The sequence below is a fragment of the Urocitellus parryii genome, chromosome 2, assembly GCF_045843805.1.
Source record: "Urocitellus parryii isolate mUroPar1 chromosome 2, mUroPar1.hap1, whole genome shotgun sequence".
Lineage (NCBI taxonomy): Eukaryota > Metazoa > Chordata > Mammalia > Rodentia > Sciuridae > Urocitellus > Urocitellus parryii.
The window spans coordinates 67,414,577-67,680,112 of NC_135532.1; the positions used below are offsets into that span (position 1 = coordinate 67,414,577).

At 37.3% G+C, this 265,536-nt stretch overlaps 1 protein-coding gene, 1 long non-coding RNA gene and 1 pseudogene across 2 annotated transcripts; 1 reads left to right on the forward strand and 2 right to left on the reverse strand.

Annotated features, from left to right (window-relative positions):
• Positions 1 to 17,001: 17,001 nt before the first annotated feature.
• Positions 17,002 to 204,617, reverse strand: Tbc1d4 (TBC1 domain family member 4). Its single transcript, XM_077795211.1, has 20 exons — positions 203,689 to 204,617; positions 85,788 to 86,372; positions 84,052 to 84,141; positions 81,405 to 81,509; positions 75,299 to 75,431; positions 71,492 to 71,583; positions 71,142 to 71,252; positions 69,322 to 69,441; positions 57,030 to 57,104; positions 55,523 to 55,749; positions 53,389 to 53,553; positions 43,245 to 43,405; positions 40,725 to 40,934; positions 37,444 to 37,602; positions 33,704 to 33,862; positions 30,698 to 30,942; positions 27,652 to 27,811; positions 24,788 to 24,957; positions 21,850 to 22,026; positions 17,002 to 19,508 (listed from the first exon to the last, which is right to left on the reverse strand). The coding sequence occupies exons 1-20, from the start codon at positions 204,184 to 204,186 to the stop codon at positions 19,275 to 19,277; spliced, it is 3,876 nt and encodes a 1,291-aa protein (XP_077651337.1). The 5' UTR covers positions 204,187 to 204,617; the 3' UTR covers positions 17,002 to 19,274.
• Positions 203,679 to 219,627, forward strand: LOC144253304 (uncharacterized). Its single transcript, XR_013343263.1, has 5 exons — positions 203,679 to 203,763; positions 206,915 to 207,032; positions 207,118 to 207,200; positions 218,291 to 218,593; positions 219,542 to 219,627. It is a non-coding gene; the product is annotated as an uncharacterized LOC144253304 (long non-coding RNA).
• Positions 219,628 to 223,563: 3,936 nt separating this feature from the next.
• LOC144250317 (calmodulin pseudogene) lies at positions 223,564 to 223,908 on the reverse strand (annotated as a pseudogene).
• Between the last annotated feature and the right edge of the window lie 41,628 nt (positions 223,909 to 265,536).

Genomic DNA, 265,536 nt, shown 5'->3' on the forward strand with positions numbered 1-265,536 from the left:
TCAAACAAATCAGATTATGTCTGCATTGCTGGGGGGGACTGCAAATTGGTGCAACCACTCTGGAAAGCAATATGGAGATTCCTTAGAAAACCACCATTTGACCCAGTTATCTCACCTCAGTCTATACCCAAAGAACTTAAAATCAGCATACTACAGTGATGCAGCCACATCAATGTTTACAGCAGCTCAATTCACAATAGCTAGAGTATGGAACCCACCTAGATGCCCTTCAACAGATGAATGGATAAAGAAATGTGATACATATACACAATGGAATGTTACTCAGCCTCAAACAAGAATGAAATTATGGCATTTTCAGGTAAGTGGATGAAACTAAAGAATAGCATGCCATGCGAAATAAGCCAATCCCCAAAAAACTATAGGCGGAATGTTTTCTCTGATAAGTGGATGCTGATCCATGGTGGGGGCAAGGGTGGGGGGGAGGATGAAGGAACGTTAGATTGTGCAGAAGGAGTGAGGGGAGGGGTCGGACAGTGGGGATGGGAAGGACAGGAGAATGAGACAGACATTATTACCCTGTATACATGTATGATTACACGACTGGTGTGAGTCTGTTCCATGTTCAGCCAGAGGAAGGAGAAGTTATGTTCCACTTGTGTAAAATGTGTCAAAATGCATTCTCCTGTCATGTATAATTAATTTAAACAAATTTAAAACAAAAATCAAATTTACCTGGGGATGAGACCAGACTGCAGCATTTTTTTTTAACTTCCAAGAAATCACAAAATGTTCAGTTCTCAAAATTGCTGGGTATTACCCAGAGAAGCCTGTCCTCCCCTCTACACCATTTGATTTGTTAGAAACAGATAGAACTCTAGTGCCTGAATGTTTAGCAAGTTCCCCCACTGATTGCGATGCACAAGAAGTTTGAGAAGGGAAAGCATATGGAAATGGTAGGAGACCTTCAATGATACACAAAATTATAAGAGGTTGTGAGGGGCAAGGGGGAGGGAAAAAAAGGGGGACAGAACTGAACAACAGCAGAGGAGGTAGAGAGGGAAGATGGGAGGGGAGGGGAGGGGGGATAGTAGGGGATAGGAAAGGTAGCAGAATACAACAGTCACTAATATGCCGTTACGTAAAAATGTGGGTATGTAACCGATGTGATTCTGCAATCTGTATTTGGGGTAAAAATGGGAGTTCAAAACTCAATTGAGTCAAATGTAGGAAAGATGATATGTCATGAGCGCTGTAAGGTTTTGAACAACCAATAAAAAAAAAAAAGAAGAAGTTTGAGAACCATTGCTCTGGGGGTTCAGATCAACCTTTAGTTAGATGAGCTTGGATTTGGCGGTTCTGCCACTTGCCAGCTGTGTGACTCTAAACAAGTTATTAAACTCTCCAAGCTTCCTTATCTATAAAGAGGAGATAATTGTGGTACTTATCTTTTACAGTTGTATTGACATTTAAATGACACCATGTGGAGTTCTCAAAGTGTGGTCCCTGGATCAACAGCATCAATATCACCTAGGGTCTGGTCAGAAACATACAGATTTTTAGGCCTATTGAATCAGAAACTCTGAGAGTGAGAACTAGAAGTATTTAACATGAGGCCCTTTAAATTAGTGTTTATGTATGCTAGTATTTGATCAATGATATGATGCTTAAAAAGGGATTAGTCCAGTGCCTGATACATTGTACATATTCAATGAATATTAGATATTATTTTGTGATAATATCATCATCATTGTCATCATCCCCATTTGTGTGCAAGAATTCTAAAGCATGGTAAAAACAACCTCAAAAAATCTCAGATAGAGATGAAAATTCAAAGGAAGGGCAGGCACGAAGTCAAGATTACTATTACAGGGGCTGTGGTTGTGGCTCAGTGGTAGAGTGCTTGCCTAGCATGAGTGAAGCACTGGGTTTGATCCTCAGCACCACATAAAAATAAATAAAGGTACTGTGTCCATCTACAAACTTAAAAAAAATTAATAGATTACTACTACAGCTTTCAGATACAAATGGCTTTTGTCTTCAAGACCCATTCACCATTCCTGGTAGATTATAACCATTTGACTGCATCATTCCCCTCTTAAAATCACCCCTAATAGTATTCGCTGTCCATAGTACAAAATCTAAATTCTGATCCTAACCTCCATCACCAGACAGGTGTGTACAACCATCTGTACTGCCCATATAGCTCCCAACACAGGTCTGTTTTCATTTTTCAAGATCTTCCAACAAGTCACATTCCTGTCTACTTCCTGATTCCTGACAATTGCCCTACTAAGAATCATTATCTTCCCAGAAAAGCAAAGAGTACAAAGTAAGCCGAGTAGTTAGTTGAAATAGAAATGCTAAGTTCCTACTTGTGCTGGGGCTTTGTAGATAAATAAAACAGACCTTATCCCTAACTCGGTGGAGTGTAATGGAGGGAAAACAGATGTTCAACAAATGCTCACAAATAATGAAATCACTACACGTGTGCAAAATTCTACAACGGACGAACACAAGGTACAAGGGAGAACAGCACAGAGCATACGACTGGGTGTGTGTGGCAGTGACTCCTGAGAACATGATGTTTATTCTCAGATTGAAGATGTGCAGACTAGACAAGAAGAAAGAGCACTGGGTGGGGGCTCATGAGCTTCCGGTTAGCAGGAATAACCAGTGTAGCGTCCGAGGTGAGAAAGAACATGATGGCCTGTCTGGGACAAGTAGCACTGACACGTCCCTGCCCACTCAACCTCTTTTATCAACAGCAGAAGGAAATAAGCAGCTGAAGCCAATATTCGTTTCATTCTCTGTATTTGAGAACCAAAGAAACTGTTGGTAGGTCACATGGCTGAAACTCTGGAAAACCAGCAAACAAATTGACCATGAGCAAAACCCAGATTCTTGGAATATTTTGGAATCCATAATCCCAGATCTGATTTTTAAAATCATTAAAAGTTAGGTACAGTGGCTGGTAAGAAATGTGCTCAGAGTTAAAAGAAATTACATTATATTTGCCTTAGGAAAAGAAAGATTAAAATCAATTTTATGTTGGCCTGTTTTTGAAACGTTTTTATATATAGGAAGATGATCTGTTTTTCCTCATCTCCATGGAGAACGCAGGGGAGGGAAAAGCTTTTAAACAGAAGTACTGAAAATATAGAAGTGATATGAAATAATTCATCGACAATAAAGAGAATTAAGTTTTAGGTATGTTACAAAAGGAGAATGAAGTAGTTCCCTGAAGGCATTCCTAAAACAGCTAAATTTTCTTACGTTGGAGCTGGTTTACTTGGAAACCAAATGGTGAACTACTTTTTTTCAAGTAGCTTGCCATCCTATGAAGTTCATTCCAAGATCAAGGAGAATAAATTAAGACAACAGTGCCATCTAGTGGTAATTCTAGGAATAACATGCAATATGCCATTCTATGATGAAAGACTTCCTTATATACTTTTTAAAATTTAACTGGTTTTATATTAATTTTTTATCTATATATGACATCTAAATGCATTAAAATTCTTATTACACATATAGAGCATGATTTTTTCCTATCTCTGGTTGTATACAAAGTATATTCACACCAATTCATGTCTTTATACATGTATTTTGGATAATAATGTCCACCACATTGCACCATCATTAATAACCCCATGCCCTCTCCTTTCCCCTCCAACTCCTCTGCCCTGTCTAGAGTTTGTTTATTCCTCTCACACTCCCCCTCCCTACCCCACTCTGAATTAGCATGTGGCAGAAGTGCCCAATCCAAGCTCATCTAACTAACCCTCAGAGCAATAGTTCTCAAACTTTTTTTTTAAAGAGAGACAGAGAGAGAGAGAGAGAGAGAGAGAGAGAGAGAGAGAATTTTAATATTTATTTTTTAGTTTTCGGCGGACACAACATCTTTGTTTGTATGTGGTGCTGAGGATCGAACCCGGGGCCACACGCATGCCAGGCAAGCGCGCTACCGCTTGAGCCACATCCCCAGCCCCTCTCAAACTTCTTGTGCATCACAATCAGTGGGGGAACTTGCTAAACATTCAGGCACCAGAGTTCTGTCTGTTTCTAACAAATCAAACCGTGTATAGAGAAGGACAGGCTTCTCTGGGTAATAGCAGGAGGAGGACAGGCTTCTCTGGGTAATGCCCAGCAAAAAATTTTGAGAACTGAACATTTTGAGGTTTCTTGGAAATTAAAAAAAAATGCTGCAGTCTGGTCTCATCCCCAGATAAATCTGATTTGCTTTTTAAAAAATTGTGTTTAAATTAGTTATACAAGAAATGAAACACTATATCAGAGAAAACATTCAGCATTAGGTTTTGGGGGATTGGCTAACTTCACGTAGCATTATCTTCTCTAACTCCACTGCAAATGTCATGATTTTATTCTCTTTTATTGTTGAGTAAATATTCCATTGTGTATATATGCCACATTTTTTATCCATTCATCTATTGAAGGGCATCTAGGTTGGTTCCACAGTTTAGCTGTTGTGAATTGTCCTGCAATAAACATTGAGGTGGCTGTGTCCATGTATTTTGATGTTTTTAAGTCCTTTGATTATAGGCTGAGGACAAAACTCAACTCAAAATGGATCAAGGACCTAGGAATAAAACCAGAGACACTGCATTTAGTAGAAGAAAAAGTAGGCCCTAATCTCCATCATGTGGGATTAGGCCCCAATTTCCTTAACAAGATTCTTTTGGCACAAGAATTAAAATCAAGAATCAATAAATGGAATGGACTCAAACTAAAAAGTTTCTTCTCAGCAAAAAAAAAAAAAAAAAAAAAACAATCTGTGAGGTGAATAGAGAGCCTACATCTTGGGAGCAGATCTTTACCCCTCACACATCAGATAGAGCACTAATTTCTAAGGTATATAAAGAACTCAAAAAGCTAAGCATCAAAAAAACAAATAACCCAATAAATAAATGGGCCAAGTACCTGAACAGACACTTCTCAGAAGAGGATATTCAATCAATCAACAAATACATGAAAAAATGTTCATCATCTCTAACAATTAGAGAAATGCAAATTAAAACTACTTTAAGATTTCATCTCACTCCTGCCAGAAGGGCAGCTATTATGTTTACAAATAACAATAAGTGTTGGCGAGGATGTGGGGAAAAAGGTATACTCATACACTGCTGGTGGGACTGCAAATTGGTGCAGCCAATCTGGAAGACAGTATGGAGATTTCTTAGAAAATTGGGAATGGAACCACCATTTGACCCAGGTATCCCTCTCCTCAGTCTATACCCAGAGGACTTATATACTTTAAATATAAAAATTGTTTGAAGCTAGATGCAAACTTGTTTGAAAGGATATTTTTTGATTCATGCCTCTAACACATACACTGAAGGGAAAGACAAGCCTCAAAATCATCAGTCTTATTTACGACTAAACCCATAAGTGGGGAGTGGCAGATTATAAATATATCAACAGTCACCGTTGAAAGGCTAAACCCAACAGAATTGGAATGCTTTAATTAAATCCTAATAGCCAAACTCCTACTGCATGTCTTGAATATTCCATATTTGAAGCCAAGTACAAATCTCTATTCTGAGTTAAAGGGTGTTTACTGGTGTTTGTTCTCAGAAAGTCAAAATGTTCAATGATCCCATAAGCTGCTCTCCTTCTAGTCTCTTCTAGGTGACCCTCAAACATAGTCTGATGAGAAATACCTCCTATGTGGTCCTCCTCACTGCATACCCAAAATCCATGGTTGTCAGAACATTCAGAAATACTCAGATTCAAAGCGGTGCCTCATGCAAGTAACACCTGGGATAGACAGGCTTCTTCCGAGAGCTGAATGAGATGATAGCAATCCTGGCTTACTCGTGGAAACCATATGTGCCCCTTATCAATGGATTCCCTTGACATCCACTCACACCATTTATCCTTTGATTGGCCATTGTGAATCCAGATCCTGTATTTCTCACTTGCAGCTTGCATGATAATAAAATTTGAACCTTGTCAGTAAACAATGCTGGAAGGGCCCCGCAGGAGGAAGGAGTTTTGCCTTCTGCTTCCATGGTACCCCTCTGGGAGGCTCATCCACCTGGTGCAACTTCCTACAGAACCTGCTCCCATGGCACTAGTTGGACAGCAGGAAATGGCACCACCCCTGCCTGGCATTTCTCCCCACCCCCGTTGACAGTTTCTCAGAGAAGTGCCCCTGGCCTGGCACCTGCCCAAATGGGTGGTTTGCCTGGAAGCCTTTCTGGGGGACCTCACAGTCTCACTAATTAATCTCTCCACCACCCAGGGAGCCACAACCCTTTCCCATAAAGTCTGGATCTCTGGTTTGGGGTGAGGGTGGGTGGAGGGGCAGGTCTGTTACTTCCTTAGCTTCTCACAAGCCCTTAGGGCTTGCCCCCCCCCCACCACCACTTATCTGCTATTATGTATTCTTTTTTTTTCTTTAGTTTAGAATTTGTTCTAATTATTTATATATGACAGTAGCCTGCATTTTGACACATTGTACACAAATGGAGCACAGATTCTCCTTCCTCTGACTGTACGTGGTGCAGAGTCACACCAGTAGTGTGATCATACATGTATATAATTATATCCATCTCATTTCACCATCCTTCCCGTCCCCACACTATTCTGTAGTCTCTAAAGTTTTTTTTTTCACTCCTCTCTGGCAAATCCCCATTTTTTCCTGTTCCTTATTACATTGTGTTAAATATTTCCTGCTCAAATTACTCTGTGGTTTACATCTCCTGATTAGATACACCATAGAATAAATGGTAGCCAGGGACAGACCTGAGTTTTATGGGATCTAAATTTTATATAATTTGGTGTCCCCCTTAAAATGGAATGATACGAACTTACTAATATGGAATTAGATATAGAGTCTTGGAAAGACCTCCTGCAAATAAGAGACGTTGAAACACTGGCTTCACAATCATCTACCCCTGATTGTAATTGTTTTTATTAGAAAAAGAATATGTGGCATCAATGGATCTCGTATCTGATTACCATCTTCCTTAGTATCATAGTACTTGGAAGCAGAATTAGTCAGCGGGTGTGGTGTTTTGGGAAAGCCCATCAAGGAATACCAAGGCCTGGCCGATGTCTCTGTGCCATGCCCTTCCCCCATCTCCCAACTCACACCTTGGATCCTCTTCTAAGTCTTCAAGGCTCAGTTAAAAGGTATTTTGCTTTCCTGTCCTGTTGCCTTCCTGCCAGCATCCTGGACACAACTAATCATTTATTACTTATGTATAAATAAAGCTGCAATCATATCATATTATGGGATTCACCAAGCTGAAATGCAAATATGTATCTGCGTTTCTCTCACCTAGTACAGTGCACACATCAGACATTCAGTAAATGTCATAGGAAAAGAATTGAATAATGCAAATTTCAAGCATGCCTGAGATGAGCCAGTACCCTTTAAATCACACTTTATGATTGATTATTCCTTCTCTTCAAAGCTCTGATGATGAAGTTATTAATACAAACTAAGGCACAATCTCTCAAGTTGAGTTTCATTGACACTAGTCCTAGACTGTACAATGGAATCTAACCAAGGAAGAAGAGATGATGTAATTGTGTCGCACAGAAAGTAGGTATCAGAGAACCCAACACAAACACGTCGATAAAATGCTTTGAAATGGCTTTCATTTAAGTTATATTAACACAGAAGTTATCCACAATGAATCAACCTCCATCTTTTGTTCTCCCAATAAAAAGGAAGCCCATTTCCTAGATGATCTAGATCTTTCTGTCAGGACAAAAGACCCCAGATTTTCTAATAATAGTCCCTACTGACCATTAAGGTTTAAATCTGAAATGTCCCCCAAATGTTAATGTGTTGAAGTCTTGGTCCCCAATTGGCATTTACCTAATTAATCATGCCCAGAATCCAAAGAAAACATTAATTGCTATCTGCTATACATTCATTTACATACAGGATCCAGTGAGAAATTGACAGGGGTTTACAGTCATTCTCTGCTTTATTGAAGGCTCTGTTCATCATAGATTTTGAACAGTACAGGTCATCAGAGATGAGAAGAACCCTTGCTCCTGTTTTCTTTCTTCTCTTCTCATTCATCCTCCAAACTTCCCTCTTTATGCATTATTCCCTTCTTGAATCTTTCTTAAATTATTTATCACTATAGAACCAAGGCTTGAACAAATGCAAAAGAAACAATTGAAGACTTTCTGAGACTTGGAGATGATGCAACATAGATAAACCTCGAAGCCCCAAGCACAGCCAAGTCATTGAGACGACCAATCCTGCAGGCAAATCACACAGAAATTGAGTCCCACCTTCTCCACTTTACTGGCAGCATTATTTTGCTTTTCTCATTTGTAGAATAAGGATATAAATTGTATTTTATTCCATAAAATACAAGAGACAATGCACGTAAAATGCACTAATTTAGTAAGCAATCATTACTATTCTTGGTCACTGTTTTCATTAATGTGACATCAGAAGCCTTTCCTTCACTCTCTCAACTTTCAAATCCATTAGAACTGGTGGATTTATGCCATTTTCATGAAGCCAGATTGGCAAAGCAAAAAACTCTGCAGGGAGATGTTCATGGTTCATCTCGCTTAGGGTCACTCTATTTTCATATTTTACTTCCTCAATTATGGTGTAATTGCTCATTAATCAGATCATCTTTCTGTCTTTTCATAGTTGCACAGTGACCTACTGCTACAAGTAGTCACATCAGTAGCAGAGACAGCCCTAGTTAGAGAGAAGACAAACTGGAAACATCATATATTTTATAACTGCAATTAATAAGGCTGCATTTATGACTCATTAATCTCATCTATTGTTGTATTTTCAGATTAGGGAAAGAGTACATTTTCCGGATTGTGTGTGTGAGTGTGTGTGAGATGGTTGATATTTGAGACAGTACATTATGTGGTGAGCAGGCTGGGGGTTGAGGAAAAAAGGGGTCAAGAATGGAAAACACATCTTCAAAATTTGCTGCTGATGTGACCACTCCACACAAATAATAAGTACCTGCATTGTCTCACTTGCATTATAACTTCCTTTTATGTCCTCTTAATTGTGCCTCTTAAGCTTACAGACTTAGTTCTGACCTAAACCTGAAAAACTTTTATGTCTTTTCTGCCTTGTGTCATGAACAACTTCACCAGTTACTGTCAAGCATTCTAGTAAATGTCCCAACTGAATGAAGTGGAGCTGATCTATCCTGATCCGTATCTCACAACATTCTACCTGACTATCTATCTGAACTATATTCTGAGCATTTAGCACACTAGCTGGCACCCAGTGGTGTTCATTCAATGTTTGTTGAATGAACAAAATAACCTACCCTGCAATTTACTTCACTATTGGCTGTGTTTGCTATTTATGATTTTGAAAACACACCTTCCCCACTAATGTGGGAAGAAAGAGGCAGGACAGCAAACTGCCAACAGAAGAACTTCATTATACATAGGTCTTTCTCTATTTGCCAAATGTGATTCATTCATGGAATGGCAATGACTATTATCTATGGGACAAAAATTGTGTACAGATTTATGAAGGGAACATTTGAGAGAAGCACTTATAGAAACACATTTGGTGATACAAAGCCTTTCTTAATCTTTCAAGTTGTAGGGTTTTTTTTTTAAATAAAATTTTAAAATAAAATTTCTTTTTGTGTTTAAATTAGAAGAAAGAATATATCGCTTTCTACCTTCTCTACTCCAATGAGGGCAAGACTATATTTTTAAAATGTAGTCATTAGGTGCCAATACTAGGAATGAAGGGGGAGTGATTTACACATTTATTTATTTAAAAACAAAAAGCAAATAAGAAGGCTGATCATATCCTTAGGGAAAAAATGGCTGGCATACAATATTATTTACTTAAATCACTGGTTAGTTGTATGGTATTTTCTTAAAAAACAAAGAAATACTGTAAGGCAAAGACAGATTATCATAGACTGAAAGCAAAACCAGAATTCTCTTTCCATGTGCCTTGTGTAATTTACCTGGAGTTTTGGGAAAATCAGTATCTACAGAATTCATAGCTGATGGTCCTCAGTGGCTTAATTTAAGTCTGCCGTGTCACAGGTAAGGATGCCCAGCTTCTTGAAAGTTTGAAGACTTGCCCAAGTCAATAGTGGGTAAGTGGAGGATCCAGAGCTTACCTGGATCTACACGTTGAAAGGCCTTGTGCTCTGAACACTGGACTACCCAGCCTCCTTGCCACTCCATGTTCTTCCTGAGGAGTTGCAGGGGTTAAAGGATCTGGGAAGCCCTGAAAGGAAGAGTTTTGTATAATGTCCCTTAAGCCATTCTGTCTCCCAAACCTATTTGACCGCAGAACTTTAGCACTTACAAGCATTGACCAGGAATAAATTGGGGGGGAAGTCCGAGGTAATACAAGTACCCCTGCTACAGAGCCATGGGAACCAGATGGCACAGATCCTACCAACAATGTAAACAATTATCAATGCAAAAAATGCCATAATTGACCAGGCACGCCAGTAAGCCTAGCTGAAGACAGTACCCACAGAATCATGAGGGCTCACTCACATTGACTGCTGTTGCAGGAAGAGGGAGCCTGCACCCGTAGAGCCCTGTGTGGCTACCATCCACCAGGATCCTTCAAAGTATGAGCTCCTTCTTAGGGGAAGTGGGGTTTCGATTGTGATAGTGCCTTCAAGGCAGAGGACTCTGCTCTTAATAACTCTTTCTACCACTTCCCCTAGCTTGGGAAGAGAGAGGAACAGAAAATACAATCGCAAGCAAATTTATTTTTCTACTTTGCCCTTGTATTATGTCTGTAATCCTTTCCCATATTCTTTTGATATATGGGACAGTTGGGTACATATAGCTGATTATAAGTTAAACTTTGGAAGGAATGGGAAGAAAATCAAGTATATTAACTCACTGGGGTCCCCGGGACCTCTCTGCCGGCCTTGCCTTGTGATTTTAAATATAAGTGCTATTAAAGTACTAGTGAATGTGCTAATTACATAAGCTTTAATAGACTTAAACAGCTTCAACAGACTTTAATAGACTTAAATAGATTCCTTCCTCTAAGTACCAAATTTACTATAGAAAGTCTAAATTAGGGAGCAAAGGAGACTGGAACAAAGTAATTTATTTGCTAGACAAAATAGAACATAGATGTATAAAGTAAATTGAATATGCACAAGTCAGTGAAAGTCAACATAGGAAATACTGTAGTTCCATTTTGAAACGTCTTATTTCTGAGATATTCCCAAACAGAGTGTAATGTTTTAACGGCCATGATTATTTCTGAAGAATAGCATGTTCTATTGAGATGGGCCACTGTGAATTCACAAATTAACTTAATTTCAAAAGGCAAACCTCAGACCACTTCAGAATTTCATTTTGCAAGAGAAAAGTTGAATACTAGCAACATTTAAATAGCTCTTAGAAAAAATACTATTCTCCAGTGTTTGCGAATCAGTATCATTACTGAAAAAACCAACTTGCTCAACATCAGGCTTGGGCATTCTAGGGTTCTTTTCATGTAATAATAATAACAACAACTCACCCAAAGTGTCATTTCTTGCTGCAACTGTTCCAGTTTAGGGCTCTGAAGGCTGAGCAGTTTGATTTCACCAGGTCACAAACCACAGATTTATTCTTCATGAGTGAATTCACAAAATCCCAGCTCCTATGACTGATATATTGATATATAGCAGCATTATCCACTACAGTCAAAAGGTGGAAGAAATGCATTAACAGAGGACCGTCTACAGAGTGTGACATTCTATCTACAGAGGAACAAAAAACCAAAATGTGGTATGTATCCATACAACGCAATATTATTCAGATTTTAAAAGAATGGAAATTCTGTCACATGCTACAACATGGATGAACCTGGAAAACATCACATGCTGGGTAAAAGAAACCAGTGACCAAAGGACAAATACTACATGATTCCACTTAGGTGAGGTGCCCAGTCCTCAGATTCAGAAACAAAAATAGAATGGAAATTGTAAGGGGCTGGGTTGGCAGTGAGAGTCACACAACAAAGTGAATGTAGTTAATGCCATTGAACTTAGGAAAAAAAAAAAAAAAGCTAAGATGCTACATTTTATGTTGTACACATTTTATCACAATTTTATAATTCTGGAATCCCTTTCATTTATATAGAAAAAATAGAATTGTTGCAGGGACTTGAATATTTGCAGTTGTATAACTAACCTAATATTTCTTGGTGACAGAGAGACAAAGCTAAATCATAAATAGAAGGATGCCTTGAGGCCATAGACTTTAAACAAGGGGAGCAAATGAGTTGGATGCTTAGGGAACCAGCTAAAAATAAGGCACCAGTCTCAGAGTGGAGACAGGCTTGTCTGACAGACCGGCACAAGCATTCTGAGCTCAGGACTCCCGGTACTTACTTAAACAATAAGAGCAGACTTGCCAAGGGGCTTGGCAAAGATTCCTTCCAGCTGGATCTGCCAAAACCTGCCTGGTTTTCTTTTTTGTATCTAAGACTAACCAATCTTTTTTGGATTAACCCCACCTAGTCTTTCTTTAGTGATGCAAATATATTTAATTAGATCACAGTCAAATCTTTCAAATCCAGAAAGTATTCTGCTTAAAGTGACCTTACAGATGAGAGCGGAGATTATTGATTTCACTTCAAAGAATCTCATATTTTCTCTTATTTAAGAGGTTTCAGGGATGTTTTATGGTGCAGCCCAGGTATTAAAATTTATAGCCCTTACTTACTTGATAGTAAATAAAATATTTAGTTGGAACCAGAGTGTGGTTTGTTTTTTTTTTTTTCTGTATTCTATGTTGGTATCTAGGAAGGTCATCTATACCTAGGAGCCACCAATCATGATATGAAATAATGAGAATTACTGCGAGATCTGAAACAGAGAGCATAGGAAAACGGGACCAGAAAAAGAAAACAGAAATTAAGTGTAAGATAAAGAACAATGGAAAAACACAAAATAACAGCATGCATGCTCTAAAGCACATGAGTACAATATTGCTACTATTATCAAGTGCCATTTGTCACCAACTCGTTGATAAGACAGAACTGAGCTTATTGCTTGTCATGATAAGGGAGAGCACCAACTCTGCAGAGCCTTATGTCCCCAACACAGAAGTCAGGCAGGTATTCCAATGTGGCACTTGATTAAGATGGGTGACCATCATGATAGTTTAAGGTTGCTCAAAAAAAAAAAAAACAAAAAAAAACAAGTGAGCATTTCTAAGGGAGAAGTTCAAAGAGTCTTGAGATAGAAATAATCTATTGAAAAATTCATAGGACTTAAAAAAAGCATACTACGGGGGACACAGCCACATCAATGTTTACAGCAGCACAATTCACAATAGCTAAACCGTGGAACCAACCTAGATGCCCTTTAATAGATGAATGGTTAAAAAAAAATGTGGCACATATACACAATGGAATATTACTCTGCAATAAAAGATAATGAAATCATGGCATTTGCAGGTAAATGGATGGAGTTAGAGAAGATAATGCTAAGTGAAGTTAGCCAATTCCCAAAAAACCAAATGCCGAATGTTTTCTTTGGTATAAGGAGGCTGATTCATAGTTGGATAGGGAGAGGGAGCATGAGAGGAATGGATGAACTCTAGATAGGGCACAGGAGGGAAGGGAGGGGGAAGGGAGGTAATTAATGATGGTGGAATGTGATAATCATTACTATCCAAAGTACAAGTATGAAGACATGAATTGGTGTGAATATACTATGTATACAACCAGAGATAAGAAAAATTGTGCTCTATATGTGTAATAAGAATTGTAATGCAAAAAAAAAAAAAAGAGTCTCTTGGATACAAAACTATTTCAATGAATACTGCTACTCAGTATTCATTGTGAACGTGGCCCCTAAACAGTGTGGGACAAGTGGGTCTTTGTTCTTAGTACAATCTGTACATTATATAAAATGCAAAATATCTTATCGACTGCTTTGTTAAACAGCTCCAGAGCGCACCATCCACACTCTAATCTATGTAAATAATGCTCCTGGATTATTCAGTGCAACAGACCTATTATATTCCCATTACCTAATGTAATCTATTTAGTCTGGGGTGTAAGAAACAATACAATACATTATATATGATATAAATTGTACCTCCTACACAGCATATAACATTTATGATAAGGAGGAAGCAGTAGAATGTTTTCACAATTTACAAAATGTTGCTCCACACATTTGGATTTTTTGTTTGTTTGTTTTTTCATAAAAAGGTGCATTTGTCAGATAAGAACTGATTCAATCAAGACCTTTTTGAGGTCCCAGCCTCTAGCAAAGTGCTTGACCCACACTAGGCCATCAAGAAACATAAAATGCTAAATACAATTAACCTACCTCTCAATGCACCCGACATCCATTGACATGTTTTTGTAGCAGTGTAACTAGGAAGTTGGCTTTTAGTTGCTTCACCTCATTTGGGGGTGTTGAGAGGTCTGTGAAGTTCAGCAGCCATCTGCCCCTTGCTAAGGCTATGACAGACCTCCCTGGGGTCCACCCAGCCACAGAGACCCAAGGACATCCTGAAGGAGGGAGCCCAGCGGGATGTGGGAAAGAAGGTGCACTCCAGTCCCTCTGCTGAGAGTGCAGCCTCTGCAAAGCCGAAGGACCGCTGGCTCAGAGGGATGGAGTGTACCATTTGCCCAGAACAGAGCACAAGACACAGACAGAAGCAGGAGACCCTGACAGGTTATTTATTAGGGAGACTCTTATGTCAAAGGTTGGGCTTGATCCTGGGAGAAAGGGAAAGCCTTTGAAAAGGGGCTTTAGGCTAAAGACAAACTTAATAAGATTAATGTTTTAGGAAGGTCCCTTTGCTGGAGGTAAAGGACACTAATGACAAGAAGCAATCCAAGTAGGAGATGCTAACCCATATTTGGCAGGCTTCCCTCACATGTCCTCTGGTGCCATACATACCTTGGTATAGGATTAGCATCAAAGGAATTCTGGCTCCACATGTGGAGCACCAAGATATTGACATGTACTGAGTGTTGCAGGTAGACTGCAGGGAGAAAAGGTTACTGAGTAAAACAGAATTCTGCTCCCCAAGTCCCCACTAGACACAGTTCTTCTGCTTTTTTTCCTAAGCTTTCAGCTAATTCCATCGCGATCCTAGATCCTGCTTGCATCTCCTCTGAGCCACCCAACTCCACCCTCTACTTGCATTTGTTACTGTGCGAAACAAGAGACAAGAACCTTAATACCTGTGGCTTATGAGCTTGCGCCCAGAAATCAGAAATGGCCTGTTTAACCCACTAGAACAAGGACATGCACTTAGGTAGCTGCTGGGTGGATGGGAAAAATGGGTAAATACTGTGCAGGCAAAACCAGCAGGGAAAGGGACAAGCAAAATTGACTCCTGAGTCCAGGGCCCTAAGTCAGGTTCTCACTAATTTTGACTTGGATTTCTATCGCATTTGCCTCATTGCCATCCTTCTCCCTAGTTTCTACCCAAATGTATCAAATGGATGGCAGCAAACCTGTCTCTCTTCATGTTACTGCTACTTGAGAGCTCAGCCTTCTTCACACGGTCCGTGAGGCCTTTTGTGAGAGTTCTTGTCTGTAAGGAGACTCCTCTCCCACTACACCCTCATGGGACTACATTCAGTAGAATAACTAAGGCTTAAGGAATGAGTTTTGATTTCCATGCCATCTTCTCTCATTCATACACTGTTTTACACAACTTCTGCTGGCTTTTGCAGATTCCCAATCAAGCCTCCCTTCCTCCAAACCATTTTCACACCCACTCCAGGTGCTACCCAGCCCTTTCCCTTTGTGGAATGCAGAGATTCTTGTCCCTATTACCTTACACACCTGTTATAGTACAAATTCTCTTGTTTTCTAATTAACCCCTTCTTCCCACCTAGACTGTAAGCTCTATGAGAACAAGGACTATAATTTTTCCACCTTTGGATACTTGGCATCCAGCCTGGAATCTGCTCACAAAATCTAATTGTGGAATGAATAAATACCAGTACTTAAACCAAGATTCAGGTCTAGAATTTTCCACCCTAAATTCAGTACTTTTTCTCATTATGTCACAGTTAAGATCCTCACATCATGGCAGAGGACCAAATAACTTCACACTATCAGAGAATAGATTTTTTTTATTCTTCTTCCAGCACTGTGAGAAACAAATTGGTAATTAAATGGGTAAATCAATATGGTTATTAAGAGACTATACTATTAAGCCTACACTGCCTCCTTTCAAAATGTTTAATTCCCACCTACATTGAAAGATAGTTAAAAATTTTAGTCCTAAAATTAGCAGCATGACATAGTATCCTTCCTTGTATTTAATTGCTGCAGTCTGGCTAGGCACAAAATCATGAGCCACTCAAGCAGGAACAAACTTTATTTTTTGAAACTGCCACCAATGCCCCATACGCCCCCGGGAAGAATCCCGATAGACCCACGTGGCCTTCTCCCAGAACCCCAGAGGAAGGTCCTCCCCTGGAATTCCCTCCTACTGTACTTCCCCAACCAATGGGAACTCTCCAGGAGTCCCATAGCAGGCCAAGGTGAACAGCAGGAGTCCAATATCCACATGAATGCAAATCTTAACATAATCATATCATCTCCATGGCTAGCTGGCATCACCTTACAACCAAAAATGTCATGCATCATATTACTTGGCTGTGGCTCTTAGCATTTAATTGCAAATTTAAGAATATTCGAAAGATCTATTTTTAAGCAAACACATTCATATCATATCCATCGGTAAATGCCCTTCAGTATACAGAAGCAATTTTTCCAATTAAAATTCTTATTTTTTCATATTCTCTTTCTTGCTACGAGAGGACCTAGAACATAAAAAAGAGTAGAATGAAAATTTGTCAGTGTGGTTGCCTTTTTCTTTCCATAATTAGCAGCAAAATGTTTCATCGATTGAGGAAAAAAAAGTGAAAATGGTAATAACATGCTCTCATAAATGTTTCAACATTATCTTTGTGGTATGGGATTCCATAAGGAAGAATATCAGTATAGCAATTTTAAATAGTAATAATCTAACCCATGAAGGTTTTCTTTAAAGGTCTCTCCCCAAAGAGTACTAAAATCAACAGGTCAATAAAACTTTAACAATGTATTTATTGGAAATGAACCAGACATTACATTAACTGGATGAAGATGTAAAATGCATGGAGCATAACTGGTGGGACATTTTTAAAAATCACAAATGAGAAAGAAAATTCATTTTCAAAAGAAAACATTGTATCCAAGTCACCTTAATCTCTGAACACCATAATATAACTCATAATGCTGGCATTAAACATCCAGAATAAAGTTTACTTTAAACTGAATAACAAAAAGAAAAGCTTCCCTCCCCCAACTTGAAGACTTCTTGGCTATCACTTGTATCACTACACCCATAAGGCAATTTGTCTCACCATAGAGTGAGATGATATTTGTCATATTCTTTTTTAAAATTTTTTCTTAGTTGTAAATGAACATAATATCTTTATTTTTATTTATTTTTATATGGTGCTGAGGATCAAACCCAGGGCCTCACGTGTGCAAGGCAAGCACTCTACCACTGAGCTACTACCCCAGCCCATGTCATATTACTCTTGATAGGGGAAAATTAAAAAAAAAAAAAACACCTTCTAAAGAGAGATTTTCAAGAAATCTTGTTATTAGTCAATTGTTGGTCCCCAAGTGAATGGGGTACTTAGAATCAGCATTTTCTAGAACCTAGAACTGATATTAACTTGACTTACTAAAACAAGTCATTGTCTTTTAAGAAACCACTGAGATTCAATGGCATGCTGATCTTCAACAAGAATCCTACTTTCACCGTTTCCAGTGGTAAGAGGGTCTCATGTGTGTCTGTCATCTGTTCATGGCGATTTTCTGAAACCTTGAGAGCTTTACTCCTGAACTCTGTAATACATTTCAGCTTGTGTATAACAAACTCTCTTTGAAGAAAATTACCCCCAAATAATCCATCTGTGAAAATCAAAGTGCTGCAAAAAGCAGTGCCGATAAATAGTTTGGAAAGGCAAAAAAACTGCACTGATTTTCAGAGGCACTATCGTAAAATCCTCTCTGAAAGGGAGAATTGCACGTGTACTTTGAAAAACGACTTCCCTTCCGTATACCCAGCATGCATGAATGTCTTCTAACGAGCTATTTGCAGGCAGCGGAAGCTGGGAGTCCAAATCAGAATTGTAGGTTTAGGTTGGGCTGAGTGCCACTTTTCCCTTTCCTCCCAGTGGATTTCAACAGTTTTTCCTAAACATTTCACGGTTCTCCTCAAGTTTTCCATGAAAGGGGAAGATGATTAATAGCTTATTAGATTCTGTCAATTGGCCAAAAAAAAAAAAAAAAGTATCTCAATATAGTATGTCCTCTTTAGGAAAAATCAATCATAATTGCATTTCCTTATCCTAAAATTAAAGGTCAAAAGAACTAAATTGTGGGCTTTTACAATTTGGTGGGGAAATAGCCAATCTGTGTCACTTGGTTACTGGGGCACCAAGTAACTGTTCACAACTGCAGAAGTCATTTAAATAAAAAGGTAGAAAGCTAACCCAGACAATTTAGATCCTAAATTATATTTTCAAGGCCTGATATTTTCAGTCTGAGTCATAATGCTGGTCTTATTTGCTAAAAAAATTAGCAACATTCTTTTTTACCTTGAGCTGGGCAGACTCAGCCACGATGTCCTGCTTTCTAAAGCAAAGCCTCACCAGACTCAAAATACATGAAGATGTAACATGCTCATTGGCACAAAGCAGGCAGGACGAAAAGGCCCCACCTTCCCAAAACACTCACTACAGCATGACTGGCAACCACTCATTTTCCGCATTCTGACAATGTCAGTAGAATTTAGGACAGGTACACATGAAGGTACATAAACGTTTCCACCTTTCCACCATTGCGTGAAACATGCTGTTCTTTGGAGAAAAAAATACATTCATTTTTTTCAAGTATATTTCAATATACAAAGATGCTCTAGCTTTGTTTCACTAAAAAGACAAAAAGACTTCACATGTGTCCAAGGGAAATTTCACGTGAACTTCCCTTTGGTGTGGATTTCATGAAGTTCTGACTAAAAAAAAAATGCTCTAAATATATGTTTACTCATTTTATCTGAAAGTATGAACTCTTTAGATCCATTTCATATGTATGTACAGAGTTCAGCAACAAGAGTGTCTGTGTACATGTACAACGGCTTGGGATGGGCGTGCTCTGATGAGAGCGAGGGCCACTTGCTGGCGGGCTCAGCACCAGCGCCGGGTGGTTCGCCCAGCTTCAGTGTCCAGCTTGGGCCAGCAGCGCACGGGCTCTTCCTCTCTAATAGGCTAAGGAGCACTTTGTGCTGAGACAGCACGTCTTGAATTATGGCTTATTTCCTGCCTTGGCTTTGTTGTTCGGGTTGCAGTTTAGTTCTTTCAGCAGCGTTTCGCAGTTGGCCAGAGCATCAGCCGGCAGCAGCTTCCGGATCTGCTCCACTGTCTTTTGATAAGCCATTTTTTCTTGTTCCAGGGTCCGGATTAAAGTCTTCATTTTGGTCTCTCTAGTTAAAAGATTTTCCAGGTTTGATTCCAAGGCTTGAATTTTAGCATGAGCCACCTGTTTGGAGGGGAGGGAGGAATAAAATTATCCAAGTGAAAAATGTAAAGAATCTAGTTCTTAATGACAGTAGCAGCCAGGCCCCATGTCTGTAGTAATCACTGATATAAAATCACTTAGTAAAATTTTATGTGAAGTGTGTAAAAAGGATATTTTTAGATTGCTCAAAAATATAACTATTATACTAATATGACTGATGTCTTCTCACTGATTATACTAATAATGCAATACTAAATCATCACCCCACAATGCTGGGGTCCTCACTCCATGCCCACTGGGGTTCCCTGCAGGAGTGGGGTCTGGCCTGGCTGAAGGCGAAATGGGATTCCTGAAACCATCCTCCAGTGCTCAAAGAAGCTTTCTGCCCTCTCACTGGACATGCAGGTTCTTGAAACACATACTTGGGATTCCAGCAGTTTTTATGGTGTACTCAAGAAACTTAGAGACGACTACATGGAAGTGTCAGAGAAAAAGTCTGTAACGACTAAGAGCAAGCTTTAACTTAGATCAAGTGCCAGCTAGCTTTCCCCAGCTAGGAAATGCTCAATTTGTCATGGTTGAAATATCTGAATAAAATAAGGGACGAGATGCCAATTGTTGTTTTTGTTTTAAATACACCCTGTTGGCTCATTTTTGAATAGGAAAAATGATCAAAGTTTCTATGGGCCAGAGCTGATGTGAGATACTAGGAGGGAAACTAGCTGTTCCTATTCTAGGGGAGAAACTACTTTAGAAACCCCTTGTTTCTAACCTATGTCCCTCCCAGCTGAATTTGACAGGGGACTCACCAAATGGAAGCAGGGTTGGAGGCAGGGTAAATGGCAGGGCAGAAAAGCGGTGTGGGTGGACAGAATTCAAGGGGCCATGAGGCACTTAAGCTCTAACTCAGAGCTCATCTCCCTGAAGAAGAGTCGCCTGCTGCTATGGTTTGGATACAGAATGTGTCCCCCAAGAGCTCCTGTGTTGGAAGGTTGGTCCCCAGTGTGGCAATATTACAAGGTAAGGTGGTGGGGCCTTGATGAGGTGGGACTGAAAGGCAGGTCTTTAGGTCATTGGGGGCTGCCCCAGAAAGGAACAAGGTAGATTTGATAGGACCCTGGTTAGTTCTTAAGGGCTGTTACCAAAGAGCAAGACTGGCCCTTCCCAGTGCCTCTGGATTCCTTTCTCACCACATGATCACACCCTCTCCCACAAAGTCTCACCAAGATGACCTCTGACATGTGACACAGCGGGGGATGGGGAGGTTTGCATGAGCCAGCACCACACTGTTTAGACTTTCAGCCTCCAAAAGTGTGAGTTGGAAAATCTTTTCTTTATAAGTTACTCAGACTCAGGTATTTCATTGAAGACAGAAAACAAGACTAATATACCTACTATCCTCCACTCCTCAAGTACTTTTAAGGGCCTCTCCTCAAGGCATGAACACAGAGCACACATCATACTAACTGCAGACGCAGACTACTACTGTATAGTAAAGTGCCTATTGCATTTGTAATATGTATTTAGAAATAAATATTTGATATTTCATATTCTCAAGTAATTGTAAACTCCTAGATGGCAGGAACTATGTGTTACATGCTTTTATTCAGTTCACTCCAAAAGTCTCTTTCTCTGCCCCTTTCTGTTTTACTCTAGATAATTCTTATCATCCCCAATCAGATCTTTGAAAATGTCTTCTAGTTGGCCTCCCTACATTCTCCCCATCCTAATCTGTCTCTATCAAGATTTTCAGATTCTTAAAAAAAAAAAAAAAAAAAAAAAAGGTTTTCAGGTTCTTCTTTCTAATGTATGACTCAAAAACATTGAAAGAGTTCCCTCTTAACAAGATTTAAAGCCATGCTCTTAGATTTGACATGAAAAGTCACCTACACCTCAGCCTCCATCATATTTACCTCACCTCTCCTAATATAACTCATAAATTAATACCAAGCTAACTCTGTGCTCTGCCACATCCTCCCGATTGGTGCCACCCTCCTGGAGGCCCAGTGTAAATGCCCTCTTCACTTCCTGCTTCCAAGAACCAGCTCAAGCTTTCCCAATGTCTCATATTCAGTTCTTTTTCCCTTGATCTTAGCCAAATGTGTCTAATATTCAATAAGAATTTAACCATATTCTGTTTTGAACTGCCATTCCACCATTTGGGGAGTGTGCATTTTTTCTCTTCCAAGTGATATTTAAATCCATAAGTACATTCATAGCCCCAGGGTACTTGAACACAATCTGATACATGAGCCCTTAGCAGTGGCTGGATCCACAGACACAACCTTATTATTCCCAGTATAGTTTCTGTGCATGCAGGATGCATTCGTGCACTTCTTTGGTCAAGTGTTTCTCTCTTTACCTGTAATTTTTCTAGTAGGTCCATGTTCTGTCTTTTCAGTTGGCTATTGGCCCTCTCCAGCTTCTCTATAGGTTCATTATCCTCACAGGTATATGAAGATTCCTGAAGTTCATCCTGCAGGACATGATATTCCACCTCATAGGCATGTAACTGTTTAGAAATATCCATCTCAAACACCTGCCACAGAAACACCAGAGGTTAGTCTGGCCTTCAAAAGATTATGGTATTATATGATACAAGCTATGATCTCTGTACTGGCATACTTCATGTTACTTCCAATACTTATTAATGAAGAACATTAAAACACACAAAAGGAAAAAATAGGTGTGACTATCAATGCAGGAACAAATTGGATACAGATTAGACTATTATATAAGAACACAGAATATTTTTATACAACTGAAACATTCTGATGAGACAGAGTCATGAGAATAAATTAATTTCCAAGGGTATTTTGCAACTAAGATATTTATAATCTAGAAACTGTCTTCTGAAATGTAGTATACCAGATAAACAACATCAGTTATTGAGTAATTATGTTCGAGATAACTGCTGCTAATTAGTAAGCAAAATTGAATAGTGAATTTCTATACTACAGAGAACAAAAGCATTTCTAATGTATTTGTCAATGGAGCAGAGAAGTCTTTAATAAATGGTTTCCATGTGAGCCTTTGGGGAATCATTTATATATTCTACCACAAAGAGAAACCTCAAAAACACACACCCTGAGCACTGTCCAGAGCTGTAAGGTTTAACGAGAGATGCTAATATTCTCCCAGATTATCACCAAATAGGAAGACTATCTGTTTAAGAGTCAGAGGACAAATGACCCTCCGTGGTGTACACTAACTGGAGGCAGCTGGAGTGAGTGAGGCCGCAGCTACCATTCAGGAAAATATAACTTATCCTATTACTATTAAAAGACACTTCAATATTAGAATTTTATATAAGGGGTTTCTAGACTAACTCATCTTCCTCACAAACAGGCACGCTCTTCCTTGCCTAGCAGGTGAAGATACACTGGACTATTTATTACGTGACCACTAAAAGTGATCATATGGATATGTATTGACTGACGTGGGAAAACATCTAATACTTTTTTTCTACAGTGTTCATAAATAAAGCCCATCAAGATCTCCTCCAATACCAGCAGTTCATTCAAATTAGTCAATTCTAATTGTTAGGCAGCTCTAACATCAAATCCAAAATCATCTGCCTATAAATCTACCCACACTTCCTAGTAGTAATATATAAAACCAAGCAATTCCCTCATTAGCTTTTTGTTTTGTTTTAATTGGCAGTGTTGGGGATTGAACCCAGAGTCTTGCACATGCTAGGCAAGCACTCTACCACTGAGCTACACCCCTAGACCTCCTCGTTAACTGAGGTAATATCTGATTTCAAATCCCAAAAGCATAATCTCTGACTGCTTGCCAGTCAAAAGATATTTTCAAATAATAAGTAAATACGTAAATAAAAGCTACCCTTCTCCACTTAGAGTATCTTAACAAATGAAGAACTATTATTGGATATTTACAGAATGTTCTGCTTGTGGTTTAGGTTCCATGCAATGGAAAGATAATCCAGAGTTCACATTATAGTATATAAAATACTTTAACTTATAATATGAAGACATAATAGGATTTGATTATTGTTCTTCCCTTTTTGTAGGGAAGCTGAGACTCAGAGAGGCTGTCATTCCTAAAAATGACTATGATGTGGTGAGTCACCAAAACAAATCTCAAACTTACTTTCTCTTCTCTAAACTCTTGTCTTCTTTCTGCTATCCCAAGTGCTTCCAGAAAAGTAGTAAACTCTATCAATGCTCACAAAGCATTACTGTACGTTCTACAAATCTGGTCTTCAGTTTGTTCACTTCATCTGAACAATGTATAACTACCACTCACCAGGTCTCTATGAAGAGCCAGGGACTAGATACATGGTGTGCAGATTACTTTCCATTTGCTTTTTGGATCCCTTCTCTATTCTCATCCCTTCTACTATGCACCAAGAGGCAGACTCCTGTGAACCACATGCCCCACAATTCCTTTCTGGCTGGCTTCTGATTGGGTTTGGTCAATGGGAGGTGCTAGCTGGAGATCAGAAGGGTACAGGTCCTTCTTTTCTAATCCTGTCCTACTTAGTTTATTAAGAGCACAGTAACTGTGAAAGGATCCCCTCCTTCACATTTCTGGCTCCCACTGATTCTGGTAACACCTTATATCCTTCACATGCCCCCTCAGCACCAGGGAGGAACAGCTTCCCTCTGCTTATAGTTCCTGGGCACCTGGACACAGATGCCAGATTCCCTTAAGCCACCCACACCTCTATAAATGTTTCCTTTGTCTGAATCATCAGAGGGAGACGATGTCTCCTTATTAAGTTTCACAAAACTTCTTAGGTCAGTACTGACCCATTTTGGAACTGAGAAAACTAGGGTTCTGAAGATTAGGGTGATATTTGCAAGCCACACAACTAATAGGAGACCAACTAATAGATAATAATGTCAGCAAAAAACATTTCTTGGAGAAAAAAAAAAGCTAGAAGATGGTGCAAACCCAATACTTTCTAATTTCAAAATCTGCACACCTGCATTATGACCTCCTTCTATATTTTACAACAAAATTAAAAATACAAAGGCAAGGAGATCTCATTTTATTCTCAGATCTTCCTGATTGTGAGTTCTATTTTCAGTTTCAATGAAAAGTATTCCTGAAAAACCCATTATGTAACACTAAATCACATCTCCTGTGCACAGTCAGATAAACAATGTCACAATATAAAAATTTCACAATAGCATAATTTCTAAATAAAATATAACTGATCAAAGTTAAAAAACATACCTGTCAAGCAAAACTGTACTTGTATGCTAAAGCATTTACCATATAATCAGCAGAGAAACTGCTATATAATCTTATTATTATCATTCAAGTCATACCTGGGTAATAATTTTTTCCATCTCAGAGGTATTCATATCAGGGAGCGTGTTCTTAAGGAATTCAACAATGTTTTCAAAGTTTTCACACTCCATTATAAGAGTCTCTTGGCTACTCAAAAGGCTGAGTGCAACCTTGAATATCACTTCAGTTCCCTGAAGAAAAATAATATCTAAAAGAAGAGATGATAATTTCATGACTGAAATTATTCATTCACTATTGTCAAAGACATATTCTTTGTGCTAAAGGTACTCGTTTTATTATTTCAACATAACCAAAGAATATTTTGCAAAATAAAACTGGTCAAAATCACCTAATTTAAAAATATAATAATATGACTAAAACAGACAGATGTGTGACTATTCCCCTTACTTTATTAGGAATCTCAGATAAAGCTAGGGGAACAGAGGAAAAAATATATATCTGTTTGTTTATGTGTTTCTTATAATTTTTAACAGCAAATTCATGAGACTAGACACTTTCAACTGATATTTAGATTTTTTTCACAACAGAACATAAAAGCAAATCAACACAGCCAATTATTACTATTCAAAATCTTATAATAAAAAGTAAATGAGACAGTTACTATATAATTAAATTTATATTAGATAAAAAATTTAAAAATCTTAAAAGAAAAATCAAAACTAATAACAAAATTATAATCTAAATCAGAAAAGTTACCCTTATTCCAAATTCTGCTTCCTTGCAAATGCAAACATGCAATAGTTTTGAAAAATAGCAAATACATTTGTATGAATATATTTCTCAATATATGCCATTATTTTATCAATGATATACAACACAAAGTCTTTTTAAAAAGAAGGAACTGTGAACTGAACAGACACTTCACTGAAGAAGAAATACAACTGATCAACAAATATATGAAAAAGTGTGCAACATCTCTAGCAATTAGAGAAATGCAAATCAAAACTACTCTAGGATTTCATCTCACTCCTGTCAAAATGGCAATCATCAAGAATACAGGCAACAATAAATGTTGGCAAGGATGTGGGGGAAAAGCTACACTCATACATTGCTGGTGGGACTGAAAATTGGTGCAGCCACTATGGAAAGCAGTATGGAGATGCCTCAGAAAATTGGGAATGGAACCACCATTTGACCCAGCATAACCACTCCTTGGTTTATACCCAAAGGACTTAAAATCAGCATACTATAGTGACACAGTCACATCAATGTTTATAGCAGCTCAATTCACAATAGCTAGACTATGGAACCAACCTAGATGTCCCTCAACAGATGAATGGATAAAGAAAATGTGGTATATATACTCAATGGATATTACTAGCTTTAAAAAAAAAGAGTAAAATTATGGAATTTGCCAGTAAATGGTTGGAGTTGGAGAATATCATGCTAAATAAATAAGCCAATCCCACCAAACCAAAGGCTGAATGTTTTCTCTAATATTCTAATGTTAATTCACAATAGGGTGAGGGGTACTAGGAAGAACAGCTTTACCTTAGATTATGTAGAGGGAAGTGATGGGAAGGGAGGGGAGAGGATGTGGGGGTAGGAAAGATAGTAGAATGAAACAGACATTATTACTTTATGTATATAGTGACTACATGACCAATATGATTCTGCAACATGTACACTCAGAAAAATGAGAAATTATATCCCATCTATGTATGATGTGTCAAAGTGCATAAATGCATTCTAGTGTCATGTATAACTAATTAAAACAAATTTTTTAAAAATTTTTAAAAAGGAAGGAACTGTGAAAGAAAAAAACGTGGTCCCTCTTCTTGCTCACACATCTTTCCCTTCCTGACAGTCTCTATTTTCTACTAAATTCAAAGAAAAGAATTGAGCAACTATTGTCCAGCTGACAGCTCCCATCAGGATCTCATAACAAGAAGCAAGACTACTGGGGACACTTGGGTCTTGAGCTCTGATGGCAAGCTTCCAAGGGCAAGTCGAAGAGATGGCCTGAAACACTATTTCAACTTGACATAGAAATACATATACAAAGGGATTTTATATATTTCTGAGAAATGCATACATAAAAGGATTTCTAAAGATTCATTAATAGGAACACAAACTCCAGAGTACACTTCACTGGAGAAAAGCAACCATGTATGTTCAATAAACAAGAGAAATCTGGTGACCATCTGATTTAGTACAATCTGATTTCTCCCTCTCGCTAAACTCTGTCTATAGGTTGCATTCCCTCTAACATAGTGCTTAACTTTTAAAACCATAGCCCCCTGCAAAGAAAGACACAAAGAATTATAATCTGGTATAGGTATACACATTACACCTATGTCTTCAAAACCAAAGTTTCTCCCAATAGCATTTTTCCCATGTTATTTGTAATATCCTGATGAATTTCAATGAATTCTATTCTATTCTTCTTTTTCCAAAATGCTGGTAATGACCTACAATTGTATCAATACTCACAATTTGACAAAAAAGCTCCAATCTAGCAAAAGCACAGCCATGAACAAGTACTGACGACTTGACCATGGCTTCTAAATACATGAACAGAACATAAAAATTGTGTAAGCCCTTTCTGAGGCTACCATGATCCTAACAACATCATTAGAACGAACCTCTAGGGAATAGTTATTGTTTTATTTTTTGGCTTTTCAAACAATAGATAAACCAAACTAAAGACTTGTGACTAGGTTTAAGGGCCCCCAAAGGGAGCATAGATCATGACATACGGTCCCCTCTCCCGCCTAGTGCTGAACACTATGATTGGAGAAAGACAAAGTTTCTCCAAACAATAGTGTAGCAATGTGCTATCCTGTGTAACACATGATAAAATATTCAAGGCATCACACGGCTAGAAGGATGTTACCTAGAATCAATAGCACTGTCTCGTTAGGTTGCAAGTATCTCTTACCAAAAACTCTGGCTACAAATCCTAATGGAAACTGAGAGGCAAAGAGTGTGAGAAACCAGGGAGCCGCATAAAGACTGGGGCTGATTTCATTTTCTTCAAGATGATTGTAGAGATCTCTGTGGTAGTCGTGAAGGAGCCTGGACAGCTGGTACATCTGAATCTAAAGTTAATTTGGAGAAAAAAAATTAAATATGATGCACTTATCTAAGTGTACATTGGAATTTTAATACTTTAATATTTCATAACAATTCTTATATACTCAATAAATAATAAAAATGAGTATGACTTTATTTTTTTTTCAATTTAAAGTTGATATTCAATTCCAAGTTCATGTTACTGAGGTTCATAAAACAAGTTACTATAAGTCCATGTAAATGTCTTGAGCAAGGTCTTCTATCATGTGTGTTTAGGGATCATTTACATACACATGGAATTGCTTATGTAATTTAATCAGAACTGTCCTGGCTTTGAATTTCCATGGACAGTACCTTCTAATTTCAGACCAGTTCCAAAAAAGCGCCCATTTTAAGATATCTACAATGTTCAGTGTAGAAACAAAGCTCGCCTCTATTTGCTGGGCTCAGCATCTGATTTGTGACATCCTATGCTGCTGTGATACAGCAGAAGTTTAAAATGTCCTGGGGCCAGAAGCTTTAGGTGTTTCTTCTAATACCCAAGTTATTTAAGCAACATATTTTTCATGGGATTAAAATAGTTAGTGCAGTTGTTTCTGAATGCTTCCAGAATTAAAAGAAATTATTTCATTTGCCCACCAAGTTGATTACTGGCATTTCAAGAACATTATGAAGACATCATATAAGAACTAAAACAAAAAAACTCTATGTCTATATTGCCAAAGTTATAGCAATAACGATATATTGTACTTTAATTTAAATTTCGATCCACAGAGTTAAAAAATAACGTTTCTTGATCAGTTACATATGTTTAATATTTTGTGACGTGTATGCATTATTTTATTAAATCTAGTAGAGTTTCTTTAGAAGAAATTCTTCAAGTATCACCCTACATAGGTAGCTCTATGAAAATACAAATAACCAATTATACCATAAATTCAACAGTAGTTTCCTGAGTACAAACTAAAAGTAAGGTGACTTATTTGGAAAAAAAAAGTGATAAAATACTATATATAAATACAGTCAGCTATGTTTGACCCTTATGTTTCTCCTGATACACACCTATGTTGCATGAACAATATAATTAATAATAATCTAGCTATTTAAGTTGCATAATTAGGCTGTTAACTATCTGTGAATTACTTGGTCTGATATAAGTTTATAAAGGGAAACAGTATTTGTTACTTATATTAACATTATCGGTTCTATAAACATATAGATTTGTCCAGTGGGGAAATAGGAAGTTTTAATTAGATGATTGACATTAACATGGATATATCTTTGAAAACTAAGTTTCCACACAAGCTGTGAAGGAAGGAATCAAAGAGCCACAGGAAATCATAACTATAAAATAAGCAGCTTAGCTGGAGTCAAACATAAAAGATCTTTTTAAATGAGATTATTATAAATAAATAAATCCAAGCCACTGTGAGACATAAAAAAATGAGATTATTCTCTCAATAAGTCATGGTCAATGAGCTACTTATTTCCTTCTACTTTCTAAACTTGGAGTTGAGGATATCAAGGTAGATTTGGGCAGATCTCCAGATGGAAGAATTAGAACTAGAGGGAGAAAGGCAGAGAGATAGGCAGGGGAGAGAAGATAGAAAAAGAGACCACAGACTTCACAAAATAAGTAGAAACACAATGTGATAAAATATAGACATTTAAAGTTGAAAAAGACCTCAACCCCTCATTTTACAGATAAGATAACTGAAACAGAAAGCCAGGAGTGTCCCAGCTCACCAACAGTGAAGAAAGAAATCAGAAATCCTGTCAACAGAGTACTGACCCACTGCGGCAGGCATTTATGCATACTTGTGAAAGTCTTGATTGGACCGAAACCACCCACTTCCTGCTCTAGAAAGTGAAAAAGTGCTACATCCCACTTTATAAAGCATAAAGGTCCACTCTCCTAAGGTCCCTGATTTTGTAGCCTAGGAGGCTGCCATCAATGATTTTTTTTTTTTTTTTTTTTTTGGATTGAGGAAGAATGGATACCAGGGATTGAACATAGGGGCACTTAACCCTTGAGCCATATCCCCAACCCTTTTCTAAGTTTTTATTTTGAGACAGGGTCTCACTAAGTTGCTGAGGCTGGCTTCGAACTTGGGATCCTTCTGCCTCAGTCTCCCAAGTCGCTGGGATTACAGGTGTGAGCCACAGTGCCTGGCTATCATCAAAGATTTTTAAACATCTACAATTTCAAAATTAGAGACATAAAATATTTCTTGGTAACTATATGCCTTATTAAGTTAATGTATAAATCCTATCTACATGGACGTTTGTCATGTCAAATTGATGAGAGAGAGAGAGTGTGTGTGTGTGTGTGTGTGTGTGTTTCCGGGAATTGAACCCAGGGTCCTATGCATGGTAGGTAAGCACTCTACCATTGAGATACACCACTGAGATATATCTCCAGCTCAATGAGGAATTTTTAAATGGAAAAATCATTGTATTTTAAAACCAACAGTGAGCCATGTTTCCGTCTCTGGACCAAAATCAAACACTACACACAGGTACCTTCCATTCTTTGGAATTCTAATGATAGCTATCAAACTGCTGTCTCTGAAAATCAGAGCTATTTAATTCCTCACAATGATGTCAATGCATCCTATCCAATATAACATTTATTTTCAAAATAAAGTAAAAAATAAAATACTCCATAGTCATTATTAAACAGACCTATGAACAGTCTTCAACCAGGAATCAAATCACTGTAATTTTGTGTCCTGGTGAGCACTCCCCATAGGCACTGTTAAGTAATTGGGTACTTAGCAAAATCCCAAATCCCACACTCTTAAAGACAATGGGACCAAACTTGTTTAAATCTGAACTGTAATTTAGAAGACCAAGATTTCTGGTGACAGCCTCCTGTCTCCTGCACTCCCTGTGAAGAACCACAGCCTCACCTGTAGCGACATCATGTCAGGTCTGTACTGCTTGCGGAAGCCTAGGTCATACATGAGGAACTTCAGCATCTCGAAGGCTTGCTCTTCACTCATGTGCAGAAGCAGGACTCCAGCCACAAAGCTGATCCCCTGACAGTAGCCCACTTCACTGTCCAGCAAAGAGTAGGCCTTTAGGAGGTTAAAGAGTGACAGCTGCCCTGCCCCAAGCTGTACAGAAAAGTAGGGGTGAGTAGGAAATGTCCTTCCTGCAAAGAAAGAGAAGACCTCTTAGAGGAGAGCAGGGTGTAAATGCAAATTGGTGAACTTCAGGAACAAATGAGCACCCTCCCAAACTGGTGACAGCTGCTTGGAATTTTCATCTCATAATTTCTCTCTTTGCTTCAAGCCCCAAGTTGTACTTGCCAGGCTCCCATCCCACCTCCACATATATGGTACAGGGGCAAACATTTTATACTAACCAGTATTCCTTCCACCAAACAACAGGAGACAATGAAAATCCCCAGACAAACAAACAACATATCCAGGAGAGATTGCCAGAGAACAGAACTCAAAATGTATTCTGACTATAAATCAGGACAAATTCTAAATCCATCTAAAAACCACCCTCTAACTGAAGTCAGAACTTATATAAGAAGGATCATATTATTGAAAAGGAAATTCTACAACTGGAAGATTAGCCCAGTGACAGAGTGCTTGCCTAGCATGTACAAGAGGCTTTGGTTCAATCCCCAGCACCAAGGGGGAGAAAGATAAATTTTAAAATGTTAGTAGTCATAAACAGATTTATTGCTGCTTTTCTTATAATTTTAATATTGGAAGGGCTTTGTGGTTTTGTTTCACTTTATATTCAGTTTGTCATTTGGGAAATATTTCTTTTTAAAATATCCTTTGTTCTGTGTTTCTTAAAATGCCTTCATGAACCATGTAGATCCCTTTTCTTTTTTCACTATCTCCAAAAAATATATATACACACACACACGTGTGTGTGTATATACACATATATGGCTATATCCATATCTATGTTATATATATATATATATATATATATATATATATATATATATATATATATATATATATATCTGAGGAGGACAAGGAGCATAAAGGGTAGAGCTGATTTCAAATAAATTCCCTCCAAATTTACCTCTGGGTAAAAATTAGCACAGAAACACCAGTTAGCAAACAAACACAGTCCTATGTCACTAAAGAGCTGGTGCCAGGTACTAAATCAGATCCATCTTCTCTACCAAAACTATACATGCTGCTTTGGGACTTGTCTTATACCACAAAAAAATGAAGGGGATGTTACTAGCTTCCTTGTGAAATGATTACTCAAGTCAGTTAGAATTTGCAAGAATGTCAGATTTTTTACATGTTTTCTACTACATATGCTTAAAAGTTATTTTTTTCCAGGAACTGATAAGATTAATTCTGCAGAGTAAGGAGAAGAAATGAGAAAATAACAAAAATATGCTGCAGAAACACAGATGGCTACAAGTAGAGCGAAATAAGCAATTTTCCAAATTATCATTTTACTCTCTCACTTAACATTTTTGCAAACAAAAACTAAAAATACACTATCCAAGAAGCTGAGTCCAGCTCCATATTTGTCAGCTTTTCCTTGTTACCTGATCTCATCTCCCTCTTTGCTAGCAAATCTTGACTAACCCTGATTGCAACACCTCAATCCTATTTCTCATCACCAACATATCATCCTGGAACTACAGCTCTGCAAGGGATCCCAGGGATTGCCTAGTTCATGCCTCCATTTAACAAGAGCAAATTGCAACTCAGAAGCAAAGCAATCTAGGACCACAGTTAGTGGTAGAATCAAAACAAGAACTCAAGTTTTTAGTGTTTCTATAAAATTTCCATTTTAATTCTACTGGGCTCAAAAAGTATTTAATTAAGCTGGGCCCTTCCCCAAGAAAAGCTGTTTGTCATCCAAAAGGAACAGAGGTAAAAACTAGATTTTAGCCAGTGATTTTTTTTTATATGCCCTAATATGAAATGACCCCAAATATAAGGTAATCTCCTGTTTACCTCATGAGCTCAAATAACATTTCTGGCCAATGGCAATCATCACCTTTTAGGAGTACAGATGAAATAGTCAAACACCAATGGACAATATTTAGATATTTTTAAATAAAATACACAAAACATGTTAATTTAGGGAAAGGAGAGACAATATGATATTTTAAATCATTGGATTTTATTTTTCATAAATTATTTGAAATTCAGCATTAAAAAGATTGCTTTACGATGCTGTCACTGGAAATCCTCCCTCAGGTCATAAGTACCCATTCTTTCATTAGTAACTTAATTTTTCATCCATCTGAGAGGTAGGTATCCATGATGCCTACAGCATAACCATTTATTGTATTGATATTTTTTGTCCCTGGGATGTGGACAGTGGCTCCCTCTATCTTCCTTATAAAGAACAGGCTGAGCCTATTTTTCTGCCCTCTGAGCTGTCCACTTGTGGTCTTATCAAATGCCATCCAGTCACTCCTGAGGTTACAGACAGGCAACCCCTGTATTGTTTGCTTTTTGAAGTGCTGGGACTTGAATCAAGGGCTTGAATCGATCCCAGGAGCATACTGGGCAAGTGCTATACACTCTGACTCACATCCCCAGCCCTCTATATTACTTTTTAAAGTGATAACTACAGGCTTGCTTTCAGCCATAGGTCGAGGGTAAAACTTTGCTAAATTTTTTTTGGTCCTCTTTTAACCTATTTTGAAACCAGCACTGATTAAGATATAATTGTCTATCCTAAAAGTCAGTTATTCAAAACACAGAGACCACTCTTTACAGTACCTTTTTCAGAGGGCAAGTTTGGGGATGAAAACTTCATTTTAGACTCAGGCATTTATAGTGTCTTCGATCAGATTTAAGGCTAACTTACCCCAGAGAGGAAGGTCTGCAGTTCTGCTGATACCAAACAACAAACAAAGCCCCAAACCTGCTCTCTTTTGTTAATTACAATCAACATGATGCACATACCCAAATCCACAAGGATAGCATGCTGCTGGGCGGTGAGCCGCTTCAGAAGTTCTTTATAGGATGTGTCTGGGGGTTGGTGCTTGTTAGGCAACCTGTGTCTCAGGCGATACTGCAAAGCCAGGAACTGCCAAATTTCACCTCGTCGACTTTTGGGAACTCCTACAATCAAAGAAATAGTAAAAAAATAAACAAAAATGAAAAAGGTCAGGCTTTTAACTCTGAAATCAAGTTGCTAGCTTGCAGTCAAAGAACTATTTAATTCTTGAAAATAGGCAGCTGGACTGGACGGCTTGTCAACCCCAGGTCATGGTTACGTGGTATAATGTACTGCCTGAACCACTGTTTGACAAGTGTTATCCTATAGCTCCTGATGTCTCATGAACGGAAGTTTTCAAATAATAACTGGGGCCACAATGACAGTCATTGGGCAACACTGAGCACCTAATTAAAGATTTTACTGAGGGTGTTAGCCACCAAGTCTCATATGTGCACTCAGAGAACAACCCTAAGAAGTAGGTAACCACCATTATTCCCACTTTACACCCAGAAATGCTGAGGTGGGAGATTATGCAATTTGCCTGAGTTCCCACAGCTAATAAGGGATGGCACAGAATCAGCTCTCTGAAAGTCTGGCTTCAACAGCCAAATTCTGAAATCCAAAAATGTATTACTGCCTATTTCTACTTTTTATGTAGCTCAAAGACAGCCACAGATGTTAATCCTCATATTACAATTTTTCTATTTTTCATCCACAAGTAACTTTGCAAAAAAGAATTAAATATCATTGTATGTAATCATAAAATAATAAAAAATAGTAAACACAAGATGAGGACATCCCAGGAGGCAACCAAGAATGTCACTCAGCCTTCAATAAAAAAAAATACTGAGTACATATAATGAAACTTTGACTCAATCATGCCTGAAAAATCAAAGGGTATCACAAGCAGTTCAAAGTATGCTACAACTATGTTTTTATGTTTCACATGAAGTAAGTACAGGAGGGACAGGATTCAGTTCTGTACAGGGAAGCCAACTTTTTATTTCCCTCATCGAGAGTTTTTATTTCAAATAGAATGGACCTGAATGGGCCCCTGAGCTCCAGCTGGTTAAGGGAAGGTTTGACGACAGCAATCTCTTCTGACTGCAACGCCAGTGTTTGCAAAAGCTGAGAGCATTGCCGCCCAGAGGGTGCTGCCGACCAAGCTCTCTTTTTTAGCCCCATTCCCTGACAAACACTAGAAGTTTGTGGTTATTTTCACTTTCCCAATTTCTAGCTCCTGCTGTGGCTTTTATGGAATTTTAAGCGCTCGTGCGCGCGCTTGTGCACACGCTTGGGCTTGCTCTCTCTCTCTCTCTCTCTCTCTCTTTCTCTCTCTCTCTCTGTGTGTCTCTCTCTCTCAATGGCCTCAAGTATTTCTGTTCTTCTTTATAGATGATCCTGAATATCACTTTTTCCGTTGAAGCCCTCCCTAACATCTCTAAGCGACATAGTCACTTCCTTTTCACACACCATTCATACTGTAACATTACCATATTGAACTACAGTTAGCTCTATACTGTCTATTTGTATACTTCCCAACCTTGATGGTGAACTCCTTGGGAATGGAAGTCTACTTTCATCTTATATTCTTGGACCTTGTTACTTAAATATTTGGGAATGAATGAATGACAGCATATAACATGTGAATCTTAGAGGGTGACTTTTATTAGCCCACTAAATCAATCACTAATAGTTCTTGGTTGCTGGCTGTTTAAACTATCCATATAACAAAAAAATTACCAAAAAAAACCACCTTACACACTTTGGTTAAACAGCATCCAGTATGTAATGGAGTATAGAGTGTGGCCTTGAGGATACCTTATCACCCTGAGAGATGAATAAACCCATTCTCAGGAAAATTAGTCTCATCCACCCATTCATTCAGTAAATAACTTGTGGAAAATACTGTTTGGGTGCTATGTGGGCACTGACAGGGCAAGAAAAACAATAAACACAAACACACAACATTACAAACTATGTACATACACTGATCATGAGAAAGAATAATAAATCAAAACGACTTTATTTTGGCGGTAAGGCAAGGATGGTGCTCTGAGGAAATGATATTTGAGGCCTGAGGGGAGAACAGAAGTAGGAGTGTGGGCAGCTATGACTTCAGGAAGAGATGTGAAGGACCTGAGAGGGGCAGAGGAAAGAAGAGAGAAGAAGAGAGAATGGATAAAATGGAGATGGGAAGAGGGGAGAAGGAAGAGAGGTAAGGAAGATCTAGTCTGGGGAGGACTGAAACATTCCACACATTCCACACTAGCTTGGGACATACCATCACCCAAAGTAGTTGTACCTCTCCAAGGGATTTATGTATAGAAGGCAGGGAGAGGCGAAGAATGAGACTGGAGAAATGGAGGAAAGAGTGTATGAAGGCTTTGGGTACAGTTTCAACTACGTCTATAAGGAATTCAAAGATGAGCACTCCTAACAATGCTTATTTTATTTATTTTTGCGGTGCTGGGGACTGAACCCAGGGTCTTATATAAATTAGGGTCTACTAGGTGTAGACCCCCACCCATTTAAAAACATCTTTAGAAGTCATATCAAAGAATGGTGAGATCAATAGTTCACACACATTCATTAAGCACTATTTTTTCTCTCCCTAATAGTGCATTCAATGAAAACCTTTGGAATTTACAAATCTTCAAGAAAAAAGAACAGCATATTAGACTTGTAAATATGGAATCTTACAAAGTGAATCTTACCTTAATCTAAACTATGTTTTACATATTATTATATGCTTTTACAACAAGGAGCTGGGGAGGTAGCTCAGTGGTATAGTGCTCAAGGCCCTGGGTTCAATTCCCAATACTAAGCAAAATTTTAGAGAGAAAAAAGAAAATAAGATTGATCTGTCAGATTTTTATTTTACACTCATATTGTCATGGAAATTCTCATTTTAGTATATTTAATGTGGGTCATAGAAATTGTACCTAAAATATTCAAACATTAGTTTTCATTTTAAACTTAAAATGTTTTCTATAATCCGGGTGACCTGGGAAGCTGAGGCAGAAGGATCACAAGTTCAAGGCCAGCCCCAGCAATGTAGCAAGACCCAGTCTCAAAACAAAAAATAAAAAAAGACTGGGAATGTGGCTCAGTGGTAAAGCATCCCTGGGTTCAATCTCTAGAAATTAATTAATTAATTTATTAAAAATGTTTATCAAGCAACAATAAATTCAATGGCTTTAAACAAGCAATTTCTCTAAAATAAATGAAGGAATAAATGGAGAGAGAAACTTGGTTAATTCATCAGAATATAAATCTTACCTATAAAGTCAGATATTGTGAGTGTATCTACACCTTCATATAAATATACACATATATGTAAACAAATACTTCTGAATAAATTGTGGAAATGAGCCCAGTTTGTAAATCTGAACTAGTTTTCTGGCAGTGATCAAAGATTTGTACCAAGACATGTGATTCTTCTTTGGCAAACAATAAAAGCTAAAAAGAGCTGGCTGACACAGTTGAGCCAGCATAAGAGCATCCTGCTGCCTCCTTGGGACAGGACCTCCATCAGCACCATTTTCTTACCAATCATGTCACCAAGTTGCAGGCAGAAGCACATTACTTTCCTTTTTTATAAGCTAAACACAAAGACAAAATTATTACTGAGATGCACAACTTGTTAAAAAAAAAATCTGAGGCTTTTCTTTAAAAAGATTCCGGAGATTATCCCAAGTACCTTCTCTTAGAGAAGTGTGAATATCTTCCATGTCACATCTGATCTTAGCTCTGCAGTTTAACAGCTTCTTATCCCAGGTTATTAAGACCTCCTTCTGACATGCACCAACTTCCTCATAGTCTAACTTGACTTTTCTGGACTGAAGTTCATCTCTTCTTGCTAAAAAAGAAAAAGGATTTATTAAGACCAGTGTGTCTTAGAATAACCGTTTTAAAATACTGCATTAGTAAAAACATATCAATGACTTTTAGGAATCCATGACCAATATTTACTCAAAGAGTAAAATTGAGGATAATATTAAAAGTTCTCAAACTTTCAGTCATTTCCATGAAAAAATACAAGCAAAAACTTTTTAAGAAGATATTACTCTGTCTTATACTGTAACCCCACTAAGCACAAAACTCAAGCATGATAGCCAACATGCTTTGATAGCCAATATGCTTGAGTGTTGTGCTTAGTGGAGTTACAGTATAAATTTTAACTTCTTGACAAATGGGGTTGTCTCAGCAGTGACAGCTCACATTGTCTTAAATACCATTAAAGTGTTAACGTTTCAGATGACAAATGAGAAGACAAGAGAGACAAGACATATGAGAAGACATGACCTCATGCTAACTTGTAAAATATTTGACCATCCCAACCTCATAAATTTCTATAACTACTTTCAAACTTATTCACATATCTCCTAAGAATAGTAGGTTCCTGTGTTCATTTTTAATAACATTTTTCTGGTTTTGGCGCTAAGGATTGAACTCAGAGCCTCATGTATATGCATGTACCTCTGAGCTACATTCCATAGCCTCCATTTTTAATAATCTTAAAAAGGAAAACCCACTTCACTGAAGTTAACACTAATTCCACTTTTTAACTAATACAGAATTATCTCAAATTTGTTGATATAAAAGATAGGCCCAGAGCCCCTCCCCCAAAAAAAGTGTTCACAAAATCTATCACTATCTTGACTCATCTTGATCTTGAATAATAGATTGCAAAGGGGAAAAGGAAAGAGACACAGATGAGGGTCTTTACCCTTTCATTGGGGTCCCATGGCCAGGAATCTATCAGAGTGCCCCCCCCCCGCCCTTACCTTCTGCAACACAAATCTTTGTCATGCATCCAAAGTCCTCGACAGCACAAAAACAACAGAACGAATGTTACTCTTTACTTAGTATCTTTGAAACCATTTTCAAAGAATCAAAATGTCTTAAAACAGACTGCTCTTCAACCAGGACAGTAAAAATCCCTGATTAAATGATGGAAGAAAGATATATCATGCTACAAAAATATCCCCCCTGGCTACCACTAGATGGCTGTCTAACACAGTTTAGCTTTGCCTCTCACTTTCTGTTTCCTTAACCAATACCTATTAACAATAATACCATCCTACATATAGTTTCACTAATGACTTGCTTCACAGTGAACAAAGTATAACATTCCCTTAGATATTTTTCTCGAACTTTCTTTAGTGTGTTTAAAATAATCACCTATTATTCAGTAGGCCCTAAGGATAAAATGGCAAGATCAGTTAATATCTATCTCCCTACAACTGGTTCACTAGGCAGGAATACAAAACCACCAAGAAATGATTATCAACTGGCTCAAATTTTAATAAACTATATTTATGCCTTTGTTACTTAAGTAAAGAAGTATACGCAGAACTGATAAAGGTTTCTGGTAAGATATTCTAAAATCGCCTCTCCTACCCTCAAAACTATATAGTATAACTGACCTCAAAACATACTTGTGGTCATTTATATTAAAACATTCCATTTCTTTGTATGAGCACACAGAGCTAAGCAATACTGTAGCATATTCAGAAAAGCCCAAGAGCTACGAGTCCCAGAACTTGTTCTGCTGGTTTATGTGATTATGTGACTTTGGGTTAATTCCTTAGCCTCCCCAAGCTTGTCACTAACTCGGCTACAGAAGGAAGAACCCAGCTAAACAATCCCTAAGGCCCTGCTCCCTCAAATAGTCTATGATTGTAAAACCATCCTTTGATGTTTATTGTAAGATTGTATTTGTACCTAAGTCCCAACTGAAGTGTAATTTCATGTTTTAAATGTTTTAAGGAAATGGTAACCCTCTTTTTTTCAACATCCTTTTCTGTTTATGATTTAATTCAAGATGTAACCAACTGCTTAAAATTATGAATGCAATTCCTGCAGAAATCTTTGAGAAGCTTGAGTTCATATACAATTTATCAAGCAGAACTTTTCAAAGCTGTGTCAATAACAATTAATTGAATTATTAATTTAAAAAGATTTATTTCCTAAGGATATTTAGCATTTTATGTATTTTATCTGCTAAGAAAATAACAACAAAAAAGAAAAAAGAAACTATGTCTTTGTAAACAAAATATTATTAAAATAAAAAAATGAACAATAGGTGTGTTAATAAGAATCTTAACACAGATAATGAATTTAGAAATGTGAAAATCTGCATTAAAAAAAAACTTTTGGAAGACAACACAATAAAAGCAAGTGAGAGAAAAACCTGTATTGTTCATTTGACAATAATCGTAATAGTCAGAGGGTCTCTTTAGCCTAAATTGTTCATTATAAGATATAAAGCCAAGGGCCTTCTCAGAAGCAATTTGCCCAAGATAATGATATTTATATACCTTTTGCATTTTTGTACTATCTGGACATCTTATTGTGTGATTATATCAGAACAGAGGCAAACGGAATCATTTTTGGAAGAAGCTGAAAAACACATTCTAAAGCATTTAGTGTTCAAAAACCCAACAATCCAGTACCACAAATAAAACAATAGTTATTATAAATTATTTGGCTGTGAATTTAACAATTTGACTATGATTTCTTAAAAAGAAAATTTATAAAGCATTAACAAAAAATAGGAACTCTGATTTTATAAGAGGCAATTACAATTAAACAGTTAAAATAGATATAACAGAAAAATAACTTATTTAAAACAAGAATGTTTCACTCATTATAAATATCATCTATCCTGCAAGTTGAAAATTATATTTAAAAAAATAAAGTATACTTTTTCCTATTTAAGGTTTTTTTTTGAGTAATGCACAATGATATTAAGTTTTCAGTCATGTAAAATACATTGAATCCCTGTTACCTATAATCTTTATTAGTCATGTATTCCCATAGTCTTCTGATGTTTCAACTCTATTATCAAACAAAAATGCAAAGATCTTTAGCTGATCTTTCCCAAGTCTCATGAAAATAATTAGAATCAACAGATATTTACAGCCCAAGAAAGAGTGTGAGGGTGTGTGTAACATTTGCCCTGTTTGAATAGCTAACCTTCAAGTTTCTGGTTTTCTTTTTCCATTCGAAGCAACAAGATCTGTTGGTGTATAGCTTTTTTCCATAAACTCTTTAGTTCTTTTGATTTCTTTTTTTCTTCGACCTTCTCTGGGTCATCATCGCCAGATAAGAATATAACCAGTGGTTCCTCTTCCATGGTGGGAGTGAGAGGGGACAGTGGCAGCAGCTCATTCCTGTCCAGTCCATCTGCAGAGAAGAAAACAGTGAGTGGCATTCCTTAGTAGTAGCTCAGACTACAGAAGCTTCCTTTAGAGTAACACTCTCTCATCTTAATCTTCCACATTTAAAGGTGTTCACAGAGCCACTTTCCCAAGAACAACTGTTTCTGGAACTAGCAATTTAAGTAAATTTACCAGGCTGAATTCCCCTTCAGTGAATTCAGTGAAACAAAGGCATATGTCATTTCACCACTTCTTCTTTTTACACAAAAAGACCTGTAAGGGAGTCGCTCCAAAATGAACTGGCCTTTCCCCAAAGTCCAACACTTCTGCAATTTACCTACGTATATTCTCTGGTGCAAAACAGGAATGGGTGGTAGGTACTGGAGATTTCCTAAGGTCCATGCCTCCTGTCAAGAGTCCTCCAGGAGAGCAGCAGCTGAGCAATGCTCTATTCTTCTTGGCTGAGCATCTCAAGGGGCCCGCTGCTCCCTCCCCCTGCAAAGTCTCCTTAACTGATCCCCTGCAGCTCATTCTCTCCTTCCATTCTGGCCCGTTCCCTGCATACTGCCAATTATTTTCCTATTAACAAACACAATCATATCTCTTAAAACATCTTGATGACTGCATCGGAGAAACCAAGTGCAGACTACTGGGAATAATATAAATCTCGCCAGACTCTGGCCTCAAATCACCTTTCCAGCCTCATGTCTCAAGCTCCTGTCCTCTGCCCCATCATGCAAAGTTTCTCACAATTCTCTGACCTGCAACGTCCTCTCACACAACTCTAGAACTTTGCTAAGACAAGTTTCTTCCAGGGATGAGTTTAAATATTCCATTTTTCTGTGAAGTTGTCTCTTCCATCCTAGGCAGAGTTAATTTTATCTTTAGCAATGCCAACTGCTTTCTTCTTTTTTTCTCATTGTAATTCACTGATCTCTGCCCCTACCCTTATTATTTACTTCCTCGGGTTTTGGTTGTTCATAGATTTTACTTTTAATTCTTTTCCAGCTTCTTGAGTTGAATACCCAGTACATGTGACTTTTGGATTTCTTGATTTTAGATGAACACATTCACATTGTGAATTACCCTCAAAATACTAAATACAGAGCACAGGTTATCATATTTTATTCCTTCCACATTCTACGAGTATAGTTTCCAAACACATAAAAATTTTCGGTTGTCCTTCTTTTCTTTGCAGTCCTGGGTACTGAACTCAAGACCTCTCACATGGTAGGCAGTGATTTACCATAGAGCCACATCCATAACCCTAGCTGTCTTTAATTCATTCTTTCATGCTTGTTTCCTCCCTTCATTTCTTTTTATTTTGGCACTATGGTCAGAGAATATAATACACATAATCATGATTGTCTGGGATTTATTAAAATATCTTTTGGCCAAGTACATAATCCATTTGTATGAATGTGTCACATGTGGCTAAAAATGGATAAATTTTCTCTACAGAGGCAAAGTTATATATAAATATTAGATCAAGCTTGTTCAATTGTACCACTTCAATACTATCTATATTTAATTTTCAAAGGGAAATATATTAAAATCTCTCATGAGAGCAGTTGATTTATTTATTCTCAAATTCTTTTAAGTATCATTTTCTAGCTCCTAAGGCTATATAATAATTCATGTTCTCAGTATTGTTTCCCTTTTCATTTATGCTACATTTACTTTGTCCCTCTGGATGTTTTTGCTTTAATTTCTAAAGGGTCTAATATTCAAAGAAAGCTGCTATGTTCTCTTAATTGATATTTGCCTAGTGTGATATTTCCAGTTTTTACTGTTCATTTCTCTGTCATTTTATTTTATGCATGACTCTCATAAAAGACTGTATTCTGTATTGCTTTTCTAATAATTAAAAAAAAAAGAAAAAGAAATCTACAACTTCTTCTGCAGCACTATCATAGTTCCCTGCACATTGTGGAGTAGATTCCAAAGCAGGTTTTGGCAACCTACACTCTCGTTCATTCAAAAACAAGTACCGATAAAATAGACATTAGTATTGCTGTATGTATATACGTGACTGTATAACCAATGTGATTCTGCAACCTGTACACTCAGAAAAATGAGAAATTATACCCCATTTGATTCAAATGTATGATATGTCAAGATCATTGTATTGTCATGTGCAACTAATAAAAATAAATTAAAAAAAAACAAGTATCTAAAGTCTAATGGGTTGTGATGATACCTACCTATCAGATACAGAAGAGAAGTTATGTCTCTACTCGAATCTCTTACATCTTTTTACACACAAACCACTTCCACTGCCTTCCCAAATTCACAGCACTCACAGGGAGAAACTCCTCAGCAATTACACACATACCTTGTTGCTGCATTGCAGAGGGAGATTTGTTCATCGGCGATGCAACTCGAAGGAAAATGCGCTGCCGCCAGGAGATCCTGCGAGGAGTGACAGGGGTTCCTCCAGTATTTAGGGACTCGTTGCTGCAGGTGGATGAGGTCCTTTTCCTCCCTTCTCCATCACTGTGGAATGCCAATAAATATAAAATTTGTAAAGTTGCATAACATGGGTACTTCGCAATGAAATGGTAGCACAAGCCATTCACAAGTTCTGCCGCAGGCAAGCACGAAGCACAGGCACCATGGAGCAACGTGGCATGAGCACATTGGTCACCCAGGCCAGCGCATCCTGGGAGAATTGCAATCCAGGACACAGCTGGGTCATGAAAAGCTCACCTGTTTCTACTCATTCCTCAGTAGCCAACCAGTCCTGCCTCTCATTTGAGCAACAGAAGCACTTACACAGGGCACTAAAGGTTGCTTCAGGAATGAAGTTTTGCTTTGCCAAAGAAATAAAACCCCTAGCTTATTCTAAACAATCTAGATATTTAATAAGATGCTCTGAGAAAGCTTTTGCTATAGCTCCTACAGAATGAAGATCTACAAATTGTTAGCTACCGATGGTTGGATCATGGCAGAAAAGAACCCAAATACAGAAGAATGGGAAATGCTGGCTGGTATGGTAAGAAAAAAAATATATGGTCAAATAATTTTAAATAGGCTAAGTTTTTTTTAAAAAAATATATTAACCAGATTTCTTTACAGCAGGACTCCTTTAAGACTGGCATGAATTGTGACTCTCAATCAGGGAACAGTATACAGAAATTCTACTGTCAAAAGTCCTCCAGGAGGCCTCTGGAGTTCAAGTAATTGACTCTTCTTCACCACTCCCAACTTTTTTTCTTCTTCATCTGGGGGAAGATCTCACATTATTCTATGTCAGTGCTTTGTGAAACTCCCATGTGGAAATACTGGTCTGCTCTAAGTATTTCATTTTTTAAGAAAGTTCACTCTGGGTTATATGAGGTCTATCTGCCATAAAAGGTCATAATGACTCGAAGTTACTTTTGAGACCAACTGGATAACTAAAAGACCACACAATCATGGTTGCTGTTCATGGTAGGAATATTTTATTTGTCTATAGTTTCATAGTCTTTAAGTTCTCCTAAGAGAATGATGAAGATGACATTTATGAAAAGGTGATACCCACAAATGAAAGCTATGGGACTTTGGGTATAATCAAGAAGTTCAGAACTTAGGACAGAAATGAAACCCAGCTAGAAAAGCCACAGCCTCTCAGGCACTTAGAGGAACCAATGCTGATGCAATTAATAAAAGGAGAGCAATTCTGTTCCTTCCTGTTATATTTTTATTCACTCTGTGTATCCATACTTACAGTTATCAGGCAGTTCAGTTATTTCCAATCTGGGATCTATCTTCCTAAAATATTACTTTAGCTAATCTAACAGTAAGAAAAGGACATAGCTCTGAGCTGATATGCAGATATCAAGTGTCATGTTGTGCTATGCTATTTGAGGAAGTAGCTAAGACATACATGTCAATATAGTCACGTTAGGTATCCTACATAAAATTGTCACCCTATTAGGTGTCCAAGGTTCAAAACTCCCTACAATACTGAATAAATAGATTCATCTTTATTTCTCCTTTGGAAAGCAGTCATTCAAATATTACTTTCTCTGTGATTCAAATGTTCTCCATATAATGTGTACATCTTGATAATACTCTCAGAGTAGTCTGTACCTTAACATTTGTAACAGTATCTCACCTGAATTATTTGCTAACTACCCAGTTCAGGAGTAAATTGCTAGCTCCCACTGTAATAAATAGTAAGCACTAAAGAAATAACCCTGGAATAAATTAATGCTTTATATAACCGTGTGAAATATTAGCTTAGAAGCTTAAGTAAAATGGAGGAAAAAATATGGCTGAGGTCTACCTTCTTAATTGATTAGTAGGCATGAGTTTAAATCTTTCTGGCAGAAAGTTCTGATAGCTGTTTCCCAAAAGTACAGACTGAGCTGTTGATGGCACTGGTAGAGTACATAATGACAAGATTGTTAATCAACAACAAAAAGCACCTTTTTTTCCTAGCAAGTGTAGTTCCTTCCCTATAGGAGGGCTTCAAATTTACAATCTATACTTTGAAATCTAAATGAAATACTTCTATTAAAGTACCTACTTCAATGCCTCAAAGGGTAAATGTTCTACAAGTATTCATTTCTCCTGATTTTCTGGTAGCGCTAATAAACGAAATCAGAATAAACCAAATGAAAGAATTCTAAATGTTCATATTTTTATGCTGAAACTAAAACATCATTTTTGAAAAAAATTCACTGTTATGATATAGTAAGTGTTTAGAAAGTACTACTAATCAAAGTGAGTGATACCCATATCAGTTTCATTACCACTTGCAAAATTCAAGCTTTGGGGGGGAATATGTTATAAACTAGTTGCAGAAATTACCCTGACATTAGTCTACTCCTGCATATTTAAAAATTGTATTACTTCTAAATTTTTAAGCCCTATAATTGAATAAACTACTAAGTGAAAAACTCTCTACCCAGATCTGGAATTTAACAACCGGTAATAGACAAAAATTAGTAGACAAAATAAAAGGTAATAATATACCAAAAAGGGGAACTTAACAGAACACATCATTGATCCTTTATCTTGTACTAAAAAACTACATCCTCAAAAAGTAGTGTGGTTGCCCAGATATGTGAGAGCTAATCTGCTTCATTTCATAAGAGGAGACATGTATGAGAAAATCAGGTTCCAGATAAGGTTTCAGCCAGTAGTGCTCATGTGCAGCTACCAGCTGCTCACTGATGTAGCTGACAATCTGACACTCTTAAGGTGGCAATTTCAAGAATCAAAACCATATGAAACACTGTGCATTGAAATTCGTGTGTCTCAACTTGGAAACTACACTGGGAGGTGACATTTCTTTTGTTTTTATTTTTCGTTTTGGCTACAACATTCATTTTCACTTTAACTTCTTTAATTAAACTTAGCATGGAAGTCAAGTAGAATGTCTATTTTCTAAGTCAAAAAAAAAAGAAGATAACATGGTGTCTATTGTCATAATAATAGTGGTAATTAAGACTCACACAAAGCTCATGCTACACAGCAGTCATGTAATCATCTTACAAGTATGAAATAATTTTGTCCTCACAGCAACCATCTATGGTAGGTATTATTACTCTTCCCAATTTTGGTAAGAAACCTAAGGTAGAAAGCATCTAAGTAACTTCCCATAGTCAATCAGATGACAAACAATGGAGCCAGGACTCAAAGCCAGACAATCCAGAATCCAACATGGAGGCACTATGCTTTATCATGCCAGTGTAAATACTCTGCATTAGTTCCTGCAAAACTCTATAGGACATAAAAACAAAGCTGTCAGGACCCCCAAAATTCTCTGTATTTTGGATGGAAAAAAAATTAGTCTCTAGTCAGCAGTAAGTCTCTTGGTTGGGTAATTTTCTTTCCACTTTTGAATGGAATGATCTATTTCAGCAGAGAACTAACTTCAAAACACTAAAAGGTGCTTTATTTGTGTAAATGCCTCACTTCAGTTTCTCTGAAACAAGTGCAATTCATAAAGAATATTCTTGTTGATTTTAAACAAAACAGCTTAATATAGTATAATATACATATGTTGCTACTTTATTATCTTTACATTTTTAAAGTCATGAAACAAATTATAGACATTCCCTTATTTCCCAAATAATCTTTGCCACCTTCATCTGTGTTTCAGAATGTAAACATGTACATTATTAAGTTGCTTCCCTTAAAAAAAATATTCAGGAAGAGTCTTCTGTGCCAGTATTTCCTCTAGCAGAAATTTATGAACTAAAAAATGAGTAGCCAGGAAGGAAGTACAACTTGGAGAATTCTTGCCCAGTTCTGTGTTGGTGTATTCAATATGTACTTCCTACTACTATTTGCCAACTAACTGAGAACCACAATCCATGGACACAAATGAGGGCTTTACAAGGGGAGAAAATAAGCCACATTATATGTTATAATCATGTAAGCTGAGAGGGGCATTTTGCATCTATCAAAAGTTATGGATAAGGTTGGGGTTGTGTGTGGCTCAGTGGTAGAGCACTTGGCTAGTATGCATGAGGCACTGGAATTGATCCTCAGCACTACAGAAAAAAAACGAAATAAACAAAATAAAGATATTGTGTCCATCTACAACTAAAAATATTTTTTAAAGTTATGGATAAAATGTGAACCCCCTAAAGCTGCAAGATGACTTCTTTTTTTTTGGTACTGGGGATTGAACCCAGGGATGCTTAACCACTGAGTCACATCCCCAGACCTTTTTCATATTTTATTTAGAAGCAGGATCTCACTGAGTTGCTTAGGGCCTCACTAAGTTGCTGAGGCTGGCTGTGAACTTGGTATCCTCCTGCCTCAGCCTCCTGAGCCGCTGGGATTATAGGCATGTGCCACCATGCCTGGCATAAGATGACTTCTTAATATGACCTTGAACAGTTGTAATCTTCATTATATCTACTGTTAACATCTTACTTCTTAAGTTAACAGAACTTTTAATGCATGTGCCTGCTTGGGTAAGAATCAACGCATTCAACATTGTACCTGATGAAGGTATTTGAACGGTCATTTTCTCACAAGGCCAACACAGATACACTCTGTATAAAAGTCAGCTCTTCTGCCAGCTTCATAAATGTGTCCTGCTGAGCAGCAGACTGTCTCCCATCCCACCACCCAACTCCCTAGCACGAAACTTTAACTACCAGCATCACAAAGCCCAAATAAATGACAACACACTAGATAAATCTAGCTGGATTGCAGCCTATTGCAACGCAAGATAGAACAAAATGTGATTAATTTATTTTGTCTTTATTTTTTATTTTTTTATTTCCTTCCCTATAGGAGGGAACTATTTAATGGAAAGGTGAAGAAGCTTTCTTTTCCATGCCTTCAAGCCTGCATAGAACAATATATTGATAAAATTTTTTAGTTTATTCCACAGGATCACAGTACAATTTAACTCATAATTGCCTCCAGTGCAGTAAGAGTTTATATGAAAGTTCTGGTTTTCAACTAGGTACACATCTGTCAGCCTATGGAAAATCTTTACTAATTAAATAACATTGAGATTGAACCACTCTAGTGGAAATCAATAAGTGGCAGCTGAGCTGTGAGTCAAAAGAGACAGATTAGTCAGCGGAACAATGTGTAGGCAAAAAGAGAGAGGAGAACAAAGGGTTTTATTTCCTAAACTCTACACACTGAATGCAGATATTTAAAAATGCTTTGCACCTCGGAATTTAAAACATGCCTGTGTGGTACATATAATAACTTAAGATAAGGAAAATGATATCCACCACATAGAAAACCTCTCTGGGGCTCAATCTAACCATGTGTAAAATAAGGAAACTATAGGCCAGATAATCTCTAAAAGTAATAAGCAGATCAAGTTTTATGCCCATGGTAAGAACCTAAAAGGGTACAAGACAAAACAAACATCTCTATCAGACTTTTGAAAACAGATAAAAGTATTCTTGAAATGATCACACATCCAACCCACCAAAAAAAGAGGGAGGGGAGGGGTGTATAGGTCAATTAACAAGTCTCAAAAACAAAGTCACTTTTTATCTTAGCAATATGGCCAAAATATTTCTCTGAGGACTTTTCTCTCCTTGATGTCTCATTCTAGCATAATCTATAATACTATGTTGTTATTGCAGCTACCAAGAAATCTAAATGTCAGTGGTCACAAATAGGAAGATGGCCACATATGTTTCTCATGAGACTTGTGATATAGTGTAGAAACAGGAGCAAAGCAGATAAATGTTTGCAGTTGAGTTGTTGAGCAGTGATTCTGGACATTTTCCACAGAGTGCAGGGAAATCCAAGGAAAAGCTGTTACCAAAAAAAAAAAAAAGCTGTATGGTGAGGCATCAATAATAAGAAATTAGATGTTTCCCTGTGTCCAGACCAAAAGGACATCCACAAGGCTTTACCAGGGTCTCACAGTGACCAAAATGACAGGAATTAAGAGTAACAGAAAAAAAAAATTAATATTCCTCATCAGGTGAAAACCAGATTCCATTTTACAAGTATGTTACTTTAGGATAAATCATTTCTTCATCTTCTTGGGACTTGGAAGAAATTCCTCAGATGGACATATGTGTCTCCCAACTAAACTTTTATTAATTTAAAATTAAGATTAGGCTTTGGTTGAAGGCCACAGCACAGTTCTAAGGAAATTTCAACATGGAATAGAGTAGAAAAAGGGCTTCTGTTTGCAATCCACACTTTACATGATAATTCATGATCTTTGATTACGCCAAGGGTCACATTTCCCTACCGTGTAGACTTAGCACCCAGGAGGCCAGCATGCATTCAGGAGACAATCAAAACTGCTTCTTGGATTAATGATGGCATTCAGTGGGAAAATTTGCGAATTTTTTAAATGAAAATATTTAATCTCTAATCACCTTGATTCTGAAGCAGTGTCCTGTCTAGTACAACAGGAAAACAAGGAATGTATTAGCAGAGAGATATATGTCCAAAATCAGAACTCAGAATAAAAATACATTTCCTTAAGTCATCAATAAGGTTACTTCAATAAATGAACTGTGATGAACAGTTATGCGATTTTTATCAATGAATACAAGAGAACGATAAAACCAAAACCGTACCACAAGCACTTCAGCAAAAACCTTACTTTGTCATGAAAAGCTTTTTAAGTAAATAAAAGTAATGACCGTCACTCTAAAAAATAATCATTTACTTTTGACCAATGAACCGTAATACAAGTAATTTTTTTTAAATTCAAGCTTAAAACCTTAGAAGCAGTTATAAAGAGTAATAAAGATGCCTGTTGATAGGAAGAAGATATATGTCATAAAAATATATTACCATACAAAATTATAATTTAATCACTGGATAATAAAATGTTGAATTTTCAAAAATTAATTCAAAGTCTGATAAAACAAAAATATATGCTTATTCCCTTCCCTCTATCATTTCAATTTCATGCAAATTGATCTACTAGCCAACAAACCATGATATTAAAAAGATCTTGGCTCCTCCTGCTCAGCAGAAATTCAGGACAGTGGTCCTAAAGAAGTATGCCTAACTTGAATTTAAAATTACAAGTAAGTATTCTTTTAAAAGAGTAATAGTATTGCTAGCCCACATCCTACCCTTTCCTATTCCCTACTTGGTTATGCATATTTAGAAATCTATTTATGCAAAAAAAGATATTAGGTACCAAGTGACAAGCAAATTACAATTGGTAGTATTATGAATCTCCTCCTCTCCCTATTCTGAATAGTTCCAGAAATCATGGTAACTGTGTATACATGATGTTCACTCTGAAACAAGTGGCAATGTGAGATGCACAATTCAAAAAACACTGGATCAAACCAAGCTCTTGAATATCTTTGTTTTTGGGAAATACACCCTCCTCAAGTATCAAGAGTAAAAGACATGATACACGCAACCTATTCACAAATGGCTCAAAATGAAGCAATATGTATGTGCATATAATGCAGAAATAGATATGTACCTGGACAAAGAGAATGATACAGAAATGTAGCAAAATATCAAAATGGATTAATCTAGATAAAGGATTAAAAGGAATCCTCTATTTTTGCAACTTTTCTATAAATCTGAAATTATTTCAAAGTACAAACATAAAGTCACTCTCTCCAAGACTGCAACTATGTCTGAGTCACCTACTAGTTAAAATAACCTAAGCGTGCATTTTGTCCAATAATTTTATCACTGTGTAGGTATTCACCAATAATACATATATACAATAAATGATACATAGATAACAGTTAAGACAGAACTCTTTTCAAAAGCAAAGCCTAGAAACAACCAAATGTCCATTCAAAAGAGCATGAATAAACTGTGATCTATTAAATGAAATACTATACAGTATTAAAAATGAATAAAGTACACATAAAAACAGGAATGAACCTCACAACCTAAAGTCAGTGAAAGAAGCCAAATAAAAAAGGAACAGATAATGTATCATTCCAATTATATAACACTCAAAACCAGACAGAACTAACAACCTATGCTATATGAGGCCAGCATAATGGTGACAGGATGGGAAGAAGAGAGTGGCACTGCAAGCCTTCTGCTTATAGCCCGGGCAGTGGTGACGTAGGAGTGTGTCACTGGTGATCCACTGAGCTATATACTTAGGATCAGTGCACTTTTCATTGAAAGTGTTTTCATGTTGTAAGTATACTTTTGGCCTACTGATTCTATGATGTCAAATTAAACGAATGTAGAAAAGTGTAAAAGAAAAAAAAACTAATCTCTGGTTTTTAGAATTTCTCATAACCAAGAAAAACATTTAATAGAGTAGAAAACAGAATGTTAGATCCTGCAAATTGAAAAGGTCTCTGTATTTTAAACATAACCCTTCAAATAAAATAGCTACTAAAAGGTGAAGTTTTTCAACCTAACCCTAAATCCTTCTGTTAGGACTGAGGTATCAAGGGCTCTGGGACACTAGTAGCAATAATACTACACAGGCCTAAGAAGGAATTCCTGAAAACAAACACACAACCTTATTGAACAATATAAGCAATATTTTAAAAAGTAAGCCACTTCTTTTGTACTCTATGTTCTATTTATAGTAGACTTTTGACCTTCCCAAAGGCTATCTCTAATTGTTACTTTGTAGGAAAGAAATAAGGATTCTTGTATGCTCACTTTAACTAGTATAACAATAAGACACTGAAACAAGGTTTGATGGTTCCATTCTTACTAGTAGGTGGTATTATGAAAAACTTAGATTTTTATGCACGTACAGTCTTGGTTCTTTAAATTCATTGCATATTCCATATATATTATACTATTTTTTTTGGTAGTGCTGGGATTGAACCCAAGGCCTTGTAAGCTCTGTGCTAATTCAGAGCAAACTTCAGATTCATAATTATATAATCCAAATTAATTATCTTTCTTAGAGTGAAAAAAATTGTCACTCAGGTAAAAGATAATCAGAAATAATTCAAGTATTAGTCTAATTTAACCAGCTAATGAGGGTTATCTAGTTACAGTGCTAGCTTTTAGAATATCCTAAGTCTAAATTAAATAGGCCAAAAGAATATTCAAGAAGATTTTAGTGACACTAAGCCTAGCTGAAGCATGCATTCCTCTCCTTGACTACAAAAATTGCCAATTACCAAACAACTAAAAGCAAACTCAAATGTCCATCAGCAAGAAAGTAGATAACTGTGGTGTATCAAATAGAATACTATTTATTGATTTAAAAAAAACATGTGAACCAAACTATATCAAAAAGGAATGCATCTCACAGACTGCTTAGGTCAACAATAACCCCTCTAAAGGGTACCCTTACCCCACCACATTTCAGAGCTGTGCAACACTTCACTAAGAATTCGAATGATTGGTATAATTTCACGTATTTATTTCCATTTGTAAAAAGGAGGCAATTCTCCAAGAATAACCACATCTAATTTTGCATAGCTAAAAGAGCAAGCAACAAGTTTTAACAGGCTACACGTTTTCTCTACTGGGGACAAATATGAAACAAAACAGAATAGCTACAAGATTGAAGAGATCCCTTATGCTAGTTCAGAGCTGCTATCAACATGATCCTGTATCCATTTATTTGATGTACATTAAGTTTCAGAAAGTTAAGTCTGTCATTGAAAAATCAAAAAAGTATCTAAGAAGTATTCTACATACTTAGAACTTAAGACATACTTCACTTAAACCTTTAGTCTAATTCAATCAGTGGCTTTTGGGTTCTATGAAACATATCCAGAGAGCTTCAAAAAAAAAAAAAAAAGCATGATCGGTCCAAGTTTACTTAGTATGTGTTAGCACCAGGTCTTGTTCCAAACAATAAGAAGTTTAGACTCTGGGCTCCAAGGTAAAGAAATACAAATAATTTTTTTTAATTAATTTAAAAAGACAATCATGTCATAAAAAGATTTGAAACTACTCATTTTTAAATTAATTGGAATTAAAGTCAACATATTAGAAACAGATTAGAACAAGCACACAGAAGGATGCATAAATGTCACTCCAAAATTAATCAGCCACTTTTTAGTAACTTATCAGTATATCACTGCAGAAAATTTTGCTTTGCAAACAGAGGACACTGATCTCACCTGATTTCATTTTCATACTGTGGGGACAGTCTACCTGAATTCTGGTAAAAGCTTTTCAGGAAAGAGGGGGCAGTGAAGGAAGGGGCAGAGAAGGAAGTGTGAAGACTTGGAAGACTGGAGGAAGAATTATTCTCCTTGTGCATGCGTCGAACTGGTGGAAGAATGCTGAGTACAGAAAATACAGCAAATTTGTCTTAATTTACATTTTAGCAAAATCTTCATTCACTATGAAAAAGCATATAAACAGGTTCTTGCTATTAATTTAACCTTTCCTTTAAAGGATCAGGGCTGAATCTTATACTCAGAAAAAGCATGCAGTTCTCCGTTGAGGTGACCGGGCTTGAACTGTCACTCTCGCACGAATTGAATTCCTCTTCTATGCAGTATCTCTATCCATCAGTGTTCATCTCCTTAAAAATTCTTAACAATTTTAGGATAAAAATTGCTTGTCTTTACATGCAAAAGATAATTCAAGGGGAAAAACTAGGGAAGCGCAAATAATTACAGGAAAACAAGGTACAGAATGAAAAACTGATTATGAGCAGTTCAAAAACTATTTTAAAGATCTAAACCCTTCTAACTAACTCTTTGACAGCAACATGTCTGCTTGTTGGAAGTCACCATAATACCTCTGGCTTAACAAAGATTAATGGCTGTGCTCTCTCCTGAAGCCTGTGAAATGGTGCCACCATGGTTCAATCCAGAGCCCTAAATCTCCCATATAGCTCTTTTTCCTTTTTATAGACAATAATTTGTGTGGTAAGTTTTTATAAGGACATAAATGACATCTTTTTATATTGATAGAAATTATTTGAACTTATACATTACAAATTGTGCAAAAGCATGAGGGAAGCACTGAGATATCATTTATAGTCTAAAACAACTGATGGTTTTAATTCTTAAAAGTAATTGTTCCTGCTACAAAATTTGTAGCTCAGTGGTAGAGCACTTGCCTAGCATGTGTGAGGCACTAGGTTGATCTGATCCTTAGTACCAATTAAAAATAAATAAATAAAATAAAGGTATACAAAAATACAATAACACTTTTAAAAAGTAATTATTTCTGGCGGCGGGGGGAAGAGATTTATTATGTTGGGTAAATACAAAATTATAAATAATCATTTTTTAAAAATCATTGTTGCCTATGAATACTTAATCTCCTTCACACACAAAACAAACCGAAGACAAATGTTTGTTCATACCATAATACCTAATTTGTAGATTTTGAAATCATTCAGAAAACAACAAGAATAAAACTGTTACCTTAAAAACATGCTAGTAAATCTGATAACATTGGCTATCAAGTATTAGCCTTTCTGGAATTTTTACTTCAAGTTTTATTTTTTTTTCCAACTGGCAAATGGCAATCAACTTTATTTTTTTGTATCAAACTCACAGGTAAAGAAGAGAAACTAAATTATTTCTAAGATATAAATTGGGATCTATTGTACACAGCAAGAAATAGAATCATTTCTAGGTTTTTTCCTTTTACTACATCTTACCAAATAACAAATAATTTTATTAAATTATTTTTTTAAATACCACCTAAGATAATTTCTAATGGCCACTGACTATAATTAGGGTATATTTAGTCTTCTTTCTAATATTGCTTTAGTGTCGATAAAATTTGTAGTGCTTTTCATATTTAGCTTTACTAATAGTAAAATACAGCCAAAAATTATCTCATGTATGAAGGTAACTTAAGTGACTTTTTTTAAAACCTGGAATTTTACTGTAGGCCAACAGGAAATTCTACGGCTCTGTTATTTTTAAATTTTGCTGACTTTGCTTATTGACAGCCCTCATTAAGAAGAACACTGAGTAATATGTGTTGTCAGTAAGTTTTCAGACAAAACAACTGCGTGATCTCGTGTTTTCTCTATTTTTCTTGGGGGGAAAAAAAGTTCTCATCCATATGAAATGAGTGCATTAACTCTTTTCTATGAATACACTTTGACCTTGACCCACTTCCTTTAATCACTAAGGTAAAGAAATTCAGTTTATTTTTATGTTCTTTCTAAAAACTGAAAAGTTGGCTGGAGCAGGAAGTCACAATCGACCCAGACTCCACAGTGGCCCACCCAGGGTGACTGTGGGAATCTGATTTCACACTGTGGAGAGAGGTCTGACTTACCTGCACTGCTCGCTGGAGCTCTGCCTCAGCAGAGGGGAGCGCACCCCGGGGGCCCTCCCATTCTGCAAATTCAGCTTTCTCTTGGTGCTTGAAGGAGGGTGGCTGAACGTGTGAGCCCGTCTTCGAAACTGTGGGGAGTCAGAATCCTCCTCGGGGAACGCTTGCCAAGCAGAGGACAGCGGAGAGGCTGGTGGTGTCCCTGGAGGAGAGTCCCCTGGCGAGTAGTCCTGAAACGCAAGCACAAGGGGTCTCTCTTTCCTACCAGGTTTGCAGTGGACCTGCAGAAGATCGGGGTTCAATGGGGACAGGGTGCCTCCTCTTCTTCCTGAGTCATGACAAAACTATTTTTTTTTCTTTTTTACTCAATCCCTGGTGAAGGCTAATCAGTCTCACCACAGCCCACTACTGATAAGCAGCTGTAAGACAGCATCCGAAAGATAGGCCAGAAAGTGAAAGGGATCAGAAAAGGTATTCTTTTCCCCTGACTCGGTGGTAAAATGCTACAGCTACTGTGCTTTTCTCACTGTTGTTGGGGAGATGAAAAGAGACCATGACCAAATGAGGGTGGAGTCTGTGTTAACCCATCTCCTAATTTCCATGGCATATCGCTGCACGCTTCCTGGACTGTCAAAATGATATCACAATGCCTAAGTGTCCAAGTCTCGTGGCAAAGCCTGAGGGAAAATAAAATCAAGCCTGGTATCTTCCTTCACTCTGGATGTTTCTATTCAACTACATGTTCCCGGAGGTAAAGTTCTTTTAAAAGACACAAAAACAGGAAATGAAAGAAAGGCGAGCTGAGCTGGAATGTGTCTCCTGTTGCATGAATAGATACCATAAATCTTTCAATTCAGTCAGGTATGCATACTTTCCAGAACAGGCACCACTGTAAAAATGTTTCGTTTGATAAACCTGGGTTAGGGACAACAGAGGCATATGTAGTCAGACTAAGTCCCCAAACTCCATCAGCAAAAAAGTTTAATAAAAATATTTAAACATTTTTCCATTAAAGAAAGGTTGCCTATGCCTCGGGTTACATGTTACACAATGCAGAAAACAGGAAACCAAACCTGGGGGGGCATTATCTGTGAGGTAGAAGAGACGCTAAAGTTGCAGCTGAAATGATAAAACAGGAAGAAAATGGTAATATGGGAAGAGAACAACACAACAATCAAAAAAATCACTGTACAAGTATAGCAATTAGATGGCTGGTTTTCTATGGCTCTGGATTAATCGTTGCTCAAACACTGTCCCCCAAAGCATACTACCTACAAAAAGTGACAAGACTGTGAGACATGTGTCCCAGCAGAAGGCTTCTCTGAACAAAGACCAGCATGTTTACAGTCAGGGCCTACTTATTTAAAATAACAAAACCTCAATGTTTATATTTTGAAAGCCATAAAGAACTCATAATAAAATAAGAGATCGAGGCAGGCATATTATGATATTGGTGTTGGTTTTTACTAAATTGCAATTTGGGGTAAACAAAGGAGATCAGATTAGATACCTTCTCCGAAGCAAGACTGTTAGACCTTTCAAAGCTGTCCATACTTCCAAGCCGACCTCTCATCCTGTTAGCTCCCTGAGTGAAGAGAATAAAATTAACTCCTTATACAGCTTGGATTTTTATTTCAAAACTATAGAAGGCAATTCGAGGTTGCCTTTCCATGTGAGCATTAAATCGATCCATTTGTGGTTCTCTCAAACTTTTCAGCTATTTTAACATCCATGATAGCAGGATAAACAGAAACAGCCCCCATTCCCATTATTTCTTAATCAACTATTAGAGAACAAGATACTCAGATCAAGCTTTTTGAACTCTTTTGGTTCCAAGGTTAAACATTGTTCATCTATGAGATCAGTGAGAACTCTGAATCTCATACAGATAAAACACAAATGTGGAGGGTAGAGCAAAAACCAGAAAAGTTACAAAGATCAAGTTTAATACATACATTGTCCACACCACATGTTACAGACCTTAAGCTCCACATTATAGGATTATAACAGGTTTTAAGAAATAGAAAAAGGGACTTTCAAAATTTATTAATTTTGCTTTATTCATTATTCCATAATGCAAAACTACTTCGGTAAGTCATTTCATTCCAGAAGATTAGGTATCAGCCAGCTTCAATACTAGCACACTGATTCTTGATCTTTCCATGTGGTGTGAATTTCAAAGATAATCTAAAAAAGAGATCTGACCAATCATTTTGTCTCATCCCCTCACTCTACATAGGAAGAAACTGCAGCTAACTAACGAAGGAAAGAGAATACAAAGGCAGGTTGAGCCACATCCTTCAGAAGGTCTTAAGAGACACTGAGGAGTTCTATAAACTCCTGCAACACACGAAAAAGTTCTAACAGGAATGAGCGGGAAGTACAAGCCAAGCTGATGTGACAGTGATTCTATAAAATAAAAGCATGCACAACATCTGCACAGTGCTTCACAGTTTTAAAGGATCTCCACACATACCTTGGTTTAATTTGGGAGACAGAGAAGACTGAATTTAATTTCAATTTTTTAATGTTTTTTTAATTGTAGATGTACACAATACATTTTTATTTGTTTGTTTATTTATTTATTTGGATTGAACCCATACATGTGGATTGCCTCATACATGCTAGGCAAGTACTCTACCACTGAGCCACAATCCTGGCCCATCATTTTAATTTTTTAATCAAAGTAATAACCTGCCCAAAGTTTCAAAAGTCAAATTGTACTGCCAAAGCTTGTAATAAAAACTGGAGACCACCAACCCCTTCTCCACACTTTCAGTCTCACTCCTCAAAGCAAATCTTAAATTATTTATACTGATGCTTCTGATGTTCAGCTCATAATATTATTTTTGAGTCTTTCCACTTTAGGCACTACATATTAATGAGAAGTTAATACTCTTACTTCATTCCCCACCCACTCTAAACACACACATACACACACTTCTCTCTTGCCTTCCTCCCTCAATATAGTTACAACACATATCAGTTGAATCAGTATTTTGTGCTTAAATTATTATGATTTTTAAACACTATTTGCAGATAAGCTACATATTTACTATAATTACATTTGATTACATCTCATGTCTTGTACACTTTATTTCTCACGGAGTTAATGACTGCTCAGAAATCACAAATTTATTGTAAAACTCTCCAGCAGATCGGGATTTAATCACTCATCACATAATTCATTAATTATAGGGGTTTTTTTCCCTTTATCTTTGAACTACTTATTATAGAAACCCGTCTTCTTGCTGCAATCTGGCCCTGCATTACAGATCTTCCGAGCATTTTCTTCACTGTCAGTGTAGAAATCTACTTTCACCTTCTATGTTTTAATTTCTGCCTCCTTGATCCCCTGTCTTTCTCTTTTTCAGTTTACTTCCTCATTTAGGTGGAGGACATTCTCCAGGTGTTTTCTGAGAAAAGGGAGACTGGGAGGTAATTTTAATTTGCCTGTCTGTGAATGTCATTGCTCTGTGCTTGTATTTCATTAACAGTTTGGCTGAATATATAATTCTGGTTGGAAATATTCCTTTATACCATGTTAGTATTGCTCAATGTCCTTCAGTTCAGAAGTCTAATGTCTTGGTCAATCTAAAGGCTGTGTGTATGCCCTGCTATTTCTTTTTGGAACAGAATCTAAGTTTACCCTTGGGAATTCTAAATTTCACAACTATGTGCCTTGGCATGACTTTTGTTCAGCTGTTCTAATGTGCACTCTCTGGGCCTATTAAATCTGGAAACTCATGTTCATTAGTTCTAAGAAAAAACTTAAGTTCTTTCTTTGAAAATTTCCTGCAGGCATGTTCTCTTTCTGGAGTTCCTAACTTTCAGTTTTTGGGTTTCCAGACTGATCCTTTAACTATTTAACCTTGTTCTATTTTTCACTACTTTTTTATTTAATTCTATCTTCTAAAAGATAATTTTCAACTCTAGTTTCCTAGACTTGTATTGAATTTTGCTTTTTATGTCACCTACAAGAAAAATTTAAGTGTTCTTTCTTGTTTTCAATTGGCTGCTATATAATGATAGTATCCTATTTTATTTCATAGAAGCAATACTTATTCATCTATACTATGATAATTATAGTTTCTTTTCTTTTTTTGATGCTGAGGATTGAATTTAGGAATACTTTACCACTGAACCACATCCCTATTTCTTTTTTCTTTTCTTTTTCTTTCTTTTTTTTTTTTTTTTTGATGGAGGGTCTTGCTAAGGTGCTGAGGCTGACCTTGAACTTTCGATCCTCTTGCCTCAGTTATCCAAGTTGCTGGGATTACGGGTGTGAGCCATGGCACTAGGCCTAATTATAGTTTTCTATTTCTACAGGTACTCTATATAACAACTATATCAATAATAAAATTCATAGCTTCATCTACTATTACTGAATACTTATCATGGGCCATATACTATGCAAACATTTCACACTGTATTAATTGTCTTATTTCATCTTCACAACAATTCTGTGAAGTAGGTATAGTTATTAGTTCAACTTCACAGACAAGGAGTCAAGTTCTGGTAGATTCTATGGTCCAAGTTCACACAGCCAGTTAAGAGCAGCAATGTGAACAGAGAAAGCTCCATTTCTGGGTGAAGCCCTTGAACTTCTTCTCAGTACTGACTCCCTAAGGTAGAACTTTATGAATGCAGAATCACAAATGAAACTAATTTGCCTCGTCAGTTAAGTAGAATTTTACAAATACCCCAAAATCTTATCAAGTTCTCTCAGTTCTTCAGTTCTATGCTATAACTAACATACTTTTAATAATGAACTGTATTTGTGGCTAATAAATTACTGGGTGAGTTGTGTAACCAAGAGGACAGTACAGTAAACATCAAGTTGCTCTCTGCTATTTTTAGCCAGTACTTATACACCCAACTTGTCTGATATCTCAAGCATGTTACTTGGTCACAACAGAGAAAGTAGTCATGGGTACCAAGCCATTTCCAGTACTAGAAAAGCAATTTAAATCACATATTTTACTCATTAAGGTATTTTATCCATATGTGTGTGTGTTGTTTTTGCACAAAGAGAAATAAGCATACTTTAAGATCATTCTCTATGACTGTTACTAATTCACTCATTTCCACCAGAAGACCATGGACGCTACTCTGAAGAAAGCATGAAATAAGGACTGTTTTCAAAACGACTCACACAATATATTAAGTATTTCCATTTTAGAAAATTTCAACTTATGAAACAGCAACAAACAACAGAACCCCAAGACTCTGTCCTTTACCTTTGAACAGACAGCTCTTGCAATTTTACTCTATTATGATTTGGTAATTCATTTGTTGTGCCCTTTCCCTCAGACCCACTTTTTAATACTAATGAACTAAGCGTCTAAGCATTTAAAAAAAAATGGATCCTATTGCATAAACACCTATAGTCAGCTAAGTAAAATATTTTGCCACGTAAAAATGGCAGGCCATGATGAGCTCAACTCTACGACTGGAGTGTGACTCTTCTGCTATAAAACTCAGGGGTGGGGGTGACAAGTTGTAGGACACAAAACCCCTTTTGCTACATACCATTTAATACAACAAGAAAAAAAATGCCAGCCTTCCTAACAAGGCCTTTCTGCAGCACATGATGCAAGCGAGACCTTGTTAGTTCACAAAATTTATGGCGTTTGGCATGGCTTTGGAACACAAAAGCTACAGTGTCCACCTTGACCAAAATAGAATGGCTGTGCCCTTGCTGAGCGAGCCACCACAGCAATTCAAGGCATGCAGAGGAGACACTTCAAAGGCGGCCACGCAAGTACTGTGCAGGATGCCAGGGTACGAAACGGAGATAAAGAGAACAACGCTCTAAATACCCTTTTGCTATTTTGTAAATGACAGAGTTTTAGGGCTAATCACTGAATATACCACCTCAGATGTATAGTGTCATTTTTTTTTTCCCAATATACTGACACTTAATCCTCATGATAAAGTAAGCCAGGATTACTATGCACATTTTACAAACGGTGAAACTATGGCTTAGGAAAGGGAAATAAACGCAAATTCGTAAACATAAGCCTGACAGGGCAGGGTCTTGCCTTCAGGTCCCTTGATCACCTACTTAAATTATCTTTCTAATAAAATTCTTAACAAACACTGTGTTAAATTCTGGTAGCTGATGTTAGTGAATGCTGATTCCTTATTTAGAATGTTAATATCTTAAGAATTAGACTTGCCTAGAATAGCAGCTTTCAAACTTTGCTGGGCATCAAGATGACTTGAAGGGCTAAACATCTGTAACTGGACCCAACTCTAGAAATTCTGATAAGGGAGGCCAGGACTTATATGCCTAAGAAGTTCCCAGATGATACTAATGCTGCTTATGTGTGATAATACTTTAAAAACAAATGGCCAAAAACATGAAAAATTAAAATAAAAATAAAAGTCATAAGGTATCCTCTAAAAACAAAACAAAACAAAAAACCAGCAAACACAAATGGCCATCCTAGAGCAAAGACAATAGTGAGTTAAGTTGCAAAACCAAGAGAGTACATCAGAGTCATTCATAGAACTTCTAAATTAGGTGCCTCAGTCCCACACCTGATATTTTGATACATTTTGAGTATAGGGTTGGGCCCACAGATCTGTATTTTTGGAAACTCCATAAATGATACGATGATACTGTCATACAACCAAGATTGAGGAGCTTGAACCATTCATTTAACTGCTTGTTTCTATGAAATAAGTACTTTGTTAAAATAAAAGTGGACATTCGCATTAGGATGACTATTTATTAAACAAACAAAAAAAGCCCAGAATTACAAGTGTTGGCAAATATGTGGAAAAAAAAATGTAACTTTTATGGATTGCTGGTGGGAATAAAAACTGGTACATCCATTATGAAAAACAATATGGTGGGCCTACACAAAGTAAAAAATATGATTACTACATGAATCAGTAAATTCCTCTTCTGGAAAACTGAAAACAAACTGAAAGCAGAGATCTGGATATCTGAATGCCCATATCCAGGACATTATTCACAAGATCCAAAATGTTGAAGTAATCCAGATGTCCACTGACAGATGAATGAATAAACTAAACTAAATGTGGTGTATACATGCAATGGAGATGTTACTTGGCCTTAAAAACAAAGGAATTCTTTTTAAAAAAATTTATTTCTTACATACCTGATAATAGTGGAGTGCATTACATTCATAATTATCCATTCACAGCACAATTTTTCGTAACTTTGTATATAAAGTATATTGACACCAAATTATGCCATTATACATGAGCACTCTTATTTTTTTGCATACAATTCTTTTTTTAAATTTTTTTATTAGTTGTTCAAAACATTACAAAGCTCTTGACATATCATATTTCGTACATTGGATTCAAGTGGGTTATGAACTCCCATTTTTACCCCGTAAACATATTGCAGATTCATCTCGGTTACACATCCACTTTTTTACATACTGCCATACTAGTGTCTGTTGTATTCTGCTGCCCTTCCTAACCTCTACTATCCCCCCTCCCCTCCCCTCCCATCTTCTCTCTCTACCCCATCTACTGTAATTCATTTCTCTCTCTTGTTTTTTCCCCTTTCCCCTCACTTCCTCTTATACGTAATTTTGTAAAGAAAGGGTCTCCTTCCTTTACCATGCAATTCCCCTTCTCTCTCCCTTTCCCTCCCCCGTCTCGTCCCTGTTTAATGGTGATCTTCTTCTCATGCTCTTCCTCCCTGCTCTGTTCTTACCTGTTCTCCTTATATCAAAGATGACATTTGGAATTTGTTTTTTAGGGATTGGCTAGCTTCACTTAGCATAATCTGCTCTAGTGCCATCCATTTCCCTGCAGAACTCAAAAAATTAGACAATAAGATAACAAATAACCCAATCAACAAATGGGCCAAGGACCTGAACAGACACTTCTCAGAGGAGGACATACAATCAACAAGTACATGAAAAAATGCTCACCATCTCTAGCAGTCAGAGAAATGCAAATCAAAACCACCCTAAGATACCATCTCACTCCAGTAAGATTGGCAGCCATTATGAAGTCAAACAACAACAAGTGCTGGCGAGGATGTGGAGAAAAGGGTACTCTTGTACATTGCTGGTAGGACTGCAAATTGGTGCGGCCAATTTGGAAAGCAGTTTGGAGATTCCTGGGAAAGCTGGGAATGGAACCACCATTTGACCCAGCTATTGCCCTTCTTGGACTATTCCCTAAAGACCTTAAAAGAGCGTACTATAGGGATACTGCTACAATGATGTTCATAGCAGCACAATTCACAATAGCTAGACTGTGGAACCAACCTAGATGCCCTTCAATAGATGAATGGATAAAAAAATGTGGCATTTGTACACAATGGAGTATTACTCTGCACTAAAAAATGACAATTCTTAATACACCTTTATACCACAATTTATCATATCTCTGTATATAAGGTATGTTGATACCAAATTCACATCTTCATACATGTATTTTATATAACGATGACTGTCTCCTTCCACCATCCTAGCTATTCCCCTTGTCCATCCCTTTTCCTCCTACCCCTATTCCCTATCTAGAGGTAATTTTCCTCCTATGCTCTCTCCCTACCCCATTTTGAGTCATCCCCCTTATATCAGAGAAAACATTTGGCATTTGTTTTGGGGGGATTGGCTAATTTCACTTAGAATAATCTTCTCTAATGCCATCCATTTCCCTGCAAATGCCATGATCTTATTCTTTTTTAGTGCTGAGTAATATGCCATTATGTATAAATGCCACATTTTTTTTATCCATTCATCCACTGAAGGACATCTAGGTTGGTGCTACAGTTTAGCTATTGTGAATTGGGCAGCTATAAACATTGATGTGGCTGTGTCACTGTAGTATGCTGTTTTTAGGTCCTTAAAAACAAAGGAATTCTGATAAGTGCTACAACGTGGATAAAACTTGAAGAAGTTTTAGCAAGCGAAATAAACTAGTCACAAAAAGACAAATGTTGTGTGATTCTACTTATAATGAATCACTGAGAGCAGACAGATTCAGAAACAGAAGGTAGAATGATAGTTATAAGGAACTGGGGTGTGGGAGAGTAAAAGGAAGATGAGTATTGGCAAGAGGGAGAAAGTTCTAGAGATGGATGGTGGTGATGGTTGTATAACAAAATAAATGTGCTCACATCCACTGAATTGTACATTTCAGGTGGTTAAAATGGGACTTTTAATATTACTATATGTATATCTTACCACAACAAAAAAGAAAATGAAAACAAAAAATGAGTAGAAATATTTAACTTACTTATTAATGTTATTTAACTTACTTATTAATGTTATCTGTCCTATAAAAGATTAAAAGAAAGAGAAATGCCTTGATTTATGGTACATTCTCCAAAGTCTAACTCTCAGATCCTCCAGGCCTGTCCTCTGAATTTTCTCTAAGGATTGTGATGCTTCAAGTGTGGCCTGGTCCTCACAAAGGGCAGGTGCAAACGAATGACTCACCAGCTAACGTGTATTCCCGTCCAAGCTCTACGCTGCCATATGCTCTTTTCTCAGCCATGTATTGTGAACAATTTTTCCCAGTGGCATAACTCAATAAAACTGAATTACGACGGAAACCTTATAATTATATAACCCACACATTGGTGAATTCCAACAAATGCTACTTGGCATGTCATAGAATCAACATAAGAACTCAAAGAGGCACTTTTCCAACATGGTCACACAGCAGCTCAGAGTTAACTGCTCCTCTGTACACAAAATTGTCTTAATCATCACAGCTACCCTTTTGGCTAACTCTCTGCCAATTCCAAGCACTTCCTATAAATCTCCTCATTCCTTCCTCACCAAGTCCTTAGGCAGTAAGAACACCCTTGCTTTCATCTCACAGATAAGGAAACTCAAGTTCAGCAAGGGAAGGAACCTGGTTACTCTATATCTTAGTCCAATACATCACCACAAGACAATACCACAATTAGATATATTATAAAGTTAGATGAAGTTACAAAGTTAATTAAATACAATATCACAACTGGATACATTATAAAGAAAAGAGGCTTATTTTGGCTCACAGTTCTGGTTCAAGGTCAAAAGGTCATATCTAGGCATGACTTGCTTGCTGTCAGAGTCATAGGTACTACGGGGCATCATGTGGCAACAGACAGGAAACTGTAAGAGACCTGACCAAACTGGCTTTGATAGCAGACCCTCTCTGGAAATGACCTATTAACCCCTTAATAGCATGAATGGATTAATTAATTCACGAGAGCCCCTCTTATAGGTCCTACCTCGTCCTACCTCTTAATCTCTGACATGAGGATTAAAATTCAACCTCAGTTTGGGGAGAACAAACCACATACCCCGGTAATAAGAGATAAAGCGGGGTTCTAACCAGGCATTCTGGCTGCACACTGCACTGCCTTCAAATGCAGCCCTATTCCTGACGACCTGAAGTCTCTTTAATCCAGGGACAACATTTGCTGACTATTTAGTCCTAAAACCCTAAGCATCTCCTTTTCACCTCTTCTCTAGGAGTAGAAGATGACTTTTAAAATTTGGCTACACACACACAAATACATCAGTGTTCCTAGATGACTAGGAATGGATGTGGGTTCATTTCTGGATTTAGAAAGAAAGGAAGTAACAAATGGGGGGGGGGCAAAGGGAAAGAGAGGAAGACGGAAGGAGGAATATTAATTTATAAATGGCATGAAAAATTTAGGGACAGCTGCATTAACATATTTCTGACAAACTTCGTAGAGGTTCTTTTCTAAGAGTCTGTTTTCCACTGATAAGGTAATGGCGTTCACAGCTGACCACCCTTGCTGCAGGGCTTTTGTTAAAATCAAGAAGAATCTCAATCATTAAGAGAAATACCTGTAAAAGTGTTTTGAGCTCCAGCAAAGAAAGAAAACGAGGAACACTGTGTCCTTAATGCTCTACTGAATAAACAAGGAATAATTCCAAGTGTATCCAACTATTTTATGGACTCATAATGTTATTCATGTTAAACAGTTGTTTAAAAAAAAAAAAGCAACACGTACCTAGTGTGTGCAGGACCCTGGGTTCATCTCCAACAAACAAACAAAACAAACAAAAAAACCCCACACATTTGCAAACAGAGTTGAATCATTCCTTCAGAATACAACGTCTGAGAATTTATATCCCCATCTGCTTCTTCAAAGGCACATAGAGATCACTGAAGAATATAATTACAGACTGCAGGCGAAATGTTCGTATTCTGTTAGCAGAAAAGTTAAGAAAGGTGTTGACTTAAAAACAAGTCTTCAAGAACACCTTGTGAAACTATTCAATAGAATTAAAACACCTACCACCCATCTGTATACACCCAATCTGCATTATTGATAGCACGTGGCTGTATTTATGACCCTTTAATTGTCTGCGATATTTATCCACATGATAAACAAACAAAAAAACAAACAAAAAATCCCAAGTGGGCTTTGTAGAGCATGTGACAAGTTACTATGATCAATTTTTCATGTATCATTCGGAAACAATCTCTAACGTAGAGAAAAGTTAACACTTCAGTAGAATAGAAACATTTTTCCCCAAATGTATAAGTGAATAATCCGGATGGGGGATGCAAGTTTCCTTCATCCTGCAGTATTTCAGTGTACATTTCCTATGAATAAGGAATTCAGGAATTCTACACCATTAAAATGCAGTATTCAAGAACAAGAAACTAACAGATACATTGATACCATTTTGTTCTTAGACTTCATTCCAACTCCAATGGTCCCAGCAACAGCCTTTATAGCAAAAGAATGTGATTCAGAATTTCCTGCTCCACAAATTTTCATGTTCCTTCACTCTAAACAATTCCTCAGTCTTTTCCTGACTTTCAGGATCTTGACACTTCTGATGATAATAGGCTTGTTATTTTGTACATTGTCCCTCAGTCTAGGTTTGCTGTGTTTTCTCTTGATTAGATTCAAGAGCTGCCTCTGTGGCTGTCAGACCTCTGAAGCTGTGCTCTGTCCATTCTGTCAGGTGGCGCAGGATTGCAGTGTGTTGCTTTGCTGATGAGGTTCAAGTCATCACTCAACCAAGGTCGTGTCTGGCAGCCCTCTCTGATCTGAAGTTACTTGCTTCCCTGTTGCATCCTACTCATGCGTAGATGTTCAGTGTGCTGAAGTTCATCTCAGAATAAATTCATGGTTCCTACTTTACTCCATGGGTCATAGAATCATTACATTGCTGTCATTTACTTGGATGGTCATTCTGTTGTCAGATGTCACCAGTACTTGTACTTTTCCTGCAGCTCTAGAACTGCTTCTCCCAGGACCCTGGTTCCTACTAGTGCAGGAGGATAGATACAAAATACAGATGCTAGCTGGGTTTGGTGGTGCATGCCTGTAATCCCAGTGGCTAGGGAGGCTGAGGCAGAAGGATTTCAAGTTCAAAGCCAGCCTCAGCAACTTAGCAAGGCCCTAAGCAACTCAGCAAGACCCTGTCTCTAAATAAAATATAAAAAGGGCTGGGGATGTGGCTTGGTGGTTAAGCACCCCTGGGATCAATCCCCGGTATCAAATAATAAAAACAACAACAACAACAACAATAATAATAATACAGATGCTAGATTCCACCCAACCAGGCTTATTATCTGATGTGTTCAGAAGAACAACTCCCAAGTTCTCTCAGTGAACAAAGCCAGGGACTGAATGTACACACACACGCACACAAAATATACCCACACAAATACACACAACCATCTCTGAGTGCATATTGAATCCAATAACACAGGGTTCATTCAGATTTCCTCTTTTCATACTTGCAGTTCCCTTCTCCCTGGAACCCATATCTTAACATATATACCTATTTGGACATTCCCCTGCGTGTGACTGAGCTCTACAACTGCCACTATGTGAACACTCTCCTCAACCCCCTCAGGCTGCAACACCCCATATTGAGGCTGCCATCCCCCAGGTGCATTTCCTCACTCTGCCTGGACTCTACCTCCCTGTCTAGGAACACTTCTACCTTAACTCTGTTCTGCTGCCCGTGATGGGCCCTCCCTCTACAGGCCAGCCCTCCTTGGCCCAAAACAGGCTGCTCTACTCTGCCAACAGCCCCCTCACCATTCTGGCTCCCCAGCCCCAAACCCCTCCATGGGTTCTGTGTCTTTCTGCTCTGAGCCACCCCTACTCTCTGCCCTAAGATGCTGACTTACAGCTTTAGGACTAAATTATTCAGGAAGAGGAAAATGAAAAGGAAGGGAAAAGATTTTGCCTATATTTAAATAAAATAAGTAAATTCACTAAATGAGATTTTAAAAAATTCCACTAATTTATGCTATTTTCAGCATTTTCTATCAACCCTTAAGAATGGGCCAAAGAGGGGCTGGGGATGTGGCTCAGGTGGTAGCAAGCTCGCCTGGCATGCGTGCGGCCCGGGTTCGATCCTCAGCACCACATACCAACAAAGATGTTGTGTCCGCCGAGAACTAAAAATTAAATATTAAAAAATTCTCTCTCTCTCTCTCTCTCTCTTTAAAAAAAAAAAAAGAATGAGCCAAAGAAGGGCAGGTTTCTTTTTAAGTTTATGACAAATGATAAGAAGTTCTTACAGTATTGAGCTTCAGTATTCTATGGCCCCTTTCTATACATGTCTCTACTAGTAAATCTCTATTGCTCAATTTCACTTATGAGAGGCCCCAGAACAAATCTAGATCTCAGAAGAAAATTTATTTCGGCAGATTATCTTAAGAGTTAACTAAATTAAAGTTATCCTAATAGGTTTTTTGTACTTTTTTAAAGTAAATCTTGGGTGAGCTAGCTAAGAATAAAGCCAAACAGTCAGAAAACAAAGACATGTTTAACTAACAGATCCTCAGTTTATCCTTACCCTTGAGAAGATATTTTCCAGGGAGCTAGTTAAGGATCTCTTTGCTTTATTCTTCAGAATGTCAAGTTTGAACCTTCCACCACTTGCTGCGTTTTCTGGGATTGTACTATTTGAAATAGTCTAGAGAAAGAAAAACATAGCAATTTTAGTTTAGACATACTCAAGGTTAAATGAGGCTTTAAATACAGGCTTAAAACTAAGCCATTAAAAAAACACAAGAATTCTTCAGTAGCCCCATTAAGAAATAATAATTTGGGTTCCACACTGTGAACACAAAGATTATGTTTCATGCTTAATGTTGTAAGTAATAAAAAAGACAGAACTAAGATCTTTTCTTCATGCCTTTCCTTTCCACTAACATATTACTGCTTCATTTAATGGATATTAAATTTGAGATGTCAATTTTTTCTGCTGTTATTCTAGTTAAAGTACCACCATCTCTTTCAAAGGTGCATGTTTTATATCCAAATTAGCAAGGAAAACAGAGAAAATGAGTTCCAAAGAACAAAGCAGCTTGCAAGCAAAATTTGATCCTAGTAATGCCTCTGTTATATTATTCCATTTTCATTTGTGAATAGGTTATTTATCCTTTAAAATCTGTAAGTATTTACTGATAGTACTAAACTAAATGAGAGTCTCTAATGTGTCCAACATATTAGATCCTCCATATTTTATCCCATGGAAGTAAGTGGCTCCTGTGCATACTACATGGACCTTAGGTACATGACAATTTTCAAGAGAGAAACCTTATAATTTTCTGTGGTAAGGAATAACAACACAAAACACATATAAGTATCAAGGAAGAAAGGGGAAGATTGGTTTTCTGTCTCAGCCGTCAGGGAGAAAGGGATACATGGGCTCAGACAGGTAGGAGAACAGGGAGAATGACTTCCCCAGAGCTGGGGGTGGTTGTTGGCAAAATTATAATGACTAGATTGCTGAAGGGACAGAGTCAGGAGCTAAAAGATAAGTGAGCAGTAGAGAGTAACATGAGAAAGTGAGGCTGGAGCAAAAACAATGTGAACAGTCTTAAGTGCCAGACAAACAGGAAGAACACTGATTCGAATTTTTAAAAAGAGAAGTATCTCTGTGAAGGTCATCTGAAGGTCATCTCTGTGAAGGTCATTTTAGGGAAATTTACCTCCAAGAAGCATTAAAAAAACACCTAAAGGTCACGAAAATCAGACTGAAAGGCTTTTGCCTAGTCTATGTGAGAGGGAATAAAAGTCCACACCAGCATCAGCTCCGTCAGATCATTCCAGAAGTTATGGATGGAAGAAAGTAGTGAATCAACGACAGAGGGCATTTGTGTCCATAAGAGCTAAACATGTGATAATCCACTCTGATGCTGTTGTGGTGGTCTTACTTTATCTCTGTAAGATGGGAATAAATTCTAAACCATCAGCATAGAAAAGTCATCCTTCCATCTGCAGCTAGGGTGGCCACTCACGAGGGACAACTGAGGTTTTCATTTTTGTTTTTTACCACTTGGGCTGTCTAAGCTTTTGATGAAATACAATTTTCATATGAATATTTTTAAAATGATAAATATTCCCACATCTAAAACAATGTATGCTCACTCTACATGATGAAATATATATGTCTGTTTTTTAAAAAACCAAAAATCACAAGTTCTTTTACATTATAAAACTATTATTATTTTATCTCAATGTGCCAGTACCTGCTGGTCTTAAAATGCTGGTCTTTAGCCCTATAGAAGATGACAGCACAAAGGAAATACTCTTCTTTCATTTTTTTTCTGTGTTATTTTAAATAAACACATAAACAAAAATAGGTCAAAGGAAAAAACATCTTCTCACCGCTGGGCCTTCCCCAATGTGCACATGTGTCTTCTGCTTGGCTTCACACAGCTGCCTGAGGTGTAAAATCACAAGCTCATTCTCTTCCTGGTCACTGATCGGCTTCATTTTCTGTTGAACAGACAAATCAAGAGTACACTTGCAACACAGCTTCTCTCATCTTTCTTTTCACTCAATTGAGTCTAACAGAAAAGACGGAAATGTAACAATGGCTTTCTGGCTCTACCAAGTAGTCCTATAGGACACACAGCTCTCACTTCAAACAGAGGGACAAAAAAAAGGAACAGGCAACAACAGGATCCACCTCTTTTTCCTTATATTTTATTTATGAGAACTACATATAATGTTACCTGAACTCGTTCAAAGATGTCAGCTTGCTCATTATCTGTCAGTGATGAGAGATGCCTCTGTATCACCAGCTTGGCTCTTGGGGGGTACAGACCTGAGGGAAAGGATGAGGGAAAGCGTGAGCAGAGGCTGCCTGGAGATCTAAGTCTGTTGGGCTGCACTTCACTCCTCCCCAGCAGGCTCTCCACTTCCGTCTCCTCTGGGAGATGTGTTCCTGCCTCCAACAAACCCTGGAGCAGGACATTGAGATGATTAAAACCTGGTAACAAAACTCTCCACCAAAATCAATAGCCTTCCACGGCAAACCTGGAGTTGGAATTACTGACCAAGAACTTCTAAGTGAGGCCAAGCATACCACTTAAAATACTAACAAACCTAGTGAGGCACCTCACAGGCAGATGAACATTATCCCAGGACGTGCCACAGGAACAGAAGCTAAACGCTAACTGTGGCCAAAATATCTAGGCTTCCAACTTGACATTTGAAAAAATAATAATTATAATGTTTTATGGTACTAGAGCTGAGTCAGGCTCTCTCCCCATCATAGGGCGCTCCTTCTGCAGGAATAAGGTTTCAAGGATGGCTTTAGTATTCAGTGCACTTTTAGTGCTATTATTTTACCAAGAAGGTTATTTACGTCCTTACAGTGTGATATTAACAAATCCTTCTAATTCCCATATGTGATTTATATCAAGTCCTTGGGGGGAAATCTTCCCTGAAAACATTTCTGCAATTTTTTCTTAAAGGGAAATTTAATTCACATTTACAATGATTCAAGTGACCATCTGTTTTTAAGGAAGAGTTCCATTGCATTGTTAGGTGTCACTTACAGAACTACCACAATTTTTACTATAAACAGAATATGTAGCTATATATAATATTAAATAAACCTTATGCATGGACTGGCATTTTTAAAATCACGATTATAAGGTTTTCTTTCTCAGGTTTTAATTAAATACATTATTACTTGGTGTTAAACCATGTACTCATTATTATTAATTACAAAGAGTAAGACAAAGTAATTAAAAAAATTATTTTGCTAAGTTACATCAGAGGTTAGAAATAAATAATATCATAATTTGAATTATGAATATATGTACAGTTTTCTAATTGCATTTATTTCTAAGAAAATATGTGGTGGGAGGTAACTGAAATAAAATGATTTGTTCACATTTTGCCCCTTTTTTGAAGTAAAAAGCTGTTTAGATCTCTACAGATAGATAGTGCACATGGAATAAATGGGAGAGAATCATTTTTAAATTGTTTTAAAAAGAACTGCTTAAGTATTTAAGTATTAAAACATTGTTTTTGTTTTTGTTTTTTTGTTTTGGTTTAAAGTAAAATTCTCTGCCAGAATGTGTACACAGCCGATCCACTGTCAGTGTGCTACAAGTACACCTGTTTTTAAGCTACTGTGTGCCATGAAATGGCAAGAACAGTGTCTGCAAACTGCTCACCTTCATCTTTCATTCTACAACACAACAAACTCCCATGCCAGTCTTCATGATTACATACAGAAAAGTAAAATCTGTTATGATTGAAGAAACTACTCATGACCCTAGCTTATTAATTGCTGGAAAAGTCTCAAGAGGTTCTCCATATATTATGATACAGATTCACATCCCCAGATGATAAGGAAGACTGACAAAAAGTGCATGCAGGTTATGAGAGATCAGGGCAAAGTAACAACCCCACACACGGTGGGACCATGCCTGGACCCCAATGCCAAAAAGAACGCGTTCGTCAGAAAACTGGTGAAGATCAAATGAAGCATTCTATTTGGATAACAGCATCCTGCCAATGTTAATTTCTGGTTTGGATCATTGTGCTGGGCTATATGAGATGTTTACAATGGGGGAGGAATATATGGAAGCTCTTCTCAAATTTTCCATAAATCTAAAAAAAAAAATCAAGATTTTTTAAAGTAATATATTGTATTATTCCTATATGTATTTTTCAAGATATAATATATATGCTGTATATATTATTGTTCAGCAAGTTCTTTTTTCATTCAACAATATAATTTCAGGAGATATCCATGTTGCCATTCAGTTCAAATTCATTCTCATTAATTGCTTCACGATATAAAAGTGCTTCAATAATGATACTGATAAAATTTAATTTTTTTCTAATTTTCCATTATTTACAAATAATACAACCATGAAAATGTCAGTTTGGGCACCCATATTTGTATCTCAGATCAAAACATGGAAATTCTGATTGACAGGGTAGGCACGATCTCAGGTTAATGAGTTTATATTAGTTATCTCCCCAATACGGCTATACCAATTTATACTCCATCATTATTATGTAGATTTACCAAAATCCATAACATTTTTCTTAACATTACCCTAATGAGTATCTTACTGTTGTTCTTATTTTCATTTATCTGACATCCAGTGATTTCAGCAACTTTTCACTTTCATTATTTGACCTTTTAATTTTCTTTTATGAGAAGTATTTTCTAAGGTGACTTGCACAGTTTCCTACTGAGTTGTTTTTATCATTTTCTTATAAAGTTTTTACAAATTCTGGATTTGTACTTTGCTTTGCTACTGCCTTGTTTGTTCCTTATCATTCTATTTCCAAATAAGCAGTTGTTAGATAAACACTTCAATTTGTCAAGTCAAATCTGTGGATGTCTTTTGATAGTTCCTGCCTTGGTATCTGAATAAAGCTCTCCCTCCTTTTTTTAAGTAATAAGAATGTTCTTCTTGTTTTATTTTAATGATTTTAATATTTGGATTGTTTACACTGAGGACTTGGATCCATCTAGAATGTTGAATAAGTGAAAGGGATCTTTCCCCTTTGGATAGCTAATTAATCTAACACCATCTCCTCCGTCATCAGCCCCTGAACCCTGTCACAGATTAATAACACTCCCTCCACCATTCAAAACAGAATGTTCCATTTTTGCAAACATGTTATAAGTTTGAAAACAATGTGCATCCTATGAAATTAGAATTGTAAACTTTAAAATCTGAATTGAAATAGTTTGAGTCACACAATTGTCTGGATAGTCAACAAATAACTGCTGTTGATCACTGTTGCTGCCAAGGGCCTCAGGTTCTGTTTCCTGCAGAATAGAAACCACAACTTGCATCTTCAATGACTACAGCCAACTCCTTGCTGTTCTGGGGTTCACACTCTTTCCATTTACTGTAACACTTATCATACTGAATTGTGTTTCTTTGCTCACGTGACTTTTGCTCTCTCTGGACCAAAAGTCTTCTGGGGGCACAGTCCATGTCTCAAACATGTCTGCATACCCAGTGCCCAGCACATTGGCTGGTCCACGGCAGACACTTAACGAGCGTTTATTGTTTCCTCTCCTGTGCAGTAATTTTCATTCTCCTCAAAACACAGGAGAGCACCTCCATTATCTCTGCCATTCCCAAATACCTCTTAAAAGTCAAACAAGTTTTACACAGTTCTAAACCTTTAGAGAAAAGAGACACATTAACAAGTGAGAGGAAACAAAAGAAAGAATTCAACAGCTGTGATGGTTTTTGCTCTCTTCATTCAGTGAACAAATATTTGGTCAGTTCCTACTGTGTCCATAGCAGAGTCTTGAGAACTGTGGGAAATACAAGTCCCTTCCTTGAGTTTGCCTTCAGAAGGAAAAAAGAAGAGAAAGTCAAGCATCTAAGAGACTGACAGCACATTTGGAACTGACTGGACATGAGCATTGATTCTTTGAGTTCTCCTTTCACATAGAAACAAAGAAGTATTCAATGACAGTAGGGACTTTCTCATTTCTCAAATGCCAAAGCAAACTCCTCTTCTGCCAAGGCCAAGTTATACTGTACCTTCAATCCTCTCGCAGAGCTTATGCAAAGAGTGCATGGGGCAGGTCTCGCACAGCTTGACCTGAGTTTTGGCACTCTGTAGGGCAGCAGCCGTACTGAAAGCTTGCTTCAGAGTCAGCATTACCTCATCGACCTACGAGAAGGAACAAAGCTCAGGTCAATAAAAGTTGGCTTGCTTGAAAACACTTTTTAAAAACCCAATGGCAATGTGAGCCTTTACTGACTAAATAATAAATAATAGAATTTTGATGACTACAGAGCTGGCAGATACAAAATATTAAACTTGAAAAGTAGGACCTTGCATCTATTATAATTGGACGGTGGATGAAATAAGATCATTTCAGTATGTGTGATATAATACTGGTCAGCTACTTGAATGCAACTGTCAAATCCCATGGAGGGTTACCCTATCATAGACAGAGTAATCAGTAGATCAGGACTAGGTTTAATTAAGTGATTTATCAGATAAAGACTTCTTTGGAAGTTTTGCCTGCCATATATAAGGAACAACAAAAGCGGTTCAACATTCACTTGTGTTAACTGTTTATTCTTCTGGATCACTTTCAATAGAAAAATAAACAAAGTAAGTGTTTAAATGAAGTTCTGGGGGAAAATAAGATCGATGTAAATAACAGTGGGAAATGTTTATGATCACTGCTGGTCTTACCTCCACAGTTTCCCATGGATTACCACTGCACTTCTGAATTACAACAGTTCTGACATCTGGATATCTAGAAGCTGGGTCTCAATGTTAAGCCAGTAGCCTGCAAATATCCAGCTGGTTTCTTTCTTTCCACTGACCCAGTCCAGAACATTGAATCTAACCTTTTAGTTTCCTGTTGCTTCTTTGAAACCAACTAAGAGCTCATCCTTCGGCACTGTTAAACCCCTCAGGCTGCACCTTCCTTTTCAGTGACCTAATCACCAATACAAGATGTGATTTTTCTGGGCTGGAATTGTGGCTCAGTGGTAGAGCGCTCACCTAGTGCATGCGAGGCCCTGAGTTTGATCCTCAGCACCACATAAAAATAAAATAAAGGTATTGTGTCCAACTACAGCTAAATAAACAAAATATTTTTTAAAAAAGATGTAATTTTCACGTACTCTAGAACGTAGATCAAATTCTGAAACCTACATGGCAGAGCTATTGAATTCTAAGGGCCTCATCCCAACTAGCTTTGATATTCAAAACCATTGGTCATACTTGGCAATCCACTTTTTCTTTTTTAACTTTATTTTTCCCCTTCCCCTATGGCCTAGTTTAAGAATAAGTCATTATCTAAAGAATTTAATCTACTTCTGCATTTCAGTATATGAGGAACCTGGAATATAAAGAAACTTTGCTCTCCAAATATTACTGAAATAAAAGATCAAACACTAAGCAGTCAGCTGTTATTGCTATGCTTTATTATATTACCAATCTTAAAAAGGTTTATGAATAATTTCACTTTCCATCAATAAAAATGAATTGTTCATGTGATCTTATACTATAATTAAAAATAAATACTTCTAATATTAAAACTAAATGTGATTCATGTTTAATGCTTTGCATTCTGATTTTATTTGCTTTGTCTTATATTCTAAGGTAATTTAATTATTTATGCAGATATCCATTTATTTCTATTTCCTTGTTTCTCATTTACTTGAGACACTAAAGGGGTTGGAAATTGGCTTAGTAACATAAATAGCTTTAGTTTTGGTCATCTGTCATTTAATTATACTGCCTTGTAAAGCCTCTTGTGGAAATACTGAATGTTTGTATTCTCTATTTCTAGATGAAACAAGAAGCCATTTCAAAAGTGTCTAAAATGTGTCTACCAACTTCTCCCAGCCACAAGTAAACACTTTGACTAATAAAATGTTAAATGTTTCGTTTGCTGAAGTCCACAACTTTTTCCAGATGGCTTATATATTCTATCATGAGATCAGAACAACCAAAGGTTCAAATTATTACACTAAGAATACCAAAACAAAACAACAACAACAACAAAAAAAAACTATAAGTCATGAAAAAGGTTAAATGCTAAGGAATGAGCAAAGACAAATCAATCATATACAAACCAAAGGAAAGTATTCTTGGCATTACCATCTGACAAAAATCACATTCCCAGTGAAAAGCATGAGATTGGACAAATAAAGCTAATTTATGATATGAAGGAGAAAATATATAATAAATACTCATAAGCATTATAACCAAATTTAGGTATTATATAGCATTTTAAAGTAAGTCTCTAAGAATAATAGACTTGTGTAAAGACTTCAAAAGATCATCTAGTCTAATTCTCTGGGAAATTTTAAATTTACAAAGTATTCAATAAAGAATGGCACTGATCCATTTTAACAACTGTTAACAAGGTAATGTTCTACTTCAGTGCTAACCAGTCACCCACATATTGAAGTGCTCTCTATGTTTGTTAGATTTTAAGCCTCTCTGTCACAATTTATATTGTGTGTAAATTCTCACGTGACCACTTGTATGCCTAAAGTCTCCTCCCATAGTTCCTAGGCTAAACAATTCCAGTTACTTGCATTTTTACTCAGATGAAAAACATTCCATAGATAATTGCTCATTCCTGAAACATCGGCAACTTTTCCTTACCATTGAAATCACAGATCTCAAACTTGAACCTGTCTTTTTACCTGCAATCTTCTCAACTTTGCTCCTTAATAGTTAGAGATTTAATTTTTAGTTTAATCAATACCAGATATAAGAGAAAGATAACTTCCTAGACTGTATACCTCATTCTCCTATCAATATGCTAATATTTTATTTATAATGAATACCATGCTTATTTCATTAATTATAAATATCATATAAATTTTGAGTCTTGGGTAACATGGATTTTTTTTCCCTTTCTTCTTCCTTTTGGTTATACTTTCCCTGAATAGTTTTCTCTGCATCTATGGAATTTAGATATTCTTTGTTTTTTTCACACTCTTTAAAAATAAATTTTGGAGAAAGCACTTTTAATGAATTATTTTCTACAAATTTGAAGAGTTGGTTAGACAAGATGAGCTCTTAATGCTCTTTCAAGGAGGAAGCGAGAGGGATCACTAAGCATTTGAACTTAACGGCAACCCTCTGGAGCCCTTCAGAACACTATAGTATTTACCAACTCATAAAAACTGTTACAAAGAAGCAAAAGAAAATGCTAATTGTGTGTTCCTATTACTCAGAAAAGATGTCAACATGCACTCCTTTTGAAATATTTTTGTCTTCTACAACTGCCAAGCCACATCAATCAATCTAACACTGCTTGAACTGACATTATTTGGCTATTTTGTTTTGCTCTGTTTGTTGGCTGCTTGAGCCATCCCTCTATTATGCACGAAATGTACACTTAATGTTTCTTTTGGCTTGCAGCTCTGATGTCTCACTATTCATTTTAAGAGGATTAGTGATAAAATTAAATAGGGTTTGAAAGATCCTACCAGGGGCTGTTCTTAAGAATAATGAGGCTAAAACTTGGACTCTGAAAATGGTTTAAGTAACAGAAGGGCATTTGCAGCCAGTGCAGTCTGTTGCCTTAGTCACAGTGCATGATAGGTGGAAAGACAGCATGTCCAAGACCTTCTGCAATTCCATTTCAAAACCCATTCTACAAGCATTGGAGGTGGGGGGGGGGACACTAAAAATCTATGAAAGAAAATGGAAATAAAAGGGGGTTTACATAGCCTTCCTTTTCATGCAAGGGATGCAGTGAGCAGAGACTGGCCAACACCAGGAAAATGCCTGAAGTTAAGAGCGATACGCTCATTCCATCATTCAAACTATGAAAATACCAGGCTGGGAACATAGCTCAGTGGTACAGCACTTGCCCAGCACACACATGGCCCTGATACAATCCCCACAAAGAAAGAAAGAAACCAACTATCAAAAACAGTACAAGGAGATAACTTGAATGAGAAATAAGCCAAACTGTGAACTTCACAGGGGAATGGCTAGTAATGCAAACAGATAAAAGAAGACCATTGTTTGGCAGGAACTGTAAGAGACTTGTTCAGAGTGTTGTCAGAGTCCTAATGGCAGGACAGTAAAAGACTCAATTCCTCAGAAAAGGGACTCAAAAGCCTTCAGAAGGGTGTGCTGTTTTGGCGGGGTCTTGAATAAAAAGAAGGGGAAGGGCATTCAGATTATGGTAAGGTGGGCCCACACCTGCTTGACCACTAAAGAGGCAACTCCAGTCCTGCACAGTCTCCTTGTAGAGCAGAGGGTGACCCCTGGAGGCCCACATGGTCCCCTGACTCAGCCTGGTAGAATGGGAAGCAGTAAGCCCTGGCTGTGGCCTCTTTGGCCACAGTCGTCTCCTCACTCTACAGAGTGGACCGTGACCTCTGAACCATAGCTGCACTCCCCCAAGCCTCCAGGGGCCTTCGGACACTCATTGAAATCACAGATCTCAGGCTGGGGCTGGGAGTGCAGCTCAGTGGTAGAGCTCTGGCTTAGTATGTGCAAGGCCCTGGTTTCAATCCCTAGTTCTGGGCAGGGGGGATCCTTGCTGGCATGTATGCCCCATACATTTCATCACCTGCTGGTTTCTGTAAGCACAATGACAACCAATGATCAAACCCGTCTCTTATGGTTTGGCTCAGAAAACAGCTTGTGACAGAACCACCTGGGTGAAGGCACAGTTGTGAAGGGCACGGCACTGCAGTATGTGTGAAGAATCACAGCACAAGAGGTTGAGGAAGAAGGAAGGTAGCCCCGCCCCATGCTGGACCATCTAGCTACCATCCCTTAATAAGAAAGTGTATACTAGGCTCCTGTGGGTTCTGGTGAGAAATCAAACTCCAACTTAATGTGGAAAATTTATAGGTGACAGATTAACCCGGTGGCAGAAGGAACATGAAGATCACTAATAAAGGAGTCTACATAAAGAAGAATCCCCAGAAAGAGCGCAGAGGAAAAGGAGGATGGAAGAAAGGGACGTGTCTATCTTCGAGTCAACAGGTGTTGGCAAACAACGGGATGCAGAAGGTGACGGAATGCATGAAGTTCCTTAAGTTACAGAGTTGGGTAAATGGTGCTGCCTAAATGAAAACTTGGGGATCCACAAGAGGTTTTGAAAAGGCAGGGCAGGATGGGATCTAGAACATGGTAGAAGGATCAGCCTTAGACAAGAGGAGGGACAAGGTGGGAAGGAGGGAGGTATGAGCGCCAGGGGTGAGTAAGGAGTATGGCACAGGTGGCCACACTCCTTATGTTATCCTTTGCTACCAAACCTACATGGCTATATTTTTCTAGTGTTGTCAATGGTTCTCTTTCCCTCTACCCACTGGGTGTTCACTCACCCCCATGCCTTCCACTATTATTATCTAATGACTACCCTCATATTTCTATCTCACACCCTAAAGTGAACCTAGTCAACACAGATCACCTGGTATAAATGTGGACGACTATTTCCTAAGTATGGTTAATTATCTAGAGGGAAAGTGAAACTCGTATGGAACTTTCTAGAAAAAGAAACTATTAGGGATAGAAATTTTATATTCCCTAGAAAAAAAATGTGGAGACCTGGGGGCCCTAGTCAAAAAGCTCCTTCATACCAATCCATTCTCACTTTTTCATTACTCCTAACTTAAAAGTGTTTTCACCGGGAACGTGAAGGCAGGGGAACTATAAGATGCACCAAGGAAATGAGGACATTACTGCCTTGCTTATTTACTTATTCTTAAGTAGACGTGTTTCCCTGGTAGAGATACTGGGCTGGATTACCTGTTGTTATGGTTTAATTATCAGGGGTCTCCCAAAAGCTATGTGTGAGACAACGCAAGAGGGTTTAGAGGTAAAGTGATTGCTTTTCCCATCTTGTTATCTGAACAATGGAAAAAGTAACAGCTTTTTCTCTTACTAGTCTTTTCCGATCTCTTAAAACTACTCCTGGTACCATGACTGGGTTTGTTAAATCCATGAAAAGTATATCCAGAATTAAAAACTGCCACGGCAATTAGTTTTTGTTTCTCTAGTTCGGTGCTGCCTGGAAGGGTAAAAATATATTCCTAGATGCCCTCTTCTTTTCCCTCTGAGGCCTGGGTTCACAAAGACAAGCCTTCTGTAAGAGAGATGTGCTGGCAGAAGCACACGGTCAGCATTAACACCACTCACCAGAGATTCAGTGGCACACTGGAACACATAACAAATGTACTGGCTCATCCCAGGCTCTGGAGACTCCCGGCAGATAAAGCCAAAGTGATCAACGTGCTTTATACCCTAGATGAGGGGAAAGAAAAAGAATACCGAAATTATGGGAACATGTCCTGTTAACAACCATGGGAATCAACATTGCTTCTATACCTTCCCAGTTTCAGGAATTTCTCCTTCACAGAAAAGTGATGGGGAACATAATGTCATAGCAAATGTACACATGGCCTCTTGACTCATAATATAAAGGACGAGACCAGCTCAGATTGTTTTGTTTCTGATAAACACTCTGACTCAGGGCCACAGGAAGAAAAATACTGATATCATGATCCACTGAACCTTGTAATAAATCCACTACTCCAAGGTTGCCAAGTAACAGTTTTCAATTTATTGTCTTCTTAGAAGAGCAGTCTTCTATATGTAGCTAAGAATCTGAAGAAAACTACAACTGACAATATTCAAATACTATGCAATTTGCTGAAATATGAATGAAATACTAGAATATCTATTTATAGACACTCAAAGAGCCTCAGTGGTAAAAGATGGATTTTTTTAAAAAAATTGGCATGCATACCAATAAGTAGATGACCTTATTTTAATAGCAAGCACAGTACTTTGAAAAGCAAGATAGACAAAACGTTTAAAATTGTCTTAAAATCACCTAAATCTAAGTGAGAAGAAAACAGACTCTAGAATTAGAATTGTGCTTAAACCTAGCTAATCTGCTAGATAAGAGACACCTTGCTGGGTTGCTAAGGAGGAATAAGGTTGCAGTTGGTACAACTCATTAGTGATTCAGGATTATCTTTGGGAGCTGGGGTGTAGTTCAGTGGTAGAGCACTTGCCTAGCATGTTGTGAAGCCCTGGGTTCCATCTCCAGCACCAGCGGAGTGTGGTGGGAGTAGTCTCTACTAACTTAGTACTAAATAGGAAAAATTCACAGAACCTCATTAGCTCAGCAGGTCTTCAGGTGCTGGCAATATTCCCAGCAAAAAAAAAAAAAAAAAAGCCACTCCCTTATTCTCCATGCTTGCCAGGAAAACAGTCATACAGATTTTAAAGAAAGAAACATTTGTAGGTGTGCAGAACTCAAGAACAGGCCTATTTCTTAATACAGTGGCATTGTATCAGCTAGAGTCCACGGAAAGAAGTACTGTAATGAGAGAACTCTCCACCAATTTCCCTCTGCTTTTGTTTAATTCTTCACCTCAACCACACTATCAGAGCTTGCCTTTAATAAAAAAAAGAAGAGCAAAATTGTATTTTAACTTCCAGTTTTATATATTTGGATCTTCTTTTTCTTCCCATTTTTTTTAACTGGTTTCTTTTGGATATTCCATGAGCACTATTTTTCTTAGTGGGAGACTTGGGGAACACAGGGGCATAGAAACACGTGTGCTTTTGAGGATGTCTCTTGGTACTGTGGGGGCAGGAACTGCACCTGGTTTATGCAGTGCTTTCTCTCCAGCACTTGCACAAGGCCCACTATGTAGAAAGGGCCCATTCACTCAACATTTACCAAACACCTAAGGTAACAGTTTCATCTTATTCTAACATCTCACAGAATAGGACATCAAAGCATAAAACACCTGCCTTCGTGGAACTTATGATCTTATAGAAATTCCCAGTAAACATATCATAAGGATACTTAATAAGTTCTTTCTCGGGTAAATCAAGAATTTTCCAAAATTCTTTGGTACCAAAAAGAATTTCTATCACATTTCTGTGTCCTTTAAATAGGAATTTAGAAATGTATAATATATGTTCCTCTTAAAATGATGTGTCACTAAGTTACTGGAGTACAGAATGTTGATACATACAAAATAATTTTGTGTATCCATATAATAGAAAAAAATACTATCAATCCCTGGGTCCTTAGGATGTTAGTTTATACCTAACATTATAATCTTATATATATATATATATATATATATATATATATATATATATTTTTAAGTTGTCCATGGACTTTTATTTTATATGCAGTGCTGAGAATCAAACCCAGTGCCTCACACATGCTAGGCAAGTGCTCTATCACTGAGCCATAACTCCCTAACATTATAATCTTGTATACATTTGGCTGCATCAATTATTTTAACAACATTTAAATACATAGTTTGTGAATTAAAAATAAAAGAACAAAAATACCAAAAATGTTCTTTTCAAAATTTAAGATTTACATTAACAGAAGCTAAAAACCCTAGTTCTCCTTTTACTACCTGCTATGGTACAAAGAGCAAATATGACTCAGTTATACCCACAAGTCCCACAGCCCAAGGTTAAGGAACACTAACTGTGAAGTACTTTGAAAAGAACTCACCACCAAAAAATTCTAGCAGTGGAAGGGATTTGATGAAGTGTCATGACAAAGAGGAAAAGCTTATTAGTATGAAGACAACTGTTAGGATGGACACTAAGGGACCTGGACAGGATTTGTTACATAAACAATGAACAAATTTTAATTTTTCATAACAAATTTTATTTTTAAAAAATTAAAAATTAAAGAACATTAAAATGTGAGGAAGTTTATGCCCAGTTATTCTGTGGATAATTGTGGAAAAAAAAAACTTAATGGGTTTCTTCAAAAACTATTTTACAACTCAATACATACCTGAGAACAAGAGGAGATATCTTTAAAATTCTTTTCTAGCACAACTGATTTTGTGTCTGGACTGATAAGGTTAATCTCAAATCGCCCAACCTTGAAAATAAAAGTACTCCAGTTAATTTCAACTCACAAGGACCTAACATCTTACTTTACTACTAAATATTCAAAATTGCAATAATAGATTCAAATTCCTGATATATCCACATGTTCTCCAACATGCAATCCAACCAGTATTTTTTTTTTATATTTTTTAGTTGTAGGTGGACACAAAACTTTTATTTTATTTATTTATATGTGGTGCTAAGGATCGAACCCAGTGCCTCACATGTGCTAGGCAAGCACTCTACCACTGAGCCACAACCCCAACCCCTCAAACCAATATTCTGACTCCAAATATCAGTTTTGTAATATCAAAATATTCCTTTTCTTTGTCAAAGATAATGAAAATTAAATTGCTCTTAAATTATGAGATGAAAAAAATATTTTTCAGATGAGAAATTACCTTTCAAAAAATGTGCCATCGTTCCTCATTTCATAATTTCTGAAAGTATGAATTATTTATTTATACTACAATCATTCTTTCTCCCAAATACTCAATGAAATGATATAAACATAACTGAACTAAGTTAAAAATTTTTTAAATAAAGAGCCATTCAGAAAAATTAACAGTAAGAACTATGACTTGTTAAGAAAAAGAGAAAATGTGACAGCCCGAAAACTTACTTAAACATATCACCAAAGGAAAGACCAGAGGCACATTAATCATTAACCAAGAGCCTAGAAGACCCCTGGCCCCGAAAAAGATGAACTTTTTTGCAGGGTGGGGACAGGATGCACTTTTTTTTTTTTTAATGAACTTCTGATAAAGCAAATATTATGCACTGGAACTCTTTACTCAAGTACACCGTGGAATTTCCTTCTGGGGTTCTTTAAAGCAGAATAAAAGGGAAGTCATTCTGTTTTTTCTAGAAAACTCAAATGTTAACAAGCTGAAGATGAAAGACCATCTACAAAACACTGTTGTAACTTAAGTTCTTTAAGTAGAGTTTGACATTTTCTGTACCCTGCAGGACATTCAAAAACACTGTTAGAATTAAGAACTCTTTTTTTTTTTTTACACCCATCATATGGCTAGCATCAAATCACTCATCAATCCAGTGGACGATCAGGCCAGTTGTGTTTCTCTAACCTTTCCTTTGGTATGCACAGTAAGTTGATGTGTTCTCATCTGAAATACACTTAGCAGTCTCTGGAGCTTTCATCTTTCTCTCTAGAAAGATCATCTTTTCTCTCCATGCCAAATAATACCCCTAGATTGCCTCTTCAAATCCTGAAAAGATTGTCTCTCTGCAGTTATTTTTAAAAGAAAAGAAAAAAAAATCTTTAAGAATCAACTCAAGACAAATGGTGATAGGTAGGAAGAGCATCCGTCACAGGACTAATCATGGAATACTGAGTGATCCATCCCTGGTTCCACCAGGTCACCAGGACGCTCCTCTCAGGAGCCCTTTCTCCTCCTCTTCCTCTCCTGGCTGCAGCCCATGCTCTATGTCTGCCTCTCTCGCCTTCTAGGTTTCCTGTGCGCTCTTTCCCCACCGGGACTATCTGCCTTTGAGGGGAAAACACAGGAAAGTTGGATTCTTTCTCACAACTACTGGAGTGAGCAGGAAGAACTAGGAGGAAAGTGCCCTGTCCAGCCACGTGTGCTGGAGCCGGCCGGGAGCGCCCGGTGCTGGTACCTGAAACAGCATCGTCCTGTTCTTCTCCGAATCCGAGGGCTGCACGTGGCTGGGCGCGCTCGCGTGTCTCCTTCGAGGCTGTGATTTCTGGGTGTTCTCGTGAACTCTCCTTTGCAGGGCTCCGGTGACACTGCTGCACCGAGACCGAAACTCCTGCTGTTCATCAAAGCCACAGTCCTCCAAAATCCGCTCCGGGAAACACACACGGGAGCTGGACAGGGCGGGCTGGCTGGCCACGGCGGGCAGCGCAGGGCGGCTGTGGGCAAGGCCCTCCGCCTCCTCTGGCAAGCTGTCTCCTGGGGACCCAGGCGACTCAGCCTCGAAGACCACCAGATCTTCGCCGGGATCCGCCGGCTGCTCGCCCTGCAGCCGCAGGCGCTGCTGCTCGTGCAGGCTGAACTTCTCAATGCAATCATCGATGAGGCTGGAGGGGGCCTTCTTGTGAGTCACTACCACCTTTCCGCAGTACAGGACTTCGAACTTCTGAGAGTTGTAAAAGGCATCCTCGTTATCTTTGCTGGGTTTGGCATCCTCTTTCATGGCTGCTTTAGTTAACTGCCTTATACTGCTGATTACATCAGGAACCTGGGGAAAAAAAATTGAAACACCTGTTCAGCAGAAAATTCTCAGATGATTTATGTTTACCTAGACCTGTTATTATCATCTGAAATGGATTTTCACCCTAAATGGCAGAATCTAGGAAGCAATAAACCCTGCACAAGATAAAGCAGAGACTTAAATTATGCTATATGACAAAAAATGACTTCAAGGTAAAGTTGAAATTCAATGTAAGTTTATTAAAATTCAAACCTGGTAGGCTGAGACAAGAGGATCACAAGTTCAAGGTCAGCCTCAGCAATTTTGTAAGGCCATAAGCAACTTAATGAGACCCTGACTCAAAATAAAAAATATAAAGGGCTGTGGATGTGGCTCGTGATTGAGTTCCCTGGTTTCAAACCTTGGTACCAGAATGAATGAATGAATGAATAAATAGTTTGAAACTTAATACCAGTATTATACTCTCTCACTTTAAATGAATTAATTTCCCAAAACAAAACCATAAGAATATATAGGCTACTATAAACTTTTAATAAAACATAATATATCTTTTGATAACTTCTAAAAGTTTTAATGAGTTTTAACAGAAAGGAACCAAAGTTCCAACAATGAGGATAAAACAAACATTCTGGATAAAGAGATTAAAACCCAACACACAGTGTTAGCCATTAGGGAAGATGCAAACTAAAACCACAACCAGATACCACTACTGCTATTAGAAAACCTAACATCAAAAAAGTAAGTGCCAGCAAGGGTGTGAAGCAAGTGGAACTCTCATACACTGTATGCAGAATGTATGTAAAATGACACACTCTTTAAAAAGCCCTTTGGCAGTTTCTTTGGTATTAAACACAGATCTACATCACAACCAGCCCTTCCACTCCTAGAGATTTTTCTAAGACTAGAAAATATGCCCACACAAGGGCTTGTGTGCAAAACTTCATACCAACTTTGATCATAACATCAAAACACTGAAAATGACCCAAATACCCAACAAGTGAACACAGAGAGCAAATGTGATACATGCATACAGAGTGACACCACTCATCAGCTCTGACCTGGTCTACTGCAGTACACTTTAACTAGGTTTCCTAGACATCCCTCAACCTCCTTTCAAAAGCCAAAATGATCCTTCTTAAACTTCTTGCATGTTTCTTTAGAAAACCAAAGCATGCCACCCCAAAATATGTCACATTGGCATGTCCATTATTTTGAAATAACAGCAGGTGAGTTACAGCAGATGCAATAAGGGCACTCTGACCCTCCTTTTTCTCCTGAAAGCAGAAGATCTCCCACATGAAAGATGTCCCCCTAGAACCAAAGGAAGGAAGGGTTCAGGTCAAGAGTAACCTGCCAAACAAGCCACTTTAAAATAGCCCATCTCTTAGTCCCTTTTACACAATTAATCACCATGTCCCAAACCCTTTGTCCTGGCTGGTTTTCATAATTTACTACTCTCTGTCTAACCTACTATGAAAACAGTTACCCTGACTGCTTCTTTAGGTCTTTGTATTTTCTTGTAAGGGGTCACATTTAAAAATTACTAAATAAAATTTGTATGTTTATCACATGTTACTCTGTCTCATGTCAGTCCTTGCTGGGGAACCTAACAGAATAAAAGAGAAATTTTGTCCCTCCTATATTACTCACCTGCAAAACCCTCCAATAGCTCCCGATTTCTAAACAGTAAAACCCACAATCCTTGCATCACCCTACGTGGTCCTTACCAACCAAGTATGACATACAGATTAAATCTGCACAGTTAATAGGTACACATCTTTCATAAGACTTTAGATGGTTACTTTGCAATTTTTCACTCTTCCTGATCTTATCTCCTACTATATCTTCTTCCCACCTACTCTGCTCCACCCACACTGGCCTCCTTGCTAGTTCTTCAACATGCTAGGCAGCTGCCTACCTAAAATTCTCTGAACACTAGGCTCCTACCACAAATATCCACCTGACTCTAGCTCAACTTGTTAGACGGCGCCCCCATGTGTCTCCCACTCAATGCACGTGTGCACACTTGCTCACACACACACACACACACACACACACACACAGAAAGCCAGCATCTCTGGATTTTCCCCTACTCCATTGCTCCCCACAGTGCATAACATCTTTACCATTCGATATGGCTTCTAAGAGGGTCATAATTTTTCTTCCTTTCTTCTTCTATTGTGTCCCCATTGTTTCCCCAGAGCCTAGAATAATTCCTGGTACATAACAGGATCTCAGTAAGTGATTGGTACCCCCCAAAAAAACTTTTTAGTAATTGTTATCTTTGGAAAAAGGCAAAAACCACTTATGTTCAGGGTTGCTTCATATTCAGACATCTATGATATGTCTTTACATCTTCTAGAACCAATTTTAAAACTAGAAATTTAGTTTATTTCACATAATTACTTGGGATACACTGCTAGAGCATTCAAAGTTGAAAAATTGCAAGAATTTCAGCTGGCCCGTCTATTTCCTATGAAAGGATAAAGTCCTCGTACAGAAGGTTCGATGACTCACCCTGAACAATTCAACATATCTCGGGGACACAGCCAGGTGTCTGTGCTAACACCTAACTAGCAATCTTAGCCCTGTGCCATTTTCTTCTTGTCGTGTACTCTAACTATCGGATGGAGACCAAAGCATGGGACCGTAAGTGAGGAGATATTCGACCCTGCAAAAAGGCAGATGATTCCAGGGGACTCAGCAAAGCCCTAGCAGAATGATGTATTCGCCCTCATTACTCAGGTTCATAAAACACTTTTCATCTGACTATTAACCTATGTGCTCCTAATCCTCCTAAAGAATCAGAATTATTATCTGTAGGCCTTTTTTAAAAAAAAATCTGTAGATGTTTTTATCTTATTACAACTGTTGGTATTATTTGGGTGCTGCCTGAAGAGTCACAGTCTACAAGTGAGAATGCACAAGAGGCCAGTTCCTCCTTCGTCATGTCAAATCCTCTGAATTATTTGGTTGCCTTTTTCCACTACTGTTATATTGATATCTCTCAAGTGAAAATCTGATTAGTTATGGAAGTTCTATAGTTACCCAGGACTCCTCCCTGTGGCCACAAGACTCAACACCTAAATGCAATTCAGAAAATGACCTAATTTATATAAGCAAAGCTTATCATCTTAAATTCTGAATTGAGCAGGTAATTTAATCTTCCAATAACCTGAGGTGTTTATACCATGAAACAGATTCTAGTTACCTTTAATACCTTCTCCCAGGCTGTGACTAAGCTCAACTTTCAATGACTGGCTATGCAGAGACTCTAATTGAGAAAATGATCTAACAACATTCAGCTCCGTTCCTGCTAATCTTTATGTGAAAGATACAGTATAAAATTTAGCATTATACAGCCCTGTCTATACACTCATCCCACACTATAAGGAAAACACTGATAATGTGAAATATCCATAATAGAAGAAAAATTGATTATCAGAGAACTCAAAAACATATGAGGCATTTACTTAAAGAATCCATGAGAAATAATGCAAGAGAAATAAAATCTCTATCAATACCTGCATATACATAGTGTTTTAAATATCAGAATTCTCTTCCAGCAGCGTTTACCACCATGTTCATCTGTACAATTATAAATATTGTTGAATGAACTTGATTCCTTTGTGTATGTTTGTATCTTTCCAACATCTCTTTTTCCTGTACCATTACACTGTAAGCATTTAAGTGAGAAAGACTGAGCTGATTTTGTTTCTTCCTAAAGCTCTTCTATGCAACCACTAGGAAAATGGTCTGTGCTCAGAAGAACTTGAATAAATGTGATCAGCAAACAGAGGCATATGCAAAGCAATAGACAATTACCCAGAATGCTGATGTAAGTTCTCCAGGATTGAAACAGGATTCATAAATTGTCTTGAATCATCTATTGATGATTCAAGAGATCTGGTACTCTTAAAAATGGAAAGCCATGTCTCCTCACTGTGCCCACTGTTCACCCAAAGTAGAAAGTGATGGTGTTTCCAGAATGTCTCCAAATGCTACAGAGCCCCTCACCTACCTACTCCAACTATGTGTTCTAGTTATTCATATTCTAATTACAAATAACTCCATTGCACAGACTCTGCCTAAATCCCACAGAGCTGGATGCAGATGTACAGCCAATCTAAGGCAAGGTTTTCACTCTGTGGCACCATGTAAACAACAAAAAAGAGTCCACAAAACTAGGCACTAAGAGGTTTATATTCTATCTCCAGCTATACCAATCTTTTGCTCAGTACTTTTGAGAGGCGGTGTTTCACCTCTGCAGACTAGAGTTTTTACCTAGAGCAACATGAAGGAGGAACGATATAGATGGTCAAAAAGATTTCACCTAGATTCAATTCTGTATTTACTTTTAGAGTAAAATAACATACATTCAAGAAAAGGAAAATTAATGTTAATTATTAAACCAGAAATGCTGGGTATTGTTTTCATTAACACACACTAACCAATTAACAAACAATAAAACAAACAGAGCTTTTTGCAAATGTCTCATGGCATTTTAAAAAAGCACAGTGCCACCTTTAGCAAGTATTTTGTCCTTACACCTTCAATGACTTCAATAAAACAGCTGAGATTCAAGTACCAAGAATCAGACATTAAAGCAATTGCTCAGACTAGACCAAAAATTTGTTGCCAGATTCCTTGATGCAAGGCTGTTGTTTCTTGTTAATATTATCATAATTACTTATCACGCTCCCAGAGATCCACTGGTATTTTTAAAACTACATTTCACCCAATTTCAAAAGGAAACTAATTCTACAACTACCTCACACTGATGTTTTAAAGATTTATACAAACATGGGAAAAAAATCTGGATACCATAAAAAGCACTGAAAAAAAAAATATATATATATACCTCTGATCAGGAAGCCACTTGAACACTGGTGTCTTTCATAAACACACTGCACAGGTCAAACTGATGTCGTCCTCATTTTTAGAACTTTGACGCACTTAAGAAATTCTCTTTTTATATAAGCCAACGGTAGTTTCATTGTAATTAAGTCCACATTATCACTATGCAGCCAAGAGAGAAACCGTTATTGCTTCAAAAGTTAAGTATTTCCTGAGTCTACAATCAGGAAATACACAGATTATTCAGGACCAAAGAGCAAAAGTTTTAGCTTCCTTTAAAAAGAACCACTCTAATTTTGATGACCACTGCCTTTCTTATACTGTTTAAATAATCACAAGTGTCCAACAATTACTAATTGTGGTGATATGGGAAGATTCATCTATGATATAATGTTCTGGGTTTTTTTCCCTAGAGAGTTCAAATGAACTTCAGTAAATATTTTTAAGTGAGTACAAATATGAATGTGAGAATACCATTCCTAAAATATGTTTAAACAAAAAATAGCAATTGCTCCATCTTCTACAATTGCTATGAGCTTCTTAACTGCTTGGTTCATTATTAACCTTTTTATAATAATTATAAGACTTAGTTAAGGGGGGAAAAATAAGAGGAAACAAACAAGCCGAAATAAATTCCTAATATGGATAATTAAATTATTCTCCCTCAGAGTTAGTATGGAAAAGAAATATATTTGTTTTGGAAGCAATGCATGTCTTTAGGGGAAGTATAGATTTCCTTTATGATTCTGCTTTATTTAAGAAATGATGAAATTAGTTTGTAGAGTCTCCAGGCAACCAAGGAAGAAGCCAAAAGTACAATGGCATGAAGTAAAATTTAGCATTTTTTTAAGAAATGACTAATTTGGTCATTTGATGTTATCATTTCTATTAGACTTTTCAAAATCTAATTTTCCAATAATGGAGAATGATGGAAGGCTTACCCAGGTCATGAAACAGTTCATTTGTATTAAGGAAACATTTTTCCAGCCTCAGGTGCCTCGGAAGCATATTTCATGTTGTCATTTTTAAAGTGACACTGTCTGACCATTTCATTTTAACTTTCATCCTAAAGTACTTCAGAGATCCTTTGTATTTAATGAGTTAAGAATCTAAATTATTATTTTAAAGTTTCCACAGTAAAATGACATTTCATTTTGACTGAGAATCAAAACAAACAAGAGTAACACAGTGACTTTAATATCTCAGAATTATATAACCAAAGGTGCCCTTAAAAAAAATCACTGGTCCCCTCCTATCTTGTTTTACAGATGTGGAAACAAACTGTCTACATCAAAAGCTAAACCAATGAAGAGGAAAATAATGAGACTGGGAAAGGCTAAGCTATTTGAGGCCAAAGAAAGCAGAGTACAGTATCTCTGTGATTTAAACCAGAGTCCTACAAGTAGCTTTGTCTTTGATCCCTGGGCTAGGCGCCAACACAGTTCCTCTCAGCCCAGGCTTTAGTTCTTAGCCACTTTGCTCCAAACATACTAACAGCTCAGCACTTGTCTAACGGCTGCTGCCTTGATGCCCAAGTTAGCAAAATCAGAGGCCAACATAACATGGAGTTAGAGGTCCTCTGTTTAAGGCTGCACTCCAGACCCATAATTGTCTATAAAAAAGACACCACTCTCCTCTCTGTCTTAGGTTTATCATCTGCAACATGGACATCGCAATGCTTATCTCAGAGGTAAGCTGGGAAAATAGAACTAAATGTGCAAAAATGCCTAAAAACGCTGGAACAATGAAAGCATTCGATGATTAATTAAGTCTAAAACATAATTCTGATGTGCGCTGGGAAAGTGTGAAAGAAATAAGAAGCTTTTTGCTAAGTAAACATCTCTGCCTCGTGAAATTTAAGTGGAGGAAAGGGAGAAAAAAATAATAAATGATAAGTAAAATATCCAATATTTTAGACAGTGAAGAAATAACACAAGGAATGGAAAAACTGAGAAGGACAGAACATTTGCAGAGGAATCATTGCAACTTTAGAGAAAGGATTCTCTATAAGATGATACCTGAGGGAAAAATCTAAGGTCAGCAAGGACAGGAGCCCTACAAATATCTGAGGGAGGAACATTCCAGGCAGACAGAACATCAAGGCCCTGGAACATGCTCAGGAACCTGCACAAAGCCAGTGGGCCTGGGTGCGAGGGAGGGAGCAGACGACAAATGAGGCAACCGCAGGAGACATGAGAGCTGGAAATCCCATAGAGTCTTGAACACACTTTTGCTTTTACTCTGAGTGAGACAGAAAGCCACTGGGAGGGTGCTGCGTGCAGAAATGACATGATTGAAGCTGTTTTCAAAGGATCCCTGTGAGGAAAATGGACAAGTGCCCTGGAGGAGGGTGAACCCCTGGTGGCTCACACAGGAGCTACTGCCAGGGAGGTGACAGAATTTTAAAGGTACAGACAACATGATTTACTGGTGGATCTGATATGGGGTGTAGGAGAGGGGAGGAGGCCAGGACGACTTCCCTGTTTTTGGCTAGAGGCATCAGAAAAATGGAACTGCAATGAAATAGGTCAGGGGAAGGGTATGGCATAAGCGAACAGGAGCTGAGTTTTGGACATGTTAATTTTGAGAAGCTTATGGACATCCAGAGAGAGATGTCAGGAGGTAGTTGAATCTGTGTCTGGAACTCAGAGGAGAGACCCAGGCTGCAATAGAAAACTCTTGGATAGAGAGGGCATTTTCGGCCATGAGATGAAAGGATTTTATCAAGAATAAGTATAGATGACAAAGAAGGGATAAGGACCGAGACAGAGAGAGCTGGGCAGAGAAAGCAGTTTTTCCAGAGACCAACCCTAGAGGCACACGATGCTCTATAGTTTAAATGATGAAGTGATGTGAACAAAGGAAAGAAAAAAACAGCAAGAGCCAGGGTACAACCCGCTGAGTATGGTATCCTGAAGCCAGGTAAGAAAGGTATCCAAGAGGAAGGGAGTCACCAATGTGAGAACATGCATGACTTTGCAAGAAAAAGTTGTGGTGGGGGTAGGAGGGCTAAGGGCAAAAAATCTTACTGGAAATCTATTCAAAAGATGGTTTCAAGAATGAAATCCCCAAACAATAAGAACAGAGAAGCTACTATGGAAGGAGCTGGATGAATAAGTGAGTCAAGAAGGGTTCTCTCAGAGAAGGAAGAAATGACCGTTTCCAAAAGAGAAGACCCCAGAGTGAATTGGAAGATCCAGACAAAGAGGGCAGGATTGCCGGTGCAATGTTCTTCAGTGGGCAAGGGAACAGACTGAACCGAGCGAAGGGTGGGGACGAGTTATTGGAAAGAGAAAAGGCAGAACATAAAGAGATATGGGCCAATATTAGACTTTCTCCTCTGACTTTTAATTTCCTCTGTAAAACAGAAAGCATGCTCATGAGCTGAGATGAAGATGGGGAGAAAGATCTAACAGAATATTGGACATGGCACATTAATTTTTTTTCTTTATTTTTAGGTGTAGATGGACACAACACAATGCCTTTATTTTTTATGTGGTGCTGAGGATGGAACATGGGTCCCACCCGTGCTAGGCGAGCGCTCTACCGCTGAGCCACAATCCCAGTCCTGGCTCATTAAATTTAATTCAAGGCTGACTGTGGGCTAAATTGTGAGGTGAAGTTGTCTTTGAGATCCTCAAACCACCCCTTCTGAGCTCACCTGGGGCCATTTGCATTTTAACCTAAGATTTCACTACAGATCTATCTCAAGCATCTTCAATAAGCTCAGGAATCAGGCAAGATGAAGAGAAAATATGTACCATGAAATGAAAGCATGCAGATACACTGCTTTCCATGCCCAGGAAGAGACTGGGAGCTATTCTATATAAATTGTATTTCTATAAGGAATACATTTTGGAAAAAGTTTGCATGTAATTAGGCAAAAACCACTATTTTACAAACAGCACAGTTGATGATAAAGTTGTTTATCACTTGTGAAAAATAATTCTGTATTTCTTTTCCTGGATATGGATGTGCTTTTTAAAGGTGAAATGAGAAACAAAGTCATCAAATCGATAAAATAATACTGATTTTAAATGTAATCAAGAAAGTTAATCTTTCAATTTTCAATTGTAACATAGTAGGAGCATCTAAGAAAATAGCCCTGAAATGTTATTTGTCTATATTGAAACTTGGAGACCCATGTTTTTGAAACATAGCATATCCCTCTACACAACCACAAAGCACCCACATTGTGAGACCCAACTAACACCTGTTTATTTAACAGGATGCTTCTTACTCATCAAATCAGTCCTATTATGTGCTTTGTTTTATTTAGTGTGGGGTGCTAGGAATCAAACCCAGACAAAAATTTAGGCAAGCACTCTACCACTGAGCTACATCCCAGCCCATCACTCTTTTTTAAAAGTATACAGTTCAATTCTTCAGATATTAATAATATACAGTTTTACTTTGGGATTACGGGGTGGGCTAAATATCTATGTTAAAATGATAACTATCTTCAGACTGCTAGTCCTCTGCCAGAATCTGCCTCTGCCTTGGGGGGGAATTAGGACTTCAACACATGAATTCTGAAGGCAGACATGAATCTACCCATAACAACAATGACTGGTTAACTTGGGAAGATTCAATGTGTTAACCCCACTGTCACCTCTGGGACAATATAGAGGACCAGATGTTAGTTCAATACCAGTTGTATTTCCTCCAACGAACACTAGAGGGCTCTTTCCTACATGAACTAGTACAGGGAAAAACAAAATTCAAAACAGTATCATATAATACAGAAAAAAAATGCCACTTTATAAAACATTATTATAATTGTTCACATTTTAGGTTTATAAAATTAACTACTAGGAATCAAATTGACTGGAATTTTATCTAATTAAACAAATTTGGAGATAAAGTGAGTTAACAAAGTTAGGCTGAAAAAATTATAACAATCAGGATTTGACATCTGATCTGTTAAGTGATTTCAAATAGGATATAATAAATAAAGGATCTTTTCCTTTATCAGGACTTATGAAAGTATAAAGCCATCTAAACAAAATGGAAAACTGGGTGGTTAGTAAGTAGTTTCACTCATGAGATGTCTGAACTCACAAGGAAAGAAGCCTGTGAGGGAGGCTTGGTTGTGCAATGTAGGGGCCTTGGGAAAGAGGCGAGGGAGCGAAGGCTAAGCCCAGAGGGATCTGGACACCACAAGTTCTCGCTGAGATCAGTAGATAAAACTGTAATATTATCAGGAAACACAAATGCCACACATTTCTCAGAAACCTATTTTTGTCCTGGCCCTTCCATACTACTTCAGATATTTATACCACCACAACAGATTTTTCACGTTGCAAATGAAAAGTAATACGACATTTCTTGGACACGTATTCCAAGACTTCAGTTACTCGTAAACATTACCATGAATCACTAAAGGTACGAATGTCTCCCTTCTTTGAAGAAGAAAAACCCTAATGGCATCCCACCCAAGGATCAAAACGAAAACAAGATGAAATGCCTCTCTACAAAAGTGGGCTTCAAGGAAGAAGGGCAACAGAAGCAACCAGACCCTTCATCTCTGACCAGGACTGGTACCTTTCATGGATAAAGGAAGAGCACTGTTCTCCACTGTTCATTTTGGAAGCTCTATAATGCACTGTCACCAACCCTCATAGTAGAATTAAACTCCTGGAAACAAGAGTCGTAACACAGTGCGCCTGATACAGCTGCTCCAGACAATGAAAAATTCATACTATGATGTCTTGCAGCAAGATTGTCTTTTTGGCCCTCATTCCTTCCTCCTGTTTGGGAGTACCCTGAACATCACCTAGGAAAGTGTCTGATCACAAAGGACATCTTTGGAGCTGACATGCACTGTTAAAAAATATCAAAGCCCTCCTCCCCTCCCCTTGTGTGATCTGGCAAAATTACACCAAGGCAAAGTGTCTTCCAAGTTACCTCAAACATCGTGATCTTCCTGTTATCTTTAATTGTGGAAAATGAAAAACTTGAGGTCTTTCCTTCTTCCTTGGAAAAGGAACATGCTCCAAAGTACCTCATGGACATCTGACTTGAAACCAGATTAATAAATATAATATGCACTGTCACAAGCAATAAACTTCTGGCTTTGAGGTCTCTGAAATGTTACTATTTCACTTGAAAGTAACCTGAAAGTGCACACTGTATCTTCTCCCCTCAGCAAAGCTCAGCCCTGTGACACCATGACCTTTCAATGAATTGATGTTCGTGATTTGTTAAGATTTTAAGTAAACCTTGGTAACTCAGTATGCATTTCATGTATATCAAGGTCTGGGCTGTGGCTTAAGGTAGTACACTTGCCTAGCATGTGTGAAGTGTTGGGTTCAATTCTCAGCACCGCATATAAATAAATAAAAAATAAAGGTCTATCAACAACTAAAAAAATTTTTTAATTTCATGTATGTCAAGCATGTTGATTTTTAATTCCTTAAATCAGCTCTTTCTTTGGAAGTTTAAATTGATTTTGTGGCATTAAAATATTTTTTTCAGGATGTAATACTCTAATATCCAAAATACTTCTATATTAACATCTATAATAAAAGGATTCATGATTATAGCAATTCACCAATATTACCATTATAATCAACAGGAACAAAGATAAAAGAAATTAGGAACATCTCTTCAGTGGTTACTAATGTTAAACTGTATGGTGTGATAAAATGGCCAGAATTCGTTTTTAATGTTCCCAAATAAGGGATTTATCTATCTCAGTTTCAATTTTTCCAAATGTCACAACTTCAAAGTCAGAAGCCAAATTCAAAGAAAATTAACAGCCCTAACTTTTTACACATGAATCTTTCTTCCAAGAAAGAATAAGATGATTCTAACTGAAAATCATTTTATGAATGATTTCGCTGTAATGGGCACTGGTTTATCTAAACAGTATTCACCATCACTTGGAACAAATGGTTTCAGTGAACCCTGCCAATTCATGCACCCTCCCCTGCCCCAATCTCCCCAACCCTCACAAAGTGACCACAATAAAGAGCACAAAATACAAGCTGCTCTATGACATGTACCAGGATGGGAATGTGACCCAGCCAGATCAGTCTGAGTTGTTCCCTAATATCTTTCCCTCAGAAGCTGAGGGGCAGCCGTTTTCCCATCTGAGTTGGCCTAGTACCACAGATGGCCACATACCTTCCCCAGAAAAAGCCAGTCTGCAGTAAGTGAAACCCAGAGGCAAAAAGAAGCAAACCCAAGAAAGGGAAAGGAGTCCTGGTGGGGTCATGTCCCTGGCTGCAGGCTGAAAGATGAACTTCTGGCCTCCTACAATTCTGGACACCACCCCAGGATCCCTTCACATGGGTGGTGTGGTTTTCACCCCTGTCTTTAAGAGTCCTACCTAGTATACAGTCTATAAGAACATATGCTAACACAGCCAACGGTATCTAAAACTACCGTCTTCATACACAGTAGTTAAGGAATCCATCAACAGGACATATAATGCGTGGACCCCAATCACTGGGAATAGACTCAATAATTTACCTGACTGAAATCCAGAACAGCAACTGATAACACACAACAAGTTATTTCCGTCTATTTTAAAAGTACCGTTAGGGCTGAGGGGCTGTTTTGGCACTTCATCAGATCCTCAGATCATCAAAAACTCAGCTTCCTTCTTTCTTGTTTTTCTACCTTGAAGGCCTTGACCCTATGGTCCAAAATAGGGGTAACTGTATTCCAAGCATCAGAATATGAAGAAAGAATGAATAAAGAGAAAAACGGGTATCCCTCACCCCCCCACACAGACACACACAATAGACCATCTCTTCAGGAAGGTTTCTTAAGGAAGTTGTCATACAATAAATCCACTTAGGCTCCACTGACCATCAACCGAGGAACCTCTAGCAATAAGAGTCAACTTAAAAATGTAGTCTTGGCTTTCGGTGGCCATGGGCCTAGTTTAAACTTCTATTTCCAAAGAAGAGACATCAGAAACAATTTGTATTCTTGTTATAATTATCAGGGATGCATTAGAGAAAAGGCATCAGTCTTGGCTTTTCAACAAGGGAAAGGCAGTTTGACAAAAGTTGTTTAGTGCTTTCGAATAACCGGCCTGTATGAAGTGATAATGTAGCTTACATCAGTAAGTCAGAGTATTTCAATCATGGCATGATTCTAAAGAAAGGACTCAAGTCAAAGCTGCAAAAACATGTATTGATAAAGAGAAGATCCGACTGGGTGCTTCAAAACTATCCCAACTGAAGAAAGAGAAACTGTATTACCAACCCTCAAACACAGCCATGGGAGTGACTGTTCCTTGTCACCCAAAATAGCAAAGCACTTCCAGTGATAATATCAGTAAGCTACATCTATAGTCACCATGGAAATTTATAAACATTTTTTCCAAATAGAACCTGTTATTCTGGCGGTGTTTAACTTACATTTTTATAGAGACAGCAACATGGCAATGACCCACATGGGGAAAGGCTTGTCCAGACACATGGCCCTCAGCAACATGTCTTTCCCTTAGTACCAGAGCTGAGAAAGCTACTGGCCTGTCTGCTCTGGGATGCTCAATCTCATCCTAGTGCCTCATTAATTTGGGGTAGACACAGTGCAAAAAAAAAAAAAAAAACAGGGTTTCTCCTTTTAAAGAGGGAAAAGACACAAAGGAAAAAATTATTTTGGGTAAAGCTTCGGTACGAGGAACTAACCTGACTAGCTCAAAGCTGCCTCGATGCGTGATTCCTCGTGTTTTGAGGATCACAAGACAAAGAGGGAACTTTGAGTGACACACAGGTGACTGTGACTAATTTGATGCATAGGTGACGGTGACTAATTCAACTGGCTCAAGAGTCCAAAGCAAGTGTCAAGGGGTGTTTGCCAATAGCTTTAAGGTCCACAGGGAATTGAGGGACGCCTTCTTCCTCCTTGTCTTTTACGTGGGTAACACTCCATTTGACACAAGCACTCCTACACTAGGAGGCCTTTGACCCTGAGACCCTGGGAAAGAATTGTGCTCAAATCCAGCCCAAGGACAGGTTCAAGGACAGGAGCAGATGGCCCCTGAGAGAAGCACCAACTATAACTGATCTTGCTTCAGTCTCTCTCAGAAGCACCCTAAATCTCTGGCCTAGGCTACTCCCCAGTGTGAACTCTGGGTCTCTAGAGATGGCAGAAAGCCAATTAATCACACAAGGAAGCTCCTTCTCCACTTTAATCTCTTTTTCATGGCCTCTCACCTGATGGTAGAGGGCGGGCCTCACTCAGGGAGCTACTCCACCACAGGCTGAGGTGACTTCTCAGCCTAATCTGCTGATTCTGTGGCAGAGCCTTACCTGTCAATCCACCAGTATGCGAATGAGTTGCCCCTTTCATTCTCTTACTCTGCCTTGCAACAACCTACCCCCCAAAAATGGAGCTCAATCTGAGACCCTGTCCCCCTGACCCTCAGTTTTGTTGGTTTATACTTTATCAGACTACAGGAAAAGATGGTCTTCTTCTACTAGGAAGAATAATGGGTCCTTAGTTTTCTAGCCCTGCCAGTTCCCCTAGGAAAACCCCCTGCGGCTCTCATTTTAATTGCTCTGACATTGTGTCCACTGCCCCGCTACCTACTAGGCTAAATAAGGAGAGCAGAGTCAATCATCTGCTCCTTCTCTCCGCCATGTCTCAAATTTTGAGTCTGTTACAATGGCAACATCATCCCTGGCACTATAAATTAGCTTCCTTTTTACAACTAGGACAGAACTTTAATGGCTCTAATTATGAGTAAGATGGCAAATACGGACACCAGGAAAGGCTTAAATCTTGTCCAGGGCACATGGCTCTCAAGAACACATCCCTCCCTTAGCACAACGGCCAGAAAAGTTCTTGGCCTGTCTCCTCTGGGACACTCCACCCTGTCTACAGTGCTTCCATAATATTAATTGGGGGTAAACACAGTACAAAAATAAGGGTTTCTCCATTTTCAGAAACACACACACACACACACACACACACACACACACAGGGCAAATTTTAGGTCTTGGGCCAATAAATGGCGACTAATCAGGCTGACACAAGAGTCCTAGTCAGGCCTCAAGGAATGATTGCCAATGGTTTCGAGGTCCATGGAAGATCAAGGGCACCCTGATCTGGTTTAGACAATGGTGGGATGCCCAGAGACACCTCTTCCCCCTGGTCTTTTGGTGGGTAACACTCCATCTGGCACGTGCACTCATATTCCCTGGAATCCCTTTGACCCTCAAACCCTAGGGGAAAATGCCTAATGTTTGCTGTACTCAAGTTTGACCCAAATACTAGTTGGAGGAAAAAGAGAGAGAGAACTCTTTAGGGAAGCATAAACTATAAATCCATCTTACAACCCGACATATAAGCAATTACCCGAACAGGCTAGAGACCAAAGCAGGGAAGAACGTCAGGTTTAAATCCAAGCCGCTGTGAGACTTGGGTTCTACTCTCTCCCTAAGTCTCAGAAAGGGAGAGAAAAGGAAAAAACAATTAGAAAGGGCCTCCTCCGTTGAATATCAACTTGGCAAGCATAAGAAAAAGGCCCAAAAAGAATTCAAAGCTATTATACAAGCTGAATGTTTTTAATCTTGTTAATTTCATTTTTTATTTTCCTTATAGAACTTTACAACTATTGCCTGTTAATGTTTTAAATAAGTATTTCTTCTAATAGGACAACCTAATTAAAATAAGCCATCACCTATACAGCAAACAAAATGTAAGGCTGATATGATTATGATAATAAACTGCTTCTCAGACTCCCTTTCTAGAATTTATGATTCATCACTTCCACCCTGACAATTTGATTTTTAATTTTTAATTTGTTCTAATTAGTTATACATGACAGTAGAATTCATTTTGACACACGGAGGACAACTTCTCACCCGTCTGGCTATACATGATGTAGAATCACATCAGTCATGTAATCATATATGCACATAGGGTAATAATGTCTGATTCATTCTGCTATCCTTCCTACCCCCATATCCCTTCTCCTCCCTTCATTCCTCTGTGTGTAATCCCTAGTACATCTATTCTTCCCTAGACCCCACCCTCTTATTGTGAATTACCATCCACCTATCAGAGAATATATTTGGTCTTTGGATTTGGGAGATTGACTTATTTCACCTAGTATGATAGTCTCGAGCTCCATCCATTTACCTGCAAATGCCATAATTTCTTCTTCTTTAAGGCTAATACTCCATTTTTGTGTGTATATATATATATATATATATATATATATACATACATACATACATATATATGTATGTGTGTGTGTGTGTGTGTGTATATATATATATATATATATATATAAAATTTCATTTATCCATTCATCTGTTGAAGGGCATCTAGGTTGGTTCCACAATTTAGCTATTGTGAACTGAGCTGCTATAAACATTAATGTGGCTGTGTCACTATAGAATGCTGATTTTAGGTCCTTTGGGTATAAATCGAGGAGTGGGATAGCTGGGTTAAATTGTGGTTCCATTCCAAGTTTTCTGAGAAATATCCACACTGCTTTCCATAATGGTTGCGCCAATGTGCTATCCTAGATCATCTGATTTTAACCAAGACCTGGAAAGAAGACAGTCTTCTCCCAAGCTAGAAAGGACCTTACCAAGTGCTCCTTGTCACCAGGATGGCTATCTGAACTGCTAAAAAGGAGAAAATTTATTACTAGGGGAGATTTCCACCTTAAAAATTTTATGTCTAAGGGTACAAAGAAAATAAAACCAAAAAGTATAAAAAGAAAAGGTGCAGGGGGTGGGGATTTGTGAGAAATAGAAAGTCTCGTGGTTCATTTTCATCATCTAGTACTTAGCCTTACTTAGATCCAATTGTAGCCATTCCCTTTTGCCGGCCCTAATTCTAAAATTAGCCAATCGTATAGATCTAGATGTGCTGGACCAGAGGTGAATTCATGAGAAAAACTGAGCTCAGAAGAGACAAGAGTTTTTTGTTTGTTTGGTTGGTTGGGTTTTTTTGTTTTGTTTTGTTTTGTTTTGTTTTTCCTAAAACAAATAGAAAGGACAATTGAGCTCAGCTTTTCTCATGAATTCACCTCGGATCCAACACGTCTAAATTAACAGATATTTTTTCCAATTGGCTGGAATAATATAATGTAAATAATGTAATATAATTATATTATATTATATTATACTATATTATAACCCCCAACTCCTTGAATCAGAGTGAAGGTCAGTGCTGCATTAGGTTAGAGAAACACACAGGTGGACTGCCTGCCCAGGCACACTTGATGGCCAGGTTCCGGTAGCGCATCCTTCTGCCAAAAGTACAGGTTTGCCTTGCCCACCTGCTTTTGCACGAGCTTGCTTTCTTGAAGCACCTCTTTATTTCTAACAATTTCACCATCTTACAGCTCCATGTGCAAGAACAGTGGCCCAAACTGGTTCAAGAGCAGAGGAGGAAAAGTGTTACTTTCAAATTCAGGCCTCTGTGGGACATAAACAGCTGTTTTATCATCTTACATTCTAGAATTTGGCCCCCTCAGTAACTTCCTCCCCAAAGGCTAGAGAAAGGGGGATACAGAGGAAAGGAATCTGGAGAGGCTGGCTGCACTAGACCTAGACCTCTGAGGATGCTTAAGAGACCCACATCACCCCATATCACAGGGACCTCAGCTTCAGGAAGCTCACAGGACAGGCCTGGGAATGTCAAGGACACCCCCAATTCCCACGGCGTTTTCTCTTCTTTCCAAATGAGCACAGGGTAGAAAAACGGAAAGATCCCATATGGACACATTTTTTTCTTAAAAATCTTTTCCCGAAGACTTCATGGGCTCCCACATTCTTTCAATATCTGGGCGGGCAGCCTAATATGATTCCAAAAGTACACTCTGATAAAGACAATCATGTTCTCCTTTAAGGGAGTAATTATGGGTAGTTTTGTTTTGGTTTTAGTTTAAACAAACAAACAAAAAAAACATTCTTGTCTCTTCTGAGCTCAGTTTTTCTCATGAAATCACCTGCAGTCCAACACGTCTAAATTAATAGATATTTTTTCTAATTGGTTGTTTTGTCTAGCTTGAGATTTTTAGGCCCTTTTTCTTTCTTTCTTTCTTTCTCTCTTTCTCTCTCTTTCTTTCTTCCTATCTGCTGTCTTTACTCAGAGGCCAATTATTCAAAGGTCAACTCTCAAACACACTGAAAAAGGAAAGAGAGTCTGCCCCAATGGAGGATGAGTGGCCACCTGACCCTTTAAGTGTCCACCACAGCTGACATACTCTTCTCCTCAGATCTCCAAGTGCACAGGCCCTATCTATGTTTGAGTCACAATGTCAAAATCTGTACTGGGCTCTGTTTGAATTTTTAAAGGTTTAAATATAGGAGACACCATAATAAACATCTGTAGCACTTTCATCTCCTACCTGTGGAGACCCAATACCTAGTAAAAAGCTGCAAAATCTGTTTCCTTTCCGTTTTATGCATATTAGTATGTATCTGTGTATGGTTTGTTGTGTGTACATTTATGCTTGTGTCTATATATTGCGAATATACGTGGCACCAAAATTGGCTTATAGATAAATGAGTGCTTATGAATTAAAACTTAAAAAATAAAAAGAATCAAATGCCTTTTGGTTCATGTGACTTAAAAAAAAATGTTAACTAGAAAGTCCATTTAAATTAGTAAAAGTAAAGATCTTTTTGAAATCACTAACCCACATATTTTTTCCAGGTGGCCTGACAATCAAGAAAGCATTGGGGTTTATAAAATATTGAAAATACAAGGTCCATAGCTTTTTTTTTAAAAAGAGAGAGAGAGAGAGAGAGAGAGAGAGAGAGAGAGAGAGAGATGGAGAGAGAGAGAATTTTTAAATATTTATTATTTTTTTTTTTAGTTTTCAGCGGACACAACATCTTTGTTTGTATGTGGTGCTGAGGATCGAACCCGGGCCACACGCATGCCAGACGAGCGCGCTACCGCTTGAGCCACATCCCCAGCCCAAGGTCCATAGCTTTTAAGGATTTTTTTTTTTTTTTTGGTAGGAAGACTGGTAGTTGAAAGTGTTAGTTTGTCTAATATCTTAGTTTCCATGGGTAACCTAAAGTTAACTAAGTGTTTCTTTATAAATGTTTGTTAATGAGACATCTAATTAATTTGCAAAATTAAGATACATAAATATCAACTGCTAAATATAAATTCAAGTACTCTTGGCTTCTAAAATTCTATAAGACATTATGTTTATGTCTATTAAGTGTGCTTTTATATGTTTGAGGTACAAAAGGTTTGTAGAAAGTAGATCTCAAAAGTTTGTATATGAAATTAAGTTGGTTATAATCTGCACAATTACTTAAAAGTTTTTTTTCCTAAGGTCAGATTTTAATGTACCAACATAGAGCAATGTCTAATTCTGTAGGTTTAACAAAGAGGGTTTCTTAAAACATTGACTTGCTTATTAAGATAATTTTTTGTGTCTGATAGGTTGGGAAAACTAAGTCTTAAAAGAATTACGGTTTATACCCATTTTAAAGTCTTTTAAATTGTAACTCCACAACTGGATAAATAAATGGTTATTTTAGGTTATTACACCCTAAATATATGTGACTAGAGATGTATACAGCTAAAAACTAAATGATTGTCTGAGTTTTGTCTGTTATGTAAAAGGTTTTTTTAAATTTTTTTATTTGTTCTAGTTAGTTATACATGACAGTGGAATGCATTTCAATTCATTGTACACAAATAGAGAACAATTTTTCATTTCTCTGGTTGTTCACAATTTAGAGTCGCACCACATGTGCAGTCATACACATACCTAGGGTAATGGTGTTCATCTCATTCCACCATCTTTTCTACCCCCATGCCTGCTTCCCTTTGCCCAATCATAGTTCCTCCATTCTCCCCTCCCCCCATTTTGGATCAGCATCCACTTATCAGAGAGAACTCAATCTTTGGTTTTGGCTTACGTAGCATGATATTCTCTAACTCCATCCATTTACCTGGAAATGCCATAATTTTATTATTTTTTTAATGCTGAGTAATATTCCATTGTGTATTTGTACCAAAGTTTCTTTACCCATTTCATCTATTGAAGGGTATCTAAGTTGCTTCCACAGTTTGGCTATTGTGAATTGAGCTGCTATGAACATTGATGTGGCTGTGTCTCTATAATATGCTGATTTTAAGTCCTTTGGGTATAGACCAAGGAGTGGGATAGCTGGTCAAATGGTGATTCGATTCCAAGTTTTCTAAGGAATCTCCATACTGCTTTCAACACCAATTTGCAGTCCCACCAGCAATGCATGAGTCTGCCTTTCCCCCCCACATCCTTGCCAACACTTATTGTTGTTTATATTCTTGATAGCTGCCATTCTGACTGGTGTGAGATGAAATCTTTTTTTTAATGTTTTGTTAGAGTCTGTAAACAAGTCAGGATGGTGCCTGGCAAAATGCCAGAGGGAGTGGTTTGTGAAGTAAGGCCAGTGAGCCATTAAGTGTGGAGATTTCTTACTGGTTGACTGCTGTATCTAGTTTATGCTAATTAAGATAAGCTGTGTGGAATGTATAAATACCGCTCCTGTCCTACAATAAATGGCTCCCACTCCTGCTGTATCAATCTACACAAGTTGTTCGTCACCCCCCGGTTATTTTGCTGCAGCGGACTGCGGCAATATTTATTTTTTAGTTGTAGTTGGCACAATACCTTTATTTCACTTATTTATTTTTATGTGGTGCTCAGGATCAAACCCACAGCCTCACATGTTCAAGGTGAGCACTGTACTGCTGAACCACAACCCCAGCCCAGCAACCAGATTTCTTTTTTTTTAAACAGGTGAAAAGATATTTTTAATAAACCAAGCATTCTCACAAACATTTCTTCCTCTATGTGTGGTGTGGTGTGTGTGTGTGTGTGTATGTGTAAGGGGATAGATGGTCCTCACTCAACTTACGTTACAATGTCATGAAACTATGCACATTCATTAGAAACCATATTTAAATTTTTTAATTATAATCTTTTCTGGAGTATTAATATGGGATACAGTATTGTCAGTGCTCAGTAACGGCATCAGCCAACTACGCAACAGCTCATGGTGTTGGTAGGATCTGATATTCTGTGGGTAAGGTACATTAAATACATCTTTAACTTAAACCAGCTTCTGATAGGTTTATAAGGATGTAACTCCATTTTAAACCAATGAGTATCTCTGCATATGTGTGTGTATGTGTACAAACATATTTATTTTATTAGTGAGATGAAATCTTAAGAGAAGTTTTGATTTGCATTTCTGTAACTACTAGAGAAGTTGAATATTTTTTCATATATTTGTTGATCAATTGTATTGCTTCTTTTGAGAAGTGTCCATTCAGTTCCTTAGCCTATTTATTGATTGGGTTATTTATTTTTTGGTGTTAAATTTTTTGAGTTCTTTACATATCCTGGAGATTAGTGCTCTATCTGATGTGCATGTAGTAAAGATGTTCTCCCACTCTGTAGGCTCTCTCTTCACGTTATTGATTGTTTCTTTTGCTGAGAAAAAGCTTTTTAGTTTGAATCCATCCCATTTTTTAATTCTTGATTTTATTTCTTGCATTTTAGGAATCTGATTTAGGAAGTCAGGACCAAATCTGACGTGATGAAGATTTGGGCCTATTTTTTCTTTTATTAGATGCAGGGTCACTATGTAAAAGTTTACAAAATGAAAGCTTATGTAGGTCTAATACAGGCAAAGTTACCAATGAGTGCTGTCTTTTATCCATTATATCTGGCATTAAAGGCCACACTGCCATTTTAAAACCTGTTTACATGTGCTTGCTGTGAGTATATATAAAGGTTTTATTAACATACAAATGAAATGTATTTATACATCAAAAAAGTCTTACTGATATTCTATCAGTGTGTGTGTGTGTGTGTGTGTGTGTGTGTGTGTTTTCAGCATAATAGAGTTCACTGCAGAACAAATTTTCCAGTATGGCAGCTTTATAGTTATTGACACCAACTGAGTAAATTTATTATTTAACAAATCTTAGCTTCTACTTTCAGAGACAAAATGAATTAATTTAGGTTTTGAGAACACCCACAAAAAAAAAAAACCAGTATGTAAGCATTCAATTATGTAACATCATGTCTAAATTTATCACAAATATCCTCTATAAATTACTCTGTAATAAAGAAAATGAAGGCTTTTACAGAAACTAAATGACTAGTTCAAAGTCATATATCTAAATTAGTACTTGACTTACACAAATGTGAACTTTTATACATACATGGCTTTTTAAATTCAACTATGTAAGGAGGCAAATCTCCAAGGTTCAATGAAATCAACATCCTCAATGCCAAGCATTACCACAATATATCAGAGTATATTCATTTTTGCAAGTGTTTAAAGTCTGCCAACTTTAACTGTTTAAAGTCTGTCATCTTAAGGAATATGACATCAGAAAGATATCTGGTTTTTTTTCACCATTTATACTCCATGTCTGCCACAACGTCTAACATGAGCTGAGTACTCAATGAATATTTGATAACTGAATTAAATGTTTTAGGCTGTGATTCAACAATATCTTATACAATATGAATCTCATGTGCTACAATATGTATTTGACTTACGTCTATTACAAACATAGACCCACCAACATGTTGAGCAAAGAATAAACACTCGTATTAAAGATATTTGATGGTTAATCAGGGCTAGTATTGTGGTTCAGTGGTAGAGTGCTCGCCTAGCATGCACGAGGCACTGGGTTCAATCCTCTGTACCACATAAATGTAAAATGAAGACACTGTGTCCACCTAAAACTTAAGAATAAATATATTTTTTTAAAAAAAGATATTTGATGGTTAATTGATGCAGAATTCCTTACAGTCTTACAGAGTCTTATTCAGAAAATAATTTATCAGCTTCAAAGAGTGCCCTTTTATCCTGGCTCAACCAAAACTCCTACTTTCAGCTGATCTAATCAACTAAATAATACATTATCATTGCTGGTAAAATTAAGATATGCAAATGAATGCTAATGTTTAGGTATATCACTGTTGTTCATCTCACACTTCTAATAAAAGGCAGACACTTTTTAATCTGAGATGTCTGTCTCTAAAATACTACTGGGCTAGAAAAGGATTATCCTTAAGGAATATAACACTAAATTTATAAACAATCAACTCCCAATTTTCTTCCCTCCACCTCCTCAGCATTTTCTATTCCCACACTTTATCTATTACCTATGAAGAAAGGAAATAGCAATTAAACTCATGTCTCATTATTCTATACCTAGGTTTCCACAAGTCATGTCGTATGGGAGTCCTACCAAGATAAACCTGAGGTAGGCTTCAAAATTCCCAGTGTTTTGCCACTGGGAGAGTTTTCAGCATCCAAATGGATGGAAGAGAACATCTGTTCTAGAAAGAGGTCCTTCCTACCCCTTTTCTTTTACACCCAAATGCCCTCTCTGTAACATCCACTCTGCCTAATTATGATTGGGTCACAAATTTTACAGTTAAGACATAGCCATGTTCCATTCCCAGCTCGATCACTAACTACGGATAATAATTTTAGGCACACTTTATGACCTCTCTTGAGTATCACCATCTATAAAATAGAGAGAAACTTTTAGAATAGGGATCTCTTGAGCATTTTTGCAGTTGGAATTGGTCTTGGTTGGCATTCCTGCCTCCAATCTCTCTCCCTCCCCTTGTTTCTTCATTGCACTCTTAAATGATCCAGTCAGATGAATCAGCCTAAATAAAAATATGTATGCTCTCATTCTCCTTATAATTTTTTTCACAATAAATTTATTCAATGATTACACAGTGTCAATTAAATTGAGAGATTTACCTTACCCTGGTCTGCTTACTGCTTCATGTACATGGCCCATACTTTACTCTCTACACCTTTGCATATTTTAAGTTCTGCCTATGAAAGCTTTTTTCTCTGTTCTTCCCCAAGGGCTGGAGATTGGACTCAGGACCTTGCATGGGTGAGGCAAGCACTCTACCAATGAACTATTTCCTCAAACCAAAAAGTTTTCTTTTCAATTTCTTTAAAACTACGTAATCCAATATGGTGACTTCTAGAGACTGGTGGAGAGATGAGCTCAGTTTGTCTATAGTAGGAATTTTTATATTTTAATTGACTTTAGTTAATTTATATTTATATTTTGAAACATGCCTTATTCAGTTATTAGAAAACAAAAATATGATGGGAAGAAATGGTGCATATTAATATTATCTTTCAACTGTTGAGCTTTATAAACTTTACATATAGATCAAGTATTTCTGATGCAAATTTAGTTTCTGAATTGAGTTGTACTGAGTACAAGTAAAATACATGGCAGATTTCAAGGAGTTAATACAAAGAATATTAAATATTTCAGTGATTTTTTAGTACTGATTATATGCTGAAATTACAACATTCTAGATAAGCTGGGTTCAAAGAATACTATTAAAATTTATTTTGCCTGCTTCTTTTAATGTAGTTACACCTGTGCCTCACATTATATTTAGCTGGACAGCAGCGCATTAGAATTCTATTTCAATAAATCCTTCGGTGTCAAGTTAGATGTCACAAAGTCTATTGAAACCCTACCCTGAATTCTTTAAGTAGAAGTGATACCACTCCCTATCTCATCCACAGCCTTCAGTAAGCACTCAATAAACAGCTAAAATATTTTAATTTTATCCTCATGGGACTTCATACATTTGAACTTGTACACAATCTATTTCTTCCTTTGTTCCTCCTACAAGATTCTATATTCCTGGATTAGTGTCCTTTTACCTCACAACTTCATTTACCTGAAACATCTGGAACCAGAAGTGTTTTGGATCTTGGACTTTTTTCAGATTAGGGAATACTCACATATACCTAATGAGATATTTGAAATGGAACCCAAGTCTAAACATGAAATCCATTTGTTTCACATACACAGAGCCTGAGGTAATTTAGACAATATATTTAGGGCATTTATGTTTTGACTGTGACCAGTCACTGAGGTCAGGTGTAGAATTTTCCACTTGTGGTGTCATGTTGCACGCAGCGAGTTTTGGATTTTGGAGCATCTCAGATTTCATCCTAGGGATGTTCAACCTGAATAAATTTCCTAGGCACATCAACCGTTGGCTTCCTAAGTCATTCTTTCTCATCACTTGCTCTCCAGCTTTCAACCCATTTCTAAACTTATCTCTAGTGACCACACACACTCCTTTTGGGATCCCTTGCAGCAATGCATCCAATCATCCTACTAGTGACACAACAATTTTTCAAAACTTCTACTTCAATTTGGGAACATGAAAAGATGATGGAAAATAACAGTTTTAGAAAATTCCACTGCAAAAAAAAATAATAACATGAACCCAAAGATTTGAAAATTCAATGCCAATAAAAGATTTGTTTATATGGATACCAGTTGAAGAGTCTGTGTATGCTTAACCTACAAGTTTGGGGGAATGACTCAGTAAAAAATAATTTGGTAGAGATAGATTCCTCATCATCTCTGAAATAAACAAAAGTCATTCTTACATTTTAAAAGACTTCAGTTGTGGTTAAAAGAAAAAAATCTTGAGAAAATTTCTAGAAACCTCCTTGCCTCATTAAATATTCCTAAAATTTTCAGCAATATACAAATATTGGGAAAATGACATTTCAACAATAGATAAATACTGGATAAACACATATGCTCCCTTTTAGACTAGTGAATAGAATGTGAAGAACATAAAATATCACAAACAAATCTTCTGTGCACACGGCCTCTAAGGCATATCAGCAGGTGATAAAATGTCCTCAGAGAACAGAAACAGCTGGTAAGAACAAAGCGTTCCCTGCTCTTCAGCCTGGGGGGCCCTTCTGCCCACATGCCCCTCAGGAAAACTTCCCTTCCTGGTCCTTTTCAACTGGTGCCCAACCATGTCACAGCAACATGATCCCCCACTGTGCCCAGGGCTTCCCCAACAAAGCACTTATCCAGCTATATTTAGTCACTCAATGACATGTTTCTCCCACAGATGTGTCTCTTGCCTTTTTATCTAGTGTATGGTGAGCGCTAAATAGATATTTGCAAAATGAATGAACAAATGAACAGAGAATCAAGGAGAAAATAGTGATTATGCTCACCCTCTTGTCTGAACCTAGAGTGTTTTTTACATGAGAAAATAGAACTAATCAAATGAAGTGCCTTAGCTCAGCACAGTTGCCTGCCCTAAAAATGAAGCTGGTAACACCCTCTGGAGACCACTGGTATCATAACACATCAACAATTTGTAAGTGAATAGCTGGACAAATTAAACACTGTAAATAATATCTGCTGTGGACAGACTATGTGCTCTTTTATATAAGAAACTATCACTTATCAAATACGTGTTATGAGTTAGGCCCTGTTACAAATGCCATATATATTTTATCTCCTGCAATCTTTACAAACGTTTGAGGTAATTCTATTATTGTCCTCATTTTACTAATAAGAAATTGTCCCAGATTTTTGCACATTTACTTAACTCACAAAATCTCATTAACTGAAAAGAAAGTGAATATGACATTTTCCAATCTTAAAAGAAGGATGCAATCAAAGACTGTGATTATAACACAAAACAGACATCAAATACTGGGTTTGTGTTGACAGTCTTAGCCTGAGATTAACTGTGTGTGCACAAAGTCCCCAAATTCTGATCTTGAAAATTTATGGTATTTTCGTTAACATCATGAGTTTAATTCTACCCCAAAAGGCTTATTCATGAATATTAGACAGATAACAAACAGATAGCTGTTAACACACTGATACATTATCAAATATCTAGATCTGCTGGGTCAAGTTACCAATGACATCATCTCAAACACATTAATTCAAATGACCATATTAAAGTGTTGGGCAATAAATCTGGACCAGAACTCACAATAATTTCATACCTCAGACAAATGCACTATGAGAGCACTTTTTATGGACAAAATGATACACTTTTTACAGCTTCACAGTTTTTATAAAAATGATAAATGTTATAAGATGTGGTTTCTAACATAGTTTTGTTTTCTTTAATGATACATGTTTATTTCAAAATAATAAAAGCATAATAACAAATACAAGGAAAATATGCAGAGAAAACCCTATGAAATTTTAGTAAACATTCTCTACACATCTCTCAATAGTAAAATAACATAAAAATCTGAATAAATAGAGTCGTTCTAAACCAATAGTTTTGTAACTTCCTTTATATTGGAAAATGTAGCTTTGACATTTTTCCATGTCAATAATGTAAATCTTCAATATTTTTAAAGTGCTTTCTATAATGGCAATTTTCTCTCTTTAAAACTGTTGAAGGTCAGTGGCTCAGGAGGCTGAGGCAGAATGTCCACAAGTTCAAAGCCAGACTCAGCAACTTAGCAAGACCCCAAGGACCTCAGAAAGATGCTGTCTCTAAAAACTATATAAAAAAAGGCTGGAGATGTGGCTCAGAGCTTCCCCTGGATTCAATCCCTGGTACCAAAAAATAAATAAAATAAAATTGTTGAAGGATCCTTAGCATGTTTGGCTTTATGTATCAATATTAACACTTAAGAAATTCTGACTGAGAAATTTTCAAATATTAAAATAATAAGTCATGGGGCTGGGGTTGTGGCTCAGTGGTAGAACATTCTCCTAGCATGTGTATAGGTTCGATCCTCAGCACCATATAAAAATAAATAAAATAAAGGTGTTATGTCCATCTACAACTAAAAAAAATTTTTTAAATAAGTCATTACATATTAACCTACAGTATACTTTTTTTTTTACAAAAATGACTTCATTTTTCAAAACAAAAATTTAGTAAGAGAATACTGGCATTGTTTTACATCTTTGTAAATCTCTTTAATGTCTGACTTAATAATATGCAGTTGTATTCTCTGATCTGATTCTGCATTCAATCTGCTATGACATGAAGAAAGTTCAGCCTCATACAAATATATGTAAGTGTAAACAGGAGGATTTTTATTTTTAATTAGTGTATTATAACATTGGGATTTGTTACATAATCGCACATGCACACAATGTAACAATATTTGGCCAATATTATTCCCCAGTATTTCCCCTTTCCCTCCTCTCTTCCCTCCTTCCTATTCCCTTTCCTCTACTCTATTGATCTCCCTTTTAATTTTCATGAGATACACCACACATACACCTTTCTTTTCCTTCTTTCCCTCTAGCTTCTCATTTTTTTCATATGAGAGAAAACATATAACCTTTAACTTTCTGAGTTTGGCTTATTTCACTTTACATAATGGTCTCAAGTTCCATCCACTTTTCCTGCCATGACATAATTTCATTCTTTTTTATAGCTGAATAAAACTCCATTGTGTGTATATATACCACATTTTTTTTTAATTCATTTATCCACTGATGAACACTTAGGCTGGTCCCATAGTTTGGAAAAGGGAGGATCCTAAGGGCCTTTTCAGATAATGGGGAGTATTCTCTTTTGATACCATCCTATGACCCCAGTCTCCTAAACACGTATCACCACAAATGCTATGTATTTCACCTCCTTACTTTTTAGTATCTGTCTTTTCTCACTAAAATACAAGCCCCTGGGAATTAGTTATTTGCAATAGTTAATAGTTAATAAGCAAACAGTCATATTTTAAAATGCATGCAAATGACCACAAAAAGTCGTATTAAAAATTCAAACAATATGTTCCCAAAATAGCTACATCCTCCTTTACACCTCATTTCTACTCTGTTACCAATACTCGTCCTCCCTCCCCTCCCTCAGATCATCACCTACTACTACTCATTCATTTTCTAGTTACCTTGTTCGAAACCAGCAGGGCAGGTGCTCACCACAGACAATCCACTTTGGGCTCACTGGCACTTGTGAGAGCACTTGAACAAGCCCTCTGCTGAGCTCCCCTTCCACTGCAGGATCTCACTGCCTCGCAGCAATTTTCTCTTGCTCTCCTCTAACCCCTGCAGACACTTTCCTTCCCTTCTCTAGGGTCATCATTCATTTTTCCTAAGCCCCTCATCCACCTGCCCTGCACTGGGACTCCATATCCTACCAGATGCTTCTTTAAGATCTCTAATCTTTTCTCTTCTGTGGGCTCCACTCTTTTTGAAATCTTAAAAAATAATAATAAATTTAAAATAAACACAGCCTTTGATTGATCTTACTCAAATTTCTTTATTATTTTTTCCTTCCTTTTGCTGCCAAGTTCCCTAAACAGGAAGTAGATGGCCATTCCTTAGACAATGCCAAACCCTTCGCATTCTCCTTGGATCCCTATTCTACCAAGTCGGTTTATTACACTAAACCACCTTTTTAGTCGAATAATTCACATTTTCTTGGTTCCTAATTGACGAGAGCCATCCAGGAACTATGTGTGGACCAAACTGGCATCATAGCAAGTGAGTAGAAAAATCTGGTATCTGGGAACTTCCCGTGGCAGTCCTGCTGGTTAAGACTGCCTAGATACACATGAATTGCTATTCAGCTCTGTCAGGTCCCACACAGCCTCTCAGAAATGGGTGTAGCCTGCCAAGATGCCAATCAACCTGCTGATTGCAAAACATCATGAAGCAAGACTCTACCCCTGAAACCTTATCCCTGCCTTTGATGTACACCCTTCAATAAACCACCTGAGCCATTTTCTAATTGTTCAGTTCCAGCTCTGGTGTGGTCTGGTCTATCAGGGGCTCCCTTAAAACTATTTCTCTTATCTTTTATTTCTTCACTAACTATTTCAGAGTTTAATCTTTTCAGGTGGCTTATCCCCTCCCGTGCAGGAAGAATTACCCTGTGGAGGTGCTAGTCGCTCCACAATACCTAATATTTACATAATAAAAACTTCATAGGGAAGATTGCCTGCCAGATCCTGCTATAAACATTTTACAAGTATGAAAGGATGGATCTCTTTCACTGCACACAATTCACTAGAGAATACATGAATCACTCACAGCCACTTGGCTTGCTATGTACAGGTCAGCTCTACAAAGGGCAGGTTTTCCAACAACACAGCAGTTTGGGGGTTACCCACATCTAGGAAATTTATAGGCTCCATGTTCTTCAGTAAAATTTTTTAAATGACATAAATAATATAAGTCTTTTTAGAATAACACTGATGTTTACCTTGTTACAGGAAGAATATGGGTCAGTCTATCACAACGATTTGGTTCCTGAAAACATCCACCTGAGCTGCTTTGAAACAAGGGTTACATAATATGATTTGGTAATTATAACCTTACATATACAGCTTAATAGCTTAAAAGGTGCTTTTCAACTAATTTTAAGTTGACTCCTACAATTACCTTAGTAGGGAGGCAGGACAAACATAATTGGGAAAGTAAAGGTCAACTAGTAAACACAGATCTGAAGCCCAAACTCTGATATTTTAAATGCAAGTTAACTGTTGTCTCAGACCCACTTATTTTGAGCTCAAATCATATTATCATTTTACTTCCTTATTTATTTACATAAGTTTGGCAGAACCACAGTTTAGATTCCTCAAGTTTTAGACCTTGCCATTAACCCCCATGAATTCTAAATAATAAATAACATTACCAAACACAAGAGGTCATCAAAAGCATTGACAGTCATGAAAAGACCCACGGCATTTTTGAAGTGTGTATGAAATCAGCACGCCAGATATTTCTGTTGTATAGTTTTAAAACTTCTAAGGAAAATACAGAAAAGAAAAATGAAATGCTCAGCAAGAACTACCTACATGGCAAAGACTTGCCAGGATATTCATCTTATTATTCAATAGCACAAATAATTGTATTTCAAATAAAATGGAAGGTGGACTTGGTTGGTCATTCTTTGAAAATATCACAAAGTACGGTACATAGCTGGTTGTTTTGTTCACTCACTGTTCATTGTCATTAACTGCAACTCAAGTATGTTCTTAGCAATGATTCCGAGAACTAGGGGCAACAGTACTGTGTTTTCAATATAGCCGACTAAGTTACAAGAAAATAATAATAGCCGCAGGACTGTAGCTAATTAATTTCATTCAACAAACATTTATTGAGCAACTCCAATGTGCAAAAACGTTGCTAAAATTTGGGAGAGTATACAGCAGGGAAGAAAACAACTGCCCTTTGTCAAGAATACGTCCAGTATAGAAGGTACCAACCAAGTATAGAAACGATGATTGACAATCAGAATAATGGCACTAAATACATAAGTGTGCCTGCATACAGAAGTATCTGAAATAAGAAGTGAGTTTTCCACATTTAAATTTACTTTCTTAAAAAAAAATTATCAGTTCTTTGAATGACACTGGTCCTGTAATGGACTAAGGACAATAGTAGAAATTTCTTGAAATGTACTGGTTGGTATCTGCCCAGCAGTGGATAAGGCAGGTCTGAGAAGCACACACCACCACTGCGTCCTCCTTACTCATTCTTCCTAGTGGCCATTGCTCTTACCCAGGCAGTGTCTACACAGAAACGAACATGTGAAAAAAGACTGAGTTCCAACTAGAAGTTTCCTTTTCACTCTTTTTTTTTTCCAAGTGAGTGGTAAACTGCAAGGACCATAATATGAAATCTATTCCCCCATGATTATAATAAAATCCCTATATTCTAGCAAATGCTATTTATAAAGATTCTTTGTAGATTACTATTACTCAATGAGTTACTAGAAATAGCAAACTCACAAACAGTTTATGAGGTTCATCATTGACTAGTGAAAATAAATGATACCCTGGTATGTATCTCGGCTCCAAATCAGTTAATATTTGTGTTCCTTCCATTCTCATTGGTTGGCTGATTTGAGCTTCCCTATTTATACACAGGACCGGGTTGTTTTTGCAACCCAATAGCTCTGGACTTCCCTGCAGAGTCCTAGTCTGTCTCATGACCTGCTATTAACACAGTGCCTGCTTTCAAGCAATGTTTGCCACAGGCTTATTTCACCTGCTTATAATTTATGTAAAGGGTGAATATTTAGCCCTGTTTCTTTCATTAAAAATCACAAGGTGCAAATTTCACGCCTCCACAGAGGCAGAATACACTTAGTACGGCCTCCTAGACAGTTCCATTCATTATACTAAAACAATAAAGCATATTTTTCTTCTAGCCATAAATGCTGTTAATGGAGTTTATAGCTCAACCTTTATATCCAGCGGCTGTTCCAAAGGAGGGCTAGCAGAACTGACCTGAAGAGCAGCACATGCCAGGCCCTGTGAACTGTTTTAAAATGACGAAGCCCAAGTTCATCTACAGAGATAATCCTTCCCAAAGCAAAAGTCTGAAGTCCCCCACCACCAGGGGAAGAACAAAGAGATTCTCAAAAACAGAATATGAAAAGGATACTCATTCACTATTTTGTGGTTTCCTCTAAAAGAGGCCTGTCTGTTTGCTGTACAATAATGATTTCCCAGCAAAGCCATCTGGAGAGGATTCTATACATTTGTCATCTAGAGGAATTAATTATCAATTTTTAAAGCCCCACAAGTGATATCTTGTTGTGATTCCTAAAATTCAAAAATATTAACAACAATAATCAAACAAACAACAATGAAGTAGACAAACAGAAGATCATAAAATAGATTTTGGGGAAACAAGGCATCATATCTCCTTACATATGTACAGCATCCTTAGGAGACAATGGTCAGAGTGCTTAGGTATTTCTTTTTATAAAAGGTTGAAAACATGGGCTGGGGATGTGGCTCAAGTGGTAGCGTGCTCGCCTGGCATGCGTGCGGCCTGGGTTTGATCCTCAGCACCACATACCAACAAAGATGTTGTGTCTGCCGAGAACTAAAAAAAAAAAATAAATATTAAAAATTCTCTCTCTCTCACTCTCTTTAAAAAAAAAAATTAAAAAAAAAAAATAAAAGGTTGAAAACAAATCCGATCACAGAATAGCCACTTTCAAGACAAGGAAGGATTTGGAAAGTTTACCCATCAAAGCACCTTGAAGAACCTATCTCAAGATAGGCTGGAGCAAAAGAGAAGAGTGAAATAAGAAACAGGAAGCCATGGGATATAGGAAAAGTGAACCCACCCTGAGGATTGTGCCTCAGACCAGCCATGGGGTCCCCACTGACATAAGGGAGCAGAACTAGTTCATAAGTACCTAGGAAATGAATGAATATTTCAGTGATGAGTTAGAATGCTTGAGATGTGAGAAAAAATTAAGGGTCTGAATAAAGCAGAGAAGGCAAGAAAAAAATGGTAAATAGACACTCCAGAAAACAAAAGTTGCACAATAAAAGAAATATAATCATGGCACACTGGCTCTTCCGTAAATATTTACACAGACACAATAGCATTAAACCTATTACTAAATGATCAACCCACAAAGCATGGTTGATTATGGACACTTCACAATACATTGACATCAATTTTAACAGCACAAAAAATAAAGAGCATGTATGAGAAACTAGAAAGCGGAAGGGAAGGGAAAAAGAAACAAGGGAAGATGGTGAGTTGACACAGAATTGTTAAAAAATACTGTCCATCACTGTTAAACTAAGAAGCAGAGGAAAAAAAAAAGGGCAGAAGTTAGGAAAATAGTAACAAGGTAAGCAGGCAAGACAGAGGGTCATCAGGCCACAAATCTAGCAAGATTTCTTTGTTTCTTTTCCTTTCTGTTTTTAGGGGCTTAGAATGGGGTTTTTTGGCTTGTTTGGGGGGTTGTTTGTTTTGCTTTGCTTTTTTGTTTTGGAGTTGGCTTCTTTGAAGTATATCCATAAATGAACTATGAATTTCCTCAGGAAACCTAATTCAAGTGAAAAGTATCAAAATCTACAAAGGTTACCTAAATCAGAAGAACCTGGGACTTGACCTAGAACAGTGGATTGGAGGTGGCTACAAATTCCTTATACTTGTCCCATTGATGGGTAAGACTATATACCTTTCCTTGAATCAGGGCTGGCCCTGTGACCACTCTGACCAACAGATGCAGTTAGACATTCTAGGACTTCCAAGCCCAGGCACTAAGAAGGCCTGGCTGCTTCCTTTTGCACTCAGAAAAAAAAAAAAAAATGTCAGTAGCTGCAACCTAAGTCAGACTGCCACAAGGCCACCATGCAGTGAGGGAGGCCAAGCTAACCGGTATAAAACTCACACACAAGAAAGAAACAGATACCCTGCAGTCCCCAGATGTTTCAGGCATCTAGCTAAGACTCTAGTCATAAATAAGAGTGACAATGCCACTTTGGAACTTCCAGTTGCAGTGGATGCCAGGTGTGGCTATGGGCTATTCTCACCAAGGAGGACTCAGATTGCAGGGTGGGGAGTGAACAGATGTGGCTGTCATGTTAGGCCACTACATTGAGAATGTTTTGTCATGCAATAAACAAAATGAAAATGGGAATCTAGAGGGGGGGTCTGCCATAACAGACAACAGACACCACTGGTTTTGGGATGGGGCAGTTTGTGGAGGCTGGAAGAGGCTCCAGGAGACTGGTATGGGGAACTGGAAGGGCAGGGTGGGAACTGTGACAAAGGCTGGTGAAAAGAGGATGCAAGGTGTGGACTATGAAATGAGGAAAGCTGTCGTCTGCAGTCATGTCACTGCAGAAAGACAGCTAATGAAACTGGGGATTGAGTTAAGGAGATTCCCAGGCAGAAAGCTGAAAGATAAACTCTTCTTTTGGCTGCCTATAATAAAGTAGGAAAGAAGCAAGATAAGCTAAGAAGAAACTATGAGTTTCCAAGCCAAAATTAGAGGAGATCATAAAAGAGCCAGGACTTCAAGGGTCCAAAAGTAAAACTGCCTCTTATCCACAATCTCTTTCAGCAAATAACTCTCACAATGCAAAATAGTGTTAGGCAAAGACCAAAATAGGGCCGGGCGCTGTGGTGCACACCTGTAATCCCAGTGGCTTGGGCTGAGGCAGTAGGATCGTGAGTTCAAAGCCAGCCTCAGCAATGGCAAGACACTAAGCAACTCAGGGAGACCCTGTCTCGAAATAAAATACAAAAATAGGGCTGGGGATGAGTGTCCCTGAGTTCAATGCCCGAGGACGTCCCTCAAAAAAAAAAAAAAAAAAAAAAAAGGCCTGAGGACAAATATCAAAAAACTAAAACTTAGAAAAGCCAAAGATCTGAGGACCTCCCTCTTAGACCCACTCTGCTAGTCACAGGGGCTTGTAAAGTTTTCAGGCACTGCAACCCATGACCACAGCAACTCACCACCCAGTCTAAAGAAACAATGCATCTCAAAGATACTTCTGATGTGAATTTGTCAGAGTAGATTTTAATTCAATGTACAGGAAGTCCTGGAAATTTTCAGGAGCTATCCTAGCTTGAATTAAAATGAAATGAGACCTTCCAAAGTAAAAAGAGGGCCCTGGACTCCCAAAATTCTATGAGTAGGAAGCAGGATGAAAAGGCTCCAGCTGCAAACATCAGCTGTTTTTTATTGGAAAGGAAGGATGCCACAAAGACAGTGCCAAGAACCGCAGAAAACCATTCCCAGTGAGAACTGCACTCCAGTGAGGCTCCATTCCCTGTCCACAGAAGAGGAGGAAGGAGCTTTCAAACCTGCTGTGGACTAGTATCTGGTATATGGCTCTAGATACTCTGTGCATCACTCTGAACAGGAGTATCTGTTTATCTGTCCCTATTTTGACAATTTGTATCCAAGGAGTGGGATGAGATGGCAGATAACTTGTCCTTTTAGTTCATGAGAACTTGTACCTGAAAAATCATTCCCAACCCTGTCCTCTGCGCCTAGATATGGTTAACAAATGAAATTCTGAACCTGAGTCTCAGCCTGATGTAATAGGTGAGACTGCTGGGCATCTTTGGAGTGGGTGGGTATATTTTGCCTGTGAAGGAATGTGAACAATTTCTGGTAGACTATGGTGGATTAAATGTGTCCACAAATTCTTTGATGGGAGCTGCTTTCCCCATCTTGAATTTGTTCTGGCTCTGTTGACTGCCCTCACCATAGAATGCAGTCAAACTAAAGTTCTGAGACTTCTGAACCCTAGTATTAGGAAGGCCTTCAGCTTGGACTTTTAAGCTTTGGGAAAAGACTAGCCACTTGTAAGAAGTCAGACTACCATGAGACCAACATTTTGGGAGGAAGCTAAAGCCGGACCTGCAACACAAGGACAGGGATTCCTGGCCAGCCCCTCGGTGGCAGAGCCATCTCAACTGAGGTACCAGATGGTGAAGAAGCCATCCTGAAAATCCCAGCGCTGGCAGATGCCACATGGAGCAAAGGGGAGACACCCTCAAAAAGCCCTGCCCTAACGGCAGAATAGCAAGCAAATAAACAGCTGCTGTTGGTTTAAGCCATTAGGTGGTTTAGGAACCCAAGAAAACCAAAACACTTAAGAGTTCTCTCTACTGCTGGGCATGGTGATGGGCGCCTATAATCTCAGTGGCTTGGGAGGCTGAGGCAGGAGGATCACAAATTCAAAGCCAGCCTTAGCAAAAGCAAGGCACTAAGCAACTCAGTGAGAACCTGTCTCTAAATAAAATACAAAATAGAGCTGGGCGTGTGGCTCACTAGTGGAGTATCCCTGAGTTCAATTCCTGGAATCAAAAAAAAAAAAAAAAATAGAAAATTCTCTCGGGGCTGGGGATGTGGCTCAAGCGGTAGCGCGCTCGCCTGGCATGTGTGCAGCCCGGGTTCGGTCCTCAGCACCACATACAAAACAAAGATGTTGTGTCCACCGAAAACTAGAAAATAAATATTAAAAATTAAAAAAAAAGAAAGAAAATTCTCTCTATTTTCACCCCTTCTAATAATTACAAATAATTATTATTAACAAATAATTAAGTCCTGTCTCTCTCTACCTCTCTAACAGCTCTAGCCATTCCCTCCTTTCCACTCCCAAGCTATATACTATCTTATCTTTTGTTTATTACCCTCAGTATCTGCCTAATATATACTTTCACTCATTCACCCCTGCCACCACCCCCAACATACCCCACTCTCCAAATCATAGTCAATATTCTTCCTAAATGCAAATCTAATGCCCTGTCCATGCTTAAAATCCTTGCTAGCTCTCCATCACACACAGGATGAGTCAAAATTCCTCAGCATGACCCACAGTGTTTTCCACAATTTGTCAACAAACCACTTCTCCAGCTTTTTGATCTGTACCTCCCATGATCAGTGAGCACTGATCTAATAAGAAAACCCAGAATAAGTTTTCAGAATTAAATGAGTACATGGTACCTACCACTAATTAACCCTGTGAACTTATCCAAGCCACTAAATAAGCTGCAGTTTCCCTTACTTAACGTCATGTTAGATAAAAAGAAGATGTTCTCCTCATCTCTCATCCATCTTAAACATGCTATAATTCTCAAAATGCATTTGTTAAAAAATGAGTCAGAAAAGAAGAAAAATATGTTTCAAAGGGGAAGAAACACTTATCAGGTTCTCCCTGCCCCAGCTCTCCTCTTGGGCCTGCCTGCCAGGATGGACTCCCTTACCTGTTCTAAAGTCTCCTTTCTTCCTCAAGTCACAGTTTTTTCCCAAACACCCAGCATCCCCACCATGGTGGTTCTCATGGCGGAAGCCCAGAGTGGCAAAAATATCTGCTGTTACATGTCTACATAGGCTGTTTTCGAGTCAGGTACTTTCCTAGTCTCGGACTACTTTCAGTCAGTCCCTAGCACCAAGTGACCTTGGCATTATAATGGCAGCTTCTTCAATAGCTGAAAGCAATGTTAAATCAGAAAGAACACAGCATTTTGCCTTTCCACAAGAAGTACACATCTACTCTTTCTTATCAAGATTTAAGAACAAAATAAAAAATAACAATATTCTGGCAATAAGAAAGCCTCTTTTCAGCAATAAATTATATATTTTACATATAAATTTTATAACTGAAAATACAGATTAATACAGGTTCTCTCACTTGCAGAATGCAGTAGGCTTATTATCCAGATAACAAAGATGCTTTCAGATTAGATTTGTTTACTTTTTTTTTTTTTTTGAGCTACTGGAGAGTAAAGGCAACAAACAAATTCAACTAGTTTTTGACCTATCTATCAAACCAGAAATCATAGGGAAAACTTTACTGTGAACTCCACAAAGAGAGACACTTTCACAGTCCTGGAGGCTGGAACGATTGTTAAATGAATGTAAGGATGTTTTAACTAATTACTCTAATCAGGAAAATCTGTAGACTTTTGTTTAAACAAACACTTCCAATAAAAATTCTGCTTGGAATTTCCTAAAACATGAAGATCTGGAGCTATTTTTCTTCCAACCTCTACAAAGCTACCTATCTGAGCTGCTGTACTATGCAGGATGCCTAACAGTCAGCCATGGGTACCCCAAAGTCAAGGATAAACACAGCTCATATTCTAATAGAATCACTGTAATTCATAAACTGGAGGGAAGAGGGTTAAAATATTTTTACTGGTTAGCAATTAAAAACATTTTATATCAAAATAAGATGTATTACAGATTAACTACAATCCACATTAACAAGCAATCCTTGTTGTTTGTCATAGCAATTTAGAGTTTGTAGCAGACTGCAAAAGTCCCCACTCCCTCCCAGGTATACACCTTCATTTTCCCTTACCCTTAAGCTTTGGCGGAAAAATTCCAAAAAACTGAACGAATATTTCACAGAACATTTTGCAATTCTTGTAATACAAAAACTAGCCATTTCCATAATAATGACTCTAAATACTTCCATTTTCAGGGAATAGTTCAAAGAAAAGGATAAAACATTTTAAGTTGAGCATTCTAATCACATTCCTCATTTAAAAGGTCATTTTCCTGCCTCACTTCATATATTTATTTAGTACATATACTTTTACTCTAAAAACCATTTCAATGTCCACGTTTTCTCCTGCCCTTAATCAAAGACACACACACACCCATGCACATTCTCCCAATCTTTTATGAAAAGATTTCTAATAAATTATTTTGTATGTGTATTTTAATTCACGTTAACAGAGAATAAAGGATTAAATTAATAAAGATGGCATAAGTAAGAAGATATAGGAGACTCATTTCTAAAACTATGTGATTCCTAAAAGCACAAATGGAGGAAAGGCAACTCACAGAGAGGTAAAGTTGCACACACACAGGCATCTAAACACCCTCCATACCCTGTCAGATAGGAGGAAATTGAAGCCTGCCAGTCATCAGGCTCTGAGTTAATGAGCTCCACAGTCCAAGATCACAGTATGCCTGGCATCTGCAGTCATGAGGAAAGAACACACAGCCCCTTTGGCTCCAGGGCCCCTCTCTCAGGGACTGTTCCAAAACAAACCAGAATAGGAGATTGAACTGCCTCTCACCCATGGAGTATGACATATTCCTGTACATGGCAGGGTGCTAAAAGATTCAGGATCAAGGCACTTTAAAATCCTCACCTTCTACCAGATCCCCAACATCACAACATTATTCACTTTATTTTTTTATTAAATTTGTTTTAAACTGGTACATAAAAACATTAAAGTTGTACATACCATATGGTATTTCAATATGTGTATACACTACATAGTGTTTAAATCAGGGTAAACACATCTGCTCAAACATTTATCATTTCTTTACGAAAGTATTCCAAATCCTTTCTTCCAGTGCTGTGGATATACAGTACGTTGTTATCTACAGTCACCCTCCCCTGCGATAGTAACCACCAGGGCTTCTCACTCCTATCTACTTTTATCCCATTAAATCCCAAGTTTTCAATTCTGTATTTCATGGAAATTGACACAGGTGCATTAAAATAGATTACGACCATAATCTAGAGCTTATAAATCCTTTATATATTTTCATATACTTTTTCAAATACTGTAATCATGTACCTATTCCTCTTTTCAAAAGAACAGACCTCTAAAGACATATGGATCATTGTAAAGTCATGACAAGTGGTATATTCATTGCTCAGTGTAAGTTTTTATAAGTATTCCACATCTGAGGACAATGGAACAAAATGGGCTAAGAGAAATATTTGTGTGGCCTTTGGGGAAGAGAGAAAGGACTAAGATATTCACTGGCTAGTAATAAAATTACTTGCTAAAGATAGTTTTTCATTATTACTAAACAAATATTTTTATTATAGGGTCTAACTATAAAATTGCTTAAATAAACTACATTCTAAATGTTTCAGGTGTATTTTGTGTACAATAAACTATTTTCAACCTAGAAAATACCTTAAAGAATAAAAAGAGGGAAGTGTAAATAGTTTTGTTTACCAACTCCTACATTTCCAAAATTCACATGTTGTTACAAAACAAATAACACATACACAAAGAAAACAATTTCCTATTTACTATTAATTACTTCTGTATTTTCTTATGATACAAATTTCACCTAGATTAGCCTTTATCACAGTTATACTTTTTTTCTCTTCCTAGTTTCATCCACAGCAGCATTATAAAAGAGTACTTAGTTAGCCCCATCTCTCATCTTTTTTTTATGCTTACTATTTGAAGGTTTTGTGTTTACTAATTAAAGAGCTAAAGCAAACTGACAAGAGAAACACACTCTCAAGTAGGTCAGATAACTCTAAAGAAAAGTAATAAAAGAAACATAAGGGAGAAGTGTTTAAATTCAAAATTAATTAAAGAAATTAAAGATTAAATCTAAAAGATGCTAGTTTGGGGAAAAGATTATGAAACAACAGATTATACACCATCCTGGAGAAGGTCCAGGACAAATCAGGCACTACATACCAATGGTATGACTCTAAACTAGACTAGGGTTTTGGTTTAAAAAAAAAAAATACTGCTCAGAATGTTTAATATCTTCTTACAACTTAACCCAGTAATTCCATTTTCAGGAATCTATTCTTCGTTTAAAAAAAAATGTCAAATATTTCTGTAGAACCTACAGAACGAGAAAAAAAAAATCTTTACCAGCCACTTCTCTGACAGGGGATTAGTATCTAGGATATATAAAGAACTCAAAAACTCAATACCAAAAAAACAAATAACCCAATCAATAAATGAACCAAAGAACTAGACAGAAATTTCTCAAAAGAATACAAATAGCCAACAAATTAGAAAAAAAATGTTCAACATCTCTAATAATTAGGGAAATGCAAATCAAAACTACACTAAGATTTCATCTTATCAAGAACATGAACAATAATAAATGCTGGTGAGTATGTGAGGGAAAAGGTACACTAATACATTGCCGGTAGGACTTCAAATTAGTATAACCACTATGGAAAGCAATATGGAGATTCCTCAAAAAAACAGAAATGGAACCACCATATGACCCAACTATCCCACTCCTCCATGTTTATCCATATAAAATCAGCATACTATAATGATAAAGCACTTAAATGTTTATACAAAATAATGGCATTTGCTGGTAAAAGGATGGAAATGAAGAAAATCACACTAAGTGATATAAACCAGACTCAAAATCAAGAGATAAAAGTTTTCTCTCATATATGGAAGCTAGATCCAAATAAGAAAAAGAAGGTGGAGAGGGAAGGTATAGGATATCATAAAGATATAGGGAAGCTCAGTGGAGCAGGAGGAGAAGAATGAGAGGGAGGGAGGGAGGGAGGGAGGGAGGAAAGGAGGAAAGAAGGGAAAGGGGAAGAAATATGGAATGAATTTTAACAATATTATATTATAAACATGTAAAAAGTACCAAAAAGAATTTCATCTATAAGTACATGTAGAAAATACCAATCAAAAATAAATTTTAAAAGGAGTAAAAAAGAACATTGTTAATTTATTTACTTTTTAATGTAGTGCTGAGGATTAAACCCAGTACCTCACATACTAGGTAAGTACTCTACCACTAAGCCATAATCCCAGTGAGTAAAATGGTATTTCTAATAAATCATTTTTTTATACTTTAAACTTAAGAAGATCTTTATTATATGTAAATAGAACAGTATAATAATGTTTGAGAAGTACTTTGAAATATCATTCAATCACAGTATTTGAACCCAATTATGATTTGGGGTATGCTATATTAACTTAATAATGTATGGTCACTTAAGTTTTACTATTTTAAACATGTTGTATATTATATACACATATTACTATATTAACTTGATAAACTTCTTTTAATGCACTTATCAGGAACAAACTTGGTTTTGAGATATACTGTAAATATAATTCTTCAAGTTTTAAAAGGTAGACACAGAGCTCAGAATCTTTTTTTTTTCTGATTAGTGGATGCTTATCTATGATGGGGCAGCATGAAAAGAATGGAGGAACTTTGGATTAGATAAAGGAGAGGGTGAGGAGGGTTATGAGGATAGGAAAGATGGTGGAATGAGATAGACATCATTACCCTAGGTACATGTATGATTGCACAAATGGTGCATCTCTACACCTTATACAACCAGAGAACTGAAATGTTGCACACTTCATTTGTGTAAGATAAATAGAGATGCATTCTGCTGTCATGTACAACTGAGTAGAACAAATTTTAAAAAATTTTTTTAAAGATTCTAACTACACATTTTATAGAAGGCATTTTAAAAAAAATATAATAAAATATTAACAGTAATCATGTTTGGGTAATGAGGGACAATAGGTAAGTCATCTTCTTTATATTTATCTAAATCATTTTTTAAAACATTTCACTAAAATCATTTGTTATGACTTTAAAAGGAAACACATAAAGGTAAACCCACATAGTTAGAAACAATTGCAGAAATAGGACCATCTGCTGTCCTCCACCCACACACAGGAATGAGGATGGTCACACTTGTCCATCAGCTGCTGCTGCTTCTCCCGTGTCACCAGCAGCTGTGCAACTGATATGACAGCTACTGAATGACTTCTAGGTACTGGCACTTCATGTAGGCAAGGGACTGACAAGAACAAACGGTCTGGGTAAGGCTGCAGCATCCCTTACATCTTTCTTACATGTGGGCCATCACGTATCCAATATCCTTATTGATAGAAAAATGGAGAATCCAGGCTATCAAATCTCACCAATCTAGAAAGACCATGGACTACTAGGTTAAAAAAGAAAAAGTACACAATGATTTGAGTTTTCATTTCCTACTATTATATTGTATAAACTCTATTTGTATAAGCTTTTTATATTGAATAATCATATTTTATTATTCAGGAAAGATTGTAAATGACAATACAGGAAAGATCGAAGCCAAGACAGCATTTAAAGAGTTAAATTAACAAATTAAAATGACTTTGAACATGGAATACTAAGATTATAATTCTTCATTTAAATTCAGAATGTCAATGTCATGGGTGTGTGTGTGTGTGTGTGTGTGTGTTTTAAGTACAGATGTCTGTATTCCTTGCACATCTCTCTTCCCTCCATTATTTTAAGAGGGATATTCATGACAAGCGTTATCATGGGAGGGAGAGGTTCTTAGCCATAACCAAATTAGTTCACCCAGGTCTTTCAAACAACTCCAGTGTCTAAAAGTATCCCCCTGTGAGGGCTCCACAGCTTCATGTCTCTTCCTTTTAACATCTGTCAAGGGACTCTATTAAGAAACACATTCAGCAGTTCAAGCCAGAAAAGTTAACATTTAAAATCTTCACAGCCAAAATAAATAAATACAAATAAAAATCTTCACAGCCCTTCAGAAGCCACAGAAAACACTGGGTTCCTTGTAATTTCAAGATTTGCACAAATTACTTATGAGCAAGACCACTGTGAATCACCTGGGCTTGAAAAATGGCTCAGGTATTTAAGTTTCCCACCTGACTCCACTTACAGAGTTAAAGCTCTGCAGGCCTTGTTAAAACACCAATAAATATCCTGTCCTCAACAGAGGGCACGCTTTATGCCCTCGTCCTTCATTTCTACTTCAGCATAATGTTCTCAAAGAAAATGCAGCAAAACCCAGAGCAACAAGGAACTGAAACCTTGGAAGGTAAGTGCTGAGGGTAAGTGGATCAGGAGGCATTTAGTGCATCTCAGTAGCTAGCCCAAGGCAATCAAGTCAGAAGTCGTTTCTGAACATAGGTCATTTGGGCACTTCATCTCTGTGAAATATATGGTTCTGTTTACTGACATTTTTATCTTTAATGGGAGAGTGGAATAAATGAAAGAAATTTACTAGGGACAGAAAACTCAGGCAAAGGTCCTGCATGACTACACTCTATATATATTCAATCGGTTTACCCACAAGCAAGATTTAGGGAGGTTCAGGGCAGAAATCAAGGAATCAAAGGCCATGGATATTTGGAAACCAGGCTCAGGACCCAAGGGTCAATTAATGGCTCACTCAAGTGCATGCAGAATGTGAGCAACTTAGATCATTAACAACTGAATGCAACTGGAGACCTAACATGGTAGTTACAGGCCATCCAGAGCTCTTGATAAACTGAGGCATGCAAAGCTGAGTGCTGAGGAGCTGACCAAAGCTTCACAAGGGTTTCTGATCTTCATATGGAAGGAGGAGACACTAGGCATCCAGACCCCTTCTTGTCAACACTGTAAGTGGCACCAGCTACAAAATTCTAGCCCACGTCATTTGAGCAATCATTCATCTCTGCACATCTATTTATTCAGCAAGTGCTTATCTGGGTATTTACTGATTCCAAGGCCTATGCTAGATGCTGGGTTTAAAAAGATTAATAAACCATGAGCTCTTTCCTCAAGGACTTTAAAATCTCTCAAGTGGATATTCTTTTTTTCACCAGAACCATTCCTTCCAGATCTGAAAATGAGAAGAAAGAAGCAAATGGAAGCAACAGGGTGTCTCATGGACCTGGAAACACGAGAGCCCAGAGCAGGCACAGATACCCACTATCAATCATGGCCTGCCGATCTGAGCAGAGCAGGTGACAATGGAAGGGTCTTTTCTTTCCAGTCAACAGCTGATTGGAAAGGGCCCACAGCAAGCACTAACAGGCCCAACTCTGGAAACTGACCATCCCAAACTCCCATCTAAGACAGGAACCTAGACTGACAAGAAACTGTTGGGTATTGTTATGGTTTAGATGTGAGATATTCCCAAAAGATCATGTGTGAGACAATGCAAGGTTTAGAGGTGAAATGATTGGGTTATGAGAACTTTAACACAAAGAGTGAATTAATCCCCTAATGAGGATTAACTGGGTGGTAACTTAATAGGTAGGTAAGGTGGGGCTAGGAAGTGGGTCCCTGGGGGAGTGCCTTTAGGGTATATATTTTGTCCCTGAATAGTGGAGCATCCTCTCCCCCTCCCCCCTCCCCCCTCCCCCCTCCCCCTCTCCCCCTCCCCCTCCCCCTCTCCTTCCTGATCATCATGTCCTGACCTGCTTTCTTCCACCACACTCTGGCAATGATGTTCTGTCTCACCTTGAGCCCCGAAGAATAGAGCTGACTATCTATAGACTAAGACCTCTGAAACTGTGAGCCCCCAAATAAACTTTTCCTCCTCTAAAGTTGTTCTTGTTGGGTCACTTGGCCACAAGGGCGAAAAAAGCTGACTAAAGCAGGCATGGGATCAAACTGAAGCAAGATAGGGCAAAGAGAGAAAAATGAAATAGATAAAAATAAAAAGAGAGGAATAAGCAAGAAAAATATCAGAAAATTAGCTATCATATTTCTGATAGCTTTATGAATATATAACATACATACCATAAATTCGCCTTCTTGAAGCATACAATTCACTGGTTTTATATATATCTTCAAAGTTGCAAAATGATCACCATCATCTAATTTTAAAATGTTTTCATCATTCCATACAGAAACCTTGCACCCCTTACCAGTTCTGCCTCCATAACTGACCTTAGTACTTCCCCCAATCCTGGCAACCACCAATATAATTTCTGCTTGTATAGATTTGACTATTCTGAACATCTTACATAAATAGTGTCATACAGTATGTGTCTTTTTATTGGCTTCCTTCATTTAAACACTTTTTGAGGTTCTACCATGTTATAGCATATATAAGTACTTTCTTTCTTTTAATATTTATTTTTTAGTTGTAGGTGGACATAATATCTTTATTTCATTTATATGTGGTGCTTAAGTTTGAACCCAGTGCCTCACGCATGCTAGGTGAGCACTCTACCTCTGAGCCAAAACTCTAGCCCCAGTACTTTCTTTTTATCACCAAACACTGTTCCATTGTATGGATATGTCACATTTTGTTTATTCATTAATCACCTGCTGGATATTTGGGTTATTCCTACTTTTTGGCAATTATAAGTATTGCTATAATGAACAATTATACATAAGCTTTTACATGGAGTTATATTTTCGTTGTTTTTGAACACATGGGAGTGGTATTGCTAAGTTACATGGTAAAACTTCACATTTAACCTTTTGAGGAACTGCCAGACTGTTTTCCAAAGTGAGTGCACCAACAGCATGTGAGAGTTCCAATTTCTCCACTTTCTCACCCACATTTATTATTGTTGGTCCTTGTGATTATAGCTGTTCTGATAGGTGTGAAGTAGTATCTCATTGTGTTTTGAGCTGCATTCCCTGATGTAAAATAATACTGAGCATCTTTTTATGTGCTTATTGTCACTTGCCTATCTTCTTTGGGAAAAATGTCCATTCAAATACTCCATTCTATAACTGGATCTTTATTAAGTCCTAAGAATTGTTTATGTATTTTATTTACTTGTCCCTTTAGATATATGATACACAAATATTTTCCCACACTCTGTGGGTTATTTTTTCATTTTCTTTTTGTTTAATTTTGATTAATTAATTGATTTATTCTAATTAGGTTTGTACAATAGCACAATGCATTTTGATTCCTTGTTCACAATTTTGCAGCACAACTTTTCATTTCTCTGGTTGTACATGATGTAACATCACATCATATGTGCCATCATAAGTGTACCTAGGGTAATGATGTCCGTCTCATTCCACCATCTTTCCTGCCCCCATGCCTCCTCCCATCCCCTCCCTCCCCTTTACCTAAAGTTCCTCCTTTTTTCCCATGCCCTCCCCCACCATTATGGATCAGCATCCACTTATCAGAGACAACATTCAACCTTTGTTTTTTTTTTGGTATTGGCTTACTTCACTTAGCATGGTATTCTCCGACTCCATCCATTTACTTGCAAATGTTATAATTTTATTCTTTTTTAATGCTAAGTAATATTCCATTGTCTATATATACTAGTTTCTTTATCCATTCATTTGTTGGTTCCAGAGTTTGGCTATTGTGAATTGAGCTGCTATAAACATTGATGTGACTGCATTACTATAGGATATTGTTTTTAAGTCCTTTGGGTATAGACTGAAAACTGGGATAGCTGGATCCAGTGGTGATTCCATTCCAAGTTTTCTAATGAATCTCCATACTTCTTTCCAGATTGGTTGCACCAATTTGAGGTACCACCAGCAATGCATGAGTGTGCCTTTTCCCCTACATCCTTACTAAAACTTACTGTTCTTTGTATTCTTGATAACTGCCATTCTGACTGGTGTGAGATGAAATGTTAAGAGTAGTTTTGATTTGCATTTCTCTAATTACTAGAGATGTTGAACATTTTTTCATGTATTTGTTAATCAATTGTATATCTTCTTCTGAGAAGTGCCTGCTCAGTTCCTTAGCCTATTTATTGTGTCTCTTCATTTTCTTGATGGTGAAAACTACAAACTTAAGTTCCTTATCTAGAAAACATCAATCAAAATTAAATAAATGAGTGAAAGAAAGATCTGTAGAGTAAAAGAAGAACAGGAGGGGAGAGGAAAGAAGGGAAAGTTGGAGAATAGGGAGTGAAAGAGAGTAAATCAAATTCCATGCATGTATGATTTTGCCAAAATGAACCCAACTACTATGTATAACCATCATACTCTAATAAAAAAAAAATTAAGTTCTTAATTTTAATGAATTCCAACATCAATTTTTTTCTTTTTTGTGTTTTTGGGGTCAAAATCACCAACTAACCCAAAATCATAAAGGTTTATTCCTTTATTTTCTTGTAAGAGTTTTATACCTTTAAGTGTGAGCCCTCTAAATTTGTACAGTTATTTTAATATTGTTTGGGGTACTCGAGATCCTTGCTTTTTCCATGTGAATTTTAGCATCAGCTTGTCAATTTCAGTAAGAAAGCTCTCTGGGATTCTAATAGAGAACGCATTGAATCTGTAGATCCAGTTAAGGATATCAATTTAACAGTATGCTTCCAATCCATGAATATGGAATGCCTGTCCATTTATTTGATCCTTCTTAGGCCAGATGTAGTGGACCTGTAATCCCAGTGACTCAGGAGGCTGAGGCAGGAGGATCACAAGTTAAAGGCAAGCCTGGGTAATTTAGTGACCCTGCCTTAAATTAAAAAATAAAAAGGACTGGGAATGAAGCTTAGTGGTGAAGCACCCTAGATTCAATCCTCAATACAAAAAAATTAAAACTTCTTTAGTGTTCTTCAATGATGTAGTTTTCAGTGTACAAATGTAGCAATTCTGTTAAAATTACTACCAAGTATTTTCTTATTATCAATTGAAGTGTTTCAAGAATGTCATTTTTGGCATTTATAAAAAATACAAGATTACATCTTCTGTATAGAGTTCCTTTCCAATCTAGATGTATAGTAAAGTATGTGTAAGGAGACAGTGGTTAAGATAACTATAGGGCTAGGGAGACAGCTCAGTTGGTAGAGTGTTTGCCTCGCATGCACAAGGCCCTGGATTCAATCCCCAGCACCACAAAAAAAAAAAAAAGATAATTACAAAAAGTGGTAAGTGCCAGATGGAAATTTCAGGTCTTAATCACTTCACCTATACTCACTCTACAAATATGTATTGCATATATACATATTTGTACATATAATATAAACACATGTGTGTGCATATAATATTAATCCAGTTTTTCCAGAGCAACTGGTCAGTTACCAGTTTTGTCTTCTATTGAAAGTTATACTTCAAATATATAAACTTATCTTCACATAATTATACACATGTGATTAAGTTTTTGAGGCTAGAGGTATATATATCAGAATTTCAACAATTTCAATGTTCATAGTCCAGTGATGACTGATTACATGCAAACTTTCCATCTTTGCTCAATTTGTCTTTAAATTTTTCTACTATGAATTTTGTTCTAGATTTAAATTTTTATCCATTTTAAACAGAGTGATCGCATTAAAAATAGGGAAAAAATGGCTGGGTTCACAGTTACTTTGTTGTTCCATTTCAGTGGTCCATTTTGAATCAAACTTGTATTACTTTCCAGTGTACATTTATTCAAAAAGACTCATTAGTGATTTTCGCCCTTCAAAATACTCTGATAGCATAAAGTATTGGCTCCTTCTTGAAGTTTTGAAGATTAATTTAGCTCATTCCATGCGCTGATTCAGACTGATTTTTAGTGAAGCTTCACAGTAAAACATACAAAATCCTAAATACAATTTTAAGAAACAAAAACACAAAGCTCCCTAATGACTCAATATTCTGTTGTGAACAAAGACCTTCAAAGAGAACATGCATGTTCTCACACTCCAGATTCTTTTTAAACACTTAGATCATTTCAATTAATAAATTTAGCAAATCTTATCTAAAAGCCATAAAGTTCCTGCAAAACTTCTTTCACATGTTCTGATCCATTTGCTAAAAGTTTTAACAGATTTTCTCAGAATCAAGATTTTAAAATCTGTCCACCAAATTCGTTTATCTATCTCGATTTTCCACTAACTGTAAATTTCATTGCCTGCTTTGTACAAAGGAAGCAGCAGCACTCCCAGAAGAGTCATAAGGTCTAAATAAGCTAGCGTATATAAAGCAAAGTGTATGTTCATGATAATCACTCAATTAACGGTAGCTTAAGCAGGTAATATTTAATATATATCATGACCTTCTGCTCTTAGCATACTAAAAGTTCCTAAGCTTTTGGTCTGCCCTTCAATTACATGTGCCTAAACTACAGTCACCACAATGCACCCAGAAACCCAGGTGTGGACACATCCCATTAGCATGCAAAGGTTACGGCAGTGTTTCTTCTTCTGTCTCCTTCTCCTCAGCTGACCCTTAACTATTACAACCCATCACCCTAATGAATCATGCCCCAAATAAAATAAAAGCCAATGAAGACTAAAGGTCAAAACTATAAATAAACTCCACACATGCTATATTTGCTTAAGAGGGTCATGGCATGCTGCACAGAATTAGTGCCTCTACCTGATGAGCAGATTGCACCTGGTGACCAAAAATTTTAAAATGCCTTTTTTTTCAAAACAAATGCCAAATGTTTTCTCTGATATAAGGCGGCTGACTCATAATGAGGTAGGGAGAGGGAACATGGGACAAATAGAAGAATTCTAGATAGGACAGAGGGTGGGAGGGAAAGGGAGGAGGCAGGGGATTAGCAAGGATGGTGGAATGTGATGGACATCATTATCCAAAGTGCATGTATGAAGACATGAATTGGGTGTCAACATACTTTATATACAAACAGAAATATGAAAAATTGTGGTATATATGTGTAATAAGAATTGTAATGCAAAAAAACAAGTACACGTATAAAGACATGAATTGGCGTGAACATACTTTATATAAAGATATGAAAAATTGTGCTCTATATGTAATAAGAATTGTAATACATTCCGCTGTTGTGTATTTAAAAAATAAAATCAATAAAAAAATAATAATGCCTTTTTTTTCTTTTCAGGGATACCACATGGAAAATAAATGTGGGGGAAAAAACTAATTTAGAAATACTAAGGAGAAAATTCCCATCTATCTTTAAGCCTAGATACAAAATATTTCAACCAACTTCAAGTGCAAGATGTTTCACATACACCATGAATCCAAGGGACAAAAGCTAGGAAGTTAAAAGTAGATGAACGTTGTGCCACATGTTTAACAACAAATGGTTTAAATGTTCTTCTCTCCTACTGCTCCTTTGTTTTACTGGGGCTAAAAGGTCAGCATATGGGAAATATGACATTCATTTATATTCTGATGCAGATAAGATAGAGTAAAATGAAAAGCATGATACCACTCTTTCCACCTTCACGATATAATACAATAAAATGGAACTAAAACCACATAGGATAAAGAAAAGGTCTTACAATAAAACCCAACTCATGCTTTCAGTGTGTCTGCCCCAGGGATCTTCAGTATCATTCTCAAACCCATACATATTTGAAGAAAAGGACTTTTCCTAAAATGCTTCAATGGCAGAGACCATTGGACACAAGTGTTTCAAAGAATAACACCAAAATTGTCCTATGAAGCTGTGGAGATACCCCCTAGCTACTGGATCAAGGAACAACATAATGCTTACAAACACTCTTAGGACTCAAAAAGCTATGCCTGTTTGTAATATTAACTTCGGTTAATCCCACAAATTTTCAAAAGACTACAGATTAATCCATCAGCTAAGATTCACTTATAGAAATGACTCTAGTCTAACTACTCCAAACACTGAGCAGGTAATCCAAACCTAGGTTGGGGTGGCACGAGGACAGGAGAGACCTCACGGCAAGGCAGGGAGAAAAGAAGACTGTCTACCACAAGGAAGAGAGCCTGAAAATTTGGAAGAGCTGTAGGAGTCTGGGTTCTATCCTCCCAATCCATGGATTTTGCTTCCTCTCACACAGAACTCAAATCTGAATGATAACACAAGTTTTCTACCTCATACCACAGTTTGTTTTTAAAATAATGTATAACCTAGTTAAGTAACCCTCAAACAGCTTCCACGGCATTACTGCCCTTAAAGTAAGGTCAAATGGCAAAATAAACCTTATCCACGAGTTCAGTCAATCTCAAACAGACCAACAAAAAGAAGAAATAAAGTCATTAGGTATTTCTAGGTCATCATCAAAAAAAATACTAATTGGAAAAGTTTTTTAGAATATACTGGAAGACTTTTAGAGGAGTTCCAAACCTATTAACATCCAATTTCCAACACATTGCTGCAGGGAAGCTGCCTATCACAATCCACAACATCCTAGTTTTTTCTTTTTCTTTTTCTTTTTTTTTTGGGGGGAGGGGTCTGCGAGGGAACTGGGGACTGAACTCAGGGGCACTCAACCAGTGAGCCACGTCTAAGCCCTATTTTTTTTTTTTATTTAGAGACAGGATCTCACTGAGTTGCTTAGGGCCTTGCTAAATTGATGAGGCTGGCTTTGAACTTGAGATCCTCCTGTCTCAACCTCCTGAGCTGTTGGGATTACAGGCATGCGCCACCGCACCCATCAACATCCCCATTCTTGAGTAAGAGTCATATCTACAAAGTTCATTCCCTCAATGAGTATTTCTTCTGTGACCTATAACCTGTGAGGCACTGTGCTAGATGGCAGAATGACACACAAGACAGGAATGGTCCTCTGCCATCATAGAGCTCCAAGTCCAACAGGGGATATAGAAAGAAAGCAAGTGGGTACAGTACCGTGTGGCAAATGCCTTTATAAGGGAAGTGCAAGGTGGCCTCGGGGCACACAGGATGGAGAAGAGCCAGAGAGGGCCACAGTGGGGCTACCCAGAAGCACTGAACAGCCAAAAACTGCAGTATTCTTAGTTGTGGGTAAAAGTAATTGCCTCCAGAGTGGTTTGTATTTTAAGTGTAAATATGGAAACTAAGTACTCTTGAGTTTTACAGATAATGATGTCAAGAATGCTAATGTGGGCTACTGGGCTTAGGGAAGGTAAAGAACATCCATACATATGACCTAATATGTAGATCTGGACTTAAAACCAAAGAAAATGAAAGGTGATCAGCCTACAGTCTGTCTGAAGTTCCTCTTGTTATCCTACTAAGCAAGAGAAACCATCCACAGAAAATATTTTAGGATGCTGAAATGATGGAAGTAGATCAAAACAGTTATTTTGACCATGAGCTAGATCAACTGAATGTGTGGGGTGGCAGTATGAGGAAGGGACAGAGGTGGGTGGATATGGGTCTATGGGTGTACATGTGCACATGTGTGTTTGGGGACGAGAAGACTGAGGAAGCAGACCAGTTAGGATGCTATTCCAGTAATCTGGGTATGAGATGATCCAGCCCCAAACTAGGGATCTGGGAAGGAAAAAGAAAAAAAAATACATACAAAAGCCATTCTGTACCCCATAATAGGTGCCCAAGTACTGAGTGAATTGGTGTGGCTGACTGGATTTGAAAGATAACCAGGGTCATGCACAAAGTTCCCATTAGTCAACAGACAAGCTAATCTGAGCTTCAGAACTAGTCCACTGGGAAAATAAACACCCAGAACTGGTCTCCTTATTGGGTACTAACTATTTCATAGAAGAATGAAAATTTAAACTAAGTACCAAAAATTTATCAAAGGTTACTGTTCATTCAGCATCCAATATATAGAAATTCTATTTTTCAAACCTCAAACCTTGCCTATTCAATTTTGCTAGCATCTGTGTTAAACGTGTGCCATGTGTAAATATAAAACTTTAAGAACAAAAGGCCAAACTATTGGTCTTAAAAAAATGGAGTTCCTTCTGCCTCTGGACATCTGCTATGGTTTGGATATGAGATGTCCTCCCAAGGCTCCTGTATTAATGGAGAAATGTTGGGAGGTAAAATCATTGTATTGTGAGAACTATAACCCCACCAGTCCATCCTAATTTGAAGGGATTGCCTAGGTTGTAACTGTAGGCAGGCAGGACATGGCTGGAGGAGGTGGGTCATAATGGGTGTGCCCTGGACGGCTGCACCCTCCCTATGCCCACTTCACCCCTCTTTCTTCTTCTTGGCTGCCATGTCCTGAACAGCTTTCCTGCATGGGGCCCTTCCCCTATGATGTTCTGCCTCATCTTGATCCCAGAACAATGGATTCTGCAGACCATGGACTAAACAACAAAAAGTCTTTCTAATGCTGTCAAGATTTTAGTTATGTGATCTGTGGCTTCATCGGTGTATAAAAGACTGATTATTATACTCCCATCCTATGCTTTTAGTCAGCTTTTTATTGCTGTGATCAAATACCTGACAAAAACAACTTAAAGGGAGGAAAAGTTTATTTTGGCTTGTGGTTTCAGAGATTTAGTCCATCTTAGCCAGTTTCATGGCTTTGGAATCACGCTGAGGTGGAGCATCATGGGCAAAGAGTCCCTCATAGTGGGATCAGGAAGCAAAGAGAGGGGCCACAGGGAAAATATATCCTTCCAGGGAATACTCACAGTGACCCACCCCCTCCAGCCATACCCCACCTGCCTGCAGTTACTACCCAGTCCATTCGAACTAGGATGGACTTACTAGGTTACAGCTCTCACAATCTAATTATTTGGTTTCTAAATATTCCTACATTAACACGGAAGCCTTGGGGGAACCACCTCATTTCTAAACCATAACAGTTCCACAGGGGTTTGTATTCCTGGAACACCTTGCTTCAATGGTTGCAAGGCTTCCTGGTTCCCTACAGTATCCCAAACTACCAAAACCAAACATGAATCTCTTCCTACAGCAGTATTTCTCAACTGGGTTTCCACAATGTCAAGAGGAATTCCACAAAAGATTGGGCTTATGATGGAAAAAACACCAGTTCTTAAGTTGTACTTCACACTGCGAGGCTTGGGCTCACAGTGACATGCAGGCAGTCAAGTAACCATATTAGCAGTGAGAAGCATTTTATCACTTTATGCTACCATAAAGGGTACAACCACATTCATGGAGTTGAGTTCATTCTCAAGTTTTCAGCATGACACAGGGAAGATTCTAATCCTAGGTCATTTGCCATCCAGAATGAATTCTAGATACAACAAAAAAACAGCTGACATTGTTAAACAGAAATCATTCTGGAGAAAGTCTCCATAATGAGCTCATAAATCTCCTTCTACACACAAATATCCAGGGACACAGCAGAGAAAGAATTCACAACCAACTAAATGAAAGGTGCACTCCCTACAGTCAGACTGAAGTCCAGGTCATATCCTACTAAGCAAGAGGAACCCACCATCCACTGAAAAATGTTTATAACTGACAAAAACAACTTAAAGGGAGGAAAAGTTTAAATAACTTTTATTTAAACTTTATTTATGCTGAAATGATGGAAGCAGATTCTGACAGTTAATTTGACCATGAGCTAAATCAACTGAAGGAGTGGGGTGGCAGTATAAAGGAAGTGGGGGAGAAGGGAGATGTGGGCCTGTGGGTGTATATGTGCATGTGGGGGGGGGAGGTTATGGGAAGGGAAGACTGAGGAAGCAGACCAGTTAGGATGCTACATACATACATACATACATAAACACATACACACACACACACACAAGCACCAGTTTATGGTATGTAAATGTTAAGTATGGAGTCAGTATAATTGTTACATTTTAAAAGGCTTGAATTTATTTTTAGCATGCTACATCAGCAAGTAATTTTAAAAATCTACAATGTGTATCCTTCCTTCTATGGTTTAAAACTACACCTTCCTCTGGAGGAAAGGGGGAAATACTGGGTACTGATATCAGCCAATTACATTGTTATATTGTGTGCATGCACAAATACATAACAACAAATCCCACCATTATGTACAACTATAATGCACTGATAAAAATACGGGAAAAAAGAAATCCATGCAAAAATAAAACAAAACAACATGGTCCTCAAGTGGGGATTTGTTCAAGCAGATAAGCAAGGAATTGAGAAACACAGACGCTTCTGCTTCCAAGAAGATATGCACCATCAGGAGTAACCATCAGATCTCTACTAAAGTGTTTCCTTGACCCTAATCCAAAATAACATAGACTTTCAAATTATGCCACACAATTATGCTTCTTGAGATCCTGTGAATTCTTTCTGCCCAACAATCACTGTTACACCTAAATATAGCAATGTCATGGTTTGGATGTGTGATGGCCACAAAGGCTCAAGTGTGAGACAATGCAAAAAGTTCAGAGATGAAATGATTAGATCATGAGGTTATGTATGACCCAGTCATTGCATTAACCCACTGATACGGATTAACTGAGCAGTACCTATAGGTAGGTCATGTAAAGCTGGAGGACGAACCTCACTGGGGCATGCCTTTGGAGTTTACATTTTGTCTTGGTGAGCAGGACTCTCTCTGCTTCCTGGCTGTCATGAACTAAGAAGCACTTCTCAACCACGTTTTTCCATCATGATATTCTGCCTCACTTGGGCCCAGAGCTATAGAGTCAGCCAACCATGGACTGAACCTCTGAAACTGTGAGCCAAAATAAACTTTTCCTCCTCTGTGTCGTTCTTGTCAGGTCTTTGGTCATAGCAATGAAAAAGCTGAGTAAAACAATTGGTGTATACAGATGCCCTGGGAACTAGAAGACAGGACAAACAGCCCAAGAAAATATCAAGGAGGAAATTATTCATGGTTAAGTGTGAACAAATTCTAGAAGAGAAACAGAGTATATATTAGTGTTGAATGAGACTTTAGAAAACAGATCTTGTCAAACATAGTGGCCTGTACCAATAGCCCCAGCTACTCAAGAAGTTGAGGCAGGAAAACCACTTAAACCTAGGAGTTTAAAACTAGCCTGGCCAATGGGGAGGTGAGGGGAGGAGAAAGAAAGAAAAGAGGTCTTGAGTAAACACAAAATGCAAAGCAGCTATTCAAAGTGGGAATGATTTGAGGAGATTTAATTCTGGTTATCAAGAACCTAACCTTGGATGGTCAACAACAAAAACATCTTTCTTCATTTAAAATATAAAGGATTATGATCAAGAATTCGATAATTATTAGTGAGGATGTGAGGGCGGGGGGAAGGTATAGTTATACATTGTTGGTGGGATTACAAATTAGTACAACCATTCTGGAAAGCAGTATGGAGATTCCCCAAAAAGACTAGGCATGAAACTACCATATGACTCAGCTATCCCATTCCTTGGTTTTCATCCAAAAGATTTAATATCAGTATACTGCATTGATAGATGCAGCACAATTCACAACAGCCAAGTTTTGGATCCAGCCTAGGTGCCCATCAATAGATGAATGAATAAAGAAAATGTGTTATATATACGTAATAAAGCTCTACTCAGCCATGAAGAATAAAATGATGGCATTCGTTGATAAATGGATAGAACTGGAGAACATCCATACTGAGCAAAACAAGCCAGACTCAGAAAGGCAAGGGTCGAATGTTTTCTCTCATATATGGCAGCTGAAGAGAAAATATTAAAACTGGGAGGGGGGTCTCAGGAAAACAGAAGGGAGAGCAGTGGAGTAGAAGCAGGGGACCAAGGGAGACGAGGAGGAGAGGCAAAGGGGAAGAACTAGGCAATAAAGTTGGTCAAATTATGCTATGTACTCGAATGAAGAAGAAATCACAATGCGATCTAATTTTACATATAATGCACCAATCAAAAAATAAATAGAGGAGCTGGGATTGTAGTTCAGGGGTACAGCACTTGCCTAGCACATGAAAGGCACTGGGTTCAATCTTCAGCACCACATAAAAATAAATAAACAAAATCAAATAAATAGATAGACAGACAGACAGACAGGCGGACCGACCAACAGAGTAGAAGAAGCAGATCAGGGGAGGGAAGAAAAGAGGAAAGCGGTAGTTAGTACTGGGGACTGACATGAAGAAAACTAGATTATATACATTTATGAATATGTCAACCCCACTATTATGCATAACTACATTGCACTAAAATTTTTAAAAACATTTCAGATCTATAAAAACAAAGTAGAGGATTATAGGTCAGAAGAAACTCTGACTCATGTCCTCAACAAAGCACTACAAAAATCTCTGCAGGCTGACCACACTTGTATCCATGTTTCTTTGAGAGAAGAAAGAAACGGGTGGGCAACACAGGGCATCATTGCAACACAAGTATCTGAGGTCCTTCTGCATGACTCACTCTGGTGCACAGGATTTTGAGGGATGTCACCAAGCCTTTTCTGACCTTTTTGGCCACTTGAGATCTCCACATCCAAGGGGACATTGCTGTTTGGAGTTTTAATCTTTCCCATCCCATTTCCAGTCTCCCTCAGTTTATCGGCCAACTGAGTTCACAGCAGTTCTTGAGCCTCAGAGCTGGGCTGCACTCATCTTCACAACCCCTGGGGGCCTGGTAGAAGGAGTCCTCATAAGAAAATTACTGGATTGGAAACTCTTGTTACTAAATTTTCCTGGGGAGGATATTTATACATGTTTTCCTGTTACAAAGTGTTCTGAAACAAGAACTCCAAAATAATTATTTTTGCTAAAAACAATTAGACTTCAAAGGAGCACTGAGGTACTTCTATTAGTTGTGTAGTCTTAGAAGAAAACATGGTATGAATCAGCATCTTATAGACTGGTCAAAGAGAAACTATGTTTTAACTAAATTTTAGATTTAAAAACAAAGAAGTACTTTACTAGTGACAACTTAGCAAAAGATCACCACATTCTAAATCTATACAACATATTTGTTTTAAAGTTAATTATTCTGACTGTACTGACAATGGAATGAATTTTCTTATTCCATTTCACCCAATGTTCTACAAAGACACTTTTTACCCTTTATATGTGTTGAATAAAGGGTATGTACTCAACTGCACACTTCATTTGTTAAATATGGTCTTTTTTTTTTCTTTTTTTTTTTTTATTGGTCGTTCATAACATTACATAGTTCTTAATACATCATATTACATGGTTTGATTCAAGTGGATTATGAACTCCCGCTTTTACCCCGTATACAAATTGCTGTATCACATCAGTTACCCTTCCATTGATTGACATATTGCCTTTCTAGTGTCTGATGTATTCTGCTGTCTGTCCTATTGTCTACTATCCCCCCTCCCCTCCCCTCCCCTCCCCTTTTCTCTCTCTACCCCTTCTACTGTAAATCATGTCTTCCATTTGTATTCTCTTGACTTACCCCTCCTTACCTCTTATATGACATTTTGTATAACCCTGAGGATCGCCTTCCATTTCCATGCAATTTCCCTTCTCACTCCCTTTCCCTCCCACCTCTCATCCCTGTTTACTGTAAATATTCTTCTCAAGCTCTTCGTCCCTACCCTGTCCTTGTTTACACCCCTTATATCAAAGGAGTCATTTGGTATTTGTTTTTTAAAGATTGACTAGCTTCACTTAGCATAATCTGCTCTAATGCCATCCATTTCCCTCCAAATTCTATGATTTTGTCATTTTTTAATGCAGAGTAATACTCCATAGTGTATAAATGCCACATTTTTTTTATCCATTCATCTATTGAAGGGCATCTAGGCTGGTTCCACAGTCTTGCTATCGTGAATTGAGCTGCTATGAACATCGATGTAGCAGTGTCCCTGTAGCATGCTCTTGTTAGGGCTTTAGGGAATAGACCGAGAAGGGGAATAGCTGGGTCAAATGGTGGTTCCATTCCCAGCTTTCCAAGAAATCTCCATACTGCTTTCCAAATTGGCTGCACCAATTTGCAGTCCCACCAGCAATGAACAAGAGTGCCCTTTTCCCCGCATCCTCTCCAGCACTTATTGTTGTTTGACTTCCTAATGGCTGCCAGTCTTACTGGAGTGAGATGGTATCTTAGGGTAGTTTTGATTTGCATTTCTCTGACTGCTAGCGATGGTGAGCATTTTTTCATGTACTTGTTGATTGATTGTATGTCCTCCTCTGAGAAGTGTCTGTTCAGTAAATATGGTCTTGAAAGTCACTACTGTGATACACACAGAACTTAGTCCAAGAAGCTAATATTGTGGCCCATATTGTAAAACCGAAGCAAAGATAAGTCAATTTGTCCTCATGTCTCATGGAAGATATGTGTTAAACAAAAAATAGCGTTGAGAAAATGTCTGGGGGGGTGGGGAAGTAATTCAAGCCTGAATTCAGAAAGTCACAGCCCTGTGACAATTGTGAAATCATGAGCATTCCACTCTGGTAACCAAGATGAGAAACTCTCCAGATAGCAGTTCATTTACTTTCATCCTTGATAAGCACATTGCCTTTGTGTCAGGCGAAAATTCATTCAGTAGTCAAGTGTAAAAATTAATTAAATTTTAACTCAATGAAAATCCATTGTAAACTATTGAGAAAGTTTTTATTATCAAAGAAAATCCTTTCAAAAATTCAACCCTTCACAATATTTAAATCCATCTTTTATAAAATCCTTGTACTTGTAATTACATTTTTACGGAATCATCTTTCATCATTGTGCCAGGAAGACTGGGGAAAGAATCTTCTCTAAGTTAAAAGTAGTATCAGGTAACATTTTTCCTAGTAAAAACATGTAATTTCAAGGGGTGGGGAAATTTCCCTTCTAAATTTCATAGACTACTTAGGGTTTTTGGTTTTGGTGGTACTGGGGATGGAATCCAGGGCCTTATTATGCTAGGAAGGTTATCTTTAATTTGATAATTTGTCAATGCAAACAAAAATTGACAATCCAATCAAGTATTCAGTTCCTTTTAAAGAGAAAGAGTTGTTATGGATTGACTAAACAAGTGATCTACTGCTAAGCTTTAACCCCAGCCCTGGATTTTTTTAAAAATACATTTTGCCTTAGTTTTCCATTAATTTGTGTGTCTAGCCAACATCTATTTACCAAGAATTCTTTGATTTACCTTAGTTTTGTTCAAATTTAACTTCAAAAATATCAGTTCAATTTTTAGCCCTGCACTCCAGCTGAGTGATCAGTCAACAGAGGATACACACTACAGAGACTTGATAGCACAGTTCATCTTAAGAGGAGGGGAGTTTCAAAACACAATAATATTCTAAATTGAAAACTACAAAAGAAACCTAATTTATCCTAAACAAGGTCTAAATAGAGATCTAAGATTTACTATCCATAAACAGGAAGTTGCTACAGTTTGGGGGGATTTGGATAATATATTTCTATTAATTTTTATATTTAAAGATACCTCAATATTTTAGTGTGTCCTGTTTTTTTAAAACCACTTGGTAAGTTTTCCAAAAATATCTCAGTAAATTGCTATGTAATTTATTTCTAAACAAAGTCATAGAATAACATTTAATTTTGCCCAGTTATTCCAGCAATAAATGAAAGCACTGTTTGGGGAGAAAAAAAAAACTTTAAGGTCAATATCTTCCTAAGGAAGTTTAAAAAAATCATTTTAAAGAAAAGAAAGTATTCCTTTAAAATTGGGGGTAAAATAGACATGCACAATAAAGAAGGAGATTAAATAATCAAGTTAATTGGAGGAGATTAACTAGCAAATCAAAGCAGGTAAGAAAATCAGTTTTGTACATCTGAATTCCTGCACTGCTTCTAGGTGTTGAAGGCAGAAGGAAGCTTCTCTCCAAGTCCATTAACAAACATTTCCACTACAGGACAACTCCAAGGCTACTCTTCCGTTTAGTCTCCATTTTGTGGTATTCTTCGTATAGTGCATTTTGGGGTTTCAGTTCTACTTCATACAATAAGTTTTTATTCTCTATCAATAAAAGGTAATTTTTTAAAAAAAATTATGGCTGGATAAGGAAGAATGGTGAGTCGTTGTTCACTGGGTAGTTTCAGTTTTGCAAGATGAAAAGCATTCTGGAGATTGCACAACAAATTATAAACAAACTTAACACTACTAAACTGTATTGTTAACAGGTAAGCTGGCAAATTTTATATTATGTGATTTTACCACAATTTGAAAAGAAATAGGAATGGAGAACTGTTCTAAGAAAACAATCTCTTCATAAATTTAAAACCTTTTAATAATATTGGATTCTTTTGTAATTGCTTTTTCAAATAATTTTTATGATTAATATTGTTAAAATGGCCCATTTTACCAGAGTCACCTACAGATAGAATCAATGAAATCCCTATCAAAATTCCAATGACATTTTTCACAGAAATAGAAAAGACATACTAAAATTCATATGAACCCTGTGAGAATCTGAATAGCAAAAACAGTTGGTTTTGTTGCTGTTGTTTTGTTGTAGTAGGGATTGAACCCAGAGTCGTGAATGCTTCACAAGCACTATACTACCAAGCGGTACCCCCAGCCCTTTTCAGATTTTACACTGAGACAGGTGTTGCTAAATTGTGAGGCTAGCCTCTAACCTGACAATCCTTCTGCGTCAGCCTGCCTGAGTCTGGGATCACAGGCATGCGTAATTGCACCTGGCTACCTGTCTGCTTTTAAACCAGTCCTATGCTGTCTTGACGACTATAACTTTGTAGCAGATTTTGAAATGAGACTATGGTGCCTTCTGCTTTGTCCTTTTAGCTCAAGACTACTTTGGCTGGCTTGGGTGTGATGGCACATCCCTGTAATCCCAGCGATTTAGGAGGCTGAAGCAGGAGGATCACAATCAAGACCCTGTCTCAAAAAAAAAAAAAAAATTGAAAAGGGCTGGGGATGTAGCTCAGTAAAGTGCCCCTGGGTTCAATCCTGAGTATAACGTACACACCTCTATACTACAGAAAAGAAAGCCCAAAAATAAATCCACAAATTCCTGGTCAGTTACTCTTCAACCAAGGTATCAAACATATAGTGAGGATAGATGCTATGACAACTGTATATCCACATACGGTAGAATGAAATTAGACCCTCATCTCATTCCACTTTCAAAAATAAATTCAACATGGATCACAGGCTTAAATATAAGACCTGGAATTATAGGACTACTAAATGACATAATGGGAAAGCATGGGGGAAGCTCCAAAACACTGATCCACACAGTGATATTTTTTAATAGGAACCCAAAATCATAGGCAACAAAGGTGAAAGTAGACAAATGGGATTATTCAAAACTAAAAAGCTTCCACACAGCAAAGGAAACAAACAACAGAGTAGAGACACAACCTATGCAATGGAAGAAAATATCTGCAAACTATACATCTAATAAGCAGTTAATCCAAAATGTGTCAGAAATTAATCAATAACAGAAATTAAACAGCCCAATTAAAAAATGGTGAAAGGATTTGAATAAACATTTCTTAAAGGAAGACATACAAATGGTGAACAGACATATGAAAACAACGTGCAGCATCACTAATCAGAGAAATGAACACTAAAATCACAATAAGCTCTCACCTTGTCTATTAGGATGTCTACTGCCGAAAGGACAGTGAAGGCTGGGGGTTGTAGCTCAATGGTAGAGTGCTTACCTAGCATTTCCCAGGCCGTGGGTTTAAGCCCCAGAACCACAAGGAAAAATATAAGAAAGAGAGAGACCAGCAATAACAAGTATTGGCGAGGATATGGAGAAAGAGGGGTAAAGTCATTTTTAATAATGGTTATGCAAAATCAATTCTTTCATTTAAAAACACAGTGAAATCACTGATTTCACAGAAAACATGGATTTAACTTATAAGTGGGAAGAGATTAGCCCTTACTGTTATGACTGGCTGTAGCTAAGTCTGTAATTCCAGACATATGATAATAAATGCATCTAAATCAAACAATGCTTGTTCTTATTCATCTCACATTTGAATTGATTTCTTGGTAACACTGGTATGAGACCTTAGGAATTATTCGCCTCTAGCTCAACATCTTACAGGATGAAACACACACCTACAAAGGTTTGGTAGCAGTGTTATACAATCCAGTGTGTGTTAATAACCACAAAAGGCTCTTGATAATCAAAACTAAATGAGGGCTAGAGTTGTAGCTCAGTGGTAGAGTACTTGTCTGGCGTATGTTAGGCCCTGGGATCTATCCTTAACACCACATATAAATAAATTAATTAATTGACTGATTAATTAAATAAAGGTCCATTGACAACTAAAAAAAAAAGTTAAATGAAAGGGAAAACCAAGACTCTTTTAAACAAAAGTAGAAAGAGTCAATAAGTGCAAAACATTTAAGCATGTGTGCATATCAACAATATTATTCAGACAGAACTTTCAGAGCAGCCAGTCAATCTCACACCACCATAGCCCCTACATGAAGCTTCAGACATAATCAGCCCTTCCCATTTCTCTTACATTCATCCTACAGTGAATCACCTACATCACACTCCTCCGTAGCCTGAGAACATCTTGGAAGAGCAAGACCATGTGTCTCACTCATCCCTGCATCCCTCTCAACATTTAAGTGAAAGGTCTTTAAGGACTACATTTCTGTCTTCCTTTGTTCTGGGTAGCTTAGAAGATCAACATAAAAATACAAAATTTTTTCATTAATTTATTTTGTGAAGCATTCATTGATTTCTGATATACTTTTGGAAACATTCCTCTCATGTATTTATCAACAGGAGTGAGGCCTCAAATAAAGAATAAATTGTAAGAGTAAGAACTACAAAAATAAAGCCAGGAAGCAAGCACTTAATATGCTTAAGTATTAGAACTTAAAGGAGATATAAAATGCACCCTTCAGTAATGGTACACGTCAGTACTCTGGGGTTTGTTCATTATGGTTTGGAAGGATTTGGGGTGGTGGAGACAAAGAATAAAGCAAGCAAAGCTCAAATACAGTATAAACACTTCAGCTCCTAAGATAGACCTTAAACACACACACCTGCTTTTGTATCACTCTAGGCTGAAGTCTGATGTGAACAGCCAAATAAGATGTTTAAAGAACCAGGTGCAGTGGCACATGCCAGTGATCTCAGCTACTGGGAAGGCTAAAGCAGGAAGTTCAAGCATGAGGCTTATCTGGAAGACAGCCAGACTCTATCTCAAAAACAAACAAACAAACAAAAACCCAGAAGATTGGGGATATAGCTTCATGGTAGAGCACTTACCTACCCTGTGTGAGGGCCTGAATTCAATCCCTGATGGGAGGGAGGGTTGGAATTTTCAAGGAAAGAAAATGTAAAGTTTTCCGGGGAAATTTTCATTTTTATATATATATATATATATATATATATATATACGCACACCTGTTTTAGTCAGTTTCTTTGCTACTGTAGCTAAAAGACCCGACCAGATCAATTGTAGAGGAGGAAAAGTTTGAGGGCTCGCGGTTTCAGAGTTTTCAGTCCACTAACAGCAGGCTCCGTTCCTCCAGGCTTCAGGTGAGGTAGAACATCATGGCAGAAGAATGTGGCAGAGGGGAGCAGCTCATGTGATGATCAGAAAGCAGGGAGAAAGATCTCCCCTTGCCAGATACAAATATATACCCCAAAGCCAGGCCCCCAATAACCAACCTCTTCCAGCCACACCCTACCCACCTTCAGTTTGCACTCAATTGATCCCATCAGGTGATTAATTCACCGAATGGGTTAAGGCTCTCCCAACCCAATCATTTCTTCTCTGAACCTTCCTGCATTGTCTCACCCATGTCTCACCCATCCAAACCATAACAATATCCTTCCAGCATGTTTCTTTCTCTACCTTTACTTTTAAAATCACACACAGTAAGTATTATAAAATCAGCATAATGTTAGCTGACATGAATCTTTACTAGATTTTTCTAGAAAAATAAATTAGGAATTAATAGTTTGCTTTAGCTTTTATAAATAAAATCAATAATTATAAGCTAAATCACTCTATGTATAGAGCCAGAGGACCAAACACAACAGAAATGAAAACAGATAGATAAGGAACAGTTTTTTTTCCAAAATAGATTTTGGTAGCATAACTCCCTAGATTCGCTCATCTTCTTCATTTTGTGATGAAATCACTCTTATCTGAGGCAATTACAAAAGCTTTAGCTTTTTGGTCAGTGGCTCACTATAAACACACACAAGGAAGACTAAGGGAGAGGTAACAGGAGAATGAGACTCTTTACTGTGGGCCTGTGTCACACACCTCCTGTGCTCCCACATCCCCAACCATCACAACTTTGGTCTTTGGGACAACAGGACCAACTTTCAGAGCGGCAATAACCACAGTAGCCCCCTACCCAAACCCAAGCATCCTATGGAGATAAGAATAAACCTCTGGAATCTGTCACTGCTGAACCTCCCAACTACTACAAATTGCTCAGAACACATCCCAGATTATCATTACAGTCACACAGCAGCAGGCCTAGCTCTGCGTGAGCCTATGTCTATTCTTTTTATTTTTTTAGTATCAATGAAAAATAAAATCATGTTTTTTATATCATAAAATCACACAGAAGAATGAAACCGACAACAGACATCAGACATAGTGTATGAGTATCAAGAACTATCAGAATACTAATTAACTCACATTTAGCATCTTATGCCCCTGTATTTGCAGACACATGCGGTCTATGCATGGATACGTGCATGTGTAGATAAACACAGAGGTTAACAATGCAAGCATGCACAGGACCTTCACTCATATTGGAAATTATGTCCATGAGCATGGCCCAGGGTAGTATAATCCATGTACATTTGTATCCTTTCATAGGTCTATCATTTACCAATACCATCATATAAATTAAAATGTGAGTCCAGTTCCCTGTGCAAATCTATTCAATTTATGCATCTGGATAAAACATATCTTGATAACAAGGGATACCTGTATTCCAGATTATTAAAACAGAAAAACAAAGGCGCATCCTCTTCCAAGGCTAGGCTCTTCAAAGGCAGCCTTCCCCATTGGTCAACTTCCTATCTTTTTTTTTTTTTTCACATTACGATCCATAACAATCAGTGCCACTGCACTACACTCAAGAATTTGGGGTAATCTCTGCAATCGCGCACACAAAACATAAAACTTAGTATTCCTTGGTTTGTTCAGTAGCCAGTGCTGAACCGCCATTTCCATTTTTCATTTTAATATAAAACACATCATACAGAATATATCCAAAGCTGTAATAACACAAAATAAAGCAAAATGAAAAATTTGGAGACAGTCAAATTTTGATTTAAATTATCTGGTGATTAAAAAAAAAAAAAACTCAACTCTCAAAACTGAGGTATTGAGTGCCTTTCCTAGAAGGGCCCATTAACCCAAAAGAAAATATTTAGTAGATTGGGAGAATTTTCAGATAAAAATATTCAGTGCTTTTTAAAGGAATTAAGAAACAAGTGGATCAAGTGGCCACGGGAAAGATTTCGGGGACAGCTCTTTTAACAAGGAAGAATGCAGTCCTAAAGCTGCAGGACAGTTTCTGGTGCCTGACTGAAACTCTGCCATCTGCATCCCCAGCTTTGAACTCCCTCCTAGTCTCCACTTTCATTAGGCCACCAGTGAAAGAGCCAGACTCATAGGGACATGCTTCCTGGCAAAGGGACCTTTTCACTACAAACCTATGGCTGTGGTAGAAGACTGTGTATGTCTTAGAGTAAAAATGGGTTCCCTATACTTTAATCAAGTATTATTGATAAATCAAGTTACTCATGTTTATGAATGTTTTTAGTTATTTTAAAAAATCCTCTTACACTTTATTGTGACATTTAATATCCTTTTTTAAATTAACAGTCTCAATGGTAAAGGAAACATACTTTATTAGAAATGATAATCAAAATACATATCCTATGCACTAGCCCCGGTCACTGCACTTAACGCTGCATACACAAGCTTATTTTCACATCGTGAATTCAAGACATCTGCCCTGGGGCTGGGGTTGTGGCTCAGTGGCAGAGCGCTTGACTTGAAACATGTGAGGCACTGGGTTCAATCCTCAGTACCACATAAAAATGAATAAACTAAATTGTGGTATATATGTGTATTAAGAATTGTAATGCAAAAAAATACATGTATAAAGGCATGAACTGGCGTGAACATACTTTATATACAGAGATATGAAAAATTGTTCTCTATATGTGTAATAAGAATTGTAATGCATTCCACTGCTGTCATGTATTTAAAAAAAAATCAGGGCTGGGGATGTGGCTCAACTTCGCCTGGCATGTGCGGGGCACTGGGTTCGATCCTCAGCACCACATAAAAATAAAATAAAGATGTTGTGTCCACTGAAAACTGAAAAATAAATATTAAAAATTCTCTCTCTCTTTCTCTCTGTCTTTTAAAAAAATCAATAACAAATTTTAAAAAAAGATATTATGCCCATGTGTAGCTAAAAAATATTTTTTTAAAAAAATACATCTACCCTAGCTGGGTGTGGTGTCACATATTTACAATGCCAGCAACTAGGGAGGCTGAGGCAGAAGATCACACGTCTCAGCAACTTAGCAAGGCCCTATCTCAAAACAAAAAAATATACAAGGCTGAGGATGTAGCTCAGTGATAGAAAACCCCTGGATTTAATTGCCATAACTGCAAGAAAAAAAGAAAAAGAAAAAAAAATATATATATATATACACACATATATACACCTGTCCTCTCAACTTAACAAGCTCTCAAGAGTTTCAAATGACATGGCTTAGATCAAAGTGCTTTAAAAACCGTGTCCCAAAATACTAGCTACTTAAAAACAAACAAACAAAAAAAAACTACAAATAACAATAAATGCTAGTAAGGATGTTGGGGGGAGAGATCTAATTACTTTGGAACTATTTTGCATTTACTTTTGGTTTGGGAGTCACTGAAAAAGTTAATGAAACTATAAAGGTGCTGGGAACCTCTGACCTACACTTTAGGTCTATAGCACTGACCTAAGGAGACTTTCTCTGTCCTGATTCCCAGTACCTTGCATCTTCCTTTCCCCTCAGAGGCAATCGTTAGCATGAATTTGGTGTGTATCCTCCCATTCAAATTTTTACATTTATACTGATACTAGATACAAAAGTATAAATTTTTCTGTGTGTGCTTTCAAAATTACATAGAATTATCATTTTAGGGAAAAAACAAAACAGAACAAAAATACTAGCTACTACTTTGATTTTCTTCCAGTGTTGAAGTAAAATTAAGACATTTGGAAAAAAACAGAAATACTCCAATTTTAATGAAGACTAGGTCAGTACTAAGTTCTTATCCAATACCCATCTCTAAAGAAAATCATACAAAAGTAGAATCAAGAGATTCAGGAATACTGCACAGAACAGTAAGAAGTACCATGACCAAATAAATATTAACATTTTTACATTGTTAGTAATTCACATCCATGGTATCCTTCGCTTGATGGCTTTCCCTTTCAGGTACACTGAGCAAAGAAAGTTGAGTGTTGATAAATGTCTTGCTCTACTCTGTAAACTTAAGTAACTCATAATGGAAATCAACAGCTTACCAAGGCAAAACATTCCTCCCCCTCTCTATAAATTCCACCACTGAATATCTTATTTTCATCTACTCACAAAGAAGAGTCCAGTCCAGTCACAGTTCAATTAACAGACTTGAAGTTCGAATATGGAATAGAGCTTCTGAGGCATGTTTACAAAACAGAGTGATCCCAGTTGATCCAAAGCTTTCCGGCTCTTCTGGTCTAAGGCTTCGGGTTTGATAAATGTGGTGTTATCTGTCTGAACGTTCATGACTGGGCATTTATATTTCTGTTAGATTAGAATCCTATACAGTTTTTCTTCCAAAAAAAAAAATCCTGATTAAAGGTATTAATTTAAATTTAAATTTAATCCCAAAATGCTCTTTAAATTTATATAGGACTTGGGGCTGGGGTTGTAGCTCAGTGGTACAGAGTGCTTGCCTTGCATGCGTGAAGCCCTGGGTTCGATCCTCGGCACCTCATTAGAAAAAAATTAAGATATTGTGTCCATCTACAACTAAAAAGATATATTTTAAAAATTTATGTAGAACTGCTTTTCATAAAAGGGTTTAAAGAAAGGGGGGAAAACACCTAGGGGAACATTTAGATTTTTTTTTCTTTTTTTTTTTTTTGTGATACTGGGGATTGAACACAGGGCCTTGCGCATGCAAGGCAAACACTCTACCCGACTGAGCTATATCCCAAGCCCTGGAAAAATTTTAAGAAGGGAAATTTGGGGAAAAAAAAATCTAGAATTGCTCATAGAACCCATCCTCCAAAAGACACTGAAACACAAAGAGAAGTTTCAAAATACTTTAGTCTAAGAATCTACAAATATTTCAGAGCATAGACTAGTCCTGCAGAACATAAATAGAATGAATATATTTTTCAGATGAACTTTGTAATCTTACCTAATAATGTATTCCAAAAAATACCCATCTGGAAAAGGAGGAAAACTAGATATAGTTTACATAGAATGAGCTAGGTTGGAAAAAGGCATTTTACTCTAAATTTCCAGACTAAGCAGGGTGATTTACTCACTCAATATAGCAAGCAGACCAATGAGCATGAAAAAAAAAAAGAAAAAGAAAAAAGAAAATTCTGACAAATGTATATCAATTGGGAATCCATGTTTACATTAAATATTTGCACAGTATCTATAGCTATATCCTATTGTAATTTGGAAATGACAAACTTACTCTGTAATCTTGACAGAAACAACAAAAATTACAGACTTATGTTAGAAGACATTCCCTTCTTACTGTGAAATATGCATGGTTTTAAAGTTAACAAATTTCCACTCTGAATAATGAAGGTTAGCATCATTTCATTCCTTCAAAAAATTAAACAAGTGGCATTTTCTGAATACTAAATTAAACAGGCCATTTTCAAAACAGTTAACACTGTCCCCTCACCCCACCCCAAGCATATATTCCCAAATCTCTTTTCTTTCTTAATTTCCCTTGTTTCCAAACATGACCAGAGGGTCAGTACTTGAATTTATAGAGCAGAATGAGGAACTGGCATCCACAGCAGAGGGTACTTCTCCTATTCAGTGTCACAGCTTCATACCAGCCCAGTACTCCATGCTCATCAGGGGACAGATGGAGAAATCACAACTTACCAAATGTTTATTATACATGCAGATGGCTGTTTCTGCTTTGAATTTTATTTCCCAGTTAATCTGTATAGATATGAACAGTTGCTTTCTTAAGGCTTTTTCATGATGTGGAATTAGGGCTCCTCTGGCACAACATCGCATCCCCCCCACACACACACACACACTTGCTTTTAATACAGACAATAAAATCAGTTCCATCCCTGAGTGTTTGCTCACACTTTGCCTTCCCACACTGCTCCACCCATTATACTGCCCTTGTAACTGAGAATCTCCTTGCTTGATTCTCCTTCAAAGTCAAGCTTTGGGGCTTAAAATGAACTGGACTCAAACTCAGCTCTAGGGGTGACCGGCAAACAGACATCCATGGCAAGCTAATGCTATAGCTCTTCCTGGAGGTGTTCCAGAAAGAATCAAGGAAAACCAGGCTGTCAATTGGCATTACTAAATTCCTTCAAACAATCAATTATAAGAGACTATCTAGAAATTATAACTGGTATAACTTGGTAGCTGATATGTAGATGAGAGTGATATTACACACAAATTAATACTATGAACAGTCTGAGTTTTGGCTATTTCCATCCAATTTTCATTCTTGAGAACTAAGAGGAAACAGGTGTCATAAATTCATCAAGTATATCAGTAAAAGGATCATAGAAAACTTTCTGTACATTTTCTTTTGCCTTCTAAATTTTCTTAATGATCAGATTTAGGTAAGAACTGTAATGATAAAAGTAAATAGAGGGAATTTGATATTGCAGTCTGGTTGCTCAAGATCTTTACTAAGAAACTATTTGCATACTGTTCAGAAGAAGGTAAATCATTACCTTGTCATTCAGTGAATTCAACAAATATCTATTGGTACCTACAGTATGCCTGAATATGTACCAGTATTAAGGATTTCTAGGACTCTAATATGAGACTTATACTTGTGCACAAATAAGTTTTAAAATGATGTGTTACATATTAAAAAAGAAATATTGAAAACTATGAAAAAAGAAGCCTCTGTCCAGTCTAAGGGTTAAAAGTAAAATTTTTAGAAGGATTCAATTTACTTGAACTGAGCCTAGAGGGGTGAATAATACTTAGGTAACTAAAATAAAAATGAGAAGGAAGATTCCAGGCCAAGTTTATACTCTTTGGTGAAAAGTAGCAATTATCCAACTCAAACTAGTTTAAGCAAAGAAAGAGCACTTGTTTTTCTGGTGGAGCTGGCTTCATAGACAGGAGGAAACATCACCAGTTCTGTGACCAGAAAATGGGCTAAAAGGTAAAGTATCCAGGGAAGAGTTCTACCTGGTCTGGCTCATCCCTGAAGTAAATTGAAACCAAGGGGTAAAAGGACTGCCCAGGTGAAGTTCTATGTCCCCAGAGACCTGGTAGGACCATGACTGAAAACTTTACAGAAAACTCCATGTTCTGAGGCAGTGGTTTCCTGTTTGGTTCTGAGCAGACAAAACAACAATAGCCACACACAACAGGAATGTCAACAACCACTCGAAGAATGAAACATTGGGTGAGGCAGACGGGCACATTAAGGATTACAAAGAGGACACAGTGACCAGCAACCTACTGGCACTGACAGGAAGGTGAGAATTGGGAAGTGTGGCAGTTGGAAACAGCACTGAGAAAGTCATTCTGTTGTGTAGTTAATACTTAAAGCAGAGTAACTATTCACAGGTAAAGAAGCAGAAAAGGACCGGGTGTGGTGGCACTTGCCTCTAATCTCAGCAGTGTGGGAGGCTGAGGCAGGAGGATCTCAAGTTCAAGGCCAGTCTAAGCAATTTAGCAAGGCCCTAAGCAACTTGGCAAGATGCTATCTCAAAATTAAAAATTAAAAGGTCTGGGGATGTGGCTCAGTGGTTAAACACCCATGGGTTCTGTCCCCAGTACCAAAAAAAAAAAAAAAAGGTAGAAAAGGGGGACTGATATTTTTAAATGCCTGATATACTTTATCCTAATAACCATAAGTATCATTTTCTTCATACTACAGATAAGTAGACTTAGACTGCAGATTCCAACAGCTTGAAAAGTCCCCATCTTACCATGGTGCCTGTATGCTTTGCTTGCTGCCTCTCAAAAGAGTAGTAAAAAGAAGAGGGGGATGGAATACCATGCAGAAGCTCCTCTTTCACCAAAGCTCACTGCCTCAATCCTCACCCATCCTTCCCTGCCATTCAGTAAATACCAAGTACCTGCTGGGCTTGAGCCTTCTTCCCTCTCATGCCGTGGCACCCATGTACTGCCACCCATTCCTGAGACCCCACTTTGGCTACAGCAGCAAGCCTTGGTCTTGTTTTCTCCCATACTCCTGTACACTTTTCCAAAAGGTTCCCTGCACCCTGCTGCCGGGCCGTGGAATACTCTCAGGAGGAGTGCAAGTGGGGTCTTTTAAAAGGACTCGTTGCCACTCCTCCCTTCACAGATCAGTATTAAGTCACAGAATAAAAACCATCTACTTTCCCCTTGCCAAGGAATGAAAATACAACCTGCTTTTCCCTATTACAAATGTTGACGTATGTGTTTGTCAGATAAAACCAAAGAATACTAGTTAACTCCTTAAATAAATAACCTATGGAATGGACAGATTTTTCCTAACACACTTGATTCATCTATTAGGCTACCTCTAAGACTTACATGACACCAAATTGTCTTGATTTGTACAAAAAATAAAAAGAGCCTCAATAATAAATTGACCTGCTTCAGGCAGATAACTAAACATATTTCATACAATGGGTTTTGTTTTGTTTTGTTTTGAGAGAGAGAGAGAGAGAGAGAGAGAGAGAATTTTTTAAATATTTATTTTGTTTTAGTTTTTCGGCAGACACAACATCTTTGTTGGTATGTGGTGCTGAGGATGGAACCCGGGCCGCACACATGCCAGGCGAGCGCGCTACGGCTTGAGCCACATCTCAGCCCCTACAATGGGTTTTTAAATGTTTTGATAATGCAGACTCAGCCTAACAAGAAATATAATTTGCATATTTTAATATCTGTAGAACAAAAAGAGTTTTGAGAATTTCACAGATCTAAAAGTGGTTGCTTGTATTGCTTCTAATTATATTTACCATGGGAAGAGGAGAGAATAAAAATTCAATATGCAAAATTACAATTTAAAAAATTCTGATATATGATATAATTAAATGATCTTGAATAGAGATAACATCATTTATTCAGGAAAACTTCAAGAGAAGACTTGATCAGTAATAATTCTTTGTAACAGAGTTTTCTAATTTAATCTTTATAATTTTTAAATAGTAGATATTTAAATGCTAAGACAAGCAATAATCTTTACCATGAGACATCATGTTGTTTCTATTGCTTCCTTTAAAAAGGTAAGATTAAAGTCAGAGGTAGAGTTCAGTTGTACAGCACGTGTTTAGTAAGCACAAGGCCAAGTTTAATCCCTAACACCACCAAAAACTAAAATCAAGTTTTAAATATGGAATTAAATAAAGCAACCCAATGCAACCAGTTTGAACATGCCACGGAAGACAGCTCTACTCTCTTTCTTCTTGGGCATCTGCACATCTGTGTGAAGCTGCCAGCACTGAGGCTGACACTCAGGAGGCCTTGATATGTGATCAGGACACTAAGCAAGGAGAACTAAGAAAGCAGCTAGTTTGATCAGACATTTTGTTACCTCCAGGGAGATGAAGCAAATAAGTAAATATGTCAAGGATAATGGGAAAACAGGTTTCTCACTGATAAAACAGGTAGTAACAAATTAAAACAGGAGTCTAGGGACAGCCTAAAAATTCCTGTTCAAAAATAACTGGATGGGGCTGGGGATGTGGCTCAAGTGGTAGCGCGCTTGCCTGGCATGTGTGCGACCCGGGTTCGATCCTCAGCACCACATACCAACAAAGATGTTGTGTCCGCCGAGAACTAAAAAATAAATATTAAAAAAAATTCTCTCTCTCTCTCTCCTCTCTCACTCTCTCTTTAAAAAAAAAAATAACTGGTACTCTGCAAAAATTAAAAAGAAGACTAAGAAACTTTCAGATTAAAAAAGACTTAGACAAAATAAATAAATGGACTGGACACAAATCCTGGAATGAAAAAAGGTATCACAGAAATCACTTGTGCCGGGCTCAGGAGTGCATGCTTGTAATCCCAGCAATTTGGAAGGCTGAAGCTGCAGGATCACAAGTTCAAAGTCAGCCTCAGCAATGGTAAGGCGCTAAGCAACTCAGTGAGACCCTATCTCTAAATAAAATACAAAATAGGGCTGGGGATGTGGCTCAGTGGTCAAGTATCCCTGAGTGCATCCTTGGTACCAAAAAAAAAAAAAAAAGAAAGAAATCACTGGTGAAATGTGAATGGGGTCAGTGATTAAATGACAATAATAGATTGATATTTATTACCTGATTGTGAGGTAGCATTATGGTTATCTAACAATGTCTTTGTTTTAATGAAAACCTAATTAAATATTAAAGGGGAAGCAGGCATTATGTCTGCAACTTATTTTCAAAGAGTTCAAAAATTTATAGTAATGTAGAAATATATTGCAAGAGAATTACAAAGCAAGTTTGGCAACGTTAACAAATGTGAAATGAGAGCCAAGGGAGTATAAACATTCTTTGCACCATTCTTTCAATGTTTCTAAATAAATCTTATCTTGTTTTAAAACAAAAAGTTTTTTTTAAAGCTACTTTAGTTGTCTATGGTATACACATTGCCTGCGTTCAGTAGAATTCTTCCCATGGAGCTAAATTCTTTGAAGTGATATTCTCTTTACACATAATTTTTTAAATGTGGGGTTATTTCTAGCTTCTCCAGAAATCTCAAATATAGAACTTCTTTAATTTGATTCACTGAAAAGTAGCTGATGTCCTGAAAAGTTTGGCAGTTCTCCAGTGGCTGACTGTCAGAGAATAGTTAACTCACCAGTAGCAGCTAATTCCCCTATAAAACTGAGCAGGCTGTTAAGTGGCCTGACTCTCCCAGTGAGAAGGTGCTGATATTCACCATGAACTACTTGAACATGCACTACTTCTTCCTGATTGCCATTAGAGGGCTGCCTAAGGGACAGAGTTGTGCTTGCTATTACTAATAAGCCTATTTTTAAAATCCTTTCTAAAAACATGCAGATATCTGCAATTGTTACCATCAAGGAAATTGTTCTTAGCCTAGAAGACAGTCAAAAGTTAAACAAACATGGCAAAAAGAAAATGCAGATTCTCCTATCACACTCCAATTTTCCAATAACTTAAACTTTTTTCTACTGCTAGACTTGATCATTAAAATGATGGTGAACTGCCCTTTCAAAGGACAACTTCCACCTTTTGAATTCTCACAGTCCAGGATTCCTCTTGAAGCACAACACCTTCTGCATATCCCACTAGATTTTCCTTGTAATTCCTAGAAAGTTCTGATAAAGAATAAAGGAAGCATCTCTATTAACCTAACCATGTTATAAAAACACACAAACTCCAAATGATTCATTTGAACAATATTTATGTCCAATTTACTCCAAAAAGATTTCATTACTATGCCTTTGAACGTCAGTTGCTCCCAAAATAATCATCTTAACGAGAGCCTAAAAGTCACTTGCAAATGCCTAAGGAAGGACAAAAGAAAAAAGAACTCCATCCAAGATGTACAAAAAGGGGCCAATCCAGTCCATGTCCTTCAAGGCCCTTGTCCTTTCAGGAAGCACAACCAGTAATTTACATCCAAATTCTGTCACCATGGTATATCCAAGAGAACACACAAGTCCATAGCATTTGAAATTTCAGATCACACATAGTACAACATTACAAAAAACTTATATGATATTATGACTTTTCATCCTGAAAAACAGTGTGTCCCTTTACTTATCCTTTGTAGCAGTTTATGTTTCCCTCATCTACTACAAGTAAAACATGATTAATCCTGTGACTCACATTTTAGAAAAGCTAAACAGTTTCCTATATTTATGTAATAAAAAGAGCACATAATATGAGATAAAAGTATTTATAGAGCTGGGAATATAACTCAGAGTAGAGTGCTTGTCTAGTATGCCCAAGGCCCTGGGTTTGATCACCAGTTCAAAAAAATATATATATATATGGCTAAAGGGAAATGGAAAGCTAGTTTTTTTAGTACCAAAAATTTTGCACAATAAGTGGATCAAATATTTTGAGAACAAATAACCTAGCTACTGCAGGTCAAGATGAGCTCAACCAACAGAACTAGCAAAGCTGCTATTTGAAAATCTGTAAATATGTCCATCACTGAGAAATCATCCAGAAAAGTACTTTGATCCTCTCCTCATCCAAGAGGTAATTACATTTTCTTAGGGAGACCTTAAGCGAAATTTACCACATCTAAGTTTCATTATGTTAAGCTTTATACATAAATTTTCATTTTTACAATATTTATGCTGAATTCAATTAATTTAAGGTCAAGAATTGTGACAAAATTCATAACCTTTACTTTTCACAGTTCAAACTTAGTATTTTGTCATATGCCTGAATATGCTACCTACAATTCAACAAAACTAAGATACTGGATCTTTTCAACTTGTGTTCCTTCTCCAATGCAAATCACACTACTCACTCAAAGATATTTTGTTAATTATACAAAATAATAAGGTTGTCTGAAATAGAGAGTAATTTGACAGAAATTTTAAAGCACTGACTATATCCAAATCTTGGTATAAGTATATAAAGTCCTCAATCTGTTTTTTTTTTCTTTTAATTACTATTTCTGCTTAACTCTTTAGGAAAACAGGTAAGTTTTCAATTAAGTTAAATCTGTATGATAGGCAGAATGATGAGCCTCCCCATAAAATGGGCCCTATCCCTGACATATTATATGACTTTGTAGATGTAGATTATAAACCTTGAGGTGAGGCTATTACCCTAGATTTTCCCAGTGGACTTAATGTAATCAGAAGGGTCCTTATAAAGGAAAGTTGTGGCAAGAGGGTCAGAGAAGGAGATAATGACCACAGAAACAGATGTCAGAGTGACGCAATGGCTGGAAGGTAGCCATAAACCCAGGAATGCATGCAGCCTAGAGAAACTAGAAAAAGTAAGAACAGATTCTCCCCTGGAGCAGCCAGAAGGAAAGCAGTCCTGCCAACACCTTGCCTTTAGCTCTGTAAGACCTATTTCAGATAAATGACCTCCATAACTGTAAGGTCATAAATAAGTTTGTGTAGTTTTAGATTTGTAGTAATTTGTTGCAGTAGCAATAGTCAATTTTACTAGTTACAACTATAAAGTGAGCCAATATAAAAATTAACCAGTATATATAAAATACCCAAAACTACTTAGAAAATAATATACTAAACATTAAAATTAACATCTAGCTTTGACAGCATCTTTTATTCTATTCTTAATGAACATAATAATCCTACAGGACTCTGAGGACAGCACACAATCATTAGGTAAGCATTTTTTTTAATTCTACTGTGTCATAGACACTGGCAATTAAAAGATGAATAATATAAACATATCAAGGTGGAAATCACCTTTAAGTGCTTCCAAAGAGATATACAAATGATTTAACAGTTACCATAATGTGATACATGCTGTAATTGGAGGAAAAAAAATTGAAAGACATTTCAACTAGGGGAGGAAAGTACACAAGTGAAATGGCAAACTCTTCAAATGAGGATAGATACCTGGAGAAGTACCAGGCTAAACTGAGCCAGGTCCTATCAAGAAGCAAGCAACAAGCCACGCACAAAACTAAACGTTACGCTTCAAGGAATAAAAAGGAAGGGGCAGGGGGCATTAAGCAATGGAGTAGTTGATACACGTCTAGGAGGAAAAAAATACTGGGTGGTGATATGAAGACTAGAATGAAAGTAAAAGAATATATATTTTGGAATGTGTCCTAATTATTTTATCAACTGTTGGGAGTAGCCTGACCTGAATACAGCCATCTTGAGTCGTAACCATGACTGCCTGGAGTAACCTTCATGGGTTTTCCAGCACAAATTGCCAGTATAAATAAATGAAACCATTAAAGTGGAATATGGAACTTGACCACAGGACCCTGGCACCATCAGACTCAGTAATATGTTTGACATCTTTGATATTAGCCTGAGATAAATCGGGTACATTCAAGCTCAGATGAAGTCACTTTTGTCCTGTCTACTTTATAAGACACCTTCCTTCTGACTCAAAGAGCAGGGATCCACTGGACTTGCTACCACCTGAGACATGCTTTGGACTTAGGTTCCCCAATAAATTGCACTTTGTACAATCGTGGATGTGGTAGGCTTCTTTCTTCAGTCTCACAGCACCTTGCACTCAGTTCTCAGACACTGGGCCTGGATGTTTCTGCCTTAATATGTATTCACATTCAGTGATCTTTTTTTTTTTTTTAATCAGGCAGGTGCTATGTAAAATCCTAGGTGATAAAAAAGAGAACAAAACATGATGCACACCTTTGAAATACATAAAACTGTAGAACTGTATATATAATATGCAAAATGAAAGCAGCTATCTCTACTTCAAGAGACTCTTCTAGAAATCACACTTTTAAAAGTAGGTATCAAATTCATACCACAAGAAAACAAAAAAAAAAAGTTATGTATGCACTTTTCAAAAATGAAATCTAATAAACTTCAAAATAATAAAAGTGGAAGAAATTACATTCTTCAGGAAAAAAGGATTCAAAATCCTTTTCCCCATAGGTACCTTAAAAGCATTATATCTTTAATATCTATAAAAAGATGAAAAATATTTTTCATAGCCCACGAACTACACCTGGACTATACACAGCAGCTAGTTTGTTGAGAAACAAAGCAGTAATAACACTGAGCCAATTTAAAACTGCCAAACCAGAACAGGATCAGTAAACACAGAAACAGAATGGCATCTCTATAGCCTTCCCAAAACCTGCCAGGAAAATCAATCATGTCATTCTTGCTCCCACTGTGGTCTTTCCCCTGAATTACAGCAGCCAAGAAAACTGATCTATACTGTAGCTTAACATGCATGTGTCGGTCTCATCCATAAGAACACAAAGTAGATCCTCACCCCTCTTTGTATCTAATGGTATGGTTTAGCTATCCGCCAATATTATGCTCACTGAATTCAGGGGAACTAAGGTAAATGAACTTAATTAACAATGGCAATTTAAAATTCTCGTTTCACAGCTACTGAGATGTTGGTTTCAGAAAATATCTGAACAATTTATATTGTTCATAATATATACTATGCATGTACTGTTTTTTTTTTTTTACTTCCTCAATTATACAGGGGAAGCTTAAAACAAAAATGTTAGGTTTCAGAAAAGAGGAAGTAGACTTTAGTTCTCAGCGCAGATCTTCAGATTTAACCCCTCAAAACCTGCTTTTGTGTTTATGAAACAGCACTATTATAAAAGTGACCCACAGAAATCATCTTAGAACTTTTAAAAATGTTCAACAGAGAACCTAACAAAGAATCAGTGTTCATACATGCTACTCATAGCTCTTATGATTATTAAGGTTATTATTAAGATCCTAATGACCTTGATCACTACATTATATACATGTACTGAAATATACTGTACTCCATAAGTATGATTTGATGTATAAATTAAAAAGAAAAAATCTAAATTAAAAAAAATCTCCTAATTATCAACGATAACAAAACAGAGCAATGCTATGCTATGGTTACTCCAAAATAAAAAACAAGTCAAAAATCACTTTAATTTGGTTCTGGAATAATGTAATCTAAAACTAACATTTGAATGGGACTGACTGGGGACTTCAAAAATGAAGAAAAAACTGTGAAGGGGGGGTCAGAAAACAGACTAGGCTCCGGGAATTGCCTTGGCTGGGAACTCTTCTCTGGGCCTACTCTATGCTAAAAATAGTTTCACCACTCTGCCTGATGAAAGGCTCTGATAGCCTGCTACATGTATCATTGCTCTGTTTATTTTGTGAAGTTTATCATAGCTCTTCAGGGCTTAGATAAGTAATTAGTTACTTCAGTTCAAAGGCCCCTACTTGGATGCAGGCAGGTAGAAATGTGAAAGCAAACAGTGGCTACAGTATGTCACTGACAATTAACTGTACAGACCTTTTCCCTGTTGAAGTTAGCCATGGAGAACAAAAGGCAAGTCCACCATAATCCCAGAGACACGGGAGGCTGAGGCAAGAGGATCACAAATTTGAGCGTAGCTTTGGCAACTTAGCAAAGCCCTGAGCAACTTAGCAAGACCCTGTCTCAAAATAAAAAATAAAAGGGGCTGGGAATGTGGCTCAGTGGTTAAGCATTCCTGGGTTAAATCGAGAAGTGTTGTAGGAGGGGAGAAAGAAGGAAAAAGAGGCAAGAGGATATACTGGGGAATGATATTAGCCAAATTATATGGTTATAGTTGTGCATGTATCCCATCATTATGTACAACTCTAATATAGCAATAAAAAGAATAAGAGGAGGGGCTGGGCCTGGGGATCAGAGGTAGCGCACTTGCCTGGCATGTGTGAGGCACTGGGTTCAATTCTCAGTACCACATATAAATAAATAAATAAGATCTATCAACAATTTAAAAAAAAATTTTAAATAAGACAAAAAAGGACAAAAGACAGAATTTGTCACAGAGTTTCTAAAGTTTACTATAGGAAAATAAAAATATCTCAGACCCACAAAGACGGCTAGACATGCCAGATATCTGGTTTCTAATCAGAGAACGTTTGTGTTTTCCACATGAACTTGATAAGAGTTCTGTATTTTGATTATACAGTAATCATCTGCAAAAACTCAATAGACCATTATACAAAAACATAATTATACATAAATTAAAATACACTGCCAGATGTGAACAAATCAAGCAAATTGTTACACAAGTTCTCATCTGAATGTGTCCAGAATATGAGAGCTGGGTTTCCTATCAGAACAGAGCACCAATCAAATACCACCTTCCAGACCCTTCCAGAGCTAAAGTCACCTCTGAGAGAATAGCTTGGGACTGGCCCACCTTCTTTTCTTCCACATCAGTGATTCTCAATGAGGGAAAAAGAAGAATGTCAATCCAAATCACAAAAAGCTTTTCCACCTAAATTTGCTTTCCTTCACCCTGAAACTGGACTCTCTTCATAATATCATTCCTGTATCAGAGAACAGAATCAGAACAGAGAAAAATAAATGTCATTTCTCAGTTTTACATCATTTTTGTAAAATTTTAAATAATCTCTATATTGTACTTGAAAAACCAACATCTTAAAATATGTAGAACAGCACACTTCCCTGTCTGTGCAGCATACTAGAGGTAAAGTATTGTCCCCAGTATGAATTGACTATTGACCTTGAATGTTATTTTCTCATTTGACCCAAAATAATAAAATCTGCTTTTTTTTTAAGTTTTCCTCAGAAACCACAGCAAAGATCCAATGAGATAACATATGCAAAATGCCTTGTAAACTGTGAAATTTTCCACAAATGTAAGGTCCTATAGCACTGAAATTAGCATTTATCCAGAGTAGCATTTGGCAATGCCAATATTCATTTCATCCAATTTGCTGTTACTGGTATAAAAGAAAAAATTTGAATTGGTTATCTTACAGTTTACCCACACACAACATAGACTAATGATAGAAAATGTTTCAAGTCTAAATGGAATTTACCACTCACTACTCTCTTAAAAAATGTAAACAGATAAAAAAAAGTTGTGAAATATGACTACATAACACTTCACAATCTAGTTAGATGATAATTGATTCAATGGGCCTGAGTCAGAGCACAGAAATTTTTTGAAGTTTTTCTGGGAATTCTAAGTTACAGTTGCTTTGGGAACAAACCACTTCAGTTGACTCTCCTGCATATAATCACTTTCCTTAACCAAAACCAGATAGTCATACATTGCAAGATATAGTCAAAATATAAAGATACAATAAGTGGGGAAATGTGCATTCTGGAAATAAATGAAATATAGGTAAATTGCAGATGCTCACCTTTATTTTAGGGTAACCCACACCACTAGGGGGCACCCAATTTAGTAGTGCAGTAGCTGTACATGTACAGTCTACACACCTCCGGACATTTCTGATTTTTAAAATAAATCAGAAATAACCAGATCAGGTTACTATAAGTTTTGTTTGTTTTGTTTTCTTCAGAACTCACTACAATACGTTATGTTGATTATCTTAATCATCAACATAAAGATCCGTCAAAATATCAGGACTAGTTGATCAGTTTTTAAAGGTTTTCTAAACTCAAATTGTTCTCAGCCCAGGTGTCTATGATGGGACAAAATCATCTCACTCCTATTATTTCATCTTTGAAGCGAAGCAATTGAAGTAGGCTATTCCTAAAGTTACTTCTGTATTTAAATTCTACTTCTACTATTAATGTTCTGAAATGGCTTGTTACATGCACACTTGATATCTGTATTCTTTCTACCTCCAAAAAACATGTAAGTTAAGGATCTCCAGTAACTTCCCAGGATGCCCATCCATATGGCCCAGTGCAATCCTAAGCTAAACCTCTGCCCAGGTAGCACTGGACTTTTCTTCCACCACTCATGCTGCCACCTGAGATGCTCTCATCTTGGGACCTGGAAATGCACATTCCAGAACCCTTGATCACAGACTCAGTAGTGAAACAGTGAATGCAAACATCTACTGCTAACCCATAACTTTACTATTCTTCCAGCTCCTTCAACAATATTGTCATTTCCTATTGCAAATGTCTTCTGACTGAAAAAAAGTCAGAATAGTATCTATTCCCCACAATAATTTCTAAGTAACATTCAATTGATATTATTTGTGCATTCAAACAAAACAATACAAAATGAATTACTTTATTAATTTGTAATCCTCAAAATGCCAGGGGACTATTGTACCACTGCTCATCCACTCTTAAAGAACTGCACTAAAACTATTTACTATATTAAAATCATTTATGATATATAGACACATGTTGATATCATATATAGTAAAAATAATGTAATTGATATTTAATTATAATCATATAATATATATATAAAATACAGTTCAAATGTGTGAATGTATACACACTAACTCTTCCCATTGCGCATGTGCACTGCACGAGCTATATTATGATTTTCACATTTTAGGAATTAATAAATTGGAGCAACTTGTACAGAATTTCACATAATCTGCTATATTTAATTTTGTAAAGGGAGGTGAGGATTGCTAAAGATTATTACTTTCTAAAATATGACCTGGGGAAGTGTTTCAGATCCATTGGGGAAAAGAATGAATATGCTTTCTCACTACCAAACTGTGTGTTTCTTGCAAAAATCCCACTATTTCACGTGCCCTTTAGCTTAGATTTTTTAGCACATCTATTCAGGCCCACACCATAAAAAAATACTAATTTTAATTTATATTTTCATTCTAAAAGGAAAATGCTATCTAAAACATACAAATTTTGACATAAATGCAATCTAACATTGCAGTCAACTTGAAAGAAAGAATCCCAACTCATTCATTCATTCATTCAATGAACTTTAATTTCACATTTACTTCATGACATGCCCTGTAGGAGGCAGTGAGGCAGCAGCAATACAATGACTAAAAGAGTCCCCAAAGGGGATATTTACACAGTCTCAAACTATCATCCCACAGTTTATTGATTACAAATGAGAAAAGAAAAGTTATCTTTAGATGAAATGATCTAGAAAATACCATCCTAATTTGGTTATCGAAGATATAATGAAATGGAAAGAACATAACCTCATTCATGTAACATTCTTGACATTATGTTTAACCTAAAGTTAACAGGAAATGCAACCAGACTACCCAGCACTCTAAGAAAACTGGCTTTTACGTTTCAAACCTATCAATATTATGGAAGATAAAAAACAGCCAGGGGCTGGGGACATAGTTCAGTGATAGAATGCTTGCCCAGCATGCAAGAGGGGCTAAATTTAATCCCCAGCACTACAAAACAAAGCAGCCAGTGACTTTGTCTAGATTAAAGAAGACTAAAGAGACATGACAACCAGATGTAAGGCAAGATTCTCATTAGAATGCTGGATTAGGAAAAGGAAAGAAAAACAGCTACAAAGGACGTGTCTAAAACAATTGGGAAAATCTGAACATAGACTACATATCAGAAAATTTTATTATGTCAACATTAAATTTCTTTTAATTTATTTATTTGTTCTAATCAGTTATACATGATTACAGCAGAATGCTCTTAGATTCATTGTACACAAATAGAGCACAATTTTTTAAAGCTTTTTTTTTTAAAGAGAGAGGGAGAGAGAGAGAGAGAATTTTAATATTTATTTTTTAGTTTTTGGCGGACACAACATCTTTGTTTGTATGTGGTGCTGAGGATAGAACCTGGGCCGTACGCATGCCAGGCGATCGCACTACGGCTTGAGCCACATCCCCAGCCCTAGAGCACAATTTTTTACTTCTCTGGTTGTACCCAAAGTAGGGTCACAGCATTTGTTCAATCATACATGTACCTAGGGTAATGATATCCGTCTCATTCTACCATCTTTCCTACCCCCAATCCCCCTCCAAAGTTCCTCCATTCATCCAACATTCCCTCCCCATTATGGATTAGCATCCACTTATCAGACAAAACATTTGTTTTTTTGGGATTGGCTTACTTCGCTTAGCATGATATTTCTAACTCCATCCATTTACCTGCAAATGCCATAATTTTATTCTCTTTTACTGCTGAGTAACATTCAATTGTGTATATATACCACAGTTTCTTTGTCCACTCATCTACTGAAGAGTATCTAGGTTGCCTCCACAGTTTGGCTATAGTGAATTGTGCTGCTATGAACATGATGTGGCTGCATAATGGTAGTATGCTGTTTTTAAGTCCTTTGGGATTAGACCAAGGAGTGGGATAGCTGAGTCAAATGGTGGTTCCATTCCAAGTTTTCTAAGGAATCTTCATACTGCTTTCCAGATTGGCTGCACCAATTTGCAGTCCTACAAGCAATGCATGAGTGTGCCTTTTCCCCACATCCTTGCCAACACTTCTCGTTGTTTGTACTCTTGATAATTGCCATTCTGACTGACATGAGATGAAATTTTAGAGTAGTTTTGATTTGCATTTCTCTAATTACTAAATATGTTGAAGATTTTTTTATATATTTGTTGGTCAATCATGTATCGTGTCTGGTCAGTTCCTTAGCCCATTTATTGATTGGTTTTTCTTGTTGTTGTTGTTGTTGTTTTGGTGTTAAGTTTTTTGAGTTTTTTATATATCCTGAAGATTAGTGCTCTATCTGACATGCATGTGGCAAAAATTTGCTTCCAAAATATAGGCTCTGTGTTCACCTCATTGATTGTTTCTTTTTTTTTTTTTTTAAGAGAGAGAGAGAGAGAGAGAGAGAGAGAGGAGAAAGAGAATTTTTTTAATATTTATTTTTCAGTTTTCAATGGACACAACATATTTTATTTATTTATTTTTCCAGAGAGAGAGAGAGAGAGAAGAGAGAGAGAGAATATTTTTTAATATTTACCTTTCAGTCTTCAGTGGACACAACATCTTCATTCCATTTCTATGTGGTGCTGAGGATTGAACCCAGTGCCCGTGCATGCCAGGCGAGCACATCATCACTTGAGCCACATCCCCAACTCGATTATTTCTCTTACTGAGAAGAAGCTTTTTAGTCAGAATCCACCCCATTTATTGATTCTTGATTTTATTTCTTGTGCTTTAGGAGTCTTGTTAAGGAAGTCAGGGCCTAATCTGACATGATGAATATTTGGGCCTACTTTTTCCTCTATTAAGTGCAGGGCCTCTGTTCTAATTCCTAGGTCCTTGATCCACTTTGAGTTGATTTTTGTGCATAGTGAGAAATAGGGATTTGGTTTTTAAATTTCTTAACTATAATACTGTTGCAGCAATTATGGAATGAACGAAAATGTGCTCATTTTAGAAAAATGCATACTTAATATCATGTCTGTAACTTTCAAGTTGTTCCACATTTAATAAAGTGGATAATGCAGATGTCTCAAAATGTTAACAACTGGTGAACCTACATGAAGAAAATACCATCTTCATTTTTCCATCTTTCATAGACTTGAAATATTTGAAATTAAAAATTGGGGGGTAAAATATACAGAGATCTTGCCCATCAGTTTATACAATCTGATGTCACTAAATATAAGCCATGGCTTTCAGCAACCACATCTAGAAAATCAAAGTAACAGTAAGAATTCTTGCAGGTGTAGTGGTGCACACCTCTAATCCCAGAAGCTCCAAAGGCTAAGGCAGGAAGATCAGGAGTTCAAAGCCAGCCTCAGCCTTAGCAAGACCCTATCTCTAAATAAAATATGAAGAGGGCTGGGATGTGACTCAGTAGTTAAATGCCCCAGGGTTCAAGCCCCAGTACAAAAAAAAAAAAATGTGGTTTTTTTCTGCATTACATTAGAAGGCAGAGTAAAATGATTATATTCAGTGCTTCTAAATGTGCCATGAAACTGGAACTGTCATAAAATGCTGGTTGTACAATGAATCAGGAAAACCTTTAAGAAAGGCACCTTGATAAGGAAAGGGATGGGGGAGAGAGGAAGGGAAGAAAAGGGAAAATAATAGCAAATGATATTGGCAAAATTATATGTGCATGTATAAATACGTAACAACAAATCCCAACATGATGTACAACTATAATGCACCAATAAAATTATGGGGGAAAAAGCAAAACTAAGGGGGAAGAAAGGCAACTTGAAAGCAAATCTATAAAATCACTGAAACTACCTTAATCCTACCATACTTCCGCCATTGACAATAAATATACCAAATCTAATAAGTAATTTGTGCCTGTAAACATCCTCTAGTTGTTTCTACATTTTCCGTGCACCATGTCCATTGATTACGAGAAGTAAATTCTTTAACTAATAAGTTGTGAATCTTTGTGTAAACTGAGGCTTCATAATATCTATGCCTCATTGTATAAACACGTAGAAAAGATTTTAGCCATCAAGCTATGACATTCTACTAATAAATACACAACATCCCCGCTGACTCAACCTGGCTCCACCCCTAGCAGGGGTTTCTACCTTACCACCAGGGCTCCTGCTGAAGAAAGCCTTCTCCAGCACTTCCTTACAACCTTACATTCTACCCATTTGTAGTTTAAAAAATAAATAATCTGACCTCCACTATTATGTATAACTACAATGCACTAATAAAAACAGTAAAAAATATCTGGATTAATTTGGGACCAAGCAAGGAAAGGTCAAATATTTATGGTTCTGCTATCTCCAAAATTTCTATCATTGCCTCACAGAATCATACTAGGCCCTTTACTTTCACTGAAGGTTATTACCAAAAAAAAAAAAAAAGAAAGAAATACTAAAAATGCTTCAGTATATTCTGTGAAACTATAATTGCTCAATGTCACAAGTCCCAATTGAGAAATTTCATTTAGAACTGAGGGTCAAGAAAAACTCTTTCCTCTGAGGAGCTAGTCTTCTCTCCTTTCAGATAATATCAGATGTAGTTTTATGTTCTGTTGTTGAAAGGCTACAGAGTCAAACCTGATGTTGAATAAAAACTACATTAACACAGATTATATAGTAGCTTCCTTCATCTTTCTCTGGTTCTGAACATCCATCTATTTTATTAATAGCTTTTATTAGAAGCCACTCTCAAGCCCTTTTTAGGAAGAAGCACAGTATAAATAAGTTCTGTGAATAAATATAAAACTACAACATAGTGTTAAAAATGTTTTGGAACTAGATAGACGTGACAGTTGTACAACATTATGAATGTAACAAAAGAATAGGAGAATAACTAATTCTATACTAGATGAATTTTACCTCAATTTTTTAAAAACAGCACAATATAACTTCAGCAAATAGCATATGGCTAGCAGTCACACAATCATTCAGTTCCTCTCATTTTCACTGTGGTGTGTGGAAAGAAAACTAATCTCTCCCCTGCCATCTGCACTGCCTCTCCCTTGCAATTACTTCTCGATGTTCTAGCATAATTTTCTATTGCTCAACTTATGTTAAAAATCCTTAAATGTTCTGTGAAGCCAATGGTTTCTACATCAGCCTTGTTTTTGGACTCACAGAATGAATGCTTTCCAATGACATCCTTCATAGAAACTCAGTACATAAATAAAGTTGGTTGCTCTGGTTAAAGAAGTTGAGCAAGAGGCTTCAGACCTCAAGACACTTCCCCTGGACTCCACTTCAGTTTTCCCCATCATACCAACAGGCCACACAGAAAGGTGGAAAGGGATACTTTACCAAGAGAAAAAGATTTACATTTGACACATCTAGATAACCACAACTCAATGTTATCTTATCTACTGTGATCCAGATAATTACCTCACTCCTCCACTTCACTCACATATCAGGGATTGAAGACTTTAAAGATAAAGCTCAACCTCCTCCAGCTTCTTTTGGAGAAAAACACTGTGATAATTTGTAACAACTTGTAATGGAATGGTTATGCAATGGAATGTGGGTTAATATTTAATCATAAAAATTAACTGGCAGGTTCTTAGAAAACTATGAAATAAAAATGGTTTTTCCATAAACCACGAACTCATTTTTATTGCTTTTACTGCTACAGTTAATAAAGGTTTCAAGTTATATTTCTTCATTTTTAATTGGTGTTTTAATTCAGCTTTGTCAACTAACGTGACAAGTTTAGAAAGAAATGCATGTAGTATCAGAAAGATATGTTCATATCATATGTTCACAGTTTCTGAGCACATGGAGCTTTCATTAGTTAGGATATTTTTAATCATAAATTCTAGTATTGTGAAAGGAGGACAAAAGTTAATCTAAATTCCAATTTCTGGGCAGACAACGGAATTTAATGAGTTATCTCAGGTGTTATACACAGATTATAAAACACTTGGAATATTGAGTTTACCTAGAAGGAAGACTAAACACAAATATGTACATAACAAATGTAAGCAACTAACAAAAATACAGTCAAATCTCAAGAAACTAGCATAATGAAAGCAGTCAAGAGAAAGAGAACATAAAACTAGTCAAGGTATGGTCACAAAGAAATTTACTTATTTGATATGATATCCTACATGTAGGAATCAATTTACAGATGTTATCAAAAAAAAAAAACATAAGACTAATTCAAGCACAACAGCTTAAACACCGGTCATTACTTGGCTTAACAAAAAAAAAGGCCAAATGTTAAAACAATCATATTATCAATGTCCTGACAAAATTTTCCCCTCCCCTCCTCTCTCTCTCTCTTTCTGTGTGTGTGTGTGTGTGTGTATAAAACCTTAAATATATTTTTCAACCTAAATATTCTACATTTAATATACTTAGTGTATAACAAATTTATTTAATATAAAGTATAGCTATGTAACTTAAAATATATTTAATATTTGTTTATATTTAATACAAATATATTTATATAATATATGCTGTAAATGCACAAATTATAAGGTACATGTAAAACATACATAAATATTATATATGGTATATATTTAATATAATATATAATATTTTAAGCTTAATTATATATACACATATTCCAAAAAAGATTTAAAATATTTTCATATACATAGAATGTGTGTGTGCTTGTGTGTGTGTGTGTGTGTGTGTGTGTGTGTGTGTGTTTTAAGCTGGATGAAGACAGTCCTAGTTGTACGCTCCTAAGTAACAGGGAAAAAATTAGCATTTTTTTAAGTATAAATATGTACAACATAATAGTTATCATTTAACAGAACACTTTTTATGAGCAAACACACTGTAAAACAACTTTATTTTTTCTCTAATAAGTAGATGCTATTAGCTCCATTATACAAGCAAGAATACTGAGGCTTAAACAAGTGATTTATCCAAGCCACATAACTAATAGCACAGGAAAGTTCTGAATCAAAAGTTCAATGTTCACAGCATTCAAGTGTGATATATATATAGATATATAGATATATAAATGAGAATATATATAACTTATATAATTATATAATATTTTATATGTGTGTGTATGTATGTATGTATATATATATATATATATATATATATATATAAATAAATTGTAAGCCCCTAATAATACATATACTTTCAGGGGAACAGAGCATGTGAGATAAGGATTTGCCCAAGTTCCTGAGAGGTAACTGCTAAATCCCTATTTAGCAGTCAGGTAGCTGCTAATTTCCCTATTTATAGGTACCTTTGTATTCACAGGGCCCCCTGGAAGCACATTTCATATTTTTTGCTAATGAGGTGGCTCATAGTGGGTCCTAGACAATTTATAGACTGGCCATGCCAGAAAGACTGATCATGGGATTAGAGAGTGGGATTATTAATTACAGATCAGACCTACTTATGGAGAAAGGGGAAGCGGCTGCAATCCAAATTGGACTATCTACACAATAACTCAATCGATCACGCCAGTGTAATGAAAGCTCAATAAAAAACACTAGACACTTAGGAACTTGTGAGCTTACCTGTTTGGTAAATACTCTGCGTATTATCAAAAATTGATGTTCCAGAGGTAAATCAGAGTATTGAATACAATGTTATATACTTGTAAGAAGAGGTCATAGTTACCAATTTCATCCTTTCCATTTGTAATTTCCTGGAAAAAAGCCAGATAACATATCTGTGTGTGTTTGTGTGTGTGCATAAAACTTAAGTAAATGTCAAAGATTCTATAGAAAGGCATACACTAAAGGGTTTGACACCTCTTTCCGAAATTATAAAGTAAATGAGTAGATCACATTAAAATTTGAGACATACATCTTTTCAGTAATGCTGCTACTACCTGCATGTAATACACCTCTAGAGGAAAATGAAATTCTGGGACCCTAAATAATAATGAACAGAAACAAGGGAAGCAATGCAAAAGAAATGAATAAAACTATGGCCACTGTGATGTAAGAAAAGGGCTCAATAAATGCACATTTAATAAACCCATAAATGACCATTTTATGAAAATACTGGCATTGGTAGATTCTTTTCCTTAAAAAAAAAGGACCAAATTTTCAGAAAAATTACCTTCAAATGCATTAAAACTCTGGCTTGTGTGAATTTTACTGTTGGTCTCTTCAATGTATCTAGAACAAATTAGTCACAACAAGTGATTCCTGAATTAATGAAATTTGGTATCATATTGCTTTATGATACCAACAGTATAAATAACATTTTTTGGTAAAATTTTGTTTGTTTTCAAGTATCCTTAAGCATTGAGCAGCACATCAGAGTGAAGCAGAGTACAAGATGTTTCTAACTATTCTAATTCAAATCCCCTAAGAATTTCTAACCAGTAATATATTTCATGTTGTAGCCTTTATTATCAATACAATAATTTTATAATTAAAACTTAAATTTAGATTTTTTACTAATTTATGTGTGTGTGTGTGTGTGTGTGTGTGTGTGTGTGTGTGTTTTGCTGGGGATTGAACCTAGGGCCTTGTGCATGTGAGGCAAACTCTCTACCAACTGAGCTACAACCCCAGCCTCTCACTAATTCATATTTGCCTCTTCAATACTGCCAAAAACTTAAGTTCCACTCAGACATATATAAGCCAAGTTATCCCATTTCCTAAAAGCAATATTAATTATAAGTACAGTAATATATATGCTTCCACCAAAGAAGAAAAATATGTCCTACTTTAAAAGATTTTTTTGTTTAATAATATTGAACAAATAATGTTTGGAATTTGCTTGTTGGCAATGCCAATAATAAGTAAAACAAAATGAAAATAAGAGGAATAATCTATGAAATAATCATTTCCAACAAATCATTCTATAATCAATCTCCATTGTGATTTCAAAAAAGAGTCTATCATTCTTCATTGTCACTACTTATATTTCTTAATAGGGTCCTTTCGGGGCTTTAATAAAAAGATTGATACAAATGTTAACATTGACATTCCATTTTGAATTCCATTTTAAATTCTTACAAATCTACAGTACATGAGAAAACACTGTTCACACGGTATTAAAGCTGCATACAAACATTGCTTCCAACTTTTAAGTAAAACATTTTAAGTAAAAGATGCAACTGTATCCAACTCTAAACACAAGATCCACCTTGCTAGATTTATTTAGTTTGCATAGAAAACATACAGGAGCTGCTAGACTTTATGAAGCAATAAGTAGCTTCAAATTGTAGACTGCTTTCCAACAGAATTTATGGGGAGGATTTTGGCATGTTAGTGCAAGAACAATTCTCTAGCTACAAACAAGCAAGACCTAACAAGAACCTGCAGGTGCCAGGTCCTTTTTCCCAGGGTTTATAATGATTTGATCTAAAGATATGTACTTTTTCCTTTAGAAAAATGACCTCTAAAATACTTTACATAACTACATTAGAAACACACTCACATAGGTTTATAGGTGTCAGATTCCTCTATCTAAGCCAAGCTATTATTTCAAATATATTAAGTATTCTCTAGGAAAAATGCAAACATGAATATATAAATGTTCTACCTGGTTAAACATAAAGCTACCCCTTCATCTTATTCTTTAATTAGAAGAATATAGAGACTGTTTCTATATTAACTAGTCAAAATATCTGATTTGCCTTCCTTCCTATCATATCTTTCCAACTACAAGTCTCACTGGAATGGAGAAGCTCTCTTAATGAATCTTCCTATAAAAAAGTTGAATTAACCTTATTTCCTACTACCTCTGTCAAACACATATGTCCCACATGCCCCCAGTCCACTGGCAACTGGGGGCATCCTCCATACACCAAAACATCTCCGTCCCAGAATTGAATCCTATGTTTACTATGTAGACAGTCTACATCTGTCCCCATTCCTGCTTATATTCACTATACAGCTTATTATTTATTAAGTACAATATAAACTAATTAAGTATGAGTTCAAAATGAGGGGAAAATGGGTCTAACAGGACTAAGGCAAGTCACTAGAACTAATCAAGTATAAGCAACCTGTAATCTCAGAGGCTGGGGAGGCTGAGGCGGGAGGATCATAAATTCAAAGCCAGCCTCAGCAAAGGCAAGGCGCTAAGCAACTCTGAAAGACTCTGTCTCTAAATAAAATACAAAATAGGGCTGGGGATGTGGCTCAGTGATCGAGTGTCCCTGAATTCAATTCCCAGTACCCCCCCCCAAAAAAAAAGTATAAGCAAAGTAGCCCATAAAATAAAAATGAGAAAATTTATAAAAACATAAGATGATTTTATACTCAGAACAAATCAAAGTGTCTTTCCATTCTACCTCCACTAAAGATACCTTCAAGGTGTGATGAAGTCACAAGAAGGAACAGACTCCACTTTCTCTAATGTACCCATGTGCAAAGAAAGGGTTTTGACCTGGACCTACCTGAAAAGACTAGCAAATGGCCGCCTTTAAATATTTAAGAAATGTATCCTTTCTGGTACCCTACTTCAACCAAAGTAGTAACCAACCATCTGCCTATCTCAACTTGTCAACTAAAAGAATTCCTCTTCTCATACATGTGTACATACACACATGTATATTATTAGGATTTTTATAGAGTATCCAATTTAAACCATCTGTATTATTTTAAAAAATAAATAAAGTCTTTAAATCTAGTTCACTACAAAGGGCCAAGCTCACATAAAGGCTTGAACATCAAAAGACTTTAGATTTCCTAAAGATACAAGAGCACTAACCATAACAGAAGACTGATAAAATTGGACCCTATTAAAATTAAGAACTTCTGTTTCTCAAGAGACAAGAGAGAATGAAAAGGCAAGCAACAAACTAGAAGAATACATCCATAATACATATATTTTTAAAAGGACTCATGCATAAAATATAAAGAACTGCTTCACGTCAATAAGAAAAAGACAACCAATTTTATTAATGGGCACAAGATTGGAACAGGCACTTTGCAAGAGAGAATATTCAAATAGCCAATATGTTAGAAGAAAAGGGGCTTTGCATGTCATTAGTTTTTGGAAAATACAAACCCCCATGAGTTATACTTCCACAAGAATGGCTTACATGTAAAAACTGACATGACACAGGAGGAAAGAGAGCGAGCTACTAGAACTGTCACACATTGCTAGTAGGAGCAAAAACTGTTTCAATACTCTAGAAGTTTGTTTGGCAGTATCTACTAAGGCCAAGCAAACACTGTTTCTAAAAGCCAAATTTATTCAATGGATGACCATACAATCCCCCTCCTAGGAACATATGCAAGAGAAATGATTACCTATATCCACCAAAAGATATATACACAAATGTCCCAAAATGGCTGTGTTAATGATAGCTAAAATTTTAATATAAAACCCATTTACATAATGCAGTCCACCTACATAAAATTGAATAACAGCATTGTAATATACATATCACAAAAATAAAAAAGCACAAAATTCTGCTATATGCAACAATAAAACTCTATCTCCCAGGAAAAAAAAGTGTCAAAGAAAAGTAGTCACACACAAGAAAGTATATTGTATGATTCCGTTTGTAGAAAGTTGGGGTACAGGGCTGGGGTTATGGCTCAGAGGTAGAGCACCTGCCTAGGACAGGTGATGCCCTGGGTTCAAATCCTCATCATCACATACAAACAAACAACAAAAAATAAATAAATAAAAAAGTTAAATTCTAAAGAAAGAAAGAAGAAAAGAAAAGAAAAAGTTTGGGCACAGGCAAAACTCAAGCTATGGTGACAGAAACTAGGATTATGATTTCTAAGGGAGGAATGGGAATATACTGGGAGGGTACAGAAAGCAATTGTTGACAATATTCTACATGTTAATAGAAGATCATTTTCTCACGAACTAATAACTAATTTATGTTAATACAGCCAGATCTTAGGGTTTCTCGACCTTTGTCCTATCCTATTTGGGGCCACATAATTCTTTGTGGGAGGCTGTCCTGGGCACTGTACAACAGTCCTCATTGCCCCTGGCTTCTCTACTCATTAGAGTCCTGTGGGACCCACAGTGCCAGTCTGACAGCCAAATGTGTCATACTTTTGACAAATGTCCCTTGGGAAATAAAATCACCCCTATTTGAAAATGCCTGTGTTACACCACAGATCTAAATAGGAGGATATGGTAAACATTCCTTATGGCCTCTCAAAGAAGGAACCAGAGTACAATCAGGCTACAACTTAGAAATTAAGTACTTCAATCCTTGACCTACAGGAAGGACTTAAAAGTCTTTCATTTGACACAGGCAATCTTTAACTTCAAGTTGCCTTATCAGAAGTAACTGAGATGCTTATAAACATGAATTCCTGGGTGCTTACCCTCGACAGTTAATTTTAGTAGGTCGGAGGCAGGGCCTAGAAATCTCAATTGTTCAAAATGCACTTCAGTTATTTTCATAAACAAGCAAATCTGAGAACAGTACTCTAAGACTGCTCTATTTAATGTGTACACTTTAGGCAGAAAACTTTCTGACTACACTGCATGACAAAAATCTCAATTCCACAAGCATAATTTTGAAAAAAAGCTCTCTAGTGTGTCTAGACTTTAAAAAATAAAAGTCTATTAAAGCTGGAATGACGAACATAGGAGTTGCCTGATACTGAAGGAAAAGTCACAGGAGTGGCTGTGTGCCCTCCTAGGGACCTGGGAAACTATGGAGTCACTGGATCTCACAGCCTTCCCTTCCACACCAAAGACCTTCGAAAGAGAAAGTACCTTGTAAATTTACACTGGGATCTTGTTTCTGATGTCCTTTTTCTTTTTCTTTTTTTTTTTTTTTTGCCTCAACAATCTACTGACCCCCACCACTGCTCCTGTTATGATCTGCCCCTGCTGTAATTCCCCATTTTCCCCAAGTTAACCTAATTACCAGCTCACTCATTTGGCACACCTGCTTCCACCAGCAGGCCCTGGGCTGGTCATGCTCTGTGATGGCTCCAATCCCAGCAGGAAGCTGATCATTTTTTCAGCAGCCTAGGGCAGGCAATGCCTTAGCTTCAAGGTCGTGTTCTTTTCACTAGTTCTTTGTGTTTTTATTCTCAACTGCTCTAGAAACCCTCTGCCTTTCCCTTCCCCCAACACTGATCTGACATCAGTTCATTCCCAATTTCCTGTTAGCTAATTTGATTCCTCATCTATTGCCTAACCTTTATCTTCTCTCTGCTTCTGACTGCTTGTCTGGCTTTGCTTTCTGTAGTTCTCTTACAAAGGTGCACCTTTAACGCCTAGCCCTACAATTTAATGATAACAACCCTAATAACAATAAATTGTTATTATGAGCACTTCCTTCAGGCATTGTGCTAAATGCTTTGCATGGGCTACCTCATTTCTTTTTCATAATTCTGTGAGATAGGTACTAATGTCTTTACAGATGAGGGAAAGAGACTTTAAGATTAAATAACTGGTTACTTCTCCCAGTTCTGACTAGTCGGTTCTCTAGCACTGCTACTGTCTTGCTCTTCCTCCTCAAAGGACATGCTACTCTCTAGCCCACTTCTATTTTTTTTCTTTTTTTTTTTTATTGTTGGTTGTTCAAAACATTACAGTTCTTGACATATCATATTTCACACATCGGTTACACTTCCATTGATTTACATATTGCCATACTCCTGTCTGTTGTATTCTGCTGCCTTTCCTATCCTCTACTATCCCCCCTCCCCTCCCCTCCCCTCCCCTCTTCTCTCTCTACCCCCTCTACTGTAATTCATTTCTCCCCCTTGTATTATTTTTCCCTTTCCCCTCACTTCCTCTTGTATGTAATTTTGTATAACCTTGAGGGTCTCCTTCCATTTCCATGCAATTTCCCTTCTCTCTCCCTTTCCCTCCCACCTCTCATCCCTGTTTAATGTTAATCTTCTTCTCATGCTCTTCTTCCCTCCTCTGTTCTTAGTTACTCTCCTTATATCAAAGAAGACATTTGGCATTTGTTTTTTAGGGATTGGCTAGCTTCACTTAGCATAATCTGCTCTAATGCCATCCATTTCCCTCCAAATTCTATGATTTTGTCATTTTTTAATGCAGAGTAATACTCCATTGTATATAAATGCCACATTTTTTTTATCCATTCGTCTATTGAAGGGCATCTAGGTTGCTTCCACAGTCTTGCTATTGTGAATTGTGCTGCTATGAACATCAATGTAGCAGTGTCCCTGTAGCATGCTCTTTTTAGGTCTTTAGGGAATAGACCGAGAAGGGGAATAGCTGGGTCAAATGGTGGTTCCATTCCCAGCTTTCCAAGAAATCTCCATACTGCTTTCCAAATTGGCTGCACCAATTTGCAGTCCCACCAACAATGAACAAGTGTACCCTTTTCCCCACATCCTCGCCAGCACTTGTTGTTGTTTGACTTCCTAATGGCTGCCAATCTTACTGGAGTGAGATGGTATCTTAGGGTGGTTTTGATTTGCATTTCTCTGACTGCTAGCGATGGTGAGCATTTTTTCATGTACTTGTTGATTGATTGTATGTCCTCCTCTGAGAAGTGTCTGTTCAGGTCCTTGGCCCATTTGTTGATTGGGTTATTTGTTATCTATCCCACTTCTTATATCTCTCCTTTTCTATATAACATAACATCTTTCACCCGTTTCTCTATTGAGGACCTATCTGCTTCCTCTGTGCTTTTTCTTATAGTTAGTGGTACCATTCACTGTCTTTGATTATCTCACATTTTCCTTGTGTATCTCTTCTAACACAATATAAACCTCTTAAAGCCCAGGTCAAAAAAAAAAAAAAAAAAAGACAGCTACTATTATAAAGCTATAAATAAGGGCACACAGTGGAAGAAGCACCTCTCAACAGGAGGATGGAGTGGTCCTAATTTCATTTCCTAGAGACATAGCTAGAGTGACGTTTGACTTTTAAAAGTTTCAGATTAAGAAAGACATTTCATTAAATAATGAAAACCTAAAAAAAAAAAAGGTTTAAATGTTATTTATCACTTGTCTCTAAACTCTGAAAATGGGCCCTGAAGCTACCATATTCCTTGAGACCAGCAGCAGATCTCCCACGAGGGAATATGAAGCACCCCCACATACATGTATTCTCTCCAATGTCCCCTCATAACAACATGAACTTATGCCATTACCAGTGTTTAGCTGTTACTACAGAAATCACTTACACCTCTTATTCCCTAACCTGCTAGTCTTACACCTGATTAGCTTCAATCAATATTTGCTAATGGCCATGGTAGAGATGATGACAATGGTGGTGATGAGGATAATTAAAACACTGCTAGAGCAGAATAGCACATACTAGGTAATTTATAATGAACAGAAATGTATTTGGTTCTCCGTTCCAAAGACTGTGAAGGCCAAGACTGAGGAGCCAGCATCTGGTGAGGGCCTTCTTTCTACATTATAACATAGCAGACTGCACCACGGAGAGAGTAAGAGGCGGTTAACCAGTGGTTCTTTTATGAGGAGCCTACTCCTGAGAAAATAGCATTAATCCATTAAAGAAGGTGGCACCCTCAAGACCTAAATAGCTCAAAGGCCTACCTCCAAACACCTGCACTTTGGGAATCAAGGTTCCAACACATGAACTTTGGGGACACATTAAACCACGGCAGGAATTGATATCAAAGAAGACTTTATAGGGGGAAAAACTGACTTTTGACTGGGATTTGTAAAGATCAGAAGACCAGGATGGTGAATAAGAGGGCATTCCCAACAAAAAGACGTAATGGCTTAAAGAAAAAAAAGATTTAAAGACTGCATTTATTTGTTCCTCACCTCATTCTAGAAAGGACTGCAAATGAAAGACTATCTGTACAGATAGAGATACAAGTGGCCAGGTGGGCATGAAGGACAGTGAGAAGTTCAGAGAGGCTGGAAAGAGGAGCTGAAGTTCAAGGTGAGGGAGAGAGAAGTAGAAAAAATCTCAAGCCATGATAAAGAGCTCAAGCATTCATTCCCTGAATAATTGCACTGGGCATAAGAAAAAAGAGGGACCAGGACTGAAGCACATGGTTAAGCCAAATTCAGTCCATGGATGACCTTAGAGTCTTCAGGCTGCACACTAGCATTCTACACCATTAAGCTGCACCCATTCATGAGTTTCCATGAATAACCACCATGATTTTCATCATCTTCTTCAATACTATCATGATCTCTGAAGCCACTAGCTCACAAAAGAGTGAATCGAATTATTCTACTGTATATTTGGAGGCCATTGCCATTGAGTGTCTGTCAGCAAAGCAATCAGCTCAAAATCAGTTATTTAACTATTCTTTTCTTTAAAGCTCTTAGAATCTACAACCCACAATGACATGAAAGAAATGCAAGTAACAGTTAAAAAAAATACTTCAAGACATGTGTTTTGTTGCTCACCTCAATCTATAAAGGACTGCAAATGAGGGACATCTGTGGATTTCAATTTCACATTTTCTGTAGCTCCCATTTCCATATAAAATGGAACTATAAATTTCTTTAATAATACAGCTTTAAAAAATCACTAGGTGCTAAAACTTTTCTGCTTTACCAAAGAAGTTCTTTCCAAGTGGCATGATTATATTTCTAAGCAACCTAGAAATCACCATGAAGCCATTTAAAGAAATTATACCTTAATTAAACCCATAAAGGCTATATTCTTTACAGAAATTAAAGAATGACAGAAAAAGCACTGCCATTAAGACATCCTAATTTCATTTCCTACATAGACATAGCTAGAGTGACTTTTAAAAGTTTCAGATTAAGAAAGACATTTCATTAAATAATGAAAACCTAAAAAAAAAAGTTTAAATGTTATTTATCACTTATCACTTTAAAATGGGCCCTGAAGCTGCCATATTCCTGGAGACCAGCAGCAGATCTCCCACGAGGGAATATGAAGCACCCCCACATACATGTATTCTCTCCAATGTCCCCTCATAACAACATGAACTTATGCCATTACCAGTGTTTAGCTGTTACTACAGAAATCACTTACACCTCTTATTCCCTAACCTGCTAGTCTTACACCTGATTAGCTTCAATCAATATTTGCTAATAGCCATGGTACAGCTGATGACAATGGCGGTGATGTGGATAATTAAAACACTGTGAAGCTACAAGGTTCTCATGGCTTTGACTGTCTTATACATAAGCAGAAATCACCCCCTAAAACTCCTAGGCTGACACCATATTTTGGATCGAAATAGGGGATGCTATAACATTAAGCCATATCCCCAGTCCTCTTTTTTTTTTTTTTTCCTGACAAGGGTCTCACTTAGTTGCCAACACTGACCTTGAACTGGCAATCCTCCTGCTTCACCCTCCCAAGCAGCTGGGATTACAGGCATTCACCAGGGAGCCTGGCTCAGATCAAGTCATTTTTGTTTAATTTTTTAAACTGTATTTCTAAAAATAAATGACAGCAGAATGCATTACAATTCTTATTACACATATATAGCACAATTTTTCATATCTCTGGTTGTATATAAAGTATGTTCACACCAATTCGTGTCTTCAGACATGTACTTTGGATAATGATGTCCATCACATACAAAGGTCCATTTGATTTTGGTTCTTTGTTTGTTTGTGGGGGGAGGTCCAACTCAGGGCCTTGCCCATGGTCGGCAAGCATACTACCACTGAACCAAACCCCCACCCTTCAGTTTGATTTTGTATCACAAACCAAAGGAAAAGATGTAAACATATTCAATGCTCTAAAGCTTAATGGGATACCTAAGATAACTCCCAAAAAATACATTACTTCAAAAAAAGGTAAGCAATGAGCATGTTATGTTTACATCTTGCTTTCTTTCCAGGGAAGTCAAATCATAAACCTATCATTTACTAGATAAAAGAGTTAATTCACTGTCTACTTGGAAGACTCACAAATCTCCTTCCATCACTCACCATATCCAACCTAGGAGGATGGAGGGGGTATTAAAAAACAAAATGTGGCGAAGCAGAGCTAAATACTGTCTCTCTTACACACACACACACACACACATGCCCAATACCTAGAGCATCATTTTCCAAAGCTGAGACAGTCATTTACCACCTTGGGCAAACTGGCTGACTGCCAATGCAGCCCCAAACGACCATGAATAAAATCTTAATTACATTAATTAGAGTAATTTCTTCCTGCATATCATCTCATTATTTGGGGCCCTGTCTCAGCCTTGGAGACAGCACCCTCTTTGACTCCTCCACAGCACTGATCATCTCAGCTCCCCACTGCCCAGAACACTGATCCTACTGCTCAGAATACTGCTCCTAGACATGCTTTATTGTGTCCTGCACTCCTTTCTTCCTCCTAGACCCCTTCTCACCATCTGATGATCAATGTCATTTATTGATATTATCTAGATTTGGTAAAACATGGGTAGTAAAGTCCATTCAACCAACAACCATAGAAGGTAACCTTATATAGAAGCTACCTATCTGGAATGCGATGGACATCATTATCCAAAGTACATGTATAAAGTCACAAATTGGTGTGAGTATACTATGTATACAACCAGAGTCATGAAAAAATGGTGCTCTATATGTGTAATATGAATTGTAATTCATTCTGCGATCATATATAAGTAAAAAAAATTAATAAATATCCATGTAAATACAAAAAAAAGAAGCTTCCTATCACCTGACTTCTCATGGAATTATCCAGCTATTGATATGTAAAGTGACATCTTAACTATTGATTAAGTGCCAGATGGTTCCAACCATCAAGCAAACACCCAATCATTCAGTAACTGTTAATATACTCACAGTATTGCCTAAAGGCCTGCAGTCAGAGATTGTGTTTGATTATTACTATAGAAAAAAAATATAGAACAGTTTGGCCACAGGTGTAATGATGTCATTCATAGCATTTTAACAATACTGTACTATGATCAATCCTATGGCTCTTGCTATTTCCTAAGCTTAGATTAACTGGAATTGGTTTCTAGAGTTGCCATCAAATACCTTGTACAGGAAGGGGCACTGGATGCCCTAATATTAACAACTCCTCAGATCCAGGAAACGTTTGAGTATAAAGTTGAATCCATTAAAATTACCTATTTATTTTAGACATTCCCAGAGCCAATTCTGGAGATTCTGATTGTGCATACCTGCAGAGGGGCCCAAGAATGGATGGATGAATGGATGGATGGATAGCTTTGTTGTTGTTGTTTTAAATCTCCATGAGATGCTTAAATGTAATCCAATTGAAAAATACCAGAATGTTATCCTTCATACTCCCTACCAAGATTCTGGTCTCTTTAGCCCTAGTGTTGGTATATAGTTTGTCAATTCTCTAATACTCACAATTACTAATGAAAGATGGCATATCTTTTGGTTATCTTAGGTCAATGGGTTTGTCAGTTTTTCATTGCTGTGACCAAAAGAACTGACAAAAGTAACTTAAAAGGTAAAAAAGTAATAATAATTTAAAAGGTAAAAAACCTGGCTCAGGGTTTCATAGGTTCAGTTCATGGTTACCTTGCTCTATTGCTATGAGCAGAGGAAAAATGTTCAATTCATGACAGCCAGGAAGCAGAGAAAGCTTGAGAACAAGGAGCCAGGGATAGTATAATACCCAAGGGCACACCCCAAGTGACCTACTTCCTACAGCTACATCCTCTCTGCCTGCAGTTACCACCCATTAATTCATTCAAACTGTTCACAAATGAGCTTTTGAGGGATACCTCAGATCCAAACCACAACAGTCAGAAAAGGTTTATACAACTCTAATAATTTCCAGTCCTCTCCTTTTAGAAAGGAGAATCCTTGATTTTTACCCCTAAATCCCATTATTCCCCACTCCCCCAACCAGCCTTTCTCATAACTGTAAATAGTACCCAATCCACCCAAATAGCATCAGCAAATCTAGGACTCGTCCTTAATTGTAATCTCCATAAGAAACTCCCTCTGAACCTTTTTTGTTTTTGGCTATAAAAACAGAAAACTAACTCAGCTCATATAAACTGAAAAAATATACAAGTCAATAGTAATCAGGTTAGTTTTATCAGAATTCAGGTAGTTTTTTTCCAGTTCTAGCATGGTAACCCTCAGCATGGTAACTTCATCATTACTCTAGTAATGAGATAACTTTAACAGTTCCAGTTTTTAAATTCATACACAACAATCAGGAAGGAAACTTTCTCAGAAGCCCCAGGCAAATTTCCTCATCTCCACTGGCACAAAGTGAGATGCATTTCCTGGAACCACTGGATCTCTGGTACATAACTTACCAACTGGCTTGAACCTGGCTTCCTGGTTAAACCAACCGTACAGCAGTCCCCCTGTATCCAGTTTTCCTTTCAGTTACTGGTTTCAGTTACTCACAGTCAACTGTGGTCTTAAATATGATATGGAAAATTTCAGAAATAAACAAAATTCATAAGTTTTAAGTTGTACACCATTTTAAGTAATGTGATGAAATCTCCAACTTTCCCAGTCTAACTACCTGGGACTTGAATTATCCCTTTATCCAGTGTATCCACACTCTATATGCTGCCTGCACATTAGTTCTTTAGTAGCAATCTTAGTTACCAGGTCAACTGTGGCAGTATTGCAGTGCTTATGCTCAAGTAAACCTCATTTTACTTAATAATGGTCCCACAGTGTAAGAGGAGTAATGCTAGTGATTGGGTTTTGTGAAGAAATAAATAAATAAATAAATAATTTCCTTTAAGTGAAAAGGTGAACATTATTGACTTAATAAGGAAAAAAAACTCATATAATGAAGTTCCTAAGATCTATGGTAAAAATGAACCTTCTATTCATGAAATTGTCAGGAAAGAAAAAGAAATCTGTGCTAGATTTCCTGTCACATCTCAAACTATAAAAGTTGTAGCCACAGTACATAAGAACTTAGTTAAGATGGAAAAGGCATTGAATTTTGTATGTATGCATAGAAAAATGAAGAATCTACACACTAAACAACCTAGAGTAAGTTTCTTTATTTTCTCATACCACCCCATTCTTTTCCTTCATAGCCCTTATCACAAGTAGAAATTGAATATTTGTGGATAGACAGCTAACATTCACAGATGTTACTATATGGCACTGTTTACATGAACGAATTTCCTTAATCCTCACTACAACCTCCTGAGGTAGGCACATTTCCCCATTCCCATATCACAGGTGAGAATAATTAAGGCTACAGGGACTTGCCCAAAACCACAAGTGGTGGGGCTTAGAGTCAGACTTAAGTAGGTCAAGCACTCAGCTTTTTACTTAGCTTTATCTCACTCAATCATAAAAATATAAGATCCACAAAGCAGCAAACAGATTTGTTTTACTTCCATTTCAGTGTTCAACAAAGTATCAGGCATACAGGAAACAATCCGAAAAAAAAAAATGAAAAGGCTGTTGAGGGAATGAGCGAATGAGGGAATGAGAGAATGAATGAATGAGGTCATGAACAAAGGAAAAACAAGAAAATCACAACCTACATCAATGGATTGATTGTTCATGTTCATGTTACATACTGACTATGAGAGAGAGGGGCCCAGAGCTTCCACATCTTGGGTCCAGTCTGATTTCTATGGTTGGAGGTCTATTATTTCTGTTTCACATGGTCACACCTGTACAGTCAATAACAAGTGTTCTTTTCTCCTTTGCAACACCCCAAACAGCAAATTAAAACTCAAGCTACATTCACTCTGTTTAAGACAGATCTTTGTGAACATGATCAAAATACAGAATGATATGACCTAAGGATGGGAGTTTCCTATCCCCAATCTGCACAAAATAAGTGAATATTTTATTCTCTGAAGATAAAAACCCACCAAAAAAATGTGTGTGTGTGTGTGTGTGTGTGTGTGTATGTGTGTGTGTGTGCATACTTTAAGAGTATGACCAGTATCAGGTACAAGAATTTTTAAAACAATATTTTTTTAATAAACTAATCAGTTCCAAATCTTCACTTGAATTATACAGCTCTAAGTATCTGAAAAGCCTTTATTGTAACTTTCTTTCATGGTGGCAGTGTGGCTTTTAAAAATTGATTTCTGAAAAATGTAGGCAGCTTAGAAAAAATTACAGGGCACACATATATCAGTTCCCACTATCAACATCCAGAATCCATTAATTCTACTCTTAGAAGAAAACTCAGAGCAAACAAGATTTCCAAATAAGCTATTAATTGTTACAATCACATGCACAAAAACTGGTTCCTAAGTAAACAAGGTAATGTTTTCATGATTCAAATCCAATACCAACAACAAATATCAACTCTCATATTCAGTATGTACATTGCAGTTTATCCTGCTACAGAAATGACTTGTGAGTTTAACCTCCACTCCAGGAGCAAAAGAAAACAACCTTAGTGAATAAGCAAATGTTATGAAACTGTCCATTTACATATTTGCCCTCTACCTTAATAAGCAACTATATTTGCTGTTTTGCACAATGCACCAGCAGTGACACTTATGTCTTCAGACCAAGTTTACTTATAAGAAACAGGGTTTTAGAGATCATTTCAATCATTATAAAGGACAACAACAAAACAGAGATGCACATTTATGAGACATGCACAGCTTCATCAATGGAGTAAAAGGCAAAGCTGTACAGAACCCATTACCATAAGAGTTCCCAGGCCCTGTGCAAGTTTCCCATGCTGAGGAAACATGGAGGTGGGTATTACTCAGAAATAAAAAGACTACCAAGGAGGAGAAAATGCCCTTTTAAAAGGGGGTGGAGTTGTCTTTATACAAAGGAGGCCTGTATTTATAAAGGCATGTGACTATGCCACTTTTTAGTTTCACTTGAATAAAACCATCTTTCTTAGTGTGTTTTTTTTTCCTTTAGAGTAGAAGCCCAACCTAAGGCAACAGAGCAAAGAATAACACCACCTTACTTGTAGCTTACTTGACCTATCAAATGCTCTTATTACAAGAGTTAGATAAAACAAATGCAAGGGCAGAGATAATTCTGTTGCAAGGGCATGCTGGTTTAGCAAATAAAGAAGTCCCAAATACAAACTCTACCTTTTATCATTGGTCAAAAGTTCACTGTGGACATAAACCATATCTGTCCTCACTCAGATGCATCTCCTCCCTCCTCCCTCCCTTTACAATTAAAAAGACCTGCCTTGCCTATTTGTTAGGATAGGACTTAAAAATCAGGGCCAAAGAAAAAGGTCAGTTTTAGATTTGGCAGTAAAATTTACAGTAGTCACTCTCAAGAACTATGTAACTATTGCCTTCCAAATGAGATCGTGTTTCCAGTGAAAAGCCCAAACTGAAGTAAAATGAATTTGCAAAACCACCTTGGCTGAACATCTTCCAAGTCTCCAAATGCTCCATTCACATAGGCCACGGAGACACCCATATTCATGCAATATTAGTAAACTTCCTGTATTTTGATTAGGTAGAAAAGACAAAAAAAAAAGCCCTTTTCATAGTGGTCTACAAAATATTTTCAGAAATTACATAAATTACTTATTAAAAATGTCTGCTTTATATCCCATTTAATATTATAAGCAGTATGTCTCTAAAAGCATTCCCTAGGAAAAAAAATAATATTGAACACACACAGTACAACCAATACTTGTAAAAGATAATGATAACTAAAGGCAGCAAATATGGGAACATGTATGTACTGCTTGCCAGTAGACTTTAACTTCTGCCTGTGGACTTAAATTCCTTAAAGATAAGGTCCAATTCTTTCTTACCTTAATGTCAACTGGTTAGAATAAATCCCTGCCTTAGAATTAGGTCCTGGGAATACAACCAGGAACAGACAAGAGCTCTCCTCATATGACACTTACATTCCAGAGGTGGTAAGAGTACCCCAAAAAATTAGTTACGAAAAATTTTAGGGAAGAAATGGGCTACCTACTTCATTCAGATAGTTACTGGAAGCCACTCTGAAAAAGTGACAATTGAAACTTAAAATGAAAGCTGAAATGGTGGTGGGGCTAAGAAAAAAATAGGAAATACACATGCAAAAGCTTTCAAGTGATCTAAGAGTAGAGCTTGTTAGGACAGGAGAGAAGACTTATATGGCTGAAAGGTGCAGCATGTTGGAGAGTGTTAGTCAATGATGAGACTGGGGAGGAAAATGGGCACTCCTTCCTCTAGGATCACACAATACATAATTTCATATTATTCTAAGTGCAAAAGGAGCCTGATTTGATTTGTGTTTTATAAGGACCACTCCTGCTGCTCTGTGGAAGAAGGAATTGATGGGATGGTAGGAATACAGCAAGGACAACAGTTAAAAGGTGGTGTATCGGTGCTAGCAAGAGATAACAGTGTTTAGATCCAGGGATGGCAGCAGCCATGCTACTGTGGACATGTTAAAACAAGTGTTTGAGGCAGAAGCAGTATGACTTTCCTCAGGGACTGAAATTAAGAAGTGAAAAGTAGGACTCAACTCTAATTCCTAGATGACCAGCATCAGCAACTACAGATGCAGGTGAAAATTTAGAAAAAAGCTGGAGCTCAGAGGAGAGGGCTAAGCTATAGTGATAAATTTAGGAATCATAAATAAAAACTTACAAAGTAGGTTTTAGAATACACATGGAGGGTGAACTATCACATCTGTTATGGTTTGGATGTCAGGTATTCCCCAAAAACTCACATGTGAGACAAAGCAAAAAGGTTCAGAGGAGAAATGATTGGCTTATAGTGAACTGATCCCTGCTGGGATTAACTGATTGCTAACTAGAGGCAGGTGGGTGTGGCTGGAGGAAGTGGTTCACTGGGGCCTATGGGCTTTGGTGTACATATTTTGTATTTGGAGAGTAAAATCTCTCTCTGCTTCCTGATCAGCATGTGAGAGCTACTTCCCTCTGACGCACTCTTCCACCATGATGTTCTGCCTCCCTGCAGGAATAGAGCCGGCCTTCTATGACCTCAGACCTCTGAAACTGTGATCCTTCAAATAAACTCTTCCTCCTCTACAATTGTTCTGATTAGGTCCTTTGGTCACAGAAACTAAAAAGCTGACTAAAACAACAGCTGTCACTTACTGGCTCAGGTCTTTAGAAAGGTTATTTGAGCCTTATTATTCTCATCTATAAAATGGGAATAAAATCTTTATTTTTTCCACAAGACTAAGAGCAGGGTTTAGTAAACTTTTTCTGTAAAGGACTAGATAAAGATTTTAGACTTGGGGAATCTTTGTACAAATGCTCAACACTGCCTTTATAGCTTGAAAATATAGACAGTATACAAGCAAATAAGCTGTGCTCAAACAAACTGTACTTAGAAATATTAAGGCCACAGTTTGCCAATCTGTGGTCTAGGGCAGTACTCACCAAAACAAGCAGCATCAATATCACTTGTTAGACATTCACATCCTGGACCCACTGAATCAGAGACTATGGGGGTGAGCACCCAGTACTCAGTGTTTTAATGAATCCTTCCAAGCTAATGTTATGAATTTCCAGTACGGAAAATAGACACACATAAAGAAATTGGTTATTATTTTATGCATCTATGATTGTTATAATTCACCTGGTTCCTAGAAGTTTAGGGTATGAAAGATAAAATCAAATGCTGAATAACTGTGATGTATCAAGCAAAAGAGAGAAAACAATTTTTATTGAACTATAAATTGGGCTTAGGTGAGAATACTTGAGAAAACAAAGATTGTTTTTATATATTCTTTATTCCAAAGAACTACTTCACTTTCTCATATATTTAGATTTAATTTTGTCATGTTCAGACTCCACTTATTAAAATGGACAATACAATTTCAAATATATTTCTCCAACCCAACTTCCAATAGGAAGCTTGCCAATTAACTTTCAGACCTCTGATGGCATAAAGCTATTCGTTGATAATTTATTGCTATAACTAATAATATACTTTATTACAAACAAATTTAACATCATTTCAACAGAATGATTTGCCCATTATAAAGGTTAGGATCTATGCTGAAGGTTAAAAAATAAAAGGCGGACCACAAACACCACCACCCTTTTCAGAATGTTTTAACACTGTGGTTAGAAAGTATACAGATATCTGCCTACTGGACCCGCTTCAAATTAGGAAAAAGAATTATTAATGGATACAGAGGAGTCATGCCCACCACCATTACTCTGTTCATGTCAGCAGGACTCTGCAAAATTCCATGGGAATTAAAATAAAATCTGTACACAGATGGAACAGTCTTGGAGGGAGGTAACAGGAACGGGTAAGGACCAGACACCAGATACTGCATGACTAGAACAACATCCAATCAGGCAGGCAGTGGACAATATTTAAAGAGTTAAGCTGAAGGCACTGGGTAGTCTTCAAATGGAGCTGCAGCATCAGGAATGTTGAACACAGGGTAATGAGGTATCCCAACTGGTATCCTAAAGAACAAGCAACTGACAACCTAGGAACAAAAACTATCTGGAAAACCAAGCAAGAAAGCTATCAGTTTAATTTAGGTAAACTCAGAAACTCTCTCTGCCCAGCCAATGGGAATTCAATGAGTGAAACCAAGGCAAGGAGTGAATTGAAGAAGCTAGGAGCCATCTAGGGCCTGGAAACAATTCACTTATTGATTTGTAAAAGGTCTAAACCATAATGTATTTGTCCAGATAACACATTCCATTCTTGAAAATGTATATGAAGATCCAATTTGAAATATAAAAGATTATTAGATGCCGGGCACAGTGGTGAACGCCTGTAATCCCAGTGGCTCAGGAGGCTGAGGCAGGAGGATTTTGAGTTCAAAGCCAGCCACAGCAACTTAGTGAGGCCCTAGGCAACTTAGTGCAAACCTATCGCTAAATAAAATATAAAAAGGGGGTGGAGACGTGGCACAGTGGTTAAGTGCCCCTGGGTTCAATTCCCAGTACCAAAAATAAAAATAAATAAAATTACTAGATGTGCTCAATCAGAAAGTTTGACCTAGAGTCTGACATTGATAATGAGTAGTTTATTATGACTCGCAAGTCATATAAGATGGAGAGCAACAGGTTCCATGTTTTTAACATTGAGAATTTTAGAAATTCATGAGGTAATTCAAGAAGTGATGACTATTCAACTGGTTAAAATAAAAGAATCAGAGCAGCAAATTTAGGTTTCTATTTTTAGCCAGGAATATTCCATTACTTGGAGATCCTCTTTCAAACCCCAACATCTTGCAAGAAATGAAACTTGGAAGAGATCAGTAACTTCAAAAACAATAACTCTCATATCCTTTTAGTGGGGCTACACAAATTTATTTCAAGACTTACTGGAAAAAAAAACAACAAAAAATTTTAACTCATATTTTGTCCCTCTGTCACACAATCACAGATATCAAAACCATATTAAATAACCTCTGAAAATGTAAACACAGAATTTATGGGTTGTTTAGAACCTTTTTAAGGATAAATTAAAATGTTAATAATTATTTTCCTGTTTTTTAATTTAAGTATTTTGCAAAAATATAAACTCTTTATGCTTATAGCTCTAGGTTTTAAACAACTCTTAACCTCAAAACCAATTTACAAAATAATAACACAAATGTAAAACCAGTACATTTATACAAACTACCTAAATTCAGTGTTATAAAAGATGTTATTTTTCAAAACAAGAGAATTATAGCACAGAATGAATTCTATGATCTGATTTTTTTATATTTATGTATTTATTCAATAATGTTGTTTGATTTGAACTCACAGACACATATAGCAACTCACCAGGTCACTGGGCTTAACCTAACTTTACATTTTACAGCTTCACTGTTCTTTTCTCTTCAACCCCAGACAACTGAGATAGTAGACTCAGTGCCAATGTTCCCTGCTTTATTATGTGTTTGATATCAGTGTGAAATGCATTATTTTTCTACTTTATAACTTTTATTTCATAGTATTCATATATTTTGCATATTATAATGTAGATTAATTTATTATTTGTAATTTGCAATAATTTTATATATATATCATTCTTTATAAATCAACCAAATATATTCAAATGCTGGGTTGTACCTGTTCCTAAATGAATATCATAATGATTTCCTATTCTAAAGTTTATCAAGGTTACATATAGACTCAGGGTTTATTAACCTGCAATTCCCAAGGACACTAAATAAAAAGGACACTAGAATTCTGCATTATGCACCTAACAAATCACACAGAATCTTTACTTCCCCTTAGAACAGAAGTACAGCCATGCTTGGTGGCAAACACCCATAGTCACAGACACTTGGGAGGCTGAAGTGGGAAGATTGCTTGAGCCCAGCTTCAAACCAGTCTGAGCAACACAGCAAACCCTAATCGCTTAAATTTTTTTAATTTCTTTTTTTGAAACAGTATATACTGACTTAACCATATCTGAGCACCAATTGGCCACTATTTTACAAATTTAATAAGCTATTTGTATAGATATTTTCCACATTTTTGCAGTTCATTATAGTTGTATGAAATGATGGAATTTGTTGTTACTTACTGTGCAGATTTTTAATGAGTACGAAAAATTGATAGAAATTTCTAATACTGCCAACTAAAAACTAATTTTCAACAACTGCATTCTAGAGAATGCAATGTAAGAGAACAAGTAAGAGGACAAGCTCCAGAATCTGCCCTGATTGGACTTTGCTTCTATGATAACAAGTATTGAGACCTGAGGAAAGTAACCTTTCTATACCTCAGTTTTCTCATTTGTAAAATGAAATATTGGTACATACTTTACACAGTTACTCGGAAGCTAAAATTCCATAATTAGGAAAAGCAGTGAGAGTAGTACTGTCACCTCGCAAGGGCTCACAAAAGATCACTTTTAAGTAAATGGATTCAAGAGCTAATCAGATAAACAACAGTATAAAGTAGACTTAAAGTAACATCCTTAGTTGACGCACCTGAAACAGAACAGGGAGACCCTGTTTCCCAGCACTTCCTTCCACCAGGCTCTCATCCGTGATGTAAGCTGTTTTCAAAAGACCTTTCTAGGTTCAAAAGATGTCCAGATTCAGGAGCTTCCACCAAAGCTTGCTACAGACTTTCCCACACCTCCAGTCCGCATGTGCATAGTGCCCGACCCTGACCTCTATAGGATCTCCCCAGGGTGGTGATAGTGAGCATCTCCACCATCTTTTGTGAGTTAAAGGCAGATGGACTCTACGCAAATGGGAGATCATTGTGTCAAGTGTAAAACTTGGTGTTGGGAGCAAAAGACAATGGAACATGTGCAAGAATCCCAAGTCCGGTGCAACAACCAAGTGCGCCTGCCCAAGTCGGTGACAGTGTTATAAGAGCTCCCCGCCCTGCCAGGCTCCCGGTGGTGGCCCTTCAGTGAGCCAGCTCAGGAACCCTGCACCAGGTGCTTTCTTCCTTGTTCTCAAGCATACGCCCCAATAAAACTTCCATGGGTTGGTTCTGCTGATCTTTATTCTGGTAATTTCTATCTGGAATTGAGCAAGAAAATCTTGGGTTGATTGGTAACAAATCCAATGAATTGTTAAGCTTGCATTAATATTTGATGCAAACTACATTTCAAGTAAAATATTTTTCTAGTCAAATAATTCTGAATATAACATTAAGTAAAATCATAATTAATCTGTCCCTAATTTTATAATGGGGTACAAGCAAATAACTGCATCTTGGCTTGGTTCAGATATGCCAATGTAGCCCAAATGAAATAAAACATTAAAAACAATCATCTAGATATTTTTAACAAAACAAAGACCTTGAAATTAAAAACAGGAGTAAACAGAATTGTTTGCAACAATTATTCGGTCTGACCATCATCTTACTCACAAAACTATCAAATCTATTTATTTTTGCCAACTTTCTTACTAATCATCAAGCATGCAGATATTTTCCTGACTTGTATCTTTTGTCTGACACAAATAACACACCAGATAATCTAGAAAATTCACCAAAATCATTAGTTTCCTTACCAAATGATGAATTCACTCATTACACACTGAGAAAAAGGCATTTGAATAGAATATGTCTTAGTACTTTTTATCAGGGTGCCAATAAAGCTTTCATTTTTACAAAGACTATCATTATTTGACACTAGGATATATCCCTCCCCCAAAAATGAATGGTTTATTCCATCTACCGAACTTAAAACATTTCACTGGAAAACAACTTTTTCATTCAATATATGCATGGTCTGATGGCAAATAATGTCTGTCTAGGGAAGATGCCACTATACCAAAAGATTCAACATTTCTTTCAAATCTTCTGTAGTAAGACATTTATTCCTACCTACATTTACCTTAAATTTTCTAGTCTCAGAATGACTGTAAAAATTACCAAGAGAACAGAAATGGTCATATGACCAACCAAAGGAACACAATAATTTAGGGCAATAGTTCTGGCCTGGTCCCCAAGTCAGTAATCTGAGCATCACCAGAAACATATTCAGAAATTGAAGGTTACACTGTCTGTTTTAACAGCCCCCCAGCTGATCTACATACCCATTCAAGATTGAGAACTTCTGGTTTATGGTCATCAAGCTGATACTGAACAGCCTTGATCTTCAGAATGTGGCTCCCATCATAAGGTGCCTGCTCCCTTGCAGCTGAGAGGCCCTCCACACAAGTTTTTAACCTCTGCCCCACTCCAGACTGCAATCAAGATTCTACCATGGAGTCAAGGCAGATTAAAACCTCAGACCAGGGAGAAAAAAGACCAAAAAATTATAATAGTAAACAACAAAAGAAACAGATCTACCAGTTGGAAGGCAGAAAGAGGGAAAGAGATAAAAACTCTATTTCTCTAGTTTTCTGATTAGTATATTCCCAAATCCACTGAAACCACTAACTATAAAGAATTAAGAGTTGGCCTCTTTGAAACATATTGACAAAATGATGTTGAAATCTGGTTACACAAATAAAGCCTAGACAATAAATATTTTAAGAGGAACAATAAAACTGCAGATTCAGAGAACTAAGAACTGGAAGGAACTGAAATTAAATTCATCATTTTAATTGTAGGCATATGATTTGTAAAATCTCTTTAAAGTCATCCTTGCAAACTTCAAAAATTATATTCATAAAACACAACCAATAAAACTATAATTACCATGTTTTTGTCTTAAATATCCATTCATTCCATAATTATGAAATAAAATCACACTGTCAAAGTCTCATGCAAATGTTAATACTTTTAATCTCTAATCCTCATAAACAATAACTGCTTTTTTTGTAAAATATTCATAACATAAACAACTCTTTTTAAACAGAGAAACTGAGGTAATGTTATGCAGTCTCTTTCAGAAAGCAGACAAAACATTAGAGACCTATGCTAGATCTTAAGGAAAGAATCAGGTATTCTTGGTTCCCCAATGGGTTCTAAGTCTACAACACAAATTATGCCAGTGAGATTTTAAAGAATATACATATTTAGTTCCTTTCCTAGTTCAAATATCCATGTTAGGTTGAAAAGTGCTAAGCCTGACATTTCTCCTCCATAAGACTACACAGGCTTAAGTAAGTGGGACCCATTCCTTATGTCAGGTACTTGACCCCCATCTCCACCTCTCTTTGCACCTGAAAGAAGAGACTGTGCATTAGGCCCTTCTGGTTGAGTGCAGCTCTGGACTCACATCTCTAAGTAGACTCTGCCCAACAGAGAGATATGGAGCCAGAGGGCACATCACCATGGCAACTCCCCAGACCCAAGCTACAGGCACAGCACTCCGAGGTCAGAAAAGAGATTTCAGTAGATATTCTGCACATTACCACTTTTTAAAAAAATTTTTTTAGTTGTAGATGGACACAGTACCTTTATTTTATTTATTTATATATGGTGCTGAGGATCGAACCCAGGACCTCACACATACTAGGCAAGTGCTCTACCAATGAGCCACAACCCCAGCCCAACATTATCATTTTCTATTAGAAACCACAATCCTCCAACTCAGTGTCCCAGCAGGAACACAAACTTTGCAATTTTCCTATGGTGAATATAGGTCCCAGTTTGCCCTGAACAGTCAAGATTTATAATTTGTTTTGCTTGTATAATTATTAGTGGTGCCCCCTTTCACAATAAAAAAATTGCCCCAAATAAAAAAATTTTATGGTCATCCTACAGATGGGTCCACTGTACAAAGCGACAGGCATGAGAGACAGAGGCAGGCTCATTGCTCTAGGCTACTCTTCATACTTTGTTCAGTGAATGCAGAAAACAGCGGACTCCCTTAACAATGATCTCAAGTCCAATAAATAATTCTGCATTTTAAATGTAGAATTCAGGACAAAGCAAACAGCCGGTCTTCTTCCTTCTGACTGCAAGGGTACCCAGAACCATCCAGAAACTACTCCATATGCAGCACACTCCTGGATGATAAAAATATGTTGAACTCATCCCTTTAAAACATCTCCCTGCAGAATCACCACTTCTGGGAGTATTAAGACAAATTCTTGAAAAACAATGATCCCAACTCTCCCTCCTATGAGAACTACATGGAGTAAACTCAGATGCCCAAAAGAAAATGTAGGAAATAAGACAGTGTTGATGACTGCACTCGTCCACTCAACAAATATACCAGAAGTTCAAAGTGGCAGCCCACCAATCTTTGAAGCCAACCCTCAAATATATATTGTTTGGCCCAGAGAGGATTCTTAAAAGTTTAAAACATTTGCCATTACTTTAAAATGTGAAGTCCAACAGAAAATTTCAGATTTCCACTTTATCTTGGGAAATTGGAAGTCCGGGCAACACTGAGCTTTGCATTCATATCTGTAACTTCCAGTCGGAGTTGGGTAGCACTCTGAGAAAAGATGCCCACAACCCAGTTGTTCATAGTCCACCTCAGCTCTCTTCTCTGGTATTTGAGTTTGTACCACTGATTAATGGCTGGAGATAATCCCTAAAGATATGATGTCTGACCCTTCAAATTAATGATCCTCTGCCAGGGATTCTCTTATTTCAGAGCAAATAAGAGTCCATATCTTTAGATCAAGGACTCATCTGGGAAATGACAATGAACACGAAAGTTGGGGCTTGTGTTTTTTTGTTTTTTTTTTTTTTATCAGAAAGCTATATGGCTTTCAACTGCTGCCTCTAGACTAAAAGAGAACAGGCCTAAACACAGACAGTATTTATAAAGTAATAATACATTCTTCTTCTAACACTTAAATATATAATGAGGAAGAATAAAAGGATGTTTTTAATTGCCAACCACTGAGTCCAGCAGGGGCTCAACAGTCACTGTTGAGAAACCAAGGTACCATGACAACAATGAAATTAGCAATAATGTGTCATGTACCAGAATTGGGGAAAAAAAAGCAAACAACAGCAACAACAAAAGTCTTAACACAAAATACCAAGTGTCATGAAACATTTCTTTAAGTCCTGGAAAAATGCAATTTATTCCTCCTTACTGCCATAACCAAACATGTTAAATAAATAAAGATGGTGATAACTTTCAGAAACTTTCCAATTTTATTATACATGAGAGCTAAAAATAAATTTTGAACAAATGAGCATAAACTGAAATTCACTAATCATGGTTAGGATTTTGAGAGAATCTACACCAAGGCAATCTGCCATATATGTAACAGTGATCACAAATTAAAATTGCTGTGTTCACACTAAGAGTTCTGATTATTAATATGTTTTAAGTATTTTGCAAAGTAATGAAAGCAAATACAATAAACTTTTATTTTCTTCAATTCAGTTATTGGCCTTTTGTGAAAGACTCGGTCAAACAAAATGTCTTTCAGTTACAGACCCTGGAATTATGAAATAAGACAAAAATTAAACCTTATTTATAGGGTGTTTTTCTCATCTTTCTATTATTAATTTCCCAGCTAGCAAAAGAACACCACATGGTCCAACCTGAGACTTTATTTATTTATATTTAGACACCTCTATTTTTCCAAAGAACTTAAAATACTTTATCAACATTAAATAATCATTTTTAAAACAGCACTTTGGGCTTTTCATATTGTTTTTAAAAAATAAACTCTTTACACATTTTTTAAAGCCTGCTTTCAAAGGCACAATCACTGTGGTAAAGTTTTCCTGTCGCTGTTAGATAAGGACTGTACCTGTTTTGAAGGAAGTCAAAGTTAAGTTTAGTAATAGAACACTTAGATTTTGTAAACTACTGGGTGAAAATGGAAAAGAAAACCATTTTTGTAAATGGCATTTGAAACCTCTTCTATTACACGGGTTTTTAAGTCATCCAAGTATGTATTAATTTTGTTTCCAAAGAATGTGTCAACACGCAAATAAGGTCTTCTTCCCACACAACATCCAAATGCAGACTCGTATTTTGCTGCCAATCTGACAAGGTCTAGTAACTAGTTTTCCCTACACCCGGCTTGGAAATCGCCTCCGGGACAGGATACCTGCAGGTGCTGCTGTGATCAGGATTCGACCGGTCAAACGGGTTAAGGTGCAGGGCTCCAGGAGACAGAGAACAAGGGCCTCTAGGAACCCAACCCTCTCCTCCGTCCCCAATAACACACTCACACGTGCACACACAAAAACACCAGGGGAGGACGGGCAAGCTCTTTGCAGTCACACCCCTGACACCGCAGAACTCTCAAGACGCGCTTCTCCCCGCGTCTTCCCCTAAAGCTCCAGCTCTTCCTCTGTCCCGGGACTGCTCTCCGCCTCCTCCCTCTCCCCGAGTCTGTGAGCCGTCTGCTCCGGCCGCACGCCCAGCCACCAAACGCCTTCTCGCCCACTCTCGGGTCCCAGGAGACTAGCAAGCGGAGCACTCGAGCGCGCCACGTGGAGCGCGCGCGCCAGCAGCCCAACCACTGCCGGACCTTAAAGTGGGGTCCCTGCCCGGGAGTCTTGCTCTAGCACCTTCAACAGCCAGGCCCACCCCCGCGCCCGGGACTTGCCTGGTTAGGGTCTGTGGCGCGGAAAACGTGACAGGCCATCTGTGACTCGGGGTCATCGGGTTGCGCCTTGATCAGGTAGGCAAAGTAGGTGAGGTCGTGGCTGTTGTGGATGAAACGCGAGATATGCTGTGCCTTGTGCTCGAAGATGAACACTGCAGGGTTGGGCTGCGTGGCCGCGGGGCCAGCGCTCCCCGCGGCCCCGGCGCCGGGCGCGGGGATGCAACGCAGAAAGGGCGCGCTGAGCACCAGGAGTACCTCGCGGGCCGCCGGCGCCCCACAGCCTCCCGCTTCGGGCTTCTGGCTGCGCCGGCGGATCTCGGCCATGAGCCAGGGCAGCATGGGCAGCGTGGTTCTGTGGTCGAGGCACGACCCTCCCACGTACCACAGCCGAAACCGTTTGTCGCCGGGCTTCCCGGAACCGGGCTGCGCTGGTGCGCCCGGCTCTGGCTCCAAGGGGTGCGGGAACGGCTCATCCTGAATGCAGCTGGGCGGCTCCATAACTCGCGCCTCACGAGGGCAGCGGGGTGGCAGACCAGGCGCACCGCGCTCCCAGCGCTGGTTTTGAAGGCGGGGCCGAAACTGTGCCAACTACCACAACGGGCCCCGCGCCCGTTTCGGCGCGACGAGACCCCGAAGTCGGTGTTTCAGCGGCCCTGCCCCATGCGGCACTTCTCCGGGCACGGCTCGGAGGCTCTAGCTGCTGGCACCCAGAGGAGCGCCCAGCAATGGACGGGCAGGAGGGTGCGGGTTAAATGGACATCCTCCTTTCTCCAGCTCGCGCCTCCGGGCCGACTTCCCCCTTTCTGTGCCGCGGGTCTGCAGGGTAAAAGCACCTCGCCCAGGGCCCCAGCCGCCGCCCGCTCCAGCGCTGCAGCCCGCTGCGGCCGCCGCGCTGGCCTCGGGCAGGCACCGGGAGGCTGGGCGGGGAATGGGACTGTGGGCGGGAGGGGGGGGTGACTTGGGGCGGAGCTGACTCCTACCAGGGTGACCGGCTGTCACCTGGAAGGTCGGGGCCGCCGGGCTGCGGCGCGCTCTGTGCTGGGGAAAAGCCTGCGAGAACTATTCGGATGGAAAATAACAAAAACAAAACGTAGCCTCGCGGGGGCCGCTCCTCCTCCCGCGCCGCTGCAGCCCGGCTCGCTGCTCCTCCTCCTCCTCCTGCTGCTGCTGCTGTTCCCGTCCCTCCCTCGCTCCTTCCTTCCTTCCTTCCAGGCTGCTTCTTTAATCGGGCTGCTACCCCCTCCTCCCGTCCGGCGGGCAGAGAGCTTCGCCTGCGAAGGCTTATCTATGAAGCCGCCTCTCCGCCTCTTCCTCCCGCCCTCGCCCCGCCAATTCGCCCCAGGGAGCAGGAGCCCCAGAGCCCGGCGCGGGCACGGCCCGGGAGAGTCGGCCAATATCGGTCCCCTCTTGGGTATCTCTGCTGCCCCCTGGAGAAGCGACCACTCGCAATGGGGCACTGGAAAAAAAAAAAATTAACAGTATTGCTTGGTTTCAATTTCTTCTCAAGCCTGAACATTATTTTCTGCATCCTCTTTCCTAACAATCTCAAAAACTACTCGTGTTTTGAGTCACAATATTATAAAGTATTTTAATTCCAACTTTTACTTTAAGATTTAAAATAGTGTGACAACATGAATCTTTGGGAGGGAGAGCGGTATGTTATTTGTTTTTTGGTGAGGAAATCCAACTCAGTTGACTTCATGCTAGGCAATGCTCTACCACTGAGCTACATAGGAGCCCGCTTCCTATTTCTTAATGTAGCTAACTTCTTAAAATATGGACAAATCACACTTTGTTATATATACCTCCAGTTAAAATCTAGTGTGAATTTTTCACACCTTTGTATTTGGATATATGTATTTCAAAAAAAAACTCAGAAAACATTTCAGGGAAATCTGATCATTCTAATTTTAAAACAGAAAGGTAGAGAAGTATTCCTTTTCCTATTTTAACACATCATACTCATTCTGTTTACTCTTACTGAGTGGTAAGAATTGCATAAGAGATAAACACAAAATAATTAGGAAAGACCCTGAACTTCCTGTCTTTGTCCCAAATGCTTATAGGAAAAATGAAAACCTCAGTTTCTTATTACTTTTACTTTAATGGTGTTCTTTCTTTTCCTAATACCCTGGAGCCAATTTTCCCCCCTCCTATTTAGCAATAAGATCAAATGCCATTATTCCTGTGCTGAATTTCTGGGGGCACCCTGGTAGCCTCTTATTAATAAGTACCTTAGCTCCAAGATGGAGATATTATTGATTGATTGGGTCAAAGTTGTTTGGGTTAACCACTCCAAAAACCTTTGTGTAAAATAGACGCATATCCTCAAGAAGCAATAATGAGTTCTGAAAACAGACTTAGACCTTTTAGAACCTTACAGAAAATCTCTCACAAGGATGGCTGCACATATGAGAGTTGAGAAAGAAAAGAACAAAACATATGGAAAAATCACAGAAGTCTTGGAGGTTCCACTAAATCAACCAGCTTGGGAGCTAGGATTGATGAGAAGCCTCTGGTAGCCCATTCCTATGGACATAATAAAGTGAAGTAACACCAAACAAATTTTCAATTATTGATGGAAAAATGAGAGGATGGTCTTTTATTTTATGACATGCTTAAGTTAAATTGATTTTTGCTCTGGAATGCCCATCACCCTTTCTTTTGTAAGATTTCTATAATATTTATCTTACTATGTTTCTGAGCCTGACACATGGAAAGATAGTTTTTTCTGCCCTCCTTGAAGTTAGCCATGGTTATTTATATGATTTATTTTGACAGTCAAATGTGAACAGAAGTGACTTGGGTCACATCTGGAATAGAAGCATTTAATTGCCTGCACAGTAGTCCACAGTCAGCCCACTCTTGCTCTCCAGTGGTCATGGTGAAAACAACACCTCCATATGAAGGTGCCTCCTGATCAGAGCAACCCAGGGTGCTGAGCCACCACACAGTGGGCATCTGTTCTGGAGAATCTCCCAGCCACACAGCAGACCCCTCCAGCATAGGAAATAAGCTCTCATTGAGTTAAGCCACTGAGATTGTTGGCTTGTTTGCTACCTTATTGTTAATCTGTGCTAGACTATCAAATAAAATTGTTATACTCCAGTACATGTTTTGTTTTGTTTTGTTGTTTTGCTTTGCTATACTGGGAATTGAACCTAGAGGTGCTTTATCACTAAGCTACATCCTCAAGCCTTTTTGTTTGTTTGTTTTTTATTTCAAGGCAGGATCTCACTAAATTGCTGAGGCTGGCCTCAAAATTGCAATTCTCTTGCCTCAGTCTCTGAAGTCACTGGGATTACAGATGTGAGCCACTATGCCTGGCTAAGTACATGTTTAATGTAAGTTATTTTCTAGTCATTCATACATTTGACTTAGTACATAGATGAACTAGGTGGTAAAGTATCACCATTGTTTCATTGGCAGAACTTACAGAATTATACGCACAAAAAGTACTCAACTTGAATTCAGAGAAAGATGAGAAGACAAAATGCAACTAAAACGTCTGGGTAGGTATTACACAGAATATGATGTTTACTAAATGGTGAGGCTATAACTATGCCTCAGGCCCCCAACCCTTTCACTTTCAACTTCCCCTACCCCAGCCCCCCAAAAGACCCAAAGAATATGCTCATAAAAAGAACTTTCAACAACCTGATGGAAGATCTTTCCTGAGTTGTCTTGTAGGACTCTCCACCCGTGGTATGCAAACATGCACTTCATATATTTACTTTTAGAGTGTTCCCCTTATATTCCAATGGAAATTGATCAATTCTAATTTGTCGTAAGATACAGTCAAATCTTAGTTTTTAAAAAGTTTATACCTCATGAGAAATATAAGGGCCTGCGCTAATATGATAGTGGAAGATTGCAAAGTTGCGTTGTAATCTCTTAGCTTGTTTCCTTGCTCCCAAGCACATGGTGTGCTCTTTTTCTAATACCCACCCCCTTGTGTAGGAATGCCTCTCTCTGGCTCTCCTCTCTCCCTCTTCCTCCCTTCCTCCCCCACCCCACCCTTTTTGTGACACATACTTTCATTTTTCTTCCCTGCTTAAAAATCTCTAAGCATCTGAGCAACTTGGTGAAACCCTGTCTCAAACTAAAAAATAAAAAGGGCTGGAGATATGGGAGCTGGGGTTGTGGCTCAGTGGCAGAGTGCTTGCCTCCCATATGTGAGGCACTGGGTTCGATCCTCAGCACCACATTAAAGTAAATTTAAAAAAAAACAAAATAAAGATATTTTAAAATATATTTTTAAAACAGGGGAGGGCTGGGGATGTGGCTCAGTGGTTAAGCGCCCCTTGGTTCAATCCCCAGTACCCCCCTAAAAAAGAAAAAAAAATCATCTCTAAGCAAAGATACTTTCCCTAAAGCACAGTGACCAAATTTTCACAGTTATATTTGCCTCTTCCCTTCTCCTACTCATATAGCCAGGCAACCTCTCCGTTTTCAAATATATGACATGCTTTTATGTTATGGGACTAGACTGGCTTCTTCTTTCTTATTGCCTTCTACCACCACACAAGGTGGATTCCTCCATCCTTCACTACTTGAACAACTATTCTTTCTTCAAGACCCAACTCAAGGGTCTTCTCTTTTGTGAAGATATTTCTTATCTCCCCAGCCAGAATGAGTGGCTTTCTCTTCTTTGCTCTCTTTTCTATACATTCTACTAGAATGGGAATGTATTGATGATGGGACGACTGGATTCCACCACAAAGGGAATATCTTAAAGAGAATGGGTTGTTTGATTTGTCCTGGCGTTTCCTCCAGCAGAAAGCCCAGTAGCTGATAATTACTAGGTACTTGGTGAGGATTGAATGTTTGAACAAATGAGTTGAAGTGAGTAAATAGCTAATTGAAATTTATGAAACTTAGAGTAAGAGTTTTACTATCACAGAGGTGACATACCAAATTATTTAATTAGCTAATTTCTGGTTAACGTACTAAATACACCTACCAGCTAATTATAAAACACTAGAAAAATAACAGAATGACTCTCAAAAATAGTGATGGGATTCTGGCTGGGGATTATAAACACCACAAACTTTTTTTTTTTCCCCTTTGGTGCTGGGGTTGGAACCCAGGGCCTTCTGCATGCTAGGCAAGTACTCCATTACTGAGCTATATTCCCCCAGCCCCAAGAATAGTATCTTCAGATGTCCTCGGGGGTTTTCCCCAGTGTTCCCTGTTCCCTGCGACCTTGCCCCAGCCCTGGCAACTGTGGCATTCCATCTTCCTGCTTCAGGGAAAGGATGACACAGCAGAACACAGAGAACAAAAGAGTCCATTCTTAGCTTTCAGGCTGCCAAAGCTAAAGACCTGGCAAACGCAAAGGATTTAGAATTTATGTTATAAGTGCCTGTTTATCTTGCTATAGATACTAAAGTTTTCCCAAACTTGAAAGATGGAGAATAAGAAAGGAGAAAAAGGGGGGTTAAGGTGCTGTGGATCTCCAGAGAGGGAATCTTGGCTGTGTCCCCCTTGGCTGAGCCAGTGAAGGGGGCCATGGAACCCCAACCAGAGGCTTGAGTGTTTCTTCCTAGGGGAAGTTCAGAAAACTGTAAGATCTGACAGAGTAATTTTTTTCAGCAAATTTTTCACAGCTAAGATGTGACAGAAAAAAAAAAAAAAATCAGGCAAGAGAAATTTCCAGATTTCCAGATGCCAGAAACTGAAAGAGTTAAAGCAAAACACAGTAGTAAGTGATAGCTGAAGCCAATGACTTATGAGGCTGTGGGATCTAGAATAGGTCTCATTGCTAAGGAACCATGTTTTAATGTCCATGCGAGATTAGAGATGGAGCTAATAAAAGTTGGGAGCTGAAACTGAGCTCCCTGATCAGAGACTGAAGTTCCTGACAAGCTGTCTCATCTACAAATCAGAATAGAAAACTGTCATTAGCCATCTTGGGAAAGCAGTGAAGAGTCTGGCGTAGTCTAAATTAGTATTATGTGGATTGTGGAAGAAATGGAAGCTAAGGAAATAACAAAAATAGCCTTCATAGAGCTGGGGCCTCGTAGCTCAGTGGTAGAGCACCTGCCTTGTCCATGTGAGGCACTGGGTTCGATCCTCAGCGCCACATAAAAATAAATAAATAAATAAAGATATTGTGTCCATCTACAACAACAACAACAAAACCAGCCTTGACAAGTGAAAATAGAAGCTCTTTCTGGGCACTTCCACAAACCACCCTCCAGAAGATGCAGTCTTTCTTCATATCCCAGCTCTGTTCTCTCTGTGTTGGTCCCATTTTGAGCTAATAAGGTTGTTTTATGGTTTGGATAGGAGGCATCCCCCAAAAGCTCCAGTGTTGACATAGGAATATTCAGAAATACAATGATTGGATTGCAAGAAATGTAACCTAATCAATCCATCCTATTTTGATTAGACCTACTGAGTGGTAACTGTAGGCAGGTGAGACTTGACTGGAGCAGGTGGGTCACTGGGATGTGCCCTGGAAGGATTCATGTTCTGTCTCACCTTGGTCCCAAAGCAATGGAGTCTACCATCTATGGACTGAGACCTCTGAAACCATGAGTCCCCAGATAAACTTTACCAGCTCTACATTATTTTCATCAGGTATTTTACAGCAATGAAAAGTTGACTGAAACAGTTGGCTAGACCACAAAGGCAGATCTGAGTTCAAATGTTGGCAGGGATTTATGTTATAAGTGTCTATTTATCTATCTATTTACTACAACTGCTTCCCATTACTTTTCCTTTGACCACTGACTCAGCAAAGAAATCTTGTAAGGTCAAGGTTATAGGCCCCCATAAAGTGAATGCTCTTAGTATCTGTAGAGAGCAATCAGGCAGGTCAGAGATTCCCATAATCTCAAAGGACTACCCTATTACCTTAGAGGAAATCCTTTCTTCTCCACAGTTAGTAATGAGCACAGATTAATAGTTTCCTTCTTTTTTTCACACCTGTATGTATATAGGAAACAGCAGTCCCTAAGTGAAGATTATAAGATGAAACATATCATTTTGGGGTGCTTTTTGCAGCAATGGGGATTGACTCTATAACCCCACACGTTAGGCCATTCTTCTACCACTGAGCTACATACACCCCCAGCCCAATAAAATACACTTCTTACATTAAGTTCAATTCATCTGAAATAATTAAATTATGCAAGTTCAATAACTCAAGTTCAATTCATCTTAAAAAATTCATTATTCAATTTACCTATGTAGTCGCTTATTTCAGTCTGTTACCATCTACTTGAGATACTTTTTAAAGAATTGTATTAAAATCTTTTGATATAAGTTCATGTAACTTCTACTCACTTTTTTTCTTCTTCCAGTACTAGGAAATGAACTCAGGGCCTTGCACAAGTACTCTACCACTGAGCTATATTTTCAGCCCTTATTATTTTTATTTTATTACTGAAGCTAGCATCAAACTTGCAATTCTCCTGCCTCAGCAATAGAAAGTTGACTAAAAGCTCCTGAGTAGTTGAGATTACAGTTGTGCACCACTGCACAAGTCTTCTCTTACATTTTTAGTAGTTCTTTTCTTTATTAGAGTACTTCCTCCAAGAGTATTTTCAGGGATATTTCTTGTTTGATGAAGATTTTTGAGACCTGGTATACCTAAGCATATCTTCATTTCTATTTAACACTTGAATTTAATTTAGGTGAATATAAAAATTATTTTTGAAATTACAGGAGATAAGGAAGTTTAACAACTTAGTATAATCTATTACTACCAAAATAATAAAACATGTGACTATCTCCTCTCACCAAAAAAATAAATAAGAGCTGGAGGTGATGGTACACACCTATAATTCCAGCAACTAGCAACTCAGGAGGCTGTGGCAGAAGGATCACAAATATGAGTCCAGGATTTCATGCTTCTACCTTTGTTATGGGCCAGGCTATATGGTCAATGATCAAACAGACTCCATTTTACCCTGAGACTCCACATCATGTAAGAAATGCTTCTCCCATGGGAAAGCCCCACCTCTGTACCCTTTAATAGTGACTTAGCATAACATACTTGGCAGTCTAGAAAACATAGGGATACCTTGTCTCTTTATAAATAAATAAATAAGCCACGCATGATGTCGCACACCTGTATTCCCAGCAGCTCAGGAGGCTGAGGCAGGAGGATAGCAAGGGCAAAGCCAGCCTCAGCAACTTAGTGAGGTCTTTAACAACTTAGACTCTGTCTCAAAATAATTTAAAAAAAAAAAAAAGAAGAAGAAGAAGAAGGAGGAGGAGGAGGGGATGTGTCTCAGTGGTTAAGTGTCCCTGGGTTCAATTCCTGATATAAATAAAAAATAAATAAATAAGCCTGGGCATGTAGCTCAGTGGTAGAGCATCCCTGAGTTCAAATCAGTCCCATGTACAGCATGGAAAGGGGACAATTTAAAAAAGAAAAATGCTGAGAGTAGATTTTAAATATTATTACCACAAAAATGACAACCATGTGATGTAATGCATATGATAATTAGCTTTATTTAACCATTCTGATGTATATATATTTCAGAACATACCATACACAACAAATATAATTTTAAAATATAATTTTAGCTGTCAATTTTGTTTAAAAACGATAAAGACTATGCTTGCTACATAAAAAAGGAAGGAAGTAGGGAGAGAGAGAAGGAGAGAAAAGAAAGAAAGTAATACAAATAGAGTACAGACATTAGGAGAATAGAGAATGGGAAAATAAGAGAAAAACAGCAAATAATCTTTTTATATCTGCTGATCATGCAAATTTGCTCTTGAAGGATTTCATGCTTCTACCTTTGTTATGGGCCAGGCTATATAGGAGGCAATGACCAAACAGACTCCATTTGACCCTGAGACTCCATATCGTAAGAAATGCTTCTCCCATGGGAAAGCCCCACCTCTGTACCCTTTAATAGTGACCTAGCATAACATACTTGGCAACACAAATGGCAATTCATATACAACGTAAAATTGTTCTCTTTGGTTTCCATTTTTCTTGGGCAACGCACCTTGTCAGAGATTGTCTAGATTTTAGTAACCATTCTCTAACTTGTGCTGCACTAGGGTCATTTTGACCCACTTCCGTTCTGCTTGCTTACTGCTTTGCCAACCTGGAAAGTCCCGTGGGAAGTACCAATGTACCCATGTATTGTCTCGCTAACTGCCCAGTTCAGCTTCTGTACCTGCTTGCTTGCATCTATGTCAACCCGGATGTGGTTTTTGCAGTTTTTTCCTTTAAATATCCTAAAATGCTCAGGCTCTGGGCTGTTCCTTGCAGAAACAGTTATGGGCCCTGCGGGAGAGCAGTCGCCAGCCAGCTAAATAAAGACTCTTCAATTTGGACAAATCAAGGACTTGGTGGGTTTTCTGAGCGACCTGCCCCACAATACCTTTTGCCTTTTGTGGTACTGGGAATTGAACCCAGGGTGTTCTATCACTGAGCTGTGTCCCTGGTCCCCTTTTTTTATTTTATTTATTTTATTGTATATATTTGTTGGGTCTTGGTAACACTAAGTTGCTGGCGCTGGCCTTGAACTTGTAGTCCTTCTGCCTTCTCAGTAGCTGGAATCACAGGCAAGCATGCACCACCACACCTACCTGTCAATTTTTTAAACTGGGGTCAAATTATAGACACTCCCTATAATACTCCCTATAATAATGTTGTCCAATACATGTTTTATAATATTTTTCCTGGTTCATTGCTATTGTTTTTGTATAGAATAAACAGAATGCAGATTTTTTTTCAGAATACAGATTTTTTTAACAAATGTGAAATATTCAGAGAAATTAATTACACTTTCTTTTCTTTCAACATTGTTTTGACAAAAATTTAGGTAATTACACATTTTTTCTGCCTACACTTGAAATATAGATACTACTTCTTAATATTCCTGACAGGTAAATGGATGGTAAGAATTATAAAAGTGCCATTGTTTTTTTTTTTTTTTTAGATGAAGAAGTTAAAGTTCAAAATAAAGAGAGTAATATTCAGAGTATGAATATCAATTGATTGCCAATCAAACATACAGTGTCTGGCATCCAAAGGATGATTAATAAATGTCTAGACAATGAATTAATCTACAGCTCTCTTGAATTCCAAAGAACAGAAAGGAGAGTGACTAAAATCCCCACAATCCCCATTGTTTCAGAAGTTCAAAATTTTTCTAAAGGAAACAGATTTTCCTTCCACCATAAGGCTGGGATAACTTTTATCAATCCCCATTTTTGCCCTTCTGCATAATCCAGAAGTATGTGTGGTTGAAGTTTAAGTACCTCCAGTGGTCTGAAAACTGTTGTCATAAAACCTACTTGATAGATGAAAGAACATATAAAGTTAAAATGAGAATTTAATACATGCTTTTAGGATAAACAGCTCCATATCATCCAAGCATATGAGATAAACCACTGTATATTTAAATGAGAGTATTAATGTGGAGAGATTAAACCCTTCCCACACTACACACTCCTTTATCATTGAGTAAAACTTCTAATTTATGCTATTTTAAATTATGTGGGTTTACATTGATGTTATTGATTATTTTCTCCCTAGGCTAATGAAAACCTTTACAGCTAAAAGCAATATTAATGCCTCAATAAAATTGCCTTCCTGTGAAATGCTTCTAGTTTAATTGCTGCTTCTACTTGGCTCTAACATATTTAAAAATGAATCTATTTTAAGTTTATTATGGATGAATTATTCCAAGTTTTTATTGCTGTTTTTAAAATTCATCATTCAGACTATTAATAATGGAGATTAAAACAAGCAAATATACATGAAGTATTTTTTAATTCATTGTTTTCAGTAGTCATGCTATGGTTTGGGTGTTGGGTGTACCCTAAAGGTCCATATATTAAAGCTTGGTCCCCTGGGTGGCACTATTTGGAGGTGGTAAAATCTTTTGAAGGTGGAGCCTGGTGGGAGGCCTTAAGCCATTGGAGGCAGACCTTGAAAGGAGATTGTGGGGCCTCAAATCACTCTCCTTCTCTCTGTTCCTGTTTGAAATGGAGCTATTTGCTCCAACACACACTCCCACCATAATGTGCCACCATCCACAAACCTCACCAGAAACCAAACAAATGGGGCCTGCCTGATCTTGGACTTTGACCCTCCAAAATTGAGCTAACTGAACCTTTTATCTTTATAAATGAGATGCTTCAGGTATTTCATTATAAAAACACAAAGCTGACTAATACAATATAATAATAACATATGCATCTGGTACAATATTCAAAAATCAACAAAAATAGGTCTAGTAAAATGTAAACCTCCTTTCCATTTTTTTCCCCAGCTACTCTTTTCTTTCTGGAAGTAGTAAGTATGATGAGTTTATTATGCATGGATCTAAAAATGAAATAATACTAGCCTCCATTTGTTGAGTTCTTGCTCTGCACCAAGCATTCTCACCTTAATCATATAAATACTACTATTATTTAACAGATGAGAAAACTAGGTCATACAGACACTAAAAAAAAAATTGTTTTAAGGAATTTCATTTTGTAGGTGGAAAAATGTGAGTTCAAATAAGGATCACTGCTCATACCCCTACAGTTTGTATTGTGGCAGTTACCATGTTATATTTAGCGTTAAGAAGAGACTAAATGAATGGCAGTAAGTTACTAGGGCAATAGATACCAGATAAAATGTAGCAAACATATCTTTAAGATGTTTTTCACAATTAAGACTCAATTAAGTAATATTTATTGAATACCTACTATGGCCCATACACAAGAAACATTCTTACCATCCTCATGGAGCTCTTCCATCAAGGTATGCAGATGAGGATACAGCAACTGCAGTACTACATGGTATGTACAATTGGGATGGGGCCATAACCAAACTCTAAAATATGTGACATTGATACATATACATACATACATACACAACTTGTGGTTTATCTCATATGACTACATGGCAGATGCGAAGGACACTGGTAAGTGAGGCTGAAAAAATATCAAGAAAACTATTGCAAGAAAACTACTGGGAAAATGTTAAGGAACTGCTAAAAAAAAAAGCTGAAAAAATTAAGTTGTGGCTCATGTTCTGTAGTGCTAAAAGCACCACCTGATAGACTTTTTAATTTGAGCAAAGAGATTTCAAGCAAAAAAAAAAAATTCAGAGTGTCAGATGGTTTATACTAGCTGCAAGTAATAAAGTTTTTCATGAAAGAGATGGATTCAGAAAAGAACAGCCAATTTGCAAACAAATCTTAGAAAATTATAGGTGGGCTAGAATTTGCCTGTCTGAAAAATAAAGAATGACTTGTTTCTAGGTTCTAATATGAATAAAAAAATTCTAGAATTAAGAAATGGCCTTAGAATAAAGATCAGATCAAAGACATTTGTAAAGTTTTCTAAAGAATCGAATGAGTGCTTCCTCTTCTGAACAAAACGGCTTTTTAAAACTTAAAGACATGGTAGGTACCATGGAAACCTGACCCAAGGTAACAGTGAGTCAAAATATAAAAGCCTGTCTTGAAACTACTTTTGGATTTGGCTTCTGGAACATTTAGTGAATGTAATCTGTTATACAGAAAATCCCCAGAGTTCTTAAGGGAATTGTATCAGCAAAAGTATCACCAACCTAGACTAACAGGGACTGCAATTATCCAACTAAAAAGTTTTCTGAGCCCCAACTTTGCACAGAAGACTGAAAAAGTTGTTCAGAAAGCATTCAGGATGATAAATTTAAATTGGGCATTTGAAATTTTTAGTATCTAAGGGACACCAGAGCAGAAAAATCAATGGAGTTGAACATATAATTCTGAAAGTTAAGAGATAGATTGGAGGTATAATTAGAAATTGTGGAGCCATTAGCACATACTGAAAATACAAAAACAACAACATAAACTTTCAACCTTGGTTGAAATATCAATGAAATCTTAGGACCCCCACATCATAGTGTTGCTAAATAGGAACCTGTAATAGAAGCAGAAAGTTATTAACAAAGGTGCTTTTGAGAAGACAAAGGAGAAGACTAGTTTTATAAAACTGTCAATATCAGATTCCTAGAAAGAAAAAGTTTCATTCTAAGTGGGTTCAAATTAAGACTTCAGGGGCTGGGGATGTGGCTCAAGCAGTAGCATGCTCACCTGGCATGCGCATGGCCCTGGGTTCGATCCTCAGCACCACGTACAAATAAAGATGTTGTATCCGCCAAAAACTAAAAAAATAAATATTAAATCTTTCTCTCTCTCTCTCTCTCTCTCTCTCTCTCTCTCTCTCTCTCTCTCTCTCTCTCAAAAAAAAAAAAAGATGTGTTTGAATAAAAGCATTTAAAAAAAATTAAGACTTCAGTGAAACAACAGTGTGGGCAGAACTGATGAGACAAATGGAATATGGAGGCACTAAGACCTGTAAGAGTGGAAAGCCAGGACTGACTGTTCTTTGGACTAAAGAGTCTAGAGAAGGACACAGTGCTGCTGGAACCCCGGGGTAGGCACCACCTAACAGAACGTGCAGCTGGGAAGGACACAGCTAATGCCAGAAACAGTGCACTGAGCAGGGATGGGCAGAAGAGTAATCACCTGACCCTCTGCTCCTTTTTCCATCTCCTGCTAGTACACCTTCCATTGAACCAACCTTCCACTGGGGTGGGGGCGGGGCTAGAGTGATAAAGTCTTCAGAAGACAATATCCCAAAGCATAAATAAAAGGGGAGAAGGGGAGAGGATGTATCTGTAAGCAAATGGAGAATAGCCAGCACAGGTTGTAAGATGAGGGGAAGATTTCATAATATTTGTAAATCTGAGGCTAGGGTTGCAGCTCAATAATAGAGCGCTTGCCTAGCTTGTGTGAGGCAGAATTCAGTTCTCAGCACTGCATATAAATAAAAAAAAATAAATGAATATCTATTGACAACTAAAAATAAAGAGTGAGGCTTGGCCTCCTTTCTCTTTGAAAAAATCATATTTGTAAATCAGATACCATAAATGCACAAAGAATATTCAACATAAGTTAGGTGGAAAGAAAGTTATGCTTAATTTACATATACAGTTTTCTATCTTATTAAATTAAATATGAAATAATGGAACATATGAGTCCACTGAGTGAATTCCTTAATTAAAAACAAAAAGCAAAATACACTGTCTTGTCAAATTCCACTTTCATTTTTTGTACTGGGTATTGAACTCAGGGGTGATTAACCACTAATCCATATCTGCAGTCCTTTTTTCTGTTGTTTATTTTTAGAGACAGGGTCTCACTGAGTTGCTTAGGTCCTCACTAAGTTACTGAGGCTGGCCTTGAACTCACAATCCTCCTGCCTCAGCCTCTCAAGGCTCTAGGATTACAGGTGTGTGCCACCTCACATGGCATAATAGTCTACTTTTAACTACAAGAGGATCATCATCATTATCTCTTTTGCAATCTTAACTAAACACAGTAAATACCTTAAAGTTTATTTCTCCTATTTGTTATATTTATGCACTTTATCAAGGGTGTGTGACATTGTATCTGTTAGAATCTTTCTTGTAAGTGTTGTCAACTGTATACAATTTGTAATCCATAGCCAGCACTGTGATGATTTAGACATCACCTATAAACATAATAACTTTGTTCTGTCATTCCACCATTTAATTGGCATGAAATCCACTGCTAATCAGAACTCATCAACATATTTTGCTTTGGCTTTCTCCCTATAGACCTATTTAAACAAGACAATCTTTGTGGTGCTAACAACTTCATTTCTGAACACAATGCCAAGCATGTTTCTTACATGATACCAGTGAAAATTACATTCTTGGGAGCTGATGACATCAACCATGGAGAATGTTAACAATGAGAAAGAAAGATTCCCTAGGATCTTGTGAAGACAACAACATTTAAGGGAAAGACAACAAACTAAAAAGAATGAACCAAAGACATAGGGTTAATGTGATATCAAGAAAACAAGTGGAAAATGAGAAGTGGCCCACATTTTTAAATGTTGCATTCAATAAAATAAGGTGAGGACTGAAATGATTCCATTCAACTTAGGCACAGGCAGGTTGTATTAGTCAGCTTTTTGTTACTGTAATGAAATACCTGACACAAACACTTATGAAGAAGAGATTGATTTAGCTCACAGTTTTGGAGGCTCAAAGTCAAAAAAGCCTGGCACAGGCTCTGATCCCATAGCAGATGGCAGATAGTGGAACATGGGGGTGGAAGGATCACATCTCAAGCCAGAAATAGAGAACTGGATGCAGCCAGGCTTGCTACTTTCATAAAACCCTTCCTAAAGATCAGTAGAGTAGAAGGGAACAGGGAGAGGGAAGAGAAAAAGGAAAGGGGAAGTACTGGGGACTGAATTAAAGCAAATTATATTCCATGCTTTTATAATTACACCAACATCCTAATATTATGTATAACTAACTAAAGACTAAAAAAAAAATTAAAAGCCCTCCTAAGATAACTGAAGGGGTGACAGAACTAGATAGATAAATAAATAGGTAGAGAGAGAGAGAGAGAGAGAGAGAGAGAGTTCTAGAGCAAAGAGCTATAAAAATCTATCTTCTTGGACCCTTGTCCTCATGATGAAAATATAGGAAAACTCAATTTGTTTTCAAAATAGACAATGGGAAAAAATTGTGGGCAAATCTCATGAAAAAATCTTATTGGAAACAAATATAGCAGAATAAAATCCCCACATACCATAAAGGAAGAGCTTCAAAAAGGCATGCCAACAAAATGGGAAACTATAAAATACAATATTTCAAAATAAGCAAAAAGAAAGTTTAAAATATACTATTCAAAGAAATTAAGAAAAATTTAGAAACCATGAAAAAATAAGCATTAAAGAAATTAAAAAATGAATGATAGCAGTATCAAAATCTAGGGTTATAAAGCAGGGAACCTGAAATTTTGCTAAATTTCTCTCTACTGTTCCTTTCATTGATCCCTTCAAACTTTAGCTCCAGCCAACCCTTATTCTGTGGGCTAACTTCACTTTTGACATTGGCCTTCGGTAATGCTGACATGATAATACAAGTATTCAGACAGGCACGGCTCCGGTTGTGGTTCAGTGGTAGAGCATTTGCCTCGAACGTACAGACCCTGGGTTTGACCCTCAGCACCACATAAAAATAAATGAATAAAATAAAGGTATTGTATCCAACTATAACTAAAAAAATAAATGTTAAAAATAAATAAAAATAAATACCAAGGCAAACTGATGAACACTGTAATGGTTTATTTGAATTGTCGACGTGATTGGATTAAGATATGCTGAAGTTTGAGGCTTCTGAGTATGTATAGGAATGATTAGCACGTGCAATAGCAAACTGAAGTGGAGACACTCCCTAAGTGTGGGCAGCACAGGCCAATAGGCCCAGTGTTTCTGAGAATCTTACATTAATGATTAAAATACTGTGGAGACCTAATAATATTCCTGCTTAACCACTACATATGTAACCTGTTGAAATTAAAGAAAAGTACATTTATGTATCAATGATATTTGAAGTTTTTAAAATGAGCATATTATTTGTAACAGAACATTTTCCAAAGATAACATTTGATTGTATTATTTTGTAGCTTTCTCCATGTTTCATATATAGTCAAACCATAATTCCAGCCCTCAAGTGTATCTTGAGAGAATTTTTTCATGTTAGATTATTATTATGTTCATCTTTTTTTAAAAGAGAGAGTGAGAGAGGAGAGAGTGAGAGAGAGAGAGAGAGAGAGAGAGAGAGAGAGAGAGAGAGAGAGAGAGAGAGAGAGAATTTTTTTAATATATTTTTTTTATTTTTTAGTTCTCGGCGGACACAACATCTTTGTTGGTATGTGGTGCTGAGGATCGAACCCGGGCCGCACGCATGCCAGACGAGCGCACCACCGCTTGAGCCATATCCCCAGCCCTATTATGTTCATCTTAACTCATCCCTCTGTCCTATCTTTTTCTCAATTAAAAAAATGTTTTTAGGGGCTGGGAATGTGGCTCAGGCGGTAGCGCGCTCACCTGGCATGCGTGCGGCCCGGGTTCGATCCTCAGCACCACATACCAACAAAGATGTTGTGTCCGCCGAGAAACTAAAAAATAAACATTAAAAATTCTCTCTCTCTCTCTCTCCTCTCTCACTCTCTCTTTAAAAAAAAAAAATGTTTTTAAAATTTTTAGTTAAATTAGTATTTCCAAATGATCTGAATACAAAACTACTTTTGGAAATTTGTTAGAGTCAAACAAGCACTTTTACTGCCAGTATAATTATGCAGCAAGCTGTTTACCAATTCATGGATCACCAATCAAAATATAAAAAGCAAATCATCTGGCTCAAAGTCTACTTCAATTATGGCACTGTGTATGCTTTAGCCCAGCTGCATGATAAAAATTGCTCTATTATGTATCTTTGTCTCCCATCTTGGAATATGAACAAGTGTATTTGCAAACTAAAATACTAACATCTGATTTTTGATAAGATGAAATAAATTCCCAAAATTAAAATAATTATTGTGGAAATTATCACATAAATAAAAGAAAGTAGTACAATGAACCCAATGTACCCATTATTCAACTCTAACAATTATTAATAAATAGCTAATCTTTCACCTTCTCTACCTATCACTTTCACCTCACCCCAATTACTTAAAAGTAAATCCCATACATCATATAATTTCAGCTGAAACTACTCTAGTATTTATTAAAATCTCATAATACAACTCTCACACGGAAATTAACGGTTCAAGGGGTGGGACATGAACATGGGGGTGGGATGCTAATGCAATTCACTAACAGAAACTAATTGAAGCTGGAGCAAATGATAAGACTTCAAATCCCATGTGATTTGACATCAGACAACTCTTAGGGTAAAATGGTGACCGGGGCAAAGAAGATGGCTGCTAAAGGGAAGCAGAGATGCCAAGTCTTCCATCCTGATTTTGGCCACCCATGGGCACCAGGCAGGCAAAAATGAAGCATCCAGTCCTGTGACAGAGGGGCCACCCTATGCATACTTGGATGACTGGTGTCCTGAGGTGGTCCAGGGCCAAGGTCTTGACCAACACCTCCCAGCATCAATATGCTACTAAAAAGACAGTGTCTTGCTAAGTTGCTCAGCACCTTGCTAAATTGCTGAGGCTGGCCTCCAGTTTGCAGTCCTCCTGCTTCAGCCTCCTGAGTTGCTGGGATCACAAGTGTGGGTCACCACACCTGGTTGGTATGCTTCTTCTTCCCACTCTCTACCCTGTGGCTTGGAACAACACGTTGGAGGCAGTCTGGGTGATTTGGCCTCTGTCTGGCCAAGGAGTGGACATCCATCGAGACTTAGCAGACGGAGCTTCCCTGCGATTGGAAGGTGTAAGATAGAAAACCATCAGATCTGACTCATCCTGATGGTGCTACTTAAAAGCTGTCCTTGTCTCCCAGTGCCTGGATCCAGATGCTCACCCCTGTACTGGTTACCTCTTCCTGCCATTCTTCACAGTAAATGTCTTATTTGCTGAAGGTAACCGGAGTAGAGTTCTGTTGCTCCAAGCCAAAAATCTGAACAGAAACAGAAAGCATGAACGTGCAGGTGTTATTCATGGTACATGACAAAGTGGCATTTGGTTCCAGTGCAGTGTTCTGGTACCAAAGAAGAGGCTGTATAGAAACTTAAGATGGGACTTGAGAATATAAGTGCTTTGGGGGAATAATGTGTTCCTGGTTATCAGAGATAGTCTTGTCTTGGCTGTCTGTCCTAGGAGATTCAAGCATTACATGAAATGATCTTGAAGTTCTTCTTCAACCTAAAATCCCAAAACTCTTTCTAGTCATTTGTTGTCAGTGACTGAGGCCCATCAAGCACATCCTGGCAGCTGAGGACAATTGTCCCTAGACTGACTTTGTGCATTTCACACGCACCTCAGCTGTTACAGAATCTCAGTGCAAACCACCCATAGGGGCAAGTGTGCATCTCCTCGGAAGAAGATATCTTTGCTTTCTCTGCATGAGGCAGTCATTTGTAAGCCATATGAGTTATGACTGGCTTTTAAAGTAGCAGTTGCTATAATAAAAAATTAAACTTATGGAAAATCTCCAAAAAAATTAACAATTTAATACCAGAACTTTACAGCTACTTTTCACATTTTTTCTTCCTGCCACGTAATTTAACCATGTGCTTGAATCAGATTTTAAATAAGGTCTATACATTATAATAGGTAGCTATGTCTTTTATTATTTTTTTAATCTATGGATTTTCTCTTCACTCAATTTTTTATTATAATTTTTATTGGAAAAAATATACAACTTGGAATGGATTTGAGGCAAATTATGCCATAAACAGATTTTCTTTAAGTGGCTAAACAAAGTTTAAAAAGGAAGTAATGATAAAAGAAAATGTTTCTGGTACAAAACCAGCAGTACAAAAAAATAATGTATGAATACCTAGATAATATACCCGTTTTGCAATAGTGCAACTTTTAAGTACATATTGTTGACTGTCCATAGTCCACGCAGAGTTACAACTCCACACTTCAACAACAACATGTGACAATTCATAAAGAAAACTACTTTTAAAAAAAGGCATAACCCAAGGCTGAGGTTGTGGCTCAAGTGGTAGAGCACTTGCCTGACATGTGTGAGGCACTGGGTTCGATCCTCATCACCACATAAAAATAAAATAAAGATATTGTGTCTACCTAAAAAAGTGAAAAATAAGTATTAAAACAAATTTAAAAAGGCATAACCCAATTTGACCAACTCCATCTTAAGTTTGGATGTGCACAAGGGCTTAGGTATATCCAGAGTAAGCCACATGCAACATGTTACTTGATCAATTTTCTAAAATAAGGTTTCAGGACAACAACAGTAAGATAAGGGAAGAAAACATGGAGAAATGAAGTCCTAATTATTATACATGCATATTTTTTGACAGTAGAGGGAAACTCTTACAGATAAGTTACAAAGAAAGGCAAATAAATGATTTAATACAAGAAATTTCATACATTCTGTACAATGTCTTCACTTTGTTGTCATCATTTGTACAAACTCTTCATAGTTTACTTGACAATCACCATCAATGTCTGCTTCCCCAATCATTTCATCAACCTCTTCATCTGTTAACTTCTCTCCAAGGTTTGTCATCACATGGCAAAGCTCTGCTGCATTAATATAGCCATTGCCGTCCTTATCAAATACACAGAGTGCTTCTCTAATTTCTTCTTCACTGTCTGCATCTTTCATTTTCCTTGCCATCATTGTCAAAAGAAATTCAGGGAAGTCAATTGTGCCAATACCATCAGCATCTACTTCATTAATCATGTCCTGTAACTCTGCTTCTGTGGGATTCTGCCCAAGAGACCACATTACAGTTGCCAATTCCTTTGTTGTTATAGTCCCATTCCCATCCTTGTCAAATAGTGGAAAAGCTTCTTTGAATTCTGCAATCTGCACTTTAGTCAGTTGGTCAGCCACGCTGCAAACACTTCCAGTTTCTGAGACCTGACCACAAAACCACTGGGCTCACTAGCACTGCTCAGACTTCACTCAATTTTTTACTAGCATTTTCTTTTTAAATTTGGAAACTCAATTTATCATACAGTGTTGCATCCCTGTAGTGTCATCTGATACAATTACTCTGCACTTATATTTCCTGGAAATTGGCACAGTGAGGATCAATACAACTTTCTGCTGTGATGGAAACATTTTATACACCATCCAATACTTTATCCACTACCTATCTACATATGGCCATTGGACATTTTTAACTGTTACTCATACGACCAAGGTACTAAATTTTTTTTAACTTTATTTCATTGTAATTCACTAATTTCCATTTAATTAGCAATAGATGGCAGGCAGCTACAATATTAAAAAGCATAATTCTCAAATCTTGATCAGATTCTGAGCAGATGTTTTTGACTTTCATTTTGGTTTTGGTTTTCTTTTTTCTTTTCTTTTTTTAAATGTTTATTTTTTAGTTGGAGATGAACACAATACTTTTTTAAAAAAGAAATTACTATTTTTATGTGGTGCTGAGGATCAAACACAGGGCTGCGCATGTGCTAGGTGAGCGTTCTACTGCTAAGCCACAATCCTAGCCCTCATTTTTGGTTTTCTAACATGATTACTTAATATGCAATGTTGTATACTTTTCAGGAAGAACATACTCTCTCTGCATCTCAACATTGATGATCGCTTCTTAATTCATTAATTCTTTAGAACTTCCAAAATTTGGTCATTTTGGAAAATATGAACATATATAACAATAGATGGAATTATATAATGAACTCCATGAACATTGATCCTCTTCTACCTGTTGCTTCAGTTATAGCCCCACTCACTTTCCTTCCCTCATGTATCATTAAGACAAATTCCAGATGTATAATTTTATCCATAAATATCAGGATTTCTGAAACCTAAGGGGTATTTTAAAGTGAGCATAATCTTCACGATCACACCTAAGAAAAAAGTTAACTTTAATTTACTAGTTCTCAAATTGTCCCTTCTTTAAGCACTTGGTTTCCTCTCCAGTTGGCAGTTTGACAATATGATCTTCTTTACATTTCCCAACCTAGACTAGGTGCCCCTCATTTCTCCACAGTTTGCTCTCTTTTCTTTACATCACCTTAGAGGATATATAAGATCAACGTGATTTCTCAGTGGTAATATGTTCATTTGGTTAGAGGAGTGTTTGCCAGGTGTTTGCCACTCTAAAATTACATTTTTTCCCTTCTCATAATTTATTCTTCAATGGAGTCCCTGAGTCCAGCTCACTCCCAGAAGTGGGTTATGGGATTAAGTGCATCCCCAGAAGGGAGACGGAATCTACAGATACTATAAACGGAATCTACATCTACATATACTATCTGATTTGTCCTTTCTCCACGTATGGTTTATGTATTCACTTATTTGTATCATTATGGGTTCACAAATATTTATTTTATACATTGGATTGCAAACCAATACACGTTATTTATTTTGTTGTTCAAATTTTTCCAGCTTTGGCCTTTGAGAGCTCTTAAAGGTTAACTTCCATGTCCTTTCATGTGTCCCACTCTTTTCCTCCTCCTTTTTAGAGCTTCCTTGCTTTCTAGCATTATAAGATGTTCTAGGCTCATCTTGTATTTTGCCTGCCTAAGCCCTAAAATCAATCATTTCTCAAAATAACTTATAATAGGATTTTGGCAAGTAAAGTTATGTGAGAGAGGCTATTATTTTACTTATGGCATTTTCAAATCCATGTGATAAATCCTAATAGCGTGTGTGTGTGTGTGTGTGTGTGTGATATTCCAAAAAATCCTGTAGAGATTTGAGTTTTGATCTATCCGATATAACGGCTTCTAAAGAAATTAATAGGTGTTGTACTTCCATTTCAAGATATACCATGCCATCTCTCATCCACAATAAAAAAATATGAATCATACAGAATGACTACTGGTCTTGCCTGTCTGTCCAGAGATGTATTAACTGAGACTTACTACGGAAAACTCTAAAATAATTTCTAGTAGAGAGTCAGTGTTCTCAGTAATCACTAAAGATTGAAACATACCTACACATCTATAAATATTCTCTGGATTACACAATAACACTATAAAATCACCTCTGAAGTAGGCTTGTCTCCAGGTAAGATGACATTGCACCTTGAAAGTTCTATTGGGTTAACAAGATTTTCATATTTAAAAGGTCACATTTGGAACAATTCAATAAAAAAGCAGTTTTCAAAACAAATCTATCCCAGAAAAGCAACCCGAGGCATCAACCATTGCCCTATCTCATTCACTCTTATGACTGTTGCCAAATCCATTGACTTTATAGATGCTGATTTCACTCTGCTGATCCTTTCAAGTTTTCAACTCCTGGAATTTCCTTGTAAGAAACTGGTTCACTTCATTAAAAATAAATAGCATTAGAATTTTCTGTAGGATGCATAATTAGCCAGTTTCCTCATCAAGTCTGCAATTGCCAGCCTCAGTAGGGCCCATAATGTGTGTTCTCTGTCCCCCCACACATCCATTGACTATGTTTCCCATTCTCCAAAGCAGCAATTCAAAACCTTCATCACTATAAGCTACCCATGCAACACTGCTTATCCTCTTATTCTCAGAACATCATTCATGTTCCAATAAATTATGGACAAGAGACCACCAGGTATCACTTTCTGTATCAGCTCAGTAGCAAGCAACAGAAACACGTTGTCCAAATTAAGCAGAAAAAGGAATTTGTGAAGAGTTATTGGATAGCTCATAAGTTCTAAAAGAGAAAGACAGAATCAGAGTTGAAAGTTATAGCACCAGCACCAATGCCCAAAATAGTGCTGCCAGATGGTCCCAGGAAGACACCACTGCTGCCGCTGCTGCTGCTAGTTTCAGACACTACAGCTTGTTGCAGAAACACCATTAACTATAATAGTGGTCACAGGATGTAGCTCCTGAGCTGTTGTCACTACTTCCTGAGAAAACTGGGTGCTAACTGTTTCTGCAGTACCCCTGTAGGATGGGCTCTACAGGGCCCTGGGTCCTTGATCTAAAAATTGAAATGCTCTTGGAGTGGAAGGATTCCTGTTTTCTGTAATATTTTAAACTTCTAATGTGCAGATATTCTATGTGTAGTGATACTATTATTTTAGATATTTGCTTATCTGTTTTATGCATACATGTTGGCTGTCCTTACAATAACTCTTCTTTTATCTGCCACTCTTTTCCTCCCATTCCTGGCATCCCTTTCATAAGTTTCCTAGCTCCTCTTCATGAGTTACATTCAACAATTCTACCCAATTTTTTTAAAAAAGGCTAACTATGGATGGATAGGTGGATGGATGGATGGATGGAGAAAGGCAGGAGCTAGACCAAGCAAAGCAGAGCACCTGCCCCAAATTCACAATCCTGAAGTCTCAAATAGGATGTGTAAAGAACACAAAAATCTGAAGACCAGCAGAACCAGATGGTAGCTCTGAAATTATGCATAGAGTGGATTTGGAGTAAATTATAATATTGTTAAAAAATATTTTCTCCTTCTGCAGAAGTAGGATACCTTACTGCCCCGTTGGCATTTAGTGTGCCAATATGACTTTCACTTTGAGGAGATGTGAAAGTGATGTGTATCACATCCCAACAGAAGTTTTAAGACCCAGTGAATGAATCTATCACTCCTGTTTCTCATATACCATGAACCTTACCACTTCTACAATAGCAGCTGCTCCTGGAATGATGCTAACACTGAGTAAAGGCAGAACTGGTTTAAGAGAGGTACAGCATGAACTAGGAACTCTATTGGAAGCCACTGAAAGGTGAGGCTTGATAAAAACCATAACATAACTTGTAGGAAGTGGCTAATAGAGGACCGCTAGGACTGAGGTGACAAAGCTATCAGTAGACAGAGATACCAACCCAAAGGATACCTTTTAAATGGGTGATATTTTTAGATCTTTTTAAAAATCAAAAATATGAACGATCAGTGTCTTGATATCCACACCAATGTATTATTCATTCATAAGAAAGCAGTTTTTGAACAATTTAAAAATACTTTTCCAAACCACAATTGTCAAGAGGAAGAGGAAACAACAATAATATTTACAAAAACAAACCTCACTCAAGTGTGAGAGAGTTTTGAAGCAAATGGGGTGCTAGCATGGCCACTCTAAAAGTGGTTCAACTATCAAAATATTCAATTACATATAATAAAATAGAGAAAGACCAAAGGTATCTGAAAGTATTTTTTTAAATAAAAAACAAATATTTTATCAATACATACTTACCCTCAGCAACAAAAAGATTCATGTCCCTGTGCTGAGAGCCATAGCTCCAAATGACACATGGCATTTTTGCCAGAACGGAGTGGTTGAGAGGTGACGCCAGCAAGCCATTGAGATGATAATGGTTACGTTAAGCTGTGTATATTAGACCCCTGCTGTTCGCCTTGGCCTGCTACTTTGGAGTTCTTGTGCTACTTTGGAGCTCTTGCGGGGATTCCCAGAGAGTTCCCATTGGTTGGGGAAGTGCCGGAGGAGGGATTTCCAGTTGGTGGTTCCTGGAGGAGCCGCATGGGGTTCTGGAGAGTTCCCGGGAGCGTGTGTGGAGTGTGCTGGTGGAGTTCAGAAATAAAGTTGGTTCCTGCTTTAGTGACTCGTGATCTGTGCCCAGCCAGACTGCGGCATCCCTGGTCCTCCCTGTGAATACATACATATATACATACATACAAGAAGGCATTTCAAAATAATGTCTCTTTGCCCAGAACAGTGGCATATGCCTGTAATCCCAGAGGCTTGGCAGGCTGAGGCAGGAGGATTACAAGTTCAAAGCAAGCTTTAGAAATTTAGTAAGGCTCTAAGCAATTTAGCAAGATCCTATTTCTGAGTAAAATATTTTAAAAGGGCTGGGGATATGGCTCAATGGTTAAGTGCCATTGGGTTCAATTCATAGTACCAAAAAAAAAAGTCTCTTTATGAGCTCTCTGATATGAGGGCCTAAGGAAGACACAATTTCAACTTTGTATATTCCTGACAGAGAGGTAAAATTGAATAGAACCATGAGGAAATATCAGAAAACCTAAATCCAGAAACATTCTATATATATAACTGACCTAAACTTTTTTTTTTTTCAGTACCAAAAATTGAACCCAGGGGTCCTTAACCACTGAGCCATATCCCTGTCCTTTTTAGTTTACTTTATTTATTTATTTATTTATTTATTTATTTTAAGACAGGGTCTCATTAAGTTGCTTAGAGCCTTGCTAAGTTGCTTAGGATCTTGCTAAGTTGCTGAGGCTTTCTTTGAATTTGGGATCCTCCTGCCTCAGCCTCTCGAGTTGCTGGAATTACAGATGTACACCCCTGTGCCTAGCAATGGCCTAAACTCTTAAAACACATCTGAAACATAAAACAAAGTCTAAGAAACTATTTCAGATTAAACTAGGTTAAAGACACATGGTAATTGAATTCATGTTGGATTTTCTTTAGTGCATGTTGAGACATTGGCAAAAATTGAATAAGAAAAATTAGATGATGGTATTGTATCGGTGTTAATTTTTTAAATGTTTTTCATCAATTTTTTTATAATTTTATTTTACTTATTTATTCAATTTTTTATGCGGTGCTGAAGATTGAACCCAGTGCTTCACACATGCTAGGCAAGCAGTCTACCACTGAGCCACAACCCCAGCCACTCGGTGTTAATTTTGATTTTAATAGACTTTCCTTGTTTTTAGAAAAAACAAGTTGCAGTAATTACAGGCAGTAGTGAAGTGGTAAAGAATGTATGAGATGGGGTTGGGGATGTGCCTTAAGCAGTAGCATGCTCACCTGGCATTCGTCTGGCCCTGGTTTGATCCTCAGCACCACATACAAACAAAGTTGTTGTGTCCGCCGAGAACTGAAAAATAAATATTAAAAAAATTCTCTCTCTCTCTCTCTCTCTCTCTCTCTCCTCTCTCTCGCTCTCTCCTCTCTCTCTCTCTTTAAAAAGAAAAAAAAAAGAATGTATGAGAATCTTGTGTACCATTCTTGCAGTTTTCTATGGGGCCAAAATTATGTCAAAATAAACTATTAAGTAAAAAAAATACAATGAAAGTGTTGGAATAAGAATAAAAGAGTTTATTAGGCACTGAAGCTGGGGCTCAGCAGTAGAGCACTAGCCTAGCATGTGAGAGGCACTGGATTCAATCCTCAACACCACATAAAAATAAATAAATAAAATAAAGATATTGTGTCCAACTACAACTAAAAAAAAATTTTAAAAAAGAATAAAAGAGTTTATTAAAGATATTGATCAAAAGAAAATCATTTGAAGCTAACAGAATCACATGTATCTTATCATTTGGTCAACTAGTAGGAAGTATGTGAGACTGAAATATGAGCTAAAAATTTTTGCATAAAATATAATGGTAATACAATAATGGAACCAATGACATACTTTATTTCTTTTTTCTAGTTAAGGTATGTTTTTTTCGTGATTTTCTCTTCTTTATTAATATTTTAGAGCCATACATAATATTGGAATATAATTTGCTCCATTTCAGTCCCTAGTACTTCCTCTTTCTTTCCCCACTTCCCTCCCACTGTTCCCCTTCCTCTACTCTATTGGTCTTCCTTCTAGTTGTTCAGTTTTTTTAAAATTAGTGCTTTATTGATATAAATAAAGATGAGGGCCTGGGGTTGTGGCTCAGCAGTAGAGTGCTTGCCTAGCACATGCGAGACGCTGTATTTGATCCTCAGCACCACATAAAAATAAATAAAATACAGGTATTGTGTCCAACTACAACTAAAAGAATAAGATAAAAGTGAACTGCACTGTGGTATATTCATATATTTACATAGCATTATTTGGTCAATCTCATGCCCCTGTTCTTGACATATTTTATTTTTTTAAGTCCCTTTTTAAGAAAGGTAGATAACATTTCATTTCAAATTTATCATTAAATAATTAATTTTTCTACATTTCACATAGTGTATGGTTTACTTTACATAATATTTTTATATTCATTAAATCTACAAATGATTTGTCATAGTATTTTTTAAAAATATTTTAGGTGTAGATGAACATAATATCTTTATTTTTTTATGTGGTGCTGAGAATTGAACCCAGTGCCTCACAAACGCTAAGCAAGCGCTCTACCAATGAGCCACTACCCCAGCCCTCTTATAGTATATTTTTAATATTTATATATTTATAAATGTCACATTTGATGTTTGAATATGACTGTACATTTTCGTATTTGAAATGTAAGATATTTAGTTCCAACTGGTTTTCATTTGTTTTAGTTTTGGGGATTGAACCCAGAGCCTCATGTGTGCTAGGCAAGTGCTCTACTGCTGATCTACATTCTAACCCTCCACACTGTAATTTTTATTGCTCACATTTTTTAACATTTTTAATTTAGAAAGTCTTAGTATGATTTTGGCATTTAGCAAAATAATATAAAAATTGTGAAACTGCCATTTTTCTCTGGTACAGTAATCAACGTTCATGTCACTAGTTTATGACTTTAAGTCTGGGCTGATATATCTGTTGGGCCAAGGTCAGACATATGCTGTTGACCTAGATGCAACAGAGGTTGGGTAACAAAGTATCTGAGGTAGTTCTGGTACCATCTTTTAAAAAACTGTGGTAAGAAAACCTTACATGAGATTCACCCTCTTAAATTTTTAAGTGTGCAATACAGATTACTTCTATAATAATACAGTATTATTAACTATAATATATCTATAATACAGTATGATTATTAACTATAGGTCAATATTATATTGCAGATCTCTAGAACTTATTTTTCATTATTGAAATATTATTCCCATTGAATAGCAGCTTCCCATTTCCCCTGCTGATAGGCCCTGACAACCACCATTCCATTGTTTGTATGTGTTTTGACTATTTTAGATACCTGATATGTGGAATCACCTAGTTTTTGTCTTTGATTGGCTTATTTCACATGTCATAATGTCTTTAAGGTCCATTCATGTTGTTGCATATGGTGGATTTCCTTCCTTTTTGAGGCTAATATTTCATTGTATATCTGCACTAAATTTTCTTTATTCATTGTTCATCGATGGACATTTTTGTTGTCTCTGCATCTTGGCTACTGTGACTAATGCTGCGGTGAACAGGGAAATGCAATTATATTTTTAACATTTTGACTATTTTAGATAAATACTCATACGTGGGATTGTTGAATCATATTTTATTTCTACTTTGAATATTTAAAAGAACCTTCCTACTGTTATCCATAGTAAGTACATAATTTTACATCCCCACCAACATTAGATAAGGATTCCAATTTTCCCACATCTTCACCAGTACTTTTTAACTATTTTTTTTAATATTTATTTTTTAGTTGTAGTTGGACACAATACTTTTATTTTATTTATTTACTTTTATGTGGTGGTGAGGATCAAAACCAGGGCCTCGAATATGCTAGGCAAGCACTCTACCGCTGAGCCACAACCCCAGCCCTTGTTATCTGTTTTTAAAAAATATTTCCATGATTTGGATCTGGAATGTCCTCCAAGGATTCATGTGTTGACAGTCTGATCTCCAATACATCCAGGTTCAAAGGAAGGGTTTGAGTAAATGAATTGTGAAGGCCCTGACCTTGTCAGTGATTAGTCCACTGATGCAGTAATAATTTAATGGAATTATTGGAAGGTGATTACACTATAGGCAGTGGGACCTAGTTTGGGGAAGTAGGTCTCTGGAGGTATGCCCTGAAAGTATGTCCTGGAGGTGTGTCCTCTGCCTCTTTCCTTGTATGTTCTCTCTCTCTCTACTTTCTGGTTGCCATGAGCTGAGGAGTTTTCCTTTTCCAAACCCCTCCACCATGATAGATTGTCTCACTGCAGGCCCAGAAATAATGGATCTAGCCAATCATTGTCTGAAGCCTCTGAAATCAATCTTGTCTGCCCAGCCCAGCGGCATACACCTGTAATCCCAGCAGCTCGGGAGGCTGAGACAGGAGGATCACAAGTTCAAAGCCAATCTCAGCAACTGTGAGGCACTAAGCAACTCAGTGAGACCCCGTCTCTAAATAAAATACAAAATTCAGCTGGGGATGTGCTCAGGCTGAATGCTCCTGAGTTCAGTCCCTGGTACCTGCCTCCCCCCCCCCAAAAAAAAAATAAATTAGTTAATTTGTAAATAAACAAATCTTTCCTCCTGTAAGTTGATTTTTTCAGGTATTTCATCCCTGTGACAAAATCTAACACACCATACTAACATGGGAGAAGTGTTATCTCATTGTGGTTCTTATTGGAATTTCTTGATGATTAATTACATTAAGTATCTTTCATATACTTGTTGACTACAAGTATGTCTTCTTTGGAGAAATGTTATACTGATACTGAGACCCTCAAATAACTCTCAGACCACACATTGCCATTCCAATTAAGCCTTTATTGCTGGTCAGCGGTGGACACTCTACTCTCTAAAATGGAGATGGTAAGAGTGGCACACTACCTTCAGTTTGGCCTCATACTTAAGCCAAAAAACACACAAAAGGGACATTAGGGGATTTAGCCAATGCAAGCAAGCCAAGTCACAGAAGTGGGAGATTGCTGTCAGGCAGCAGTAGGCTCAGCCAATCAGAATAAGCCCAGTTACCCCAGTTACAGAAACAGGAGCCCAGTTACCTCAGTTACAGAAACAGGAGCCCAGTTACCTCAGTTACAGAAACAGAGCCCAGTTAGATAGTTCCGTATTCTTGAGGGTTTCCACAACAAAAGGAAAAACCACTTGCCCCAGTCATGACTTTTCTAGATGGCATGGCTGTTTCACAAAATGGAGTCACTAAACAAAATGGAGTCATTATACTCCAGACTTCTATCTCATCACAGAAATGTCTATTCAAGTTCTCTGCCCATTTTTAAAAAGTTATTTGTTCTTTTGCCATTGAGTTGAGGGAATTCCTTATATATTTTGGATATTAACCCCTCATCAGAGGTTTAGTTTGCAAATTTATTTTTCCCTCCCAATGTTGTCATTTTGTTTTCTAATTGTCTTCCTCTGCAGTTCAGTTTGATTTTGGCATGAACTTTTATGTACTCTTAAAGATTATTTTGGGGCTGGGGATGTGGCTCAAGCAGTAGCGCGCTCGCCTGGCATGCGTGCGGCCCGGGTTCGATCCTCAGCACCACATACCAACAAAGATGTTGTGTCCGCCGAGAACTAAAAAAAATAAATATTAAAAAAAAAAATTCTCTCACTCTCTCTCCTCTCTCACTCTCTCTTTAAAAAAAAAAAAAAAAAAGATTATTTTGGGGGGGCTAGAGTTATGGCTCAATGGTAGAGCGCTTGCCTAGCACATGCAAGGCACTGGGTTCAATCCTCAGCACCACATAAAAATAAATACAATAAAAGGGTTGTGTCCATCTATAACTTGAAAAAAAATTGTTTTAAAGATTATTTTTGTCTAGCAACTAGGGAGACTGAGGCAGTAGGATGGTAAGTTCAAAGACAGTCTGGACAACATAGCAAGACCCCTGTCTCAGAATAAAATATAGAAAGGGCTGGGAATTACTTCAGTGGTAGAGCACTTAAGTTCAATTCCCTAGTATCAAAATAAGAAAAAGGAAAATATATATGTATATGGACTTTTACTTAGATTATATTATTTTTAAAGTTTGTTTTTTAAAATTTATATTTACTATATGCAAATTATAAATTCAAAATCTTCTATCTTCAACTTTCAAAATCAGTTTAAAAATTAAATTACATTTATGTCAGTCCCTTGTAAGGAGACTTCATAATTTTTGGTTCTTTTTCAAACTTTAATACCTTCAAAGACTTAAAAATTTTATAAAATTAATTTTTCTAGTTTCATTTATCAATACTTCATTTGTTTAATCTGAATCAATAAACAAAGTCTTTCCTGGACCTAAATAACTCCTATGCATTTAACAGATTAATTATTCTAGTACCACACATAAATTGAGCAAGCTATCACTTTAAACTCTCAAGTCTGAAGCAGTTACTGAATTATGTATCCTGGATTGGAGTTTGAAGTCTGAACAAATTACCTTATAAAATTACATTGAATATTAAATATATACATATTCCTTTTGACACAAAATTATCAGTACGATGGTTCTAATTCTCTTAAATATTTGTATGCTCACTTCAAAATCTTCTGGAATGGAAAAAATGTGTTTCCATTTGGAAAAGATGGTTACTATCTCAGCTTACTGTGGTTGCCAACTTAATGTGGAAAACAATTACTGTTCCAATTAAGTAGAGATTTTTGGCCTAGACACTGTTTGAGTTGTCAGCAGCCATACTGGATTAAATGAACCCTATTTTATTAGGTGCTATTTTAAAGCTGTTGAGTCATGAAGTTTAAGACTTAAAAGTGAGCTGTTCTAGTAAGTCATAGATCTCAAATTTATGCACTCAAGTACAAGACACAGTAATTTCTCCATATGCTCAAAGAAGTCTCTAGCTCCTTCTGAGGTTTATCATGTGAATCTATTTTATGTTTCTTTGGATGTTGAGAAATATAAATATCTTTTATAAACATAGCTTAATAGATAACAGCTCTGTTCCTAAAATCAGACTGTCTGGATAGGCATCCAACTATGACCACGGGCATATTGTACAGTATTTTTTCATCTAGGTTTTCACATGTGTAAAAAATAAAGATGATAGCAGTACCTACCTTATAGGACTATTATATGGATAAAATCAGTGAATATTTGTAAAGCACTTAGGACAGCGCCTGTGTGTGTTAGTCAGCTGAACAATTTAGAGAAGGAAAGTTTGTTACACAATGAATACTAAATAAATACCGCAGGTAGGCAGAAGAGCCTCTGGTGATTTATACTCACTGTTCAAAAGTCATGACACAGCATCTTAGATACTAGAGTGTATGGTCAGTTTTGTTCAGGATTCGTTTCTTTTGGGGTATATGGTAGTACAGAGGAATCACCAAGCAAATAATTGATTAATGATTAAATCTTTATACTAGAAGTCAAGTTTTCCCCCCATAGTGGTGATGTTTTCAGCTAGAGATGAAAAACATCCCTTTCTTGATTCTCCAAACTAAGCAAATTCTATAGTGTGTGAAGAGAGTCCATATACTGGAAGAAGAAAGTAAACAGGGTCTGCTTTTTTTGGCTTCCCCATTTACCCTAGCATTCCTTTGGAAATCCCTACAAGCCAGCATGTTAATTTCTGTCTGAATTGCTCAGACCTGCTGTCTGCATCATCATGGCTTAGAATCTGAAAGCTCCTTACCTCTGCGGTTATTATTGTCTGGGTAGTAACAGTTCTTTAATGGTACAATAAATAATGACCCTTGTTTACAGAAGTGTGAAAAATTAAGACCTGAAATGCTTTTCTTTTTAACAAATGTTCTTCATATGCTGAAATAATAACCAGTGAAAGATTTAATAGCTTCTTTCTCCTAGGGCTCTTGTAATTCAAAAGAAAATAAATCTAGTTCCAGTTAATCAAGATATGCAATCTATTATACTCAGTATTTCTGCATGCTGTGAAATGGTGGTTAAATCAGAAGCTACAATATCTCCCTTTACAAACACAGGACCTAGGAGCTGGGAGTATTGTTCAGTGGTAGAATACTTGCCTAGCACACGTGAGGCCATGGATTCAATCCCCAGTACCACAAAAAACAACAGAAATATAGGCCCCAGTAAAATCACAATGCTCATTTGAGAAGTTCACATGAAATGCTAAATTTTCATTACATAATGGCACACATAAACTGGCATCCTGTTTTAAATTTGAAAACTTCTAATCCTTAAATTCTGCAACTTTTTGTAAGAAAAATACATAGGTTAAATGTATGTTAGCATCATTAATTTATTATAATTAATGAAATAATCAGGACAATTAGGCAATTATAAGAAGCTATGTAGCAAGGTACAATAATAACAGCAGAGGTAGAGAGGAACTTCCAAATTTTTTAGGTAAGTTTCATTGTCCCCATGCAGAAGAGAGTTGACACAGCGGTCCTGACTGCTTATCCTTAAAAATGTCTGCTTACAAGGTTGGCCCTTGGCTCATTTCTAGAAATTTTTATTTCTAAAGGGTTCCAAACATTGACAGATATGAGTGGCTCACTGTGCCTAAACTGTTTGTAGAAATGATATAATTTAAGTACACATCTGCTTTCCTTCACAGAGCCTGAAATTTGGATACATGCCAGGTAGAATGTGCTTATGTGACAGGTCCCCATTAAAAACCCTAAGTGTTGAGTTTCTAACAAACATGGTCAGCATTTTCCACACATTTTGGCACCACTTATTATTTGAAGAATTAAGTACTATGTGTCCTTTGTGACTCCACTAGGAGACAACTAATTAGATCTCTTCTGAATTTCCCCCAGAGCCTTTCCCCTTTGATGACTAAAATTTGTATCTTCTCACTGTAATAAATCATACTCAAGGCCATGAACAGAGTAAACACTGAGTTCTGTGAGTTCTCCTAATGAGTTAGAAAAACAGGATGGTAATGAAGACCACCAACACAATCACTTGATTAGTTTGCATTCCAACATAAGAAATAGTATAAAAGACATTACTAATAAAATTTAAGTATTTCCTAAACACTAAAATTTGAGAATCTATAACAATTGATTATAACTACAATTTAGGATTTTGATTAAAACTTTTTTTTAAGTTCTTGCTAAATTGTTAAACGCCTATCTAAATTGTGAAGGTGGTCCTCAAATTTGCATCCTCTTGCCTCAGCCCCCCCCCCGCCCAAATTGCTGGAATTACAGAAATGTGCCACTAAACCCAGCTTGGTTACAATATTGTCACTAATGTTTGGATCCATAGATAAGAAACTCTCTTTTACCTTGTGTCAGGATATTGTCCTTAATCAGAGTACTCTCTGTATTAGCTAAGGCCATAGCCAAAATTCATTACTCTTTCTTTTAATAAAATGGACTTATCTTCAACTATATCTTTGTTTTTACATTATAGTGACTCCATTGAGTGGTTGGGAGATATATATCTGTATGTTACTTTTTAACTTTAGAAAACCCAAGTTTGCCACCTAATAGAATCCATTCTATAGGACGTACCCTATACATACATCTCTGCATTGAACTCACCTTGAATTTACTATTTTCCTACTAATATTTCTAATGTGTCCTGAGGTCTTCACTGTTTTTCTAACTCTTCTTAATGTATGTATTATTTCCAAATACTTCAAAATTTTTCAGATGATCCATATTGGAAGACAAGGAGGAAGAAAAACTGAGTATTGAATCCATAACACATCTAAAAAAGAGATCAAGCAGATAATATTAGAAAATGGGACCCAAAAAAATCCCTGAGAATTAGTCAATGTATTACTAAGCACCATAGAAAAGGTTAGATTGACCACCTGACAGACGTACTTTGGGCCTGCTGGTTAAAGACATTGTTTTTGGTGCTGATGTCTGCATCAAGCTTGCACAATTTCCAACTCTCTGATTTCATGTTTTTTTGAGATCCTTCAGATGTGTGCTCCTCAAGGAGAGTTAACATGTTTTCACTGTTTACTATGTTTTACATGGAATAGTTAATTTGCACAGCAACCCTAGGAGTTGTTATCCCTACTTTCCAACTGAAGAACATAGCTGGCCATTTCTGCCAAGGATTGCTCCTCTGGTATCCAAATATGGCAGTACTCCTACCACATGTGAAAATAAACAGGACCAAAGTGCAGGATCTCCATTTGATGCACAATTGTCGTTATCATATTCAAATGTAAATCCAAGTAGTACAGCAACTAAGGAACTAAAAGTCAATGTATCTTCCCACACTTCTGCCCTTGTGTACGCTGGAGGAATGGTGACCCAAGTAAGGATAACATAATTAAGACTCCCGGGCTGGGGATGTGGCTCAAGCGGTAGCGCGCTCGCCTTGCATGCGTGCGACCCGGGTTCGATCCTCAGCACCACATACCAACAAAGATGTTGTGTCTGCCGAGAACTAAAAAATAAATATTAAAAATTCTCTCTCTCTCTCTCCTCTCTCACTCTCTCTTAAAAAAAATAATTAAGACTCCCATTTGGAAAGAGATAACTGAGAAACTCAGCAGTCATTGGTCCATAGAAATGACAGAAAGCTGTAAGCAGATACGGTTAAGACCCACTGCCCAGGACACATCTATAGTTAACTCAATATGTTCAGTCTTCAAAACTTTTCTACTAAACCCCATTGTATAAAAGAAGTTAACAAGCTAATATGCTGGTTTTCATAATTATGAGTTATTATATATTTGTCTTTATCAATAGATGATAAGCTCAGTGCAAATTGTCACCACCATATCCCAAGTGATTAGCAAACTATCTGATATAGAGGAGATGTTCAGTAAGTATTTGGTAAGTGAACAAATAACATAACCATTATAGTCTACTTGGCCATTGTATTTTTCAGTATAAATTAAGACAAATAGGGATTTTTAGTTATATACCAAATTCACTAAGTTTGATCATGATCAATTAATTATCAATTATTCATCCTGAGGCAAGATCACTAGCTGAACTGAGTTTCTTTCTTTCTCTCTTTCTTTCTTTCTTTTTTTTTTTTTTTTTTTTTTTTGTACCAGGGTATTGAACCCAGGGGCACTGAGGTGCTTAACCACTAAGCCACATCCCAGCCCTTTCTATTTTTTAATACAAAACTGAGTTGCTTCAGGCCTCACTAAGTTGCTGAGGTTAGTCTTGAACTTGCAATCCTCCTGCCTCAGTGTCCCAAACCACTGGGATTACAGGCATGCACCATCGCACCTGGCTTAGATTGAGTTTCTAAACTTAAAAAATTATGCTACAAATATTGGACTAGTAGACTCACTTGAGTCTTCCTAAATCCAGTAATAACTATATATAGTGTAGGTTTTGTTGCTTGTTTTAACTTCAGAAGCACAAAATTGGATGTGGTAATATTTTTGATATCATTAGTTTGTGGCATATTTTGAGCATTGATCTAAACACACTCCTATTTATTTTATTTTGTGTATTCATATTTATTTAATGATAAATCACACACACAGAAGATTTGAACATTACCAGCAAGTACTAGCAATTCCAATCTACTTCTGGCTCTTCTCCCATCTTGTGTTTTTTCCCCAGCTTATAAACTGGTAGTGACCACCATCTTCAAAATTTTTTTTTGTTCTCCATTTTTTACACAGGTTTTTACATACACACTTATCTATTAGATATTACATTATTAAGATTCACTCATAAATATTATATGTTTTCAGTTCACTGACTCTCTATGATATAATATTCTATTATAAAAACATAATACTATTTCTCTATGATTTTTCCGGTCAATGTTCATTTGGGCTTTCATGGATTTTTGCTACTATAAGTAGGAAACTATGAACATTCTGAAAGATAAATAGAGTTCTTTCTACCAGTGGAACTACTGCATCATAGGACATACATAATTAAACTTTATAACATAATCTAAATCATTTTTGAAAGTGGTTGAACCAATTTCTACTCCCCTCAGCAATATGTAAGTTTCCATTGGTATTAAGTAACTTTTTGTTTTTCTTGAAACTGTGTTTTGATTTGCCTGAAAATGCCAATAATCTATGGAAATGTCAAAATTGCTGTATTCCAGTATATGTATCACATAACCTTAAAGCAATCAATAAAAAAATGAAAGAAGGCAATACCAAACAATTAAGTTTGGATTTACAATAATGAATTTTAAATTTATACTTGAATGTGTAAGATATTTTTTGGTAGATTCAAGAGATGGATTAGAGAAAGGCTGCATTTTCAGCTGCAATGTGGCTTAGGATTCAAGCAGCAGGAGTACTTCCTTACAGCAAGGTGGGTAAAAAAGGGAATTCATTGAAATTTAATACTGGACAGTCAGAGACTCTTAGATCCAGATTACACAGGTGCATTAAACAAAGGACAAGAGAGAGTACCTTGGAGCCAAGCTGGTGGTAGAAGTGGCATCAATGCCTGTTAACCACAGAAGGAAAGGATAACTCACAGAGAAACATAATAGCATGGAAAAACCTGTGGAAAAGAAAAGTAGTCTGAGCATAGCTGAATCAGAGGGTGCACAGTAAGCTGGTGTTTAAAACATGCTTCATGTTTCTCAACTGGCAAGTGGTGAACTGAGGAGAGAAGCCATCTTGAGGAGGCTATGTTGTAGATAGGTTGCTGCTGTGGAAGCCTGAGAGATCACAATAAATACTGCCATGCTATCCTGACAAGGCCTACAGTGTGGCTTAGGGTATATCTTGGTAGCATCAGGTAATTAAAACAGGCACGAAGAAGAATGTACCCAAGAGATTCTGAGTCAGGGACGTGGAGGGGAGTGCAACTCACTTTCCCTTGGAGCCTGGCACTTATGTGATCAATTGTAGAAGGTCAGGGAATTGAACAAGCAGGCATGATTACATTCGGGGACTAAGTCTAGTAAGACTACACTGATGGATGGTAGGGTTGCAAGACCTCTGGTGGGTTGGCTCCTCCACCCTATGAGAAATCTTGGGAGGCCCTTGAGGTGCAGACACCCAGCAGAGATCAGCATTTGCCTGACCCTGGAGGTGTGTTGATTTAATCTCTCCAGAGCAGATACCACCTGAAAAAGTCCAAAAGACCTCATTAAAGCTAAACTCCAGCTGCCAGAACTTCTCATTTATAGCTCTGCAGCAGCCTCAACCTGAGAGTGCAATGTGGTCTGTCCAGACAGAACTCCAGTTAACAATGCTTCCTATTCCATCCTACCTAATACTGGTGAGAAAGGATGCTAAGAGCTATTTTGACCAGCTTCAGCTCTATCCCACTCTACCTGTCAGCTCAGAGAGCAGCACAAAAAAAGGAAGGGTTATCAAGCCCAACCCTTGCTCTATCTAAGGGATACTTGGCCAAGAATAAACAAAAAGAAGAGTGGTCTGCCACAAGCAGTGACCATTCATCCTTACCAACAGGTTTGATAACCTCAGTGGAGAAAATCCTTTCATTTTTCATTAAAATTAGCCGGGTGCAGTGGTGCATGCCTGTAATTCCAGTGGCTTGGGGGGCTGAGATAGGAGAATCATAAAGTCAAAGCCAGTCTCAGCAATGGCAAGGTGCTAAGCAACTCAGTAAGACCTGTCTCTAAATAAAATACAAAATACGGGTGGGAATGGGGCTCAGTGGTTGAGTGCCCCTGAGTTCAATTCATGGTACAAAAAAAAAAAAAAGAATTATTTTCTTTTCCCCCTATAAGTTCTTACTGTACTGTGTTGATTGGTTCATGGGATATATATGTGTGTATAATGTGTACATATGTACATATGCACATGTGGAGAGCAGAGACAGTGAATGGGAGAGCAATGTCAGAAATTGGGGTGCCTGATGACTTCATGGCTGTGGAATGCTTGATGCCTGGGAAAGTTTCTGTGCAAAGGTGCAGGATGCCTAGTTGCTATGGTAATGTCCTCCATAAGGACACTCCATGCTAGACTCTTATCAGTCTAGACCTTGATCTCAGGCACACAGCTCCTGGGAATAAAGGAACTCTTTTGCTAGACAACCACAATGTTTCACCAGCTCTGCTGCTCCTGAACCTGCCTGCATAACAGTAACTTTAAACAATGAACTTTTTTGAGAGCTACACAAATCTCCTAACATTGCACATTGCGTCTGTAGTATGTAACTGAGGAATAAGCTACATAATGTTGCTAATTCTGTAACTTTCATGAATACAAAGAATAATGCTTGCATAATTTTTAATCTGATTAATGAGACATATAAAATAAAGATTGCTGGCATAATTCTTTAGACCTGCTTCTCCATCAAAGAGCGGCGCTCCACCAGATCCCAGCTGTTCATCTTCAAGATCTGCGTATGTGAGTCTTTATTCTTCCAATCTCCCATCACTCCTCTCCATAATCTGCTAGTTTGGCTGTGTGGTTGCGGCATACACACAAACACATACACATATACACACACATAATTAATTCTCTTGTTCTCTGTTTATTTTGCTTCATCTTTTTATGTTGTTCTCTGCCTACTTTATAGACATCACTGGCTACATCTCTTATGTTTTCTCTCTGTTAACATTTTGAACATTCTAAACTTCCTTTATATATATATATATATATATATATATATATATATATATATATATATATATTTTATTTTTTAGTTGTAGTTGGACATAACACCTTTATTTCACTTATTTATTTTTATGTGGTGCTGAGGATCAAACCCAGGGTCTCGCACGTGGGAGGTGAGCACTTTACCACTGAACCACAACTCCAGCCCCTCTAAACTTCCTTTTACCTTTCTACCACATTCTCTTTTCTCCTAATGAACTGTACTTTTACCATCTTTTAGAAATATTTGGTACATATAATTACTGCCCCACCATTCATGTTGCAGTTATCAATACTGTAGATGGTGTAGTTGACAGCTGCTATTTACCTTAATGCCAGGTATTACCTTAATATTCAGTACCAAAAAAAATGACTATGTATTATTGTTGCTAATATCAATTGCTGCTCCTGCCATTCCTGTTTACAGGGTAATGTTGTAGTTGTCGTTGTAGGCACTGGATATTTACTTTAATGTTTTATATTGTTCACTGTTGTTGTTGCTGCTGTGGTTTGCTTCTTTTTCTGAGAGATTCTGGGATCTACTGGGGCACTATGAGTTCACAGGGTGGAGACTACTGCTGAGCTGTACCCAATACCCAGCCAAGAGAGAGTGTGCCTTGTTCCACATACAAACTACCCATGATCAAACTTCAGTAACATTTTAATACAAAGAATATGGGAGGCAAAAACCTCAAACCAATGACCAGGAATTAAGTATGAATGGCTAGGTTGGCCCTCAGGTCACACTCATAGATATCCACTCCTATAGCATAACAGAGAAGTAAAAAACACTATGGACTTACAATGGTGTTGGGGGTCTCAATCCAGAATGCTCCCTAACCCTTTAGAATATGCAGAGTTGTTAAATGTAGAAGAGCAATCAAAGAGGTTGTACCCTACATACTCTATTGGATGCAACTACCTAATCTACAAAAGATCCACACTAGTGAAACCTACAGGGTAAGAATGATTCTCAAGCTCTAACACAAAACACACTGTATCAAAATACAGTAATCAGGCTGGGAGCAGTTGTGCCTGCCTGTAATCCAAGTGGCTCAGGAGGCTGAGACAGAAGGATCCTGAATTCAAAGCCAGCCTCAGCAATGGCAAGACATTGAGAAATTCAGTGAGACCCTGTCTCTAAATAAAATACAAAATAGGGCTGGGATCTGGCTCAGTGGTTGAGGGCCCCTGAGTTCAATCCTCAGTACCAAAAAAAAAAAAAATACACTAATCATCACCAATAAAGTAGGATAGAAATTGTTGTAGTCAGTCTTTTTGCTGCTTTGATCAAAAGACCTGACAAGAACAATTTTAAAGGAGGGAAGTTTATATTTTGTGCTCATGGTTTCAGAGATCTAAGTCTATAGATGACCAACTCCATTCCTCAGGGCCTGAGGTAAGGCAAAACATTATGGCAGAAGAGTGAGGCAGAGGAAAGAAGCTCAGGACATGGCCACCAAGAAGCATTGAGAAAGAGAGAGAGATATGCTCATCAAGAACAAAATATATACCCCAAAGGCATACCCCCAATAACCCACCTCCTCCAACCACACCCTACCTGCTTATAGTTAGCACCCAGTTAATCCCTCTTAGGGGATAAATGCACTGATTATGTTAAAACTCTCATAACTAAATTATTTGACCTCTCAATTTTCTTGCATTGTGTCACAAATGAGCTTTTGGGGGAACACCTCAAACCTAAACCATAACAGAAATTATGCTATAAACCACTTGGAAATATATTGAAAATATCACAACAACATGATATCCCAGAACACTTTGGCTAGAAAACGGCCCACATGAAAGAGTTGAAGAAAAATACAGAAGCACAAAATTCAACACAGGAATACAAGAAATATATATATATATATATATATATATATATATATATATATATATAAACAAGATAACATGATACTTCCTAAAGCTCATAATTCACCAGCAACTGATTCCAAAGATATTGAAATGAGTGAAACATCAGTTAAACTATTCAAAGAATGATTACCAAAATGATCAACAAATTCCAAGAGAACATAGAAAAATGAAGCAATTAAAGAATTCAGTATAGGACATGAATGAGAAATTCAAGGAGATAAAGATATTGAAAAAAAATCAAACAGAAATCTAGGAAATGAAAGGCACAATAAGTCAAATAATATGTTCAGTTGAAAGTCTAATAATAGACCAGGCAGAAGACAGAATCCCTGTTAGGGTCTGTAAACAAGTCTGGATGGCGCCTGGCATTTTGCCAGAGGGAGTGGTTTGTGAAGTAATGCCAGCGAGCCATTAAGTGTGGAGATTCCTTATTGGTTGACTGCTGTATCTAGTTTATGTTAATTAAGATAAGCTGTGTGGAATGTATATGTACCCCTCCTGTCCTACAATAAACGGCTCCCACTCGTGCTGTATCAATCTACACAAGTTGCTCGTCACCCCCTGGTTACTTTGCTGCAGCCAGACTGCCACAAATCCCAGAGCTTGAAGATAAAATGGCTAGCTTTGAACATTAAAGAATCATTGGATTTGAAGAGGATTGTGAGATGCAAGATAAAGGTAGAGATAACCTCTTCAAGGAAGTAATAAGACAAATTTCCAAACCTTGGAAATTATAAGAGCATCTAGATACAGGATGCCTTTAGAACTTCAAATACACAATATTTAAAAAGAATCTTTCCACAATTACAATTAAAATACTGACCATATGGAACAAGGACAGAATTTTTTAAAGTCTCAAGAGAAAAATGTCAGGTCATATTTAGAGGTAGACCAATCAGAATTACTTCTGATTTCTCAATACAAACTCTAAAATCCAGGAATGATGTTTTCTAAGCCTCGAAAGAAAATAACTGTCAACCCAGATTTCAATACCCAACAAAGCTATCATTCATAATCAAAGAAGAAATAAGAACCTTCTAAGACAAATAAAAATAAAAGAATTAATAACTACTAAGCTGCCACTTCAGAATATACTTAGATATTACACCAGAAAATAATAAAAGAAAAACAAATGCAAGAGCTCATAAATGGACAAATTTCATTTGAAGAGTAGCTAAGCAAATGAGAAACAGGACCAAATTAAACATTAGAAATAAATCAAAATTGCAGTAATTAATAAACATCTTAGACCTAACTATATGTTGTTTGCAAGAGACTCACATTACAGGCAAAGACAGTCATAGACTGAAAGTAAAAGCATAGACATTGATATGCCATGCAAATGGAGCCCTAAAACAAGCAGGAGTAGCTATTATCATGTCTGAAAAAGCAGACTTCTGCCAAAATTAATCAGAAGAGTCAAAGAAAATTTCTCCATAGGAATAAAGGGAATAATCCATCCAGAAGTCTTGATAGTAAATATTTATATTCCAAATGTTGGTACACCTAATTACAAGAAACAGACACTAGTTGACTTAAAGAATCAGATAGATACCAGGTATAGTGGCCCAGGCCTGTAATCCCAGCAATTCAGAAGGAGGATACAGGAGGATCACAAGTTCAAGACCAGCATCAGTATCTTACCAAGGCCCTAAGCAACTTAGCAAGACCTTATCTAAAAATAAAAAATGAAAAGGACTAGGGATGTGGCTCATTGGTGAAGTACCTTGATTCAATCCCCAGTAACAACAACAACAACAAATCAGATAGACCCCATGACAAAAATATTGGGATAATTCAACACACTTCTATCACCAACAGACGTCGTCCAGGCATAAACTCAACCAAGATCCAACAGACCTAAAAAAAAATTGAAATCAAGGTGGGTACAGTGATGCATGCCTGTAATCCTAGCAAACTGAAAGGCTAGATCAGGAGGATTACAAGTTTAAGATCAGCCTTGGCAACTTAGCAAGACCCTGTCTCAAAATAAAAATTTAAAAACATCAGGGGTGAATGTAGCTCAGTGGCAGAGTGCCCTTAGTCCAATCCTGAGTCAACCCCCTCCACACACATTCACATGCACATACACACACACACACACACACACACATCAAATGGATTTAGCAAACATCTATATAATATTGCTCCAAAACAGCCAAATTCACTTTCTTCTCAGCTGCTCATGGAACCTTCTCTGAAACAGATCATATTTTAGGACACAAAACAACTCTTACCAAATATAGAAAAATCAAAATATTTCCTTGTCTCTTTCTGACCATAATGGAATGAGATTGGAAACATGAAAAAATTAAAAACTACAGAAACTATATAAACATATGACATACTTTTGAATGATGAATAAATGATAGAATAAATCAGGAAAGAAATTGTAAAATTCTTTAACAAGAATAGTGATACAACATAACAGAACCTCTGGGAAATTACAAAGGCAGTTCTAACAGGCAACTTTATAGCTATGAATGCCTACACAAGAATATCAGAAAGATCCCAAATAAACAACTTAATGATGCATATCAAATCCCTAGTAAAACGACAACAGTGGGGCTGGGCTTGTGGCTCAGTGGTAGAGCACTCACTTTGCATGTGTGAAGCACTGGGTTTGATCCTTAGGACCACATAAAAATAAATTAATTAAATAAAGGTATCGTGTCCATCTACAACTAAAATGATATTAAAAAACAACAAATCCCTAAATATGTAGAAAGAATGAACTAATTAAGATCAAACTTGAAGTCAATGAAATAGAGCTTTTAAAAAAATATGTAGGATCAATGAAACAATGAGTTCGTTCTTCAAAAAGACAAAGATTGATAAGACCTTAGCCAAACTAGCCAAAAGAAAAAGAAGGGCTGGGATATAGCTCAGTGGTAATGTGCTTGCATTGTATATTCTCATTCAGTCCACAGCATGCATGCACACACACATACACAAAGGAAAAGAAATACAAGAAAAAGACAGAAGACCCATATTAATAAAATTAGAAATGCAAATCACAGAAATCCAAAGGATCATTAAAAACAATTTTGCAAATTTTACTTCAACAAATTGGAAAGTATAAAAGAAATGCATAATTTTACCTTCCAAAATTGAACTGAAAGGATATATAAAATCTAAACAGATCAATAACAAGCAATGAGATAAAAGCATTAAAAAAAAAAAACCAAAACATCAACAAAGAAAAGTCCAGGGGTTGGGGTTAGGGCTCAGTGGTAGAGTGCTCACCTAGCATGTGCAGGGCACTGAGTTTGATCATCAGTACCACATAAAAATAAAATATTATGTCCAACTGTAACTAAAACAAAATACTTTTTAAAAAAGAGAGAAAAAGGAAAAGTCCAGCACTAGATGGATTCTCAGCTGAATTCTACTTGATCTTTAAAGAAGAACTAATACCAATGGTTCTCAAATTATTCCATAAAATAGCAATGGGTGGAAGCCAGTATCACTATCAGACTAAATCCAACTAATGACAAACCAAGGAAAGAAAACTACAGATCTAATATCCCTGATGATATTAGATGTAAAAATGCTTAAAGAAATAGTAGCAAATCATATTCAACAACATATTAAGAATGTTATTCATTATGACCAAGTTGGTTTCATTTCAGGGATTCAAGGATGGTTTAACCTACTCAAATCAATAAATGTAATTCATCATATAAATAAAATTAAGGACAAAAATCATACAGTCATCTCAATAGATGCTGAGAAAACATTCAACAAAGCTCAACACCAATTCATGATTTTTTAAAAAAAACTGAAGAAACTAGGAATAAAAGGAACTTACCTCAACATCTTAAGCACTATATATGACAAATCCAAAGCCAACATCACAATGAATGGGAAAAAACTGAAAGCATTTCCCTTAAAATCTAGAACAAGACAGGGATGTCCACTTTTAGCATTCCTACTTAATATAGTATTAGAAATTGTAGCCAGAAGATGGCGGCGGGAAGGGAGTGAGCCACTCCGTGCCCTGCGCCACAATGCCCACAGCGTGTGTTGCCACAACTTAAAAGAAAAATAAAGATCATTAAAGGAGATCTGTCGACAAAGACTAAGCACCGTGTCAAGAAAGTGGCCTAGGTGGAGTGAGTCCATCATGACTCCAGCCAAGGTGGAGTGAGTCCGTCACGACTCCAGCGCAAGCAGTAAGGCTGCAGTCCCCGAGCTGCCCGGCTCTCTCGGCCCCTGTTCCCTCTCCTCTCCGCCTTTCCGCCTTGCTTCTCTCCCGCCGTCTCTCCTCCCACGCTCATTCCCTAAATCTGGATCTCAATTTCTTTCCCCCGCTCTGCCCGCTCTCTCGAGTGCCCAGTCACCCAGCTCCCGCGGGCCCCTGCGGATCTGCCTCCCCTCCCCCAGCCGGCACCCCCTCCCCGGGCGTCCCGACAGCCACAGCTGGGCCGCTGCCACTGCCACCGCTTCCTGCGGAGCACATTAGAGCAGACTCTTCACCGCGCGAGTGAGCCGCCGACCCGCTGAGTAAAATGGAACAGCTGATAAGATGAATGACAATTTAAAATCTAAGTGATCCAACATGGCGGCGGACGCGGAGATATCAAGTCTCTAACCCCTTCAGCTGCACAGGCATAGGGAGAAGTAAATTGTCAAAATGCTGTTTGCTCAGGACCACTAGGCAATGTTGAGCTGAAGTGGATCCGGGGCGAACAGTCAGGCCTTCTCAGAACACACCGAGCCTGCATCGGCTGCATTCAAGCTCCGGTTCTCCTGCTTCTCGTAATTCAGCACTAACGATCCCGCTGAAATAACTAGTAGGCCCGCCTGAACTTACAGAGGTAAAAGCCAACCGAGCGCGATAGCCAGACCCAGGGAATCAGGAGTGACACGGGACTAGCAGCATAGAACTCCCGGTACCGCTCCCACCAGTGCTGACAACTGAGGTCCTTTGCACCAGCTACCAGGGGAGTTGCTACCGGAGGGCAAACAAATTCGCTGGGTGTTCTCAGCCCCAAGCTCTACAAACTTAGGATCCGAGGGAGGCAAACAGGGAGAGTGTGCCCAGGCATTCATGAAAACAGGGCTCCCAGAAGCAGCAGACCTGGCGTGTAGCCAGTATTGTGGTGAGTGTCACAGGTGAGCGGGGCCTGGCTTGAGGAAACACAAGAGAAGGCCCTAGGCACTCAGGATTGGAGACCCGCACAGTCTGGGAGGAAGAGCTGCTGCACAGTGATTGGATCCCACCTATCGAGAAGAGAAGCTTGGCCCAGTGGGCACAGCTCCACTTACTGGAAGAGAAGTTAATCGAGCGCTGTGACTGCATTTATTATTATTATTATTATTATTATTATTTATTATCATTATTTTTAATTTTATTTTCATTTTTTTGGTTGTTGTTGTTGTTCTTTAACTTTTTTATTAATGGTTTCAATTTTTTAATTCTTTTTATTTTATTATTATTACTATTATTTTTTAAACTTTAATTTCCATTTTTTTATAATTATAATAATTTTTTTGTTTTAAATTTTTGTTTTTTTGTTTTTTCTTTCTTTCTTTCTTTTCATTTTTTTCTTTTGTTTTTTCATTTATTTTCAATTTTCTTATTCCCCCTTCCTTGAATTCTACCTGCCTACACTCATTCTCTTTAGTGACTTCTTCCCTTCCCTTCTAATATCTTTCCTCCCAAGCATCAAATAAATTTATAAGAGTAAACAGTAACTCAGCAGTCAAACAGAACAAGAAGTAACATGAGCATAAAAAAGCAAGGAAGAGAAGGAGTACAAACAATGAAGGATAGCCTAAATATTCAGGAGGACCTAGAGTCATCAGAAAAATGGCCATATAAAGAAGTCAAGGAATACCTTAGACACATGGAAGGGAACCTTAAAGAGGATACGAGACAGCAAATCCAAACAGTGAAAGATCACATTGAAAATGAATTACATAAACAGATAAAAGAAGAAGTTAAGCATCTTCATCAGGAGATAGAGATTATTAAAAAAAATCAAACAATAATTCTAGAAATGAAGGAAATGATAAACAAATTAAAAACTCAATTGAGAGTATCACTAACAGAGTGGAGCAAGTAGAAGCCAGAATGTCAGATAATGAAGACAAAATATATCATCTTGAAAAGAGTCTAGCCAACTCAGATAGGCTGGTAAAAAATCATGAGAAAAACATCGAAGAGATTTGGGATAACATAAAAAACCAAACTTACGAGTCATCGGGATAGAGGAAGGTACAGAGATTCATACCAAGGGAATGAGTAACCTGCTGAATGAAATAATTAGAGAAAACTTTCCAGAAATAAAAAAAGAAACAGATATACAAATAGTAGATGCATACAGGACACCGAGAACACAAAATCACAGTAGACCAATGCCAAGACACATTGTTATGAAGATATCCAATATACAGAACAAAGAGAAAATATTAAAAGCTACAAGAGAAAGGAGGCAGATTACATTTAGGGGTAAACCAATAAGGTTAACAACAGATTTTTTATCATAGATGCTGAAAGCGAGAAGATCCTGGAACAACGGATTTCAAACACTGAAAGACAATGGATGCCAACCAAGAATTCTGTATCCAGCAAAATTAAACTTCAGGTATGACAACGAACTAAAAATCTTTCATGATAAACAAAAGCTAAAAGAATTTGTAGCCAGAAAACCAGCATTGCAAAGCGTCTTGAGCAAAACACTACACGAGGAAGAAATGAAAAATAATAACCAAAACCATCAGTGGGAAGTGCCTCGGTAAAGACAGAGGATGGGGGGAAAGCTAATCATGGAGAAACAAACTAAATTAGAAAAAAAAGATAAATAATCAAACATGGCAGGAAGTATAAACCATATATCAATAGTAACTCTAAACGTTAATGGCTTAAACTATCCAATAAAGCGACAGAGGCTGGTAACATGGATTAAAAAAACAAATCCAACAATATGCTGCCTCCAGGAGACACATCTGATTGGAAAAGACATACACAGGCTCAAGGTGAAAGGTTGGGAAAAAATATACCGCGCACACGGTCCTCGTAAGCAAGCAGGGGTGGCCATTCTCATATCGAATAAAATCAACTTCAAGACTAAGTTAATCAAAAGGGATAAGGAAGGACATTGTATAGTGTTAAAAGGAACCATTCACCAACAAGACATAACAATTACCAATATTTATGCACCAAATAATGGTGCTGCGACATTCATAAAACAAACTCTCCTCAAGTTCAAGAATCAAATAGACCACAACACAATAATTATGGGTGACTTCAACACAACTCTCTCACCATTGGACAGATCCTCCAAACAAAAGTTGAATAAAGAAACTATTGACCTCAATATCACAATCAAGAACCTAGACTTAACTGACATATATAGAATATATCAACCATCATCAAGTGGATATACTTTTTTCTCAGCAGCACATGGATCCTTCTCAAAAATAGACCATATATTATGCCATAGGGCAACCCTCAGTAAATATAAAGGGGTGGAGATAATACCATACATTTTAACCGATCATAATGGAATGAAACTGGAAATAAATGATAAAAGAAGGAAGGAAAAATCCTACATCACATGGAAAATGAACAATATGTTACTTAATGATCAATGGGTTACAGAAGACATAAAAGAGGAAATCAAAAAATTCTTAGAGATAAATGAAAATACACACACAACAAATAGGAATCTATGGGACACAATGAAAGCAGTTTTAAGAGGGAAATTCATCGCCTGGAGATCATTCCTCAAAAAAAGGAAAAACCAACAAATAAATGAGCTCACACTTCATCTCAAAGCCCTAGAAAAGGAAGAGCAAAACAACAGCAAATGTAGCATAAGGCAAGAAATAATTAAAATCAGAGCAGAAATCAATGAAATTGAAACAAAAGAAACTATTGAAAAAATTAACAAAACTAAAAGTTGGTTCTTTGAAAAAATAAATAAGATCGACAGACCCTTAGCCATGCTAACAAAGAGAAGAAGAGAGAGAACTCAAATTACTAACATACAGGATGAAAAAGGCAATATCACAACAGATGCTACAGAAATACAGAAGACAATTAGAAATTATTTTGAAAACCTATATTCCAATAAAATAGAAGATAGTGAAGACATTGATAAATTTCTTAGGTCATATGATTTGCCCAGACTGAGTCAGGAGGATACACACAATTTAAACAGACCAATATCAATGGATGAAATAGAAAAAGCAATCAGAAGACTACCAACCAAGAAAAGCCCAGAACCGGATGGGTACACAGCGGAGTTTTACAAAACCTTTAAAGAAGAATTAATACCAATACTTTTCAAGTTATTTCAGGAAATAGAAAAAGAGGGAGCTCTGCCAAATTCATTCTATGAGGCCAACATCACCCTGATTCTGAAACCAGACAAAGACACCTCAAAGAAAGAAAACTACAGACCAATGTCTCTGCTGAACCTAGATGCAAAAATCCTCAATGAAATTCTGGCAAATCGGATACTAAGGCATATCAAAAAAATTGTGCACCATGATCAAGTAGGATTCATCCCTAGGATGCAAGGATGGTTCAACATACGAAAATCAATAAATGTTATTCACCACATCAATAGACTTAAAAATAAGAACCATATGATCATTTCGATAGATGCAGAAAAAGCATTTGACAAAGTACAGCATGCCTTTATGTTCAAAACATTAGAAAAACTAGGGATAACAGGAACTTACCTCGACATTGTAAAAGCTATCTATGCTAAGCCTCAGGCTAGCATCATTCTGAATGGACAAAAGTTGAAGGCATTCCCTCTAAAATTTGGAACAAGACAGGGATGCCCCCTATCACCACTTCTATTCAATATAGTTCTCGAAACACTGGCCAGAGCAATTAGACAGAAGAAAGAAATTAAAGGCATAAAAATAGGAAAAGAAGAACTTAAATTATCACTATTTGCAGCTGACATGATTCTATACCTAGAAGACCCAAAAGGGTCTACAAAAAAACTACTAGAACTAATAAATGAATTCAGCAAAGTGGCAGGATATAAAATCAACATATATAAATCAAAGGCATTTCTGTATATCAGTGACAAAACTTCTGAAACGGAAATGAGGAAAAACACTCCATTCACAATATCCTCAAAAAAATAAAATAAAATACTTGGGAATCAACCTAACAAAAGAGGTGAAAGACTTATACAATGAAAACTACAGAACCCTAAAGAGAGAAATAGAAGAAGATCTTAGAAGATGGAAAAATATACCCTGTTCATGGATAGGCAGAACTAACATTATCAAAATGGCGATATTACCAAAAGTTCTCTATAGGTTTAATGCAATGCCAATCAAACTCCCAATGGCATTTCTTCTAGAAATAGATAAAGCAATCATGAAATTCATATGGAAAAATAAAAGACCCAGAATAGCAAAAACAATGCTAAGCAGGAAGTGTGAATCAGGCGGTATAGCCATACCAGACTTCAAACTATACTACAGAGCAATAGTAACAAAACCAGCATGATAATGGTACCAAAACAGGCGGGTGGACCAATGGTACAGAATAGAGGACACAGAGACTAATCCACAAAGCTACAACTATCTTATATTTGGTAAAGGAGCTAAAAGTATGCAATGGAGGAAGGATAGCATCTTCAACAAATGGTGTTGGGAAAACTGGAAATCCATATGCAACAAAATGAAACTGAATCCCCTCCTCTCGCCATGCACAAAAGTTAACTCAAAGTGGATCAAGGAGCTTGATATCAAATCAGAGACTCTGCGTCTGATAGAAGAAAAAGTTGGCTCCGATCTACATATTGTGGCGTCGTGCTCCAATTCCTTAATAGGACACCCATAGCACAAGAGTTAATAACAAGAATCAACAAATGGGACTTTCTTAAACTGAAAAGTTTTTTCTCAGCAAGAGAAACAATAAGAGAGGTAAATAGGGAGCCTACATCATGGGAACAAATTTTTACTCCTCACACTTCAGATAGAGCCCTAATATCCAGAGTATACAAAGAACTCAAAAAATCAGACAATAAGAAAACAAATAACCCAATCAACAAATGGGCCAAGGACATGAACAAACATTTCACAGAGGAGGACATACAATCAATCAACAAGTACATGAAAAAATGCTCACCATCTCTAGCAGTCAGAAAAATGCAAATCAAAACCACCCTAAGATACCATCTCACTCCAGTAAGATTGGCAGCCACTATGAAGTCAAACAACAACGAGTGCTGGCGAGGATGTGGGGAAAAGTGTACTCTTGTACATTGCTGGTGGGACTGCAAACAGGTGCGCCCAATTTGGAAAGCAGTATGGAGATTCCTGGGAAAGCTGGGAATGGAACCACTATTTGACCCAGCTATTGCCCTTCTCGGACTAGTCCCTGAAGACCTTAAAAGAGCGTACTACAGGGATACTGCCACATCAATGTTCATAGCAGCACAATTCACAATTGCTAGACTGTGGAATCAACCCAGATGCCCTTCAATAGATAAATAGATAAGAAAAATGTGGCATTTATACACCATGGAGTATTACGCAGCACTAAAAAATGACAAAATCATGGAATTTGCAGGGAAATGGATGGCACTAGAGCAGATTATGCTTAGTGAATCTAGCCAATCCCTAAAAAACAAATACCAAATGTCTTCTTTGATATAATGAGAGAAACTAAGAACAGAGCAGGGAGAAAGAGCAGGAAGAAAAGATTAACATTAAACAGAGACATGAGGTGGGAGGGAAAGGGAGAAAAAAGGGAAATTGCATGGAAATGGAGGGAGACCCTCATTGTTATACAAAATTACATATAAGATGTTGTGAGGGGAATGGGATAATAAACAAGGAGGGAAATGAATTACAGTAGATGGGGTAGAGAGAGAAGATGGGAGGGGAGGGGAGGGGGGATAGTAGAGGATAGGAAAGGTAGCAGAATACAACAGTCACTAATATGGCAGTATGTAAAAATGTGGATGTGTAACCGATGTGATTCTGCAATCTGTATTTGGGGTAAAAATGGGAGTTCATAACCCACTTGATTCTAATGTATGAAATATGATATGTCAAGAGCTTTGTAATGTTGTGAACAACCAATAAAAAAATTTAAAAATTTTAAAAAAGAAATTGTAGCCAAAGCAATTATGCAAGAAATGGATAAAAGGGAAATTTTTAAAGTAAAGAAAGAAGTCAATTTATCACTGTTCACAGATTATATGATCCTATACTTAGAAGATCCAAAACCCTCCACCAGAAGACTGCTAGGGGTAATAAACAAATGTAACAAAGTAGGTGGATACAAAATCAGCAAGCAAAAATCAATAGCTTAACTATGCACCAATAATGAATCTGCTGAAAAAGAAATCAGGAAGACAATTCCATTTACAATAGTCTAAAAAAACACCTAGGAATAAATCCAACCAAGGAGGTTAAAAAAACTCTATAATGGCCGGCTGTGGTGCATGCCTGCCCAGTACCCAAAAGACAGAACAAAACAAAACAAACAAACTACAACAACAACAAAAACAAAAACAAAACAAAAAAAAACCCTCTACACTGAAAACTATAGAACACTGAGGAAAGGAATTGAAGAAGTCATTACAAGATGGAAAGACCTTTCATGTTCCAGGAAACGGAGATTTAATGCTGTTGAATTAGGCACATTACCAAAAACAATCTACAGGTTCCATGCAATCCTCATTAAAATACTAATGACATGCACAGGACTAAAAAAAATGAGTCCTAATGTACACTTGGAAGAATAAAAGACCTAGAATACCAAACCAATTCTAAGCCAAAAAACAATACTGGAAACCTCACAATACCCAACTTCAAATTATATTACAGCATTATAGTAATTAAAAATGGCATGATACTGGCATACAGCAAACACAGAGACTAATGGAAAAGAACAGAAGATACAAACCCACACAGGTACAATCATCTGATCCTTGATAGTTGTGCCAAACACATACACTGAAGAAAAGATAGCATGCTTATCAACTGGTGCTGGAATGACTGATTATCCCTGTGGGAAAGAATAATCAGCTCAGAAGGCTAAGGCAAAAGGATCACAAGTTCAAAGTAAGCCTCAGGAAAAGCCAGGAACTAAGCATCTCAGTGATACTCTGTCTCTAAATAAAATACAAAATAGGGTTAGGGCTGTGGCTCAGTGGTTGAGTGCCCCTGAGTTCAATCCCCCATACAAAAAAAAAAAAAGAAAAAAGAAAAAAAAAGAAAAGAAAAAGAAAGAAAGAATATGAAATGAGAACCTACAGAATGGAATAAATTATTGGTAGCTACTCTTCTGGCAGAGGTTTAAAATTCAGAATATACACAATAGTTCTAAGAAACCAGCCTAGATGCCCTTCAATAGATGAATGGATAAAGAAAATGTGGTACATATACACAATGGAATATTACTCAACCATAAAGAAGAATGAAATTATGGTTTGCCAGTAAACGGATGGAACTGGAGGCTATCATGCTAAGTGAAATAAGCCAATCCCCCCAAAACCTAAGGCTAGATATTCTCTCTGATATGCAGATTCTGATTCACAATAGGTGGGGAGGAGAGAAGGCGCTTTACCAAATTGGACCGGGTGGACTGGGAGGAAGGAGGAAAGACAAAAGAATTCATTGGACATTACTTTCCTATGTTCATATATGAGTACATGACCAGTGTAACTCCACATCATATAAAACCACAAGAATGGGAATTTATACTCCATGTATTTATGATATGTCAAAATACAATCTACTGTTGTGTATAACTAAAAAGAACAAATGAAAATAGTAAAAAAAAAGTCAGAATATATGAAGATCTCAAAAAGCTCAAACTCCCCCCAAGAAGTACAACCAAGTCAATAAGTGGCCAAATGAACTAAAAAAACACTTCTAGTCTGGGGCTGCAGTTCAGTCACAGAGTGCTTGCCTAGCATATGTGAGGCACTGGGCTCAATCCTTATCACCACATAAAAATAAACAAATAAAATAAAGCCATGCTGTGCATATACAACTATCAAAAAAAGTTTTTAAAAAGACACTTCTCAAAAGAAGAAATACAAATGGCAAAAAAAAAATTTTTAAAGTTCCACATAACTAGCAATAAGGGAAATGTAAATCAAAACTACACTGATATTTCATCTCACTTCAGTCAGAATTGCAGCCATTAGGAATACAAACAATAATAAAATCTGGAGAGGATATGGGGGAAAAGAATACTTTTATACTATTGATGGGATGGTAAATTAGTACAACCACCAAGAAAATCAGTATGAGATTTCCTCAAAAGACTAGGCATGGAACCACCTTATGACCCAGCTGTACCAGGCAGTTAGGCATCAAGTCACATACATGTTGCATTTATCCTAACGAATTAATGTCATCATACGATAGTGATGCATGCATAGCCATGATTATAACAGCACGATTCACAATAGCAAAATTCTGGAACTAGCCTAGGTTTTTGCCAACAGACAAATGGATATAGAAAATATGGTGTATACATACAAAATGGTGCTTTATTCAAATACAAAAATAATGAAATTATGTCATTTGCAGCAAAATGGGTGATCTTGAAATCATTGTGTTAAGCAAAATAAGCCAAACTCTCAAAGTCAAGGGTCATGTGTTTTCTCTCATACATTGAAGATAGAGAAGAAAAAGAAAGGAAAGAAATGGATGGATCTCATGAAAATGCAAGAAAGAACAGTTGAGTAGAATAAAGGGACAAGGGAGAGGGAGCAGAAGAGGGAAAGTGGAAATACTGGAACAATATCGGCCAAATTATATTGCTATATTGAGTGCATGTATGGCTATGTAACAAAGAATCCAACTATTATGCATAATTATAAACACCAATAAAATATGAAAACAAAATATTGTTTAAAATGGTTATCATTGATGTATTTTGAAGTATCTTATTAATACATAATTTTTAATTTTCCTATTTATTTATTTATTTTGTTTCATAGGGTTCTTGAGAGCCTCTAGGAAGCCTTTAGCAACCCCTTGGATCTATTCTACACTCATGTAATACTTGGACATAACTTGATTTTAAAACTTTCATCAGAAACTATTTGCTATTTGTCCTTCAATACCTCTTCATTCTGTCTTACAGTAATGGAGCATTTATTTAGGCACAGAGTTGCTCAGTTAAAGAGTATAACTCCTAGCTTTCCTTGCACGTAGTTTTGGCTATATAACTTGAGTTAGACCAAGGGGGTATAAGCAGAACCGATAAAGGAAACTTCTGGGTTGAAATCTAAAGCATCCTTTCTAGTGCAATTTGAAGCTAAGAGTTGGAGCAACCTTCTTGAAATCACTAAGTAGTTTGCACTTTGAGAACAATAGTTAAAAGATAGAGAGAAGCCTAGGCCCCTTTCCTCTTCAAGTAGAATTGCCAGCTTAGACATGAGGAATAAATTTGTATTATTTAAACCACTTTGGGATTACTACTATGGCAGCTGAACTGATGTGCTAATATATAATTTGTACCTAAAAGTCAGGTGCTACTATTATAAAACCAATAGCAGGAGGCATTAGCAGGCATCAAGTCATGAGCATACTGTAGACTTTAAGACTGGTAACTCTTAAGTTATGAAACAACATTTGGTAAAATTGTCCACATATGGTAGCACATGTCTATAGAGCCTATACCTCTAAGAGGATGTTTCTCAAAAGCTGTCCTATTGAAATTTTGGGTAGAACATTTTTTGTGTGTGGTTCAAGAATGCCCTACGCATTGTATGATGTCTAGTGTCTCTGCTCCCCATCCATGAAATGCTAGCAATAAGCCTCAGCTAAGGGCTGGGGATATAGCTTAGTTGGTAAAGTGCTTGCCCCACATGCGCAAGGCCCTCGGTTCAATCCCCAGCACCACACACACACACACACACACACACACACACCATATATATATATTCTCCATATTCTCCCCAGCATCCCTTATAGAAAATGAACTGTCCCCTAGATAAAAATCACTGCACTTGAAAAAGTAGCTAGAAAAAGTATCAGAACATTGGTTTTTTGGCTGTTTCTTGCCACTTTTGATGAAGTCCTTAAGAGAGAGAAAAGCTCAAGCTAAGTTACATGTACAGATGGAGGGAACAAAGTTTTGGAAGACAAGGTTCTGTCCAAATGGATTCAAAAACTTTCCATGCTCTTTGGAAAGAGAGCACATCCTGCAGAAGGAAAGAAGGATGCTTATAGTTTGTGGACAAAGAGTGTGACAAAGGTTGCTAGATTTCTGTAGAATCTATTTTTCCCCTCTAGCATAAGAATAGAACTTTAAACTGAGTGCAGAGCTTCCAAGCTGTAGGCATTTTCATTCTCTTTGTATTTATGTTGTGACTCCATGAATAAGTTATGGTCAATGAAATGAGAACAGAATTTGGTGTGAGACATACAGAGTGTGAGTTTAAATGGACTAGTATGTCCTCTTCTTTTCCTTTGTCCCTTGTGATTGCTGGTGTGATGATAGAAACTGGAACCCTCATATTTCCTACAAGATGGAAGCCACATGTTGAGAATGACAGGTCAATTACATAAAAGAGTTGAAACCCTCGATAATTTACAAGGAAGAACAACTACACCAGCTCAAATTTTTAAGTGAAAGAGAAATAAACATCTATTGTGTAAGTCATATCAACATCTATCATTTATCTATACAAAGTATCCATCAAGAAATGCATAAACATTATTGAACTGTATAAGCCATATCAGGTCTCTATTATGAATTAAATCCATATTCTAAATAAAGCAGTACCTACCACCCTTAGATATAATCTTTTACTAGATTTTACATGTTTTGAGGCCTAGGAGACAACCCTTTTTTTCTCCTTCTAATCTTTAATCTATAGGACCAGTATTGAGTATTTAATGAAACATTCTTCAGTGGTAAAAATAAATTAACTATCAATTCATGAAAATACATGGAAAAAACTTAAATATGTATTACTAACTGAAAAAAAGCCAATCTCAAAGGGTTCATACTTTGTGATTCTAACTATATGACATCTTAGGAAAGGAAAACTATTGAGTCAATAAAAAGACAGTGGTTGCCAGAGACTTGTGGAAAGGGAAGGATGAACAGGCAGAGCACAGAGGACTTTGGGGGCAACAAAACTATTCTGCATAATACTATGCATCATTATGCATTTGTCCAAACTCATAAAATTTACACCACCGAGAATGTATTTTAACATTAATTATGGACATTGGGTGATGATGATGTGTCGATGTAAGTTCATCAATTATAACAAATGTACCACTTTAGTGAGAGATATCGATAATGGAAAAGAATATGTATGTGATATAGGGATAGTGGAAATATATGGGAACTTTGTATACTTCCCACTTAATTTTGTGGCAAACCTAAAACTACTCTAAAAAATAAAGTATATTACAATTTTTTTTTCAATGATCGGCTCAATATTCTGATCTGGACACAAATTATTGATTAAGTGATGCTATGACATTCAATGATGAATAGTTCATATAGACAGATCATAGATATGGATAGATACAGATGGATGGATAGATATTGATATCTTCAAAATATCAGCATATTTTTAAAGATATTAACTAGCAAACACACTAGCATGAGTTGATATTGGCCAAGACTAGACCTACTGCTAGGACTACAATGTTGCATCCTTGAATAGGCCTGATGATGCAAGGAGAAATAAAAGTATGGGTGTGTGTTCAAGTAAGAATATCTTTGCATGATCAGAATAGGGTGACCATATGTCCTTGTTTGCTCAGGGATTTCCCAATTTACTTCTGTATTGTGACATAACTGTTAATTATGTTTCTTTTATTCTGAAAATTGTTCTTGTAAGAGTGGGTCCTTGAGTACTAACATGTCATATTCCTGGCGACAAAAACACTCAGGGTCACTCCAGGGTTACTGGGCTGCGTGAAATAACCACACAAGAGACAGAAATGCCTTTTTCTTTGGGGTTCCTGTGACAGTTCCTCTGACCTTAAGGGTCTGCAGAAAGAGAGAGAGAGAGCACGTGCTGACCCCTTTTATTGAGGAGAAGCCATTCAAATGAGGCAAGGGGTCAGGTTTCAAGGGGCTGAGTCTAGCTTCATGATGTCTCACTGACATCTAGGAAGGCCACACCCAAGGGTAGAGTAAGAGAAGGGGACACACAAAGGGGTTTCCATGGAACATTCTATCCCAAACAGGGCAATGGGTTAATATCACAAAGGAACAGGTGAGCGTAGCTCTACCCATGGGGTACAGGAAGGCACGCCTATGCATGAAGACACATTTGGTTGCATTTTTACTACTCTCAAGATTGGGGCTACCATCTTCAGCAACTTAAAGAGTAGCCAGACCAATGGGGGTGGGGGATATGACTGACAGTGCCTCAACCGATTAGGAGAGGAAAAATGCTGGTCACTCAGAGCAACGGCCTCCCACCCTAACATACTCTTCCTCACCTTCCTTCTCATCCATTCCATTCACCCCAAACAGTATAAAAGATAGGAAGTCCCAAATCCTGGGATCCTCTGACTTGGATGATCTCTCCTAATGAGCTACTAAAGCCACCAACCTGGTCCACCTCCCCTTTCTTGCATTCTTGATCTCATACATATTATTTTGACCTGTTTTCTAGGTGGTTAAATTGTAAGCTGAAGTGATAATATTTACAAAATCTGGGGCATCATCCCCACTGATCCTAAAACAAAGGATAGGCTTTGTGGCCTGACATATCTTAAGAGCAGAACTTTTTCCTTTTGACTTCTACATTTTGAATGTTCTCAAAATCTAAAATACAGAGCAGATGTAGTAGCCAGATCTTGTTTTCTAGTACCATTATCCAATAAAAAGAGTCAGAGTTCCTGGAAGAAATGGATAATTCTAGGACTGGGGAAAAAAATGCACAAGATTAGTCTAGAGTATGTTGTAGGGTTAGAAAGTAAGGAGATTCTAAAAGAGAGGGGAGTGTAGGAACAGAGGAACCAACTGATAGAATTAATGAACAAAGCTGGAATAATTTGAGCAACAAAAAATGTTCAATTGTAAAAATAAATATCCATGAGGCCATATTGATACAAGAAAATTATTAGATAAATTAATTGGAGAAGAGACAAACTTCCCTTAGAAAATTCGAAATGAAATACGTGGATGCTTTATCATAAAGTAGGGGAGAGGTCCTAACTCTCCACTCCTTAAATATGAGTTGTAGACAGTGACTTCCTTCCAAAGAGTAAAGTACAGAAAAGAAGGGTTTAAAAAATAAACTTGATATGGAGAGACATGACAAACACTACTTCAGGCAGGTTATCAAGGTCAGCATAAATTTATAAATCATCTTGCTAGTGTGTACCCTGAGAGAATGTAAAGAAAATGGCACTTTATGTCTGTGATCTTCCTTCCCAAGGCCCAACTGAGGGGCATCCAACAAATATACCTGCCCAGCAATCATTAGAACTGTCAAGGTCATCAAAACAAGGAAACTCTGAGAAACTACCACAGACATGAGGAACTTAAAGAGGAGACAAGATAATTAATTAAAAGTAATGTTGGTGTCTTAGATAGATAACCTAGGATCCAAGAAGAGTATTAGGGGGCTAGAGATGTGGCTCAAGCGGTAGCGCGCTCACCTGGCATGCATGCGGCCTAGGTTCGATCCTCAGCACCATATACAAATAAAGATGTTGTGTCCACCGAAAACTAAAGAATAATAAAATTCTCTCGAGCACTCTCTCTTTAAAAAAAAAAAAAAAAAGAGTATTAGGTAAAAGCTAACAAGCCTAACTTATCAATATTGGTTCATTAACTATAACTTAACATACCATACATGTAAGATGTTAACAATTGGAGAAACTGGGTGTATGGCATATGGTAATTATTGTCCTATCTCCACAACTTTTTATTCATCTAAAACTTTTAAAAGATAGTTTATTTTTTAAAATATGAAGTACAAAATATTTTTAAAAATTTGTTTGAGGGTTTGGGGCTGTGGCTCAGTGGTAGCACACTCGCTTGGCAAGTGTGAGGCACTGGGTTCAATTCTCAGCACTGCATATAAATAAATAAAATAAAGGTTTATCAACAACTTAAAAAATTAGTCTGAAAAGACAATTTTGCAGAAGCACTTTTAAAAAGTAAGGTACCAACTTGCATGTTAGTTTCAATCACTTTAAACATGTGACCATTTTGCCTTCTTTCCAAATATGCCTGATGTTTATGTTAACCTATGATTGTAGAATATATATAAAAATTTGATTTTTCTCGATAAGCTCAAGGTAAAGTACCCTCATTTGAAAACTAAAAGTTCATTAATACATTTCCCAACTTCAGAACAAGTTGATTTCCCGAAATTTAATCAAGTGTTTGAAAACTGAAACACGTTTATCCCACAGAAATGTTGTTATTATTGACAATGGTCAACTCCCAGTCCAGCCCAGTGAAGCTGATTAAGTTCATAAGAAGCAAAAACAGACATCTACAATCAAAGTAGTGTAAAACTATATTTTGAAAAAGGAAAAAAAAACTTATTTTTTTAAAACTCAAAAGATTAAGCATGCAATTTAAATTTATTTCAAGTCTATCACCCACAATGTTTGAGCCAGGGGCTAATTTGGGGCCTTGGCATAAAACCTTAAACTTGGAAATGCTACACTACAGATGCAAAGGGGACTGAGAAAGGTGTTAAACTGGGGTGGGTGGGAGATAGGAGGATCTTAAGTGCAGTTACAGAGAACCATACCATTTTAACTCCTAGGAGTACGAGGAAGCTGGTATCCCATAGGATGGAAAAAGAGAGATGGGGACTTTGATTCCTCCTAATTCTAGAAACCTAAATGTGCTACTACTACCCAGAAGGTGGGATCAAGAGTATGTGTGGCAGCTACTCAACACAGATAACTACCTCATCAAATTGTGGGATCCTGAGTATATGCAATTGGGCAGCAGCAGGGGCAGGTCAGTGCTCCTCATAGTAGTCTCTGTCTAGCTGACAACAACAACAACAAAATAAAGTGGATTCACCCAGCAGACCAGCAGAAATGCTGACAGGGATGATGAAGACATAAATTTCCAACATAGAGAATCAGAAGAAGAAATAGAGGTAAGATGTTAGTCCCAGCTGGAGTCGTCATTCTTACAGCACAACTAGGGTTAATGTTTGATGTAGAACAAATTTGTATACACAGGTTGAAGAAGTATTTCACAAGAAATTTATAAAGCACTTTCCATTTGTTACATTATAAGAAAATTTTATACTGGAAAAAGAACTACAAGAACTTTTCAAAACTTAAAAACAAGTATTTTCTAAAGGGGAATCAGCAGAGAGGAAAGGGACCAAAGGGTGGAAGAAGAGAAGGGAGGGGGAATGTACTGGGGAGTGATATTAGCCAAATTATATTGTTATGTTGTATGCATATATGAATATATAACAACAATCTCATCAATATGTACAACTATGATGCACCAATGAAAATGTGGGGGAAAAACAAAGTGTTTTAAAAAATGTGTATTTTCAAACAATTTTTTTTTTTTTTTTTTTTTGGTGTGGCATTTGGAGATCAAACCCAAGGCTTCATGTATGTTAGTCAAGCACTCTAGGTCTGAGCT

Bases quoted from the DNA above. Each gene is read 5' to 3' on its own strand.
- Tbc1d4 (XM_077795211.1), bottom strand. From the start codon at position 204,186: ATGGAGCCGCCCAGCTGCATTCAGGATGAGCCGTTCCCGCACCCCTTG. The intron at 84,142-85,787 runs GTACCAGCACCG...TTTATTTTCAAG, and splicing joins ACAGGACGATGCTGTTTCAG to GTTGGGCGATTTGAGATTAA. The intron at 57,105-69,321 runs GTAAGGATAAAC...CTCTTCACTCAG, and splicing joins TGGAAAATATCTTCTCAAGG to GGAGCTAACAGGATGAGAGG.